The 243,793-nt window shown below is 40.6% G+C and overlaps 3 protein-coding genes across 4 annotated transcripts; 1 reads left to right on the top strand and 2 right to left on the bottom strand.

Annotated features, from left to right (window-relative positions):
• Positions 1-1,205: 1,205 nt before the first annotated feature.
• Positions 1,206-131,935, bottom strand: LOC115366788 (teneurin-3). The gene is made up of 30 exons (XM_030062417.1): positions 131,665-131,935; positions 128,578-128,853; positions 82,995-83,220; positions 74,294-74,532; positions 66,891-67,019; positions 64,851-65,065; positions 58,988-59,198; positions 57,431-57,532; positions 56,257-56,451; positions 54,928-55,128; positions 49,981-50,166; positions 47,614-47,634; positions 47,075-47,098; positions 45,949-46,095; positions 43,596-43,815; positions 39,066-39,185; positions 37,163-37,424; positions 35,837-36,104; positions 34,614-34,757; positions 24,170-24,419; positions 22,291-22,311; positions 19,713-19,945; positions 17,689-17,843; positions 12,470-13,353; positions 10,185-10,360; positions 9,503-9,738; positions 8,312-8,608; positions 4,143-5,754; positions 3,507-3,637; positions 1,206-2,868 (listed from the first exon to the last, which is right to left on the bottom strand). Exons 1-30 carry the CDS (start codon positions 131,933-131,935, stop codon positions 2,116-2,118), a joined length of 8,205 nt encoding a protein of 2,734 aa, XP_029918277.1. The 3' UTR covers positions 1,206-2,115.
• A 45,775-nt stretch (positions 131,936-177,710) lies between these two features.
• aga (aspartylglucosaminidase) lies at positions 177,711-192,117 on the top strand. The gene is made up of 9 exons (XM_030062500.1): positions 177,711-178,029; positions 179,871-180,024; positions 181,477-181,589; positions 182,959-183,071; positions 185,086-185,194; positions 186,351-186,426; positions 188,092-188,199; positions 190,503-190,636; positions 191,887-192,117. The coding sequence occupies exons 1-9, from the start codon at positions 177,927-177,929 to the stop codon at positions 191,985-191,987; spliced, it is 1,011 nt and encodes a 336-aa protein (XP_029918360.1). The 5' UTR covers positions 177,711-177,926; the 3' UTR covers positions 191,988-192,117.
• Positions 192,118-192,124: 7 nt separating this feature from the next.
• Positions 192,125-206,628, bottom strand: neil3 (nei-like DNA glycosylase 3). 2 transcript variants are annotated; one of them, XM_030062499.1, is made up of 10 exons: positions 206,480-206,628; positions 200,973-201,085; positions 200,103-200,237; positions 199,476-199,689; positions 197,431-197,505; positions 196,895-197,061; positions 195,349-195,512; positions 193,599-194,013; positions 193,110-193,290; positions 192,125-192,908 (listed from the first exon to the last, which is right to left on the bottom strand). In XM_030062499.1, exons 2-10 carry the CDS (start codon positions 200,996-200,998, stop codon positions 192,726-192,728), a joined length of 1,560 nt encoding a protein of 519 aa, XP_029918359.1. In that variant the 5' UTR covers positions 200,999-201,085; positions 206,480-206,628; the 3' UTR covers positions 192,125-192,725. The 2 variants fall into 2 exon arrangements, with proteins under 2 accessions (XP_029918359.1, XP_029918358.1); XM_030062498.1 differs by lacking the exon at positions 206,480-206,628 and adding an exon at positions 201,936-202,171.
• Between the last annotated feature and the right edge of the window lie 37,165 nt (positions 206,629-243,793).

The raw sequence follows: 243,793 nt of genomic DNA, 5'->3' as shown, positions 1-243,793 counted from the left end.
GGACAAGAGGGTTGAAACAACAGCATAAAACAGCCTTTGTGCCAAGAGCCTTCTGCTCCCCATTTGTCACAACAGCTGTTGTGAAAAAAAAAAAAAAAAAAAAAAAAATCACTATCCTCACAATCACAGAACTGCTCACTGCTTTGATTAATGTTAACAGGAGTGAAAGAAAAGTCGGGGTATGATCGCAGTTCCAAATGCAATTAAAAATGGAGCTTGCAAATCTTCACACAGAAGCTTATACCTGAAAAGCCTTTTGGATTATGAGGCTGATGGAGAAGATTCTGTTTTTAGGCAACTGTCTAAATTTCAGGTTAGTTACACTTGTAAATCTCTTCAGCCACCATTTACGCAATTTAATTTGGAACAGCTTCAAACAGCTGACTTCAAAGCCAGCAAGCTAGATTTGTCTTTTTTTTTTTCTTTTTTCTTTTTTTTTTTTTTTTTTAAGCTTTGTAGTCAGGATGATGTATTCTTAATCATTTATGTCACTGGTGGGTTTTATTTATTTATTTATTTTGGACTACAGAGGTCAGAAATGTTACTATTTTGAAAGACTCAGTTAGCCAGACATGATTCTCCATTTTCCCAACTTTTTCTGGGCGACCTGCTTCTTCACATTTTCTTCTTTCTCTGAAAACAAAAGATTTAACAAATACATAAAACCAATGGCTTTTTTGAAAAATAAAAATGTCAGAGCACTGTCTGACTATGATAAAAAAAAAAAAAAAAAAAAAAAAAAAAAAAAAAAAAAAAAAAACAGCCCACCGTAAAAGAGCATCCTTCTGTACATTTAACATTTAAAATTAAGTTATGGTGATATTTACTGAGAACATGGATGTGATCTATATTTGGATCCACTGTAACCTTGTTTATGTGAGATGAGTTTATAAAATATTTGTGTTGCTGAATTATTAACTGGACAAGAAGCCAACTCATAAGACATTATGCCCAATAAACATTAAATTTAGTGGAACATTTTTTTTTTCACTGCGTGTTATAGATATGTGACTGCTATACAGGTTTCTATTAGTTTGTTATAACTTAAACATAACTTTGTGAAGACGCCTCAAATTTTCCATATTGGGAAGAAAGTTATTTTCAATTGTAGTAAACAACCACAGCATATCTAAAAAAAAAAAAAAAAAAAAAATCAAAGGAAAAAAAAAATCAAAATCAGTTGGACTTTATTTGTAATGTATAAACACAACATAAATTACTGTTAATATGACTAGTACTGACATTTATTCAATTTCATTAAAAAACCCCATAAAACTCTTGCATAATTTACAAAACATGGTGTCCCTGTGCTATCCAAGACACATCTGTGCCTCCCCTCCCCAAACATAGTTACTTCATACCTATACTGTTTTTTTATTTTTATTTTTTTATTTGTTTGTTTATTATTTTTTTTTGTTTGTTTTGTATTTGTTTCACAATGGATATTGGGTATTTAAACATGGAAACTGTTACTTTTGTCCTTTTAAAAGCAACTCAAGGAGAATGAGACATTTTGATGTTTTACAGTGCTAAATCTGGTATACATAGTGGTTGTTTGGTGAGAATATCTCTAACATCAGAAGTCTTTGATTTTTAAAAACAAACATTTGCTCACAGACACTGACTGCTCTGCGAGTGTGAACTCATGAGCCACATACTTCTTCTTTCCAGAGAAGTGCAGATATGCATAATGTAAACATTTCCTTTTCTCTTTTAATACTTTCTGTTGACCCGAACATTTCTCAATCAAAACAAGAAACATAAAACACCTAAAATAGTTCACTGTTTCCTCAAAACACCACTATTCCTCTGCTCCTGTTGAAAGAGTCCAGAGTCCAAAAGGCTTGTGCTACAGAGGAACAGACCTGTCAATGCCATGTTAAGGCTTGGTGTAGTTATACATTTACTCTGTAGTCCCTAAGTCACAATGCACAGCATTGCTTCTTTTGACACTTTTTTTTTTTTTTTTTTTTTTTTTTTTAACAAAAACACATCAACACATTTGTGTACATGGCCACTTCTAACCTTTGATTACAGTTGCTTATCATTTTGCCCGCTAGTTAGTGTTTGTCTACCGAAATAAAGTCTCTTTGGCAGAAGATGCACCTCAGTTTGTTACCTTTTCCCGATTTCACTTTGTCTAAGAAAATGGATGTTGTTAGCACTGTCCGCTAATTCTGGGTACTGCTCAATGGAGAGCACGTAGTACCCATCATACCCCAAGACCTTTCCACTGCTCAGGAGCTGCCTCTTCTCCCCCTCCGTCCAGGGGCGGACCCCCTCCTCCCCATCACGTACTCTCTGCTGTTCTCTTGCCCACGCACCGGCAAGAGCCCGCTGACGAGCAAGCTCAACAACCCGGGCTTTCTCCTCGTCCACAGTGGAGCCATAACGGATATGAAGAGCCAGAGCCCCACGCCGAATCTCCACATCTGCAAAACGCCGAGTTCGACTATCCATAACTGTGGTGGACTGTGAAACGGTCACGTTGACACCATTCTCCAGAGTCTTGTGTCCACTAGTGAGGTGCAAAGCAGCGAGGTCGGCATCCGGAAGGCCCGGCTTAACAAAGTAGTGTGTGTCTCGACCTTCAATAGTGAAGTGAAGGTCTTCCAAATAGAAGGCGTTGTTAAGAATGGTTGCAACCTTGACACAGTCCTCGCTGGCCACATTGAGCGTGTGAGTGTGCACGCTGCCCTTGTAGATGGCAAACATAACAGCTCTACCGATGGGAGACATTGCCGCTGAGAACCACAGCCAAGACTTTTCACCTCTGCGACCTCGGCTGAGATGGACCTCTGGCAGCCGCTCGAATGACAGGAGAGAGTGCGCTTGTCTGGTTACTTCCTGCTGGACCCCAGAGATAGACTGTAGGAAAAGTGCAGTGAAACGTTAACGCCTGAACATGGCAGAACCTGACTCTCCAGGCCATTTAGAAGCAGAGGCTGCTCTGCTTCAAAGAGTTTTTCATCTCCCTCTAAGATAATGGTGTTTTCAAGCTGTGTTCTCAAGCCAAAAGTAGATAAATCCCCCATGACAATTTTGGGGCAACACTTTTTGTGTTAAGGCCTTATACTAAAGAAGTCCAACATAAATAGCTTCAAAAGACTGTTTTAACAGTGGCAATTCTAAAATGTTACATATGAAGTCAGACATTGCTAAAATGTGTTCTGTAGATAACTAAGGCAACGAGACAGCGGAAAGTATACTTTGTGCTTGTTATTATGCAAATATGGCCCAATTAAAACTGATATGCTATAAAATATATGGCAATCCAATTAAAATGTTGCAACTTCAAAATATTGACTTAAGAGGAGAGCATCATGGCAAAAAAATGATAATTTTGTTGTTGTGTCTGATCTCCAACACTATAAAAAGCATATTGTCTGTTAGTTGGAGTAGAATTATTTAACAGTCCCTGTTTTTTTGTTGTTTTGTTTTGTTTTGTTTTTTCTGATCAGTTTATATTATGTTAAGCATGTATAAGAGAGGTAAATTAAACCAACCGGAAGATCATCCCAGAGCTGACTCTTCCTCAGTTCGTAGGATGGCATGCTTAAGTCAAACTTTGGGACTGGAAACCCAGGAATGGTGTTGTGGAGATGAAAGCCAAAGGTTACAAGCCAGCTGTTCACATCTGGGGAAGACATTAATGATACCGAAAATGAGATGGAGGTTTCAATCACACACACACACACACATACCTAACACAGCTGCATTGTAAGCTGTGGGGCATTATAAATACACTGCATCTATGTTTAAGAAGTTGTCAGTGTGCTGTGGATCATACTGCATTGTTAGAACATTTACTATCCCTTCAGAAAAAAAAAAAAAAAAAAAAAAAAAAAACATGTACACTCAAAAAACAAACAAACAAACAAACAAAAAAAAATCAAACACACAAATACAGCTTTGGACATTGAACACTGAGTAATCAATTGGCAAATGCAGGATCTGATAAATTATCATTCAAAAACATTACTCACAACATTACTGCTAATACTGCTACTACTGCTACTACTATAGTGCTGCTACTATTACTACTACTACCATAAACAATAATAAAAATAATAAAAAATAAAAAAAATAAAAATAATAAGCCTCATCATCAGTATTATAATCTTCAAAGGCACATTTCTTACCTGCAACATATTCTCTCACTTCATGGACTTTGCTGATGGGATTGTTATTCCTGAACATGTACAAATTAAAAGGTGCTGGCTCTTTTCCAACTCTTTTCCAAGTGGTAACATCTGGAACAGTCCACCTCCCGGGCATTATATCGTAGTCCCTCTCCCCAAAATGCAACAGTTTTGTCAAAGGATCGTACAACCCCCCATGGAACCCAAGCACAAGTTGGAAGTCGGGGTTTGAGTCAAAGTAGACCTCGCCGTAGGCTGTGTATTGCACCTGTTTGACCAGGAGTCCATTGCTGGTGAAGACAGCCAGAGGTGTTCCAGTGTTATCACAGGCAATGTAGAACTCCTCGCCGCTGCTAATCTCCATTGCAAATAGGTGGCCCTGAAGGTCATAGTAAAGAGAGGTGATCTCCGAGCTGGAGTGGTTGTATACATGTGTAATTCTGGCAGGGTAGCTCAAGTCTGCGTAAAAGTACTGCAAGTGTTGGCCCAGACTAGTCTTGGTGGATACTCTACGGCCGAGTCCATCGTAACGATATTGAATCATCCAACCGTTGCCCTTGCTGTAGACTCGCACCAGCAGTCCTTTGGAGTTATACTCAAAGATTTCTCCCCCTCTCTGACGGAGAAAGCCATCTTCATCCATTCTGTACTGGATGTCACCAAGGCGGGTGATCCGATCTCTCAAGTCGTAGCGCAGAGGAAGAAGCCTGGCACTGCTTCCTGGGTTCAGCAAATGGAGGTTTCCATTAAGGTCATACGTATAGCGCCACATCACTTTGTCATTCAGGTATACAGTCTGTAGCTGGCCATCCACATCATACTCATAGGCGTACTTGGTGGTGTTGGCAAATGGGCCAATTTTGATCTCACGCTTGGTGACTCGCCCCACATCGTCGTACTGGAAAGTGATCCAATACATGAGTGAGCGGAAGATCTCATATTGAATCTCCTTGATGCGTCCGTGCGCATCAAAGTGCTTAGTGTAGGTCATGACTGCTGTGGATATGATCTGATTTATATCATAGTAGATGACCCCAAACTTTCCAAACTGCTCGACCTTTCCGGAGATGTCATCAAACTGGTAGAGGTCAATGGGCAGCGGTGTTTCATTGATGACACCTTGCACGCTGGTGACACGCAAATTGCTGTCATACGTGTAGTCAAACCGTGCATTGACCATGCCGTCTTCGCTGAAACGGAAAATCTGCCGGTCCACCAGGGGACCGATTTGACGGTAACGGATGGTACAGATGAAGCCTTCATTCTGTAAGTTGACAGTCTTCAGCACGCCTGCCATCTCGTCATAGGTGAAGCTGACCCGTGTGCTGTCATACAGGATTTCTGACAGCTTGTTCTGCCGGCGGTATCTATACAGCACTCTGCGTCCTGTGCCCAGATGAGATACCCTCAGTAGGAGGCCATCTTCGCTGTAGTCCACGGCAACTGAGGCGTTACTCTCTGGGGGATGGTAAAGGTTCCTGTAGTACCCCACTGAACGGATTGTCTGCATGGTATAGCGGGCTACACTTGGCATGGTGACAGCAGAAAGCCGGTCCAGAGAGTCAAAGTCAAAGATGTACTGGCGCTGACTGTGGAGCAGGAGAACCATGGACTAGAGGAAAAAGAAGAAAATAATGTAAGTCTTTTCTTAAGTTATCCAAGTAACACAGTCATCCATTGAGTTTTGCCACTTTAAATGTCAAATACTCTCATTTAAAGGTGCTATGTGTTGCATCATTAAAAATTGATTCAGTCAATTAATAATTAAAAATTCTCATATTAATTTGAGACATTAATATAATTACTGGGAAAGAAATACAAGATGCCAAGAAGTTTGGCAGCTTCTACACTGCATTTTGAACTGTGTACCACTGAGATGGATTTCATGGGACATCTGCTGGATTGCTTTACGACACAAAACAGGAAGACATTCTGTTCTTTCAGTGCAAACAGAGCTAAAGCTTTCAGTCTCCCACAATGGCAGATGGTGGAACAAGGGGAAGGAATATGGAAAAATCACTTCATCAATTATTGGCACTTATCCTTGCTGTTCAAAACAAACACATGCAATGTGATTGCAGGGAGGGTGAGTGGGGACATGTAAGCGTCAGGGTTTATGTGACATGTGGTGTTAATTTTGAGGAAAACTCTTACCAACTGCACCACTTTAGCGACAAAGAGACTTTCAGTTGTTGTGACCATTGTCTCAGTGTTTAGCAAAAGCAATGCCAAGGTATCAGATTTAATTTGACAATGGTATGATGCTGTTTAAAAATGCAACCCATTGCACCTGTCAAAAACATTTATTGAGAAAGCTGCAAGTAAAGATAATATGTTCCTTTGGATATGTTTAACCTCAGATGATTGCCCAGTCCATTCAATAAATACTTATACCTGACAAACAGCTATGTGTACTTTTAATTCCTAAAACCCGTCGAGACTTATTTAATAAATTCATATGCACTTTGGATTACAGTCTGTCTTCCAGAGGTTTACCACCCTTCCTGTTAAAATGTCATGCCCAGTCATCCGTGGCAACACTAAGGTTCCTTGTGCTCCCCAAGCTCTCTGTGTTCCCTGTGTCAGAGTGTTGACATGGCCTCCCCAGGTCACGCAATGAAGGGATGATGTCAGGAATGGCAGAGGAAATCTCCGCATGGTTTCATTGCAGAGCATCTCGATGCATTTTCAACTCTCCTCTTCAAAAGAGCTCCAAACAATAGAGCTTCCGAGCAAAATGAGATGACTACTGATGTATAAAAAAGTGATGGAGAGAAAGAGAGCTACAGCAGGAGCATAATACACAGGCTGGCATATTATTCTAAGGCTTTGTAGAGTAGTCAATTGTGATTGGCCAATGGACGCCTTCTGTTTCACAGAAGAGATTGTTGTGTTAGATCAAACCATATCACTCTGCAGACACAAAGTCCTGTCAGTTTGTTGATTTCTAATCAAATTAACCAGTGAAACCTTGACAAAAAAGATGTTTTTCCCTGGTTACTGCCGACCACTGATGGGCATTTGTTGTTTTTGGGCAGCCAGCTCGTTTGGCTCTGTTCACTAAAAAGAACTGTTTGTTTGGTTCTAATTTGGCTTTTCATTCATCTATACTTCCATTTCTTAAAAACATGAATGAATTAAAAATTCAGTTTGATTTTGTATTATCCCACAGTGTCTTTTGACAGTTCCTATCATTTTATTTAGGGTGTATATACACCTCTGGCTCATATATTGTACTAGTAATCCACAGATAAATATCCAGTCCAAATAGATAAATAATGTGTGCATAGACAAAAATAGCAAAATAGCACACACCTCTTTAATAACATATCAGGTGCTACAGAACCTGTCATTGTCAAGACTAACTGAAGTGTCAATAATGGTGCGTTTCCATATGATGGCATTCAACAAATGCTGAGCCTGGCTCAAACCTAGGCAAATACTACAGGAGAGGTAGAATTTTATTAGCTTTTACTTTGTTTCACTCAAACATTTAAGGACTTCTTCAAGAGTGGTGTTTGTGTATTAAAAAATTAAAGTGCATCGCTCCAATTCACACTGCTATTTTGTTGCTTAATGTTAACGGGAGAAAAAATAGAGATATAAATAAATTGTTCACGAACAAGCAAACAAATTGGCTCCCTATGTTCACCAAAGAGCTGAGACAACCCACCACTCCTGCAGACAAACACACAGCTAACCTATGTTAGAGACATGCAAGATTTATCCAATATTACTTATTTATTTTTTGGAGAGCACAAAACTGTTGATTGCTGGTTATAGGTTCAACATCAGTCCTACCGGATATTTTTATGTTGGCATGTTTGACATTCTGTAAGTGTAGCCCACGGATGCTAGCTACAGGTGCTTCAATAAAAACAGTCCTGCTGAACAATTTTTACAGCGAAGGCTTGTAAATTACTTTGGCTTGTGAGAGGGTCATTTCAAATCAATATTTTGTGTAAAATTCCGAATGACCGTGGTAAGTAGCTGTATAATGAGCAGGGTAATGTAAAGCGAGGTGGTCATTATTGCAAAATAAACCTCTTCAGGGTGATCTCCACTTCGTGTCAGGGTCTTATTTGGCAGTAATGTCCAGGTTTCTGTGCATTATTCCATACATAGCTTACATACATACAGTATTTACTTGGGTCATGTTATTTTCTCACCTTCTCCAAGTAAGTGTAACTCCATGTCTTCCCATCAGCAAATACCCTGGACACCAGGCGGCCTTGGCTATCATAATCGACTCTCTCGGTGGTAGGACCTCTCTGCAGGGCACTGATCTGCCCGCTGCTGCTGCGGCTCACATTAACAGGCAGCAGCTTGCTACTGGGCACCCAAAGCACTGGATGGCCCGCTGCGTCGTATATAATCTTCAAGAGAAACTTCCTGTGGTCATCATAAATCTTCTCTGTCCTCAAGGTGCGATCATAATCAACAGATAGGATATTCCGCCCGTTCACCTGTGGGAAGGATTTCATTTTAAGCAGATGCAAGACAAATATGACTACTACAACTACTACTACTACTACTACTACTACTAGTAGTAGTAGTAGTGCTGCTGCTGCTGCTGCTGATGATGATAAAACACTACTACAGCTACCCCTAATAATGCTCATTTATGTGCCACTTTTCTTAAACAACAGCTGCAAAGTAGTTTACACAGATTAAACAGTAGGAGCAAAAGAGGCAAAACTGATTTGTTTAGATACTGGTAGAGTTCACGTACTGTTAATCTGGTTGTCAGTTAAAGCTATTTTCACTGTGACTGCCACTATGGTAGTCATGGAGATTAAGAGCCCCGTCATGAGCTTCATTAAACTGAGAGACACTCTGGCAATTGTTCAGGCACGCTTAAATCACAACCTCCTAAATTTAGTGGAGACGAAAATTGCTGTGAGGCAAAGTAACCACGCAAGTTAAGTTCATAAAGTAAATCGTAAATCTCAGTGTCAGATTCTGAGGAGGGGCAGTAAGTGAACTCATACACAGTACTGGAACAGTGATATTCTCCCTTATCTGAAACTTTAAATGCGTATAGCATCCATAAAGTCCTGTGGAAAGAGAAGCAGAAAAGCATTGCAGCATAGCTTTGCAGGGTTGTAATAAATACAGTGGCAGAGCCAGACACATAAAATAACATATGCTATTTGTTGGACAGTGTCATTGTTTATGAGCAAGGCTGACCAGGGTAGGAAATGAATCCCTACCCCTAACGGTGTCAGTGCTATGCTCTAACACTGAGCCACACAAGACCACAGAAATCATTCCCTATTATTGGCATGGACAGCTAATCATTTGCATGCGGCACAAAAAAATCAGCGACAAAAAAAAAAAAAAAAAAAAATCAAACTTACTCGAAGCTTGCGTCCAAACACGATAACTTTCCCCCTGGCTTGTTCTTTGCGGAAGCGCCACTCAACCAAGTTTTGCCCACTCTCCCCTGGCAAGCTCATGTTGCGTCTGGCTACAGTTGGGTTGGCAGCGCCTGCCAGGATGTGGGGCTCTGTCTGGTAGTGGGTGTCCATCCCGTTGGCATAGGTAATCCTCAGAGAGTTGTCAAAGCCCACTTGATAGCTGCTTCTACATTGGTCTGGTGATGGTGAGGAAAAATTACAATTTAAAACAGTGGAATTATGTCCCAAACACAGTGTTATCGACGATCCCCTAAAATTATTGATTGTACTTCATGACTCTAAAAGTGCTTATTATTTCAAGTTAGACCATCTTCTGATCAAAAGGATGAAAATGAATGATGCCTTAGAAATAGATCGACCATCTGGCTCTCCACATAGTGGGAACCATTTAGATACAAGGTTGATGCCTCTCCCTGACACCCAAACCCACACACTGAGAGTGTAATCATTTACACTGTCGTCTGTCAGACCCTCTGAGCTGTAATGATACACGACTTAAGCTTACTCAACATTGCCCTGGTGACCCTTGAAACAATGACAAATAACCACCTTCAAAATGGCCGCATGAATTGCTCGTCCCTGTATAAGTGAGATTGAGGGAAGATGAGCACGCTGTCCTTACCCTGAGCCAGAGTGTAGAAGGCACGAATGGTTGAGGTATTCGTGGTGATACTTATTTCCTCCTCTGTCAGGGAACTCTCAATGTCCACTGTCAAAGCGCTGTATATGTCTGTGTACAAGTTATTCACCATTCCAGTGGGGAACGTCACATTCATTAGCCTCCCTTCACTGTCGTAGCTGTTTGACAAAAAAAAAAAAAAAAAAAAGAACGTACAATAACAAAGCTTTGATATGTAGAAGGACATTCTATCATAACTCTCTCGTAATTCAATTAACCACGCTCTTTAAACTTGGTGAATAAGACCATCTATATTCTTGTAATTAAAATGTCACATTTTCATTAGCAGTTTTCTAAAATGTTCCCATTTTCACAGCATGAGTGAAACGGCTGCTGGATCGACCCAAAGTGCTAGCCAAATATTGGTGAATGACACTCACACCTCATCAACCATCTATTTTCGCATCAACAACACCAACTGAATTCAGTTTGGATGATTGATATGTTATTGTTCGGTCTGTGGAACGGTTAAGTTAAACTGAGGACATAATGTGTGACAGTATGTGATAAAACATGACCGCACAGGGGGTGAAAAACTCACTAAAGGCCACATTAACACAGAATAAATAGGCAATACACACACACACACACACACAAGTTTTGGTCTGACACACAAAGGGTTCATTAAGTCCGACTAACAAAGAAAAAAAAAATTGTACTCATTAGTTTAGTTGACCATGTTGTTTGGCATTCCTTGTAAAATTTATGGATATCAGCACACTATTGTTGCCTGCACTTCTAATGTTTCTCCTCAGTCACCTGGCCTCTTGAAAAATAATGAACACATTTTATATATGTATGGTGTAGTCAGATGAAAAAAGAAAAAAGTGGCATCCTTTATGGTATTGGGGTTATTATAAGTCTAACTAGGCTATTTTACAGATCTGAGGCACTTTTTATAATTAGGTTTCAATTAACTGTACACCCTAAAGCAGTTTGCAGGTAAGTTAGGTTACCAATTATAAAGTAAACTGGTCCTGTGCTCTGAGAGCAGTGACACACACACACACACACACACACACACACACACACACACACACACACACACACACACACACACACACACACACACACACACACACACCTGCACACAGGAAGAATTTTTCTCTTTGCACCTCTTGTCTTGGGATTTTAATTCAGAACAGTTTTGAATAGAATGGTTCAATTGAGACTTTTAACATTTATAGACTATGTAGAACAGTGCTTTAATAACAGTGGGCCTCATTCACCGACCTTTCTTAAGATGAAATTTCTTCTTGAAACCCACTTACAGTTTTCATGGTGATTCTGACATTCACTAATGTTTTCTTATTTGGGATTAGTTCTTAGGTAATGACAGAATCTATGCACACTCGAGCAGATAATTTGCTACTGCATTTGATTCAATTCAACAGTTGTATAATAATATTGGATTGGAAATTACAAAAAAAATTAAATATATGTATAAATAATTATTTTCTTTATTTTACAGCACTACACTGACATGTCAATTCACATCAGTTATGTTAATTGGGAGCCATTACATTTGGAGTTCCATGTCCCACTCTCCGTAGACTTTCTTCGGGTCATTCTTGACTTCTCTCAACTTGATACATTTACATGTGTGCACATGGTCTTGCACTCTCATGCCCTTTTATGGAGATTAACGGGGCGTTTACCTATGCTAATTAGGACCAACTGGCACACACTTTCAATTTACGAGGACAATGGAATTCATTATTGTAAGAACACAAGTGCAAACAGTTCCGCTGTTAAAGAACGTGTCATGAATCTGACCTAGACTTTCTTAGGACCTTGCTAAAGAACAAATTTAAGAAAAAAAACTTAGGAAGATATTGTGAATGAGGCATGTTGGCTAAATTTGTTCAGCGGCGGACAAACTAAAGCAAAGTTTGGTTTAAATAAATCCTCGAACTGTGAGTCTGGTTTTGCTGTTTCCTCATCCAATAGCCCATGAATGCCATGAAATACATTTTTCCCCTGTACATAATGCTGTCTCTCAGTACGACTAGAATGCAATACAGGGGCACAGACTGCAGTATGCATTTGGTTATAGAGAGGGTTTGCATCGGTTTGCATAGAGCGGGAGGGATTTTCAATTTGTATCGTGGACCAATTCCATTGCATAGACAAGACCACCCAAAATGAACTGCAACCTAAGAGTCTGGTTTTGCCGTGCGAAATAGCAAAGATTTCCAAAGATTGATATTTTCATTTGTTATACTCACTCATAGAATGTTGTCCAGCCAATCTCAGAGGTCTTCGTAGCCAGCAGACCGTTGTTACCGTGGTAAGTAAGAAGCACAAGCTCTTGGCCCTGAGCTGTAAGAGTTTTCAGTCCGCCGTTGGTCCCCATGGTCAACCAGATGACCTGGTTGTCAGGGGCGACGATACGCACAGGCATGCGGTTGGGGTCTCGGCGGATTCTCAGGGTGTTGCCATTGCTGTCAGTAACAGCTGTTATGTCGTTCTCCGTGCTGTAGCTGAAGGTGTATTTGAAGTCACCTGTGAGCAGACTTGCAGTGTGCTGGTGGGTCCCGTTGACGTCAAAGACATACAGCTCCTGTGCATCAGGGGAAGCCACCTCATACGTATTGGCACTGGAGGTCAAAGTTGGCCCATTTCTAGAAATTGCCCGGATGCGGATGTTGCCCAGGTCTGCCACATAGAGAGTTCCATCTGGAGCTGCCACTAGAGAGGAGGGGGCATTGAGCCTGGCATCTTTGGCGTAGCCGTCCCCTGTCTGGTAGCAGTCACAGTTGGCATCATTCTTGCAGTCGCAGTCGGAGGGGGCCCCAGCCAAATGTGTTATCTCACCATCCACAGAAACCTTCCGGATGCGGCTTAGCTTTCTCTCATCTGTTTCAGCTATGTAGAAGGCCCCGTGGTAAGATATGGCTATGGAAACAGCAGATTCTAGGGGAGTCAGTTGTGCCCTTTGACCGCCGGCCAAGCCACGCTCCATCCCGGCCAGTGGACAATGGATAGGTCGTCCTGCTGCAATACTCACTTGACCATTCTCTGTGATGCGCAGCACTATATTGTTGTCCAGGACATAAAGGGAGTTGTCCATAGGGCTAACTGCTAGGTCAGTGGGCCACTCCAAGATCACCTACAATAGAAGACATTATCAGTCTGTGGTCAGGTGTTTGTATTGTACCACAAGATTAATGAAGGAAACCTCCGTCATGTGCAAAATACTTCTTATTGCACCTCCCGCAGTGTGATGGGCTTGTATAAGTAATGCAAAAGACACGTACAACGTTGAAATACATCAGTAGCCTATTCCCACTCTTCTTCATTGCTGCCTGAAGAGTGTGTATTGATGTACTGAAGCCTTTTATTGCCTTAAATACTGTGAAAGGAACATTACAGTGGCTTCCCTCCCAATCATGTTTGTAGTGTATTTTTAGCCTTTTCGGGAACCCTGTTTTTGCACTTTTTGTGTGCTACTAAAGGGTTAATATCATTTTAAATTTCAAAATAGCTCAAAGCAATAATCTACAACAAAATGATTTAACCTAAATCCAGTTCAGAAAGTTTTTACATTTGCTACATTTATTATTTGAAACACCCGTGTTGCATCGCTCTTTCCCAGGAGGAATCATCTGGTGCAATTAAATGATGTTATTTTATGTTTCACAAGCAGCAAGAGTGCTTTGCAATAAACAAGAGAAGAAATGAGTCGGTAGCATGAGCAGCAACAGCGGCTGGGGCTGAGCAGACAAAAGGAAGAGCGCCACCCACAGAAACTCAAACTTGATCAATGGACTGTTCCAGACTCCTTTAGTTATGGTGACATTGTAATTACCCCTAAAGGTACCAGCTGCATTTCCAATCATGTATTCTGACCTGAAGTTTGAGGAATGTTCTCTTATTCGCCACACCAGCGCTGCACACACTGGTGGAGTTATAAGCAAACTTTGAGCTGTGCCTTGAATGTGTTGAGAAGTGTTGGGAGGTTTTGTTCACCTCATGTACTTTGTAAATCAAATTGAGTCTAGATATGCAGTGTCGGTATGAATACATTTACATTTTAGCTGTCGCTCTCATCCACAGCAGCTTAAAATGAATAAACTGGTAGGACACTTCAGGACACAGAACACGTGGCTGATGACAAGAGACTTTGGCTGCTGCGGGAATCAAACCTGTTGCTATTTAGATACAGGACAGTCCATCCATCATACTACCCTGTCACCACTGCTGAGAATATGTCACCGCAGCCAGTAAAAGGGAAAGCAGAATCAATATTTAATGAGAAAGCCTTCAGGCCATAAAATGAGCTCTTATCTTCACTGGTTGTTTTAACTCCCACACTCCTTATGTTTTCAAACTTGTGAACCTGATGATACATGAATTTAAAAGATAATTCCAACAGTGTATGTTAAGCCCATTTTCTACCAAGCCCACTGTGCTTTCTAAAGGTTTCTGTGGATATACTCATTATCATGCACCTGATACTCCTCATTATGAGACTTACGTCCCTATCTCTCGATGTAATTTGCTTTCATCCAACAATAAACTACATCAAAATTAATTTTCCGAGGTTGCATAGTAAAGGCAGACTATGCAGGTTCAAATGCGAGGGCACACCAATTTACTGCACACAAACATGGACAGTGTAGCGAAATGCTCTTATTTTTTTCAGTTATGACGGGGTAAAAGAGTTGCCTTGATCTCCTGAGGCATTTCTAAGATAGTTTCTTTTGAGATTTGAGTGGCATTCATCACTCTTTAGCATATCATAACAAGGTGGGGTGCCCTCCACTTTGAAACTGGCCTCACTTAATGCATCTCAAAAAAAAAAAAAATACTGATTTGTGACTTTGAAAAACTGTTTTGTGACTATACGTACTACTGTACATCCAGATACACTTAACATGTTTAAACTGACGTGCGCATCCAGAAAGCTGTCACTTGACAGAGTAAATATTAGGCAAAAATGGAAATTCTCATCACACCTTTTTTATATTTTTGAAAACCTGCCTTAGACAGTGCTTCTCATTAAATGTTAACATCATGTCTGGTTGCAAGTTACATCCCACCTCAATTAAGCCCTCTCAGGTGAGGAAGAGCACTCTTCCACTTGGAAATGATTTCTATGAATTTGATTATAATAAGGTGTTGAGTGAGAACATTTTACTCTTTAGCATGTTGTTATACAAATCAGTCAGAGTTTGTGATAATATTGGCTACAAAACCTGTTCCAGAATTTATAAAATAAGCTGGATCTAAAATGTAGGATTTCCTCCTAGGTCCATGTTACCACGAAAAACAGGAACATTCATCATCACCCATATTATCCTTACTGTGCTGGTGGCTTATTCTAAGTCACTCTGGATAAGAGTATCTTGCTAAATGGCTCAAATATGAATATAAATGGAGCGGCATGATGGCCTAGTAATTAGTGAGGTTGCCCTCCCAAACGTCTGGGGTTTGATCCCCTGTATGGCTGCCTGTAGCTGCCAAAGTAACTTTGAACAAGCACTTCCTGCTCCAGTTATGCTGGATAGTTGCAGTTGCGTCCACTGGCTGACCCTGAGCTAAAAGAGAATTTTCCCCTTGGGTGATCAATAAAGCATATTAAATCAAATTAAATAAGATTATGAATATTTCACACGTAAAAGTTTAACAGCCCTATTAACTACATCTGTGAAAAGTGAACATTGGATATTACGGTCTAAAGCTATAACCTAGCCACACCATTCTGCTCGGCACAAATGTGTCACTGCAAAGCTTTATTGTAACAGCACAAATGACTGGTCTTGCCTTCAAATGTATAATTGTGTCATTAAAACTGTCAAAATGCTCCTGAATGGTGCTTTTCCAAAAAGGTGATTAATAATAAAACACACTGCCTGCAAAGCTGCCCACTAGTTACTGCTCCGGGCCAATTCTCAAGCTTGGATGCCTCAGAATTATATGGTCTGGCCAAAACCATGTCTTTTACTGGCTCATACCAAACGACTTGGTTAATTAGCAAAAAAGTGACAAGCCTAATCTTTTGTCTTCATGATCACTGGGTAATGTTCACCCCCCCCCCCCTTAATCTTCATGTTCACTGGCCCTGCCACATCCTTCTGTTCCTCCTGTATTTATGCTAAAATGTCCAGGTTTTTGTCAAAGAGAAAGTTTCCCCCTGGGTCTTGTTTCTATCACACATTGGACACCGTGACAATTACACTGTCTGTTGTCAGGCTGCTGTGGCTTTAACCCTTGCAGTCCTTACTGATGATTGTTTGTTTGCAGGGTTTGTTTTGCAGTGTCAGCTGTTCTGGCAGTTCAGACTTTTGCCACTGTTTGATTCATTATAAACTGCCCTGGATTAGAATACCAGCAAACTAATTAAAATGTAAATGTAAAGTGAGTGGATTTTCAAAGAAAGAAAGAAAGAAAGAAAGAAAGAAAGACACAGAAACATGATGCCATGTCTGACAGTGCATGCAAGTGAGAGAACCTATTCCTGCAGCAATTTTCTTCTCAACAATCAATCTACTGTATAATTCACCTTCTGTAGAAACTACACATCTAGTATGTCATGAACACATCCCTTTAAAAAAAAAAATGTCTTCATTATTCATTCGCATCAAGTCTGAAAACTCTGGAAAGGAATGGAATATGGAAGGATATAAATGTTTGAGAGCAAGGGGCTCCAGTTTTACTGTGCAAGAAGTGTAATGGCATTGTGATGCTATAACCTCTTGTGCTTTGGAAGACCACAATGTTTTTTTTTCCACCTCATTCAAAGGTAGACACTAAATTTTGTTGGACAAAGCAAAAACAAGAAAAAAGAAAAGGTTGCTGGTGCTGCTTTGTCGTCATGTGTACACCACACAGAAGAGCCTGAGCCCAGATAATTTCTGGTAGAACAGTATAAATCAGCTTGAGCCACATCAAAACAAGCCCCCAAGACTAAGAGTAATTATTCTTCAGTCTCTATCATCCGCCGTGACCTGAAAACTCATCTCCTCAATAAACACTTCATGTCTCCGTTTCCTGCCGAAATCACATCCACCTCCTCTCCCATATTTCCCTCCTCTACTTATACTCAGAATGCTTGAGAAGAAAAACAATTACTCTTTCTCTCTGGCTCGCATTTCTTCACCTCCCACTCTGTAATGGTGATCTACAGCTTATTCTAATGTCGAAGTCGCTGCAAGTTTTTCTGGATAAGAACAGCTAAATCAATAAGGCAAATTCTGAAACAAAACAAACCTTTGGATTTGTTTCGCTCAGTTGAATACTACTTTTCCAAAAGCTTATTATTCACAACTGCATGAGCTCTGGCTCTTATGAAACGTATATACCCTTATATAACACCGCCTAAAGTACATGATGAGTCATAGATGAGAGGGGTGGGGGTGGGGAAGGGGGCCAGTAGGTGGCGCTGTGACATGCTCTGTGGGAGCATGTAGGTAGGCCTAAAAGCTGTCTGTGCGTAAATCACCTGATTGATGTCCATGCTGTTGTCACAGGTCAGGGGGCGGGCCGACGTGAGGTCGTTGGAACCGAGGAAAGTGGAGATGATGCCGTTTTGATCCACCTTCCGGATCGTGGTGCCGTCCACAAAGTAAATCAAGCCATTCTTGTCCACAGCGATGCCTGTTGGGATGAGAGGGGCAGGGCTATGAAACAGTACAAAAAAAAAAAAAAAGTGATAACAGGAAGAAGTGGCAGACGTGCTGCATCTATGCTTGCATGACTCAGTGGACGGAACACGACGGATACATGTGTCGAGCTTGCCTTCCCATTATTCAGGTCACTGCAAAAAGCACAGCCATCAATAATTCAGGCGCTGCTTTTCTGGTATTAAATAATTTCTCAGGCAGAAGTGGGAAAGGCTGTATTCATATGGTATATGTGCACTTGCCGCATCTTCTAACCCTAAGCTCTAAAAAAGGACCTGGAAGGTGGGAGTGTCAATGAGTGGTGCGTTTTGGAAATTTTTGACATCAGCAATCATCAACAATCTGCACTCCATTTGAGAAATGGATGAGCGAGAGAGCGGAAATGACAGCTTTGGCCAATTTTAGATGAAAGGGGTGAAAGACAGGCAGTTGCCATGGTGACAACTGCGGACTAAATTGTCTGAATGATTGAGTGTCAGCTCAGGGTTGCAAGTTGCAGCCGATCCAGTGTGGAGTTGCGGTAGCCATTTGTCCCACACAGGGAAAATACATTAGCAGGCCACGCCAGCCTCCACATCTCTCTCTGTGTCACTGTGCAGCTTAATAGAGACCAACACCTATGGGAATTCAATTATACCTCACATGCAGTTAGGCTATTTTTCACTCGCCATGTTGAAAACTGGTTTTAACATGCCGTAGTTTTAAATCTAATTTTATGCACAGAAAATGGTTGTTCCCAGGAAGATGCATGTATGGTAGAAGATCATTCTTTTGGTTTTGGCACTTGGAAAAGGTTCTGAATCAGCTTTATCTCCAGCTTTATCTCCAGAGTATGATTTCTTTTACGATGAAGTCTTTAAAAGCTGCTACGGAAGGTGAGTGATTTGGTTTGACCTGTGGCTAGGTCTGCGCAAGATTGCTTGCTGTTTAAACATTGACGAGCTGAGGGAGCCCACGATGAATCCTTGGGAGCTGGCTTTTTGACAGTCTGAGATTCTCAGACAGATGAAAAGTGTCACATTTGAGCAGAGTTCAGCAAATGTCTGAGGGGAGAAAAAAATGAAGCCATCTGCTGTTTCTTCCCTGGTCTCGGCTTCCACCCACTCCATCGTTAGAGTCGCTCCCTCAGATTGCCTTCACTCAAACCTTTAAAACCCAGCTGAAGCTTAGCCATTAGACTTGGCATTCAGAGCAGGGAACGACCTGCAAAAAACAAATCATCTGAGCCTTTTTCATCCAGGACAATTTGTGGCAAAGTGAGCATTCCTGCCACAAATGGCTAGCATCTGTTATCTGAATGCCACCAACAGGTTGTGGGTATCAGCTTGTGAATAGTTGCTATCCTAATCTTCAATCACCTGGACAAGGGATGGAAATAATCAGCTTCAAGGTAGATCAGCTGCATAGGAAATATGAACTAAGTAGTGTTGGGGTATTTTTTAGAAACAGAATATTCCCTAAACACAATCCTTTTTTATGAACGCAACAGTGGATCAAAAAGATAATCATTGTAGTACAGAAAAAACAATGAATTATGCATGCCATTTAGCTAATGATCTTGGTTATTTATTAGGGATTTTCAAAATGCAGAAAATTACACTGCCTTCATTAACCTTGCCCTCTGAGTCAGAACAGTAGCTTTGGTTCGGCTCACGCAATATCCACCTCAACACATGACCTACAGTCAAAATTTATCCATGAAAATCAATAGGCCCGGAGCTGGCACAGAGCTCAATGAGCACATAAATCAAAATCTACAAGTCGCCATTTATAACCGAGTAACTCATCACTGCGTTCCGCCCCTCCATTTGAGTGCAACGTCTTCATTAGTTTTAAACGGTACCTTTGGGTCCGGTGAGCGAGGCCTCTGGAGCTTTGCCACCATCGCCACAGTGGTTCTCATCGAAGGGCAGACAATGTTCCCCGGTTCCGGCCACCACCTCTGCGTTTGACTGCAGATCCTTGGTCCCGGTTAAGGCCTTTGGCCGGTAGATCCTCCGGGAGTTGGTGTCTGACACGTACAGCTGGCCTGTTACTGGATCAGTTGCCAGGTAATAGCGGTGTGCCGGGTTGTTACTGCATTGAGAAGGATAATTAAGTTATATAATTGCAGATACTGTGTTTTTTTCTCCTTCTTTCCAGCGCAGCATAATAATCGTTAATGGGATAGCTTTACTGCAGTGTGATCTAATGAAATTATTTTAGTGGAATGCCTGAAACAAACTGTACAACCCAACTGACCCATACCCAGATTAAGGTTTCTTTAATTTACCCTCTAAATAAGACTGTGTCAAGAATAAATTCTGCTTGTAACAGGATTGTAAACACCTAATTGTATTACATCCCTCCAAAGTGCCAACATTGTTTTCAGTGTGGATTAGATTCTAATGGCCAGCACAAATTGCATTCGTACAAAATGGTTTCCCTCAATCTATGCAACCTCTTAGACTGCTTTGATGATCATTGTGCATCTTGCTATGGTGCATTTTTTAACTTTCTAACTTTAACTTGCATTAAAAAAGAATAACAGGGAGTATAAGCCCACGTACACCAAGTTATGTCATTTAGTTGCAAAGACAGAGTAAAGGTGTGCCTTTACAGTGTTCCTTTCTCACATTTTCATTCCAGTGGCGGCCTACATAATAAGCCTTATTACCAGCTTAAAATTAGTAACAAACCTGGCATTGAGATAATGAACTGAAGAAAGGAGGATGCCTATGTTTAAACTTGTGAAGAGGGAAAATAGGAGGAGAGCCTTTGAGAATGAAGACACAGAGAGAGAGAGAGAGAGAGAGAGAGAGAGAGAGAGAGGAGGTGAGACAGTGAACGAGACAGGGTTGTGAAGATGGGAGTGAAAGAAAATTTAACAGGCCACCACTAAACTAGGGTTTTCCAGATAACAAAGCAGAGACAACAACTTTGGAGTGTGCCAGATCATTTAATTTGTTATCGCTCCCCTGTGGGGAGAAGCCTTTGGAAATTACTGCAATGACTGGCTTATGTTAACAACATACAACAACTGATGGCATTGCATCTGGTTCTGCTTATTTTCATTTATTTAAACAGTCTCAAAATGGATCTAACCCCTTCAGAATGAGTTAGCAAATACTTAAAGATTAGGAGTAAAAGAACATGCAGTACAGGATTGACTGAAATTTAGACGTAAAGAAAGCCAATTAAATTATCATTTTATGTGGCAGTTGCAATTAAACTCAAGGAATTTTATAAAACTGCTAATTAACCTTTTCTATTGAGGCAAAGTAATTCATACAAAGCAGGTGCTTAAGGATCGTTAATGAGCTCAAAACAGAAGCAGTTAATGTGAAAAATAGCTTGCTTTACAGTAGAGTCATAAACATTGCTGTGCTGAGTGTACTCTAATGGTACCTCAGTCAATACTGGCTGGCTTTGGAAGTGGATAATGTGACGGCAAAATAAATGTGGCAATGAAACATCTTTGTAAAATGATGAAGATGGAGTCATAAAACATGACAGCTATTATGAGTCAAACTAAATGCTCAAAAATAGTTGACTGCCATCAAATTCCTATAAAAATGTCAACAAAGCATAGCCCTGGTAGCCTTTCCTTGTACAGCCACCACAAGTGCCGGATATTTAGAAGGTAAATATATGACGAGCAAGGTAAATTACCAAGTAACACTTAAAAATCACAGCTGAATCAGTTGAGAAAACTTAAGTGACTCAAACTGCGTAACACCAGAGGTAATTTGGCTGCAGTTTCCCTGTGTTTATCTGTTAACTCACAGCTGTAATTGTCCCCCGGATGCAAATGAAATCAGCCCCAGTATGTCCATCCATTCGTGGCCTAACAGCGGCGCTATAACATTTATTTAACTGTATGTCACAAGCGATATCTGAAACCGCTGATTGGATTGCCATGACACGTGGGGGAATTGTATCTCCGGCTTCTCCTTTGCAGCATTTTCAAAAGTACACCATTGCTGTAAGGGTGGCACCGCAGCTTTTGTTTAATTGTTCACACGTCTGGCATGATATGGATGCCACTGCTCGTATTTTGAGGAACAAAACTTAGCGGAGTGATGTGTCTCATTGCTGCGTTCTGTTGTTTTCAAAGTTGCACTGATTAGCGTGAAGCGGCCACCACATTGTTTTATTGTTTGTACGTTACACACAGCGTCTTGGATGTCAGCATGACAGCTCCCCTTGCTGTTTCACTGCCGCGTACAATCAAGAAACATGAGGTAAAATATTTTCAATATTTTACAACTCTGCATCATTTGTGGGGATGACATATTTGCTTAAACCCTACATACTTGGTAATTTTCTGTTGTTAGCTTACATTCAACACAAAACACAGAGGTATCCATATATTTGCTGAAATATTGATAGACATAATAGAGAGGATAAAAAGACAACATGCACTAAGACAATGCACATACCTGTGTCTAAAGTCTTTATTTCTATGGTAAGGTACAGAGGCAGCAGGAGAGGAAGGGAAAGAAATCAAGATTATGAAATTGTTAAATCTTAAAGGGATACTTTGACAGTTTATTTGCTTCATCCGACAATGTATTGTGGTAATAAATTACTTTATTTGCCTTTATCCCCCACCGCCCTCCCAGCATTGTTAACATACCACACTGAGGCCGCAGGGAACAGCTAACTACCTTATTTAAATAAAAAAAAAAAAAAAATGCTAATAATGCTAATAAGTGAGGATGGGAAAGTGTCTAATGAGGAAAAATAAACAGCTGAAATTCAAAAGGTCAAAGTATCCCGATAAAGAATCACAATAACTGCTATGAAAAAACAAGCAGCAGACAATGAAGATTTGTTTGGCAGAGCAGAGAGGAGGGACCGTGGCTGAGTTATAACCCACAGAGGAAAATATGCACTCCTCCCACCGTAAAGTGCCACCCTGCATTAGCACCTCTTTTCTCAATTTGACCACCTCATATTGAAATATTGATTCTGCCACTTGTTACACAAGCCACTGCAGCCGGTACCTAAATACTTACTCTACACTGATAGCAGTTCATGCAGGAGATGAAAAAGGTTCAGTGAATTCCATTTATTTTTGTGGTTTTTCTAGCTTCAGCATGCATTATATATACTGTATCTTACCAAAAATTGAACCACTCTGGTCTTTGCAGACTTGAAAGAGACTTTCTATAAATGCATATGTAAGCAAAAATTCTGTAACTAATGACGATATGGTAGATTATGTAAAGTAGTTTGCAGTTTCTCCACTTTCCAAGTCTAACTAGGTGCCATTTAAAGTAGGCTAAGCTTCCTCACTGCATGTATTATGTCAGACTAAATTTAAAATAACACAAGTCTATACACTGGAGTTTTGCATTTCTGTCCTCGTAAATGAGTAAATGAGCAAATGAGCTGCACGAAGAGGCAAACTGTTTTTTAAACTATTATTTATCTGGGGAAGGGCTGCTGAGCATGCACGCTCTTTTTCAGCAACACCTTGCCTCACTTTAACCGTTACACACATTCCCACATGAGAGTTATACCCACTGTGTTCTACTGGTAATCACTGAATTGCAACATTAGAGCAATTTTGAGTGAGGGAAATTGCTCGAGGGCGCTCCAGCAGTGGCTCTTGAGGGGGACAGAGACTTCCTTAGTCATTTTCCCCTCCCGGCTGGTCTGAGGATGTGAACCATCAGCCTTGTGGGAGACAATCTCGCGAACCATTTCCTCTTAAAGCAGTTTTCATATGTTTGTCAAGTACGTGTCTCAGGGAGGACAATGGCCCGATGTACAGTTAATCAACATCTGCCATTTTGAAATCAGCCAACTGGCCGAATGAGAGTCAATGGCGAGAGAAGCCAACTTGGCATGAGGGCGCAAATCATCTCAATTACACGCTGAAGACAGGATGTCTTTCCTAATTATGGAGATGGATAGGGGAAAGATTTTGAATTTCTATGGGCGGGGGAAAGATGTCTATGACTGAAATTCTGTCCTGCGAGCCCATTTTAAATCTCACTCTATTCTGGGTCAAGTTCATGAACACCCTCTCCACACTGAAGAGGGAATGTTAAGTGGGATCCAAAATGTCTGTAAGTGAATTGATCTTCATCATATATCATTCTTATAAATACTAAAGTCAAGTTTCGCCCACTTGTAAAATCGGAGTCAAAAGTTAAGAGTCCAAAAATTGCATATGCAGAGAAAGCACTTGTTGATAGCCCGGACTAAAAGCAACATCAAAAAGTCCAAACAAATCAAACAAATCTTATGTAACCTGCTCTCTGCAAAAATGTTCTGAAAGCGGCAACAACAAGTGGCGCTTGATCTTACCTGAGCTCCATCACACTCGTGACATTGCCAGATGGGTAGATGCGGCGGATGTAGTTGAAATCTCCAACATAAAGACTTCCATCAATGCCCCATGCCAGAGCCACTGGTGCCAGCAGCTTGTTGCCTTGAGCTTGCCCGTTGCAGCTGGGGCACGAGATGCTTCTGCGGCGCCCGTTCCCCATGACAGTGGAGATCACAGGCGGCTGGAGAGAGATGAACTGATTCTCCCCATTCCCTTTATAAAGAATGCCTGGGAAACAAAATGCATTTCAGTTATTGATTTGAAAACATGGTGTACATTTGTCATTTGTAACTGGGGCTAGACAAGACGAGGCCACAGCAAACAACAAAAAAAGAAGGTTAAGTAATTTAGTTTAGCATTTTCCACAAGGCCCCATGGTAAGGCAATTTGCCTTGACAAGGCATATTTGTGTCTTCTTGCCTACACATAACCAGTCAAGTAAATGACCAAAGTACACTGCACTTCGCTTGTTTAGCTTAATGTGCAGCAGGAGGAGTGGTTACTTTATTTCAGAAGGAAAACAAAATAGATGTCAGAGAAAAAAATTAGATTAGCGTTACTGCATCCCTGTGTTTTACAGCTCACTAGACACTTGAGTAATATATTATGATGAATCTTAATTTTGTTTATTAAATGTTATTTGAATCTACTTACTATTTATGCAAATAATGTCATAATATTTATTCTGTCATAATAACTTTTCCAACCATACCATAATCCAAAATTATGCCCACAAATAATTTTAGTATAGATAAACCTTTTGCGGCATCAAAGCACTATAAGTCCAGTGTCTATTAGACAACCAATTATATTTCTGAGGCACCTGGAATGAGCAAACAGATTTCAGGAGTGGCCATGGCCATCAACTTCACCCGCAGGATGCAACACTCATGAATTGCATAAAGGTCCAGAAATTATGGTTGAAATCAGTTTTTATTGTTTATATTACTGCACTCATATATATCAGACAGCGATCTGGGGACAGGATTTAAAAGCTGCTGGGACTGGATGCAGCGCGCAGACAACCAGCTGACCATCAATCCTACTGATATGCTCTAATGCCTCTCTGCTGTGTGCTATTATGGAACCACTTCAGTGGGTTTCTGGAAATCCTCAGCAAAACTGAAGCATATTTTATGTAAAGCAATGTTCTCCCAAACCTGACAGGGAGCTTGTTTTCCCTCTTTCACAGTGAGGGGGTAAACACAAATGTTGTGCATTGTACCTCCCCCTTATAACAGTGCATGTATTTCACTGAGGAGTCACCAAATATGGTGAGTCACTGCAGATTAATATTTTAACAAGTTGCAGATATAACTGGCTTTTAGGGGGGTAGGAACATGGTGGGACTGTCTTCAAAGGAAAAAAAAAAACATCAAAGGATAGAAATGCATGCTGGAAGCACTTAATTATTCACATCCAGCAACATGTTTGAATTCAGACTGCCTCTGTCCTAATTAGTGGATCGATGACACCACTGAATGCCCACATGATGTCGTTCTCCCACGACGCTACCCGCAAGCCACCGCAACTCTCGATGTATGTGAAATCGAGCGTGCTGTCCTGCTGTTTGTCCCTTCTCTGATTAGTTCCTTTCATTGATTTAATTGATTGAAGGACGAATTCAAATGAAGACACGGTCTGGCGAGACTCTTGACAGGACAATCCGACCAATCCGTCTTTTGTAAGCGAAAGAGCATTATACATGCGCCGCTAACAAAGACGAATTGGTCCAGGGGACAGCTTTGAGCATGACGCCATCAAATGCACGACCTTGGGACTTTAATTGAACTGTGATCCATGTGTCTGCTCACCGACTGAAGCATACGGTGTAATGAAACTCTCACCGAACCAAACGGGTGACTCTGCACCCAGAGTACCTACAAAACAGCAAATCGCCTATGTAAGTGAACCTCGGTGTCTGTTTGTCTAAAAGCTGCTAAGCATGCTTAGTAAAGACAAAGACATTTCTAATATCCGGTAACCTAATGCAGTGTGTAGGACATGGATCAGCAGCAGTACAGCAGTCTAGCAGTTTGGCTGGGTTTCAACTAAAAAAAAAAAAAAAAAACATTTAATACTGAGGTCATTTTGGCAAGCTGCCGTAGTCCCCACCATTTACACTTCAGTCGGAGTTTACTGTACACACAAGTCTTCCCATAGGCTATTAGACCGACTAATGGAATGCACTAAATACACTAATCAATCATCAGCTACCCTCCATCCACTCTCTCTCTATGCTTACCACAAATACAGTCGATGTTACACTCTTTCACTTTGACTCTTGCACACAGAATTTTTGATTTAGGCATTTAGCTGTTACTTCTATTCATATCAGCCAACAGTGGGTGAGTAAGTAGGAGCTCCTTTTTTTTTTCTTTTTTTTTTAATCCTCAAGGACACATCACCATGACACATTGCTATTGATACATTTTTTTTGTTTGTTTGTTTTGGCTTTTGCAAGGATAAAACCTGTGACCTTTCAGGGAGGTTGCAATAGTAGGAGGAATAGTGCTACTGACCAGCCTGGAGCCCAAGCTGGAGAGCAGCGCCAACACTGTTCTTAAATGTCTTATGAAGTCATCAAGTGTATGTTTATAAATATTTTATAGCTGTATTTCACAGTGTTCTGGTTCTGAAATGGGGTTTGGTTTGAATCAACAAAACTGCAACTTAGTCTTTTGTTTTGTTTTGTTTTGTTTTTTAGTTTTTTGCAAAAATGCAATACAGCAACTGTTGCGTTATCTGAGATGACCTGGAAGAAGTGGGGATAAAATTTGGCGGGACAGTTTTTTATCGGGACGCTCCTGGTAAGGAGACAGTAATGGAAGCCCATTGCCTCTATTGGATTAGTGGCCAAAACTCATAATTTCCATAAGTGATCATTAATTAATATGTGGACGTGTGTTGGCGTTGTGGATGGGTGAATATAGATGTTTGTCACAGATGGGATAATGATGTTGGAATAAGTGGGAATATGGGGATTCGGGGTGGGGGGGCTCCCAGTGCATAGGGCTCATAATTTCCAGCCCCACCCTGGGATGTTCTCTCTCACTAGCACAGAAGGCCAGCTTGTCACCACACTGAACATGCGCATTCACTCACTGATGACCTTTTGTTAGTTTTTTTTTTTCCCCCCTTAGAATCATTACATAAGTTGATAATCACTTTAATAAATCCCTAATTTGAGTCATGTAGCGGAAAAATTGCTTTAATGCCAACATCACAGCTTCCAAGGTGATTAATGGTACAAATGCCAAGCTGAGCCTCCGTACCTGATAAAAAACTAGCCTGCCCTGAGCAATGTCACCTTGGTGACTCATACAGTACAGAGATTAGTAGGGGAGGAAGAGAAGAGTGTCTTAATTGCGCCATGTCCTTCTTTGCTCTTCTTTGCACCGTCATTCTCTGAGATATCACACAAACGCTCACTGATTCGCCACGATAGAGGCTAAAAGTAAACAGCAAACAGTTGTTCAGCCGCACAATGCATGTGAATAGCACACTATGTACGCTTTAAGATATGGAGTTGATGAGCTCGGTCTGTGTCCAGTGCAACCCGGCAGTGTTACCCTAGATAGAGACAAGTTGCAGATTGAGGAGAAGGCATATCCACTTGTAATGGAGAGAGGAGGGGCGGGAGGACATGACTAACGCACAGACACCAGCAATTTGCCTTATCTAGTCCGACAGGCTCTGGAGAGGAGGGAGAGGGAGACGGCTTTTGCCAGAGAGGATGAGAGTAAAACTCTTTACTGGAACACATCACAGTCAAGCCCTCAGATGTTCGAGGTGCTGAGAAAATGAAGCGGGAGTCACAAGAAAGAGTGATAGCAAACGTCTGGAGCTTGCCCACTGTGTAGCTGCAGTGGACCACCACTTGCTAACATGTTGGATGAGGACATTAGTCAAGGTTTGCAGCATTAAAGAATCAATACTGAGGCAGCAATGAAGGCAAACAGTGATACTTGGATTCATCTTCATGCCGACCGAGGATATCGAACTGCATTCCTTGCCCAAAAAACCCATGTGGCTCATAAATCTCAAATGTCAAAAGACAGCTGAACTTAAGACTGAATAATTCAATTTGGATTGAGAAAATGCAGGGGATAAAGCCAGATGCCTACTCACAACCTCTGTTATAACCATTAATATGTGTGTGAGGGTAAAGATAGATAAGGCTGCAGATGGGGTTATGATACTTTGATGTGTGAACACTGTAAAAACCAGCATACCAAAATCCTTCACAAAAACATTTCACAGTCTTACAAAGCACTCTGTCTTTGGGTTGAGCTAATGGGATTGTGGCATGAAACCCTTTTGGCGAACTGATTAAGCTCCTGACAGACAAGAGTCGATGAGATGAGAAACACAACTTTGCTTAACTGTTCGTGAATCTTTTAAATTTAGTCTGAGTTGGCAATCTATTTTCGAGATGACGCTGTAATAAGACAAGTGAAAACTGTGAAAAAAACCTTGGGGGTCTGTCGCATTTACTGCATAATGAAATGAGACACCATCTGTGTGTTTCATTTCTGTCATTACTGTTTCCATGTAGAGGTGCAGCCTTGACCGTGGCAATTTTCAACCATAGTAACATCAAATTTTTATGATAAACCCAGACACACAGCACAGCTCAATCTAATAAAAGAAGCAACATACATTAGCATATCACACGTGCTGCACCTATCTGTTGATCACAAACCCTCATCTTCCAACAACTATACCTCCAACTGTGATCCTGCTGCAGTGAAGGCTTTGGAGATGTGTGTGCTGCACTTTGAGACAGGTGGGATAAAACACATCACACCAACAACAGTAAAGCTGGTGACATATTTCATTATTTTCCTATTTCTTGGTGCACACCCCACAAAGTGTGTGTTATAGGCAGCTTGATAGAATGAGTTCAGCTATACATCGGTTACTTTCCGCGTTTTAACAAAGCAGCGGGATAAAACCGGCATCATTGATTGAACAAAATAAATGCAGATTAAGTTTCATAAAGTGGTTTACCTGACATTTTTCGCAAACCTCATGCAACCGAAGACAGCTTTACGCACGCTCTGAAATGTGTGTGGACCATTACACACAGAATGCATGTATGGCATTACAGCCAAAACCAGTTGAGTGCTGTGGAATGAATTGCACTGCCCCAGCCAAGTGTGGGTTTGCACCAAGATGCTATTACAAGAGTGTGCAGAATGGAGTTTTAGTTATACAAACATTCCTCTGAGGCAGAGCTGTTCTGGAAGCAGAATAATCTCATTGATTGAGTTAAATCTCAAAGGGCGTAACCAAAGAGCCACAGTTTTTATGTTAAGGCTGAAAAAAGGCAAGGTTGTAAGAGAGGAGCTAGCTAGTATGATGAACTATCGAAAAAAAATGCAGTCTAGCCATTCTACACGGTTGACATTAGTCAATTAGCCAAGCTGAGCCTCTAATTTCAATCAGGAGTGTATCCGTGCCCCAAAGGCCTTATGTTTCCTTATTGTGTGTGTTTTTCCCTCCATACATCATTTTCAAACACTAAACATTTCAAATATTTGGTGAACATTTATTATAAGAATATATTTTGTTAACAGCCTGCACTAGAGGATACAGACATTATAGACTTTTTTTTTTTTTTTTTTTTTTTTTTTTTTTGCTTACGTTTAATTTTATGTTATGGGTGGTATTTTGTCATTCTAACATGCACAAATCAGATTATGCACTCTGTTAATGTGACAAAGATGTGGAAATTATTGTTCAGAGCATAGGGTTGAGGAAGCATGAGGCTGACTGAGTTTTGAAAAAAAAGAAAAACAACAACATATATATATATATATATAGATATATATTTCTTCCACTTCAAAATGTTACACTGAGGGAACAAATGGCCCTGGGGGCATACACAGTGTGGACTCCAGCTCACTGTAGCACATACTAGCCCACCGTTATCTAGGTTAGCTAGTAAGCGAGCCTGCTGACCTTTAAAGCTCATAAATGCCATGGTCAGGAATTAAAGAGAAAAAAAGATAAAGAAGAATTCATTGACATTCATATATTTATTTACATCCTGACCAGTCGCTGCACAAAGTCCATTCTCTGCATTTCAAATTGGTAAGTGAGCTAACTTGTACTTGCAACAACTGGCAGTCACAAAAATACTAGAAATTTGACCAATGGCAGAATGTTTAACAATTAACTATTGCAATCCCTGCCTGAGACAAAATCTTATTGACCTGGGCCCAAAACAAACAAAATATACTTGAACATGTTTGCAGCATGTTTTGCTCAGTGCTTTTGAAATGTGCTGGTTGGATTTTGTCCGCTCAATAAGCAAAATAGTTGTACATTTCGCTCCTGGCCCAGTTTTGTCAACCAGTTTAGGTGGACTGAGATCACTCCAAGTGATAGAGTCATAAAGTCATAAAGTATTTCACAGGTGGAAGACAATGAAAAGGACAATGAAAATACAGAGTCCACATACTGCATCACTCTCATTTGTGCATTTATTTACCAGTTATGATCCAAGTTGCCTGATGAGAAGCACGATGGCACGAAATGTCACAACACTGCCAGTAATTAGAAAATAAATGTGCAAATGAGGGCAGTCCAGTCTGTAGACTGAGTGTGTGTGTTTTTTTTCATCATGTGTTTGACACTGTTGTCATGTTTTCAGCTTTTGACTCTTGAATTTTCTGCTGACTGCTGAAGTTCACTGTCAAGAGTCTGTCTATTCAAATTCCTTTGCCTCTTTTAACTAGTCCAATCTACATAGACACTGTGTGGCCTATTGAGGTGACACCCAAGTGGAATTTCACCTTGCCGAGTGCAATTACTGAAACTGTTGAATGTTTATGAAATTCAGTGTTGAACACCATCTTTCACAATGGCATTTAAGTGATATTGATATTCCAGTTGTTGTGACAATGTTAAAATTCCTTCCCTTCCTAACAGCTAATGTCCATTAACCCTATCCTATTATGTTTGGGGTCAATTTGACCCCAGCCAATGTTTAACATCTCTAAATAAATGATTACCATCATTTATTTTTGCTTCATATTTAATGAGTTTTCCTAATATAATGGGTACTACCGGGTAAACATGAAATTCACATGATATGTTTTCAATGTCCTGTACACACTTTGTAACAAAACGGTTATAAATAACAAAAATCTGTAATTAATAATAAAGGAATAATATAAAGCCATTAAAACACCAAAAATTAATATTTCCAATTTTAGGTCAATCAGTGAGATTTTATGGTGATTTGCATATTTTTCCATAGTTGCGTAATAGGAATACTGGATGTATAAGTGGGGGTGGGGTGGGAGTTATATTTTATTTAAAGGGCTATTTAGGTAATCAACAAAGAAACATAAAGTACTTGACACATAAACTTTGGTAACAATTTTAGTTATAATAATTTTGTGGAGGTTTAAACTGCTGGGGTCAAATTGACCCCAAACATAAAAGATGTTCATAAATTTGAACATAACAATAAGGTTAAAATATTACATTAATGCTTTTATTATTATTATTATTATTATTATTATTAGTGTTGTTGTTGTTGTTTCCATTAAGAAAGTGTGCCATGATTCATTATTTTAGATGATCTAGTGGTCGACAAACAAAAAGGCTTTGGTTTAAAATATAGGAGTCTGGAATGCTGCCATGCGGATTTTCTCACTGAGGAGTAATTCTTTAGCAAGCAGCCAGACACTCCACCAGGAAATGAGACAAGTTCTTTCTGCTGCCCAAGCACAACTTAGAATGGAAGACGGCTCCTGATCAGCATAGAGAACATGTCATTTTAAAATGAAGCTGTTTTAAATTATTTATTTTTCATAAAAACACAGACAGTAGCGGAGATAAATCCACACTTTCCCCGCTGCCTCTCATACATTCGAATGACGAGCCAAATTGAGAGATTTATCTTCCTCTGAATGATGAAATATCAAGGAGTTATATATCATTTTATTTAGAGATATTACCTCCTCCAACCTCTTTTTCATTATTAACCTCTTTTCGACCTGATGATGGCTTACAAAATATGGAAGAAGGTATCGGGGGGTCTATTTATTCAACATGGGCATTTTTCAGGGACAATTTAGCCTTCACAGAAATATGCAGTATTTCATAGCACCAAACCACCACACTCACATTTTACTAACAAGTGGATGTAAATGCAGATTTCATAGGTTAGAGACAAATGGGTAGGTTATGGGTCGGTGTTATTGGTTGCCAGAAGTCACTCCAACGAGGGCAGGCAGCATCACCAAGTTGCCAAGCACCCAGAAGTGACCTGATGTTCAACAACATGGTGAATGCAAATTGATGCCCACCATTTGGACCATGCAGCGCCTGCAACTACACGCCAGCTTGGCCTTGTTTCGAAAGCCGAGCAGGTTTTCCGTCAATTATTTTGTACATGTTGTGTACAAGTGCCATTTATTTTCAAGTTCTGCCCACTGACTCTACTTAAACCTATACAAACCGAATCAGCTATGATGTTCACATCTATTCTCTCTTAACGATGACAAGGCAAATATGAAAGAAAATGCTCCAATCACAACAACAGATGCCTTCTTGATGGTGACACTATGACTGCAGGCAACATCAAAGAAAGTCCCCAGACTCAGAGTCCAGTTGGGACCAGGACGTTGTTACCATAGGGATAATGAACCATTTCTTATGAGCATTTCTTTTCCACTTAAGCTCTAACATATCCATTCAGCCACCAGTGAAATCAAAGAATCTCTATCTGTCTGTATCCATCTCAGTGCCCATATGCGCTGTGAAACTCCAATTTGCCAATATGTCCCTGCACCAATTTACCAAGACACACTCCAGCATATTTATTGTACTGGGTGATTAAATAATTCTGATTCTTATTCTGTTCTAATATTGGAGACTGACAGTCCACATGTCTGCCAAATGGAAAACGGATTACCAAGTATAAGAAGATTTAAATGGGAAAGTATGACAATGAAAAGTTTTGTTCCACAGTGAGATATCCACCATTTGAAAGGAAAATCTATCTCTCCATCTGTTTGTCTATCTATCTATCTATGAACATATTCTTAAAAAAATCATTAGTGACACACAAATTAGTCTGCTGACAAAAATGACTTGTTATGCTCATGGGCCCATTTGTTGTCTCTAAAATGGAAATGCAAACATATGAGTGAATTTATAAGTGAGTGCCATTGCTGCCTTCCTGGATGACTGGATAAATACATTAATGGATGACGGAATAAGATACAGACACAATTAATAATCACAGATCCAACAATAGGAATCCAACCACAAACTCCACTCTGACAGTGAAACTAAAGCTCAGCTGGCTACCATTTTCACAAGCCTGGTATACTAACAATGCAGACTGGCCAATGGTGCGTTCATATTACGAGCTTCAAAGCAACAGGAAATAGTTGCTTTTCAAAATAAAGTTCAGCGTGCTTCAACTTTTTATGATGCTCTGACGATGTGGTGAAGCACGAACCAACTGGAGAAGGATGGCATTTACTTAACTGATCATTTCAGTTAACAAGAATGATTATTTGCTTAATAAACTAAAACATGAGGTTACATGAGTTCGAAACATGAGTTAGATAGTGAAACATTAACAACCACCTGGACAACAGTTTCATGCTCTGCTGGTTACAGTGCAGCTTGGTACTCCAGACTGTTTGGTAGCTTTATGGTGCGTTCAGGTTACGATAGCTTGTAACTGCAAAGGCTAAAGGCTTACTTATAAATTTACTGATGTTTCTGCGTGCACGGCGCTGATGCGCAACTGTATTCTCCAGATTATACTTGCATGTCGCGCTGCAACCCCATTATGTATGCATATTTGATAGTGATAAAGGGATTTTATTTTATGGCCTCCACTTTCCTTTTGAACGTAAGTGGCTGTATCACTTATCCTGTGCGTGTCAGTATGTGCTACTAGTTGGTGGCATGTCTTTTCACCGTTTGCCACAAAGACAAATTCCTGTACATTTGTTGTACTTGGTGATTAAAGTGATTATGATTGATAGAGCAAGAAATTAATTTAGTTTACTGAACTGATGCAAGGCTTAAACGTGGCACAGTTCATCAGAGCTATAAGTCCTTCTTGAGCAGAAAAAAGGCCGTCTTCTTCCTAAAATAGCTGAGTTGTGTGGATTCGTCGTGAGCCCTGCACTCCGGCGTCATTCCCACTGATTTATTCCATCATTACTGTGAATGATTGGCCCTTCAAAACTCTCCTCTATTATCTGCAGATGGGATGACGAACCATATTTCATTTTGATTCAAGTATTTATTACAGCAATTCAGGGTAAGACCACCTGTCCATAACCCTAAGAGGCCACCTGTCTCTATGCCACACACACACAGACATGCAGATAGTTCTGTTTTTTGCCCAGACAACATTCTCTCCATCTCATCTCTTACCATTTTGAATGTCCAATATGTGATGTTTGTCTAACATCCACCCCCCCATGTTGGAGGCATCGAGTTCATAGCCTTGCAAAGCAGCTGTTCTCTTCTCCCAGAGCACCACATCAAGGCAGGACTCGTATTCATACCCCACCGACACTGAAAGAAATAATGGCACACACCTGTGGTGAGCAAGGTTGCAACCTCCTTACCTGATGCCAATGAAAGTAATGAGGCCTATAGTCTACAAGACATTCAGCGCACGTTGTGGTATCTTCTGTATTTGCGGTGGTCGATGCTTCTCTCTGATTATGTAATTTTCTCCAGCTGGGATGTTTTAGAAGACCCGTGGGGTTTCTTTCTGTGTCTCACCTGAAATGTTTATATTTTATGTCTCTGCTCTCTTTTTTCTGTCATTTTTTTTTCATTCATAAAAAACAGCATGTGAACAGTAACGACATGAATTAATCAAACAATAATAGCTGAGATGGAGGACGTTATTGTATGTGTTATAATGGCTGTGATTTGGTTGCAAGCACGAGCCATAAGTGAATTCTGTAGATTGTCAGACAGGCGGTGTTTTTTCACTGTAACCTCTGACCCAAAGTATTGAAGCATGCAAGCACTACGCCTCCTTAAAAAAAAAAAAAAAAAAAAATTAAGTGTAGGTGTGTTTATTTTCCAAAGATCTCCCAACTTCCTGTTGCCAGGCAACTAAGAACCTAAGTAAGTGCTTATGTAGTTTTTTAATAAACTATACAAGACTAAAAAAAATGTGCATCATAATGCTCAGCATAATATGAGTTATTATGATACAGGAACAACATAATTGAAGTATTCAATTATGCATTATCAAATAAAGTAATTTTGTGAAGATTAGTTATTGTCAGTTTGTATTGTAATTATAATTATTGACTCTGCAACAAATTTTCAGGCCACTGCCTCACAGGCAACATTTTAGTCAGTGCGCCATTGCTGAAACATTATACATGCAAAAACAAATAAGTCAGCAAAAGAGCAGTGGCCTTCAAAAATGCAGCGGTGTGGGATTTCATGACTTCACACCGCCTGCTAAATTTGTATTACACAGGGTAACAAAAGATGTCCCTGGTGAAATAATCCCCAATTTAAGAATAAAATCAATCTTGAAAGTTCAGTTAAGGTTCATTGCCTGAAGACAAAGCAGGGATCTGATGCCGACTCGATGCTTACACAACATCTTCACAGCGGGAACTCACCCACAGCCTCTGCCAGGCCGAAGACCTTCTGGTTGTAGGCGTCTGTTTTATCCCAGATGAAGGTGTAGGAGAGGTCAGGGAAGGCAGGGAAAGACTTCTGGAACTGTCGGCCCATGACGGCCACCATCAGGTGGACCTTCATCAGGCCAAAGGGGAGACGGTCTTGGGTCAGGAGCACCTTGAGGATGGGCTTGTAGCCAGCTGCCCTGGAGCTCAGGTAGACCAGGTTGAGGTCGCTGCCTGGTATGGCAACTTGCTCGTGCAGAACCTGTGATTTTAATTAGCAGTCAAACACAGAGGGGAGCAGACATTTAAAAAATCAAGAATCTGGCAGACTACGTCTCAGTGCTTGGTCTTTAGACGTACAGTATAACTCTCACTAATTATGCTGTAATACACTTTTTACATTGAGATACTCCTTTATCTTTATCTTTATCTCCTTTATCACTTTAATGCAGTTCAGATTAAATCTTTATTGTCATGTATGGGGAATGTGGTATTCACCAGGGTTAAAGAACATATAATGATAATGTTTTACATACAGTCAAACATCACCCTGGTATCAACTGAAAAGACTGAAGTGGCTGACCAAATCAAAAACCCAACACAAATTTAAAAAAAAAAAAAAAAAAAAAAAAAAAAAAAAAAAAAAGAAGAAAGAAATCCCTTAATTGTCATGCATGCAAAATTGTATTTTAAAAAAAAGTTAATGTACAATTAATGTGATTGCAGTAGACATAAATGAATGTCGTTCTTTCCTAAGAAATTCACCTACTTACCTAACATCCCTGCTTTAACTCATTTCTCCACTGCAGTCTCACTTTTTGACCAGGTTTCACCTTGAACTCAGGCTCCCTTCACACTGCAGGTCAAAATGTCAATTCATGCCAATGCCAGTTCAGATCCCCCCCCTCTGACTTTTGGACTCGAAGTCGGACCACATCCAGTGTGTCCCGTATTTGATCCCTCTCATTAAAATTTATCAGCAATGTCATTTATGACTTAGTGTTTGAGGAGCCTCTTTAACTCAGTCTTAACTCAACTGCCCCTTCTGTGACTGAACTGTATTTGAAACAAGTGGGAGAAATGAAGATAGAAAATATGTGGTGTCTTTTGCAGTTGTTATCCTGCACCCGTGTCTTTTAGACATCGCTGCCAGTATTAGGTGTTACATTTTTACGCCTATATGAACAAGTACTAAAAAAAAACAAAAAAAAAGAAAAAAACAAAACCAAAAACAGTTATAAGCAGCAGTTCAGCAGTGAGCAGGAAAGTCTGTGATGTGATTGTATCCTAAAAAGTCATAGGGGGTCTCCTCTGGCTCACCTGGGTCTCAGGGATGATGGGACTGTCCTCTGGGGAGGTCTTGTAAAGCGTGGAGAGCGGCGTGGACAGGATGAGGGGGCTGGGTCTGACCAGGCCAGTCAGGTAGCAGCTGGGGATGTCGTTCTCCTCCCTTTTCATCACCACTGTGTCCATCACATGGAAAACGTTCCAGGGCACCCATACTGTGCGGCGCAGCGTGGGGAACGGGGCGCGCTCGTAGCTCAGTGTCAAAGAAGCACCGCCATTAGCCAGCAAGTCAAACCTTGAAACATCACCATGAAACGCAAAGATGTGAGGCAACAGCCACTGGTTGTACAAACTGTGTCATTAGGCAAAAATGTATTCAGTACTATCTGCAAACTTTTAACTGCAAAGTAAAATATTTAACTTATCATATTCTAAAACTTCCCAAGTTGCCCAAGCCTGATTTTGTCTTTTCAATGGAAGAGAGAACTTTTCCCTATCAAGCATCCTCTCTCTTTGCAGACCCCATATATTATTATCATTCACTGAATCTAATTTATTACTTTTGTTTAACAAGGCGTGGTGTGGGAAGACACTTAACAGTTGAATTTGGTTGAGTCTTGGCTTAGTTTCTCTGGTGAACTGGTTTTAATTAGTACCACACTGTGCAGGGAAAAGTTACTGGTTTGGAAATGAAGGGCGAGTCTTTGAAGTGCTGCTCTATATATTCGGCTAGCTCCACTACCCAGGGGGGTAAAGCATCTGTGTGGTGACATTGCACGCATTCACATGCACAAAGGCATACACACTCATACACCCAAATGCATATGCACATCTCTCTCTCTCTCTCTCACACACACACGCACACACACACATACACACACACACACACACAAACACGCATGCATGCACGGACACAACTGCGCACGCCCCCACACACGCACATGCCAACAGCCAAGCTGTGCAGCTGACCTGAAACAGCTTCCTCCTCAAGCTCTCTCCTCTCCCCATCCACTTTGGGCAGTGGGAAGCTCACAGCTGCAAGAGGCCAGGCTTTGATGCCCCCACCCACCCCCCAACCCTTCCTCCCCTTTTCTTAACACCCTGAGCGGATCTGTTGGCTAACCAAGTGTGATTATCCCCTACCATTTATCATGCTCCTTGTCGGAAGAGTTACAGGGCGGAATATCTGAAGAAATCAGCTAATCCTCAGCTATCTGGGGACCCTACTGCCAAGGTTTGTGCTTCATAACAACAGCTGTACAATTCCCTGCCACTCATAAGCTTTTTATTCCACACTGGCAACACATAAACACAGCTCTCTGCAGTTGAATTTGAATGAAGGACTGGTCCAGCATCTCCTACAACCATCTGCAAAAATAAAGTTCCTAAATGATGTACATTCCTCCTCCGAAATGTTTGTATGACATACGTTTGTCTTGTATGTGTTTGCGCTCCATTATTAAGCACCGGTTTGTGGTAATAGCGGGAGAAGGTCAGACTGTAATCCCATGTTTTACTACACCGCGGGCAGATTGATTCTACCCTTGCTGATTCAATGCATTTTAAACAGCCTTGTTCAAAATGGTCTCCACCACTGTGACATTTGCATGAGGAATTGTTGTAGGGCACAATGTGCTGCTGTTTCGATTTGCGAGCGCTTTTTGGATAACTGCCATGACGACTCTCCCACTGGTGGACAGCTCATTCTCATTTCTTTTACATTTTTCTGCACCACTCTGGGCACCACAGACAACACCATAAATAAAGCTGGCGTAAGGGCAGAGGTTCTACCTATGGGCTGAGCTGTGTTTGACAGAGTGTTCATGTTTATTCGGACATCTGCTTGTGAGGATCACTGTTGACAAATCTAGAAAGATAGTGATGTCTTCTTGCACAATACACCTGCTTGTGTATGCGTGCACACACACTCCCTTACATGCCATCTTGCCGTGTTATGGTGTAGCCGAACTCCGGGTAGTGCAGGAAAGACACGTTGACTCCAATCAGCGGCGTCCCGTCTCCCGTAAGGACCTGACCCCGGATGATTGATGCCAGGCTGCGTGGGTAAACAAACACAGAGAGGGCCAAGTAAACAAACAATGCCAGCCGGCATCAACAAGCAGCCGCGACATCGCTGCCGCTAACATCTGTCGTCCCTTCGCCAAGGGTACGAGCAGAGGAGTCTGATTTACTGACCGTTAGAAACACACACATGTCAGTGGGTGTTATTCGTAAAATAGCCACCTGACAAGCCGCCTCTCTCTCTTTACTCCTTTTAAAAGCCCATAACTCAATCTGATGAGCTTTTGCAGACATCGAGGGCCGCCAAGATTCAAGCAGATCGCCTTGTGCAAGTATGGCAGCATTGATATTCAATGAGGATCACAGTTGGGATACAAATTATTTAACGTTCAAGCCCTGTTTCTTTTATTATGCTGAAACCAGATGCATACAAACATACAAAGTCATTCGGGTCAGCGCAGAAACGTGTGCATCATAAATAACAAAAAAGCAACATACAGCACATCATCTAGCTGACAAGAGTCACAGTTAAATTATCACTCTGCTGAGTAAAGACAACTCTCAGCATATCAAACAACATTCATGGGTTATACAGTATTCATAGCATTTTTATCAGTCTGACCTCGTGGAATTAAGAAATTCCCCTGGAAATTTACTTTCAAGAGGGTGTGATAAAAGTGTGATTATTCTAGCAATAATTACCACTTTCAAAAGAGCCTTTTGTCAGTTTCATATCCAAATCTTCTGCTTGCTGGCGTGATAAATGTCTGTGCTAACACTTGTGATTAAAGATAGTCTATCAACCAGAGAATTCAGTTTAACTGAACTCTTCAACTCTGTTACAGATATCTTCTTGATGTGAGACGCTGCAAAGCGTGGTGGCTGACATGTCAAGAGGCACTTTATAAGAATTCAAAACAAGGAATGCAACGCTAGAGGCAAACTGTCATGAGGAATAAAAAATGAATAGCGCAGAAAAAAAAGAAAATCAATACAAATGAAGCACCACAGCAATCCTGAGGTGAAGTCATGAACAGGGTACATGTGAAAATAGAATATGACCACAAAAAAACAAAACAAAACAACAAAAAAAAAACATTATTCAGCTGAGAAACAGTCAGAATCTTCAAGGCATTGTTTATTTATTTATTTATTTATTTATGGTTTTGGTTTGCAAAGGTCTGGGGAGACAGTGATATGCCCGATTTTTAAAGCTTTACCCAGGAAAGGTTTGCTGAGCATGTATCCTCTTTTCCACCTCACTCTGTTTCACTTACACACATTCACACTTGGGATCTGCCCGGTGTAACTCGTCTCCTACTGTTGGCTGAAGAGCAGCTCCACCAGAGCAAGGTGTGTGTGCCTGTGTGTGTGTGTGTGTGTGTGTGTGAGAGAGAGAGAGACACTGTGACATGGGAGAGCATTACTCATTCACTTTCCCCACACGGACTTTCCCTGCTGGTCAATAGATTTGCTTTTGGTCAAAAGCTCTTCAGAGCACCATCACCCCCAGTATCCACATGTTCTGCCTTCATCTATAAACATGATTTTCTGTTTCATAAATTAGACGCGGGGAAAAAAGCATGCATGACCAAAACCACACATGGCCTGCGTGAGTTCAGCCTCTCCTGTTTCTCAGTCATCTATTCTTGAGTGCTAAGTAATTTGTAAAGAAGGACAACCATTTGAAGGGAGCTTAAGACAATGCAATATTTCTCCATCAAGATTTAATCAATCTCCGCTCTCTCAACCGTGGAGCAGAATTTTTAAAGGGCTTCCTCTGCATTTGTCACTGGCGGCGACTGTAGCCAAAAGATGTCTCATTTTTGCCACTTTATCTCCGGGTCATTACGGATATGAGAAGGGGATGATCAACAGCTTTAGCCTCTCTTATTTCCCTCCCGCTACACGCCTGGCATAAGCATCTCCCATTCTTTATTTACCATCTCAGGGAACAAGGCCACTTAAGAGCTCAGCGAAGGTTCACTCTTCTCTGCCTGTGTCTCTATTAATCTTTGGAGAGGCAGACTGATGCTCTGAGAACTGAACCCCGAACGAACGCCAAGTCAAAGCACCTGCTGTAACCCCAGAAATGAATCATATAATTCATGCATCGCTATCTGTCATTGTCTCATGGCGGCTGCAGAAAAACACCATTTGAAAACCCAGTGGGAGAGTTCTGTGGGGACATGCGATACGGCTGAGGAACTAAAAAAAAAAAAAAGAAAAGAAAAAAAAAAAAACCCTAAACCACAGCACATGTTTTATTCTCTGTGCTGTACAAAGGAGTACACTGCTGAGTTCTGAAACCTGACCACACAATGAAATCTGCTCGCTTTTTCTTGGCTTACACAATGCGTTCTTAAAAATGGAGGAAACCGATGACCTCTAACTGTTTTCCCATGTCTCTACCGCCAGACGTAAGATGCTGTACGACTAGACAAACCAGTCACTGATGCTGCTGGAATCCTTGATGCTCCTCTGGCGTTATGCCAGCGCTTCAGAGAGTTTTTTTTTTTTTTCCTTTATAATGTATACTGTAGAACGCGTGTCAATAAATTATTCACCTTATAACCTCAAGTGAATGTGGGAAAAGTATTTACGGCTCTTCGAACAAATCATTGTCTATATTTTTATGATTCCTCCAAATACGACCCTCTTAGCCACGTTATTTTATTTCACACAGGCCGTGGCTGAAGTGACCCCTTCCATATCGCAGCAAGTTAATTAATTTTGTCAAACTGAGTGGTATGTGTGTTTGCTGAGCTTCTAAAATGCAGCGTGCTGTTTTTGACCATAAAACTAACTTCTACAAGGAGATAAAAAGGCAAATGAATATTTCGAGCTACACAGCTAATGCCTCTGCCAGACATGGAATCGACAGTAAGCTGAAGACAATGAGGATGAGGATTACTGAGAACCCGGTTCGGGGGGGGGGATTGCCTCATTCTATATTTTCAGTAAAGCATGCTATTTACATAAGGATTACTTTAAACTATTGGAGGAAATATTCCCAAAGCCGCCTGCACACAGTTGGCAATCATTTTCCTCTCCATCAGTCACAAAACAAACTCTACTCATGATTTTGAACAGATGTGAGAGTGCATTGAGGTTTCGGGGAAAAATACAATTCAGCGCGCTCGCTGTGCAAACTGATAGAGCGTGGCGGTTTGTTCATCGGGTGAAGTCATCTTTCACTTTACATCAAATAAAGAGGAGATTTTCTTATTTCTTTATCACTATTTTCCTTTGGATTAACACCTCCAAATTTCAGTTCTTGCAAAAGGCTAAGGGATGTTTGGGAACGCTGACTTGGTCTCCGGGTGCACTTGGGTATCATGGTGGTTACAGAAAAAGTCTGTCCCAGAACTGGGAGGTCACAGGTTTGATCTCGGCATCCCTATCCAGCCATGTGGAAATGTCTTTGAGCAAGACAGTGAAACCCTGTCTGCCCCATGGGTGGCCCGTGGTGAAATGTGTTCATGCATGTGTGTCTCCGAGGGCTGTGCGAGAAAACAAATTCCTAATACACATACCACAAAAGAACTAAAAGTAAAAATAATCCTAAAAAAAATAGATAATCAAAGGAAGACAAATTTAGAAATATAGATATTATGGCATGATGCTTCTAATTCAGGCGCTATAAAACAGATGTAACTTATGTGAGTAATCAAACTGAAAAAAAAAAAAAAAAGACTGATCTTGAGCCCAGTATTGTTGGCACAGAAGTGGATGGTATATCAATTACTAGCAACTGTGGGTATAATATTTGTAGATATGATATCTTGAGGCTTTCATCTTCATGACCTTGAAACACAAAAAGTATTTTTTTTTTTTTTTTTTTTTTTTTTTTGAGTTCATAGTGAACAAAACTGACACACTGCCCTGTTAGAAAGTCTCAGAGGTGGGACTGATTTAATTGTGGTTGTTCACTGCAAGGAGAAGATCTAGGCAGAATAATACTCCCATTAACACGCCTTAACATTTTAAGTGTGAGGGCCTGAAGTGGTGCAAGTACACTCGATTATAGAAAGCTTGTTCACCGTCAAAAAACGAACAGTGAGTATGAGGCCGCCAAAGATGGTTTCCTTAATAAAATCTTTGTTGTCCCTCGCTTTGGGTAAAAAAAAGGAACTGTATCTGGATTTTAGAAGCTTAATCCTCATGTTTTTGATAACATAAGGAACAAACTCACTCTTAAGCAACTTAATCTATGCCAAAAAAAAAACAAAACACACACACACACCTGCTTATGACAGCAACATAATTGTAAATACATTTGTCAGAGTGAATGCAAAGACAAAGAGAAGGGAGATGATTCTTTGACGTTTTGGAGGAGCTGCACAAACACAGGTGTCTGGCGCCTGATTGGTAACGGGCCAGCAAGAGCTATAGCGTGATCCAAATAATTAAAAAGCTGTCACTAAGTCATTAAGCCGCTCACCTGCTGTTGAATGGGTTATCCCCAGGTATCACATGACTACCGCCGGGACCAATCAGAAAACTGACACGATCATAAAAGCCCTTGGAGGTGGGCTGGGCAGCGGCTGCCCCTTGGCCCTGGCCCGCGATGGCAGCCGGGTCGGGAGATCCGCGACAGTAGGTCTGACCCTGGCAGGAGATTTGAGTGCAGCAGTCTGGGTCCATGCAGTCGACCAGCCCATCTGGAACACAGGAGAGACAGTCAAGACAGGGAGGTAAAGCTTTGCTGACCTCGATGCATTATGGGTTGACAAAAGCAACGTGCGAGCATCTCCCTTATTGTGCCGAGCTCTGGTGCGCGGAGATGACTTCTAACTTGAGCTCAAGTTCATTCAAGCGACAGCAAAGATCCCGAGCTGACATTCAAGTATGAACTATTTAAAACTGCAGCTCCGCCTCGGCAGAAGTTCTGGGCTTGCTGAACGGGCAGAGCAGTTCATTAGAAATCAGGTTTGGCGACTGCGTAGGAAACAGTTTATGGTCAATGAAATAACATTATGCTGTGCTTGCGGGCACAATCAACTGCTTTTTATAAGTCATGCTGCTAGGGTTGGGTGATATGAGCAAAATAAAACGCCGCTGTTTCTTTAACTGAAAACCTCAGTATCAGTATTGTGACAATACTGAAGGGATGGCTGCTGGTTCTTCCATAAGATTACACAGATAGAATTATTTACACAGAAGAGACTTTTGATAAAGAATTTACAATGTGGATATGACGACCAAGCAGCTGGAGGCAAATCACAACAGCTAGAACTGTCTACGAAGAAATTTGTATTACTTTACTGTAATGCAGCCATAAAAAAATACCTACACTATATTACCAAAAGTATTCGCTCACCCATTCAAATGATCAGAATCAGGTGTCCTAATCACTTGGCCTGGCCACAGGTGTATAAAATCAAGCACTCAGGCATGCAGACTGTGAAACAAGACATTTGTGAAAGAATGGGCCGCTCTCAGGAGCTCAGTGAATTCCAGCGTGGAACTGTCATAGGATGCCACCTGTGCAACAAATCCAGTCATGAAATTTCCTCGCTCCTAAATATTCCACAGTCAACTGTCAGCTCTATTATAACAAAATGGAAGCGTTTGGGAACAACAGCAACTCAGCCACGAAGTGGTAGGCCACGTAAAGTGACGGAGAGGGGTCAGCGGATGCTGAAGCGCATAGTGCAAAGAGGTCGCCGACTTTCTGCACAGTCAATTGCTACAGAGCTACAAACTTCATGTGACCTTCAGATTAGCCCAAGTACAGTACGCAGAGAGCTTCATGGAATGGGTTTCCATGGCCGAGCAGCTGCAGCCAAGCCACACATCACCAAGTGCAATGCAAAGCGTCGGATGCAATGGTGTAAAGCACGCCGCCACTGGCCTCTAGAGCAGTGGAGACGCGTTCTCTGGAGTGATGAATCACGCTTTTCCATCTGGCAATCTGATGGACGAGTCTGGGTTTGGAGGTTGCCAGGAGAACGGTACATTTCAGACTGCATTGTGCCGACTGTGAAATTTGGTGGAGGAGGAATTATGGTGTGGGCTTGTTTTTCAGGAGCTGGGCTTGGCCCCTTAGTTCCAGTGAAAGGAACTTTGAATGCTTCAGGATACCAAAACATTTTGGACAATTCCATGCAGTTCCAACCTTGTGGGAACAGTTTGGAGCGGGCCCCTTCCTCTTCCAACATGACTGTGCACCAGTGCACAAAGCAAGGTCCATAAAGACATGGATGACAGAGTCTGGTGTGGATGAACTTGACTGGCCTGCACAGAGTCCTGACCTGAACCTGATAGAACACCTTTGGGATGAATTAGAGTGGAGACTGAGAGCCAGGCCTTCTCAACCAACATCAGTGTGTGACCTCACCAATGCGCTTTTGGAAGAATGGTCAAAAATTCCTATAAACACTCTCCTCAACCTTGTGGACAGTCTTCCCAGAAGAGTTGAAGCTGTAATAGCTGCAAAAGGTGGACCGACATCATATTGAACTCTATGGGTTAGGAATGGGATGGCACTTCAGTTCATAGTATGAGTAAAGGCAGGTGAGCGAATACTTTTGGTAATATAGTGTAGTTTCATATCACGAAATTGATGAAACATCAATATATCACCCAGCTCTATAATCTACTGTGTATAACAGCTAGTGTCTCCTCAGTGACAGCATTTGCATATTGTTCTCAATTATGTTTTGTGTATAATTGAAATGTTTTGTTTGTTCGCGCTCTCACCGAGGAGCCACATCAAAGGCTCATGCACCGAGACAGACACAAATTTCCTGAAACCGCCGAGGCTCTTTATGCGAGGCTTTACGTGTCCCTACCTCCCTCGTTATCCTTGCCGTCTGAGCAGAGCGTCTCGGTCGCCACGTCACACCCCAGCCCCCTCCATCCTGACTGGCAGATGCAGTGCCAGACGTTCTGATCCAGGACGCACCTCCCGTTGTTGTTGCAGAGACCGGGGCAGCCGTCTGTCAATACATTGCGAGTGAGTCAAACACCCGGGCAGCTCAGAGCGGGTGAAACAGCAGAGGGGGGGGTGAGGGAGGAGACAAGAGCGGGTCATTTAAACTGGACAGGGGCAAGGGGTGGGGAGGGGGGACAAAAATGATAAAAGACAGTTTTGGGTGAACATACAGTACAATACACCTCTGACAGGACTGGGGGGGATGGGGGGAGGAGGGGGTGAGCAGTTACTGTCGTTTCACATGAGCCTCAGCAAGACGTGCAGCCAACGGCAGGGCAGCATAAGGAATTAAGTGAGGAAGAGGGAAAGTGCTGATCTATTTACTCATAGTCAATACCGCTGTGCCAATGGGATGCTGGGAAAACATATCGCTGCTCTCAGGTAAAAATCCGCAGATTTCGGCGGGGCGTTCTTATTTGAAATGAGGGTTTGCATGATTTATGAGTAAAATGATTTTCAGAAACACTGGGTTGCATGAAATCTACTTGAAAACCTCATATGATTTCAAACGGCAACGCAGCAGTGGCCCGTGTTCGCATCAGCAGAGATTTTTGAAATACTCATGTGAAGTAACAACAACATCAAAGGAGAGGGCAAGTCTATATGTAAATAGGAGAGGGAGTCTGGTGTGGGGAGGAATCTGAGGTCTCCACATTTACAAAACAGAGCATTTGCTGCCAGATCGCATTCCTTTTTAGAGAAGGTGAGACAGAGAGCTGAAACATAACTAACCACACCAATTCCGGGCATTTAATCTGGCAGACACAAGGAATTAAGACAAGGGAGAGGGGACTGTGGAGTTTGTGTGGAACTGGTTAAGACGGACAGGAGATGAGGGGACATATCGGGGAGCAGGGTCACAGCAGAAACATTATGATCGACTCGGACATAGAACAGGTGTATATACGCCGTGCTAGGAAAGACAGAGAGCAGGGAGGGATTGTTTGTGACAATCTCCCTTGGGGGGTAGTGGTTCAATTTACCTTTATATCCTATCTTGACTGCTCCTATTACACAACCGAGGAAAGGGAAACATTTGGAAAAGAAAATTACTTATCTCTGTGGTAGCAGAGAGCTAAAACTGACAAACACATTTACTGATTGTAACTTACAGGGAGCACACAAAGTGGAAAGGGTACCTGGAACAAAGCTGATGTACCTGCCAACTTGGCTTAAATATGTGGAGAGAAGCTTTGCTGGTAGTTTTCTCGAGATTATCTTTGTCTCGGCCAATGGTGAAAAGCAAAGCACCTTGTGGCTTCTGCTCTAATTTCAATCTCTCCTCTGTGTATGTAAATCACAGTTGTTGCGGTGATTGAAGTGAATAGCTAATACTAAGCATGAGTGACAGGATTTGTCTGTTACTACAGGAAGAGAGGAAAAGCTGTGAGCTCACCCAATTTAAGAGAGGCAAGTGTTCAAGTAACAGGCAAAAGAGCTAGGTGTGCAGCTGGATCAGAGGATATTCTGCATGAAGAGTATAATTTTCAAGTTAAGTGAAAACGGAAAGGGGTTTTTTTACCTGATACTCTGGAATCCAGGGCTAGACAAGTAAGCCGAGAAGGAAGTTGGGGAGAGAGACAGATAGGCAGGCAGGCAGACAGGCAGGCAGGCAGACAGACATAAAATACAAAAGAGAGTGAAATGTAAGTAGAAGTAAGGCAAGGAAGTACAAACGGAGCAACACTAACAGGGAGGGGGAGAAAGTGTGAGAGAGACAGAGCTGAGAGATGCTGCAGACATAGAAGAACAGTTTAGTAATTTAGTGAGCAAAATCCAGTATTTGACAAACTTGGAATAAAGAAGTTAATTACATCAGCTAATGATTAATCTTAATGTTATGGTCAAAAGCACCAGATTTGACAGGAGAGGCGCCCAAAGCCTATACTTCTATAGATATGAGGCAATCCAAACGAATCTGACGTGTTAAGCTCAATAAAATATTCATTGTTAACACTCTCCATCTGTTTTGATTCGCTAAAGCAAGACACTAACAGGCTAACAAAAAAATGAGCATTCTGTTTCTGTTGGTTTCGGCGTATTAAAAGCGCTCTGTTTTTTGCTCTGCTGAAAGACTTGGACTGTGGTCTTTGAGCCTGCTGCGTCTTGTTCTGCTTCAAAAACACTTTACTGTCTGCCATTCTGAAGGTATGTATGTTCATTGTCACTGTGATATGAATACATCATGCAGCAGCATACTAAACATTCATTTTTTTTTCCCGATTTTGCCATCATCTCCACTTCACTGAGCCCAACAGAAAGCATGGCACTCAACCCACAGTACACTAAGACGAATCAAAAACACCTTAATGGTAAACTGCAGCGCTGAGAAAGCAATGAGAATGGGTTAAGCCTTGCATATAAAAACAGGATCTAGATGCTTGCAACAATAGAATGGCCAAGGAAGTCCTCTATTCAAGTCCTGGCCATGTAATGTGATTAAAAGGCGCTTTGTGCAAATGGCAGTTATTCAGGGTTTGAAAGACGAAATAAGCTCCCAGTTCTCTAAGAAAAGGTAAAGTGCTGCCTATTCATCCCCAGTGCATCCAATGCAAGGAATTACTTTCCTGATGGGGGTCTTAAACAGGAAGAAAGAAAAAGAAAAGGGCTGGTGCGCAGTCGGTACCGAGCGGGGAAAGATTAATAAGATCAGGAATGTGACCCCTCCAACAACTCCCTCACTGCAATCTGTCCTTCCTCAGAGGCTGATTTGCGCTCTGGATGGGGGATTGCTGATGAGAGAACTTGTAAATACATAATTAGGGTTCAATAGTTTGGAGTGCCGAATCTTTGTTTCACAGGGAGGATGGCGTCATGGAGTGGTCGGGGTTGACGCACGGGGGAGTGCTATTTGGCGGGCCGTGTCAAGGTTTAACTATGGGACCTTTGACAGGGGGTGAGGAGTCGAGGAGGTTCGGGCTATAGGTCAATAGGAAGTGACATCTCAGAACTCATTATCCTCATTAATGCCGGCTGAAGCATTGCCATTTCAGAAAAATGATATTCCAAAGAGGCCTAGCCCTGGCTTTTCTTCTCCCTGAATACCCGCCCTTGACTTGCTAATACAGGAGTATCACTCCAGCAGTCAAAAAGGTGGAATATCTAAATGGAGGAAAGAAAAAAAAACACAAAGTGGGTGTTAGGTGTTACACAAAGAGAGGAAATCAAAAAGACAGAGAGGAAAAAGTGAGGGACAGCCTGTCAACATCTAGGACACACTGAATTGTCTTTCTTTTCTGGTCGGACAGACTTTCAGCAGATTAAGGGGATGATGCATCTCATTTTCAAAGAAATAGATTTCCATCTGATATAATACAATAGTGATTCATGCTAGACACAGCTTGTTGTTACATTTGGTACATTTGATGATCTAAATACTGGCAGGTGATCTTCCCTGGAGGAAAAAAAAAATCATCTGGTGCACAGGAACCCTAACAGGAAGTGATTCATTTTATGTTTCAGAGGCATCGGCAGCAGCTTGTTTGCAATAAAAAAGAAGAAGAAGGAGAGCCGGGCAGTCAGCATGAGCAATAACAGCGACCGTGGCTGAACAGACAAAGAAGAGTGGCATCAAGAGAAAATCTAATCCATTCACAGCACTGATCACACTGTCTGACTGACCAGTGATCTCTGGGAAGTGAAATGACATTTAAGTACCAAAGAACAGGAATATTATTGATTACAACTCATAAAAAGCCATCAGTGTAGATACAGGTACATGAAATTACATTAAAAAAAAATCACAAAATGAAACTAATTTTCCAATTTCTCTGTTGTTTTAAAACAAATACAATTTTAAGACTGACCTCAAAACTAAATTGCCTTTGCTGGCAGTGTGTGCCCCTCTGTGAGGTGTGAGTTGTGTGATGTGTGAGGCATCATGGCTCACCAATTGTGCAGTGCTCGCCGGTCCAGCCTTGGTGGCAGTCACACTTGCCCTCCCGGCAGACACCGTGGTCAATGCAGCGTGGGTGACAGTCCCTCTGCTCGCACTCCGGTCCCGTCCAGCCCTCCTCGCAGTGACACATCCCGCTGATGCATGAGCCATGGGGACCACAGTCCACCACACACACCTCTGTTGCAAAGGCAAAGCCATCACACACTGACAACCACATAGTGATGCAGCTTTTGTACTGTAGAAAACCGACTTTTTTTTCTCCCCTTTTCTTTCTTTCTTTTTTTTTTTTTAACTTCACGCTTGCTGAACTACTACTGGGAATGGAGTTTGGCTGTCTTTTTCAGGATGGGAGCTGCTAGAAATGAGTCTGGTAACTAGTTGGCTAAGAGATCCTCAAGTGTTGTGTTGCAGTGTACTAATTTGGTTTTACTGTGCAGCATTCACAAAACAACTGTCTGTTGTGCTAATGCAGGGCAGATGCAGGATCAATCTGAGGAGGGCAAGAGTATCTAGTTGTTGTATATTTATGAATTTTTTTCAAGTGTGCAGCATTGCATTGATTATACTCTATATTGATGCATCTGCAGCTAATGAATCAATTCTCTGATGGTTAGATATCCCTGTGCTGTGCTGGTATCCTTGGTTAACATTGGCCAAAGTTTGTAGAAAGTTATAAACATAATGCTATGCTATAGTGTGAGTACAGGCAGCTGAGAAAATTCTGCCATTCAGAGGGAAATGATATGGATCTCAGTAGATTCCTCATCTACACTTTTTTTCGTTTTTTGCAAAGTGTGGAGTGGACTACATAGTCGACATACACAATGTCAACGTTTTAAACGTGGAGGAGAGCAAAATCCTCAATGCCAAAAAAAAAGAGAAAAAAAATACACGAGTACATGAGAATGAGGCAAAATGTCGATTAAAAAAAAAAACAAAAAACACCAGGAGAAGTCTTAACCTACATACTGCCATATTATTAAATGGTTACAGGCTAATGTAATCCCTCAAGGCTCACTACACTGACATTTCATTTCTGAACCACATTATCTACAATACACCAACACACGGAAACTACTGAATACTGAAAGCCATTCAGATTCAATGAATGCATGTTAAAAGAGACATTTAAGACAACTCGGGCTTTAAAAAGACTGAGCATAAGAAAGAAATGCAGTCAGTGAATGGATCATTTTATGGCAGATAGATGGGTGATATTTGAAGCAGTTTCAGTGTACTCTAAGTGAAATTTACTCAGCAGCAAATTATGGAGGACTTTAATTAGCTTATCAACAATATTCTGATAACAGCACCAACCACTGTTTTCCATCTGAAATGACATCGAAGACTATCACACGTGGAAAACGGCGTTTCTTTGAATAATTAATCCTAAACAATGGGAAAGAGTTCGACAAATTATTCGGAGTGCAGAACATAGGTTATTATTTGCCAGTTGTTCTTCCATGGCCATTTTTATCTCATCTTCATCAAAGGCTGCAATAATTCCAGAAGGCAATTTATTTTCTCGCTAATGGTGAAGCGCTCATGGAAACAAGACCTGTCATCACTCAGTCTAAATTCAGAGCACACGGAAGGAGAGAAACGGCGATGCAATTACTTTCTGCGATAAAAACTTTCAAAATAACCACTTTTTAGGTCTTTAGATATTCTGAATGCTCTTATTCATGAATGTGTGAATGTCCGGGGCATGTTGGCAGACTGAGACCAAGGTTAGGTTCTGAAGTACACTTCTGAAGTCTGTGGAGTCCGGGGAGGGGCAGATCAATCTTGTATTCTCTCTGTTATGTTTCTGTGTTATTTTCAACAAAACTAAACAGAGTGGAAAAAAGAAAAAAAAATCTAAACTCACTGAAGCCACGGGTGGTAGAAAAATCTCTCGTGTCCTCTGTGCTATAACCAACACTCTCCAACTCCACAGCTAATTTTTTCAGTGACGGTAAGAAATGTTCATTTACTGGAACCAAGAGCTGCTATCAACGCTTTTGAGCAGCACAGCAATAAGCTTTCCACTACAACAATGGCTTTCACTGCGGTGGAGGAAAGACGCCCTAAGTATGTGCTCAATTTTTAAGTGGATAGATGTTTCAGGAAATCTATATAGTCCTAAAACCGAAAAGTTGGGGACTTTTAAAAACTTGGTGTAGCCTGAAAGGAAAGCAAATTAGCTGAGAGACATCATTACGCCTCCCAAGATGTAACAAGTCAAGTCAAAAATATCAACTCATTTTACTTCACTTTTTTTTTTTTTTTTTGGTCCAAAGTACCCCCGCCCTCACACTCCATCCCCTTTACTGGAGCTCTTTTAACGGACTGTTTCCATCTCTCTGAATGGAGTTTTTCTTCGATTGAGAGACCTTGGATGGGTCTGATTAAGTCTAGACGACACTGTAGAATATTAAACATGCCTCTGGAGGGGACTCATTCGATTCCAAAGGGATACCTCCTTCCCATAGAATCTATGCAATCAATTTTTCATTAGTGCAAAAGTGTTTATCTGCTTTTAACATGCCCCTGACTCAAGCTGGATAGCAGTAGTGGGCGGTCGATCCATGCTACACGCTTGTTAATTAAAGTTTATTTAATTGAGGAAGGACTCCAGCATTAATTAAGAGAGAATCCTCCACCCACCCAGGTGGGTAAACTCCCTTGCTTTTGGACTGCACAGAGGCCAACCTCGCCCTTCAGCGTTCAGTTCTGCTATCGACAAGCATGAGATATCTTGCTGAGTGAGAGGATTGTGTCCCGAATTTCGAAAGCTTTAACAGAATAACAAATTACCTCTCTTTAAGACTGCAGCCTGAAAGAGAATCAAGTGAGACAAAAAAAAATCCCTGTTCACCAAAACAATCATTCTTTCTTCCTGGGCACCAACCAAGTAGGCTGCATGCTGCTTTAGAGGTCTGCACACGCATCTATCATCTCAAACGTACCATCCAGACTCCTTATGCTTCAATTTTCAATTGAATTTCAGCCAAAAGAAAGATATTTGACAGCCTCTCTACTGACAGAAACACACTGAGTCTTCTATGTTTAATTATTAGACTCAATATGGGCATTGTATTTTGTTCCAGGATTTTACCACCAAGAATGAGTCTATTCTGAGGAGGGAAACGGCACATAAATCACCTGGATCTTAGGCACAGATAACAGATGGGAGGGGCCAGCCTATGAACTAACATGTCACCTACCTGTGTTGAACAGCAAACCCTCTGAATAGAAAGCTAAGTAACTAATGAGGAGGCTCTGTTCTGAGCAGATGGCAATATGAGATTGTCCCCTCTCCTCAGAATTTTTTTTTTAAGCTGTTATATTCCTGCACTGTCAGCAAATCCACTAACACACGTGCATTACTTTTAAACAAGGAGAACAAAAAAAAAAAAAAAAAAACGATGTAATGAGCAACATATGTTCAGTTATGAAGCACTGGCATTAGGTTGTTGCTTGGAAAAATTTGTTGACAACTGAAGCAAATCTGTGCTACATGTGTTGATTTCAGACATAAACATGCCATCACACCTGCAGTTTGATTGAAATGGTTAGTCAGAATTAGAGTGGAGATGTTTACTTTGCTGTCTTCTTCCCATTTACAAGTTTTCAGAACCTGTCACTTTGCCACGATGGAGGTTTTGGCCCCCGCACATCCTTTTCCAGTCCCTGTAACTTTAACAAAGCACGATGAACTTGTCAAACTAAGTCGCCCTTCGCCTTAATTTGCCTTCCTCGGTGTTCATCGCAGCTAAAGATGCATGACGAAACTGCTGAATATGAGCATCCGTCCCGACTGCAGTTTGACCTCAGTTTATTTTCTTATGCTCAAGCATGAATAACTGCTGGCTATCGTTTGTCAGCATCCTTCTCCTTATATCCTTAACACAGATTACATTTTCACTGCTAATTAACTCCACCCAAGGGTGTAACTTTGGTTTGAGAAGCAGAGGGAGTGATTGATTCACTCACTTAGGCAGGTGAGAGCGATGTAAGTTTGGGCATTCGCTTTTAAACGTGTTTTTTCTAATGAATATTTAACCTGCAGTAACTGTGGTCTGTCTCCAATCTGTGATGTAACACAGAGGAAAATAAGAGAGTGCATTAGAAAATATCTTAATAGAAAAAGTTGTTTGTGGCTGATAATACTATAATACATAACTTTTCCTGTTAAATTAAGGCTCCCATTCATCATGTGTGAAGCAGGTCCAGACTGTAGTACCTCATATTAGAGTCTTGGTTCTCTGATTTCTACCTTTGGGAGAAAGCTGACAAATACTGATTGGACTGCCCTAACCATTTACAATTACTGTTTATATTGACAGTTTCATTCCAAAATGCTTCACGTCCATGTCGAACAACAAGAACTGCTCTGGAAATTCATTCTGAAACATGGTTAATGTCACGGAAAAATGGTTAAAACTTACAGCATATATGTAGTAAGTTTTCTGCATATTTATAGTTTCATTTGGATTCCTGAGTGGAGTGTGATGCACTTAATTTTCTTCTGAAAAACATGCCCATACTTAGACACAGCTCTGTGGTAGTCATTGCTCTTCTTTTTTAAAGTAATAATCTGTCACATTTTCACTGAAATAAAAGTTTGTTTTGATGCTCTCTGTTGCTGATAGATTTTTCCACAGCTGTGTTTCGGTGTGTAGCCGGTTCATGGGCCTATTTACATTCGCTACTCGAAATGAGGTTGGTTTTTCCTGGAAGAGGAGGAAGCGATGATGTTGCCTGTCACCCTGCTGGCCCCATTCACTGTCTGACTGCCAAGTGATCTCTGGGAAGTGCAGCGCAAAAACATGACAGCAATGACCACTTAGCACCAAAGATGTCGCCAAAACGGATCGAGCAGATTACCACTCTAAGTAATACGGCCTCTGTTTCCATTAAGTAATGAAAGAAAGGGAAGGAGCGTCTTCTGACCTACTGAGCAGTCGGCCCCGGTCCAGTTGGCCTCGCAGACGCAGGTCCCTGAGTCGGTGTTGAAGGTGCCGTGGCTGGAGCACTGCTCTGGACAAGTGCTCTTCAGGATCTCACAGCTGATCCCCCCCCAGCCCGGGTTACAGTGGCACTCACCGTGATGGCAGGCTCCGTGACCGGTGCACGTCGGGTCCACACAGTCCACTGAGGAGACACAAGGAGGACAGAAAAAAAAAAGAAAAAAAAAAGAAATAAATAACACTTTCGAGGGTGACATCAATCTTCACTTACATCAACCAGCAACAGCAGCTGACGCACTCCAAAATGCACCAGCCACTTTCACGGTGTCACCAAATGATTTTTAGGATGGAAATGAACCCGAGTGTCAGACGAGGGCTGGTTAACCATAAGTAAAATTTAGCTGTCCTTGGTGGGGGCTGGTGATGATTTTCCATCCTGCTGGCGACTTTCAGCAATTTCCCCTATTACAGGGTACTTCCACTGTAGTGATACCATAATTATGCGCCATTATAAGGACTGGGGAAAGGAGCCTAATTAGTGTCTCGACAGATCAAATCAATTACTATCATTAACAATCTACAGATCAATTTGCTGATCTAGGTTAATAATTGGCAATTATGACCAACATTATTAGCCTGTTACCAATGAGTTCTAATTTGCAACAACCAACCATTGTGCTTTCTCTGAAGCTGACTGCCCTGTGCATTTACATATGTGCTTTAACAGTAATACTGTCCATTAACCTGACCTGATTTATCCACCAGAGATTTACTTGAAAGTAATATCCAGCCATTTATGCTTCCTTCCCATATTGCTTGACTTCAAAGAAAACCACAATATAATAATTTGGTGACCCCAAAGCATTTTACATGCAAGGTCAGAAACCTGCAGATGTAAATCTGAGCTGATAATTGCCTGCGCTCTGAATGAGGATCAATAAAGCTAAATTGATTGGAGGGGAGGGGAATGTGGAAAAGGTTGAGGAGAAAGAGGGAGCTCTCTATTCAGTAAAAGGAGAAACAGATGCCATTGACTGACTCTAACAAGTGTTTTATAATGCACAAAAAGCTGATGGCATCAGTGGACAATAAACAGTCTATTTCAATTTGTACAGTCATGTGGACTAAACCTTAAGAGGGAGTTAATTTATACGCATGGTATCAATAACAGCATCCGAAGAATTATCCGCTCAGTGGAGTTGAAAACACCAATTGTTTCACCAATGGGCTGTGTCGATCCCCCTGAGGTTCACACAGAGACACGTTGCATCGAGCGGCTCGAAATCCAATGGGAAGAAGCTTTTCCCTTTACCTTGCTCGCAGTTGCTTCCCTTGTGGCCGGCGCTGCACACACAGTTACCCGCCACGCAGAGTCCATGACCCCCACATTGTGGATCGATACACTGAGAGGCAGGCACGTCGCACTCTGTGCCCTTCCAACCGCTGTAACACTGACAGCGCCCCCTGGTGTACTGGCCGTTCCCACTGCACAGGATCGGACAGGCAGCTGAGGAGGGGTATGAGGACATGAGGACAAAATATTATGTTTGTCAAAAGGGGGGGGAAAAATAGCCCACTCTTTTTATTTTTATTTTTTTCAACCAGTGACTTAAATTACTGGCTACAGTGCAAAAAAAATAATTCAGTCTTACTTTATTCAGTCTTAAAATCTTGTTATTCTTAAATCAAGTAGAGAGAATCTGCCAGTGGGATGAGATAATCCTACTTGTTTCTTATACAGTTTCACTTTTTTTTCTGGGAACAAGCATAAATATGCTGAAAAAAAAAAAGGCAGAATAAGACAGATTAACCTAGAAGGACCGCTAAGAAAATTACATTTGATTCAAGAAAATTCTGGAAATTGATTAGCACTGGAAACAAGTGGGATTATCTCACTCCACTGGCAGTTTTTCCCATTTGTTTTAAAAAAAAAAACAACAATATTTTAAGAATGAGTATGAGACTGACTTGTTTAGAGGGGAGCTTATTTTTTTGGCAGTATTTCCTTTAAAAAGTAATGGAGTGTGCTGTAATTAGTGCTATCTGTTTGTAAGAGCAGGTCACACATAATTCTAATGGCGGTTATCCCATTTTGGATCAGACGCCTTCTTTATAAAATACTGCAGACATGGTCCATTATGAGCTCCATAATCTGCTGTGTATTTGGACTAAGTGGCAAATATAACTACAGGGTTTATTGTTTATTAGGATCATCATCAGCGGCCATCTGTAGATGACAGCTATTCCTCTTGGGGTCCTCAAGGAAAATAGATATATAGTCAGATAGAGTACTTCATTGTATAATAAAGTCATAAAGTAATGCTGTAAATGTAAAATAACACATATATTAACAAATTACAAACAAGATATGTATAAAACTAATTTATTATCATAATTAGCACAGGAAGTTTAGGGTTTAGTACCAAAATCATGAGCTGAATGATCAAAAAAAAGAGTAAGTAAATAAGGAAATAGTAAGTGAGCACCTCTGGAGCAGTACGGCCCTATGAATCCTGGGAAACAGTGACAGGTCCCCGCCACACACTCTCCGTTCCCGTAACAGTTGTGTGTGCACTCTGTGACCGATTCTGCAGATACAGAGAGGGCACTGAATCACCACCTATTCATCAGTCATTCATTCATTCTTTCATTTATTCATTTGCAAACCGCTTATGATAATCATGGTCGTGGGTTGCTGGAGGCTCTCCGAGCACACGCAAGTAAAAAGTCATCAGTTCAGCCTATTAGAGCAATTCTGGAAATCATCTTTAACATAACTTTTGACAGTTGGACACTTTCTGAAATCTACTGGGGCCACCGAATTACTTAAAGTGATTAAAAATGTCATCTGGTATCGCCTTATTTAAAGTGTATCCATTTTACCTCACATAACTGTAGTTTAGAGGGAAAGAAAGAAAGAAAGAAAGAGACAGTAGTGCCTATTTTCTCACTGATGTCTCACTGATTTAAAAAAAAAAAATACAATAAGCCAAATGAAATCACTGTACACCTTGCAAATAAGAGCAAAACTTGGAATTTAAATAAGAAAAAGAAAAATGGGAAAACTAAAATTCTGATTTGTATTGTCACTCTGTGCTTCCTAAGCATCGCTTATCTGCAGTGCATCTAAAAAGCACAGCATACATTTGCAGCTATTTGTCCACGTCCCACTAAGGGCTAAGCCTCCATAACACATTCGCCGCAGCCCAACTATTCCCATCTACGCCATTTTAAGTAAAAGCCACACGGGCATTTTAAAATACCCCAAATAATTCTATTTCCTTGACACATTTCTCTTTCCCTCTGTCAAAAATCCCCCATCCCACCGCCCCACCCCCCCTTGAATGACTGATCATGCCCACACAAGCAATGCAATCTCTAGAGTGTTTATAGCTCTGTAAATCCTCTCTGAGTTGAAGTTAATCTGACATATCCTACAGACAGATCTTGTGTTCATTCAACAGACCATCGCTCATAAGGGGCACCCCCAAAGACCAGGGCCCTCATTTTGATCGGTGTTAAGAGGGCAGACTTTTTTGTTATTACTCTGGCTTGTATTGGATGTTCATCGAGGCGTCGACGGACCCAGGCAATTTTGACCTCTCACACGTCGATAGCTTCATATTTGTAGGGGTGGATCAATGGATCTCCCCGAAGGAAATAGAAAAAGAAAAACGTTAACTCAACCTTAGTGTTTTTCCTACCTCGAAACCCACAAGGAAATTTCACAGACTTTGAAACACTGAAGAGGTTGTAAGGGGTGGGGTGGGGGGGGGATCAATGCAATGTATCATCTAGTCTTATAGCGTTGAGCACAATAATCCACTACCCTCCTATGAAAACCCAAACTTGCCTCCTGGATAGCTCAAAGTTTGAAAAAAGCTCAGCTTGTTTGTGCAGCCGCCAGAATTGCTAACAACTTAACTGTTTGTTCATGCACGCACAGCTGTTTAAGGGAAATTAAAATCCTCCCAACGTGTCATTACACATCATCCCAATCACACTCATCAGCCGCTGCAGCTGATGTGGCTCCCCCCTCGTACCCTGAATGATGGTGTTGTAGGACACTGCCTCCAAACTCCGGCCGTCATTATAAAACGCCAGGTGCCACACCCCCGAGTCCAGGTACTGGATGAATCCGGCTTGGTGGACGGTGACCGGGTGCTCCAGCCGGGCCCTGGTCTCCGGTTCACTGGGAGTCCGATGCTCTTTGGCGATGAGCCGGCTGCCGTCCAGGAGCTCAACGAAGTCGTACTGCAAAACAACCGCCCGAGCAGATTCCTTTAGACGCGTTCATGCATTCATTCATTGTCTTCACCTGCTTCTTCCCCACTCAGGGTGCTGCAGCTCATTACAGGAAACAAAGGCAGACACTCACATTCACACCTATGAGCAATTTGCTTCATAGTTTCCAATCCACTTGAATTGCATGTCTTTGATCTGTGAGGCTAATGAACACAAAGAGAACATGCAAACCCTGCACAGAACACACCAGGGCTGAGATTTAAACCCACACGGTTATTCCACATTCTGTCTGATTAAACCGTACAGGAAACCGATGAGTGAGTGAAAAAATAAAAGTTTCTATTATTTATATTTATTTATTTATTGTTTTCAGTGGATGTCTTGCTTCTGGACCCCCCGGTGATCTCACTAACAATCTGAAAGGAGCTCTACAAAGTTGCACCGCACAACACAACAGAGCAGGCTCGTGTACACTGTACATTTTTCAGTGTTAATAAGCTGTCATCGCATTAATACTTGTCAGCTTCAGTTACAGTATTTGGTATTTGGGCGGCCGCTCAGACTGTATAAAGTGTAAAACTGAGTTACATTGTTGTAGATTGGTGCACAAACTGGCATACTGTCAATTTTTACACTCTCACAGTTAAATTTTCACATGATTTCTGATGGGTAAATCTACACATCCAACATTCAGGCTTAATAACTACTGAAACACGCATTAAAGGAGATACCAAGTCCAATAAAAAAAAAAAAAAATTCACACTTTTCAATGTGTTATAAACTTGAGAGTGCTGTATTTAAAACTGTCAGGTTAATCAGTAACATCATAGTAAAATACAACAGCTCTGTGCTTTTGTTCATTTAATATTTAACTCTAGCAACCCTTTAATAATGCTGCGTTAATGTCTTCATGGAAATAACGCTTGGAAAGACCTGACAGTTAAAAGCAACAACATGAAAGTGTTCACACCTTCAAACTACAATGAAACCATCAAGGCCAAATGGCTGAAGAGTTACTCTTTGATTCCCGATTGATTTAATGCAATTATTCGCTAATACTAGATACATTGGAGATCTTTCTTGACCTAATAGTGCAATGTAAACGGCAAATTATTGTAAAAATGCAAATAAAGCAGTAAAGTCATGTCATGGCATTTTAAAGTCGATCCAAAAAATCCAAGTTAATTGATTTTATTAATTTTATTTTAAATGAATATATCAGTCTTTAACATTAATTAACAGCGGGTAGTCCCTGTTGGTGAAATCAGGGTAAATCACCGTTCTTCAAATCCCCGAGAAGTATTTACAACCAGCAAGCTAATGTGCATGCTATTTACAAGCAGAATATACAACAGAACTCATAAATAACATATGTAACTCATATCTACCGTCTTTCCTATGCAACGTGCACGCAGTGTGATCACGCCAACGGTCTGTTTTTTTTTTTTGTTTGTTTTTTTTCCCCAAACAAACATTGATTTACAGCGTAAACTAGGAGTAACAACTCATTCCTGCCAAGTGAAACAGGCAATGCGGTGCATCTGCTCACTATCCTGTCTCGCTGCACCTGCTAAACACCTGAACCTCATTTTGACTGAGACTGCGGAGTGCAGAGGAGTGCAGCGCAAAGCAGAGCAACACATACTGGCAGGTCCCACAGCTAAAACAGTCTGTGGGCTACAGAGGATTATGGAAAATACCGACAAACCTCCCCGCTTGAAGCACAGTTATAGGCTATATAGATTTACACCACATACAGATGGTACTCGCGGCTACTAAAATAGGCTGTTAGGTTATTTAGGGGTGTAACACATAAGTCCTCCGGCTGGATTTTAGAAGAGCTTGAATCTGAAACCAATGGTGAAGTTGCTCGGTGAGGGCTGTGAGGCTGCTGCTTTGTGTCAGCACACAACTCAGATGATATCAAGTTTTCATTTCAGGTGCACATAGCCTATCTAAAAAAAAAAAGTCATAATACTTTGGAAAACAATATACTTTTGTTCTTCTTTTTATCGACACGATGAAAATTGATATGGCTGAAAGGAGGGGGGGAAAGAGGAAACATTAAGTAGGATTTAGTGCCCGGGAATGTGACCGACATGTATACAAGCAACCTTTCAATTGACTCGCACTCTGACAGGAAATAAAGCATTAAGCAAGGGCCAGGAGAAGTCAGCGCTGTGATTTAAACCCTTTTGAGCGGAGCAAGAGGGCAGGGGAGGGATATTAACCTGGTGGAAGTTGACTTCTTTGTGTTGTTGGCCGGAGGGGTAACTAATATAACAGTTCATCCCACAAGCCCAAAAACCTCAGGCCAAGTGCATACATCTCGATTAGCCGGTGTGAAAGCCCCCCAACTCATCTCAATCCAACAATACCAGTGAATAACAGGCAAGAGGCCAAGCGTGGAGAGACCCCTGGATGCCCCGTGGAGAGCAGCAACGCTCAGAGCCTGTAAATTCTACAACCTTTAGATTGAGCAACCTCAGCTCTGACACTCGATAACAAATGAGTGCAAGTTCCAACAAAAAACCTCGAAAACCTCTCCGCCTAGAAAAATTAATTTCCCCCAATTTGAAGCCGCAGGAAACTGAAATTTGTATTTTTTTTTCTTCACTCGTTTTGTTTTTTTTTTTTTTTTTTGGTTTTTTAGGATTTAATTAAGACCGCCAAGGTTGCAAAAAGAGAGACTGTTCCTATGTGGTGAAATGCTTTGTTAATTAATTAGAGTCTTGTTTTCATTAAATATGTTATTTGTAATAATGGCCCTTTTCTGTGATATTTGCTGGATTTATTGCTAATTCCCTATGATTACTGTATATTGACATAGCTTTTTGTGTTGCATACGGATCCATAGGTTATATATGTGCATGCAGAATATGTGCTCTGTGTGTTTTGGATTGCATCACCAGGCCCTACAGCATTTTTTCTCCCTCCTGGATGTTTTTTTTTCTTCAGCCCATAGAGAAACACACCTCTTGTTCTGTCACTCTTATTCTGGGCACCGAGCACCTTTTGGTTTCCTTAATTCACATTTCAGCCAATAAATATCTATTTTTTCCCTTATGGACTTACACCTTTTGGGAAGTTTTTTTTTTTTTTTTTTTTTTTTTTTTTTTTTTTTTTTTTTTAGTGTGAGGAGTCTTCCCATGTTTTCCAATTTGCAATTTGTAATTTCTCTCCAGTTGTGTTGTTTCGCTGCTTTTGGGGATTTAATTAAGGCCAGACAATGTTGGCAATAGAAGGAGTATTCCTACGTGGAGAAATGCTTTGTCATATAATTGGATGTTGTTGTCTTTTTTTGCTGTTTTTTTTTTTTTTTTCTTTTCTTCCCAGAAGCCCCATCTCAGGTTTTCAGTGGGTGGGATTACTCTGGCACAAGCACATGCAATAATGGCCAATAAAGCAAATCAAAAACCTCTTCTTTAAGCATGCCATGAATACAGCGACTGCCCCTTTCTTTTCATGTGCTGTCTGTCAACCACTGAATAAACGGCCAATTTACCCACTCCTGTTACTGTTCTTAGTACCTGCAATTAACCCGTATGGATGAGCTTAAATCGAGTGCAGTCTGTCAGACAAACAGCGGTGCACGACAGAGCAAAAGCCGTGGCTATAGCTGCCCTACTTGACTTAGAAGCATCTAGTGCAAACATATTTCCATAATTGCCTACATGAAGGACAATTATGGCTGTATATAAACCTGAACAAGATACACCGAGACGCTGTTTTACCAGTGTGTGTCGATGCTTGCACCATACTTTTTTTTGGGTTGCGACATGTGCTTATAGTGTTTGCCTCACCTTCACAGAGACACAACCAGCATGTGCCGTTTTTAAATGGAGTGGAGACCACAGCCACCAGGGCCAAAATGCAGCAGACAGTGTTTTAACAATGTCAACAATGTTTTTCCCAGCGTTAAGAATATCCATTAAGAACTGCTTACATCTGGCATACTCTGGTGCCATATGACCAAGTAAGGGTTTCTGGGTAAAACTGCAAATCCACAACCACAGTGCCCACAGCTAGAGTCAAAGAAACTTTGGCTACATCACCAAAAACAATGTCTATATCCAGTAAACAACCTCTAAGGTCCCTCTCTCCCTTGCTTAGAAAAAACAAAAAACCCCTATGACATCAGGGGAAAATGAAATCTATTCAAGTCCAGTTTCGCAGAGTTTTGTAACAGCAGAGACACATGTTCAATACTACAAAGAGAAAGTCTATATCTGACAAAGGTGGGAAGGCTGATGCACTTAAAAGTTGCTGTTGTGTTCCAAACAGTGACTACAACTAACAGTCAGTATCTCTCATTGGGGTCTTTCATGCTCAGTTAAGCAAATGCATCGACTGATGCCCCTGGCACCTTAACAGAATGTAATCTAAAGGCCACAGTGGACACAGTGTCCGGCATTGACAAGCCTGAGTGTCTGCGCAACAATTGCTTAAGACATAAATGCGGTGTCTTGTTAATTAGTGCTGTTTGGTCTTTGATTTTGTAAGGTTTCTGCCCTTTTTCACCTTGAAAGTGCAATCCTGCTTTCCTGTTGTCATTCGCATTGGACTTTCTTCCATCAAATAGTGGCCTTCACTCTCTTCACTTGAGTGAAGCCCATCTTTGCTAAGAGAGAATGTCAAGAAGGTGAAGCTAAGAGCTTTTGCTGTCAAGTGTGGTGGAAAATAACCATTGTCTGAGTGCTTCCATCACCATTGGTAGACACCGGACATTCTGATGCCCACCAATGCCATTCAAGAGACATTTTTGAAAATACTTCAATTTGCAAATGACAGCCATTTCATGAGGGGAATACACACAGATGCCTGCACACTGACAGGCACATAAACAGACATGAATGTGCACACACAGGAAAAATAAATCAAAGAGAGAAACTAGAACTGGGAATGTCACATGAACGGATACTTATTAATATCAAAATTCAGAACAGAATACCATTACTAGTGTTTGTAGTCTTGCCACAACTTGAACTGTGTGATTCTTTGTCTAATGTAATCTCACTGGTATGAATATGAGCTACCAAACTTCTGGTATTGACTCAGTTTAATTCACAATTCACTAGAGCTGCGACTGACAATTATGTTCATTATTGATTATTCTGTCCATTATTTTCTCGATTAATCGATTAGTTGTTTGGTCCATAATTGGTCCACCATTTCCAACAGACTCAAGTGACTTCCTAAAAAGTCTTGCTTTGTCCCAAAAAACAGTCCACAACCCAAAGATATTTTGTTTACTGTCATACAGGATCAAGGATGCTAGAAAATATTCACACTTTCCTTCTTAAAAATGACTCAAAACAATAAATCGATCATCAAAATTTTAAGCAATGAAATTATTATTCAGCTAATCGTTGCAGCTCTACAGTTCACTAAGGAGTGATTAAATTTAAGATTTTATCTTTTTTTTTTAAATGATCCAATTTGATTTGAGTATGTAACCTTGAGTTGCAGTAATGTACCCTTTTTTTTCTTCTGTAATCACATTCGTATCAGAGCGAATCATTGTATTTATTTCTTTTATCAGATTGTATCACTTAAACCGGCAGATTTTGTAATCGACGTGTCAGTGCAATTGATGAACCGTAAAGCCTGTAGCATATTCAAATTCAAAACGAGGGATACACATGTCCAATCAGATTTTACCTGTGTGTGAGATGGTGCAAGTCCCTTCCTCCCATACACTCCAATCAGTGCGTTCTTCTGTACCGAGATGTTGAACTTGAGGAAGCGTGGCTGCTCCATGCTCAGGCGAGAGCGCCAGAACACCCCCGGCGGGACGCTCTGCCCCACCCGGCGACCTATCTCCACCTGTCCAGTATCAATGGAGTTGTTCTCCTGATGCAGCACGCTCGTCCTTCCTAGAAGACACCAACACACCCACACCAAGAGCACGTAAGACATTACAGTATCAAAACATCACGTTTAAGGGGATAAAGTATTAATATCAGTCGGCGTAAAGCCCTTCATGCCATCAGCTCAAACCTTTACACTCCCATCTCAAATGTAATCTTGATATTTTTTATGTAAGGATTTGATCTCTGGGTATCAGTAAATGCTGCATTCTATCTTTTTGCCTTCAACTGTAATCTTATTCCTTACTCAAGCAGGGAGCTAACAATAAGATAGTCATCTCTTTTTCAAATGAGCGCCGGCCAAGCAAGACAGGATTAAAAGTAATGGTTCCCTATGGTCCATGATGCACTGCTCGCTGGAAAAAATGACCAGATATAATTGGCTTTTTATAAGACTCTAACAGGCCACATCTCCCATCTTTTGTGTGGTCGTGGTGACTCATAGGGTGAGGCTTTATATCAGATAAGGACTAAATGGAATCCGTCAGATATACTGAGCGCTACCTGGCCAGGGCAATAACAGCAAATCAAAACAATTTGGCGAATGATGTCCTTAAAATGTGTCCTTACAGCGCCTAGATGGAGAGACGGCCCCTTTCAAAATGACTCATACTCGAATGGGAAAAAAAAAAACAAAAAAAACAACACAGCCTGCGCGGTGCTATTACAAGGCCAGATTACATTGTTAAGGAGTGAAAAATCTGTTGTCCAATTTTCACTGTGTGAAGAAAAATGCAGCTACACTCTCTGAATTAACTGTGGTTATGACTTTTAATTTGTTAAATGGATGAGGTGGAGACATCCCGATACCAGATGGTACTATTTACCTTTGCTAGATTTAACCTGAACCTTTGCTATTTCATCTTCTAAGATATTTTTGCAAAGCCTCTAGGGCATGGGCAGGTATATAGTGTAGCTGCATGTTTACATATGTGTGTGTGAGTAAGCGTGAGTGTCTCTTTGGGCCAGACCTCCAGTGTTTGCATGTCTTAGTCTTGAATGTGTAATGAGGCCATTGCCTGTCACTTTAACTTCAGTCAAACTGAAGACTGGAAGCCAAGTTTACCTCTGGGGAGAATAATAGCCGGCTATCGATTGCCTTTAAACAGTCCAAAACCAGCCTCATGCTATCTTAATTAGCAGTACTTATGAGGATTTAAATCTAGCCCAGTTTAAACAATTGTGCTTTTGCTTGGCCTCCTCAACTCAATTAATGCTTTCATGGCCATGCATCCTAAATACCTTAGTGTGCTTGGAGATTAATTTGGTGGCTTTTTCTGTAAAGGTGAGCTAAGATGGCCTGATTGCTTGGTGCTGAATACAGAATGGTCCAAGATTATGATTAGGTAGTACAAAGCTGTCTGGAATCAGTCAATTAATATTCAGAAGGTGGAGGATCTCGCTCAACTCTACAGACTGATTTGGACATTGAGCACTACAACACTTCCCTCTGTCACTCTGACGCCTAAACGCACTGACGCTGTCAGACAAAAAGCATGCACGTGCAAATTTGCGTTTCCCTGAAATTTTACATGCTAATTAGTGTTTTTTGGCACATTTCATGACCACTGACACCTGTTAAAAGCTGCGTAATTTGTATGTCACTTTGTTGTCTTCATTTATAGAGTAAAGAAAAGTGATATTCTGCAAGCAATGCCTTAAACATGATAAAATATACAGCTGCTATGGTAATATCAATTAATTAATTTTTTCCCCGTCATAGCAATACTGATCTTGTACATGTCTTCACATTACTTCACATTTCTGTGAAGATTTATGTGGAAAGTTGTAAAGTTTTATTCAACTATGATTTAATCTTGTTCTTCCTCACCATTGTCAGAGGACAGAGCCGTCACTAAGCTTGTCTGAGTGGGCCCCGTCTCCCCAACGCCACCATTTTCAAAAGCCAGTTGGTTGTCCAACTCTTGCAGCTGCCAGTTGAGGCCGAAAAGGTGCATTGCTGTGAAGGACAAAAAAGTAAAAAAATAAAAAAAAAATTCACAGGAATGGATGAAAAAACAACCAAGCAAATAAACACACAGAAACGATCAAGCCATTTAAGCACAAAAGACCTGTGGGATAGCACAATGCATAAATCCAATGCATGAAGAAAAAAGTAGTTTAACTTCTACATTTGTGTCCTCCTTTTTTTTCCTCGAGGTTACACTACCATGGGTGGCCTTTATGTAAGCACAACGCTGAAAAAGGCCAGACAAAGTCATTTCAATCAATACTTAGGAACCCTGTTGCTCTTGCTTGTTTCCTTGGGGAGCGCTGTTCATTAACGTGCCGGAGTGTCGGCACACAAAGCAGCTACTGTATCAAAGGGAGCAGCAGGAAGAATTTCTATTTTGACACAAAGCTTTCACTTCAGACAGCCAGACAAGAAACAGGGAATAAGTCTTAAACTCCCCAAGTCTAATACAAAGGAAGGAGGACACAGAGATGCAGCTACATGTATGTGTGAGAGAGTATGAGAAAGCCGGAGAAAACGAAAAAGAGAGGGAGAAGGATTGTTAGGAAAGAGAGTTAAGAGACAGTATTGAGACAGTCACAGTAGGGAAGGAAAGAGGGAGGGTAAGGAGCTGCTGGAAGCAGCAACACTCCTCTAGTTCTCTTACATAACTAAACTGTGTCTGGCTTTCATTCAGCCAACCTGCTTTATTGTCACAGTATCGGATGCAATCAAACTGTGTTCTTGTTGTTTTGGGGAACTGAGGTGCTTCTGTGAGCGCAGCGAGAGGGCCAATCTCCTTCAAAGTCACCAGCCAGGGAACATGCTGAGGAAGCATCTTGATTTCCGACCATTTGATCTGCGGGAGGAACTTTTTTCTAACACCCCTCCCTCACTGGGAAGATGGATATTGACTGCAGCAAATAACTTGACAGGTGGAGGTGGGGGCAGACAGAATATCAAATGTGCAGCAGACCAAAAGCTTGATGGCAAACTTGTATGGAAACACACAAAGTATCAATCAGCAGAAAATGGGGCACGTGTTTCATTTAAAACCTGCCACTGACGAGCCAGTATTTTGAGATTTTGCCATCAATTAGGTTTAGCATGCTGATGGCATTTTACCCACCAGTTCAAATGAACAGGCTCTGTACATTTCCTATGTATCTGTGTGTTGCATACTCAAACAGCTGGGCTGTTGCTCCTATCAGTGACTCCAACCCTGTATAGCTTTTCATTTTCTACAGAAATTATTTTGTTTGCTGTCAGCTGTAATAGTATGGCTGCTACAGTCAACCCTGTCTCCTAAAAATGATGATCCCATACAACTAAACTGCATTCTCAATTACATTTCCAGGGACACAAATATGTTTCTAATCAACATATCTTGTATATCGTGTCGGGCAGCATTTTAGCCAGTTTCGTAACCTTTAGCCAACCAAACTACTTGGTTAAGATTAGGGAATGGTAATCTTAAGCAAAAAAAAAAAAAAAAAAAAAAAAAAACTTGGTTATGGTAACGTAACAAAATGTGTATAACATTTGCAGCAAATGAAAACCACCTTCGGTTCAAGCTGGACTCAAACTCGGGTTGACCCAAACCCTAACCCTAACCCAACCTGCCTCCTACCGTGGACTTCAGACTAAGTGATTACAAACGTTCTTGTGATACATTACAAAAAACAAAATCCGTTCCCCTCGAAACATAAGTAAGAATTCAGTTTTGTTGTATAAAAATAGGACACACTGGTCAAATTTTCCTCACTGATGTTTGACTCATTTTAGACCGTTTGTGCCACAAATCCTCACAGAAAAGTTGCTGAACCAGGTTCATCATCATTTTACCGACAAATAAAAGACCATTCTCTAAACATACTCTCATGTGACCTTAACATCGGTCACAGCACTAACATTAACACTGGTCCAATTACATATCCTCATTGGCCTGTTTGAAATTTCATATTCACAAGTTTGAATCTCAGCCTTTTAAACTTCAAAATATCACAGGTCAGCACACCATATTGTGTAAATATTTTAATTTCTAACAGAAATGACATATAACTGGCTTTTAACCAAAGAAAAGCTGCAGAGTATTGAGGAAACTGTGCACTGAGCTGGATCCCAAATTTCCCCGATCAACTCAGGAAATAAAGAGTTTAATTTCTGAGTGAAAACCCCACTGCTTCAAACCAGCCCTTACAAGTGATTGACAGCACCAACAAATTAAAACAAACCGTGGTATTTCTTGAAGGACAGTAGGTGACTTAAAATCTTGGTAGACAAAATGATGAGACAAAATGACTTCTACATATTTACCAAATTAGCATATAGCATTTTGGAAATGAGCTGCTTATATGCAAAGAAAACAGGAAAAAAAACCTCCACACCATGTTTTAACTAGATTTATGCAGATAGAAATGGATTCCACACTGACAGCCAACTGAAATGACAAACATGGGTCAGTAAACATGAGCTGTCACACTATATTCCGCAAAATGTGATATGCTTCCTTATATATACATGTATTTCTTTTTTCATATGTACACATGTTCTTTGTTCTCTTGGTTGTAAACCTGGTTGTTAAATCTGCTTTACAAATAAGTTAAACTTGGCTAGACATCAGTCTCATTATCTGAAAAACACCTTGACGGGCTTGGCTCCTGTTTGTGGACTCCATTCGGCGCGATCAGTCCAGAGATGCTGCACAGCCACATGTCCCAAACGTCCTCCCATGCTGGACATGTGTGGAGCCGGGCTGCCATGCATCCGATCCACCACAGCACCAACGTCTGGTCTCCTCTCTTTTCCGCTCTTGGTACAAGCCTGAATCCCCACTTACCCCACCAACAAATTGCTTCAAGGTGAATAGCCCTCAATTTACAAATTTGCATAAGTTATTCCTGCAGCCCAGGCCAGTTGAATTAATATTTATGGGGCATGAGCAATTCTCTTCCAGTGCAAGAAGCCAGAGAACCTGGAGTTTAATCTCTGATGTCATCAAAATGTGCACTACGCAGCTCCTCTGCTGATAACAAATGGTAGGTTGGATTACAAGTACACAACATGTCTGTTTGAGATCTTAAACCCAAATAGTCTTTAGTCTACGATACCACCAACCGCTCTGTATCAGAAATTGTAACCTGAGCCCTAGAAATTCCTCCTGGCTGCTCTCACAGTAAATTCTTCCATCTTACTGAAATGATTCATGGTAGTATTGTATACTAGTGGAGGCACTGCAGATTATGGCGCAGGGAAGGCCCCTCTCTCTTCTTTCTAGGTAAAAGAAAACCTAAATATAGATCCCAAACAACCTACGGCATCAGGAAACTTAAACAGGAATAAAAATTCTGCTTTGTTCCCCATTTAATTATGCAGATGACACCATCCTGATGGGCATCATCACCAAAAATAATTAGCCCATTTACCAGAGAGAGGTGGCCCATCTGGAGTCATGGCGTGCCAACAACAACTTGGAGCTCAACAGCCTCAAAATGATTGAGATAAACATTGTTTTCTGCTGGAACCTGCCTGCACATCTCCCCAGAAATTCCCTCTGGGGAGTCCTCGACATAAGCCGCACAGCTCCGAGCATGGCTAAGATGTTCATGTTCCCAAGGATAAGCGTCTCCGACAACCTCAGATGGAATGACAACATCTCTACCGTAAGATAGCCCTAGACAGGATTTTTTTTTCTGTCCTGTGACAAGTGAAAGAACTCAGGATGTCCTTATGTTACTCCGAGTGTGATCCAGCACATCTATCATTGAGAGCATTAGTAGTAGTAGTAAAGCACACTCCTTTGTATTCTCATTTCCTTTGTTTTATGTTAATTTAGTCAAAAAAAAAAATGGAGGACTGACTAAAACACCTTGAGAAAACGACACCTAAAACTAAAACAGAATTCCTTGCAGTGAAGGTCGACAACAAGGTAATGAAACAACCAAATCAAGTTCATTTTCTCGATTATGTCAGTCCAATCTTATTCATGTGCACAATGAAAAAAGTCTACAAACTGCTGCATAAATTGCAACCTTGTCATCGGCCTGAATTACTTTCCCAGTCTTTGTCTTGCAAGCTACTATGGAATAACATTTCCAGTCAGAGTAAAATAAAGGCTGTTCACAAATCGTCATTCACAAATCTATGATTCCCAAAAGGATAAAGTCTGGAAACTATCATGTGCAATATAAACACACTATAATGTGTTAGGTTTGTAAATAGAAAAACAGAATTATGACTGCATTAAAATGACTTTTGCGTGGTCTAATACAACCACAGATTTGGTTAACAGCTGACAGGAACTAGACTAAAACAAAATGAAATAACAAAAATGTGACCTGAACTATGAGTCACACTGTGACAAAACACTAACCCTCATTTCACATCGGGAATGGAAAATGCTTCGCTGCCGGCCTGAAGCTGAGACGCTGCTAAGCACTTGCATTAAATTCAGTTCATACCAGGCGTGCACGACTGGCGAGTCCGCAGTGGTCCTGCAAGTCGGCTGTGTTTTTTACCCTTAAGTCTATTTTCTTCTGTGAGTTGCAGGTGAAAAGCCGGTCAGTCTCCACAGTAACACAGCACATCATTTAGGGATGCTTTGCTGTAGTCACTGCATTTGAACAACATCGATCACAATCTTTATCATCATTATTATTATTATTATTTGCACTTGATAGCAGATTATTGGAAACATCAGTTTAAAACTGGCTCATCTAGGCTGATCATAAAAGCAAGTGGCGACACATTTTTAAGGTATATGATGGTAGACGGACCTATCTGAAAAAAAGCGTGTTTGTGTTGCTTCTGTTGTGTGTCCTGTGTAAATAACCATCCCACTACAAAACACTGTGCCTCTCGCTTTAGTTCCCCTGGCCCCTTAGTGTGACGTGGCAGTACGACTAAGGCTAAATGCAAAAATATGTATCAAAATTAACACCGTTTAACACCACAATTTATCTGGCGCCACCTGTACTATCTGCTATTCCCCCTGTAAATGGCAGAGCTCCATTACAAACAGAACTGCCCTTCATGGCAACAGCTTGCCAAGAGCTGTCACTTTGTTCAACCAGACCTCCCTGAAAAACATCAATACTCTGAACTAGCACGGTGTATTCGAAAAAACAAAGTCATGGAAACGAGTATATGCTATCTTAAAGCTTTACATAGAGGGTTGCTTTGTGGCGTCTAACAAAGGCAGAGAGTGAATCAATGGCTGTGCATCTGTGTGCGAGTTTGTGTGTTAATGGGACTGTCTGCGAGCTGACAGCGGAGAAGTGTTAAAGTACGAGTTCACGTTGTATCTATTTGAGACATTGCACCTGGCAGGTGAATTGGCGGCAGATGAAAGAGAGAGGAAGTGGTGGAAAAACTCTCAGACACCTGAGGCAAGTGGCAGAGGGCTGCATCTGCTTAACTCTCACACACACCAAAGGAGCTCTCACACCAGACGCTGGCTCAGGAATCAGGCCAAAAATGCAATTCCCTAACACCCGACAGGTCTACAATTAAACAAGCGAGTGATTGTTGGGATGAGATTGCTGTAAATGGATCCAATCCGGCAGAACTGCTGGTAACAAAGACTGAACAAATGGCTGCTCCTGTGCGAGCTTTTCCCTGTTTGAATCAAGTAGATTTGTCTTGAATACGACTGCAATTGAAAATAGCACCTGATTCTCACACTGTGCAGCAGCTGACGTCGAACAAAAAGGAACATATCCAGGCTAATTTTATGAAATCAGCTCACACATAACATCAAGTAACAAAACAGACAAGTTAATAAAGGGATTGTGAACATCGATATTGATAGAGCACGTTTATTACTTTCCTGAAGAGAGCACTCCCCTCTCTATTCGCCAGTAAAACATTGGTTATAGCATCTTCCCAACATAGACATATTTCTCCTTATATGACTGTGTCACATTTCCCCCCTCTCCATGCTGGATGAATCCTTATATATCTGCTCAGGGGAAAGTCACAGAACAAGATTAAGGGCTTGGATGACACGGGAGGGCATAAGCAGAGATGAATCTCTAACGGTTTTATTGCTGTGGTCAAGGCTCTAAAGGTTAGCAAGAAGTCAGCTTTGACACATGCAGTAAAAAAAAAAAAAAAAAACATTCAAAAGCCTTCTCAAAGGGAATAATGCCCACAGGACGGAGGAAGCGCATTAGTTTCTCTTCCGAAGCAAGATAAAAGCACTTCCTGTTTGACAGAATGAAAGAGTTTTGGTTCAGCTACAAAAAGGCTGTATGGACCAAGGTCTGCCTTTAAAGTTGTACTGTTTAGGACCGGTTTCCCTTGTTTTGAGGGTTTTTCCTCAACTTATGTCTCGTTTTGACGTTGCCATCTGTGCTGGCCGACAGTCCCATTTGAAGATGCCTGCCTGTGTTTTAACAGGAACCCCAGAGGATATGGATGGGCCGTGTCGTTCTGTGAGCTGGGGATCATAACTGTGGGGATGATGCACGGCCTCTTGTCAAAGGCAAACGCAGTCAGAAATGTCTCATCGGAAACTGTACTGGGGATACGGCGGCGTATCTGACTGATAGCTTAGTCAGACAGAGGAAACTGAATCATATCAGCACATCTGCAATTTCTGCAGAGGGAAGGGCACTGAAGAAGAAATACTCTTGGCAGAGATCAAACTTTATATAGATTAAGAGGCACGGCGGCTCCATTCGCTCTAGATGCCTTGTCTATCATTTGTTACGTGTCACTGAATCAGATGTATAATGTCACCACAGATACCGGGGTCGTGCTTCCTCTCCAGCAAACTGAGAAAAATCAGTCTTTTCAAGCACAAAATTTAGCAGTTTCACTTAACATGGATAACAGCGAGCATTGCACCTACACATCAGGTTACATGTATTCAGTTACAGTATTTATACCAGAACCTCGGTGAATACTTGACCCTAAATGTCTCGAGGAATGAATTCTTTCTAAATATCAGAATGTAAATGTTCCTATCAGCCTGTAAACTCACCTCAAAAACTGTGGCAAATTCCTAGGGCCGAACCATATGGTTAAATTATTTTGACAGATATGATTTCAATATGGTTCACGATTTTAGGGGCAATGATGATTTTTGAGTGATTTTTATTTTTATTGAGAACCCTATTAAAAAGATCACCAAACGAACACATCTAGATAATACAATTTGTGGGCCAGGGCATATCTGTAGCATGAAAAATATCTCATTTATTACGGTATTTGATCACACATTTTACCTTAGCTAAAAACTTCCCAAAAAAAAAAGTAAAGAAAAACAGCCTGCTCACCTATGCAGTAGCAGAGGATGATGGACAGCACGACAGCTACGCCCACAGCGATCAGGGCGGTGCATTTCCAGGAGCAGTGTTTGGGTGACTTCTTGAACTTGAAGGCCCCTCTGGACAGGCTGTTTCTGGGCAGAGGGCGCGCCGGCGTGGAGTAAACCGTCCCTGTCGCCATGGTGTAGCCTGGGGTCGCCGCGCCAAAGAAAGGCGTCGTTCCTGTGCCCGTTTTAAATAGAAAGTGTCTGCGGGAGCAAACGCAAGCACAGCAAAGGAATTAGACAAACAGTATCATGCAAACATGTGTAAAATCAGCCTCAACAAGATTATAATTTGTTTACAAGTCAGATTTAATATGAATATCCTCTGGATTTCCGCATGCAAACTCCAAAACTAGCAACACTGATAACAATGCTTTGGTGGCAGGCCAGTTTGGTGGTTAGAGACAACATCCCATAGCTAGAGGGTCACAGATTAGATCCCTGCGACTGCCAGTGTGCCCACCCTCTAGCTCAAGCTGTCAAAATGACACGACTCGAGCTAGAAAATTCACGGCAATTTGCTCCTGGCTGCATCTCCTTGTCTGACCCCTCTGGTTAAACACGTTCATATACAGCATGTGTGTCTCGATGAGATCTGCAAAGAAACTAATTTCTAATTGCACTGTTTTCAGCCAGGAAATTCAACCGGCCGGATTCCTGAACTTTCACCAAAATGCTTCATACTGTACCCTGCAGTAATTCCCATGTACATGACGCAGCGCAAGACGGATAGGGCTATAATGTAATATCCTGTATAATCCTGACATTGGACGAGGTGAACAAAAAGTACCTCATAAAAACAATCATCTCCCACTTGCCCTTTTACAACTGGGCCTTTGCTAATAGCCCATTATACCTGGGGTAATTAAGAGGGTTTAATCAAATGCACTACAGAGTGATCGTCCTATTAACTTTTAAACCCCACGTGAAAAGCTCTTAAGTAAATGAATTAAGCCTTGTTGCCACTCTTGCCACTGCTTAGAGATTAATACCCAAATGCCTTCAGGCTTCAGAATACGGCCAGGGAAATTGGACAGACTGACCATGCATTGCAAATGCTCTTTGAATCCAGAACTGAATAATTTCATTACAAAACACTGTATGTACACCTTGGGGAAAAATACCTAATATGTGTGTTTGAAAAGATTTTGTCAACCCTAACAAAAAAAAAAGGTGGATAACTCAATTCTTTAAGTATCAGCACATTAGCACTTGCTTAATTGTCACATTTAGAGAAGCTTTATGCTTAACAAATCATCTAAAGGTAAGTGTCATATTTATGACAAAAGAGATATGGCTCATTAAGCATCTAACGTGCATGCTCAATACCCCTCACATCTCAGATAAGAACACATCTCTCTTTACTGGTTTCTTCTCTCTCCAATTCTTCCTCTAACATCTTTTATTTTATACAACGTATTATACAAGTCAATTAGTCTGTGCTTTATGTGTTCTATAGATCCCAGGAGGAGTGGTTGCCATGGCAGCCGCTTGTTCAAATACACCAATAAACTGATAAAGCATTACTTGCTGATGAATTATTTGTGTGGCATCTGTGAAGTCTCCATGCAAGTTTTGTAAAAGCTTTTTTTTAAATCCTGACAGTAAATTTGTGCTAAAAAGATCAAGAAAGCCTAATTGAGTGTATAATCTGAAAGCCCAAGAGCTGAGTGGCGTAAATCTGCATAGTGGATACGAGCAAATCAGAGTTTCTCCTGCATAACAGATAGGTGCAGTGGGTCGCCCTGCCTTAAGGAGCTGCCAATCCACCTAAAGTAATTTCATTAGTATTGGTTTGGAGAGTTTCAGTGTCACATAATGGGCTAAATGCTGTTTGTGAAGCTTTTTCACTCGGATGATAAAACACTGTTGTCAGTGAGTTTTGGTCATAATGGGGATTTAGCAAACACATTTGGTCGCAACGTGCTTTACGGAGGAGGACACACATTGCAAACTTTAAAACACATATTTCAGCACCACCGCTCAGATTTCAGGCATTTCCTATCTCCTGAGAGCATGTCGCCAGGCTAAAAACTCCTCTGATCAATTCTTCACTGAGAGAACAAATGTCAGATTTGGATCGTCTGGCTTCTCTATGCCCTGATTGACACGTGCTGTCATGGACAGACAGGGATTCCTTTTAAAGGTTACGGCGTGTCACCGTTGGAATGTCAATGCTCCCGCGTCTGGAACCTGAAGAAAGCAGATTCCTCTATCTGGAACAATATGTACTGTAGCTGCAGCAGACGAGAATATGCAGGAATTGAGGTCAAAACTTGCACAACGTCTGAGGCAGCAGACACGTAGTCAGACAGACAGACAAATAGACACCCCTGTCTTGGGAGTTAAGTGTAAGTGGATGCAATCTGATGAGGTAGACAGAAAGGGATGTGAACGTGTCTGTGCGGTCTGTGTGTATGTGTGTGTGTGTATTCTGTTGTAGGGAGGCATATTGCAAGTAGCACAGATGAGCAGAGGACTGTCTCTGCTTGAAGCTAACTGCGTTTTTATTTATGCAAAGATGTGAGTAAGTAATGTTCTTGTGCCATGCAATTCAAACACAGCTCAATTAAAATGCCCAAAATGTAGGAAGTATAAAACCATGGAGCACATTGTTATACTGAAAATTGAAAAACTGGTCACACGGGCCATAATACTGTGAAATAACAATCATTATTGTGCAATTAAACATGCAATTACTTAAAATAAAAACATTTTTAAAATTTTAAATACTGCTTGTGTTGCTTTTGATTGCATGCCTCATGAGGAAATTCCAGTAAACACGCACGGAAAGGCTGAAAGTTACATATTATGTTCATTTTTTTATCATTTTACTGTGTATGTGGGGGCACAGAGTGAAATTGCAAGTTGTCAAAATGTCCCTGTGCCAATGTCACCAAGACTAATTCCCAGTGTTGTACATGTATTGTACACAGCGATTAAAGTAATTTGTATTGCAATGTTTTTCATGTCAGTCTTTCTCCTACACAGCAGACTGAACGGGTCCAGAGATGAAATGCTGTTGGACATGATTAACAAACAGAGGAACAGTGTAAATGTCTGCAGCTATACACACTGGATGACCGGCTGTAATTGATTACAGCCAGTGTGACGCAACGAAGCGCATTACTATGCTAATCCAGCCGGCCTTGTTGATAGCAATGTGGTGCATGTGCGGGTGTGTGTGTGTGTGCATGAGATAGAGAGAGAGACAGAGAGACAGAGAAAGAGAGAGATACAGAGAGATACAAAGTGATAAAGAAAGTGAAGCGACAGAGAGAGGGAACTCTGAGGCAATCAAAGAGAGTGAAAGACACTAAGAAAGAAAGACAGTGACTGAAGGAGGTAGAAAGACAATGAATAAAGACACGGAAAAGGTGAAAGAGAGAGAGACCGAGAGAGAGAGAGAGTGTGTGTGTGTGTGTGTGTGTGTGTGTGTGTGTGTGTGCATGAGAGAGAGTGAGAGAGTAAATGAATGGCTGTGTGTGTCAGCGTGATCGCAGTGTGTTTGTGTGCCCGCCTGAGAAGACTGTAACACAAAGGCAGCAGCCAGCCTGGTCTCCTCTGCTCTCACAACATTGCTTGTCATCAGGATGACATTTGAAAACATCCTCACGGAGGACAAAAGCCTAAACAGTGAGTGGGTGGATTTGTCTACGGCTAAGCTCCAGCTGGAGGGGTGAGGGAGCACACTAGAAACAATGCGAATCGGCACCCTCAGAATATGTAATCTGCCTATTAGCCGCTGTTTTGTGTTAGCATTAGCATTTCAAGGTGAGTGCGGGAATAATAAGGGCCCTTTAATCCGCAGCTGAGAAAGACTGCAGATGTGCACACTCTTTCCCACTTTCACTCTGTGCCTCTCTTTTGCCGTCGTCGGCGATCTCCCACATATCACCACCTGCCCCTTCGACAGGGGGCCTGCTAGCAGGTGCTATTCTGGTAACGGCTCCGGCGCCTTGTCTGTGTGATGGTATTTCAGTGGCGCTGATACTTTCTGTGCTTCCCTGCCCACGGAGATCAGCGTGGTGCCATCTTGATACGCTCCCTCGGATCGCTCAGGCTGTTTGCACATGGAATTATTATATTTAACGAGTTTGATTAGGCTGGACGTATGAAGTGTTGAGCTTTTATGCATATAGATTCAAGATGGTCTTCGCTGTCCACCTCCAGGCCTGTGACAGTGGCTCTTTATTCATAAAAGGCAGTCTTGGTGGGGACATTTACACCCACCACTACGAACTGAATGCTGGTGAGTTGAAGACAGGCCATTTAAAAGTTATAATCTGTGGCATTGTCATGTAAATATCCACTGAGTGCACAATCAGTGCCACATGAAGGCTTTAGCCCGGGATGTTTTTGACTATGTTGAAGATCAAGCACTAAAAACATATTGAAGTAAATTATTACATATTTAAACAATGCATAAACTACTGCGAATATCAACAATATGCACCACAGAAGTCAGTATTAACTTTTTAAAAGTAGGCACCTCATAAATGTTCACTTTTAATGCCTACATAACCCATTTTAAGTCAAGATTGCCCTTTATATATCTTTTAAACAGCTAATCAAAGTAAAAATGCTTCCATGAGATAATGTTTGTTTGGCTGCACTCCATAAAAACTGATACTATAAAAAATATATGCAATATAGCCAATACCAAGTTTATGAAAGCTTTTACATTTTCTGCTTTAAACACCATGTTTCCCAGCAAAACTCCTCCTGGCACACAGGGAGTGATGGATTTTATGTTGCCGGCAGCAGCAACAGTGCTTTATTTGGAATAAATAGAAGAACTGGGTGGTTAGTAAGAGCATGAACCGTGATATCCAACCATACAGCCAAAGAGAAGAGCTCCATCTTCAGAAACTCAGAGCTCACCAAAAGAAAATTCAAAGAGGGTGCTTCCTAAAAAAAAAAAAAAAAAAAAAAAGAGTCCTTTTACTTCACATGAAGTAAAAGGACTCCACCCTTCATGGTTCAAGGCTCCACAGGTTCAATAAGGACTCTGTCACTGAACTGAACAAACAGGTGAGCCAGTCGTCAAACATGACAGTGTTAAAAATGCGGCTACAGCCCGGCACTTCAGCCTCTGCTTGCTCTGCAGTTCTCTGCCACTGGATGGTTTTAAACGGTGGACGGGAGACCTTTTAGGAATTCACAATTCAACAGTCTCTGGAATTACATCGCAGGCTACTTTTTTATTATTATTGCCGACTTACTTTGCTCTCTGCCCTGTCCCTGAAATGCGTTGTGTTTCGTTAAATCACATATCATTCAATGTGGAGGATAAACTTCATGAAACTGATTACAGATTATTTTCGTAAATGAAGATTTAGGTTTAAACTGAAGTGGTGCAAAGCAACTCGGATTATTTAATAACCTAGATTGTGTCATTTAGAACCCCATATTTACTAAATTTTGATCCCCCTCAATCCAAGATTAATTTAATCCCAATTTGTCCACTCGGCAGGCCACTCTTCTAGTTGGCTTCTGTTAGTTGGCTGGTTAAGTGAAGACAGTGGTTGGTCGGGTCGGGTATGAACACGACACGATGGCTGGCGGGCCAACAAGTTGGTTTACCTGCTGATGTGAGGCGTGACAAATCTGATTTGAGATTCACATGTGCGTCCCATGCCAACATTTCCATACAAACAGTGACACAACCTGAGAGGTAAACTCGGCTCCTATCGGGATTACCCGCGCAATTCTTTTTCACCCCCGAGAACAATTCTAACACATTTTCCATCAGGAAAATGTACTGTCAGTGGGACACTGTACCACGCGATGATTGTGGAGCCGAGACATAATTTCATTTCACCAAAAGACTCCCTTGACACATGAATCCAATGAGGATTGACAGTACATTTATAACTGTACCGTGTGGCTGGGCAGACCTTCAGAAGTCTCATTTGGAAATGTCATAACGACTGTTCTAGCTGAAGCTCGGTGAATCTAGGTGAGAAAATGCTGAAGTGGGTTCCAAAGGACATACATATGTAAGAGTGGACGCCTACCTGCACCTTATCCAGTGGAGCACTTATATACCATATTATGCTATAACCATTACAAATCAATTCCACATATAGAGTCTATTTTAAATAAAGGATTGAAGTAGTGCTCAAGAATAATTACCTCACAAGTACATTGGGCTGTTTTACTCTCATGGGACGTGGCAATTCATATAATAATGGAATTCAATAGAACATTTATATAAAGCTAATTGAAAATATCAGTATTTCTGTGGAGGGAAGTGGTAAAAAGGGGAACCTGGGGGGTTTATTAAAAGCACTCCAGACACTTTAAAGATCTGAATGTATTCTCAGCTCTTGAGAATAGTACCAAACCACAAGCAGTAACAGAGCACTGTTGCCAATTAATTGAGTCCTTTAAATAGAGAGGTCTTAGCATAAAATAGAATAAAAGCTGAAGTGGAATAATAATTTTGGAATTTGTTTTCAGTGGAAAACCTGCTTGTCTCACTCTGCGAACTGTTAAATTAGTTTCGCAAGACTTTTGACTCGAAATGGGAAGTATGTCATGATCTTTCTTGTTTTTGTATCAACTCCATTAGTGATTGTCAGACAATTAATGATACAGTTTAATTTGTGTTTATCATGTCAACTTTTATTTGATTTTTGTGTGTGTGTGTGTGTGTGTGTGTGTGTGTGTGTGATTAAATATTTCACCCACTGTCACAGGGACCAACTTGACTACAATTATAACTGGTTTGTCTTGTCTGATCTAAAACCACTACATTTGTCTAGTGCGCATATTTTTAGAAATACAAAGCACTTCTAATCCTTTTCACCTTTTCACCGCAGTAAATGAGTCTAAAGCAAACCTTGTGCTGCTTTCACAAGATGCTAAGATCAAGAGACTTAATTTACTCTCACTATATAGTTATATGATTATAAGCACAATAGGTATTGAGTGGAGCACTTCACTCAGAAAAAAAAAAGAAAAAAGACAGCCAAAAAACAAAACATTTAAAGCTATTCACTTTGAAAACTAGCTGGTGTTGGTGTAAAATAAGCATACTTGTGTTTTGAAGACCAACATTTTATTGGGTAAATCACATATAATTCACTACTGTAAATGACTATGAAATTAGCTAATGAAATGAGTGCCCTATGAGTCCTGAGTGCTTTATTCTCAAAGAGGTAAAGTCACGAAAAACATGCAAGGGAATACATGTTTGATCTCATCTCCATTTACATTTCCCACTTACAATTTATATCAACTGCCTCATCAAAAGCAACTTAAAATGAGTGATACTACAGAGTGAGGTGGGATTCAGTTAGAGCAGCGGTACGTAAAGATATAAAGTATACAAATAAGTCAATGTTGGGATGTTAAGGTGTTAAAATGTGAGATGTTTTACCTGAGGCCACCCGTATAAATGCTGCACCAGATCCATGCAAGGATTAGGCCGGTCCAAAAAACCCCTGTCGGCAGCCTAATGAATGCTTTCTGCAGCTTCTGTTTACATTTCACAAAATGGTAGTTTACTTGACATCTGCAGTTACACGGTGAACCGGGTCTTCCCTTTGGCCCCATCAGTTTGCAGCAGCCTTCCATTCCCTCCCACTGACAAGCACTTGATTTAGAGTCCAATGCGGTGATAGTGATTTATGCATTGGCTGATGATAGGTGTGCACATATTGTTTTGTCGATACCGCTAAGACAGCTCAAGGTCGCCGCACGGTTAGTATTCAATCACCGCATCTTTCCCCCCAGAACGAGAAACAGTCACTATATATCCCGATTGATTTGGTCAGATCATAAGAGGTTGTTACTCCACGCTGTCAAAGACAAAATTCAAAGTTTAGATTCATCTAAGCCTTGGAAATGGTACTCGGTGCCAGTGAAATACCAGGCTAGAATGCAATCATCTACTCGAGGCCATTTTGAGTCAGAGCACAATGTAGCACACTTCATTAGCCAGGGTGCTTTGAACCCACCGATTGAGAGAGATGTAACCGGTGTTTCAGGAGGAATATGGCTGGCAGAGGCTCTGTTGAGACAGTTGCACCATGCATAGCCAATCTTGATATGAAATAGAACTCATGAAAAATATCCACATAAAGTTTTTGTTAAGCCTGTCTGGTTTGAACTAGCAAGCCCATGGATATTCGCACTGTTTAACTCTAAACATATGCTCTGCTTCAGTGTGCATCAAATTTAATAAAACACCTTTAATATCAGGTGCATATAAGAATGGAGCTCCCCTTGATTTCCTACAACACACCAAAACTAGCTAAATTAAAAGAGAGCCTAGTGAATCTAGGGTGTGGGGGGGGGTCTAAAATGATGCAAATGAGCTTTCAACTGAGGGGACTGAATATAGTTATGACTACTATTTCCCCACGAGTTTGAAAGTCTTAATAACTCTGGTCTGTGCCGAATATGGATCTAGGAAAAGTCTCCGAAGGACACTTGAAAGTTGAAATATTTCAGTTTTAAAATTTTAAACAGCCATGATCTGAGTGCGGCTTGGGCTTTCTGGTGTTAAAAGGCCATTATCATCTTCTTTTTTTCCGTCAATGAAAATGACTTTATGATAACATCTGGAGCTGATATTCCCGGCTCATGTGCACTGGCTTATTAAAGTCCCACTGCTGAGCATGTCACCAGGCCCAAGTGCATTGTGGGTCACTCACCTGCTCTCCAGGGCCACATTGCTGCCCAGGACCCAGCTGTCCTGCAGCTGGACACATTCCGCCGTGCTCTGCAACTCGGCCGCCAGGCCGGCTGTGGGCGGCGGGCTCGGGCTTCTTTGATTGGCCAGTGAGCTGCGGCTCAGGGACGTGATGGATGGATGCTGCTTGTGTGGTGGGGGAGCTGGTGGAAGAGGGGGTGGGCCTTGCTGACTGGATAGGTGGTCGCCTGGAACAGGAGATAGAGAGAGAGAGTGAGAGAGTGAGAGAGCAGCATTATGTGAGTTTGAATAGTCTAAATAGCAACAGAGGCAAAATGCAATATTTTCTTTCACTGATTAAAATTATGGCGTTGGTCAAGACACTCGACTGTTACAAGACGGCAGATGGAGGCGAGTATGCATCTGCCTTGCATGCAAGATATGAAACCATATAGCCACCTAACAGACCCAGAAAAGTAAATACAACCGAGAGCAAGACATTAAAATGAGATGCAACCGCTGCAAAAAAGAAGGGAAATAAGAGCCATTTTTATGGCGACACACATAATAATTGTCGCAAAACGCCACACGGCTGACAGTTGGGTTCTCTTAAACAGAAGGTCACTTAGAGTGGCAGCTGTTCTTTTATGGGCGCTTAACGCGATGTTTCACGTTTGATTACAGCCAGAGAAGACTCTCAAATAACTAATGACCAGAACATCCATTAGAGCTCTGGGAGAACAGGTTTTCCAATTTCACACAAAGCTGTGTAATTGGCCCCCAGAATGGCATGTGGTGATTATCTATCCATCTTCCCTGTTTAAAAGGTAAAAACCCACAGTGCTGACAATTCTGATTTGCTCCAGTGAGCTCCAAATGGGTGCCGTCTTTTTTGCCTTACAGAGACTTGGAGAAGATAGAGGAAGCTGAGTGTTGGGTCTTTTAAGAGCTGTTGTTATTTTTGCATTGACAGCATGAATTTTTATAAGGCCTAAAGGAGTTAAATTTAGAGTATCTGAATATTGGAGGTCGGGCCTGGCATACGATTTAAACTTTGCTGAATCAACCCATAACAGCAGGGCCTGAAGCTTTGTGATGACTTCGGGCCAGGGATCAGGGTCTGAGCAGCACTGCGGCTAGCCTGAGCACCACAATAACTTTGCTTAAAGGACATTGGGCATTGTTTTGAAAATAACTTTTAGCGGCAATGCAAATTTTGTCCTTGTCTATGTGCGTCTGCTTTTTTTGCTGTGTGTCCTCCTATACACAAAACAAATGCTTCAATGCAGACAAATGAGCTCTACATCGGTTACATGGTGCTAGGAGGAAAAAAGTATATGTGCCATTCACAACAGGAAATAAATCTCCGCTGCTTGGAGCTACACTCCTTTAGGCTACGCGTGGGCTATTGGCACTACTCTCTCGCATGCTCTCAATAGGATAAAAAAAAGATAAATTCAATGCACTGTGCTAGGAACATTGTGAGGACAATGCTGCTTACCAAGAGGAAAATTATTCTAAAAGTTAACTGCAGGGAGAGTGGCAGCGGTAATAAAGTTTGAGCAGGGACGGACAGTATGGATAACTTTCATGGCTGATTACTTTCAGGATTTTATTGTTTTTATTGATTAATGGGCATCTACCTCATACAACACAGAGGTCTACATCTGTAAATGCATACACACATTCATCAGTTACACAGATATATAGTCAGATAGACAGCTAGACAGACAGATAGATGTTTGTTTAAGTAGATGTCTGTATGTATGCATGTATCTATGCATGTATGGGGGATACAGTACATCAAGAAGAATGATGTGGAGCACAATCGGGAGTGGCATGAGCGCACTGTACTAGTGCAGAAGGACAAGATTAATCAATCCCCGACAGCAATTACACAGCAGCAGCATGTGGCAATAAATTCTATGAGTGCAAAATCATCACAAGCAGGGACAGGTCTCTCTCTCTCTCTCTCTTTTTTTTTTTTTGGTGGACAGTGATTAGTGTTTGATCAAACCCAATCAGGCATGATCCCCTCATCAGCTCCACACCACCTTGTTCAAAGTCAATTCTGAATCCTAACAGATGAATTACCTGAGATCAGCTGTGGCACTGGCATCTGAAAATACAAGGCTGGCATGACTTAGTAGTAATGAACACAAGACGTCCCGCTCATCTCCCGGGCTAGGCTGCGAGCCCTATTAGAAAAAGTGCTAAGTAGGCTAATAGAAGTGTGGATTATCTACTAACTCTGGATGTTTTACATCACCTCTGGGTGTTATTCCACTGTAAAACAAGTCTCCAGCCCACAGCAGCCAGAGAGTTCCACTTCACTTTCCATCAGAAATATTATTTTATTTTATTTATTTATTTATTTTTTTTTTTATGTAACCGTTCAGGCACTCTAGTGCTATAGAACAATGTCAATGAGGGAGAAGGGGGACAGAAGCAAAGGAGGCAATCTGAATGCTCCTGAAACACAGTGAAAAGAGTCTAAATGTACAGAAGCGCAGCACAAATGGTGGATTATTTTTAGAAGTTGAAAGATGAGAGCAAGAAATTCTTCAACAATGACCATAAGATTAAAAAAAAAAAATGATTGGAATGAAAATAAATCTTGCCCATCCATTTGAGTTGCTGTTCACCGCTTGATGTTTTATTCATCCCCTGGGATGAATAAATATCCCCACTTAATACAAAACATACCAGCAACACATACTTGAAAAACAATCAACAGCACTCTATTACAAACCATATAAAACTGTTGTATTTTTCCCAAAACCTGTACTTTTATATGAACACGCAACCTATTATCACCGCCAATCAAAGTACCCCACACCTCCTGGCCCTCAAATTACATATCAACATACAATAAAAAAAAATATTGCACAAATGCATCTCCATATAGGTTCATATTCATGTATTGATTTATCAACATATGGTGCATTTCTTGATTGTCCTTGGTCAGGTCGTACATTGGCCCGGTTCGCAGTCTGTGCACACAGAGAGTCACACGGTGCACAACAACATGTGAAGATGTGTGCCGTGCAGTATTGTGCTCTCATTCTGGTTGATGAGGTGCCACAACAGGAGGCGGCGAGTTGAGTTTCGACGACTACAAACACTCGCCAAGATAAGTTTGAGCTTAATGTTGCAAAAATGTATGAAGACCCAACGTGCTAAAAGACATGCCTAAAATCTAACATGAAAGGAGTACTTTTTTTTTAGGTGACAGACTGAACAGCACATGCTGAACACAACCTTCTGAAAACACAAAATCCCAAACCCTTCAAAGGCATAGGATTTGACATGCAGCAAATCTGACTGCATAATCCCACAATTGACTATGGGAACATTAAAGCCCATGAGCTGAATTAAACCTATGCACGATCAGGGAAAAAGTACACAAATCTTTTAGGTACAAATAGAAATGTGCCAGTAGAGTAGATCTCCTCTAACAATATTCCACTTGAAATTCTGTGTCGACGCGAGCTATAAATGTATGAAACCTAGTCGTGAGGGCGAGTAAAAAGTAAGACAAACGTGGAACAGGCTCGGGACAAGACCTCAGAACTAAAACAGAAGAGAGGGAGCAGCGCTTTAGCGTGGGTAATGTACACAACATAGGCGCTGTGGAAATGTGGGGCAACGTGTTGCCAAACAAGAAGCAAAAATACCAAGGTGACTCTGTCTTCTCTACGTTGAAAGGTTAAAAATGCACCAACGCGCTGAAGCATGGCTGACTTTATCTTGATAACCTTGCAAGATGCAGGAGCCAAACAAATAAAAACAACTCTTTTAAATATATTTTCAGCAGACAGTTGCATTGATTATTTTTTTTCTTTTAACCCTGACAGAGATGCCTTTAAAATATAGCAACGTACGGTATTTGAGAAATTGCCCCACATTCTCTCATTCATATCTTGTTACCAACAAAGACGCACCAACTGTAATAGCAATGCAAAATGCCTGTTCCCTCACCTCGGTTCACTCCTCAGTTCAAAGAGTATATCAACATACCTCTCAAGTAGACCATAAGAAGTTTAAGGGGTAATTGCAGCGGTCATTTCAGCCTTTGAGATATTACTAAGCACCAAGCTATGTCCTTTTAAATATTGAATTCTGACTCTCCACTCCATTGGGATTTTGACGTGATTTATTATTCATACATTTTCCTCAGTTATAGCGATTCTTCATCTCCTTAATTTTCTTTTTTTTTGTTAACTTTGTATAGTCAGGATGATATCGGGTACTATGTGCTTTGATGCCTTTTTCTTTTCTTTTTTTTATGGAAACTTCTTTATGATCTTGTAGTGCAAGTTCACTAAAGTCACTTACATAATCACTTAAATATTATAATTACAATATTCCAGATACAGCATGTTTGATTTCATACACAACCAAACATTTCAATTCAGATATTTTTTTTTTTTTTTGCAGAGCAGGACTACACTGTGTGGTAGTGTCCAAAATGCCTGGAGCTATAGGGATAAGTGGCATCATGTATTTTTTCCTGCTGTACAGCACTTGTTTCCCCGCTCACTGTAGTTGTCAGGGCAGCTGAGTGGTGTAAGGTGCAATAGTTTCTGGTCTCCAAATTGAGGCATGAGTTTGAATCCCATCTCCGACAAGCAATTTTATACTTGTTTAGTTGTCAGTTTCCCCGTGATGCCAGACTTTTCGGGGGGACCTGTATGATTCAGTGTACCTCAGCAGCTCAATCAGCAGAGCATATCGTTAACAGTGCAAGGGTGCATGCTGTGGAGTTCACTGTGCTAACACTGCCATGGCTGCTAGTTTGATTCCCACTGAACCTACCCCGTGCTAAAAATGGAGCATATGGACTTGGTGTGGTAGCCTACTGTAAGCTACTTTGAATTACAGTGTCCAGTGCACTATGTTAGACTGTGTGGCGTTCCAATAAAAAAAAGAAAAAAAAATCTATGCATATGTTAAACAATGAGCCTTGAAGACAGCTTGGCATTGTCTTCCATCAACACACACAGGGAATTAGGCTGGCCTTTAAAGTGCAGGCTCAGTGACTGGGAAGGCAGATGAAACAGCTGTGTGGTTTATGGGGCTTTGCTTTGAAATCAGATCAAGACGAATGCCTCCTTTTCATAATTCCTCAATGTCAACTTGTCATCTCCATCAGCAACATGCTTTAAAGGCCTTTTTTGATTAATACTGCATGCCAATGCTGAAATTACAGTCTCATTCCCTTCTTAATGGCGCTTGCGATATCTATCAAATGATGCTTTATGGAGCATTGGTATTTTTACAGAAATGTCCGCTAGAGCAGATCTCCATTTAGCTCCTCTTAATGCTCAGTTTTCAGAGGTTTGTGGTCTGAAAGATGACTCTTTACACAGTCTTTACAAGTGATTGCTGTATCTCATGTGTCAGCAGTGGGTTGTATTATTGACCCAAGGACCCAAGTTACAGCAATATACACCACACTGCAGTTTAATAATGACACAGCGTGTTTTCTCTGATATGCTAAATAATATACAACATGGTTTGGGCTTGTCCATTCATAGCATCAAAAATGACAAATGCCATCACCGTTGAGTTGTTGAGTTCACATTTCACCACTTTTCTTGATCTTCTCCTTTGTGGTGCGCCTCCTTGATACTCTGATGTTTAGACCTATTAGGTTTCTGTGATGTTCACTCTTTGATTTTTTTTTTTTTTTTTTTCGTGATGAAGGTACTGAAAAGCCTTGAATACTGCGCGTAATGTTCCAACACTGAATAGAGACACAATTAAAAGCCGTTTTGCACTCACTGAGCTTGGCAAGCTTGGTGAAAGCCTTTTCATATTCATTGTGTAAGTACTGCAAAAGGTCTTGGGCCACTTTACTCTCCATTAAGAGACTGATGCAACTGCTAATGGAATTGAAAGGTCATTTGCTTTGACTGGCTTGCCCTTCACCAATAGGAAAATTGCAGTATGTGTGCATCGTCAAAATTTCATCCAAATAAATCTAAGAACTTGTACAGGCCACAACTTTTTGAATAAAGCTTCCAGTACAAATGTATTACAAAATAATACCAACTATTATCTCCATTTCTCATTTCGCTCGGCAAATGTTCGAATGCCAAAAGTGTGAAACTAAAAATAAAATAAAAAACTGACGATAAAACTAACGATAAAAGGTATCCTTAATATCAAAATCCCATGTTTGATTTCATGAAAAATGTATTTATTTAAATAGATGACCTCCATGATACATGTGCAGTTTACAGCTGATAATAAGATGTTTATATATGTCAAATCAATAAATTCAGGCACATCCAGGCTCCGCATTTATTAGTCGTCCAATTACTCTCATGCAGTTTCCGTGTCTGGTTGAAGGTTGTGCAGTGGTGGCAGTATTCTTTGGCAGAAAAGGGAGACAGCACCATCATACTGGAAGCCCTGGGGTGGGAGGGGGGTGCGGGGCGGGGCGCTGAACCCTGGTGGAATTCAGGACCATTAGAACAACCTTGCCCTAGGTGAGTTTTGGGGATTTACTCTGCAAAGAGGGGGAGCTGGCACTTTATAGAGCTTGGGGTTTTGAAAAAAAAAAGAAGAAAAAATTGAATTCCATCATATTTCCTGCCAGAGTACCTTCGCTTCTCACACACCCTTGCCCACTCTTCCCATGGCTTTCTATCTGATCAAAGAACAAATTTTCTTTCAAGCTATTTCTCTGCAGGGGAACCAGAATGTAACCAATATTTCAAGGATTACATAATCATTGCATTATAGAAGACACCACTCCATTTACGCGTATACAATGTGCAATCAGAGGCTCACAATATGCATTAATCAAGACACATTAAACACAAATTTCAGACTACATCTAAAATGGGTGTGCTGCAGCCAAACTTACAATGTTTTAATCTACTGAAGCACTGCAGAGCTTCACATCACCATTTGTCCATCTGTCTGCCTGTCTGCCTATCTGTCTCTCTCTCTCTCTCTCTCTCTCTCTCTCCCCCCTAAACATTGCTACAGATGGCAGATCATCGTACAGATGATGACTGCTTAGCAGTTCTCTCTGACAGCTCTCCGATTACATAGCAATTACACTCTTTTTCAAAGGCTGCTTTGACAATTAGCCTGCTGACAAAACACTTACTTGTATTTATTCATGTGTGGACAGCTTTTGTTTCCTGGTTTGTCCAGGAAGATGATGTGTACACACACAGGTAAAATACTACAGTTGCTCACTTCAGCTCGATCGAAACGATTTACATAGTGCTGAAAATCTCCCAACATTTTTTAAAAAGAAAGAGAGCCGAGCTAAAGCCTGGCAAAGTCCGTAGGAAAAACTGCTAATTCACAAACACTTCTTTCAACCGCAATCTTATCCATTTTAAACAGGAGAAATTAAAAAAAATAATAATTATGTGTTACTGCAGGGCCATTTAGCCAGTGCGAATTACAGGTTGGAAAAGGGCGGGCTACCTTAAGAGTAGTAATTTTCTCCATTAAAATGGCTGCAGTGGCTTGAATGGCTCGTGCCTTCAGTAGCAGCCAATAGTTGTCATGGTGATTGGCTGATGGAGCCAACATGAATTCTTGGTTAGGGTTGTCCTGGCTACCTTAAGAAATCTTTTGAACACGCTGAGCCTTGTTGAAAAAAGCTTAAAATCTCTGAATTTATGTCCAAATGCACCAAGCCTTTGAATGCCAAGAATAACAACAACAAAACAACATTATCCAATTGTATTGTACTGTGAATTATTTCTTTGACTAGAGCAACATTTGAATCAGTAATTGCTCAAAAATTGCTGCCTACCTCATCTTAGCGGTCATGGAAATGTGACATGTGTAGTTGGAGAACTATTCATGTGCCTCCCCATTCATTTACGGCCCGCTTCCCCAATCACTTGAGAAAATGGTTGCATGAAAAAAAAAAAGGCAAGGCCACTCATAGTTGTAGTGGCACGAGGCTTTGCAAGGCCTGCTGTAATTGCATTTCCTGTGCAAATCACTCAGTTTGTGGGGAAACCAGAAAAAGACAGCAGCCTTCATCTAAAAATGGGAAAGCCTGTCTTTTCATGATTAATTGTTGGCATATTGTTTTCAACTGGATGCGCTCCACTTGTACAGATGACTCATTTTCACACCCATTCTCAGGCGAGTTTGACAAGGAGGAGAAGAAGATGTATATCATGTGTACTTCTAATACCACACCGAATTAACACACAGCATCAGCATCAGGACACTTGCAAAGCACACAGGTTCATCTGCTTAATATTTCCTGGATTCTGTTTTTACATGAAGACATCAGGTTTATGCTGATCTCTCCACAAACATCTTAGTGCTCCAGTTTATGTTTCCTTTGCATTATTTACTCTTTATATATCCACACTGCCCCGCTGAGATTAAATATCTTGCTTTCAAGGGAACCAGCCAAGAACGCAGCACTGAAACAAACATAGACGGCCGAACGCAAATACAACATTTCCCATAAAGTAAGCCAAAATCAAGAAAATATTACAAAAGCACAAACTAAAAAAATACTACATGAGCACTCAAAAGGCAGTGGTCTACCAGCACAACATGCAGGATCAGGGGGAAAACATCTACTAATCTTGGCTAAAGGATATAATTCAGCGTGTGTCAGGAATGCAAGGCAGATTTATCAGCCCAAGTGCAGCATCTATCCTGTCAGACTGTTAGAGAGAGAGATGGACAGCACACTCAAAATGAACCTGCTGTATCAGTGCATTTGATAGCTCACTGGTAACACGTTACAAACACATCATGAGCGCATTGTGAACGGATTATAATCACAACACCAAGACAATGGTCAAGCATAATGCACAATCACATGAGACTGAAGCACTGACTAATGCAATTGTGTAGACAGTTACAATGCATACTATTTTCTGATGTTATTATAATGCAGGAATAATGCATCTTCCATTAAAGGGGTATTTTTATATATCAGACTGTTACAGAGAGAGATGGACTAAGACTGGGCTGTCTATGCAGTAGAAAGGTGCAAATATTTGAGAAAACAGAGAAAAGGGCCTGTGGTATTCCTTTAGCTCAAAGGTAGAAAACCTAAAACAACCAGAATCCACTGGGCTTGTTGCCTTCCATTAGGGATGCACAATATATATCGGCACATCAGTGATATCGACTGATAGACCGGCTTTAAAATGAAATTTCAGTATTGGCCTGAAATAAAACTTTCTTCTGATATGCTACACCAATAAGGTGACACTTCAATTACGCCTAAATGCTCGATGCTCCAGTGAATGTGTACATTTTGAAAAGCATTGTATTTTCTGTCTGCATCTGCCGGTGCGCTATCACAATCAGAGAAGTCCTAATACTATGTCAGTTCCACTATAGGACAGACTTAATGTTCCCTCCAATTAGGTGGGAAAAAATACATGCATTTATCTGTAGCAGCATCAGCTATCGGCCAAAAGAGTTGGAAAATATATCCAAATATATTGGATATTGTCAAAAAAATCCAATATTGTGCACCCCTTGCCTCTATATTCTGCCTTGTTGGAGCAGGCAACGGTTCTCTTCGACAGCGTCTGTTCACAAACATATTTTAGTGTCAATGGTGTCGGCTTGCATTGTTCCCAGGTGCAAGGACTCAAGGAGGAAACGGCGCTCTCTCTCGATCCGCCTGTCTGTGGAGGTGGGCATACAAAAAATGAGGAAGTACATCATGTAGTCCAGTCAGACCTCCACCAGCAAATGAGCGGGGAGTTCTGGATGCAGGTAATTTGGACGGAAGGTAAACGTTGCTCATTTACATACACTGTAATGATACAAAGCTGTATGCTTTTAATATATTGCAAAAACTCTCTTATAATATCTCATAATTAACTTAAACATTCCTGGAGTCGTGTAGTGTATGTTCCTGCTATGTCTGTCTACAGCGCTGGTGCTACAGCACACTGGCTGAAAATCCCTCTGCTTTCCAAAGAGATTTCCTGAGGCCAAGGCTATGAATTGATACCCCACTGTTACATTACCCTTAGCCACAGAGCAAAGAACGAGAGAAGAATAATAAAAGGCGGAATCATTGGTTTATTGTTACACTGCACACCTACTAGTGCTTTATAGTGGTGGGCTCGCTTGTGCTGGAGATGTCAATATCCTCAATGGGCATAAACGATGCACTTTATGCGTGGAAGCACACATTCACATATACATGAAGTGCATACACACACACACACACACACACACACACATGTACACATGCTCACAGAGGCGCACACCCCATACTCAGAAAAGCCTTCCAGCACTACTGATGTTTTCGAATTTTCCATCAGAACACCCTCTGCTCCTCTCGGCAAGAAGAACTAAGATGCAACCTGCATATCCTCCAAGGCTCTGTGCATGCTCAATCAGCAACATGATATGGCCCAGGGCTCCGTACTGAGACCACTGCTGGAGCCTTGAAGACTGAGCATGCATGAGGTAGCACCACTGTATTTTGCTGTTTGCTGCCAAGCTGGCCATGCAGCTTCTAACCATTCAACAGCACACACTGAGCTCCACCCTGGGGAAACAGAGCTCTGCCTAAAACTCTGGGCTTTCTGTGTTGGAATCATTACACTTAAAAAATTTCAGGCTTAGGCCGGTGGAATTATAATAAGCTCAGCTGCGGCGGTGCTGTTGTTACAAGTCGAAAGTAACACGTATTTCGCTCACGCTGCGTGATGAAGTCCATCTGAAGCGCAATCTATTCCGATCGAGATGACTTTACTTATGTGCAACCTTAGTTGGAACGACCAGTCCCTCGAGAGGCCTGGCATCAAAACTCATTAGTGAAAACTGGACATTAAAGTTTAATCCACCGCGCAGCCACTTTTAATTTTGAACTGCATCCCCCACATTTCTGAATGGCCCTCACACGCATCTTCAGCATGTTACTCAATAATAAAAGTAGTCGGAGCAGTCAGATGTACTGTCCTTCAAAACGTCTCTAATGCAGCTTTGCTTGACAACAGCAGACAGGACTGCCTATGTTCCAGTCTTCATTCACCTTAGAAAATACCACCCTAAGCCTCATCTGTCATGTATCGGCTGCAGCCTAACATTTCACTTTGTTTGGCAGACATTGATTTTTACCTCCAAGGTGTTGTCAAGGAGGCATCCAACTCATACATACCTCCTCTGCTGTCTCTCTAGAGGCTGCTTTAGAAAAGGGATTGCAGGAACCAACACAAGGAAAGGAAAGCTCAGAGAGATTACGACAATTTAACTTTAACTTAACGCAGAATATTGCTAATTCTGTTCTGTTTGGAGGAGAAGCTATGTGTGGGTGATAAAGCGGGGCTTATAGACGCAGCATTTCTCTGTGCCTATTGTTTCCTGCCCACTGAGAAATGTATGTTGGATTCTGACAATATATGCTTGGCTGCTTCTGGGTAAATGGCATCCCAGTCAAAATTCTACTTAAAAGCAATCACTGACTATATATATCCATGCATATTTACATAGTGACCTGATTTACTCCACAGATACCAACTGATCAGAGATCTCTGGCAATCAAGGGACATGGACATGTGAGGATACATTCTTCCACTGTAGGTCTTCAGAACCGGATTTCCAAACGCATGGTCACCAAAAGGAGAATGCATTAGATCCGCTTCAACAGATTTAGCCATCCTCCATCCATATGTTAAGGGTTTTCCACCAGAACAAATCAGATAACGACAATTTATCAACTGCCGTGTCTGCACAAATCCCCCATAGACATACACACACACACACACATGCCACCATCACACATACATTGGCGCACATGCACACGAGCGCACATGCACATTTGTAACCTAGTTGTGCAGGCCCTGGTATTACAGTCAGTAAGTGGGAAAAAAAATATGAAAACAAATAGCGGGATGGATAGAGCAACTGCACATAGGGCTGGGCAATATATTTTTCCTGTTCAATAAAATATCGATCAATTTAAAATGCATGTGGCAAGAATAGAGAAACGTGTGGTCGTACGTGCGGTCGTGAGTGAGGAGATACACACCGCATGCAGGAAGTGCACAATGTGTTGTTTTAGCCGCTAAAGAAGGTTAACACAATACTAATTATTAGCATTTTGAATTGTTGAGATTTCATACAGAAGCGGAAAGTAGTCTTTAACCCTATAAAGCCATTTGTATCATATATGATACACATTTTCAATTCCGTTTTTCATTTTCAGTTTAATCAATACTTGACCAAAATACTGTTGTGTACCTTTGAAAACTTCCCCTGTTCACCCTGGACCATACCATTGGCACTTCAAGTACATATCGTATATCATACACCAGAAAGGTTGTGTAAAAACATATTTTTTGAATTTTTTTTATATATCTATATATTTTGTTATAGGACTAAATAAAGGATTCAATTTCAAAAAATTGGAATTTTCTGCCAATTCTTTCATAGGTCAGGCTTTATAGGGTTAAATGTGCCATAATAATTATTGCATGTATATCAAAATAGTTACTGATATCTACTGGAATAATACATTTTATTGTGGAATGTTTTCGGCCATATCATCCTGTCCTAATCGTACTGTATATACTGTTAAATAATTACTTGGCACCAGGTGGTTAGATGGTGTTTTTTTGTATTCACTGAATGCTAACTGTATATATGGTTAAATCTAGCCAAGCCTGCAAAGCTATCAGAGCTGACACTTCCTTTAAATAAAACATTAGGAACTTGGTCCTTTAATGATTTGTGCAGGTTGTGAGCCACCACTCCCCCTACAAATTAAGGTCAATTGGTTCGTTTGATTTGTGGGTTTGTTTCAATCAGTCGCTCTCACTCCCTGATGAAGCCAGGTGGCCGAAAAGCAACAGTTTTCACTCGTTTTCAATGCTCATCAGAACTATGATGGTCCATTAAAGGCATTTTAATCTCAGAAGAAATGCCTTGGTCTTTTTTTTTTTTTTTTTTTTTTTTTTTTTTCCCGAGTCAAGTTAGAGCCCCTCTACCAAAGAGCCATTTTGGGCAATGAGTACCCAAGCAGCAGTGCTCTCTTTTTGTCTTTTCTGCCAAGACACTACAGGATTATTGGCAGTGGAAGATCTGTACCGCTTTGACACATACTCTATAGGCTTACATACACAACAGGGACAGCAAACTGCAAAAATGCACCGATCTGTTTGTAGGAAATGTGAATGTCACTTCCTCAAGTATAAATAGTGCAGGATAAAAACTCCTCCTGGTCTTATTCTGCACTGTAGTGTTGATTTGCACTGATTTTTAGCCCCGAACAAGTCTACCCTTTTCCCCCTCCAGGTTCAGCTGTAGCTCCTTGGTCACACTACAATATATTCTGATCTTTGCCTGAAGAAATACACCTTAATGATGACATATATGTCTTCTTTGCAAATTGGTTCCACAGAAAAGAGAAAGGCAGATCTTGATTGTGTGACATTCAGCTCCTTTAGTGCCTGCTAAGAACAAACATCATGGCCGGAGTTTTCAAAAGTGTATGATAAATGCCTGAATATTTCTGAATATGAAAGGGACAGTGGGATATTATTATATCCGGTGTGGGTGTGACAGACTGATAACTGTTTCACAGATCATGTAGGATGGCCAAGCAAAGACTTCCCTACAAAAGGTCACGGGTTCAGTACCTGCAGCACATAAAGCTTTGTATTGCCTCTGTAATGTGCAACAAGCTGAGCCACTACCAGCCCACTCACTGTACAGCACAACATCAATTAGTGACATAAAATGTGTTTTTTTTTCTGACTTTTATGAGTGCTGCTACACAATGATTATGACTGCTGCTAATAGAGGAATCTAAGATAAAAAAAAATGGTTTTATTAGGAATCTACTAATTTGAATTATTTAAGCAACTGGTAACAAATAATAACAAGTATTTGATGGCTAGAATGAGCATTTTTATAGCAAAAATAAACATGGTGGGGAACCCAGTGAGAAAACTGTGACTGCATAGTACAACCGAATGGATCTGTTTAGCTGAGATATGTATGGCATTTAGGTGTTTCAATTAGTTTTCCCTCTTCCTCTAATAAATTATATATCTCTGCAAGCGACCATTAGAGGTGCCCGAGTTTATGAGGCAAATAATTTCACAGCAAGAAAATAAGCTTGATTCATCATTAAAGTTCCACATCGCAATTAGAGAACATTTTGATGATAGCTTTGCAACTGCAAGTAAAATGTTGCTTGTCATTGCCAGGTGGAAAATGTCAAGTTGCCCTGAAGGAGGTGCTACTCGTGTTGACCAAATGTGGTAACCTGCAGGCACATGGCCCTATGTGAAATTTTATAGTCTAGCATTATGAATTAAGGAAGCATGCCTCCCTCCCTTTATGTGCATTCTCACTGTATGCTTCTTTTTATGTCAAGGCCAAAGAAAAAAGTAAGAAATGTGATGTGAGTGGAATTTGTTTGCAAGTAAAGCAGGTTTGGAAATACTTTTTTCTTCATTCTTACTGCTGCAAAATTGACCTGATAGCACAACCAAACACTTCGGGGTTTGTCGCAAATGTGCATCTGAAGTTTGACTGTCCTAGCATCAATTGTCATAACTCTGGGTGATGGCATTGATAGAAGAAGTCCATAAAGTTTCATTGAAAATTGTTCAGAAGGAAGAAAAATCTTAATCACAATAGGGTTTAAGCACTCATCTATATTTACAGCATTCATTCACAGGTGATTCAAATTGTGTATGTGTGACTATGTGTGATATCGAGTAGAATGAGTAGGCAAATGGTGCTAACAACGTGGTGAGAGCGACAGAAAAAGCAGGGTGCAGGTACCAGCTGCATTCCCACAGCATCCATTATGCCTCTCTGTAAACTTTCTCCATTTCCCCTCTTTATGTGACAGGGCTGTGCATATCTGCCGTGCAGCTTCTAAACTTGTAAACTATGCAATTTGCCTTTCATGGCACAGCAGGCATCAATTAGCACCTCTCTTGTGCCTGTACATCTGAACTGCATCAAATTTGGCTCTGTGCTGCTCAGAATATGATTTTAATTTGTCATGACTTAACTGAAAGGAGTGAAATGGGGAAGGCGCTCACAGCTTCTCCTCACCTTCCTTGAGATTTTACTTCAAGAATATCTCCACAAGCTGCTCCATGATTTGAGGATGAGATGGCATCACTGCTGCTGGTGATTGGCAAAAGGTGCATTGTAAGGAAGACAGAGATTATCTCTGTTGCACCTGAATTTTTGAGACTGTGCGATGGCGTTTTAATGGGTTATAGAGGCCCATGAATCATAAAACTCACTTAATAGTCACTTGTAGAACTGCATAAACTTTCAATTCCATTAAGCCCCATTTGCACATTATTAAAATGAATGAATTACCACTCATACTTTGTTTAAAACACACACACACACACACACACACACACACACACACACACACACACACACACATTCACACAGAACAGTGAAATTTGCTGAAATCTCTGTTGCTATAAAGTGAAGACTTTGATTTTTTTTAGCTGCCTTCATTTTTCATGACAGCAGGAAGATAGAAATCACATGTCTGGAAGTAGAAGGAAAGGAAATTGCATGCCAAAAACAAAATAACAGCTGAAATTTCAGAGAGTTTCACTGGGTATGTATCAGATTTATCTGGGGAGCTCTTTCTTTACCAAAATATGGTGTGCAATTTGCAGTGAAACGTCTACGTTTACAAGTCACAGACATGGCAGATTCTCACGTAATTAAAAGCAATAGCAATTATTTCAAATGGCTGCATGTCCCCAGGTAATATTAGCACTGTGCAGATGGGATGTAAAAAGAAGAAGTAAAAAAAGAACAGTTTACAGTTACGTGTTTATGTCACGACTGCGCCAATACATTGTCAACAAATTGTTCCGGCCTGCCTCTCAGCTGCGCACACAACAGAACGTGTACAACTGTGAAACGTCTCAGTGGTGAAGAGAGTGATCGTCCTTCAGATGGGGCCTAATCATGTTTGCTTTGCCCCAATTAGATAAGGGAGACACGTCGTCAACACACAAGCTATTTCAAGTCTCTTCTGATGGTCCCCCTGCTCTCCTCCTGCTCACCAAATGGCAGCAGTAGGAGGTAAAGGATGGTCCACATTCACACCCAACTGAGTCATTTCACACTGGAATCAGTCCATCTGAATTAAGATCATTAAAAGCCAAGGCAAGACTCACAATGGAGACTGAGGAGTGAAATCTGAGGGAAAAGGCGGCAGTGGGCAGCATATGGCTTAGTGAAACCATAAGTTGTCAGTTTTTAAATGGCAGCAGCTGGGCAAGTTTCCTGGCTAGGATGAAAATCGTGTGACCATGCTGTAGCCTATATTCTTCATTCTTGACCAGATGAAACAGCAAGGCGTATTGATGCAGCAGCGCTCCCACCGTTGCCGCTATAGTCTGCAGCCACACTTACTCCCAGTTACACGCCTCAGCCATAATGCACAATGGGCTGGGATTATTTGCATAAGCTTTCCACGCGCGTCGATAACCTAGTTTTTTTTGTCCTCTGGAATCCCCATCCCAGTCAACGAGGACAGATAAAGACTAATGATAGGATACCCCATTTTAACTCAATCTAGCTGAGGAAATAATGGAGCTATTTGGAGAGGCAAGGGAGTTGATGCTGCAGTTTGGAGCTTCGCAATGACAGAGACGATAACAAATCTGGAGTAAGATGCAGTACAGACAGTCAATAGATACGCTTCACAGCCAATCTGCAATGCCAGGCACGAGCGAGCACCATTGCCAATTATACAACAGTATCCCCTCTCCCTGTCAGCACTAAAATTAAATCAAGATTTGATGTTTAAAATTGAATTATTAGAATTTCATCATACAAAAATAATTGTCATTCAGAGTGAGTGAGACATGCTCTGCCTGCTTTACATCTTCAAAATGCTTGCAATGCAGGGCAAATAATACTGAAGCATAATGAATTTTGACCTGCTCCTGGTGTTTATTCAGGTACTGTCAATGATATAATCCGGCTGATTTAGTTAGAAATCACATCTGCCACATTCAAGTGAAGGCCAATTTGTCTCCTACATATTCATGAGCAATAATATTGACTAAATGTCTGTCTGCAAGTATACAATGCCAAGTATAAAACTGAGGATCAGCTGTAGTGGGAATATAAACAGAACAGAAATGCATACAGGAGAATCTGGGATTATGTCTGAAAGCTAGTATGCTAACACGCTCCGGGCGCTGTTCAATCAGGTCCGACTGCTGACTGACACTGAGATCTTCATGTAGCTGGTATTTGGCAGAAAGGCTGATGAAGGCGCACAACTTTCCGAGACGCGGGGCTTTGAAGAATTCCTCGTTATCGTTTCCTAGCTGCAAGTTGGGCCTGCGTAGCACTTGTGGCGAACAAACCTGAGGCTACAGTAGCGCTCCGCAGCAGAGGTCAATAACGATGGCGAGACACATTTACCGAGAGTCTTTGTGTTCCCAGAGTGACAATAGAATCTCATTGTCAGGTGTTTAGTCAGATAAGGTCGCACACCCGCGGGGATTAGCGTCTGCTTTTCATTAATGTAATGCTTTAAAACAGGTTTAGCAAACGTGCAGTGGTTCGACCAATTTAAATGCTAAACCTCTTTCTCTCTCAGAAGATTGGGGCCAGGGGCTAAACACATACAGATAAACAAATCAACCCTGCTGTACTTGGAGAAAGGGAAAATAAATGAATGACCCTCGCACCTTTATTTGTACAGGTTGTGCTGGGGAAAAAGTGATATACCTTACAAAGTGTTAAGGTGAGAGGCTGATACTCTTGTTTGTTGTGATAATACTCCCAATGTCAACTTCCTCACTCAGAGAGAGTCATCCTGAGGTGATGTATACACTGGTACTGCTAAATATGCAAACAGGGATTTAACAATTTGCTAGAATAGCCAGAGGAATTAGTCAGAAACGGCACTGGTCTCTGCTTAACGTGACACAGTCAAAGCCACTTATGCACAGAGTAACAGTATGCACCACTGGTGCTAATATTCAACCCATGGCAGTAGTTGAATTAGGAGCTCACTGGCTCATGCTGGGAAGTGACGTTACTCTTTGAGAGCAGTATAATGATCACTATCAATCTCCTCAGTGTCGAGTTGCATTAGAGTTACTATCAGGGAGGAGTACTGGAAAGAAGAGGGGAGACCGCCGAGAGACATCCTCCACCGCGGCCACGTGGCACTGTATTAATCACATTGGTGGGACCCTCAGTGTGTCGAGGCTGGAAACTGTCAGGATAAACACTTCAGCCAATAGAGATGGCACTGTTACGCCGGGAGAGGATTCCTAGCTGGTGGCCCACCACATTGGCAATGAACGACTGCTCTCTCTTTGTGACACATAACTGTCACAGCTTTCTCATTTTGAATTCATATTTTTTCCTCTCAGGCCGTTTCAGAATGTCACCACTGACATCTTCACTCATCTTTTTAACAAATACTGAGCCATGCATGGAGACAAAACTGTCATTGTTTCATAATCAGCCAGGCCTCAACAAAGATGCTCTCCTGCACACGCTCAGCTCGGTAGCTCGAGATGTAAGAATAATGAGAAGCAAAGACACGGTTTGTAAAGCGCGGTTTATAACACCAGTTCTGACACAGACCATCGATAGGCGAATGGACTATTCGTGTCTTGCTATAAACAGACCGGCCCGATGCGTTGTAATTCCAACAATTCCATCCATTAGTTCCTTCAATCGGAGTTTGTCCCATCAGTTTGAGTTAGTGTTGACTGTCTCTGCAGTCTCTGGCAGAGAGCTTCTACAAGTGTCCTCCCTAGGAGAAAAATTCTTGAAGCGAAACTTTTTTTTTTCTCTTTCTGTCTACTATAGCAGCACACATGTCATAGTCAAGTGGTTTATGAAACCGCCCGCTCTCCTACTCCACTACTGCCATCTAAATAATGAATACTCTGCCACTTGCAGTAATCCTCTAGCAGCCATCCCCAGAAATAGAACAGAGCCAGACAGAGCAGTAGACTGGCCCCCTCCCTTCACCTTTCAAAACAAATAATGCTGATTCCTTAAAAAACATGCAAATTTGCCTGCCACCTCAGTCATGCAGCATGTTAATGATGTGTTACGCGCATGCTGCTGAGCAAAAACTTGAGCGGATTGTTGGGCGATTGCGGTAATTCAACATTCTTAGCCGCATCTAGGTCGTGACTTGAAAGTTTTGCTTAGTATCCATTTGAAGGCAACATCAAAGCCCGGGTAAGCCAACTATTTCAAAAGGCATCAGCAGCTAACTGAGAAGGTACAGTAACTACGAAGGGCACCTCTGGGCTTCATGTGATAGATGATAAGACACAGGAGAGGGAGAGACAGAGAGAGACAGAGAGTGAGAGCCAGACGGAGAGGGAGAGAGAGGTGAGAGGAAAGGGAGGAAAGAAAAATTAGGGGAGAGAGGTTAAAGTATATGAAAGGTAAGCTTAATTAGATGGAATGTTTGCCCTCTTCCAAAAATTCCTTCATGTTGCGCCAGAAAAAAGACCAAAGCAAATGAGTCTGGGGAGCACTATCTGCCTAAGTGGCCTTTTATTGAGGGATGAAAAGCGCCTCTCTGCCTCTCTTCCCGTCCGCTGTCCCTGATTATGGAAAAAGTGAAGGCGGATGAAAGGTGGGGCCAAGGATTTCTGACGTGTCCCATTGTGTGCAGATATGATGACAGGCGTGGCATTTGAGGTGAGAATCAAGACACGGCTTAAAAGGTGTCAGCTAATTATGTCAGGGAAAAATAAAAAGAGATTGCACAGATCTGTAGCAATATTCTGCAAAAATGGCTCTGGTTTAGCTGTGTGAGAACAAAGAAATTTCAGTTTTATACAAAAGACAGGCACTATGAATCCACAATATCAGATTATTGTGATTAAGGTTTTTCACAACTATTTATAGAATGGAGAGCTTAAAAAACAACACTTTTAGACTTTTTTTGTAACTGTATTTTTGGTTTTATAACCTTTTAATACAATTTTTGATTATAAAGGCAATCTGTAAAGTGTTACAGTTACTACTTGAAATGTTTCAACCTGATTTGTTAGTTTCCTCTTTAGCACTTTGTTCTGGAAATTTTTTCATTTCTTAATAGACTATTTTTGTGAAGGCACAACTGTTGCAGGATCGTCATCTGAGCTCATGCTCAACATGATTTATATTAGAGATGAAGAAAAAATGCAAGCAACAGTGATGGGCTCTAAAGCACGCGGTGTTATAGCTCTGTACTTCAATCTAAAATGTGTCAAACTCCGGCACTTGCAGCAGTTGATTGATCAAGTGCTGTGCTAATGAAAGCTGTGAGACTGAGGGAGATTAGATGGCTGCTAAGCTTTGACCCTGGATGTGGAAACAGCAAGAGCTCAGAATTGCTATCATAAAGCAGCTAAATGGCTTATTTCACCTCCGGCTCTGGTAGCCACCCGCTGGCAACACTGTTTGGATAATGATGCCTGTAAATGTCCCCGGTAAACAGCAGAGGAGCGGGGGCACAGGCCCTTCCGTACCACCATTAAATAAGGTAGGGAGTGATCATTACCTTGTGAATTCCGGTGACTAGCATGACAGCGAAAGCCACAGCCACATGTTGTGATCGGGCAAAACAAATTCCAACAGGTCAGTTAGGGTTTGACTGATACATTTTGGTTTGCTGCTATATCGGACAGATGTTGCACTTTTACTGAATACTGCATATAGACCTGTCGGTGTCAAGTACTGTTCATGCGGTGGATGTTCCTCCGTGGCCACAGCGACTGTGCATACGCAGTATAACGGCCTGTAACACCTGCTCACCTACATTATTCTGGGTTTCAATAGCTTCAGCATCCAGTGATGGACTATACACTGTTTCCATCCTGTAAAAAAAAAAAGAAAAGAAAAAAAGGAAAAGAAAAGAAAAGTCTGGGGCAAACATTGAATATTTTGATTTTTTGGGGGAATGAAAAAGGTCAAATTGGAAGATATTGAATACCAGCAGAAAAGATATGCTATCAGCTGTTCCAGTCTAAAACACTGGTGTTGGTATTAGCCTTCAAGAGCCCATATCAGCCAGAACCCCACTGGCAGTACATGTGGCAAACAATCAGATAACACAACACCGTCACCGCCTGCAACAAAGCCACAAAAATTCTATGACTAATCCTGTAGCCTGTAATAATATAAAATTCCACCCGCTACTTCATTTTTGTATGTCCACATTGCCTGTATGCATGCTTTCAACGCCTACAGATGCCATCTCTGTGCATTCTAACACTGAAGGTATACATTAAATGAGCACAGCCTCTGGCCTCAATTCAGCTAATCTCTATGAGAAAAAAAATAAAGAAGTGATTATCAAATTTCATCTTTGACTTGAGAGGATGAAGCGGCAAAAAAGAAAAAAACAAACAAACAAACAAACAAAAAAAACACATTTTAAAGTCCCATTTTTGTTTAAAGGGACATTGCACCTAGTAATTACTATTGGTACTATTACTTGGGCTGTAACAGACTCCCATATCAAGACTTACAGCTTCAAAATTATTATTTTTTAAATCCTTATTATATAAAACCAGTCTGAAAATTATATTCTCCCAGCAGTATCTCACTAAGACTTGCAGCAATGACAGAGCCTTAATTAACAGCAAGGGTTCATTGTCTCCCAGGTGACATCGCTCAGTGAACAATTTTATACCCCAAAATATCAGCCAAACAAAATTATCTAAGAATGTCTCGAGTGGGATAATAAAAGATCCATCTATCTATCTATCTATCTATCTATCTATCTATCTATCTATCTATCTATCTATCTATCTATCTATCTATCTATGTAGGGTCAAGGTTTTTCTGAAAAAGATCAAAACACAAACTTCTTTGCTAAACTGAAACTAATTGCTGAAACAGGTTTCTACATAATTTGCTTATTTAACACCATATTTACATAATGAGAGATCAAAAAACCTATGGTAAAATACTTTTTTTAATCATAGTACTTGTAAAAAAAAAAATCTAAATCTTGTTGCTTCATATTTCATCATGCTAGACTTGAGTCTGCTTCATATCAATCTTTATGTAGAGGAAATTAATTAGCAAACTAACAGCATTTTAGAGATTTAAAAAAAAACAAAACAAAAACAAACTTTGTCTGATTTCAAAGCAAGAAAGAAAACAAAAAATAGTCAGTGTGGTTCCTTACCAGACCTGAGCACTGCTGTTTCTTGTGCTACGGTAGTGCCTCAGCATGAGAGCTGCAGTTTTGCCCCATAATAGAACATAATAGAATATAATAGAGAACAACGGCATAGGCTAGAACAGAATACAAAAGACATGCACGCACATACACGCGTGCATATTCATTAGCATCAAGAGAAATCTGTCTTGCACATAATCAGATCTAGCAATGCGCAAAAACAAACCCAGACAGTGCTCATTCAGTCATTACGTAATTTAGACAGTTCATCCATTCATTACGTAAATGATATAGCAGTTCACCCAGAAACCACAACGTGATGCACAGAAGCCTGTGCTGGCTAAGGCTCTAGCCGGCCTTAAAGACCTGATGGGTATTTGCCAGTAAGAGGGGATAAAACTGTAACAGAGCTGGGTGCTGAAGCCTGTTCAGATGAAATATTGCTCACTCCTCGCTATTACTGTGAATGTAGAGCAGCTCCCGTCCACAGAGGAAAACCAGAATTGAAAGGAAAGCTCAGCAGAGTATCGATAGTCCATCAACCCATTATGATCTATGATGTTTAAGTAGCGATTGCTGCATGAATAAGACATAATATTTCCATCCTGAATGCTGCTGTGCAAAGCGTCACCCTAGCCTTCTTAAAACTTTACCTCTGCCTCCAGTACACAGCGGTTCAGCATGTACGCAGGTGTGAGAAATGCATTCACCTCTTTCTCTGGGGATGTAAACCCACTTTTTCAGCGTAATTACCACTGACACGTATAAAGATGGTGGGATCACAATATACCCACCTCCTCAGCAGTATGCCCACCCCCTCAATTACCCCCACAACACTGCCGCACAGGCAAAAATGACCACAAGCCAGCCAGCAAAATGAATAACATTGTGAAACAGCAGCTGTAAAATTACACAACTGATGGATGTTAAAATGAACAAATAAATCTGCACCACAATTAATCAAATCCTGCTCGTTCATGCAACTAAAAATATACCTGCCTTGCTCCACAACTCACCTTATGGCCCAAATAATATTTCAACTTGCCACCTCATAAGATGCAATACCCATAGAGAAAAGCTGGTTGCATTTACCTACTCATATTTACCTGTCACCTGTAAACGCATGTGGGACTGCCACTGTGTGACCCTTTGCAGCACTCAGACTTATTCCTCTATTGATGCATCTGCTCTGCTTACATTGGCCACCACTCAGCTATACACCAATTAGTCTTTGTCTTTGTAGCTATTGGTCTGCTAAGCACTTCAATCCGTCACTGTCTCTGAGGCCATGACGTAAACCCAAAATGATTAATCAAAGGGAAGTCGAGACCCCAGAAGCAACACCTACAGTAGCCTCACCCACCCATTTTTTTGCATACATTACCCATAATCCTTCATGGATGTCATGTATATGACCACATAAGGAATACTAAAATGAGCAGAAAGTTCCTGAGGAGTGCACGCCAAACGATAAAAACACATTCTCTTATCGTTGTAATGCAGTTTTCCATGCTCAAGGCGAGCCTAGCCATTTCATACAATTTTGCATACACTTGTTTTCTTCCCATTTGCACTGCACAATAAAGGCACCGCTTCTGATGATGTTGGAGAAAATGTGCTCACATTACACTCTGTGTTTGTGTAAAACAGCAGCAGCATTTAGCACAAAAGCCTCTCTAAAAATATTTCTGGGCAGCCATACAGTAACTTGACTCTGCTGAATTCCAGGATGCAATCTGCTTCCAATTACTCTCAATGTAAATATTTCCAGGCCTGTGGACATGCTTCTTGGCAAGTGCAAAATCTTGTATTATCAATTTACACGTGTTAAGGTGCTGTCTGGTATCATACATCCTACAAAGGACAATATCATTTTAAATGCAACATACACCGCCCCCTCATAAGAAGAAGATCCACAAGAGGATTGAAAGGAATACAATAGACTGTAGCTTTCTGCAATAACAATAAGGCCCCGGCTGGTGGAAGAGATGCTGGTGCCGGGCACTGGTAATGCATAAATCATTATCTTGCCACATCCAAGTTGTTGACAGCTGTTATTCATATGCAACTCTAGATTTGTCAGAACAAATGACCACAGGCGGCAGAGCCTAAATGACTCCAGTAGGATGCTGTAAAATCCAGAAATGTAATGGAATTTGGGTTAATTTCTCAAAATGAAAACAGGATTACAAAGAAGTTGCTGTGTTACCTTAAACAATGCCTGTAGCAATTCTCTAAAGAGCCCTTATCAAGGTCCACTTCTCAGGCTGCGATGCTGCTTTGTAGTGGATTTACAAATGCTCCGGATCTCCTCCTCTTCCCATTGCCGCTACACAGCCACGCGCTGCACAAGAACACTATCACACTGACACATGGATGGCACTCAAGCGATGCCAAAAGGGTTAAAACCTAGTGGACCGGAAAGTCACACCAGCATCGTTCTAGTTGCCAGCCACCGCTGCCGCACTCTCCCGCTCTCCACCTCCTCCTCCTCCTCCTCCTCCTCCTCCTCTTCCCGCTTTCCTTTTTTTTTTTTTTTTTAACTCAACCTATCTCATGGGCTCGCTCCCCCTCCTTACGTGAGATGGTAGACGAGAGCGCTGGGCGATTTGCACCACTCTATCATGGATCGTGTTACGCTGTCTGGCTCTAGCAGCGGTCACAGATGATAGGCTGAGGAGCTTTGCGTGTGTGTTTACCCCCCAAAAGAAGTGGAGGGAGAAAAGAGAGAGAGAGAGGAGTGCTGCCACCCTAAAAGCTAACATCTGAAATGGTCTCCAAGATTATCGAGCTACAGTAGGTGACATGCTTTGATACAGAACCTTGCTGTTAATTCATGAGGGAGGATGGCATTGAGTTTTGCTGACCTCAAAATGCCACCTTTGGATGGCGTACACGCAATTTCTCCACATTTTTTTACTTCAGCTTGACAGTGTTTGATTTATTTCATGGTATAATATAATCAGCAATTTATCTTTGTTTTGCCAATATGCATAATTTATCTGTCTTTGATATTTTCCCGTCTTAGCTCAGGAGCTGTTTAAAACATACAGGCTAAACATACTGCTTGCAGACACATGCAATACACAAACATGAGCCGTCATTTGCATTGCTGTTAACACGCCATCAAATCCGCTACAGCACATGCTCTTGATATTTTGATCACAGATGAGTTTGAGCATCACAAGACAACACCCAAAATAATTCATTAACACCTTGCTTTCACACTGTCTCTGTCAAGGCTAGAATGAGAAATAAAGCTATTTGATTCTTGTTTTGATCTTTTATCCTTGGCGAGCTTGCCAGTGTTGTTTATTTGCTTTTGACAGCATATTTTAAAAAAGGCAAAATATACGACTGTTTATAACGCGCGCTTACAAGTGTGGATTCTAATCAAAAGAAAATTGTTTATTTCACGTAGTCTTCGGTGAACTGGAAATGACCGCATCCTCATTAGTTTCTCAAAAGGACTGCTGGAAGTTTTCGGAACAGAGGAGCACTAGTAAACAGTATCAGTATGTATATGTGCCTCTGATACTGTGTCCATCACTTACTGCTTCCATTAACGGGTCATTTGTGAAGAAGTACAATAGGAAATGTCTTACAGATGCAGTGAAGTGAGAAATATTTCAAACTGTGTAGCTTTCACACAGTACACGTGCTTGCATGACTTATTTCAACCAAAGTTCATAAATTCCATACATATGTATGCATTTATGAATATGTATGTTTGTACTTTCATATGCAATATGTTGTGTGAATATCACTGAATGTCCAATATCATGTCTTGTGTCAAATTATGCAGTACTGATAAGTAAAACAGCTTTTCCACTACCCACGTTATAATTCCTCTGACAAAAGTCAAATTGGCCTTATCTCATCGTAAACGTTGTAAGTTACATACCGCAGTGCATCATATCTTATTGCAAAATCAATTGGCCATTTCATTTTTCAAAATCATCATCTGGGTGTAGCAGTTAGCGATACTCTGCTTTCATTAATGACCAACAACTAAAAACAGCATGGACTGATAAGACCCCTTTGAAGGTGGACATCAAAAGTGACGCCCCTGGGGTCGAGAACAAGGCAGCGGTTCTTTTGACATTTTCCACTGCAACCACACATTGACTCAATGAGCTTGGTTACGCCTGTAGGCCCAAACGGGGAGCTATGTTATGAGTTTGGCCCCTTGTGCTTGTAATCCAGGAGTGCCCCAGTTCTGGGTGGCTTGAGTGAAATTCTTATTGAATGGCCCAAATTATTATATTCATCATCCATCCTGGAAAAAAAAAAAAGACGGTACTCAGGATGTAGTATAGGACAGGCTATTTTAAGATGGAAGCATATCTACATTAGTCACTTTGGAACACCTTAGAGAAGATGTCGATTTCTTTTCTTTTAGGGATAACAGACGGCCTCATTATGATTCCCACAGGGTATGCCTTAGCAAGGTGGTAGAATTAAAATTGGAGACGGTCACATGGGTAAGTTAATGCCTTATTCACCACGGCTCATTCCAACATAAATGTTCATTTATTCAGCGTTCATTTACCATTGGCCTAGATTGTGTTTTAAATGACCCTGCACAGCCTTAAAGAATTTCTGTAATAGAGCCTAAACACAAAGCATGTTTCGCCAAGCTATCTGTAATGGGCTATGGGGTGCAACGGGAATATACTGCACTGTATGTATGTACAGAGGGCTTGGCTCGTAGGAACACAGTAATTGGGGTTGGTGGAGCAAGCAATGGCAGCAGATGAGGTAGTGGGCTTGGTCCGGGTCTGTTTAGGGAATAAATATCAATCTGCTGAAATACCTGCCTTTTGACAGTCACCCGTCTACGTTTATCCATCCACTGTCAAAGTAGGATTACCCCAAAAGCCCCCTGGATACAGAACCACCTACAGCCAAGTAGCTCATTTTTTTACTCGAGCACCATGTGCAAATAGAGCGGGCGGGAGAAGAAAAAAAGAAAAGTGTATCTGCACTGGCAAAGACGCTGCAGCACATTTCAACCCAGTAAACAATATATGCGACAAGCCAGGATTTTCTCCACTTAATATGCCTCATTCTCCATCTAAAGGAGAAGACAAAAATGGACTCTCATTTCCACTAAAGAGCTGTTGCTAAATGACAGCCATTCACTCCAGTTTCTGAGCGTTTTGACATGCCGAAGCTGTCTGAGGTACTCGGTTATTGGGGAGTGGGATGTGGGCGGGGGTGGTAGGTCTCTTTGCTCTCCTTGTGCTCTATGGTCTCGGTCCAGCTGGCCTTTAGAATATGGATTATGTGGTGCTGTGGCCAGGCTCTCACTCCATGGGGGGCAGGATTGGGTGCCAAGCTTCAGCGGACTCCCTGCAGAGACCCCTGGGTGAGAGGACGCCGAGAGCCCCCTCGGTTCTCAAGGCTGGATCATTCAGAATGCCGCGGATGCTTCCCACACTAGCACCATACGTCAGTGTGTGAAAGAAAGCGTGCAAAAAAAAAACACACAAAAAAACAAAGACAGCGAAAAGGGGGATGATGTGTCAGGGTGGGGGTGCCACAGCGAGGAGAAAGCATAAGCAAACAACCCTGATTGTGGCTGAATTGTGGCACTGCATCATGCCAATCACAACGCCTGCTCAGTCGAGGAAAAGACATGGGTAAGAAATAAAAAGAGAACCTGGGGAGTGCAGCTGTGCGACCGATTTACCTTTCAAAATGTCTGGGGCCATAATAAGCATTGGGATGACAGCTCTGTGGCACTGCATCCCCGACTGAAGTTAACCAGAGGTCCTAATGTCGAGTGCCAGTACCAGACACAAAGGTCTGAACAGTGGGACACCAAGGCAGCTAGCGCAGCGTGGCTAAATGGGGCAGGTGATTTCCCATCTCCTCTGCTGCCCTCAAGGCACAGCCAATCACTGCTGGGGAACAGTGGCGCCCCGGCCAGCAAGCTAGGCAGCCAGTGAGCGGAAGGGCTAGAGAGGGAGCTGGAGTCTATCTGGGACCATGCATTATTCACATGCACCGCTACGGCACTAAGACCTCCACAAAGGAAAGGCCTCAGGTTCCATCAGTGCCGACTTGTTTCCAATCTATTATTGATGGCAACACTACACCCTATACTTTTCCCTGATTTACTGGATTCTAACATTGTTTCTATATTAAAGGCCATTTCCAGTAAAGTTACAGCAAATGAGGGGAATATTTCCAAGCAGAATGCCTGGGGGTATTTCTTTCACTGGGATCTTTTGTAATTTGCTTTAATTATACATATTAGGCACAGTATTATTTGTGACTAAAATAAACATTTTATGCCGTGTAACTGTGAAACCATTTACTCCGAATGTAGTATGTACATAGGCACGGTACAACTGAGACCTCTGTGCAACTCATCGATCATGTCATAGGTAGTTTGCCATGCAAAATTAATTTCAGCATGGAGACCTCCAGTTAGACCTAAGTGAAATAAATGAGCTATCCAATTACCACATTATGATCACACGTAGCCACTGAAAATGCACTGTGACAGAATTTTCCATCAGCAGCTCTCCAGTATCTTATGCCCCCAGAACGCTAATGACAAAAGCCATGAGTTTCTCAAGAAATATTGATAGCTTCCGTTATTACTTGAAGTCGGCGGCTATATCTGCGACCGCTTGCTGCATATGCCTGTCACCCACTGTTGTTTTATGCTGGAGGGGCAGCAATACAATCCAAACCCTCACAACACAGATGACAAGCAATCATGTATCTTGTGATAATATCAGACGATTCATCATATGAAAATGTGCATGGCTCTGTGGTGTGAAATGATGTAAGGGTTTTCGGAGGGGCATAATGATGTAGATTGAGGAAGGCTGGTAATCACATGTGAAGTAAAACACTATTAGCATGTCTTATAGTCTTCTCCAGCACAAATAGCTTTTATCACAACCCCCAACAATAAGCCAAATGATCTACTCTATCAAGACATTTATCAAAATATGTAAAAATAAAAAAATAAAAAAGCTTCAGCTTTTGAACTCAGAGGCAATTGCTTTGCATTTCATGGCCATGTCCACATTATTACCATGCACACATCAAAGATTTCCCCTAAATCTCCCCAGGAAACACAATCAATCTGCTCAGTATGCATGGCTGGGACAGTGGGCCATCTCTTCCTTTGAGGATGTCGACGCATTTGACTGATGTGGAGTCGATCCCCCAGATTGTGGCTAATCATCATTACCGGCGGCTGAAACAATGACTTTCCTTCAGCTGTCTCGGCTTCAAGAAGGACACTGGGGATCTGCCGGTTTTCTTATGGTGGCTTAACGCTTGAGTCTGGATTTAAGGAATTAAGGCAGACTTGGACACAACAAAATGTGCACTCTGATCATCCATCCAAGTCATCAACTATGGCCTGGCTTGCACTGTAAATCTGTCTCATGAATTGCAAAGGTTCAGCAATAGGTACTGTATATCCAAAAAATTGTGACAGGGCCTGGGGCGGACTTCAGCTGAGGGAGACCCATTTTATATATGGCTTGAAAACAACTGATGACTGGGGCACATTCCTAAAAGGGAGCATAAAATGTAAAGCAACATGGGGGGAGCAAGGAAGGATGCACAGATGGACACTAGTTGGGGAATTCTCCAAAATGGACGGAGGATTATGAAAAATGACTTGTTCTACGCAGTGCTTAAAGGTTAGGTCTCTATTACACGGGGAGCCAAATGTCAGCAGTATCCCCTGAAAGTGGACTGTGATATTAATGGAGAGTCCAGGGAGCAGGCTTCCCCTGACTGAGTTTCCCCTCCACCAGACACATTATTCATTTAGTTGTCAGCCGGCACCTGGTGCATGTAACACCAACATCTACAAACTAAATGATGGAGAGAATATGGCCCACCCTGATAGCCAGCCAGTGGTGAAATGAATGTTGTTCATGAAGGATAATGGAAAGTAAAACTACTGCCACCAGATAATCTAAGAGCTCCTCGCCTGCACAACTGAAGTTGTTGCCCAGGACGTATTAGCATAATGCTCAATTTTCTAGCTAATAGTGTACTTTCATTTGGCTCTTAGCTACTTTTGAGACTACAAGGACCGGGGAAACTAAGCACAGGGACTGTGGCAGTGCTGCTATCAGGAATAGTGCTAAGATAGCCTATTTTCCACCTCGCTTTACAATGGTGTAAACAAAAAGCTCTCATCCTACGCTGAAACAGTGTTATATGTCCAGAGTGGCCCAGCAAGCACAGAAACAGAAAAAGTGATTCAATACCAAAATGAACTGGTGTAACAAAAAAAAAAAAAAAAAGTTAAAGCCAGGAAAAAAAGTATGAATGCTTGTTTGAATTTGTGTTTTGTTACATTCCGGCTTTAAATTTTAACAGAAATCCTTTGTGGATTCATCAAAGCAACAGCTAAGCATTTTCCATGTAATTTAAAGATGCAACACCCCTTAAAACATAAATGACGAGTAATGTTCTGTTATTTGAAAATGTGATAGACTGGAAAAGAATGACAAGATGATTTAATATATTATGGAGCTAGTCATCAGTCACACAGCCACCACTTTATCTAAAATGCAACATGGCTTCTGAGGGAGCCCGACTGTGGTGGTGGATTATTTGTGAGTAATATTCTTTGCCGTGGTAAATATCTTGTGTCATGCAGCAGAGGGTGGAAGAAAAATTCTCTCTCAAGCTGTTTTAATGAAGTCCCAAATGTCATCCTCATACTTCTTTCAAGAGCAAACTCCAAGAAACTACTCTAGAAATCCACTGTCCCTCGATGCATCTTCAAGTGATTTGAAAACAAGCAGCCTCTGTGAAAGACAGGCTGAGAAGAAGAAGAAAAAAAAATATTCAAAGCAAGGGTTCAGAGTGGGGCAGTAAACAGGTGGTTTGCACCATTAAAGGCTGTCTTCGTGATTGGAGAGGTTTGATGAATTGCTGAGGTGATGGTGCGCTCTGATTAGGGTTGCCTGAGAATCTCTCAAATAGATATTTCAGTCTTAGCATCCTAGTGAAGTAAATGAATACTTTTGCCAAACCCATGCCAAAATTACTTTAATCATCGCCATCTTATAATTTGTTTGCAATTGCCCCTTACTGCTAAATCAAGGCAGAAAGGCTAATAGAAAATAAGATTTAACAATAACGCCATTACAGTGAAAAATGTCAGTGTAATTCAGTGTTTTTCGGTAAGTGCAGTGAGGAGAGTCAGAGTCTGAGCTTAAATTAGAGCCAACACATTTTTCTCTCAACAATAGTAAGGAGGGGAGGAGGGGGATCATCCAATTACTGGAGTATTGTGTCTTTGTGTGTCATCTTGACACCACGTTTGGGTATCTTCAACTTTGTATTAAATATACGAGAGGTAAAGACTGCTCTGCGGTAATGACTGAAAGACTGACGAATGTTGTTGTAGGTATTATCGAGGGGAATCAGCAAGCACTTTCACATAAACAAATCAATACAATGGCTAAACATCTACGTTGACGTGCCATGTCATAATGCATTCTGTGCCACCTTATGTTTTTGCATCAAGAGGGGAAAAAAATCCCTTATTTCCCATGCAACTCTGCTCTCACTACTCTCCCCCTCTCTCTGAGAGCTGAAATTTGTTGTTTTCCAAAAAACTGTCAGAGGAAGTTGAACTCCCTGGAAAAAATGTGTTATTATGTTTCTTGGCCATTTAATTTGTTTTAAAGCTCCACAAGGCAACTTCACACATTAGTGGACCTAAATGACAGCAAGAAGTACCTGTTTCAGAAATCTGAACATCAACCCAGAAATCCTGTGACGTGACGGGCTCATGTTTACCAACCTGGCAGGTTTGTGTTGTTTTATAGCAAAGAGCTCCAAGCAGATGAGAGAAGGAAAAAAATGAATGCTGGACAGCCCGGCTTTCTCTGGATGGGGTCCTTGCTGCTGTTTCTGAGCCAAATAGTATTTCCCTCTCTGATTTATCCCTTTTTGTGGGCTGAGAAGTGTTCATACCTTACAAAAGAATACAATTTGGGCAAACAGAGTCCAGTGTATAATTTCCTTAATAATCCAGGGTAATGGTTCATCCTTATTATTACTACTACTACTGCTACACTTGAGATTTAACCTGATAAGATGTGTGTGTTTCTACATAAAAATGAATGAATGTGCAGCTTCCAGACAAAAAGATTTCAAGAGCGATAACAGGAGAAAACAATGTGTTGGCTATGAACCAGCCAGGACAGAAAGTATGCATTCCTATAATAGCATCCCCAGTTCAAGGCTGTTTGGACAGAATCAGCCAGCTTTTTCCCCCCACAGTGGCAAATCCTCTGCAGCTTTGCAACCTTTTGAGCTGCCATGCAAAACTCTGCAGACAGCTCCTTAAGGTAATGTAGAAAAAGACAATAGGTGGAAACTGTTCTAACCTATTTGCCAAGTGGTCTGTCATCTAATGCCCTGCTGCTGCTCTATTGTCTAATCCTACTGCTGAAGCCTCTAAAAGGATACATCAGCCTAACAAGATGAATGGGCTTTGACCTCGGAGCTGCTAAAAGCCAACCTGCCCAATTTATCTGAGTGACCTCTACTCTTGGCAGAGAGGGCCCTAACCTCTCCTGGAAGCCTTTAGGCAGAATCAATAACGCACAGGCAAAACATCCAAAACAGGGGAGTGTCTGGAAGTTAAGATTCAACAGCTCATCGCCTTTTTTAACCCATGAATTATGTACTTAATAGTAAGGCTAAGTGTTTGCGTCTTTCATTTCATTGCGTCTTTCTGCCTTATGTTATCAATGTGTCTGTCTATCTATCATGGTATTAACAAAGTCTGATTCATATTTACAAGTTGTAGTTTACCTAAAAGATATTTCACATGATACTTTCACTGAAAATTATGAGTCATTCTTAAATGCATATGCACTGCAATCATGTACTCTCAGATTACACATGACTAATGTGAAGTAAGATAAGAGCAGTAAAAAAATATGTCAAACCCGTGCACTGATTCATCAGTAATGTTATTATGCAAACCACAATCGATGCTATTCATGGTAATAAAGCTTCCAGGGTCGGGACTGTAATATTGAGAACTGCGTTTTGAGGGAAATTAAGATTCTGTCGACTAAATTAAGGATTCTGTTTCATGTTCTTTTAGTCGTGTTTGCGTTCAACGCAGATGAAAGGCATGCTTTCGATAGGTTGGGGCAGGATACAAAGAAGAGAGCCTTTGAGAGGGGAATGTTTTCTTTCTTTGAGCATGAATCAGTTTACATGGTATACAATATCAGTCACTGGCCTCAAATCTATATCTGCAAAGTGCTTAGGTTTGCATTGGTGATTAGATGAATTGAACCGAGAACAGTCTGTTACTTGAGCATCCCCTCATAGCCCTGATACCTAATGCCTTTCCCTGCCTCTGAAGTGACCACAGTTTCAGGATGCTCCACTCTGGGAACTTAGCCAGAATGCTTTATGTCTTCTGATACCATTCATTTTTAATCAGGACCAGAATATTCTTCCACAGCCCTTCCAAGCTCCCCTTGGCTACAAGACTTGTATTTTGTTGTATTTTAATTGATTTGGCAATTCTCCTCATTGTCGGGCATGTAAAGTCGACTGTTAATGTTACTAAGATTGTCAGCGAGCTCACGCTGCAGTGCCGATCTTAAAGCTTTTCAGGGTTTCACAACTTCAGCTGCTCTTTTCATGTCACAGAATTATGCATTTTCCCACTATAGACAAGCGACTCAAAATATTGTGTGTGTTCAGCACATTCCACCCAGTTTTTCCTGTCTATGTGGCCGACTCTGAGCTCATCTCAGTATGCAGTGGAAGGGTTTATTCACATCTGCTGAGGAGAAAGGACATGAGAGCAGGAGAGAGAGAAAGGAAGGGGGGGGGGTCTTCTTCCATGGTATAATGAGTTTGACAATGAAAGTGACGCTCCGTCCTCCCTGGACCCTGTCATGTGATCAATCATAGCAATGGCTCACTATTTCCTCCTCTAGATGCTGACCTTTCTCCCTCATGTAAAATAAGTCCATGAGTATGTGTGTGTATGTCTGTGCGTGTGTGTTTCTCTAGATTTCATTGCCCCAGTGCCATCTTCTGAATCAGCCCTCTGTTCAGCCATAAGAGTCTCCTTAAGCAGGCAGTCTGTTCTTTGGGAAAAGTAAAAATGGCCTGTAAAAACACTCTACTGAGGGAATTCTGGTCTATTTTATTCTATCGTATAAACTATTTTAAGCATGGCTAACACAGTAAGAAATTTGGGGGAGTGACATGAGGCTTATATTTAAAATCCCATCACCTGAACAGCTTACAAGGTGATTTGATACAGTTATTCCAGTGAGAGGCACTGCCAGGATTTCATGCATATATCAGCAGCGAGATTATTTTAGAACATTTTCACTTTTATTTCATGGCACGCAGTGGAGAGTGACAGAAACATGGATGACACGCAAAGACGGCCGTGAGCTTGAACTGAAGCTACAAGGTTTGGAGCTGAACATGCACTCCCCCTCATCTGATGAGCTACCAGGACGGATGCCTCATCAGCAGCCTACTTATGTTCTGCGGTTTTGTGTCTGTTTTCCTAGGAGCTGTGTACAAGCTCGACTGCACACACAGGACATCGGAGGGTTAACCGTGGCAAAATATTCATGTCTCCTTGGTTTAAGCCACAGATTCGCCATGCCTGTCCTGAGACTTCTACATCCCTTTTTTTCCAGCTGAGTTTATTCTGCCATAATTTGCCGTCTTATCTGCAAGGCATCGTTATACTCCGCTCTATAATGGCTTTTTAACAACATTGATATCTGATCAATATCTCACCTCACCGGGCAAAATGTTGCACAGTAACTCAAATACAAGTCTTCAGTCCGTATCGCTGATTTTCAAGGGTCTGGCAAGAAATCGCTGGGTTTTATTTGAGGTTATACAGGAGAGCTCCAGTGCGATTAATAACGCGATAGTGAGTTAAAATGTGCAACAGCATCGGGAAAACCGAACTGAAATTCTCTGTTATGAATATTGTGAATTTTATGTTTGTCATGAAGCTGCATTTAGGTAAAAAAAAAAAAGAGCTAAACAAAAAAAAAAAAAAGAGAGAGAGAGAGAGAGAGAGAGAAATAGAAAAGAAAAAGAGTTGTATTTTTGGTTGTTGTTATTTTTTTTTTAAGCCCACTCTCAAGTTGAAGTATTGTTGACATTTCTTATTAATAAATATAAATGACATAAATGTACTTATTTATCATAAACAAACAAATAAATAAATAAATGTCTATGAGAACTGATAAAATGTACATTCGATTTTTTTTCTACATTTTTTTCCTATTTTGTATTTATTGTGATAGTGCAACTGATATCATTTTGCTTTCTGGGGATCAATAAAGTACTCTATCTATCTATCTATACTCCATTATACTGCACATTTATGTCGTGTTTCTCTTAAACAGAAGGAACCTTGAGTCAAGTAGGTCATGAATTGGCAGAGAGCTCGTGTGTGTACGGCACACTGCAGCTGAAATTGTGCGTACAGGCCTTCACCATCATGTTTCACATTATTAACTCAGGCAAATATTTCTATAAAAAATAATTAATTCTGAAACCTTCTGGAATGGTGCTGTTTAAGCTTGATGAAGATTCGACACGATGTAAACTCCGAGTCAAGGTACTTTCATGAAACCTTTACTCATGTGCATAAAAACACATTATTAAAGCCAATGAAAAGATCTGATAGCATGATCTGCAATTAAACTGTAGTTGCTTATATGAAGAGTACATTAAAGCAGTTTAACCCAGTTAATACAAGACATTTCTAAACACATTTTCATCTTTAGACTCAGTGATTAACCTGTCTATTCAGATGTGTCTGGCTTAGATTGGGGTGACTTTACTGGAATAGTGTGGTAAATACAGTTCTAGGTGGTGCTAGTGCAGCAGCAGCAGCAGCAGGCAGAGTGGTCTGCTGCAAAAAATAATACTTTAATGTTTACAGTTTATAGGCCTTTAGTTATTCATAGTGATTCACAGCAGGTTGGGGTTGATTGCCTTGCACAAGGACACGCTGGAAAAACTGGTTGTTTTTCTGTCGATCATGTGGCTGCCCCAAAACCTTGTTAAAACTCAAAGCTTCAAGAGTATGAGAAAGGCAAACATCATTTCAGAGCAGACAAGACACTTTGCATTTTTTAAAATATTAAGGTGTAACAACTTCCAAAAACTACAGCTGCAGAATAGATTCACCTTAAATTCCAACATTTTTTTTTTTTTTTTTTTTTTTTTGCCAACATCCACTGAGTGAGGAGCATGAAGGTCATCTCCACAGCACCATGACAACAGATGTAACAAATATTCCCGTGTCCCTCGATGGGGAAGCGAAAGGAGGTCACAAAAGAAAGACGACATGAAACCAAATAGATTGGTGGATTGGTCCTGGTCTGGGGGAAAGCATCTGTGCACCCAGTAGCACTCGAGGAAAAGAAAGAAAATCCATTTTAGCAAATATGAAACTGAACCAGACCTAGCTATCATGTCTTTTCAAACCCTGATATTTCTGTCCTTGATTTCCAAATCAAAGTTATTTTTTTTCCTTTTATGTCCTTTCCTCCAGTTACATTTACAATTTACCTTATATTATCTTATAAACCCATCTAAGGATTGCAAGGGCTATTACCTTGACAACAGATGTAAAACATATTCCTTTATGCTTTCTTATTATTTTTCACATCTCAGAAGAGTAAAGGTGGGGCTGTGGGGGCTGGGGAAACATACCTGATCGCTGAGGGGACGCACCAGTCACACATGCAATTACAAACAGTACCACTGGACCAAAGAACTAATCTGTTTTTCTTCCTCTGGTAGTCCTTCGCGTTCATACAATCACTCAATTAGGCTGCATGATGAAACGAAATGAGACATTTTCTCTTGAGTGCAGTAAATAGTGTCCCTGGTAATTGACGCTTGCAGAGTTAATTCCTACATGTAAGAGCAAGTCCTGCAGTCTGGAACATGCATGTGATTAAGAAGCAAACTAATGGCAGATTGACTCAGTGTTGTGTGCAATGATCAAGTGGCTGAAAGTAAACGTTCAGCAATGCGTCACCTTGCCTCTTTGCTGCCTCTGAAACTATAACTTTAACTTTACCACAGACTAATCCTAATCAGACTGAATATCTACCTTAAACTCAGTGTTGTAGTGTCATATAATAACTTCAAATGACTGAAAACTAACTGAAAACGCTGGATATTTATGGTATTTAAACTTAGCGCAGTATGCAAATTCCACTCTGTTAAATATATATATATATATATATATATATATTTAAAAAAAAAAATTGGCACTTGAGCTCCATAATGTCCTGCATAATTACCATCATATATTGAGCGTCCTACATTGTTAGAGCTGTGACAGAGTGGATTTTTTCTTACGGCGGTGAAAAAGCAATGTGTCACCGCAGTTTGGCGGTTTACTGCCAATACCCCAACCCCCCCCTGCCTCCAGCCTACCCCCAATTCACTTTGAATGGGCGGCCAATTGGCACATGTCGCCGGAACCAAACCTCCCAGCGACTCGGCACCTTAAGGTCCGCCTGGGGGATTTTGGGGACTCTGAACATGCTGGTTTTGGTCCCGTGCCTCTACAACCTTCCGTTCAGGAGAAACAGAGGATCACACAGGACCGGTTAGAGCCTATCCCTCTCCTGTCGCTTTTCTTTAATGGACGGTCGCTTGGCCTGGCACACAAAAGCTGAGGTGACGAGTAACAGGGAAGTTTTTTTTGTCTCCAGAAGCCCCTTAACACGGGATGGAAGACAGTCAGTGATGATAACCAAACAATGATTATGGTGTTTATATATCATATCACACACCATATGCTCTGCTGTCACTTTCACCCGGAAAAATAAATAAATAAATAAATAAAAAAAATGTGGTGATGATGGTAATGAGCTCAACCCCGAGGTAGGCATCACACGCCCGCCATATTGCAGCGATGTGGTTGTTGCAACAGCCCTACACATCCTGCAAAATTGCTTTTCCTTGCCATTACACAGGTAAGCACTTTGTTGCATCTAATAGCCGAGTGCATGCATAATCTCAAACTCATCCCATTTTGCCCGTTTAAAAAATTTTCATCTGAGGCGCTTAGTGACATCACTCAGGTCAGATCATCCGCATTTGACTGGCTCAAGGTGAATAAGCACTCCCTCTCACTGAGGCCCACTCACGCTCTAGATTTTCTCGTCAGAGCTGAAAGCCAAACCTTCCAATGAGGCAGCCAATTAGAGCAGTGATTCATTAGCATAAAATCAACGACAAAAGAAAACCGTCTGTCCTTTACAGTGGAAAAAAAAAACAAAAACAAAAACAGAGACGCTAGAAATAAACACCACAAAAGTTGGATTTAGGCTTTTGTTATTGCTATAAACCGCATAAAGCTCTTCAAAGACCACAGAAAATTGTGTTAAATTGATAAAAACAATAAAATGTGGCACCCATAAACATCACCAATCATGCCAATTAAGCGAAATAATGCATTAACTGGCATATATTTCTATCAGCATTCCTTGTCTTCACATAAAATATGGGTGGTATTAATATGAACTCTGCTTCTTTAAGCATTAAAGCATTAAGCTGTTATAGTATCTACAGGAAAATCTGTTTTCCCTCATTAAAATGAAAATGTATGCAGCAAGGTGCTCCAGTATCTAATCAGACTCTATACTCTATAGGGGATACCTATGGTGTATGTATGACACTCACACTCATCATTGTGCTTGCGACATCTTGCACAAAAGGCAGGCAGAAACACACATGCAGGTGCCACTATACTGATATAGTGTCTAACATACCACATACCATGGTGGTGACTTATAAAATAGATTAATCTAAATTTTTGTGCTGGCAGTCAATGAGCCATTTGCTCTAACGAGAGTTCAAATGGCATCGACCTTTCCACCACACAAAATGGGGAACTGTCCCCTACCTGGCTCTCCAAACTAAAACAAAAATAGAAACCAGAGTCTTTGCACAAGATAAATGAGCACAATGCCTGCCATGACACCTCAGCACGTCACCGCCGTGTCCTACATCCCTTGTCACCCTGAGATAGGTAGCTCCAACAATGTGATCACTTAACAAGTGACAGCACCAGCAAGGGAGGAAATGATGACAACAAATGACGGCAATCAAAGCACACCTCCTCTTTTGATGAGGCAAGCGATGAGCCCCACCTAAAGCTCAGACACAATGCAAGCTCTCAACGAGTGATGAAACTGTTTTCCCTGCCAGTTTCGGAGGTTTTCGTCAAGCACATCACACATGGTCAGCCCTTCTGACCGTTAAAAAAAACAACAACAAAACAAAAAAAAAACCTGATGTTATTTATTCTTTTTGTGGTCGGCTTGTGCCATGCTGAATTATGAAAGTGGTGAAGGAGAATTTCTGCCTGCAACGATCAATAGCCTTATTCCACTGTCACAATACAAGGCACAGATCTGAGACAGGAGTTTGACAGATGGTGTGTCACCTTTGTCAGTATGACGCCGCGCGTGCGTGTGTGTAAATGTCTGCACTCTTTGCTTGCGTGTTCTAATCTTAGAGAGATAAAGTGTGAGAAACAAAGTGCGATGAGTGTGTGCAACACAGGGAGACAAAGACAAAAACAGACAGTGAGAGACAGAGGCAGCGAGAGAGAGAGAGAGAGAGAGAGAGAGATAGAGAGAGAGAAAACACAAATATATGCATACACAACATCATGTAAAAAGGGTTTCTAATATGCTTTCATACTCCTACCCAAAACCCTTTGGAGCTTGCTGTGTTACAGCACACACTGCCGTGACTTCTCCGCTGATTTAATTAACCTTTTACAAGCACGGTTCACACAATGGATCTGCAAGCTGTACTTAACTGTAAAATGTGTACGACTGCTAGGTGCCCCTATGATTTAGATAAATTGAAGCTGTTTTGTGATCTGGTCCATTTTAAACAGGCCAGGGCACGGACATTGGAGTACAGACGTACCTTCATGTGAGATACAAGGGACTTTACATGCACACTGGCCAGCCTTCATGAATACATGAAAGGCGCATATTTTTTGCTCAAAAATGACTTTGAACTGAAGGTGCAGGTCAGAACAAGCGATGCTTCTTTAACAAAGGATGACAGGCATTGCAGGGAAAGTGGCTTCTCCTAACCAGGGGTCAGCAGGCATCTAGCCACTCCCACTGAGCAATAAAGCCCATGTGTGATGGTTAATACCAGCCTGGGATAGCTGTCACAAGGCACTGCAGTGCTGTAGCTGCAGTACCTAACAAGTCAGTGCAAGCTTTTTCACACCCTATTAGGAATACAACTCAACTGGGCCATGCTGTGTTTCTGTTTCGTGCAGTCATTCATGTTTTATGAGGGGTATAATATTGATTCTGAAGCCGGCATAGTCAACCTAAGGCTAGAGAAAAGTCTGTCTCCATCCGTGCGCTCACTTATCCCCACAAAGCAACTGCACATGATAAAGTAAATTTGCATAATAATGATATTTGGAATTAAAGGCCTAATAACAATATTAATGTGACAACAACACTTGGATTAAGTCCTTAGCGTAATAGCAATACTGAATGTAATCGACAAACTAAAGTTTAGAGTAAAAAAAAAAAAAAACCTGCAGAATGGTGAACCCTACTGAAAGAGAGTTACCATGCAGTTGGCTTTGTTAGCAAAGTGCTATACTGGATTCTTGGATTGAAAACTGTAATTTCTAGGCTTTTGATACCAATACTGGCACTATGGGACAGCAAAGAATAACTTTTACATAGGTTTTGCAACTGTATTTTGTAAATACTTGAGCAAAGCAGATGTACATTTCTAATTATAACCAATTAACAAAGGTTAAAAAGGTACGTCTTCAAAAACAGTGAACATCACCAAAATTCAGGGTTTATTTTGTGTCCATCTGAGACACACGATATATGTGAACTTTTTACAAGACAAGGCAGGAGTGCATGTTTTCTATTTTTCACTTTCCAAGATAATAAAACAATTTCCAGACAGTATCTTTAACTGGCCATACCAGCCAAGGAAAACAACTTGTCTTGTTAAAGAGTTAGTTCAGATGTTTTGAAGTAGAGTTTTATGAGAAACTTTTCCATTATCAGTGTATTCCCAACAGTAGATGATGGTCGGCACCGCCATCTCCTTTATGGAATAAAATGACTATAAACCGACTATGGGTAAGTACCTCATGCAACCCCACTTCAAAAAATCCTAACAAAACCTTTAAGCCCCGTACCGGACTAATATAACCAGGAGACATCCGGTGATTTGTAATAATTGCAGAAATTGCCTGTAATTTTAATCCTATAAGACTTCGCCATGAGTGTAATTTTTAAAGTAAAAATTCCAGCACAAATGAACTGCCTCATTTTGGTGAGGACTACTAATACCATACAAATCAAACTCTGTAATTTCAGCCCTAACTGGTTTTTGGGAGGCTAATTCAGTTTTCCTTCCTCTCATTCTTCTTCTCCCTCTTCTATCTAGACATGTGATTTTTATCTCCCCCCCTTGTAACGTAAAATGGAGGTAGCTGCAAAAATCTTTAAAGGAGCACATTTCCAACATAAACTTCGAGGTTTGCTGTGTTAAATCATGTGACAAATTGTAAAATCTGGACCTCATGCAACTGTATCTGAGGCACCAGTGATTTCATCAAATTTCATTATCTAATGTGTATCCTTTCCGCAAAATGGAGGTAATTCATAAATCATACAAGGCCCTGATGCAATACTCCTGTGTGAATACGGCTTTAGTTGGATAACCTCTTCCCTTTTCTAGTCTTCAGTAGTCAAGTGTGCATTGAAAATAATAATTGAATATGGAACGCACCAGTTTGAGACAGCTTTTTGTTTCATTTGGCTTCTACCTGTAAACAATAATATGTCAATATGACACTTAAGGCATACTTCAAGGCTACAGTATGAGCAGCCAATACCTGTCAAAGCAACAAAGTCACATGAAACAATGAGAGATTTTTTGCTCTGTTTTGTTTTTGTTTTGTGATTTCTTTAGGAATCCCATCACTGTCGGAGTAAGACTATGAGTGTATGAACTTAAACTCTTTCTCACCAGGAGATTAGACAGAGAGATTTTTTTTTTTTTTTTTTTTTTTTTTTTAAGTGCATCACTGTAGGCTAGCGGATAATCAGTGGGAAAATGATCATTCATTATTCAAGGTAATATATTTAATAGAGGAAGCAAGGGAGGGAGCAGGGTTTGTTTTGCCTCTTTGGTCAGGGACAAGCTGTGTGGTGTAGATGCTGTTTATGCTTATAGATTGACTAAGATCCCTAAAGCTACATAACACAACAAAGTATGGGATCATCTGTTGTGGTATTTGAAGATTTCCTCAGATCATATGGCGTTCCACTTTTTTTTTTTACAACTAGGAAACCAATGAAAAGATGCTTTCATCAATCAGTATCACGATGCTTTAATCAATTAATAAAATGATGCTTTAATCACTCAGTACTGTTTCCAAGGAACTGCACCGAAGGCATACGATAAATCATAACCATACATTCAATGCAAGCTACTCAACAGATAGCGGTCCATAATAACTAATAAAAAAAATGAACTCAAATTTGTGCTATGAGAAATGCTTTCCTGTTTTTAATACACAAAATATCCCATTTTACTTAATTTATGATCCCCATAAAGTGACGCTTGAAATATTGCTGTAATTTTAAATGATTTTTTTTTCCTTTAACCCATCATACTATTTTATGCCGTGCTTGAAAACATTATGAAATATAACCCCAGCTTTTATGGCCTTGTAATACATAAAACTAAAGTTTAGCCATCATGCTCTGCCAGTTTTTTATATAGAAAAACCTTGGACAACCGTTTTCAGAGTGAAAAGAATTTCCTCAGACATAAATGGACATTATGGTGGTGCAACAGTACAGGTACAGTACAGTAGCAGTCATACTGGAATTAGAATTGGTGTTGAACTCGCAGGTAAACTACAATTGGAGCAAGCAAGAGGAATGAATACAGATGTGCAGAATGGTTCTTGAAAAGATAATGTAACATGTTAGATCACATATGCTCTTTGCGATGCACTTTAGAAAACAACCCCTGCAAATCCTGTCTCTCTGTGGCTGCATTCACTGGCTCATTTCCAGCGGCAAGACCACAAGATGGTCACTGCCGCTTCATCTTTAATCTCGGCCTTCTCCCTTTTAGATCATGGAGGTTAACATTTGCAGATGCTATGCTCTATGAATGTGCTGAGACTTTGGTACTTGTCTGTGTCGAACACTCTGTAGAACAGAACGAATTAGAATGAAATATTGAGTTCATTTATGAATAAGTGGGGCTGAACGGCCCCTTGTCGGAGCTTCAGCATGCATATTCAGTTGATGGAAACCTTTGGATGGGTCATTTCTCTTAGCTGCTTCATTAAATAGTGAAAGTCAAAAGTGCAATGCCTCCTGACAAAAAAAAAAAAAAAAGAGACCAAGATCTATAGAGGTGGAACAGTGGTGAGTTTTTTTTTTTTTTTTTCTTTGCTCCGGCTAAAAATCTGGATAATGAAAAAAGGACTTTAGGTCCAAAAATAGTTGAACAAAAAACTGTTTGAATTTTAAATTACCCTAAGACCCATATCCATCTTCCTATGGAGTAATCCCAGGGTATTAAAATGAGGTTTGGTTAAAAAATAATACAAAAAAACCCTTAAAAGTAATCTATATATGTAACTATTTGAGAGGTGCTTTCTGTAACCTTAACAGGTGCGGAATTTGAGGGAAAAAAAAAACTGGCAGGTATTGTTTATTCTTCTTATAATTCATATAATAGAAGCAATGCTGGGTTAGATTAAAGTCTCAGTGGGACGTTGTACCAACTAAAGCTAATCAGAGACAGCTCCTTGAGATGTCTCCAAAAGAAACTCCAGAGGGGCAGAGCGGCAGGAGGAGGGGGGTGGAGGGGGGGCAGGTCGGAGCTGCAGAGGGCCTTTTGAAGCCAGACGCTGTGCTGCCTTGGAGAATGGAAATGACTGGTGATTCGCTTTCGCGCTTGGCATGTACAGCAACAGATATGACTAGAGGTGAACACTAAGGAGGTTAGGGTTATGTTTACTGACACCTCTGTGGTTAGGCTGGGCTTTTAGTGACTCATAAATGTACAGTGTATTGGGCCAAAGCAGAGGGCAGGCACTGGAACAAATACATTGGTTTGAATTTTGATGGCATTTTGAAAAGGTAAAAGACTCACTCGGTTCCCCCCACAGAGACAAGCTCTCTATGATGAATACTGCCATTAAGAAAATGACTTGTCTTAAATGTCAGCCTGTAGCCAATGTTTTTAGAATAAAAATTGATAGCACATGAAAACAAGACATTCTCCTTTTTACCCTCTCCTTAATGTTCTGGCCAAGAAGGAGCAATCAACCGTAATTATCTTAACTGCCTGCCACTCTTTTGCCACTTTTAAAATAATTAAAACTTTACTCTGAATGTGTTTTCACGATGACAGGTCATACTGTATGATGAGCGCTAAACACTGTAGGGAAAGAGAATCAATATCAGAAAAAGAAATTTCAAAGCTGTGCACTTAAATATAGCAAGCTATTCAACATTGCAGAGAGGATAAATACAGTAATGGACAAAAAAAATCTATTTGCTTACAGCAGAAGCTTATAAGAGACAAAGCACTCACATCAAACACAATGTTATGTTGGAGTGGGAAAAAAAGCTGTTAAAAATCAGCCCTGAATGCCAATGAAATAATCTTCAGAGATCCACATGCCTCTCCAAATTGTGACCTCTAACCTCCCCAATATGTAACATTAAACACAAACAAACAAGAGCACATGAAATATATCAGAACACAACATGAATTGAAAAACAATACAGATACACAGCGATCTTATATTCATTGCCTCAATTTGATACACCAAAGATCTGCCCTCTTCAAACGGAGAACTTCAATCCTCCATCTCAGGTTTCCAGTGTGATCAAATTTGCACTTCAAACCATTGAACCCATTTAATCAGCCATTGTGCATGCCCGGTCAACCACTGCAGAATTTCTAAGCAAAATCTCAGACTGAGGCATACAAAGCTATCTTTGATTACACGCTAGCCCATGGGGAAACTTTATCAAACTCCTCTCCTTCCCCGTGGAGAGGACCAGGTGACTAGCAACCACTCAATCGGAAGACCAAATTCTTTTCCGCATGTGGTGAGGGATCACGCCTTTGATCCGCAGAAAGGCAGCTGCACATGCCTCCCCGGACGCCACTCCCACCAGTCACGTTCCCACTTACTTCCACCAATCGGGGCCTTTTCCGCAGCACCGACCACAATGCAACCGGCTGCTGGTTTTCAAGGTAGTTTTTCTCCCCTTTGGAAAGTGGTGAACGCAATGCGACGCAAGTGAACAAACGTTCTCAGATAAAGGAAGGAAAAGTGTGGCCAACTCACCCATCTCATTGTCCGATTTATTGTCCATTTCTGTGTCGGTGAGGGTAAGTGCTGAATTGGAGCGACTGGAGAGGCATGAATTTTGCCCAGACTTCGCCCCCCTTCCCCAGAGAGCCATGGTACGTTCCGGTGATACAGGTTCATGGTTTTCTGTAGCGACCGGTCCTCTCGAGTAGCTGCTGAGGGGGTGGGAGAGGCCCGTCTCAGGGCACAGCGCCAAACCTCTGTGAGTCGATGGCTCACAGATCCCGAGTTGCCTCAGCGAAAACGTCTGCCCTGTTAACGACATAAGTTGTAAAGTTAACAAACCAAGCAACAACACAATTAATGACCAAAACCAGGGACAGTGCAGCACACTTACTCTGGCAAGGAGGAGGAGGTTTTTGTTAAATTAGAGGCTTAACAAGTAACAGCGTCCTCCCAAGCTGCTTGATACACAGTGACTCACAAGGATGCTCAAAAACAAGTCAAATAAACAGAGCAGCTCAAATTAGATCGTAGACGTGGACTAATAGGATGTGGTTTTACAAACTGCATGAGAAAAATGCTTTTTTTTTTTTTTTTTTTTTTTTTTTTTTTTTTAAAGGTGGAGAAAATCCCTTTCCCAGAGATTACCCAAATTGATAGTTTTCATTCCTAGGATCATTTTCGCTGCTTTACTTTTACGCACTGTGACATGGAAACGAACCAGTAAAAAAGTCCAAGAGAGCAAGACACAGAAAGAAAGAAAGAAAAAGAGAGATGTGACGTGATGTGGGTACAATCCCAAATTGCTTGGTAGCCTAAATCTCTGAGATCATCTGAAGGAAAAATAATAATAAAATGGTCTTTAAATATGAAAAAAAAATATATATTATTTTTTTTTTTAGAGAAAGTCTCATTCAGAGCCAGCTTGTTTTAGAGTAAATAATTGCCTTTTCCTCTCTCTCTCTCTCTCTCTCTCTCTCTCTCTCTCTCTCTCTGTCTCTCCTTTCATTTGGAATTACCTGAGGCACTGGCATTCACTGAAAATTAAATATACTGTCTTCAAAGTCATTGCAATATGTAAAATAAATAAATAAATAAATAAATAAATAAAAAAGGAAAATAAAGGCCATAAGCATTTCACCAGTAAACAAAAAACAGCATGTCATGCTCAGGAGGCCCAAAAAATAATAAGAAAATAATAATTACAACAATAATGATAACAATAGCATTAATAATACCAAACTAATTTTTAACAAATATTTCACTCACTATCAAATGTGTTAAAACCTTCGTCAGACAGATTTAGTCGTCTAGGTCTAACTGGTTCAGCCATCTTGTCTTCATGACACCAGCTACCCGTGTCAAACATGTTCATTCATGTGATCCACCTGATTTTTTTTTTTTTTTGTTCTGTTTTAGGAAAGCTATTCAATGCACAAAGAAAACTCTGCCTCCTCTTATTTTTCTTTGCATGTACCCATTAGAGCAGATATATGATAAAATTGTAAGTGCTCATTTCAAAACATAGATTTAGCTTGAAAGAGTCAATTGAGGTGAGAATCATTCCTTCAAATTAAGAGAAATCACTGTTGTTGCAGTGTTATTGCTGTTAAGGATTTCAAGGTCAGCCCTACACACACTTGTACTGCTGCACAGTGTCAAACATGCCAGGATTTGTTTAAAGTCAAATTTAAAGTCAGAGTAAAGCATTTTAATTTTTGTCCTTATATTTTTTCGTACTGATCCAATAAGAAAAAAAATCTGATGGAAATAGCGCTGGAAACCAATTGAAAGGCAAGGCAAACTGTTAATATATATATTAAGAAATTACAGCAAAAAAAAAAAAAAAAAAAAGAATCCCTATGATTTAATTCCAAACCATTTTGAAGAGATCATTATATACAATATATTAATAATCACTTCTCATCAGTCTGAAAACACACAGCCCAGTGAGCAGCACAAAATATCCTCACTTTGTCTTCCACAAATAGAGGAATAGAATAAAAATAGACATTTAATGTAATATTGTACGAGATGCTCGTTAAGATTAAATGCCCCAGTTTTAATAAGCAATGAAGAAAACTAGCATTCTTCCCACAACTTCAACATATTCCTATTAATTCTAAAGTGGGCTCCAATTAGCACCAAAATGCACGCGAGTTATGGATAGATTTTCTAATTGCAATTTTATGAGCCAAGAGAGTGCCATAAAACTGAACAAACTGCCCAAACTTTTTAATTACAGAAATTAGAGTAGTTTCAAACAGCCAATTAAAGCGGAAGGTTATTTTCAGAGCATTTTTTCCTTATTATTTTAACATACTCAAGGTAGGACCATTTAAAAATGTCACACTATTAGACTGTATTTCACTGTATTACACCCCATGTCAGTTTTACTCTTTCTGTGAAAGTTTGGAAAGATAAATCTGTAGCACGCCTATTTGTTAGACAGATCTGTCTGTGACTTGTGTTTGTTAGACTATTTATTAGGCGAATGAGCACAAATGCGGGGATTTTGTTGTTTGTTCTATTGACTAATGTCTCAAAAATCAGCATGTTACAGTTTTATCTTTTTATCTTGTCTATCCAAACTTTCAGAGGCAAAGTGGAAGATCAAACCGTAAGATGGCAATTTGTCAGAATTTAGTAAACAGAATAAACGACAAAATGTTACTAGTGACATGCCAGTTCATTAGAAACAGTAAATGAACATGGGTGTTGGGATTTTGGTGTTTGTTGTATTTACTAATGTCTAACAAAGCGGATTTGTCTTCCACTTTTCCTCTGGACATTTGGAAAGCGTAAGATGCCAAAAAGTAAGATGTTAATAAATGAACAATGGATACAAGGATTGTGTTGTTTGTCCAATGTAACAACAAAAGCCTATTGTGCATTTGTGCAACCACGGCTGTCCATCTCACTCACACTAATAATGCCGGCCTTAACCACGCAGGCCTTAACCTTTGTAAGTGACCTCTATTTAGTCACGCCTGCCGCAGTAAACTGACCAATCCGGCTACCACGGAGAGGTCGCAGACAGTTATGAAAACTTCACTAAACTAAAATGTAAATATATTTCACAGATGGAAATGACAAGAAAAAACATCTGGTCTCACGAACCCGGCCTGCTGTAGTCTGGAGTTTCTTTGTGGACCATCTCCTTGACTCTGCCTCCAAACAGCATGCGTGAAGGGTCATGGTCGAAGGCCTGGAGTGTCTCGCTGGAGCTGTAGGATTTCTGAGTGGGCACGCGGCAGGCTCCTTCCTCCCGGTCGGCCGAGGAGGCAGTGTAACGTCGCTCCCGTTCCCTCTCTCTCTCGCGCTCTCTCTCTCTGTCTCTCTGGCTCTTGGACAGCGAGCAGAAAGGCCGCTGCTCCTTCACCTGTTCCATGCTGCCTGCATGCTGGGTATCCAACCACCAACCGCCCCCCTCCTCCTCCTCCTCTTCCTCCTCCTCCTCCTCCTCCTACGCTCTCCTGAGACAATCGCTGCTGGATGATTTCACGACTTTCCCCTCTGCCTCCTCGTCTGGTTGTGGCGTTCGTTCAGTGCCGCTTCCCCCCTCCCCCCCGTCCCCTCTGAACCTCTGTCGGTCTGTCGGTCGGGTCGTCGGTCCACGCAGTCTTACGCTCACTCCACCTGGAGAGAAAGAGATGGAGGAAAGGAAACAAGGATCTCAGATAACACTAATCCAACTGCTTCATCTTCAAAAGAGCGCACTTATCCCTTTCGCACTGCCCGGCCCCCACCACTTCTACCCCACCCCACCTCTGAAAACCTCACACGTGAACTCTTACCATGCACGAGTTCCCCCTAAAAACGAGATCATCTCCCCATTTACTTGGTTTCTTCCTTCAAAACCACATTCAGCTATATTGGTTTGCAAACATCTCCTTCTCTAGAGAAACATATTTTTCAGATTTTTTTTTTTTTTTTCCCCTGGAATGAATCTGAATTTGTGGGAGCTAATGTGTAGCTTTATTAAGCGAAATGCAGAGGCTCATTGAATGAAATTAACCTTGTTTTTGAGCTATTAACTAACTGGACTAGAGTGGTTTATTTAGCCTTTTACATTGCATGGACTTGTGAAGGCAATGGCATCATTTCTAATAGCAGTCGCTTCACATAAAACTGTAATTTAGTGGCCAAAAAACATTAGTTGTTCTTGCAGGATAATTTGGAGACCCATTTTAATATTCCCATAACTCCCTCCAAATGCCAAATGCTAGTAAAATATCAAAACAATGACATAATGCTTCAAAATGATCTCTCATAATTTGAATTTCAGTATACCTCATGTTGAACTATAAGCCTGACCTGATGACTGATACTGCACAATGCTATGACAGATATATGTTATTCTGGAAGTTAAAATTATTCCTGGCAGGTATTTTTTTTTTTTTTTTCAACTGAGCAGAGCTTGGCAGTTGTGCCAAAAAGTTAATTTCAGACGCAGGCTGTGACTGAAGTACTGGTCCCAACCCAGTTTCTGAACGCACCGACGTAGAGTATTGCATCAGATTTTTTTTCCCCCCTTGCGGATTAGCTGTGTCTGTGCACAAGCAATACATATTAGTGCGTTTTACAAACAATCCTGGAATGTTAAAACCCTTAACATGTTGAAAATCCAAAGAATACGTTCTCAATGGACGATATATTTCTATAAAATGTGGACAAGGGGGGCTGAAGTGAGAACGTGACTAATCCACAAAAACCCTCAGGTGGAATGTGGATGGGAGTCCTGGTGTGTCGCTCAAGTGTTTATTACCAGCCATTTTCCACTGCCTTCTGACACAACACACACACACACACCATACGCCACACTTTCATTTCTCTCTTGGCTGAGCTGTAAGACTGGAGTATCAGACTCCTTCTTTCCCCAAATGAGATCTACTTCGCTTCACATCAAGCATCAAAACCTCCCAATGAAGCCAGGATAGCATACTGTCGCGTTATAAGACAGAACAAGCACTGAAGAGACTTCCTAAAAACAGCATCAGTAGCGGGAGTAGCAAAGGATGCAGGGGTAATGAAAATTGTGTGCTGTTTCTAGGTCTCTTCAAGGGTTGTTTTTTCACTCAGAATTGCCTGATATCATTCTGTACCCCGTTGGGGTGAGATGCAATCAGTGACACACTCTCCTGCAACCCTACTCAACTCCCACCACAGCCACACACACACACTCCAACACAGATTCTCAGGAAAGCTCACTTGCATGCCATCACGTTCAGCAAAGTGTAAACACGCAACCAGATTGGCAGATTAATGTATGGGATGAGTGCAAGCAGACACGCCCAGCACCTCCCTGATTGCATTTTTTTTTTATAGACTTGTAAAGAGATTCACAGTCTGATAACGGTTAATGCTACAAGTCGCATCTGCTGAGCCACTAGCCGCCACTACACAGGGAATTAGATTTGTGTCCTAATCAGCAATAAGCCCTCCAGGTTTGGTAACAAGTAACGGATGTGGGGGCCACATTCCCTCAAAGGAAGGTGAATGACCGGCCACGTCCCGCTATAAACACCTCCTCTTTTCTCTGAGGACCCCACAGGCCCCGAAGCCATCGTTTTCACAGCTCATCAAAATGTCCTGCTTGTAGGCAGGCAGAGCACCTGGGGACAGTATCAGGATACAAGAGAGACATTCATGGAAGTTTACATTACAGAAACGTCACAGAGGTTCTTGAGGGAGTTTTTCCACACGGCAGAAAAAAAAACTCCATCTTAACATGTCATTTAATGTCATATTCAGTCTAAAAAATCCTGTTTCTCTTAAAACAAACACCAAAATCTGTGTGGGATGAGATAATCCTACTTGTTTCCGATGTAGTTTTACTTGTTTCAGGATTTTTTTTTTTCTCTGGGACACAGTACAAACATGCCAAAGAAAGGCAAAATAAGGCACATCAGCCCACTAATATCAAGAAAATGACAGTCGATTGAAGAAAATTCTTGAAAAAAGGGTTCATTAGTGTTGGGGAAAAAAGCAGGATTATCTCATCCCACTGGCAGATTTTCAGTTGTTTTAAGGAAAAACATGCTGTTAAGCCTGAATGACAATAAATGACTTGTTAAAATGGTTATTTTTTTGAAGTGCAATCTTTGAGGTGAGGAAGATTTAAGCGGGAGTTTGGACTTCTTCACACAGATATCTGTAAAAGACAGTGTCTCACCTCAATTACACAAAATCCGCCTCTGTTCACACGACTGTGTTTTATGAGCTTCTACAGTACATACCAGCCGGCATGTTGGACAGAAATACAGAAACCTCAAAGCAATACCACGTCCAATATGAATGTGTTCATTTAATTTTGAGGATTTCCAAGGATGTGGTAAAGCCATGATTTTTTTTTTTTTTTTTTTTTTTTTTTTTTTTAAAGCCAATTCTTTTTCCGGTGTACTTTTTTTGGCATCAGTCAGTTCTATATTCCCTTTGATCACGCTGGTGAATCAGGACAGTCAGTCACCCATGACCACTCAATGGAAGAGTCGACACTGCAAAATTAGTGTCACACAGGGGTTCATTGGCAAGCCAGTGAGGCGGGAAAAAGACAGTTCATGATCTACGTAGCGTAGCTCTACACCAGTCCCAATGACTCCCGTGCCAGTTAAGTACAGCACCCCTGACGCCTGGTACTGTCCTACACCCCGGCACTTCTTTGAAGCATAAACCATAAACCATCTGTGTAATATGGTGTAAAGAAATATGTCCAAGTCAATTCATACTGGGCTTTATTCTTGCTCTTGAGGGCAGCCGGAGAGATTTCAAGGATAAGCGATAACTATTTGATCCACTCGTGACACACCTCCTTCAAGCTGGGACTGAGATGGTCAACTTTCTGAGGTGCACTGGAATTACTGCGTCTGTTTATTTAAAATTACCTAAATAAATAAACAAGGAAGCTGAAACTGAGCTGACCCATGTTCCTGCCGTCAGCATGCAAAGCACTTTGCAAAACAGGAGAAGCCACTGCTGACCAGAATGCTGAAATAGCATCTCTTCACCGAGCCTTTGTGCGGTAATTGTATTTCTGTGGAGCTGCTCTACATATCAGCTCGGATCTCCCTGTCGGTGACCTCTGTAAATAACAGTAATAAAGAGCGTGCTTGTCGCCTCCGGTGTGTCCCTCCAAGACAATCCACCTGTCACCATGTGGCCTGGCCCGTTCCCCCTCCTCACCTTGTTGTTGGCCACTTGCCGGCGCAGAGATCAGACGGCTCGCAGCCCTGGGGAGCGGTGAGAGTGGTTGATGGAGCTGGTGGAGATCAGGGCCGGCTCCCTTTAACACAGCCAGCACCTCCAACAATAGCCGGCTCTGACAGCTTTGCATAATTCAACTTGTCGAGTCTCTCTCCCTTTCCTCCTTGACGCTTCTCTCTCCCTCTCCTCTTTCAGTTTCTCTTCAGTTCTTTTTTTTCTTCTTCTTCTTTTTTTTTTTTTTTTTTTTTGTGCCTCCCGGCGCTCGGAGAAGGGGAGAGGGGGAACCAGGGCAGTGTTCCATCAGATGCTGCCTGTTTCCCCCTGACACCAGTGATTTTGGAGACACAGAAGTGTTTGTCTGCAGCACATTGCCCAGCCTCTGTGAATTCTGGATGCCATCTAAACCAGATTGTGTTCGTTCTTTATCAAGGCTCAACGCCTAAATCCCATGCTGAGGAATGGATTGTAGGCCTATTACCTAAATGTACATGGAGCAGACCGCAGATTATCACTGTTTCTCATTAATTAGTCTTTGTATATGTGAACTCCAAGGGAATCTTACTAAACCATGCCAACATTCTTTAAGTAAAGTTTTCTGGTGTTTGGTGTTTAATTGATTCGATCCACAGCTATAGCATGGATAGTGTTAGGGAGGACATTATATGAGGTAGATTACTATCATGCCTCATTTCCGGATCCACAAACATGCACATTCATTTTCCTTTTTAACGGCAAAGCAGATAAAGAGAGAGAGAAATAATATGGTGGGAGGGACAGCAAACAAAACCATGACAGCATTTACCAGCAATTAAATTTCAATGGCAGCTATATCCGCACCATGCTTGGTGACGGATGGGCTCACTAAACTCGGTGAGACTCTCCGGAAAAGATGATGAAATCTTGCTTTATGGCAAGTCTCTTGTCGCCGTGTATGATGCAGAATATACAGACATGGGGCAAACTGATGCAAATCTCCAACACCGCCACTTCATATTAGAATTATATTCAATACACTGAAGCTTCATCCCTCATTGTTAGAGCACATTTGGAAGACAAACAAAACTGTGCTATGAAGATAAATCACCCAAAAGCTAAGCTAACCCACTATTTTTTTTTCTTTTATTATTATTTTATTTTGTTAATTTATTTATTTATTTATTGTCTGTTTCTGTCACTGGCAAATAGCGGTCAACATCTAATCCTCACCATTTTTGTTGTTTGCCTTTTTGTCTGTGTGAATTAAATAATAAAAAACGACATCTGCCAGCACCAAGATACAACATAATAAGCTGAGCAGGGATGTTTACAAATCCCCCAAATAACCCTTCACCAGTGACAGTATGAGTTATATATTCATTGAATCTTTAGTGGGAAAACTGCAAGCGCAGCCCAATTCGCTTTTTTAAAATGTAATTGCTAGGTGTGGACTCTTGAATACAAAAAAAAAGCAGAATTTTATAATGTTGGTTTCTTCTGCAGTATCTGTCTCTATCTGAAATGGTAATAGCATGTTATTCAGTGCACCCATAAATAAAGGCTCCAACGTTTATCTGTATCCAAGGCTACCTGTACAGTATTGAACGCATCTCTTATCAAAATAAGCACTCCCTTCCATATCACACACCCAGTTACTGCAGACGGTCTTAATTCAATGTCCCGCAATGTTATTCACTCAAATTGGAATCACATGGGGGACCTGAGGAAGTAGCGATCATCATTTACATTCACTTAATTGAGAATCTTGCAAGAGGGTGTAAACAATTGTCATCTAATGTTGTAGCTTACTCATTATGAATTGACTCCATGGTGTGCAAAAATAAAATCAACTCTACAGACCTGTGGCAACACATAGACAAATCCATGATCGACCCATCGTTACGGAAATAAATTAAATTGCAGCGATACTGCAGCAGCATTGTAATGAAGCTACAGAGCAATCAGAGTGCCATGGAGGAAGATTGAAAGAATGAAATTCAAATCATATCTGTCCGCAACATATCTTGTAAACAAAAGAAAATGGGTTTGAGACCTCCAGTGATCCTGCTGTGGAAAAAACAAAGAATTATTACAGGTATCTTGTTTATTTCGATCAACAGTAGCGCCTATAATTACAAAATGTCAGTCAAACATCTGTCTTGCTTAATGCCGTCCTAATTTGGACATCTTAAGCAAGAGAATGCATCACTGTGGTCCATCAACAGAGCACTATTTGTGAGTCAGTGAAATCATTACCCAGACTACCTTTGAAATGCTGCATTTGAAAAGCATACACATATACCGGATAAAAATACAAATATCAGAGAGATGCTCTAAAGTGCTGACACTGGATGTCATTCAAATGCATCTCATGTGTTTACACAACAGACTAACCCTTCCCTTCTTAGCATGCCCAAGAGATATGCAATATAGCAATCATATAATGGTTGCAGACAACTGAATAACAGGAGGGAAAGCTTGAATGAAGGATACTGCAATGGGACTGCAATACTCTAGCGTTCATATGACTGGTGAGAAATGCCCAAATAAAGACTTTGGCCTACTGTTGCGCACCTGCGGGGAATATAGATACATACTTAGCTAATATGAAATTAGAGACAATACAAATTCAGGCAATTTTTGCACTTAACAGAGAATAATGCAATGAGTGTATTTTCACTTTAGGGCATACGGTGCCACATCAACCACACAATACATAAAGAAACTGGAGGGTTTTATTCTCTGGTTGTCAGCGTTTTAAGGAGGAGTATGTAGGTCATGATGGCACACTATCAGAATACTGAGAGACTGCAGGCCTTATTAAAGAAACATCAATCTGAAAATTCACTGGTTTCTCTACTTCCAGGGGTGAAACTCTGAGAGTCTACCCCGTGGCGATTGGCCGAGAACAACTCCTGAATGCACACCACTCTCCGCTGGAAGTCAACGATTGCTGACCTGTATACCATTACACTGACTCGGAGGCACCAGTTTTACACTCCTCAATGGTCGGATATTCAATATTTTCTCTTGCTCGCCCTGCTGACAATAAAAAGATGGAGGAAGTGTTGCTGACTGGGATCCCACATGAACCAGCATCTCCGCCTTGTCCCCATCATCGCTCTTCGTCACCCGCCAGACCTGCGGCTTTCAGCATCACAGAGGTCGCGTCAACTGAATTATTGAGGCCGTCAAAGCAGCTCCATCGACAAACCAACCGACGCCCAACTTCCCACTGGGCTGTCCAAGGGGCACAAAAGACCTGACCTGAGGCCCCTGGCAGCCTGCGGCTCTTCTGAGAAAGCTCCTCGAGGACTAATATTTCTTTGTGTAAGTAGAACAAAACAGCAACTAAAAAAAAATCTGTCCTTTGAATTCGGTAAGTTATTTCAGAGGCACCAAGAAGGGCATCGCTTTGAAATGTGTGATTTAACAGGTCAGAAAGAAAACCACTTATTTCATCATTATCTTAATGCAAGTAAGCCAATACATAATGATGACTAATGCAAAAGTCAACTGCAATGAAGTAAATCTGTTGATGTGCAGTACATCTTGACAGAAAGTCTTTGCTGCATAATGTCGCTCACATACCTGAGGACTGCTAATTTTTGATATGAAGCCTGTTTTTTACACAAACAGGTGCAGATATTCTCTCTAAGTCGTTTTACAGAGAAAAACTCCCTGCAATCCTGTTTGGCTTTCCCTACTAGGCATAGCCTGAGCGCAACAGGGAGAGTTTGTACTGTTACAAAGTCAGGCCCACTCCTCAATCTTGCCACTTGGTCTTGACCCAAAAAGCCCACCAGAGCATGCTGAGCCATAAATGTTAATCTGTAGGTTACAACAGTGTGAGCAGTGCTGCTCCCAAAGCCTGGCCAGCAGGACCGCATCCTGTGGCTAATCGCAGGTGGCTTTCATCTCAGGCTGCTTGGGCAGAACAGCAATAAACAGTAGAAACAATCCAAAGCTGCTTGTAGCTCAGCTTTTCATGTTTTTAAGTAGCCTATACTTGGCAAAAGAACACCTTCCATTTCATAAGAAACAATTGCTGGGCTGCTTCTCGAGCAAATGTGTCCATGAACACCCACACACATGCGTGCACCAGCACATTTGCACATATGAGCTCAGTGAGATGCACAAATTATGTTATGTTATAAACAACGTATTAGGTCACGCGGCGAGTCTACAATAGCCATGCAACGGGTAAAGGAGCTGTTTCCCAGTGACCACTGCTTGCTTGCCTGTATAATCAAAAAGCAGTGGCTGGTATCTCATCACACTAATCAGACATTCAAGATGGAAAATTCTACAAGTTGACACATGTTTCTGCTTACTTCCGTGGCAATTAAGTTCTTTGAGGTGTCCACATTTTAATACAGTGAAACACATTAGTGATCCAGAAACTTAAACTATACAGATGTGTTTAATATAATGTTCCATTTCAAATAGACTGTCATGAATACAACAACACATCCAGTGCTACGGCTCATACAGTCCTAATGCAGCTAGCATCCATACCATGGGTGTTTTTTTCCATCTTGTTTTTTTCCTCTCGTGCAGCATACAATGTAGTTAAGGACCACAGTGGTAATGCATCAAGTGCTGTCACTAAATATCCCTACCCTAAGCACATTTCAAGAGCATGCAATCCAACCCCCCATCCCCCCCAAATCCTGGGGTGACTTTCAGCAATAATTTGGCAGGTTGCAGGAAAAACTTCTGCCACAGAGTAAACTCTGCTGCAAGTGCCGCATCACTGTGTCGATTCCAAATAATCCTCTGGCTTATTAGGCTTCACATTTCACTCTTATCATTTAAGGCCAGCCCACCAAACAAATACTGTATGTCAGACAGTCCAGTGACAGGATTTCTGATGCCATGCCTTAACGCCCCTTGAGTCACACACGGTTTTTTCAAATGCCCACTTCAAGACCTCATATAAGGCATGATTTACTTTCATGCAAACCATATATCATGATGTCGACCTATTCTCCTGGGAGAGAGAGGGAAAACATACTCAGAGAGAAAATAGGTGAGCGAGTGCCGCAGACAATAGCCAGGCAGGCAGTGTGTTAATAGTAACAGATTAGAGGGCAGCAATTATGTAAAGTAAATATGACATGGAACCGATCCGCTGAGCCCAGGGAACTCTGGGTAGTTTGTCAGGCTACATTAACCTTCACATGTTTGCTTTGATGTGTTGAAACAGGCAACTCGGCCATGCTGTTAGCCATATCAAATGTGATAATTCGTAAGGTCATCTTTTGAGCCACTGTCGGCATTCACAAATAATAGGGTGAGATATAAGGAGTGGGTCTATGCATCTGCCCCCACACCTCTCACGTCTTAGAGGAGCGGATAGGTGCAAAGACAATTGTTTAGGGGAGGCAGGGGCATCCTGATTACTCCAAGCAAATCTATAAAACTGGTTGGAACAAGTATTCAGACCTGCATTATCCCTAAATGAAGCTACGCTCATCACAGAGAATATTAAATTCTCCTTAGGAATAATGAAACGGGAAATTACTTAAGAACAGGAAAATAGAATGGCAGGGAGGGAGTATTGTATGTACAGTAGTTCTGATTTTCCAGAATTAATGAGATGATTCTAAGCTTTAAGCACAGTGGAATCGCCTGGAGAATTTCCTGCTCTCGACAGAACCAGAAAATGTAGTCACCTGCTTTGATTAGGGGGGGGATTAAAGGGCAATAAAGTTTGAAGCTCAGGCATTAAGGCTAAGGCCTCAATACACAGCACAGCAGCCAGACTACATATCTCAGTAATGCATGTGTAGCGAGTGTAATGCTCTGACACATTATGGTATGTACCAGACAACTAGGTGATTGCTGTTCACTGTGGAGCAATGCAAAGGATTTCAACAGGCTAATACTCACTGCTACACCGAAAGGCGGCATTTCTCTCCAGTTTTTGAAAGGTGTAAACACAGCGAGTTTGTGTGATTTCATTTTTCAAAACTATGTAGCAGTCACTCACCGTCATGCCCATGCTGTAACCACACCATAAGTACCAAAGATTACAAATAGCTGTGTGCTGTTTGACGACTGCCTCTTATCAAAATGACACATCCAGCATTGTTACCATAAAAATACCTAGCACGGTAATAATGCAAGTTGCACGTATGTTGTGATGGGCGTCCATACTCAATATCACCCAATAACTGTCCTTATAATGCCTTTACACACTGGCATGGCGAAGATAGATTCATTGTGCGAGTAGTTTGAAGCGTTGTTTTCAAGCAGCCCACCACACAGCCAAAGGCTAAAGATTATGAGAATATTGATCACCACAAAACATACTGAGGAATACACCTCCCACTTTACACCTAACAAAACTCCAGTATTTTTCCACAGTAATGGGCCATTTTATCAGTTAGCCTGAAGTAACGAAATGTTATGATTTGCACAACAGCATACTTCCCTTCAGCAAGCCTAATTTACCACTGAGACACATGGCATCAAAAATGTTAATTATTTTACTATTTCAGTCTGCGTCAAAGCAGGAATATGAAACAGAAAATGGCCTCAACTGCTGCAGTTCCTCAACAGCACTCAGGACAATAGCCATAAATCAATTTAGCTGGAGAGATATACTCATCCTTGCGGGCTATCATGTGGATTCAGAGGAGTGTGTTTGCAGATTGCTTACTGCTTAAACCATGCAACAACAGAACCAGCTCAACATTTCTCTCTGACTCATGCCGACACACTGAGACAAGTCACCAGGTTATGCAGCCTCGAGACAAAAAAGGGGGAAATTAACTGAGCTTTAGTCCAAAACATCTGGGTAGATTAAGGAATTGTATTAAGATGCTGAAATCATGCTGCATCTGAAAATGAACTCCACAGAATCCATGAGATTACACTTTTCCATATACTATGTTCACCTCACAGATGTCATACAAACGGCCCTTTCTCCTAATGAAGAAATTTTAAAGCCCCACTGCATATATATGCCAACAGGCCGTGAATCGTTGTGCCCAACACAACCATCCTAAGGCCTCTTGCAGATTCACCCAAAGACCATGATGCAGCTCCACCACCTTCTGCACCTGAGGCTGAAACCAAGGATTTCATAGAGTTCAGCGTAAGTGTGTGTGTAACCCCACTGGCACTTGAATTATTAGCAGGTTGTGGATTGAACGGGTTACCTCTGTAAGGCATAAGTGATTTTGATTTAAATGCCAGTGAGGCTTTCAGCATTTTATATTGCATTTTATGTGCAGATGAATTAGCTGATTGGACCTAAGCCATCCTACAATGTCCATAGTGGGGGTGCAGCTCTTGGTCAGAGGTCCAGAGGAGGACCCAAGGGTGAAAACTGATAGGCACTGAAAGGGAGATTATGTTCATATTGTCATCACCGAGAGAAATACAGCTTAATGTAGCAGTGAAAAAGCAATGCAATAAGATTTATTCAAACTGTGAGTCAATTTCTTCCTAAAACCACACGTGAAATAAGAAACACTTATGAAATGCTTAATATCTTTAAAAAATAAAGCAATGCATTGTAATCTCTAAAGCACATGTGCAGTCTTCACAAACTGGATCTTAGATAAATTGATTATCAAACTTAATGTTAATAATTTACTCCAAAAATGAGACATGATACATAGTTTTTTTTTGGACATGATCACTTCCACTTCAGATGTACAGAAACACACACACACCCTCAGTTCAATGCTTGCACTCAGGCGGTATTTCTGCTTTAAAAAAAAAATATATATATATATATATATCCACAAAGTGTAAATCAAAGTAAGGTGTAATTCATTTCAACAAGGTATAGGAGGGATGGTGGGTGGTAAGCCCGGCAGGCTCCTCTTGTCAGGGGATTCTGAATATTGCAAGAGAGCCTATAAACCACGCCAGACACCATTACTGAAACAAGAGCCCCGAACCTAGCGTTTATTCAAATTACGCGGGTGACACTCAAAACAGAAGCACGGCTAAAATAAGGGTACAAGAGCAGGCTGCCACTGACACCTCACATCTTACCTGCACGGGTTTCAGCCAGCCTGTCCGACCTGGCGGCACATAAACTTCCAGCGGTGCGCTCCGTCCAAACTTGCAGACAAGCAGCGGGCAGAGTGCGTCGCTTTGTCCTCTCACAACAACCGCATGTGCAATGTGGCACGATTGAATTTCTTCATAAACCTTGGGGCAGTTTTCGCAGAAACCTTTTTCGCCTAAAGGTTGCACCTTTAAAAAAAAAAAACGGCGGCACACGACCTGGAACAGCAGACTTGTGCGAGGATGTTGTGTGCGGTGTTGTGGTGTCAGGAGCAGAGAGGGCTTCAGCTTCCAGCTTCGTCTGAAACGCGTGCTGCTAAGAAATCTTCCCCAGGCATCCCGGTGCCGTGCCGCAGCTGTACTTCCAACAATCCCGGTGTCCCTTGCAAAAGGTAACACAGTTATGTCTCCTGCCGTCCCGGAATACGGGACGTTATTAACTCAGACTGTCCGCTAGAAATTCAGGAAGGATGCTGTGGAGGCTCACCAGCCGTTCAGCTGCTCTTTTGTCCGGTCTGTACTTGTCAGCTGATGAAATGCGCATCTAGTCCCTTTCCTCAGCATCTAGTCTGCCTATCAGCACCGGTGTAGAGGTTCATAAAAAGGTGGTAAACTAACATTTCCAGAGGATGATCATGTTCAAACAGCCATTAGAATGACAAAAAGGTTGCAATTTCAAAGAAAAAATATTGTCCTTATTCCATATCCTCTTATCACTTAAACATCAATTTAAAACTACTTATTGTAATGCATTCTATGAATTTAAGTTTATAGTAACGCATAGATTCTTTCATAAATATATGGGTAAACTGAGGTGAAGCGGGTTCACCTTCCACGACATCCCTGCCTATCAGTCGACCTGCCTCCTTTTCTCCGCACACACTCTCCCTTCTCTTTTGTAGTGGGATGCTGTTCATTAAGCTTACCTATGGCAGCATCCGCTGCGATGTAATTGGCGAACTCCCAAATCTTCAGTTTCTCACACTGGCTTTGACAAAACACAAAATAAAGGAAGAGCAGACTCTTGCAACTACACGTGTTATTGTTCTAAGAAGACTTGCAGCTATGGGTTATTCAAGCTGTTAATTAAACCGCACGACAAACAAACAAATGTCTTGGTGTTCAAATTAACTTTTTGGCTAAGAGGGGCTATCAGAAAGGTCTAGTTAGTGTTGTTTTGCCCTGTCCTCCATCTGTAATCAGCTGCATAAATTGCAGCAATGATTTGCAAAAGGATTCCTAATTTTTAAGTGCTGTTAAGGTGCATCTCAAAGCTCATATTAATTTAAGATGTTAAATGGACATTTTTTCCCATGTCTTTTACTTCTGTATAGCCTGCACAAGATATTAGTATGCTGTGGTGTTACCCCAATCTTATTTGACAGGCCTCCAATTTATAATTTCATTGACAATATTAAAAAAAAAAAAAAAAAGAAAGAAAAAAAAAAAAACTGCAGCAACATTTTGGCAAAATGTGAAAATTTCATCTTGATGAGCTCCAGTTGCAGAGATAAGTACACTTGCCCCCCAGCCATTTTCCTCCCTGACTTAAACCAAGAGCACATTTTCTTTGAATTAGCTTTGTGATTGAAGAAAACATACGAGCCTCCTATCTGATAGGCTTCAAATGATAGCATTTAAAGGATTGACCAGGGAAAGCAGAGTTTCATTAATTACAAAAGCAACAGCCAACTAATCCTACTAGAAAGGCATTCCGAGGCCAGGCCATTTTGCTTCTAAGAGAGAGAGAGAGAGGAGAGAAAGACCAACAATACCAATGGTAGATCAGAGACCTTGGAGCTATGGTCCACAGGCCCGTGGCTCAATAGGGGGGCAACAACTGCAGCTCTGACTGGGCAGTTTTTTTTAATCCCCGTCCTGAATTTCCCCCACGTCCGACCACATGCAGTGATGAAGTTATCACTGAGGACAGCTTTTCTCCGAGCGAAACCAGCCCTGGCCTCCGATTCTTGATTCTTCTATTGTACCCGGAGCACATCAAAAAGTTGCCTCCATCAAATGGCATTATCTGCATGAAAGGCAACTTCCCAACAATCTATCTCCAACTCTGCCATTCAATCTTCAGTCAAGGGCATGCAAAAAGAGAGGAAAGAAAGAAAGGACATGAAAAAGGAGAGGAATTCATGTAAGGGCTGTTGAAGGCAATATCCCTCCTACTTCCACCCCCCTTTCCTCTTCTTCAAGTCAAACTACTTTTTTCCCTCCTCTCTAATATTCTTTGGGGCTTTTGAGAGAGACCATATGTGAAAGTTAGTTACTTAGCAACATATTCACACATTTCACCCATATGAAGGTTCTTCTAAGTTTGGCACACCAGAGAGTTAAATGATAGATTAACAGTCCTTCACTTATTTGAACCGAAGAAAATAGCACATTCTGCTTCATAAAAGTGTTCTCTTACTACGCCTCGTCTTTGGTTTCCATCTTTGCTGCAGATTTATGTTTGTGTGAAACCTTCTGCAAGGTTTCTGCTTCTGCACTCACACTCAGAGTGCATGTCCATACAGTCTACTGTGCCCTCTATTGGAGGCCAGTCATTTCAGCATTCAGATTCAAAGGCTAACTAGTGTGATGATTTATCATGCAGTAAACAACTGCAGCTGCGCTTTACATGATGAGAGGAAAATTGCAACAATTTCCAGAGGGGACTTAAATAAGAGAATGGCACATTAATGGAAAAGTAAGGATTCAATTTAAGTTGGTTTATGCGGAACTTGTGGCCCACAAACAAGTTATAGATTGATTACAGAGTGTCTAAACAACCGGGAAACGCTTTTATCAGTGTGAACACCAATGCCTTTTCCATGCGTCCTGTAGTGCGCTGCCTTTTTTAGACTCATAGATTAAAGTCAGGAATAGGCTCTAAAATGAAGTGCAGCAACATACTACCCTATTATTTGCCGCCTTTGCTTCCCAGGCTACCTATGGCTTGCAGGAGACTGCTTGAATACACAAAACATGAACCAGAAACTTCACCACTGAAGCCCAAGAGCATAGCATACATTAAAGAATAAAAGCCCGTATCTCTCTTCAGCTCCGTATGTTTTACAGATGTACGGTATCACCAGAGAAAACAGATGGGCCACACCACAGGGACAGAGAGAGCTGTGGACATTACAAAAAAAAAAGAAAAAAAAACAACATTGACAAATTATGCATACACTCCCCCAGTCCACCAATATATGTGGGAATTTGTCCCCGTGGGTCAGATAGCGACTCCGCTGCTGTGTTCAAGACTGTGTCCTGTCTTGTCCAATGTCTGTTAAAGAGTGAGAGTAACAATGGATATGCACTCTGTATATATACAGTGTATTGCATTCACACTGTAAAAGCCAATGCCTTTTGTTAGTCTAGTATTGTGTTCGTCCAACTAAACGGACGTGTATAAAGGGATTGGAGAGAACTTGTCTTTTCATGTGGAAATGAATCCCTTCCAAGGGACAAAACAGCTTTCACCCTTGGTTATACAGTGAGGATTTTATGGAAGTAACTTCAGTTTTTTTTACTCTAAAGGAAAAAAAAAAAGCAGAAATTTAAGACCCAAATAAAAGTTTGTGTCAGCCAGTATCAAGAATTATAATGAGATGACAGTATTTCTGGCAAAAGAAAAAGAAAAAAAGGAAAAGAAAAAAAAAAGAGCCCATTGTCTCTTGCAAAGTAGCCTCAAATTTATTCAGTCGACGAAAACCTCTCACACTCGCCTACAGTGAGGGAAGATGAAATGGAGATGGATGCCTTCCTGCCAAGCTTTCAAATCTCAGAGGACGTTTCGAAGTGAGGTGGGCGGGGCTTGGTTCTCTTTCGAGGCCATTCTCCAAACATTTCTATTGGTTTTGGTGGGTCGCTATAGCCCCGCCTATCCTGAATGAGGAGCTGAGGATCCAGGAGGGCAGGGGAAGACAAGCAGAAACCAGACAAATTCAGGGAAATAAAATTTAAAAAAATGCAAATAAAAAATTGATGTTCTTTATGAATAATATCTTGAAAATAAGTGTAATATTGCTCTCCTTTTATCCCTGCAATTTTAGCCATTTATTTAAAACAAACAAACAAACAAACAAAACTGAAATTGACTTATTTAAATGTACTTTGTTTGTTGAATATTTCCATTTCTTTTATGCCAATACAACAAAATCAGTTCATAGTTCTGAATGCGACTGGACGTATAACTTTGTTCTTCAATGTATATTAAGTTAAAACACATAAAAAAAAAAAAAAAAAACTTTTAATGAGCAAAGGAGTTGTGTTGGATTTTTGAAGGCTTGACTAAAAAGACCTTCACATGAAATATCTTTTGAAATATCAAACAGGTTCATTGTCATTCAAAATTTTTGGACAGCATCAAAGAGAATAGACCTCTGGCATATCAAAGTTAGTGGTAGGAGCCCTCTTTAATTACATTCAGTCAATCTCAAAAGCTTAACATGCTGGAAACTGGAGAGTGTCCTCAGCTTTGTTGATATGTCAATATAATAATCAATCGGTATGTGTTTGTGGATTTTATGGTAAAGAGACTGTGGTCAAAAAGTAACTGCACTTTTTGAGATTGTCATGTTTTTCCTTTAATTGACTGTTTGTATGGATAAAACTGGAAGCCATCGGTGAATCAGACCCATTCAGTGCTTTTAATAAAGTTTGATAAATATATGGCAAAGTGAAAATTTTGTTGTTGTTTTTTTGTAATGTAAATCCCCCAAAAGCTTTTTTTTTTTTTTTTTTAGGAGTAGAAATTTGTTCATTGTATTGTACAAATGTGTAGTGGATGATTTGCTGCATGAAATGTTCTGAGAAGTGATAGGTCTATATTTAATTGTGAATATCTCCAACAATTTTTACATCCATTGTGGTGCAGGGGTCTAAATTTCTGAAATGACTTTCATGCATTTGGACAAGTCGTGTTTCCTCCTGAATCCCCCCATATCTAAGGGCAATTTGGTTGCAGTGCCCCGCAATCAATTTTTAACCACACTACTTAGGAGTAAGCATAAATGGCAGATAGTGAGGCACAGAGCTGTATGGGAAAGCATGAGGAGAAAAATCTTGAACATATAAAGCGCACTGGAAAGAAAAGGAAGCACTGACAGTCATATAATCAATAGCTTCTTTTTTTTCCTCTCTTGTAGCAGTTCATTGGTTTGCGCTGTACAAGTCAAGTGTATAAAGATGTCGGTCTCCTGCTTTGAGGACAGTTTTTCATGCTCTTCACCTCACACAAAGGAGCCAAATGCAAACACACTCTCCTGTTAGGTTGGAAATAAATGGTTGTTCAAGTTGAGCACCGACTTTACCATTGTCTGTTTGGACGCAGGCAAGACGTCACACAAGATGACAGATACTGCTGGATGCGTCTGCCCTGGAAGCTGAAACTTTTCTGCACTTCAAACTCTGCAGAAGTATTGTTGTGTCCTTCAGGTTTGTCCTTCGTTGTTTAGAACAAGTGTACAACGGTGGAGGCTCCAGAATATGCCCTCCAATACACCGCCTGCAGCTATATCTGAATCAAAATTAGCGTCACTTTGTTTGACAAACAAGTACTCAAAGTATAATAAATATACATTAAAGTTTAAAATCCATTAGGTTTTTTTTTTTTTTTTTTTTTTATTCATGATGGGGTGCACTGAACTTGAGATCACTTGGTAAGCAAACAGTGTGGCCCGTCCTGTCGAGTCTTCTTCCTGCTTTCTTTTCTCTTTGTGACTGAACTCTGACTTTCTCAAGGTGGCGCTCTTTTCTCTGTCTGTTCAGCCATGGTGGCTATTAAATGTTCATGCAAACTACCCAGTTCTTCTTCTGTTTATTCCAATTAAATCGCCAGACACTGAACACTAAAAAAAGCATTAAAAGTTTCTTGAGGACATATAGGAAATAATTACATATAGCACATAGACAGTTTACAGCCTTGGAAATGTTTGTTTTTATTTTAATTAATGTGTAAATTTAATTTTACAATTAAATTTAAAATAATTTTTTAAACCATTTAACTGTAAGCATAATTACACACCAAAACTGCTGTGCTGCATGGACTCACTCCATCTCCTTCTCTCCATAACTGGAATATCCCTGCACTGATAATGAATCTTTAAAGAATAACATTAGCACAGTCCTCTGTCTTAGTGATGACTGCGCAGCTCACTATTAGATGATTTTCTTTACATCCTTGTTTACAATGTGAGTGCTATGAAGTTTAGCTAACTCATCACTGCATCAAGCCAAGACTATTTCAGTTCCAAGTCCAGGTTAAATCAAGTTTGAACCAAGACCAGGTCCAAAGAGGCCTAAGACCACGTTCAGATCAGAGCAAATCAATTCCTTTGCCACAGCAAGACCAATTAGCACTGCACATGCCAAAATCTAAAAATAATGCTGAAAGAGTTTGTAAAAGATCAGCAGAGATGTAGATCTGAATGCAGGAGCTCTGTAAAATCGGATTTTAATTAATCCATGCGCACAAATTTGAGGATACAATACCTTGATGTAATCCTTTAAGTCTTTTAAATGCAGGGGAGAAAATAAATAAAAGTGGGATTTACACCCAGACAAGGATAAATCTCAGTCAGACTCAGGTACTGCAGCCTTGTCTGTTCTTTAAGAGTGGCTGCACAAAGTCAAATTCATTGCACTTTGCTTATAAAAGTGATTCTAATCTAATGTTAGCTAAGTACACCATTATATTGTCCCCGGTTGCATTGCCTTATGAAATAAAGCAATAACATTTACTCTAGGAGGACTTGGTTAAATGTAGGCAACTTTTGTGTACTAAAAGTGCCAGAGAAACAAAACAGCACCATGTTTATCATAGGCTGCATGAACCGTACTGTACTGCAACACAGGGCTAATGAAGAGATATGTCCTCCATTACGAGGCCATATTCCTGCTGCAGCGATTAGAAAACTCTCCAGAGGGGCTCTATCACAGGCTTTCATTGAGTCTAGACCTTTGCAAATCTTCATATCCTGCACAATTTTCATAAATTGAAGTCTAATGAGCGCGGTTGACATAACTATGATTTATTGTCTCACAGGCTCACCAATTTCATCACTGCACTGCAAATTATGAATGTCAAGGGTTTAATCATATTCATATATATTCCCAACAAGGGGAATATCATGGGTCACGTGAGTGGAAATGTCCTGAATATTGTTTTTTTTTTTTTTTTTTTTTTTTTTTTGTGTATTGTATTGTAGGTGTCATATGATAATACGTTCCAAACATGCAGAGCGCTAACAAGCTCCCTGAGGTGGCCAGATATTGTTAACGGCGAGCGCAGAGCAATATCTTCACAGGGATCTCTTTGGAACACACTTTGGTGTGCGGTGAAACGCTGGTATATTACAACTGTGCCATCTTCAAAGACATAATCACCATAACAACATCACTGATGTGTGTATAATTTGTAGATGCGAATTGGCATTGTAATTTGGTGATTGTTTTCTTTATTTATTTAGTTATTTATTTTGAACCGCTCGGCTGGTGAGAATGTGAAATGTAACTACACTTTGGAGCGATTCGAAGCATTCAGCTGTATGGCTGCTGTGTAAATATATCATGTCAATCACCGAACAGAGGCGATAGATAAAATCTTTTGTTACATAATCACGTCCTCTGATGTGATTAATCAAAAAATTGCTGCAATTATTAGAGCTCCTTTAATTTGGTTTTCACAGCAGCGAGGCTGGGAAAAAAAGATCTTAAAATTGCACTCCTTTTGTACTACTTGAAATCAACACAGATCTATCCCTTCATAGATTTACATTAAGGGCAGCGGCCAGTCAATTAGCTTCCCTTGATACCTCGAGGACCATCAAGGGTGTCCACTGTCGAGCGCAGAATGGCGATGGATGGCGTACAACAGACCTACAGCGCTCGGCCATTGTGAAAGCAAAGCAAGCATTGATAACAGCCTGTAGAACTATTGACATGATAACATTTTAGTCTGCCGGGCCACAGTGGCACTGAGCTGCAATAAATTGAGACGAATGATCAGTCGATGACAATTTCCATAATCGTTATACCTTCCGTAATTCATCAAGGTAATGATACCCGCGTCCCTAATGTCACATTTATTCCATTTTGTGCAGAGCGGCAGGCGCAGAACGAACCCCCACCACACCCCACCCCCTTCCAAAAGGATTGATTACACACCAACTGCTTTTTGCTCCTGCTCGTGAGTGGAGGAGCAATCTGTTATTCGACCAAAAATAACAATGAAGGGGATGGGAAATGCAATCTAATTCCACTCATTCAACTTCCTCTCTCTTGCAGTGACAGGCAAACAGGAGGCCATTACAGTTCAGCACTGGCACCGTTTGTGAACCAGAGGGAAGGGTAAAATCTCTGTTTCCTGGCGCTCTGAAACATATCAAGATTCATCATTACCACATCTCTCTTTTTCGTCCTCTTTAATGACACAATTTCTCCTTGACAATTATTCATCATTATTGGCAAATGATTCCAGTTTGAATGAGTGCTGTGATTCAATTACAGACACAGTCACTCAAGATTAATTCCCCGGCCTCCTGTCTTGCATATCTCTGCAGACGTGAAGACGCACCCGCACACAGGGGGAAAAAAAAAAAATCCCCATTCATTTACATTGCTGGTCTCTAAGGTCCGCGACCTTTTTGAAATAGGAGTGGCTTCACCAACTCTTTTTTTTTTTTTTTTTTTTTTTTTTTACTTTTCAAGGCTGCTGTCATTTAAAGAAAACATCACAGCATCTGATGCCACAGAAATCATCTACCTTCGAAAACTTAAAAGAGGTTCAAGGCCAAGAGAACAAACAAAGACTCGGCTGTAGTACATTGAGCAGACGAGAAAAAAGAGAATGCGGTATTACACACCCAGCATCATCCTAAGATTGAGCACTGTATTTGTGTAGTGGAGCCATGTCAATCTGCCGATAACAACGAGTCACTGCTTTCATGTAAACAGCTTTCTAAAGCATTACAAGAAGTCTATGAACATCAATACTGACTCTGTTTTCTCTATTCTACTTCAGTAAACACTGGTATAGTGAGAGACAAAATTGCCAGAGACCCAGTGATCACATTGGTGGGACACTTCTTGAGCTGAGTTGAGTTTGTTTTCACTGAGCCACATAGACTACATCTCAAAATCACCAAGGATGGCACAAAAAAGTCATTTATAAAGAATCCCACTGTTAACCTGGATATATAGGTAAACTGCATTGTGAGTGCATTGGATTGTATAGATAATCATACCTACATTAGAGTGGTTAAGCTCATATTCCCGTTATGAAAAACCTTATATTTACTCCATCTCGTTTTGATTTTACGCCATGCAAACTGATCCTTGCAGAGCATCACAGCAAATAAATAAATAAATAAAATACTTACTGCTACTATAAGCATCAACACTTCTTTCCCCTGTATTATAATTAATCTACTGTTCAGTCAAAGACAGTAGCTGGCCACTACATTTTTATCATATTCATTTACTGGCGGACTTTTCTATGTGTGGGCGAGACACCGCAGGTGGACAGAAATACTCTATTAGCTGGTTCATTAATAGTATCAGGGATTCTCATTTGCAGTGTATTAAAGGAACATGTAAACAGCTTAACCTGAATAACTGGAACACAACCAAAAGCCAGATTAGGCCTTTATTTTATACCTCTGCATATTTACTGGTCTGCGTGGGAGTTGCACAGCATTTGCGTCATGTGCATAAATCAAAGACTCGTTATTTGCAGATGTCATGTGCGTCCCTCAAAATTGTAATGTCACAACAAAGCACACGTGCAGTGCACAAAAAAAAAGACCGGCCAGCGGGGGAGTAAGGCGGAATTTCCGACAAAAATTTCACTCACGCCAAGCCTCACTTCCTGTCTCAGAATAACAACAAACAAAAACGGAGCAGCTCGAGGAGGTCTGACACCACCGGCACATCTCTGATTCAGTATATGCCAGACTTGTGGATGCACTTCATGCAGGGGTTAAGTTCAAGTAGATTATGTTTTCCCTGCCTCGGTGATTTAAATGCAGTTTATGGACCTTGTTGAGCAGCGCTATCTATTGTGCAAATTGTGTGCTCTGTGTAACCTTCTGCAGAGTGCCGCACTCAGTGCAAACCACAAAGATATACAACAAAGACAAAGCAAACGCCTTGCTTCCATATTTCTCCTACATACCCAAATCCCTCAACTTATACTATTTCTGCAAAAGCCCCTACCCAGTAGCCCTTTTGACCGTCCACATAACACTGTGTGTAGCGAGTCTGCAACTGTGGGTGTGTGTGTTTATGTATGTAATCTCTACCTCAAGGCACAATTCACACCAACACTTGAGTGATGTGCTATTGACTTATCTCTCCAAATCCCTGGACAAACTGTCAATACGAATGGCTCTGTAACGGCGACCCCAGATCACACGTCGCCTACACGGTGGGGCTGATGGACAGTTGACGGAAAACGGTTCGAAGTCCAGAAGCTGTTTTAGGGCAGTTTGATGAATCAACATTCTCATTAAAACGAGCCGTGTGTTGGAGTTAAAGGAAGTTAAGTTTACTATTAAGAAAAAAAAAAAAATAATTATCTCAACATCTTTCAAAGATGAGAGGAGCTTTCACAGCGGCTTGGTTGAGCACTACAGAGGGCATGAGCAGCGGGGAGTGGATATAATTGAGCTGAAATTGGTCTCCCATGGCAATGCAACTTTGTTAAATCTAATGTTCTGCAGTGATTGGAAGATCAACTCTCTCATTCTGTTTTTTTAAGAATAGGCCCGTCTATTAAGTTGTCTACCGACAAACCTCTTATACCAGACATAATTCATGTTTTTCAGAGATAACATGTTTTATTTCTTCTACACACAGCGCCTTGATGCTTTGATTTACTTTGTGATATAGTCATATGTCTTGAGCATTTTTTTTTTTACAGATTTATTATTTGAATGTCTTGAATTTGAGCCGACTGAATTCCATCTGTTCTATGTGACCTTCACTGAAGAGATTTTTTTTTTTTTTTTTTTATCAACTTACTAAGTAAAACGGATGAGAGACTATTGCACGGATCACATTTCTGTACATGTATGATTTGCATCAAAGAGATTTTATAGCTGTACGCCCTAACAATGCGGACCGCCATGTTTCTGAGCTGTACAGTGTATTATGTATTACACTGATAGCATACCTAATGTTCTTATGTGAAGCAGAAAATCAATCATGTTTATATTTGCTGACCTGAACCCATGTTTGAATAGACTAATCAATTCCTCATGCATCTCTTTTTGATCAATATTCACATGTGGGGGAGCAGAAAGCGGAGCTCGCGGGGGGTCCACTGGTGTCTCCAAAGATAGAGAACCATTTAGAGGCAAGCTTTCCAAATAAAGAGGCTTTCATCTCTTTCTGTTCTTTATCAAGCTAATTTCTTATGTTTGGCCAGTAAATGTGACTATTAAACCCTGACACTGAGATAAGCTCTTCAACACCACTTCAGTATCAAATGTCTGAAGGCACATGGGTTGACTCAGTATTCATCAAGACTAAAGCAAAGCATTCGACTCTGTAATGACATTTGCATAGAAATGTAATGTCATTATTATAATATGACCAAATTTAAAGGCTAAGTCTGCAGGTCCACTGGTCCAGTTGAAAGTTAAGCGCCTTAATTGCTTAGTAGTACCTCAGCTTAAGTTTTTTTTGGAGGGAAGGCAAGTGTTACTCACTCTTCCCAGATAACAATCAGATAATGTTAATAATTTAAGGTGTTTTCAACCATTGTCTTTTTGATATTATGGCACATGTATTAAGGTAATATGCATCCAAATTGCCATATACATTAGTGATTTCCTAGATTTTCCAGCATGCCAGACCCCCGCAGGAGGGGGGTAAACTTCATTCAACTAGAACTTGACCGATACTGTTAGTCATGCAGAAACTGATATTGATTCCTCAGAGAGGCAGTACAGTGGCTGATATTTTTCGATACACAAGAGCAGAAATTTGTAGCAAGGAATTATCAAATTTGGTAATCCAGTAGCTGTTAGAAAAAATATGTACTGGAGGCTTGATATTCTACAGTTGAACGGCAAACTTTAAATTCTTGACACAATCCACACGACCATCTGCTCAGCTGTGATTCGCCGCGCTGCCAGCTCACTGTTACACAAAGTACTGTAAACAATGGAGTCTGTACTGCAATGTACATTATTTTTTTTTGCTTTGTTTTGCTTTTGTTTTGGTTTGTTTTTTGCATATCCGCCAAAATTTATGCCAGTATTGACGTATCTGTGATGAGCCATATTACTAGATATATCAGTCGGGCTCTGATAATATAGCTGGTTAGCAGATTAGCTTGTGAACACTGGGGCATGTCTACGATCACAGCCAAGCTTCTTTTTTTTTTTTTTTCAAAACACAGCATGTCTTGTGGCTGCATTGCATTCTGATCTGTCGAGGTTCCTGTTGGTGGACAAATTGATGTTTTTCTTGCACAATGGTTTCCTCCGTGTATTATCGTTGAGTGTTAGCGCAAAATGGCGGGAAGATGTCTTCGCTGTTGGATTCTGCGGGGCTGCCACCAAAACCTGGCATTTATTGCTGAGGTTTCAGATAGTTGACAATTTTATGCTATCAAAATTTGGGGCTCAATTGTAGCTGCGGTGGAAGCATCCCATCTGTGTTTGACATATTACAAGCAGGAATAAGAAAAAATACATCAGAGAAATACTTACCAAGAGAAGCAAAATGGGCACAGAGATACATTTGTTATTTTTTAACGGTGCAAATATGTTTAAGGTTAGATTTTTTCTTAAAGTTGGTGTTTGGAATTAAGGGAATATTTCAGTGATACTGTAGGCTGCATCTGTTATGTGGACATACCTTTGCTACAGTTTCTCTGCTATAATGCCCTTTTTGCTTAAGTATCTCTAAACTGCATCAATGTAAATAAACACACTACACGCTTAACTCATGTTTATCTGTCATATGCTGTCAGTCCTTCATCTGGAGCTGTCAGTCAGTGTGAGGGTGAAAAAAAAGTCATCATATTAAAATGTAAACAGGCCAGTAGTGGGGTGACAGTAGGGTGACAAGGGCCAGCAATCACCCCGCAACTAAGGCTGATTGCATGTGTCACGATACATTTAATTCAGAGCACACATGCACTACTTGTCTTGTCAGAAATCTTGTCAGTCAGCTTTTTTGGGTTTGTGTAATTATGCGGCAATGATTTGTACATGTTTACACAATCGTTTTTTTTTTTTTTTGGTTTTGTTTTGTTTTTTTTTTTGTACTCCAAGACAGCACGGAGAAGGTGAAATACTCAGTCCAAACAGTCGGTAAAAGAGGCCAACCATGCTGCTGCGCCTGTCGGTGGACTGACTGACATTTCTCATGATAAATTCATAACAGTGACAGGGCTGAGTGACTCTCAGGGCGTGGGTTAATTTGTCAAGAGGCCTACTGAGCTATGAGTGGTGGCACTATGACAAAGCAGAATGGCACCATTTCGTTGTGGGAGAGAAAGAAATAGGCCATGAAATGGCTGACTCTCTTGGACTATCTAACATGATAGCAGAGATATGCCATGCTCACCTACCCATGTCTTAAATAGCGGGAGCTCTAGTTCATTTAGATCTATTTTCAGCTAAACTCCATGTAGAGCCCCTCTGATCGATGACTAGCCTTCTCGCATTGAGTGAGTGTGTGTGTATGCAGGGAAGATATTCTTGTTCACAGGCTAGTGTCTGTTAAATTCTAAAATTTATCACCCACTTTCACTGTTTTACCCAGCAGCTCCTTTTTTTTTTTTTTTTTTTCAAAACTGAATGTGGGCTCTAAATAATGGTGGAATTCCTGCCAACCTTGCTGGTAAAGCAGATAAATTTACCAACCACAGCCAAAAGTTTCGAGGCATTTGACGAGTGGTTGGCATTAATTTCCCATCCTAGTCCCATAGGGTGAATGAACTAACCCCTGAGTGGGTTGTTAATGCCAGTGTGTGCTGTGAGTACCTCAACAAATTGCCATGGAGGATCCCTTTAACCTTTTAAAAGGACACCATACCTTATCTACCCCTCACTTCTGAGACAAACAATTGTGGGCCTGTTTTCATCAGCACTGGCCACTGGATTTCTTCTTCACACTTGCCATAGAAGACGAAAGAAAAGAGGCACTTGAGCCGCCTCATGTCCCATCATAATAACCTCGCTATAAACATAACTAGCTATAGTAATTAGGTCATTAATTAAGCTAATTGGTTCATTATGTAGCAGATATTTCTATGTCAGCACTCTGGAGTTAAAATAAAACATGGCTGGTGTTAATAGTATTAACTTATTTAAAAATTAAGCAGTTATAGTAGTTTGAATAAAATCAGTTTTTCCTCATTAATATGCAAATTTACATAACTAGGTGCTGCGAAATCTAATCGGATTACCAGCTCTCTCTCTGTGATGAGAATATGAAGTTTCTATCATGTGTTGTTCCTGAGTTTGTGTTTTAACAAAAATATGGAAAGACAGAAACCATCATGACAACACACTGTCTTGTATGTAGTATGGAGGTCGGACTCAAACCACAAAACGAGTGGAAAAAATTCTGAGGGGCAGGTTTGTGACTTGAAATATAAAGAGTTCTTCAATTCTTTGGTGTTGAAATGCCCATTTAGTAACCCGTTTCGCCATTGTGTTGTACTGATAATGAACAGCAGCAGAATATAGTCACAGTCTCATAGCCAATAGAAACTTAAAGCTGAGCACGGGAAGACTGAGTCTGTCTTATTAGTCCCCATCAAAGGAAGCTGTGACAGACTCAATCCTAGTAATCCATCTTCACAAGAGTTCAGCTGGGTTCTACAGCCATATGCAGGTCACTGTGCCCTCACCAGGGAATTATGGAGGAAAGTGGATGTGTTGTGATTAGGATGTAGAGACCGAGGTGGTAACAGCCTCCCCATCTGCCTCTATAGTTAGCCTTCCTTCCATATCACAGAACTCATGTTTATCAGTGTTGGCTTCTGAAACCAGTGGTTATTTTTAGATTTTTAGGCTTGTCACCAATGATTCCCTCATATTTAGCCAAGATGCACACACACACACACACACACACACACACACACGCACATAGCATACATTCCTATATGTGTGTGTGTGTGTGTGTGTGTGTGTGTGTGTGTGTGTGTGTGTGTGTGTGTGTGTGTGTATATGATGTATACATGAATCTATGCTATTTTTTTCTATTTTCAGGCTGTTTAACTTAATTACTTATCAGAAGAAGCCTAGAGGCTGAATAATGTTCATTAGTTCAAAAGAAGAAAGAATTCATCATAATGATTAGATAAAATATTTCTGGATTAGATGAGACGATATTTCATCTTGGGAACCTGCAAATCATGCAAACCCCTTGAGGGGCCATGGCCAAACCTGAGAGCCACTCTCTTAAATGCTGTTCACCGTGGAGTATTATTGCAGATGAGCTACCTGGAAACCATTGTTGCACAGACGCATGCTGTACGGAGGAGGAAACACTCGCATCCCACATACATTGATTTTCATCTGAACTACATATTTTTAGCTCATTGGTAAATCACATCTCGGCAGTTGTTTAGAAATCTTTCCTGATGTCTGCTCTGTCAATGCTTAAATACATTTTTGTGCCACTCTCAGGGATTCAACATAGCAAATAATGGTAAGGTTGTAAAGCTAACAATCACAAAAGGAGAGGAGGAGTGGCTGCCTCATCTCTCAAGTATCAGGATGGTCCATCTATTGGATTAATTTATCAATTGTCACTCATGCATGGTAATTCCCTGCTGCTGGACAAGCAAGGGGTCATGCTGAGGTTATTAAATACTTCTGATGAGAAAGATGATAATAATACGATACTTGTGAGGGTATTGGTCTAAAGTAGATAATATTGAACACTGCACAGCTATCAAAGAGCATTTTTATTTTTATTTTTTATTTGCTTGCATAAATATCACCTTTTTTCCTAAGCTGGTGTGAATACATAAAAGGGAAGATGTATTCCAACAGCATTCAAATTCTGAGGCACACCTAATGTACCCAGAGCTCACATCCACTCTTTCAAGCCCATAATCGAGTTTGCATAGACATAATCACGTTATCGTGCGTTCTCCTTTACGGGGTAAATTTACATGCAAGGCTGTTGTTGCATAGGTACATCACATATATGCAGCTCTTATTTATGATTGAACTTTGTGTTCAAAAAGAAAAGGCCTGAAACATTCCCCCCCCCCCCCCCCCCCCCCCCCCCCCCCCCCCCCTTTTAGCCCTCCTACACATGCACAGACATTGATTACGATTATATAGTGATTATGTATTCAGCATGCCAGCCACGAAGTAAAGAGTGGAGGGGAGCATTAAGGGGCTTGGCGACTGTGGGACCCCCTGCTGAGATGAGAGGGGGAGGTAAGAGCCAAGGAAAGGGGAGTGTGAAGAAGGCAAACCAATCGGCTGTGCTCCGGGAACGGGACCAATCACGGCTACAGCTCGGGGCTCTGTTGCTCTCTCTGTCTCTCTGTCTGTAATTCTCCCTTTCTTCTTACATCTCTGTCTTATTTACTTCTCTTATCCTAATCGCTGCCTCCCTCCGACTCTCTCCCCTCTCACTGCAATCTCTTGCCACGGTCTGCCTCAGTGGCTCGTGAATCATGGGAGTGCACCTCACCAAACCGCCCTTCTCCAACCTTCGCCTCCTTTCAACCACATGGGGCTTTTCCCCACTGCCACCCCAACATTTTACTCCCCCTTTTCCTCACCCTCCCACACTTGACTCCCCCTCCTCAGATTATTATTCTGTCTGCAGTCACTAAGGAGATGCGCACACCATCCATCACAATGTACAAATTCTCAGTGTGCAGATTGGGTTGGGTCCTAATTAAAAAGCCTTTCCACTCGTTTTCTTGAGAGATAATTAGACTTTCATCTCACCAGGATGCCACATCCATAGATCCATTCTCCTCTTCGAGAAAGCCTATAGAAAAAAAAAATGCAAGGGTCTTTAACCACTCTCCTTCAGGGTACCAGTCAATAATTAAAGATATCTTGGGTTACAAAAAAAGTCAGCATTGAGTATTTTAAAGAAAAGAAAGACTAATATCTTTAATTCTTTGAGAAAATTAGTCATACAGCGACTATTTTTTTCCTTCTGGGCAGTAATAGTTGAGGTTGCGCAACCCAGCAGTAATACTTTGTATATGACAGCCATCCTGAGCTGGAGACATTGATTTTTAAGTAACAACACTGCTGTGAGGGGTCCATTTATAGGAGGTCCACTACTTTGCCTGAGAAAAACTGTGATGTGAGCTCGGAGGCCGTGGAGCTTTGGGCCTGATATGAGACAGCTGGAAGGGTTGAATAATTGAAGAGCGCCGACCAGCTCTGAAACACGGGCCATGTCCTCCCAGCTGCTCTGTGTGCCGAAGCCGACACTTCAGCAGTCGTCAGACGTGTGCAGTTAACAGGGTCCATCTGTTATTGAGGCGTAATGAACACAGTCAGAGCCATGGAGAAATGAATCACCGCCACTTTATTAGCGTATGACAATACTAAAGATTGTGCCATCAGTACAGTCACAACAGTAATAATTATGATATTTCTGATTATAATGATGATTAGGATGCAGATGATGGCAGTGGAGATGATGATGATGATGATGATGATGATGATGATGATGATGATAATGAAGGCGATGATATCTGTTATGATGATGATGGTGCACAAAAAGAGAAGCCGGAAAAATCAACACTGGTGACAACGTTTGCATTTATGCTCATTATGCATGCATGAAACAAAGATGATTTGCATATCTTCGCCGGACTGGAGGACCTGCAGGACCAGAGGAAACAACACAAAGCAACATTAAAATGATCATTACTATAATTGTTGACAGTCCCACGTAAACACCTGCCAAATTGAAAACTCATCATTCTAATGTAGAACAGGCCAGTGATGAAAGGGACGAAGAGTGTAACCTCCAAAATCAATAAACGTCCTGCCTTTCATTACATAAGTGAAATCTGTATTCATCTCAGAGATATATATTTATCCCACTTATACCCCTGGCCCAGGAGCAAATTCATTTAGTAATGATTACCTGACTCAGGTAAAACCAATTTCCATTCACTTGTTACCCCAAGTCAGTGACAAGGGCGCAGCCAGGGTCACTTTTCAGCAGTTTTTGGTTGCAGGCGCACCATCAGCACTTGATGTCACGGCCTGCATGTGTGTGTGTGAGTATGCATCCAATTCCTGTAAGACTGTCTAAGTAGGTATGCTGCAATGACACAAACAGTGTGGCAATGCTGCATCTTGACTTCACTGCTCTTGCAGTTTGAAGGCTGTCAGAGAGGCTGTGTGGGTGTTCTGCAGTCTCACTCCCCTTGAGATCTGCATTCAGATAAAAATACTCAAACCACTCATAGAATGCCGAAGGGCTTGGGTGTATATACTGTATTTTTCTATGTGAAACTTATGATAACTGGGAGAAGGTATCTTTTCTTAAAGTGAAATAACACACTCAGAATTTAAATTATCTCCACAGATACGGGCGGTCCTTATTTTTATTTATTTTTTTAAATCGGTGAATTTGACAAACTTTCACTCAAAACTAGATATCAAGACTTTAATCTGTGATAGCATCGAGATGTAACGACTGGATCATTTCTCTTGAGAGTGAATCATCTCCTAACCTTGTGAGACTGTCATAGGTGTGGCAAATAAACTACAGACTTTATTAAAAAAAATCCATCGATAGCTGATTGATTGATCAAAAGGTTAACAAGTCTATTACCATGCACATTAATTTGTGTCCCTCTGGGTCTGAGGGAGCCTGGCTGGAAGGCACGGCTCAGGCCAGGGGGAGGGGAATGGATTTTTACTTTGCTATTATGGTTTTTATGGTTAGAATTTTCTAAGGCGATGCTTCAGCTGGATCAATCTTGTTTATTCACCTTGTGAAAGCCTGCTTGAAGAAAAGAATATAGTTTAACTTTGTTGGTGTCCTGATGCCTTACACTGACTTCTCTGTGAACGTCACATGACACTCTCGAGTAATTGAATTTGCAGTAATCCTGATAGTTATGAAACATAATACTGTATGTATTGATAGCTTCAGTTCATCACCTTGAGCAGTTTACTGTCTCCTTTGCCTTTTTAATCACTTCCTATTGGTTATCTATGAAACTGGTGTGGCATAGGACCCCGGAATGTAAATGTAGATGAATTTGTAATAAAAAAAGTTATACTGGCATAAAAGATAAGGGGATAACAGGATTGCACATTCCTAAGGTATTAGACTATAAGTATCACTCTTTCACAAACATTCACACAAATTTAAAACAAAGACAAGGCCACCAAAAACTGTGTGGGTGCCAGGCATAAAGCCAACTGGAGTAAAGTGGAGGTGGGCTATTTCATTCTCATTTCAGGCTATTCAATCCAACAGAACTCCAGCGGGCCAAAGGGAAAACACATTTTAATACTGATTCGGTGGTATTTTCTTTTAACTAAGGGACTGATTTTATGGTGGCGAAGAGAGCAGATAAGAGAGTAACTTTCAGCCATGTTCAGCTGTAGATGAGGAAAGAAGGCTTAATGAAGTTTATTTAACTCCTCGGGCTCATCGAGATAAAACAGTTAGCAGCTGCACCCCACGAGGCTACATTTGGAATTTCACAGATCATAAGGTTCGCTCGCAGTTTCATTTACAAACCTATTCAGTTTGTTTCTCTCCATTGCAAACCGTGGGGATAATTGCAGATGATGCCATCAGCAGTCATTTTGTCCATCGACAGGCTGTATCTTTTTTATGATGTGAACTGTATAGCACAAGTTTGGTCTCAGCGCATGTAATTACTGTCTGAATTAATGGTTCCTAGGCCTGAGATCAGCACTTGCCACTATTAATAATAGTGGTTGAACTCCCCATGGTGTTGAAATGAAACATTTTGTGCAGTAGGGGTATATGTCGCGCTTCCTACATGACATTTTGTTCCCATATAATTACCAGGGATCCAGTTCCTGATCATTCAGTTAGGCAAGCATTTATGTGTGTAAACCAATCTTTCATCCTTGTAGATGCCGTTCCTAAGATGGGAGTTCTCATTAGGGCTGACATCACCAGAAGTGGCTCCAGTTACATCAGAATCATATGCTTGATGTCTATCAATGCATTTTTCCTTCATGAAGAGCTCTGTCTGTTGCACTTTGACTCGGACATCAGTTGTTTTTTTCTTCTTCTCAGTGGAAACGAACTGAAGTACAAAGGAGACATATTGTTTACACGTCTCTGTGCATTAGATTTTTTTAATTTATTTATTATCAAACTACCTATAGCAACAGTGTTGGTTCTTTCCAATTTTAGACCGTCTCTAATTAGTTACCGTGAGCATCTGACAAGAACAACAACATCTTTGTTGCTCTGTGGGGGGTAGCAGAGAGGGTCAAACAGCATGGAGCTGGAAACAAAACAACAGCAACACACTCCGCCTAACGTTCTCTGGCTAAATTCATGCAAAACAATCTGCAAGATTGCTTTGGTGTAGTGACATATATTTGTGATGATCTGAAAGTGAACATGTATCTCCCAGGGAGCACAGTTATGTGGAGCTGCCTGTTGCCAAGTCAGACATGTGCCTAACCTAACAAGGATTTGTTATGAATAATGAAAAGTTAGAGACAGTTTTGGAGAAGGAACACCGTAGTGCATCAGGCGTATTAGCCTTCGCTTTTGATTCCTGTATTGCTTTAGGGGGAGACGTTCAAAGCTCTGCCACGGCGTAATGCTGCCCCGCTTTCAAAGACCCCCTGCTGCTTGTGTCAGAGCACCAGTTCTCTCTGTACTCCATAAATTAAAGTTATCCCAAATGTCTTGTGGCATAAATGGAGGCTTCAATCCTTTGCACACATTAATTAGGACTGTAACACAACCTCGCTGCATCCAAACAGCAAATGGTTTTATAACAACTTTAGCGTCCAAGCCCAACAAAAATGCCTCAGCTTCAGTTGTTCCACATTATGTACAGCATGAAAGCGATGCTCTACTTATGAGCTTATAGAAATCCAATATTGTGATTTTTATCTTATTATTAACAGTCATCAGGTTTAATCCAAGTAAAACTTGCAAATTTCACACACTATTATGGAAGCATTTCAGGCTTGGTAATCCGTGAGGTTGTTAAACCTTCACTATCAATTTCTATGATTTCAAATTCGGCTTTCTTGAATGGAATATTGATGGCAATGCCGTAACAAGGGAATATACCTTACTGCATACCCTCACTATTGAAACCCCAGAGATGAGAGGATTGATTACATTTTACTGTGTTCACTTGGCCTAATTAAAGATCTAAGGGATAGCCCCTCATGGGAAAACCAACTCCCCTGTTTCATCTGAGAGCCACAGCATCCAGGTCATATAAGAGTACACCTCTTCTCTTACCTATCAATGTACAGTTCTTTAGCAGATTGTGTTTTCTGTAATTTGTGCCCCAAGCAGATTCTATCTTTAGTTGATTTGATTTGAGTCAATTTCCACTGCCTTTCACTCTGAACAACAGCACCCATCAGTGGAAGTACATCCATGAAATTTCCCCCCACTATCTCTCTGTTAGGACATTATGCTTTATTTTATCTGCATGGAAAACTGTAAAGAATACTAAGAAGGTGGGCACCCCAGTGGCTCGTGACGTAGAACTCGTATCACGCACCTCTGAGGCTAATTTATCTGCAGCAGCCTGGGTTTGAATCCGGCCTGGGTCATTTTTGCTGCATGTCATCCCCTCTCTCTGCCCTGTCTGTCCCATCTCTCTCTACTGTATCTGTTCAATGCAGCAGAAATGCCCAAAAAATAATCTTAAAAAAATAAATAAATAAATAAAAGGATATAAACAGGAAAAGACTAAGGTGTACATTGCAAACGTTGCTTGCTGAGGCTCCTGAAACTGATTAAAAACAAACAAACAAACAAAAGGTTCATTCAGTAGCCCATGTTGCACAACACTGAAACATATGGTAAGGCATAAAAGTTAGTCAATTTCATTGATTCAGTGACAGGTGCCAATCAAAATGCTGCCGCTGATGACTTTGACAATGACAGAACGCCGAGTTAACATGCTTCATTATGCTTCTTCATTATCTGGAGTGACGCATGCCAGCGAGTTTTCAACAAATGGACCTCTTGCCTCTCCCAACAGCTTCATTTGAATCCAAATCAATAATTCTCTCTCCAACCTGAAAGAAAACAAATGATCAAAACAGAGACTACAATACTCTCAGTACTCCAGAGGACCTTTTCTTTTGCTTGGCGAGAAATTGGCCTTAAATTGAATTTGGAAATTAGCAAGGCTAAAAAATCTTTACTAAACAAATGAGCGTACATTGTCTGTTGGTATCTAAAGTCAGCAGGGAGGGGAGAGGTGTCCAACCCTGATTGGAAGCTCTATTGCCAACAAAACAATTCAATTTTGGTGCACAGATTGGTTATTTGTCTCAATCGCCCCAAATAATTCCTCCTACATTCATTCTAATTAACTTCAATTGAATTGGTTGTGTTCGAGGAAGCAGTTGTAACAGTGGTCAGTGCTCAGAAGACACTGACGCTGATTTGATTAGTTTGCCTTTATTCTCTTCAATTTCCTATCCCAAGTGTATTTAAACACTCCATGAAGTGAAAAACGATTTAGAGACAGGACTTTTTCGGACCACGGAGAGAATACAGGCCAAAAATATCCCGCAAAGAATGCACCCAAGAAGCTTGTGCTCAACACAGCGGAAAAACGCTCCTGCTTGGAGGTGTGTGATTATGAAATGAGTCGCAGTCAACCTGTGCTCGGGGCATGACATTTTGGTTGACACTGATTAACAAGCACCTCAAATACAGAGAGGACTTGTAGTGCTGACTCTATTACTGCCCATGGCTTGTTAAACCCAGTCAGTGAGAGCCAGAGACCATGTTGGACTATGAAGAAACTAATTAACATGATTCAAATCAAGTGTTGCAGACTTTTTGAGGATTCAGTGAAAGAGCTGCCTCTCCTGCACATCACATGGTTACAAGTGCATATTTGTAGACTGTTTGCTCAGGGTAATTCTCTCATATTTCAAACAGGTGCATTTCTGCTGCCACTGCACACCACAATTTAATCCACTCTCTCGCTGGTAAGTGTTCATCATTCCTGTGGTGTGGTTTAGACCCAAAGAATTTCACATCAGGAAGGCTAGTCCTTCAGGAAGGGTCAGACGTTCTTTCAGTCTTTAGCACCCCATCTTATCTCACGTCTGCCTGTCCATTACACAAAGGCTTGATTGACACTTACATTCCTCTATTGCCGAATTTCTAGTCCAGGTTGTCAGGATTCTTGACAAATTGCTCCATAAGCAGCTAGTCAAAGAGCAGCTGTTGTCATAGCTGTTCGGCATCAGCATGACTAGCAGCGCCAGAGTACTTCCTCCTGTCCAGTTCTGTCCACAGACGCACTAACTCGCAATCGCTATCTCATTAAATGGCTGTCACGTGCCTCCCCATGCACCCTAACTTCAATCTGACTCAAGATGATAGTGGCTGTTCAGAACAAAAAGACCCTTTCACTCCGTAGCTTAATATTCCTCACAATAGCAGTATCACAGTATACGAAATTACAATGGGTGTAAAACTACCAAAATATGTACTGTAGTTCTAGCACTCGATACATAAAAGTCCTGAAACTGCGTTATAAGTCTGCAAACTTGAAACTTGCACATGATCCTAATATTTGCAGTAGAAACTGGAGTGGCTACAGCACACTTGGCCAAGTGTCACGAAGGTCCTGGAGAGCATAAGCAACCACAAGTAAATTGCCCAACTTACAATTCGCTGCACTTATCTTATGCTGCAGCTCATGGCAGTTTCACCCCGTGAGCTGATAACGTATCGATTAATCAGTGTACATATATGAGCCTCTCTTCTGGGCATTATTACTACTAAAAAATATAATCAAATAAATTAGCATTCGCTTAAAACTAATGAATTACTAGACCCAGAGGTCTGCAGTGGCTGGAATCTTTAAGTGACGACAAGGTAAGGTAAAAGCAGTAACAAAGAACAACTGGAAGAGAGGCAAATGTAATTCATTTATCTGTCCCTACAAGTTCTCGAAAGCTATTTAAAAGGGATATACTTTTCCAATTATTTGATAACAATCCATGTCACAAAGTCTTTTAAAAATTCAGAAAATCCTTAAGGAATCAAATCGGGATTGATCATATTTTGGAACCAATCCTCCAAGATTTATAGCCCAAAGAAAGATCTTTGGGCCAAATTCTGCTCTGCTCTAAATTCATTTTGGCACTCCGAGGGGTTCAAGAGTAATTTTGAGATAATTTGCCATATTAATAAAAGACATGATGACATAAGACCTAAGAAGCAATTATTTACTCATTAAATGGGTTAGCAGGTTGGCCTAAAGCTACTGCGGCTAATTAATAAGGTGGTTGGTTCAATCCCCGACAGGAGGCTGTACTCCCTCTGTGAGTCTGTGACTGAGGGCTGGCTGCTCTTACATCTGCGCTGCTAATAAACAACACTGGCCTTTCACCCCAAACTGCTCCAGGTCTTCTGCACTCCAGTCTCGTTTTGTGGAGAAATAACACAAATAAAAAATAATCCGCCATGACCAAGGAGAGTGAAACATGTCTGTCTGTCACAAAAGGGGGATATATGTCGAAGACGCGACTAAAAACAGACTGGCACTGAAATAGCGAGGTGGGAAGGAAGTCTGTGGGGGGTTGAGATCGAGGTTTGCCTTTAACTGCGGCAACCTGGATTCAGTTTCTAGGTTTTTTACTTTCCAAGTTCTCATTTTCAGTGACAAAGTTGGCTTACTTGGTTTACTTTTCACGAGATGAACGTAATTGTCTTTGTGATATTGTAACTGCTGCAACAACATGAATCCCCCTATCGTTCTCAGTCTATTTATCCATCTATCTATCCATCCATTGATCCATCTAATCTTTTGCCAGTCAAGAAACTGAAACATGTTATCTGCGTTTCAGAGTTCATGCTTGACATCTTGACAAAGTTTTGGGACTGGACTAGTAAGAACATATGTCTGTTTCTTGCGAGGACACACACAAAAAAAACAAACAAAAAAAGAAAAACACAACTAAAATAGCGGTCTATAATCTATCTCAAATTTAATCTGATTCATCAATGTTTAATCACATCTTCTCTGACTTGCAATTACCACCATATGTTTCTAGCTGTCCATATCAAAAACTTTTGGCACAAAAAAAACAAGAGGAAATGTTTTGTTTTGTTTTGTTTTGTTTTGGAAGGTTCACAGTCATATTAATTGTTCTGTGAGCTAAAATGTTTTGTGTCTAGGGAATTTTCCTATGGTTTTGAAATGTATACACATTTGATCCGTCTCACAGCGGCACTCTTTTGCATTGCACAAGGCCTTGGCCATGAGCCAAGTTGTTAAACATGCTGAACAGCAAATTACTCATCTGCCAATAATGCAATGACAAGAATCATTTTAATCTGAACCATCATACTGTACATGCAGTGGCTTGGGGAAAAAAAAAGCCTGGAATGCCACCACCACCGCTTCAGTGGCTAATGTCCTGTAGCAATAGTAGTTTTTTTTGAAAAATATAATTCATCAGTAACTCCATCAGACGGCTTGTATCCCACCTCAGCATGTGGAGGTTACTCCTCCTTAGATACTTGTGTGTCTTATCAGGGCTTCTCAGGCAGCAGGGAATAGAGAGGGAAAAAGAAAAGACAGACCTGCCACTGCCAATGCTGGAAAAAAAGTACCTCTTCTTGCTCTATTATGTGTGAAGAAGAATTTAAATCTCTAGAGTAATACCTGAGGTTTTGTGATACATTTACCGAGACCTTTTTTTCCCTCTCTTTGCTCTAAAGACATCTCAAAACTACCTTGAAACGCCTTTTGAAGATGTTTAGGGATCTGCTTTTTGCACTGGTTGGATCCAGTTTACAGGAGGAATCTTCGCCTTTTTCCACATACTAACACTGTGCCTCCTCAAGGAAACAGTCACATATGATACCCCCCTCATTTTTATCTCTTTTCTTCATCCGTATCATGCCTTTTGCTGGTGAATTGCTGAACCAGCTGAGACACATCAGTGCGCCGTCAACCAGACCTCAGCTCTTTAGAAATCTGATTAAAGCATCTTGCAATTTTTTTTATGTAAACAGTGATTCAATTTGCAATCAGCTTTGTCATGTGAAGGCAAGCCTATAGTGTTATCATCAGATACACAAACAGAACAGCAGAATGGCATTGTGTGGTTAATGCTTCAGCCCCATCCTCTGGATCAGAGGCACAATTACATTGTGATTGACTTTATTGGATCACTAAAGCTACTGATGAGCACTATCCTGTCACTTCCCTTTGTCTAAGTAGTGTTTTCCTCTCCCAGTAGAATCACTTTAATAGACCGCTGTGTGTGAAGGGCATCCAAATGCTTTACCAAGATGTTTGAAAGTATCAGTTGTGACAACGGAGACAGGGGTTCAGGAGCGATTTCCACTAAAAGGGAAGAGCAGCACAAAAACGCAAGTAAAAGAATTAGGTAGTCTTGTCCGAAATGTAAGTTTGCTCAAGACTTTCAGTGTTTTTATAAGTTAATCCCCAATTCCATTTTCCCCCCCTTGGTGTCCTTGGGGCCTTTTCATTCCACTTTATTCAAATTGATTCCTGGGAAATATACCACCTTTAAGTGAAAGGAAAATGAGAAAAATGAATAATGTTTAAGTCCCTACTGCCATTTTTCATATCTTCACAAAACAAGCTACAACTGATTGTATCATTTATCATAAAAATGCGGCGCACAAGAGAGTACATTATACATTTTACATTATTACATTGACTAGACTAAGCAGAGGGTAAGCTGTGCATAAACACTGGCTTGGCTGTATGCTTATCCACTTTCCTGCATGGTCTGAAGAGGGACGCTGCATAGTTATGTCTATTTTCTTTTTCAGGCAAATTTTATGGAAAATAAATGGTCAGTTGATAAACTTGTAGCGGCTGGATCTAGTGTATTCAAATGTTCCCTATACAAATGCATGTCAGGGAAGGTGTGTCACATGTGGATCTCCAGTATCACCAAGGGCATGCTGCTAAATTGGAAAGCAATTTGCATCTGTGGCTGAGGAAATAATGAAACGATACTGAAATAATACCAGGAAAAAAAAAAAAAAAAAAACATTTTCTCATATTTCACCCAACGATTACTAGAAATTTAACTCATAATCAGATATAACATTGTAGATTGCAGCAAACTACACATGGAAACACAGAAAAAGGTTGTTTGAGTTTAAGTGAACCCGAAGATGTTTTTGTTATCCATGAAGACAGAGTGAACACGGTTTTATAAGTTTCTCCCATGGATCTCCTGTGCAATAACCGCATTCATTCCCCCTATAGAAAAGGCTAGATCAGAACGAGAACCTGCTATACAGCACACAGTATTCTCTGTTATGAAACTTGTCTATTTTTCCCTGGGACTTCAGCACGGCACACATGACATCCAGTTGGGCATTGTCTCCCTGCTAGTTAGACGTCTCACTGTTAGTTAGAAGTGCATGCCTGGATTTGTCTTTAATCCGGCATGTCTGACAGTCTGTTCAGCAAGCTTCAACAAAAGGAAAAAGCAAACACTGAATGGCCTTGAATCCTAGTTTACGGGAGACTCAAACATTCAATCACAAATAATACAGCTGTATCTAAGCTTCTCAAGCCTCTGTAGATGGCTGACTGACTATGCAGATTTGCTAACATGATCTCAAGAGCTGACATGACTGGATGTCTCACAAATATTATCTTAGATTCTGTGCACTTGTGTGTGTGTGGGGGGGTCTGTCTCATTAGAAGGGATTTTATTACATGAAACTGACATTTTTTGGACATATGTAAACTGATGCATGCAAAACTGCGTGTGCAGGAGAATGTATGGAAGAGCGACCTGATTCTTTACACGCTAGAGGAATTTGACCGGCTTAATTCAAATCTGCCTGATGATTAAATCATGCTGTATAACATCACCGTGATGTTAGAGGCATACGGGAAAGGAAACCCCGGTTACACCACATAGGAGCAAGGGGGCGCATTTTGCTTTTCACTATTTTTGAGTGGCAGTATTTTAAATATGAAACTTGGAATTCATGGGGTTCAAAGTAGCAAATTTATTGGCCACATTTTAAACTTTTTTTTTTGGATTCAGCTCAACTTTGAAAATTGACAGTCAATATTAAATGTTTGACTATTACTATCATATGTATGTGCAACAAAATGTACATAAATTGCAATAAATAAACAAATGAAGTTAATAGCGTTAGAATTATCCATCAGTATTATCCATTTCTACTGATTTTTATGCGAATGGAGGATAAAAAAGTTAAAAACAAACAAAGAAAAAAGTTATCAATAGGGTCAAAAAGTTGTGTTAAAGATGTTTTTTTGCTGAGGATGCAATATATAATCAATTAACGATGTCAAGACCGGTGTAAAGATTGATATAAACCATGCTTTCTAATACAAAAATATTCAAAGCTTTGGAATGAGCCACAGTCACCTGTTTAATGTATAAGTATAGCACAGTTGGTCACTAAAGCGGAGAGAAATTAGGTGTGTCAAAAAAAAAAAAAAAAAAAAAAAAAAAAAAAAGCAATTAGCAAAGTAATTGGGATTTTATTGGCCTTGTTATAAAGGAATAAATTTGGAATAATGGCTCCCATATTTTTCATTGTAACTTCAAGAAAAAACAAACTCTAGTGGGAGCACTTTTTTAACTGATGTTGTTTGATAGATTTGGGTTATGTTTTCTCTGAAGGCAGATCTGTTCGGCGCCACACTTATTCCTGTGCCAGCCATTAAGTGAGATTTTTTCTTGTTCTTGGTCGACAGCTGCTATCGCTGCTTACCTAGCTGGCATTTTACCCCATACATTTGCTTTGAAACTCTGCGTGTCTTTCAACAGACCTGGTAATGCTACCATCTGAACTTCTCCATTTAGTGTTATACAAAGGCAGGTCTCTGGAAAAAATCCTCATACCATCTGTTTTGGACACCATGAGAGAAACGTAAATAGAGTTGATTGACTTTGCTGCCATAGAAAATAATTAGAAACTCTCTAGGGGTTTCAGAGCATATTTTTTGGGGGGCTAACTTTATGTTTTGTATTGATGAAATGACGTGAGTGGAGATTAAATGAATTATGTTGACCTGCTGGGCTTTTTGGTAGAAATCTGACACCCCCAAAAACTTGTTTGACTGAGACAGCTGACACATACTTAATGTCAGTCAACTATTCTTTATAAGCACTTGCAACATCAACAGGTGAGGTGGAGCAGTTCAGGTTCAATGTCATCATGAATAATAAACTAAATTTTTACTTAGTGCTTGAACAGCAAAAAAGTCTCTGAAAAGGCTCTGATTGCCAGGCGTTTTGCCTCTTTTCCAACTTAGGTAGCAAACCGCCCCTTTTTTCCATTACCAGGAGAAGGGAAAATATGGAGGCACTGCCTGCATGTCTCCCCTTCCCCAGTGCTTGGACTTGGGCAAAAAACGAGCTGAGGAATTAGTTGAATTAGCACTCAATTGCTAGATATAATAGTTTTTTTTGTTTGTTTTTTTTTTCAAATGTTCTGAATTACTGCAACCACGAGAGGTCCTTGATCTTACAGCCATAAGTGTGCACAAAATATACTAAGCTGATAAGCCCTGTGGTATGAAATTAGCTGCAGACAGATACATGCACAGATGGACTGAAAAAAAAAAAATGTTTTCCCTGCTATTGTGAGACTTTTGCGCAGCATCCAAATCAATTGAATGAAAAATAAAAGTTGTTATTATTCCCTTCTCAAACTAAAAAAATCTACCTGATGAAAAAAGTTTTTTTTTTCCGCGCGCAGGCTCCTAGGCAGGCAGACCCCCGGATGAATGGGACCGAGTTTCATATGAACTTGCGCTTCCCAAAAAGAAAAGGTTTGCTACACAGCTATTTTGGTCTCAGTTTAGCGGCTCTGCGTTCTCTAATGTCCAGGAAAACCAGTCAAGTCAGCGCTGGCTTCAGACGAGAGAGAGAGAGAGAGAGAGAGAGAGAGAGAGAGAGAGAGAGAGAGCAGTGGTGGTCGAACGAGGTAGAGTGAATGAAGAGAGGGAGGGATGGTAGCTAGAACAATGGTTTTTTTTAAGGTTTTGCATCACCACAACCACAAGAGATTCTTTATCGGTCAGGCTGATACACACACACACACACACACACACACACACACAAAGGTGGAGATAATAATAACTGTTTCATGTTGAAATCATGTGTCCTTATTTGATCCCCAGTTTCTTCTGATCAAGAACAATGTTTCCCTTTAATTTTAGCAGCTAAAGAGGGTTTTAATTCTATCCTCTTGTCTAAAGAGATGTTATAAACAACTATGACCACAAAAGCTTCATTTTGCAGCAGGTTTTTATTACAAAATTAGAAAAATAATCAAGCAGACTGGTTGTAAAGACAGGCCAAAACATGGACTTTTTATAGCCACCATTGATCATGAAAGAGTTATTTATGATCACTTCTTGTGATAGTTTGTACAGGCCTATGCTGCATATTACAGAAAAGTCTGGAAATACTTTAGTGCTCATTCCTTTTTTTTTAATTTTCAAAGCAGAGGAGGACAAAAGCGCCAAGTTATGACAGACTTCTAGTCTTTAGAAAATATACCTTTACTTAAATTTCAGTAAGCACTAAAAATGTCCATTTCAGTATTCCATGATAATGTAGCTGTTTGGTTTAGTTTTATTCAGAGTTCCTGCTTTTTTTTTTCTTCCAGTGACTAAAGCCAAAGCAAAGCCTCAGGATTAAGGGAAACTACAATAATGCAGGTTAAATTAAAGGGCGCTCAACGTCTTGTGCTTCTCACCCGTAAGGTTGAATAAAACTCACATATTAAATTAGCACTCATTGTCCTCTAAATCATCCTGTTCCTTACTTCTAAAAAGCTCCACTGTGGAGTCATTGGCCGGTGAACAAGAACACCAAGGCAGACACACTTTAATACGTATGCCTTGATTTGACCATTTTATGCAAAACAGTCTTATGATTAGCCGGAACTACATGCACTCTGTTGATTTGGCCGTTTCATGTGGAAAAAAATTGCTATAATTTTGCGAAATTGCAAGTTCTCCCACATATGGCAGCGGTTGGTTTAATTTGCATCAGTGAGATTGCAAAAATGGGAAATCCTGGGGGCTAAGTAGTTGAGCATAACATTGTGCTGCAAGGCAGTCATAAATACTGACACCGAGGAGCCAACACTGGTAGAGCAGCCGCATTACATGACCAAATAATGTTTAACACAACATTTTCAACCAGATCAAATATAGAAGAACAATTTTACTCACTGTTTTCCAATGAAATTAACTTTGTATCATTTTTAATTGTAAAATAAACAGCTAGAGTTTAGTTTTGCTAAGACCAAATTTACGGTGAATTTTCAGTGGTGGCAAAATGCCGTCATTTGCCGATACAGCCTATCAGCAGCATCCTCACAGTATTGCCCATCCACAGCCAATCACATGCTAACATTAATATTTGTACCTATTTTGCAATTGAGTCAGCTGGCAAACAGTGAGCAGACATTGACCAAAAAATATCAAACAGCAACAGTAGTTTGAATATCTGCTTGTCTACATGCTATTTTTTTATGATGCCACAGCTTACACCTATAGTGACATTGTTTGCGCCCTCCGAGCCGGCTATGAAGGACATTATGAAATTGGTTGAAAGGACATTGGAGATTGATGAAGTTATCGTTAAAAAGCAATTCTTTCAGCTGGTGTTCTTTAATTTCGATCAATAACACAGGTGAAAGTAATAATACTCTCTGTCTCTCTCATCTGTTTTCCCTCCATCAGATGCCCCCGTCAAAATAACCCTAGGACTTCCCATTGTTTAAGGAAAAACCAATGAATAAAATATAAGTGAAAATTGTATTTTCCATATGAATAATGTAAAAGAGGGCACGCTGTTGGCGTTCACGTCTCAAGGTTAGACTATATTGTTAGTTTCCCCGCCTGGCCCATGCTTTGTTCTTGTTTGGTATGAAATGAGAGGATCCAATTCTATCAACAGTTTTCTGTTCTGGGGGAAACTTTGCCTCCTCCCCAGGGCTGTATTATTCCAGGAAGCTGAAAGAAAAATTCCAGACCCAGCATGGGGTATGTCGTGTCAAGGCATTGCCATATGGTATGCCTCGCAGAGTATGCCAAAACTTTTGACTGCAGCTTGTTTCTTTCACTGCATCACCATAGGCTGCTCCCCACCAGGAAACACATCACAGAAGACAAGGAAAGAGAGGACAAAGACAGGAGGGGAGACTGGGTTTGGTTGTTGCCCTCAGACCATTAATAATGACTTGATGCCAAAATAAGTTCTCAAAAGAAGCTCAGTTTGACACAGAAGTTGTAATCAGCAGTCACATTGTCGAGTCTAAAAGTCTGCATTCGTGACATTTTTTCCTGCTTTGATACACCAACGTTTTCTCCTTTGAACAGCAGATATATATCAGCGAACTGCGCTAGGTGTTTGTGCAATTTATTTTTTTCTATGAACAGAAATAATCTAGCTGCGGATCCATGGAGAGACAGGCCGGATTTTGCCCAGAGATGAAACCGGATTTCACTGTTTGGAACATGTTCAGGGCCAAATGTCAGTAACCTTATTAGCTTTTTTTTTTTTTTTTCTCTCTCCCTCTCTCTCTCTCTCTTTCTCTCTATCAGACATTGCACATGTGAAACTGATTTCTGGAACCCCGTGTCGACACTGCCCGCTTCTCATTTGGAGCACATCCCAAATATAGCAATCAATCATGATGAATTTGAGCTAAATTCCATTACACAGGAGGGCGACCTCGTATTCCCTTCGCTCATTCTTGGAAAGCAAAACTTCAGCTTAGGTTCCTGCGAACTGCCAAAGTGAAGCTCACTAGCGATCCGCAAACACACTGATAACCTAACTTGGCCTAAATGGAGGCACATTTAATAATGTGTCCCATGCTGAGATTTCTGGCTTTCAAAACTCACTTTCAGCCCCGTGCTCCGTGTCCCTCGGTGTTCACTAGACATTTCTGTATAGTTTCTCTGCTATAATTGGCTAGTTCACTTGTTCAACTGTAAAAATGTGGCTTATTATTTTCCATTCAAGGCCAACGTAAGCTGTGCCAGAGACCTGTTGATGCTGCAGTTCCTTGGTCTCTGATATATAATTACTTACTTTTGAAAGGAATTTGCTTTTGAAGAATAAAATTTATTTAAAAAGTGACTGACGTATTTCTGTTAATAACACTGTTTTTTTTTTTTGTTTGTTTTTTTAGACTTTGTCATGTTGCCAACTCAAAGTCACAGACTTCCTTTTGAAGTGATTTTATCTGAGGCGATATTTCAGGTGTGTTAAATATTAAATTGTTTCAATGTCTTTCTTGAACACTGAAATGTAGACACTGATGAGATTAAAACAATTTTAAAACAACTCGTTATTTTAAAACAATTTCTAGCTGATTCGTCTAATGAAATTAAACTATTTCTCCTTTTGTTGAGGACCCCCTGGAAGCCGTTCATGGACCTCTGGGCGTCCCCGGGCCCCACTTTGAAAACCCCTGGATCACAGGACAGTTAATTTGATGTATGACCTCACATAAATCAGTGCAGCCTGCTAGACAATTACCAGCCATTATGCACTACTGAGCAATTCCTGTTCCTGTGTTCCTAATAGACAAATGGACAAAAAAATCTAATTATTGAGTTTAAAATAGTTGATTCATCTTTATTAATTTACAGAATTTTTTTTTTTTTTTTAATCATTATTTTTTGTTTATTGCAGTTTCTAAGCGACTGGTAATTTAGGCTACTGTCTCTTTAAGAGGAGGCCACCCTCTAAGCATGTGACACAACAAGGAAGTCAACGTTAGTCTTGACGTTTACCAAACTATTTCTCTGCTGTACTTTCTTCTTTCGGAAACTTTACATCTGATAAAGTATTTCTCGACTCCTGTCCTGCAAACCTCGGGCCCGCTGCTTGTTTGGAAAATAATAATGACCGGGAAATAGCTGTCCACTGCCGCCGCCCTGTAATGTTTGCAGCCACGTAAACGACAAAAAAATGTTTACATGTTTACTGACTTGCATTTTGTTTTTGCCATTTGGACATGCTTCATTGCCTCTTGTGATCAATACGTGGCCATTCGGAGATGCGACGGCTGCAGGTAGGCCTGAAAGAATAAAACAAACAAACAAACAAACAAGCAAACAAAAAACATTGTAACTATGTGTAATTGCTTTTAATCATGCGTCATAATCCCAAGAGTGTGCATGCAAAGTCCTTTCCAGTCAAACACTCCAGCAGCTGATTGCACTAAATAGTCCAGTTTGAACCGGTGACAAGGTGAAAGACCAAATGTCAGATCACAACAAGTTTACTAGAAGTTACTTGCACCCGGATCAAACTTGGAAATGTCTAAGTTTGACTGCTGGAGGAACTTTAATTAATCAGATATAGACCACAGGATTCCCCCTGAGGCCGCTATGGAAATTAAAAATCGGTGCCTTGCTATTTAAAAAAGGAGTTGAACCACTACTATTGATCACTCTATCCAAATTAATGTTCATTTCAACCAGCTCTTGTGAAAACTAGCCCTCTTTCCACATGACAGATGTGGAAGGATACAGCTGCTGAAATTGATTTCCAAGATTAAAGAATTATCTCATGATTTAAGATTAATTGCTCAAAGAGTGAGGATGAACTGAACTAGGGCGATATACACACACTTTATCAGCCCCACCTGTACAATCTGTTGCAGTTCAGTACAACAGCTTTGCATGTTTATTACTGAGGTTGTAGTTTGCAGAGATCTCGTGCTGGACTACATTACAATTGAGAGGTGTTTCTAATGTTTTGTCCTCCTTATTTGTGTACAATGAAGGGGGACAGAATATTGGAAACAGCTGTCAATAAAATGCAGTCCAGTCCAACAGCACCGCTAACTATGAGCTCAATGCCAAACATAGAACTGAATGAACACCTCTATTACTGTGACAAAAAGAAAACCTGAGCATTATAGGCATCAGGAAAGTAAACTTTATGGCAGAACATTTGTATTGAATTGCATTAGATTGTGTAGGTGGACCTCATAAAGTGGCCACTGAGTCTGCATGTATATCATATTATATATGTGTATAAGTTGTGGTAGATTATTTATTAGTTGCCTGTTGTAATTAGAAGTTTACTCTAAAGTATAGTGAGCTGAGAACTTATTTGCAAGCTGGTGAAAATGCCACCAGTTGGTAGTTTGATCCCCCTCGGCATTTAGGGGATCTGTGACCAAATGGTGGTCGGCACACACTGCGTGTCTGTCAGGAATCCATGGTTCTGGTCATTGTTGTACATCATCCGAACTTTTAACCCCGAGCGCTCAAATGGATTGTGACAAATCTCTTGTGATTGGCTTATTGGTTGTTCCAGCATGATGGCGTATGTGACACATAGCCTATTACTTAAATCCATAACACTGCTCTTGTAACAATATTTAAATGGTGCATGAAAGCAGTGCTTTAAAATTACACAACATGCATCACTGTATCAAAGAATTACCAATGCACGGGGTGTGTTTCTGCTATTCTCAGTGTTTTGGCAGATAATTTCCCATTAACTGCAGTAGGTCTTGTGTGATCAGCGTGCCGCAATACAGGATGTGACATGATGCGGCGATGTGTCAGACGTTTCCTACGGTCAGCACAGGAGACAAACTCTCCTTGTCAGCAGGGCAGGCCAGAGCGGCTGACGAATCTCAAAACACAGCAGCAGCTCTAACTGTTTTAGCCTAAATCACATTTACAGTGGAGAATGGAAAGCCCTTCTCCATGAAAGTGAGGTTTGTTTTGTTGAATACGCACACACACACACACACACACACACACACATACACACATTAGCGCATAGGTGAAATTTACTGGCATTTGGAGATGGTGATTTTCCATTCTGGACACACTGTGGTTTCTTTAGTGTATGGCTGTGTGTCAGTGTGTTTGCTGTGTTTTTATTCTGCAGCATGGAGCTCCCTGCAGGCAGGTGGCTCAGTGTTGGACGCAGTGGAGAAAGGCTGTGCCCGCTGTGAGGCAGACCAGTGTGACGGCAGTGTTGGCTACGGTGGGAGTCCAGATGAGACGGGCGAGACTACCCTGGACGCCATGATCATGAATGGGTAAGCCTCGTCCAAAACGCAGATGTGTATAAGGAGGCGGTGTCTCCCATGCAAATCAACTACGGTGTTGCTCCCATGCAGCAGTATATGAAAAAATTCCATAATTCAAATATGTATGTGGTATATATTATGAAGGAGCAGTGAAAAATAGGTGATGCATTTTTTCATAGTCATAGTTTCATCATAGCCTTTGTTTCCATACCCTCAAGAATTGTAAGCAAGCATTTGAAGTGGTGCAAAAAAATAAAAATAAAATAAAATGTAAATCCAGTGTCCCCATCAGTTGAGTTGAAGCTAATAAATTGGCTTACTTTGACAGAAAATACATTCATGAGAACTGCTGTCATTATTTAACAAATACATGTATACTGCTATTTTTAACAATTTATTTATCATCCAGAAACCTTCTCACTCTACTTGAGTGCATGAAGTACTCTTGAGTGCTTGAGCTTCCTATCAGTCTAGAGGAAAATTAATAGAATTTATTGCTTCCCTTATGCCTGCCTGATTCGATGCATTCATAATTTACATCAAAACACTTGGACGTAAACTCGCCCTAGCAATCCTTGAAAAATGTGCAACCCTGGACAGTTGCCTAATGTCACATATTGATGTTAATTCAAACCTGACAAAACATATGGCGCACAGTGGCCAAACAAGCATATCACATTACAACACAGATACAAAAGGATTTCTGCCCAAAGCCTTTTGTTTCCTTGTTTTACTCCACATACTGTGTCTTACATTCATGATATTCTGCCTTTTATTGCATATATTTTTTACATTTATATTTATTTTCTTTTACGACTGTTGATTAATTAAATCGAGTTCACTGCTACCATATATTGTTTTCATCTCTACAGCAAGATTCAGATTCATCTAAACTCCATTCCACATCAGACATTCCACTGTTACATAAAACTCTTTGCTAGCCGGCACAACAGCGTCCCGGCGGGGGCCCTTGAACTTGAGCAAGCAATGGAAAAAAAGGAGCACTGGGAGTCGTAGAAGGCAGGAAATAGTGCCGTAGATTTTGGCCCACGTACGTTTTTCAAGACATGCAAGATTGGACCAAAAGATACAATCGACTGCATATTATACACCTCATGTCTCTTTAAAAAGTTCCATTCCACCCTCCCGCGGTGCACAATCATTTTTACTTATTTAAAGGGGTAATAAGTAAAATTTATACTGCTCCATAGCGCAAAATGACCATAATATATCTAGGCGGGCTGATAGGGTTGTTGATCAAATGCAGTGACTTAACAGTTACTTTGCCTGGCGCTGACATTTCTGGCTCGCAAAACTCACACTCGGGTTCTGTCGCCGCTATCGCAGGTCGTACTTGTCAAAGACGGAGAACGTTAAAGGTCATAGATTACTTACTGCGCCGTTAATCGGATGCTAATTCTCGGCGGTAACCTGATTATTTAATGTATTCTCTGTGAGCAGTGATACAATGGAGGTGGGTGCAGTTGCAGACCTGAGAAGAATCAAGAATGCCATCGGCGTAGCGAGAGCGGTGATGGAGCATACTTATCACACACTCCTAGTGGGAGAATCAGGTATGGCAGGAATAACGAAAATGGAAATATTAATAAATCATATTTATCATTTGGAGGGATTTTTTTTACATTTTGAAATGTAGTTGCTATATATATTTTTTTCCAGATCACTTGTTAAAGAATATGTGAATATACTTCCAAAATATAACTGTAGTATACAAATCCAGGTGTTTCTCACAGTTTTGTTTTAAAAATTAAGTTAAACCTACAGTTGTGATTCAGAACCTGTTAACAATCCTGAAAGTAATCTGTGCTTTTTGTATCTCTAATTATACAAACAAATACCAAATGACTACACTCAGCCATTTTGCCTTTTTTTCACCCCTTTTCTCTCTTTGTTGTCAAATTTTGGCCCAGAATGTAGCTCCGCCCATCGCTCCCCATATAAAACGAAAGCTCTTCCCGTGCAACCCCCCCCCACACACACACACCTCTTCAACTTCACTCAAAGTGTCTCTTAAACCTCTGCAGACAAATGTGTCCAAATTTCAGTCACACAAATGCAATTGATCACTGCATTTTCGAATTGGAGGTCAGAGAAAAAAATAATAAGAGTGAATGGTATCCTGCATATCCATCCAAAAGAGCAATTTTTTCACCTTAACTTTCATTTTTGTGCAAGTGATCTACTGCAAACCAGGAAGCAGGACAGCCTCTATGTCAGTGTTTTACGAACAGCATTTGAACTCTTATCGCCCTCTAGTAGTCAGAAAAATACCGCTTTAAGTTGTTCAGTCAAACTTATCAAATAAAATAAAATTGTCTTGACATTTGAATCAGTTTTTCCTATTCATTTGATTCTTGTCACATTAAAGAAAGAAACACCATATGAAGTAACATCCAATTAGTGCATCAGCAGAGAAAGATCAAATTTCTGTCGATAATATAATCACTATGTAAAAGAGAACGCAGTGTTTTTACATTTTCAATGACAGTAAGCAGAGAATAGAGGTAGATCAGCACAGCTTAATGCAATTCAAATGTGACGGAAAAATGCAGAAACCTTTCATTTCAGTATGAAATTTGTGAGGAAAATAACATGTTTGAATGTCAGGGGTTCCCTGTGACAGCTTATTTCCTTTCATTCCACGTAATCTGGGATTAATTTGGCTCTATCCAACAAAATGTAAAGCAGCACTGTTCTGGCAATTGTAAAGTCACTGTTATGTAGCATTTTGAATGAATACATGTTTTTCATATGTACATGGAAATGTGCTGTATATTGTAATGACAAAATAACACAAATACTAATATGAGACAAGCCCAAATCAAATGTGATCGCCTCCTTTCCCTCCTGTTTTTTGTAACCCAAGGTCAAGGTGGACCTAGAGGGTGCAGCTTGACCTGGTAATATTATTTCTCTTCATAGCTTCTGTGTTTGCCGAAAACATGGGCTTCATTGCAGAGGACCTGACTACCAACAAATCCAGGAGCATTTATTCTCAGTGGCTGAAGGGCAACTGCCAACCTAATTATCGAAAGGTGTGTTGTTTCTTCTCTCACTTATTTTGCTTTGTTGCTACAGGCGCCCGAGTTCTGAAAGATTGATATTAAGTGGGGAAATTGCCAGGCATATTAGAGTAGTTCATAAAAAGTTCATCTTTTATCTCGAAGGTGATGCCCTGTAGAGCTGGGCCGTCACTGTTCTTTAAACTGTTCCGTGAAGCTCCCAAATTATACCTGAAAATCTCTTTTTTCTTTTTAATTCACCCTGCATGATCCCCCTTTTTTTTAACACATTGAGGCTATTACACACATTCACACCTGGGAGCTGCCCGGTACAAAAACAAGCCGGCACAAAAAAGCAGCTCCTCTGAAAACCTGGTAGCTAAGTGCTTTTCTCAAGAGCTTCCAGGCAACAACTGTGGAGAGACACAAGGTTGCTCACTTTCACCACCAAAGATTCAGAAACGTCTGATCTCAAGTCATCCTTGAACCCGCAGACCACTTCTCTATGAGGAATATGTCTTCACGGAGGCGATGCGGACGCGTTTCAGTTTTACAGTAAACACTAATACACAGGATCTCTTACCATGCAAGGCATAGGATAACACACTGCACAATATCAGTCTCAAAATATGGAGCCAGTCTTGATGCACATTTTATACTCCATGTACCTGGAAAATGAGAGCAACTGTCACCAGTGACAATCCCAAACAAAATGAGGTTTAGGCATGCAACGGGGGAATCAAGTAAGAGATTCACAGCTGCGCCTGTTTAAAATTGGCAGGAATATTTCATCACTCCCCTTTTTACCCGGTAAACCAATTACTTGCTTGAAGGGCTTTTTTGAAACATTTCAAATTGTGGCTGAGGTCACTGGAGAGCAACTTTACCTGTATTCTTTATAATTTAACAGAGAGTTTTCGAGGGTTTTACCTTCACCTTTGTGAGATGGAATAAAACAGGCTTTGCTTTATGAATAATGCACCAACACTTTCATAAAACAGACTTGTTGATCCCAACTTGCTTTTGTTGATGGCACGATGAAAGCGCTGTAGAAATGTAATGCAGGCAACGCCAGCCAGTCCAGCCTGAAAAGACCTTCATACTCTTCAGTTTAACTGTACACTTGAACTTTTAAGACTCCTAGTGCACATTTAAAATCAGCCTTGATCTGAGGGTAACATTACCCAAAACTGACTCATGTATCACATTTACTCAGAAGGTGACAATATTTGATTTTTCTGCAAGGGGTTTACAAAATTCTCAGGTCAATTTCAGCCTTAATTTCTGTTCTCTTGCACATCAAAGGAGCAGAAGGCAAGTGAATGAACTTTTCACATCTCGCAGCAGGTGAAGGTAGCACAGTCAGCCTCAAGAACAGGGAAAAAAAAAAACCTTTGAGCTGGAGACAGGGAGACCTTTTTTTTTTTTTTTTTTTTTTTAAATTACACTACACTCATTTACATAAACATTTTAGTCATCATGGTGACACTCTCACCCAGCACAGCTTACAGTGAGTGAGCAAGTACTGTAGGCACTCTGTGTTTTATTTGAGGTTTCTCTGATTGGACACATGGCTGCTATTGGACACACACAAGCTTCTGCAGAAATTAAATCTGTGAACATTTGGATGAGGAGAGTGTATCTCCAATCACGGGGCCACCTTACTGCCGCATTCACAGCACTCACCGCATTTAACACCCAGCTTGGAAACAGGACTTTACAAAGAAAAACTCATTTTGGTCATCAAAAGGTGTAAAAAGGCATTGTTATCTCCCAATATTCAGATTTGATTGTGCACTAAATCCAAGCCATGCAAGACTGCCAGCTCCTCTGTAGTGAGTTCATTCTTGTGCTGTTTATGTGCCTATGCCATTTAAACACCAAAGCACCGGGTGACAGCAGTTGTGTTTCATAACATTGTGTCAAATCACAGCAACTGTCTCTAGATCAACATTTGTCTTGTTGGTGTGCAATTACATTAATTAAGTCCCCAGAGAACGGCACAAGGCACACGATGATGTTGAATTTTTTTTCCTGCTGTCAACAGAATGTTTTTCCAGATCCTTCCAAGTACTGTGGACCGTACAAACCGAGGGCAACGCGGAAACCGGGCAGGCGAGCACGACGCACTAATATCCACTCCCATGACACCATAGGTAGGCTCTATCAATCACAAAAGACAGAAGCCCATGTTAACGGTTTTTACGCAGTTTTAGTATTTTACCACTTTGGTGAAACCACATATGGATGAGAGGAGAGAGTTGTGGCAGCGCAGCATGAGCCAGATACAAACACAAAACACATTTGTCCGGCCGCCTGGTTGCTAGGCAGTTAGATAAATCTACCCAACGACCAGGTCGCTCCCTCTATTAATAAAATCCAGTTACCAGGCCTCGCAACGTGACACGGCAATAATGAAAACGCAGCGCTGTCAAATAAAACGCCATCAAATGAGAAAATTAATTTGCTCCTTAATTGATCCCTGCAGGAAAATTCTCTTTGTTTTTTGCTTGGTCCAACTCTTTCGGGAGGACTGACCACAGTGTCGGCTGCAGAGCGGCACCAGTTGTGGGAGCCGGTGCCTTGCTCAAGGACACTTCAGTAATTCATATTAGGTAGTGAGTTGCGTTCTGTCAAATGAGACCTCACGGGGGCCGGATTATTTTTCACCACCGTCAGTGTGACTCCGGTCGACACATGGGTGCTTTAGGCTACTTTCTGATTTGTTATTTCAAATCAATAACCTTGTACACCACCAGTCAACAAGACGTCGCATGTTGGCACATGAAAGCAACACATAATGTAGAATCACATAAAGCAGAAGAGAGGAAATGTAATATACAGCATGCAGGTTTGAGATTTGACTCCCAGAGGAAAACAGTGCTATTTCCAGCTTTGTTGAGAAATTCTACTTTCCATGTCAGCCTTTCCCTTTTTTGATAGCGTGTTTGCAAAATTAACATAACATAGCAACTATCAGTGCAGCGACTGGCCTGCTGTTTTTTTTTTTTTTGTATTTCCATCTGATTCTACCTCCAGCTAATGGATAGTTTGCAGTGTGAGATCTCATTATCATAATTAATTATTAATCATTAATTAATCATTTTGTCATAGAAACCTTTTATTTTGCTTATTATACATAGTTGGTAATAATTGGATGCAAATATTTTGTTCCAGGGGCCAGATGAGACGTGCTCGCAGGCCAAATCTCTGACGTCTCTGCACTAGGCCATCTTGCTCATAACCAATGTACTTTTATTATTATTTTTTTTTGGTAACCTGTATTTGTATATTATCTGTCATTTGCACCAGGGATGATTGCTATTGATGAAGATGGTCACGTGGCAGCAGGCACATCAACCAACGGAGCCAGACACAAAGTACCAGGGTATGGATATTATGTTGATTTTGCTTTGGAAAAACAAGATAAACCAGGGTAATCATTTTCTTTTCTTTCTCATGGGAGCTTAATGGATGGGTGGAAGGACAGCAGGTTTTAAAGCCAAAAAAAAAAAAAAAAAAAAAAAAAAAAGGATTTAGTGCTTTCAGAAACTTAACTAAACTGAAGAATCAACATGACACAGCAAGGCAAGCAATTGTGAAGCACTTACTTTGTATTTACATGGGAAATTCCAGTACATTTTAACCAAGGATCTCGCTTTCATATTTTTATGTTGCGATCTTGACACGCTCCCTTGAAATTCCTGTCGCTCCGTCTCGGGTGGCAAAAATGTGTTCACCGATTGCATCTTCAAGCCGCGACAGACATAAATACTGACAGTTCGCTTTGCTTGCACTCTTGATAATATGAACGGTAAAGTGAGCTTTCTGTCTCTCGGTACTTTTAACATCAGTCTAGTCAAACTGAAACTCACTTGCTCACTGCACTTTTTGAGCACTCAACTCAATATATCTATTCCTTCAAATTCTGTCTTTTTTTTAACATAATACATAAATCAGCCGATGGTTATAAGAAACCCTAATTTACTAAAAGTCTCAAAATGTCAGCTATTAAGATCAGATTATGTCCGACTGAATGCTACCATTAGAAACATGTTCAACCACCTAATGAGCCTTGCAAAGAAAAAAAAATATTTCACTAACAAGTTCAGTGAAGCTACTAAAAACATCAGAACACTGAAGGTCATCAGTCGGCTCTTCAGGGTAGAAAAAATATGTATATATACACAAGTGTTTGCTGTTAACACCAATCTGTTTCTTTCACATATAAAAAAAATCTTCTCTTCATTCATAGCTGAAGCAAACTCGCCTTTAGAAAAAAAAAATATAAATGCTTCCAAAGTAATGAATAAATAATTAGATTCTGAATGCCAAATCACCCTGTATAATAAAAGATAGTGGAAAATGAATGCTTGTGTTTCAATTGGAAATAATCCAATTACTCAGGTTTTTATCAGCAAGATTCCTTATTGATGAGACCTTTAATTCCAAGGACGGTATTCACGTAGTCTGCAATCACACGAGGAGATCTCTGGGTGTCATCTGTAAAATCAATAGCTTGGTTCATCAGACTTGTTTGTTAACATTATTACAGATTGATTTACCCAGACCTCTCATGCTGGGTTATTACTGGGGCTGCCTCACTAAGGTCTTTATTTAACAGGAGGCATTTGTTGGAGCCGCCCTGTCAAGTTAGACCAAGCGCTCAGCCCTTTATTTCTGTCAACTAAATGTCCTCTGATCTATAACATCTATAAATAACAATGACAAGCATGTAACTTTATCTATAAATATATAAATCAGCGTGATTCTTGCACTTTGCAGTTGAACTCTTACATAATTAAAAGGCCTAGTTATTAGTTTGGAGAATTCACTGTGAATTCTCTATTAGAAACAGAGAAATCTGACTGTATAAAACACTGCAAATGAATCTACATTGTCAGTCAGGTTGGTTTACTTTTTTTTTTTTTTTTGCTTTCATTTTTGGGCGATTTCATTAAGTGTCTGTATTTTTTTTTTTATTTTTACTTTACCCCCCACCCCCATCCACTAGTTGTTCCACTTGTTATTTTCACTTGTTCCTCTCTTGCAGTCGTGTTGGAGACTCGCCCATCGCTGGAGCCGGAGCGTATGCAGACAGTTCCGCCGGTGCAGCGGCAGCCACTGGAAATGGAGACATCATGATGCGCTTCCTACCCAGGTACCGAGACCTTAACCACGGGACTTTTCTGACGGGAGTTAAATGAAGAGAACGCTTGCAATCTTTGGACGCACACATTAAGCTTCTTTTCATTTACCTTATTATTATTTTTTTTTTAACAAAGCCCACTGGTCTGCAGAATGTCTGCTTGAAAGAATGTGGAAGAATGCTTATTTCCCTCAATGCCACCCAAGTCTTTTTAAAGACTTGCACATTTTTTTTTATACAGATTCCTATAGTTCAAGGTGATAAAAGTTATGCTGTATAAAAGCATTAATGTAAAATTTCAATACAAGTAAAACTTTTTTTTGTACCTATTATACTTCCTTGTAAACCTGTGTTATTCAGCAGAACTTAGTCCAATGTTCTTCCACCTTGAGAAGATATTGTATGTGCTATAATAATATTTGTATTTAGATAGTTTCATACCATGTCTAGTCATCAGTCTTAACTTTTTTTTTAAACAATAGTGTATTAAAAATTATACAGATACTTTGGCTAGGGAACAAATTATTCCTTCTCCTGCGATCCCACCGCACCCATGGCCCCACCCTTAATAATAAGATGGATTTCCTTGACAGAGGCATTTGCTCATAGCTGCGGATAATATTGACATCTGTGGCACCTGTGGTTTGAAACAGCCTATTTCTGGTGTGAGCCTCGAGACGCAGGTGTAACCGTGCTACTGTGCTGCGAGGAGGTATGACTACATCGCCCTAAAAATGTCATTTGTACATTCCACAGAAGAGTTGTTTCGATTTCACTGAAGCCGATGTTTGTTTCCAGGCTGTGAAAATACGGCAGCCTCAAAAGATTTTTTTTTTTCTTTTTTTATGCCTTCGTGCCAACGACACCCATGACTAGAGGAATTATATTTTCGAGTTGTTTGTCCGTCCCATTCTTGGCACAGATATCCACTTGGACTCAAGGATGAACTGATTAGATTTTAATAGTCAAAGTTCAAAACAAGGACCTCAACTAAACTTGCTTTTGGCCATAAATCAAGAATTCAGACACTAATTTTAATGATTAACAGGTGATTATAAGCTCTCTATCATCCCTCTGTAAAAATAGTCTCTAAGTGAAGACAACATGTTTCTCATTGTAAATTATTCTCTTGAATCATACATGCAGCTATTTTCAAAGCCCACAAATACTAAATTTATTTAGTTTATAATTTGATATCCATAATTTTTAGCAGACCGTCAGGCCTCATGTAGCAATGGATGTAAACTGCAACTTGACTGCTTGGCAGAGGCATACAACCACGAGGCAGCATTTCTAGTTCTAAACCGTAATTTATCCAGCATTGTTTGCTGAACACACACACAAGCACACCTTTATTTTCTCCCAGCAACAGCCTGCTTCACATTTACACAATTACAGACAATCACACCTGGGGGCTCCCTGTTACAACCACAGCTTCCTGAATAGCTTCACTGGAGCAATCCGGAGTTAAGTTTTCTCAAGGGAAGCTTGTTAGTAGTTGTTGACAGAGAAGGCTGCCTTCCACACTCTCCCTGCACAGATTTTTCCAGCCGATCCAGGGATCTGAACTGATGACCTTGTGTTTACCTGCCTCAGGAACTGCGGCTATCCCCCATAGCAGCAGCAGGCTAACACTAGCAATAGGCTGTTTCAGATGCACGAGTCATATATGTTTGCATCTTCAGCTGTTTATATGGCACTATACTGCAGGTCCTAAAATCCTTAACTTTCCCTTTAAGGAAAGTCAGCGGCTGCATTTAAATGAATGCATCGCTCTCTCTACAACTCTGACTTCATTTAAACTAATTTGCTTGCTATCTTGTGTGGAAAGACCCACTTACATGGTACATCTCCTGCCAGAAATATTAACTGAAGAACAGACTTCCTACACATTTTCCACTTTAAAACCGCATACTTTTCCAGAACTCAATTTTTGGACATCGCAGATTTGTCACTCATTGTTTTACATGTTTGACCCTGGGCTAATGGAGTTAATGGCGCACTCGGTGCCTGTGAGGAGCAAGCAATTTGCATTGTGGTGATGGTGAATTACTACAATTTGTCACCATTGCCTTACTTTGCATACTTGTACAGACCTGGGGAGTGACTGTACTTTCCAGACGTGCTTGTGAACCCTGCAGTGACTCTGTGAATATCTCCATGTTTTATCATATTTAATCAGCGCTCTTTTGACATCATATTTATCACATGCCGTAACTGTGAACACGTCCCTCTCATCTTTGTTGATCGTGATTGGTGGCATTGACTGATCTTTTTAGTTTGCCTTTACTTAGCACTTGTATTCCTGCCAACAGTTACTTGGCTGTGGAGCTGATGAGGGCCAGGGCAGATCCCTCAGCAGCCTGCAAGACGGCCATTTCTAGAATCAAGAGGCATTACCCAGAGTTCTTTGGAGCCCTCATCTGCGCTAACGCAACAGGCCATTATGGTGAGTGTTTGGATTCACAAATACAAACTGCGCAGCTTCTGCCAAAAATGCAAAGACACATGCCAAACTGGAAGGCTGTATACATATATACATACAGCCATGCTCAAAGCCAACAAAAACTAAATTTATCAACTTGATTTCTGGAATTTTTAGCAGACCATCAGACCCCATTTACAGCAGTATGAAAAATATAAGGATGTCATATCTGCATAAGTGAGAAGAAAAACAAACAAACAAAAAAAAAAACATGTTAATGTAAAGTGTAAAAGTACCCAACATGTATTGTGAGCAGCTCTCAGCCAGGTGTAAAAGCAGTCTGCGACATGCTTGTGTTTGTGGAAATGTAGCGCCCACAGGGAGTTAGGACTCAGCTTCACAGAGAAACACCCAGCATGAGCCGCTGCTTTCTCTCAGCCACAGCGGAAAAAGTCACCGGCATTACCAGCAAGTGCAAAGTTTGCAGACATTATTGCAGCAAAAACAACCTGTTGCTGCTGTTATGGTCTCCTCAAATGGAAAGTAAATCCAGGCTGCCTGGTGGCACATCTAATGGTCCAATACACACCACTTTTTTTTTTTTTTTTTTTGACTCTTCCTCCTCCCTCCACCTATTGTGTGCTTTTTATAGTGCTCGGAGATTGACATATGATCACAATGAAGACAGAATTCAGACAACACAACCTCAAAAATACAAGGTGTAACGGAAGGATTAGGGATCATAAATTAACAAATGAACAGTTATTGTTAATTTTCAATTCATCAGTTAATTTTTTTCATGATTCATTTTGATTAATCATTTCATCCATGAAATTTAAAGAGAAATGCCATCACCTTACCCAAGCCCAAATGAGCTCTTTAAATTGCCTTATTAAATTCCTTATTTTGAATAGCAGCTGAACAAAACTCAGTTCAGTAGTATTAAACACCTCCTTCTTTGCATTTATGAAGCTGTATCCAGCAAATGTTTGGCATTTACACTTAATGAAATATCTAAAATTATGGCTCACTTTTCAAAATTGATTAATTTTCTGCTAACTGACTTATCAACCGATTTATCAACCAATAATTTCAGCACAAGGAGGCGTGGGACTGGATTGATCAGTATCAGAGCTGAGTATGCAGATGCAGATCGTATTTTGATACCAGCTGTCAATGGGGCCTTAATGAAAACAGAATATGTACTTTGCTTTATCTGCAGGTTCCCAGGCACTCATGAAGCACTTTTTTTCCCCTTTCTTTATCCTCCTTAGGTGCGGCCTGCAACAAAGTCCCTGGCTTTTCCCAGTTCCACTACATGGTGTCAGACTCCAAGTCAAACATACCACTCCTGAAATCTGTTGACTGCTTTTAAATAATTTAGCGGTATTGATTATGTTGACTCATACTATCCTGTGCCTGAATTATGTCTTTGTTATGCATTTTTTTTAATGTATACTGCAATGTTGCTCTTAATTCATGAATAAATTTTAATGATCCCGTCATGTGAACTGTGTTTTGTCATTGCTCTTACTGACTTGAGTCAATCCTTTATTAATTACAAATTTCTCTCATGATAACACCAGAACATGGAGATAGCTTAACTAAAAGACACAAAACATACATAATAATAACAATAATACAATTATTAATTCAAATGCATACTTGGAGGTTGCAAATAGGGCTGGGTAATAATTCAGTATTATCATTCTCCAGTAGAATCATGTGGCACACAATGCTGCTCTTTAAATTGATGAAAATGGGGCAATTTTTAAATTTTTTAAAAAAATTTTAAATCAAAAACTAGCAAAAAAGGCATACAAATTTTAAGGAATAATATTTGCAAAGTTTGGAGTTTTGTTTGACATCACAGATATCATTACCATTTGGTTCAATGGGATTGTGAACATTAATTTGATCATTTCATGTGATTTTGGATATAAGAGCCATACTCTGATGTTGAAGAAAAAAAAAATCTTTATCAATACTGTGACAGATTTCAATGATACTGACCATCCCTATTTGCAAACCACACAAGTTTCTGAACAATAGACGTTTGAGCATGTAGGCAGTAGGGTTTCATTTTTAAATAATGCATCCCCAAGACAAACTGTTAGCAGCCAGGAAGGATGGCCACCCCTGGCCCGTTGTCTGCCCACTGGAAGAAGTCACACTGTTTACCCTTTTTAAAGCTGCAGACGTAAAAATTCCGACCATTGTTGGCTCCTAGTTTGAGAACCGTCCTCATTAGACAGCGTTTCCCATGGTGACACTGAGGGAAGTGCAAATCAGCCCACTGCCAGCAGAAAGAAAAAGTTTCACCAACACAGTTCACTTTTACATTACTTAATTAAATTTTGGTGCATGTATATTAAGATATATGCCAATAAGATGAAATGTCTCAACCCTAGAAGTATTTTTGAAGTGTTAATTTACAGTTAATTATTTTTCAGACCACATAATTCCACAGAGATGTTGTGTTGCTTTTCATTTTCACCTCAAAGAAGTTACACTTGCTCTCTTTGGGGAGCGAGCAGACGTAGAACTGCCGTCCCTTATTTTCCCCCTCCTTGTGGACCACTTTGAGGACAGCTGGACGGCCATGCGACACACAGCTGGGACCCAGAGAAACGGAGGAACTGCCATTCTTCACTTTGATTTGGTGTGAACTGACAGAACTAAAGAAACAGTGTTATTAGTTAGAAATAAACTGAAAGTAAAACACAGGAATGACTGTCACATCAACTCTTATTAGCAAGCAAACAGCCTTTCCTCAACAGTATGTGAAGATATGTGTTGGGTAATAATGATTGTATGTGGATGGTTTCCTACCATGGCTATTCATCAATCTGAACTTTTCTAACAATGGCGCATTAAAAATTCCACGACCAGATGCTTTTTCATCCCACTTATCTCCCTGAAGTTGCAAAAAGTTCTCTTATTATAAACTTTTATTCATGAATAGCCAAGCGAGGGATCCACTCACCCTGAGTTGGGGGTTCCATTTTGAGCATTGTTACTGCAAAAGGGGCTGTGATCAATTCTCATTTTCTTGGATGGGTGACTGTAGGAGGCTAGTGATTCCCCATTGGAGAGCTCGGCACTTTGCTTCTGCCAGCCACCAGAGGCATAATTGGGGCTTGTTGTCCCTTGGCAGACACTGTATTTATATAAACCTCTCTCTGACGCCAAGGAATTCAAATGACTGCCGGCTGGGGAGAGTGGGGAGTTTACAGGCTTTGGCTTCTTGCTCAAGTCAGAGAAAACAAGGGTGGCAGTCCCGAATGCAGACCTCCAGTTGACTTTGAGCTCCTCTTGTGGCTTGCTGAAAGCATTGCAGGGATATTTAATCAAATCTGTGGTGAAGGGTGACGCTTCAGTCCTAATGCTGTCTTGGTGGGCTGTGGAGAGGGAGTCACAATGAGACATTCAATTTCATTTACAGCAGCTTTATTCTGATGCATTGGCTAGTCTCACAAAATGCAGGTTGTTGGCGCTTAAATGTTTAGCATGCCATAAAATTCACCAATAAGCTGCAAACTGCTGTGCTGTGTAGTCAAATAAAATGTGCCACACAAACTGATGATGCCTGCATGCAAAATTCTGTGAAATGTCTGTCCATATAAAACAACTCTGAAAGTTAGGAAACGTTGAACTGCAATGCCCTACATCAGTCACACTAAGTGGGAGGATGTGAATGAGTGATGTTCCTCTCTAACTCAACAGCTACCATTGATGTGCCCTTGAGCAAAACACTTAACCCCCAGCTGCTCCAGTGGAGCCACTCAGTGGTCAGCAGTAGATGGATGTGGTTGCACTGTGCAGCTCCCAGGTGTGCGGCGGTATAAATGTGAAGCAGGATGTTAACGAAAAAGAGCAAGCACGCTCAGCTGACTTTCAGTGGAATAAAGCCTTAAAAGAAATAAACATTACTGCCGATTTACAGGTTAATTAAGTTGGCATCCGGCCAGGCACGTCTGGGGTGTTTAGAAGAACTCTGAAGTGTATACTCCTGTGGTTTCTTTAGGCAGGTGAGGACAAATTGCCGTCCAATTTCTGGTGTTACCTAATAACAGCAGCAAGATGCCTGAAAATACTCATTTCTTAGAGAGTGACAATGAGATTCATTACATTGTGAGAATGTAACCTGAACCAACTACAGGAAATGACCCAAAAACAAAAAAAAAAAAGATTTATGGGTATAAAGAGACACGCTGATATTCAACAGCCAGCAGTAATTCATATTTTGAAATAAACCGAGGGCAAACCTCAGCCTTTACTGATGCTTACTCGGCTTTTCATTCAGCTTTTGTTTACAACCCCTAGGTCACTTGTAATTGGGCGGTGTAAGCCTAAACAAACCAATCACGTAAATGCAAAGTAGACTTTTCAACTCTGGTTCGGATTTAAAGAAAAATTGTAGGTGTCATTGCACCCTCCATTTCCAACATAAGAACAATACCAGGATAACGCATGCCACGGAAATCAGAGGTAAAACAACCGACAAAAATAGAGAGAAAGAGATGTAGACACAGACACAGACACAACAGAGAAGTCAGAGTGCCAGTCTGCAGAGAGGTTTAGTGCCTTGCTCAGCAGCACCTCGACAACTGTCACTGTGAATGCATCACTCATCCAACCAGCAAAGTTGCAGCTTCTATCTTGTATCTGTAACCTAAGGGCAAACTGCTGCCCCATTAAATCCAGTGACTGTGAAGGCAGAGCATTTCACTTACCCTCAGGTCTTGGAGAGAGACAGGCATCGCAGGCTTTTGCTGCCGGCTGGTTGATGAGCGTGCAGAGCTGACAGGCCCACTCCTCTTCCTCCCTCTTAGCCACGTGATGATTGGTTCCCTCCTTCCAGGCCCAGCCAATCAGACTGTTTCTGACTGGGAGCTTGCTGAATGTAAAAGGATTACAGCACTGATTCTTGAGGTCATAATAAACATTTGTCTCCAAAACAGGTGAGGAAGTCATGGAAGTGTAACTGAGCACCACTGATTATCTGAAATGTCTTTATGTGATAGAGGAGCCACATGCATAGCAGTAGGAATAATTTTACCATATGAAAACAAAATTCAAGCTCCCCTGAATTTTGTTTGCAGAAGTTCTGACAACTTGAAACAAACTTTGGATGTTGTACCTTGAAGTGAAAAGGCAACTTACTTATTCTACATATCATTATGCTTTTGGGAAAGAGCAGACTCACCCATACAAGGCGAAAGGGGTTCAATTTACATTGCATTTATATTTTGGGCATTGAGCTGAGGCTCTTTACCTGTTTAGAGTGCAAAAATAAACTTTAAGTCTTAGATTACCAACATTCCCTAGAAACTAGTCAGGAACTGCAAGTGAAAAACTGACAAAGCATAACAAATATTCCTGTGACCCTATGATAGAAAACATCAGTGTGAAGAAATAGGAGATGATTTTTAAGCAAGTATTTTCTCTTTAAGTAGAGGATAAAGATATGGGAGAAGGCAATGTGATTCACTCAGCTGCTCCAAGCATACATGTTAGCATTCTGACATGAAGCTCGACTATGTCTGACAAGGAAGCAAAGCTGAAAGGCCAACAGTCATGGAGGAGGAGAGTGGCATCGGTTCTCAGGAAACTTTTCTCACAGATTGCTTTATCAGCTGTGTAGCGTGTTGTAAGGGCTTTACGCTCTAACCCCTTGCAAAGCTTTGCTCAAACACAACCCAGGAGGCACTGAGCCCGTGCCCTATCTGGCAAACACAGCCTTATATGCGCATTATTTCCCCCCATAGCACTTCCCACTCCCTGCCAAAGCCATCTGCCCACAGAGCTGGCCTGTCTAATTTTGAACTGATTGTTTGAAAGGTTTTAGAAGTTTCTGCAAACTGAGTTTTGAAAAATGACTGCTATCGCTACAGCATCAATTTTTTGGTACTAGTATTATTCTGAAGCGCCACTGTGTTAACAAATCTCACCAAAAAGCTGTAAAATGCTGTAGCACTTTTTCTTTTTTCGAGTCACTGGTGAATTTAAATCGAGAAAAATCAATTAATCATAAACTGACTGTTTAATAAAGTAAAAGCTGTGCATGAATGTCAGACAGAAAATGAATAACTCTGCTGAATAGTGATGTGTGTTCATTTAAAAAACACAAGATACTGCAAAATGGTATCGGTTTAGGCTCATATCTTGTGCTAAGCATTGGAATTGTTACTCTTATGAAACAGTTCCCAGTGATACTCTAACTAATGAAGCAAAACGGTATCTTTTCAGTCTCAGCACGAGGTCCATTAGGGTCTATACCTGATGTCAACTTCTCCGGGGTCGTCACTTTGACAGCGGCTGCAGAAGTAAGTCATCCTGCCATTGTCTCCAAGACGACAGACGGTGATGGGGGCAGAGCACTGGCCACACTGGGCTCGCTTGTAGACTTTGTAATGTTTGTAGAGAGCAGAGCCGGATTTACGACACTGATGGAGAAGAAACGTGTGGACAAGACTGAATAGAAAGATCAGGATGAAGAGAACAGACAAGCAAACTTTACCCTTACCTAACCAGTCTTTACTTAGATACCTACTTGTCTATTATACAAGAGAAATATTTGTTATATCCACAGTCTAGGCACTACGGCTTTGAGTTTTGCTTCTTATTGCTTGCTTTTATTGTTGGCAGTCTAGCAATTTAAATTTATTCGACTGTTAGAGGTAAATCTGAAGGAGCATGTTGTTAATGTAAATGTGGTGTATTTATCTTTATGTGCCCATGCAGGTCATTAAAGATTAAAATGTAACAGTTTAGGACACATAGTCTCTGTTGCTGGTTATGTACAAGTACCCAACCTTATAAAACAGAAGAGTGAAGTCACGCGTCATCTTCACCAAGTGGTGGATCTGCTCGTCTGTCAGCTGGCGAACCTGAGAATGAAGCAGCACAGTTTCTTACAGCTCATATCCACGGTAAGTAAACATTATTTGTATAGCCCTTCTTTTTTTTCAAAACAGAGTTAAAATGCTTTACAGTCAGCAAATCAATAGTACTAGCACATAAACAACAGAAATGCCAGACATAAATTTAAGTGGGGATTAAAAAGTAATGCAGTAGAAAAACAGAACAGAAAAAAAATATATTTCCAAAGACTTGAAGCCCAGAGAGCAGAGGCCTGGCTCTGGCTCAGAGAGGGTGAAAAGATCTGAGCCATGTAAACACACACCATTTGTAGCTCCTCATGGTGATCCTCATATAACCTGCTGTGACACTGAGGGTCGATCATGGAAGAAAAGCTTGTAAAATTCAGCAGTCCCCAAAGAAGGGGTGGGCAAAAATCTTAGTGCTGTGGTTTCATATTCCTCAATGTGTTGCAGTCCTCCGCTCTGTCTAAAGTATTCCTGCTGCAAGGGGAGTGTCTCTCACTAGCAGTGCAAGAGCTTCTCTGCTGCAATTTATATTGCAGACATACTGTTAAAACGCTCCCAACAGTATGATATTTTGATACTTTGATTCCATGTTTTCCTTTTCTGGCATCTTGCAAGTAAAACATGTTTTCATTTGGAAAAGTATTTTGTTTTGTACACATATTTTTCATTTGCAGTTTATGATAATCTGCTGTCTAAAAATACGAAATGAATTAAATGAAAATATTATGAGGAAATATTTTAGGTAACATTTTGCAGGACTCGCACTTAGAGTCTAACAAGCTGTTTTGAAAACATTCATTCATTATGAATGAGACACTGCCTGGTGATTGGCCTGTATATTTGGTAGCCCTCCTGTCCTATCCTGTCCATCCTGGGTGTGCTCCATTTGGACGTGCCAGCTTAATGTAGGTGGCACCTGCACTACTGGCTATTAGGTGACCTGCATGACTGTATCTGTAACAAACAATAAAATGAAACCTTTTTGGTTTTTCATCAAACCATACTTAAATTTCATTGTGCTTCTGCAAGCATTGTGACAGCAATCCAATAACAGATTCAGCATGATTTAGCTATGATATGTGTGGATGACATTTCCAGTCTCCTTTGTTGGCCATCCTTTAGCACGTGGTGTTTGTTTGTGTTTGGCATGGTATGCGCCTCTTCTGCTGTCAGGTCGGCAAATGGGGCAGGGATTCAACCAGAGTGGAAACCAAGCCTGTGCGGCACAAACTGGCACTGTACCAGTCAGGTTTTGGAGCGCACTCAATGGCTGCTGCCCCACAGGGCCTGGGCTGCCCTGACAAAACCTAGCACACTGTCGGGAGAAAATGTACCGCTCAACAAATCACAGCAAATCCTTGCAAAACATTTTCAGATTGTCCCTGCTGAAGCGTGGGCAGGCTGATGCACATTTAAGATTAGAAATGATTGGTTGATATTTGATGAGGCCCTTATGGCAAAGAAATGGGGCCAATTCTGCTTTGCTTGTTTTCTGGTGACATTATTTCCCAGAGGGAGCCTAGTGAAATAACATATCAATACCATCTTTTCACATTTCAATAACATCCCAGAATGCAACATCAATGCTAAAATCTGTTCTCCATAACATCCCCTCATTACCATTTCTAAACTGTATGATTTTTATAATTACAATTAGAAAATATTCAAATGATGTCATAATAAAACATGATCATAAATTAGGAGGGAAAATTAATCTCAAAGAATACAAATATTTGCAAAAAAAAAAAAAAATTGCATTGACTGATGCTCTGCATTAGTGCAAACTGCACTCAGAGGAAGGTCGGTTTCTGCCGCAATGTGCTTACTTGTATGTGTTTTCCTTTCATTGTACTGAAACGCCTCAGTCGTAAAAAAAGTCTAACTTTTTGAAGAGGGGGGGTGCTTTAAATGTTCTCTCTTTTTTTCTATTTTGCTCTCCTGCTGAACACAATCCATCATCTTTGCCGTACCTTCACGGCTGGGTGGAGGCCGGAGTCAAACAGGGCTTCGTTTTTAATGATGTTGCCGACTCCCGGCAGGACGGCCTGGTCGAGGAGAACGTCACAGAGCATCCTGCCACTTTGCCTCCTCACCGCATCCTCGGCCCGGGAGAAGCTGAACTTAGAGGAGCACACATCCAGACTCTCCATAGCCTTCACCCTCTGCTCACAGTCCTCTGTCATCCTGCAAGCAAACATTTTTCAACCACTGGAAGAAAGTAGTAAACATATGGCTGCTCTTTCTGCAAGGTGTTACCAGGTCAGCTAGTGTTTGAGAAGATGCATATTTCTGTTAAAAAAAAAAAAGAAAAGATAAGAAAAAAGAAAGAAAAAATACACTCCATTATGGTTTTTCCCTGCTTTATGATGCCGGCCAGCACAGGTGAAATGTCTTCAGCCAGTAAAATAAATATCTGTCTGGTCACCTGGGAATACATCAGGACAAATGTCGTGCAAAAATGCTGCCTTTTTCGTGCAACAATAGCCACTGCTTTCAGACACAACCTAATGTAGGACATACTCACTGAATGAGACTCATCCCCCAAGGTGAATTTGTGTCATTTCAATCTATCTAGGCTACGCCAGTGTCCCCATTACCTTATTTCCACAGTGCTGTCGAAGAAGCAGACAATGTCGTTAGTCAGGTGGATTTCCAGCACCGGGACTGAACCTTTCCTGTCCTTCCTCTCAGCAGGGTTTATACGCATTGATCCATTCATACCAAAGTGGACTCTAAAGCATGAAAGAAAGACAAGAAAGCATCCATTAATTAAAAATATTATCACTTTCTAATAACTGGCAACAAAGCAGCAGAGGGCTGGCCTGCTGGTTAGAAAGAGGTCCAACCAATGTTCCCTTGATGTATTTTTTTTTTTTTTTTTCAAGCTGAAACCAGCCCCAAGTTCCCTCAGTCCCATATTACATCAACATAAAAATAACTATTTCCATACCTCTGTTATGTTTACGGTTAGTAAATAATATCTGAAATGACGCTAATGGTCAAGCTGCTTGCAAAGATACTCTCTTATTCAAATACCCTTTTTATTATCAAAACAAAACATTAAGCAAGTTGGCATTAGCATCGGCATGAACAACATTAGCATAACATTAAACATTAGGAAGGGAGAGTGTACGCTGAATAAAAATGAAATGTTTTTTTGAAAATCATGTAGAAAAAAAAACTGTAGGGGAATAAAGGTCCCTGAGACCATAACTAAGAGAAAAATCACAGGCCTCATCCCAACAATATCTAATGTATGTCAGTCAGTACCGTGAACCACTGTAATTAAGTACCCAAGAAATACACAAAAAGTTAACTTTTACATGAAGCCAGTTAGCCTGAACACACAGCTCTAACTACAGACATGTGTAAAACTGTTGTGAGAGGTTTCTAGGCTAACCAGTGACCAGGATGGTATTAACTGCGCTACTTAAGAAATGAACAGCAGCTGGGTGTTACTAACTCACCTTAAAGCTCTTGCACCAAAATACATGAAGAGCTCCTTCCCCAGAGTATCAACACCACTGTACTGGCATCCATGGAATATACGGAAGGCATTTCTCTCCGACGAGTTATTTCTCTGTGGTGCAGATATACCTTGGTTATCATGAGGCAGAGTCAAGTAACAGTTCACAATAAAGGCACAAATCATATGTTTAAGTAATGTTTAACTAATGCATAACTCATGATATTTTAATGCATGAATCAGTGTAGATGTATCATGAACTACTAAATGACCAAGTCACCATGAGTTTATGTGATTAGTTCATGCTAAATTAGACCACCAGTTAATTCACATTTAATCCATGCATTGCCACCAAAATAGCTTGATTCCTATGAGTTTATTTCAGGACTGTGCATTTGCTCAGCCTCTCTGAGGGTGAGAGTGAGAGAAAAAAAACACCTTCATATTTGTATGCCCAATAGCATTTTTGACACATTTACACAACATTGGGTGGACATGTGATTTGATTTTGTATTTTAAATTGAATGTATGTTGTTGATAGATGCACTTAACCTAAAATCATACAGACTTAGTGGGCACCAAATGAAAAATTAGGGGAGAATGATCAGACATTTTGAAGCTAAACAGAAGTGCCATAAATCAACAAAAAGACACATGAAGCGTGTCTGATCATCATTATGTACTCATTACTTCACAGATTTCATGTTTGACATGTGGCCCACAGGTAAAATGACATCGTAACACTACTTTATAACTGACTTTAATTTAACTTCAGTAACACCAGGCCGCATCCTAACGTTAATGTTCGACAAATTCAGACATTGAATTCACACAAATAAACATAACACGCTACTGCACTAGCTTTTATAGAAACGTTGGTAACATTAATTACTGTAGTAGGCTGTAGACCTACAGGACAAAGTTTATTAACTAGCTATTTTTAGGTGAAACTGTCACAACTCACTGCGCCCAGTGCTGTCAAGCTGCCTCTAATTTCCTTCAATGTTTGCCCTTTCTGGACTTTTGAGCGGATTTTCTCTCCGTTTAAAGTGCACCCCGGACCTTCAACCATGTTAGATATCCGCTAAAACTTAACCCTCGTCGGTTAACTGGACTGTGGCTGTCGGTTTGTTAAAAAGCGTCGTGGAAACTCTTTCTTTCGTGTGGAGCGTTGCAAAACTGACATTCCCCGCCATACGATTTGAAAGTGCGCAGACGCGAAACGGTTTGTATCCGGAAATGGTGGTCCTGAGAGAGGGTGAGTTCGGGGTAACCCCACAGTTGCGAAAAGTCTCGCGAGCGCTGTTACAGTTGAGGTTAAACCAGAGAATCTCTAATATGGGCTCTGGTTAAACTTACGTTCAGGCACTGCTGAATCACGTGCGCATGTGCGAGAGTGTGCGAGAGTTTCGCAAATCTAGGGTTACCGTCTAGACACGACCTTTTGAAACTAGTTTATTAACCTACTTATGGTATTCCTCTCATGTTCCTTCGTGAAAACTGTGGTCCGAAAATGTTTAACTCAGTTATCACGTGTCTTAAAAACCCAGTACATGTTTGCACAACATAAAAATAAATCAAGTCGAGCCACAGAACATGTTGAACTTGTTTAATCTCTCTTTGCTATTCAATGCATCTAAACAATTGATATAAAATACCACAACACAAAAACCACAATTGCTACTAAATAAGTTGTAATATACTATTAATAATACCAAACTAAATCATTTAGATTGGTGATTGGTTAGGTGCACCACGCCTAGTTTCATTCATTCATTCATTCACTTACTCATTAACTCATTTCCCAGTGCTCTTTATTGAAAAAAATGCAGTACAAAAATCATCAAACATCACAATAAAGCAGGAGATTAAAAGCCAGGAAAGTAACTGGAGCATCATTTACAGTGTTACCTGTTCAAGCTGAGTAGCCTCTCCCTAATCTCCTTAATCTGCAGGACATCCATCAACTAACCCACTTCATCCTTCATCAAATAAAATGACATCACCACTACATCCTGTGCAGCTGGAATATAAAACCCAACGCAATGTTTCAAGCTTATTTCTGGATACCAGTGGCTCTCAGCTCTGTTGTTGCCATTGTTTCTGTGCAGGTCTGCTAAAATATCATCAAAGATCTGCTGGCACTCTGACTCATCCCTGCTCATCATCTTGTAGCCTCATTTTGAAGCTCACCTCAAACTGTTGTGCTGCAGTTCCCTCTGCTGGAGGGCTTGTACTCATTACCAGTAAATAAATAAATAAATAAATAAATACACTATATTGCCAAAAGTATTCACTCAGCTATCCAAATCATTGAATTCAGGTGTTCCAATCACTTCCATGGCCACAGGTGTATAAAATCAAGCACATGCAGACTACTTTTTTTTTTTTTTTAACTTGAAAAAGGCATTTTACATCAGTAAAAAAAGGATGCAAACTGACATTTCTATAAAGTCCTTTTCCAGATTTTTGTACGCGGGCGTGGGTGCATGCTGGGGGATAGATAGATGTCCGCAAGGGCGACAGTTTGTGTGGCCCTTCCTGGTGTGTGTTCTTATAAACTCCATTAAAATTCAGGTGTTAACACACTCATACACAACCCCAGCTATTTTCTCTCTTCTGCCCTCATGCATACATCTTTCTCACTTAAACAAATTTCTGCTTCCTCTGTCCCACCTTAATAAAGTTGCAACTATGTACTTTTGAACGAGGGGTAGCTTACATTTTCATCATTTCCATCATAAAAATGAAATAAAAATAAGATAAAATAAAAATAAAGAGGAGGAGACCTGAAACTTCGGTGAGGTCATACAAAGTCTGTTCGGAAAGGGGTTATAAATTCAATCTAGTTGTTCCAAATTTGGTAGAATTTATCTTTTTGAATTCTCAGAGAGTAGGACAATTTTTCCAGGATTATTCCGTGCCAATCCTCTAGTGTTGCTGGTTTTGGATACAACCACTTCCTAGTAATAGATTTTTTACTTGCGGCCAATAGGGCCTGTAGCAGCTTTGTATCTCTCCTCAGTTCCAGGCACAAGACATGACCCAGATACGTATTTTAGTCTTGAACACTGTGTTTAATGTTTTGTGAATGCCACTTCAATACTGATTTAGTTTGGGGCAACCCCAGAATATATGAACGTGATTTGCCTCCCTTGAGCCACAATGTCTCCTACACAGTGAGTTTGTATTCTTATATTTTTCCTGGTGCACAGTCCTGAAATATCTTATAATATTTTTCCAACAGTGTCCTCTGCAGTCCATTGAATTAGTTGACGACCATTGAAAACTACAGATTTTCCCCCAAGCCTCCTCAGAGAGCCCAACTCCCGCTTCTTTTTTCCACTTTTCTTTAGCGTAGAGAGTGTTTTCATTTTTAGCATAAAACAATGCATTGTACAATCTAGAGATGGCTTTGATTAAAGTTGAGCTATAAGCTGCATTCAGAATTTTGTAAAACTCAGTTTCCGCCATTGATAAACCTGTACTTTTGCATTCCTGATTGAAATAATCATGCATTTGGAGGAATCGAAGGAAAAAAAAAATCACTTTGTTGTAGGTCGTATTTGGCCTGCAGAGACTGAAAGCTTTGTAAAGTACCTTTATGTGTGAATGAGAAATAGCCTAGGTTGTAAGACCTTTTTTTTGCCCAGGACTCTAATCTTTTATGCCCTCTATTAGAAAGGAATCCAGTGTCAAAGGCGCACCATCTAAAACATTTTAACATGTTGTGGATTTCGCATGACTTGATCACCTTCTGCCAAATTTTCAATGTGTGATTAATCCAGGGGTTATTTCTGTCTTCCGTTTGGTTGCAAGTCCTCTATCTGCAATTGTGGCTTGTAGAGGGAAATTAGGGGTCAGTCCGAATTCTAATTCCTTCCATTTAGCCCTATATTCCCTGTTACACCAGTACAATAAAGAGACTAGCTGTTAGGCATAGAAGTAATTTGTTAGGCAAGGCAGTGCCATTCGTCCTCTCTCTTTTCCTAATTGTAAGATGTTGAATCGGATTCTTGGTTTTATCCCCTGCCAAATGAATCGAGAGATCCATTGGTCCCACTCCCTGAATTGGTTGTCACTCACTTCGACCGGTAGAGTTCGAAAAATGTATAACAGGCGGTGGAGGATGTTCATTTTGACTGCATTTATCCTCGAGTTTAAGTTTAGAAAGGGGATAAGATGCCATCTGTGCAAGTCCGATTTTATTTTTGAGGATAGAGGTCTGTAATTTACCGGTGACAATTTTGAGAGGTTTATTTATTTTTTTTTATTTATTCCTAGGTATTTTAATGAATCGGCTTCCCATCTGAGGTTATATTTGTCCTATAAATTTCTTGAGGCAATAAAATTTAAGGTCATAACCTGTTTTCGATATGTTGATTTTATAGCCTGACAGCTTGCCAAAGTCGTCTAGTGGCATCATTAACCCTAAATGATTTTTCCGGCTCCTCCAGGAATACCAAAACGTCGTCAGCGAACAGTGCCATGTTTTGTTCAGTCCCTGCCACGGTAATTCCTTTGACGGTCTCGCTTTGTCTTATTAATTGGCCTAGGGGTTCAATAAATAACGCAAAGAGGAGATCAGACACCCCTGTCTCGTTCCCCTCTCAAAAACAAAAGAATCAGAGGTCGCCATTAATCTTTATTCAGGCTGTGGGCTTTTCATATAGGGTCTGTATTATTCTGATAAATTTCTCTTGAAAGCCGAATTTACCCATCACTTTGTTCAAAAATACCCATCGAACTGAGCCGAAGGCTTTGCTTTCTCTGCATCTAATCCCACTATCATTGATTTCGTTTTGTCTTTCTTTGTCTGGTCTAGTATGTGTAAAGTTCTTCTTATGTTATCTAGTGTTTGTCTTTGTCCGATGAATCCCGTTTGATCTAAATGGATATGGTCAGGTAAGAGTTTGTCCGGAAGTCTAGGGTACTTAAGAAGGTGTCGATTTGGGTTTCATAAGAGGCTTGGGGTTGAGACTAAAATGTCCTATAAAATTTTCAAACATCTCTTGAATTTTACCTAATTTATTCTCATGAACTTTTTTGGGAGGGTTGTTTATTTTATAGATTGTGTTATCCCCTTGTTGTTCGCATAGCTTGTGTGCTAGAAATTTTACTGATTTACCTCCTAGTTTGTAGTTCTTTTGTTTCAGAAAGGAAATTTCTGAGGGGGTTTCCTGTATGTATATATCAGCAATTTCACTCTGTAATATTTTTTATTTCTCTTTTGAACTCACATGTTCCAATTGATGTGTTTCTTGGAGAAAAGCTATCTGAGCTTTCTCTTTTTTCAACTTAGACAAAATTTTGCTTCTCTTAATCTGGTTCACAACCCCATTCACATTAAAAGAAATTATTTTCACCAGTTGTCCTTGCATTTTGTTTTAACCAAACTTAAATAGTCACTGCTCCCTTCTAAGTAAATTGTAAGCAGTCCTTTCATAACAATAACACAGAAAAACATTTCTAAGGCACTTATTGTGAACAAATAACATTTTCACCAACCTTAGGGTCCGTTTCCTGTCCTGCCTCAAAACTGAGAAATAACCTCCTAACTAGTTTAGGGGGCCCTCTAATGTTTGAAACTACCCTGAAAAGTCCCCTTTCCCTACCTTTTGTGTCTCGACCATGTTAAACTGTTTCGTCTAACTTAATTCTTTCTCTGCTGTAATTAACAACAGCCCGGGCCAAGCCAAATATTTTCAGTCACTGTTCTCGGTTTTAAGTCAACCTGTGTCCCCTGTTTGTTAGCGTCTGAATACTTGCAGTCTTTCCTTGAAGCCAGAGGGCTGTACTACGAAGGAGGCTCAACATACCCAGGCTTTGTGTTCACTGTCAGTCTCAACAAAACCTAAAGCTCCAGTCAAAGTTAAGTGGTATCACGACGGTGGTTATCATCAAGGTTTGTTAAGTCCGGCTGTGAGATTTGTGCTCTGTGCGCGTTCACATAAAAGGGGGCGTTTTGGCGTCATATGATTCTACTTCCGCGAAAAATGGACCGTTCACGGGCTGCATATTTCACGCAAGAGGAGCAGCTTGTCCTCATGGAAAGCTATGAACATTTTAAAAATAAAATTGGCAGAAAATTGCTGACCGAGTGAATGCATAACTCAACACTGACTCTCATATTCTATATATTCATGAAATTTAGTTTAGAAATATGTAACCTCAGTAGCCTTATGGGAGTGTTGCCTAGGAATTGGAGGTAAAGCCTGAGGTTAAGTCAGGTGACTGAAGGTGTGTGTGGGTGAGTCCAGCAGTGTCGGACGGAGCAGGCGGTGGTTACCGTGGTTACATGACAATTTTTGACCACTACTGACGCTGCTTAGAGCTACTTCTCAGTAGTTTCAGATGACTGTTCGTTACATTTGAAGTTTAACTAGAATTATGGAGCCATTTCTGTTGATGTTTGTTTGCTCCTTTTTTGTTAAATCTTTTTTTCTAAATCGGAATAAGTGGCGTTTGGAGTGCGTTTGAATCACCACGGACTGCTCCCGTCCAACATCACCTTCGGATGCCGTGACAGTCACCGTTATAAGGGGTTTCCTTTAAAAAAAAAAAAAAAAGTAGGCTGCTATAACAAATTCTGTGATACAATGGAATAGTTATAATATATGTGAAGTCTGTGCACCACTAAAAGTAGGTATACCTGCATTGTGCAGGTATACTATTAGCGTCACGCACACCGTTTGCCCTACTGTGAGCGCACTTCTATCCGTGGCATTCCTGACACTTGGCTCAACAAGTGAGCAAATGTAGCGTATTCCCTCAGATGAAAATCTGTACCGCTCATGGAGAATATCGTCAGGAAATGCGAGCGGATCCGCGCGATGCCTAAATCCTATTTATCTCCGTAATAAGCCACGGACAATCCTGGTTCCCAGGTCCACCGGATCGTCAGTTAATGGTGACGCCATCCCCAAAAGAGTTAAGTGGTGAGATAGCGCCGCTTTTATAGCCGGAGTTAAACTTAGCTCATAACCTGGTCAGGACCAGGTAACCATAAGTTACCATGGTGATCAGCCGGGTTAAAAGAGAGCCACCTTCGTGATACAGGAAAGCCAGGCTTTAGACTCAACATACTTCGCTAACCCACTAAACCTGCTTCGTAGTAGCCTACACTACGAAGCAGGTTAGCGTTGGTCTCTTCATGTTGCGGCGCTTCGCTGTCTTTTCCAGCGCTCTGAGTCGGCTGTTTTCTAAATCTCTTCTTAGACGACATCCTGGCCCTCTTTCTAAATATTTCAGGTATTGTCCAACACTTGTGTATGTAACCCAGGTGAAAACCAGGTTAACTAAGATACAAGTTTGCCATGATTTTGATTATAAGTCTTTCATTTTATTTTATATCAAGAGATGCATAGAGTGTCATGTAATGCAGATAATTATCTGTAAAGTACAGTGAAGAGATATACCGATCTCATTAGTTGTTTTGTTTGTTTTATTTTGTCAAAAGTGAAAAATCCAAGCTGCACTTGAAGGCAGCATCTCACGTTTACAGCAGCAAGCTAAACAAATATCATACCGTCACTCAACAGCCATCATCTACATATAGCAGTAACAAAGTAATGCTGCTTATGCAATTAGTGAAACAGGTACTGAGCTAACACAGAAAAATACTGACCGTCGTTTTCACTAAAAGTGAGCTTTATTGATTTAAGTTTTAATATGTGAGATGTTTGTTATTTTTTGCTGACATAGGTTAAGCTGAAGCAGTTTAATAGGCTACTGACTAAGTTTATGTGTATTGAGTCAAAATATGCTAAGCATATATTCTGTTAGAGTAAAATAATTCTACAGTAATTTCATTAGAGAATTTGAGAGTTGAACTACTACAGAGTAATTTTCATACAAATAATTGCATTCAGCAGCACTTAGTTGATATTATTATCTGGTAAAATGTTGTACAACAAAAGAGAAACATGAGAGGAATACAGAAAGGAGATGAGTCATAGAATAAATCAGGACAGAGACTATAAGTCTGTTTTTAAATGCAAGTCAGGTCTTTTTTGTGTGTAGAGAGAGAAGATCCATGTGGACGATCCAGAAGATTTCCAGTGGATTCCAGTAGATGGTGAGCCACCCAGCTTGATTCCAGGAACCAGAATCTACACTTCCCCTGAAATAGCAGTCAACCTGTCTGCTTTGTGGTAGGATTGTGCCAGTTGCTTGGATCGGCACCACCTTGAACACGTTAGAAAGAGTGCACATCAACAATATCTTAGACTTTGCGGATCCCTGTTTTTTGGAACTCAGTGCTAAGCATATACGGAGCAGAACCCCACCTGATCTGAAGTAACTTTGACTTTGACCATTTCTAAAGTGCTTGACTGTGGAAAGAAAAAAACTCATCAGGACATTTTATTTTATTTTTAAAGGGCCCATTTTTTTTTTTTTTTTTTTTTAAATTTTTCGTACCTATGTTTCTGTGTTTGTTATTGCATAAGCTTCAAATTGCAAACAAAACTAAAATCTCTAGTGTTGTGGTGGTTATTTCACTCATCCTTGCTCCTAACAAACCTAGAGGCATGTATTATCCAGCGGTAGGTTACATGTAGTTTTGACTTTGGGGCAGATTTATTTCACTTTGGTCAAGACCCTCTGCCTAAGCTGCCATCACCTGGTGACCCAGAAGTTGAACCGTCAGTACCCGCAGACTACTTCTACAAACATTTGTGAAAGAATGGGTCGCTCTCAGGAGCTCAGTGAATTCCAGCGTGGTACCGTTATAGGATGCCACCTGTCTAATAAGTCCAGTCGTGAAATTTCCTCGCTACTAAATATTCCACAATCAACTGTTAGTTGTATTATAACAAAGTGGAAGCGGTTGAGAACGACAGCAACTCAGCCACGAAGTGGTAGGCCACGTAAAATCACAGAGTCAGTGGATGCTGAGGCGCATAGTGCGCAGTGGTCGCCAACTTTCTGCAGAGTCAATAGCTACAGACCTCCAAACTTCCTATGATCTTCAGATTAGCTCAAGAACAGTGCGCAGAGAGCTTCATGGAATGGGTTTCCATGGCCGAGCAGCTGCATCCAAGCCTTACATCACCAAGTGCAATGCAGAGCGTCGGATGCAGTGGTGTAAAGCACGGCGCCACTGGACTCTAGAGCAGTGGAGACGTGTTCTCTGGAGTGACGGATCACGCTTCTCCGTCTGGCAATCAGATGGACAAGTCTGGGTTAGGCGGTTGCCAGTAGAACAGTGCTTATCTGACTGCATTGTGCCAAGTGTAAAGTTTGGTGGAGGGGGGATTATGGTGTGGGGTTGTTTTTCAGGAGTTGGGCTCGGCCCCTTAGTTCCAGTGAAAGGAACTCTTAATGCTTCAGCATGCCAAGACATTTTGGACAATTTCATGCTCCCAACTTTGTGGGAACAATTTGGAGATGGCCCCTTCCTGTTCCAACATGACTGCGCACCAGTGCACAAAGCAGGTTCCATAAAGACATGGATGAGCGAGTTTGGTGTGGAAGAACTTGACTGGCCTGCACAGAGTCCTGACCTGAACCCGATAGAACACCTTTGGGATGAATTAGAGCGGAGACTGCGAGCCAGGCCTTCTCGTCCAACATCAGTGTCTGACCTCACAAATGCACTTCTGGAAGAATGGTCAGAAATTCCCACAAACACACTCCTAAACCTTGTGGAAAGCCTTCCTAGAAGACTTGAAGCTGTTATAGCTGCAAAGGGTGGGCCGACATCATATTAGGCTAAATCCTATGGTTTAAGAATGGGATGTCACTCACGTTCATATGCATGTGAAGGCAGATGAGCGAATACTTTTGGCAATATAGTGTACATGGCCATGGATTTTATGAACAATCAACAACCCAGTTTCATTTCTAAGAGATTCACTGAGTATTAATTTTTAGGAGATGTAATGTTTGACCTTCTGTGATTATTTTGATCTCGGTCAGCATATATCCTGACCTGACACGGCTGATCCTTCTCAGCCAGTCAGCTCTTTGTCTTTAAAGCAGGCTCTTAAACAGTGACAGCCTGATGGACTGAAATGTTTGCTTTTCTTTCTTTTTGTCTCCTCACTTTTTATATGATGCAGTTTTTGTACACTTTTGCAGTCATGTTCATTAAATAAGAAGGCTTTCATCATGTTTTTTTTAAAGCATGCCTAATTTTCTGCTGTGTGAGCTTGTCTTTTTGTACATCTTTTCAGGAAACCATCAACATGCCCTGTTATGACTATAATTAATGATTCAAACATACTAACAGCAACATATTAATCTCTTTTATAGCTCCAATAGCAAACTTCACTAATATGGAAAACAATCTGCACTGCAAAAATAAGATTCAGCGTGTCAGCTTATGTAAAAATTGTAGCGCTACTACTGTCTTGATATATGCTTCTTGAATTTGTAAATCCAATGTCATGTTAAGGACCTTCACAATGTATTTTTCAGACAGTGGACAGGTGCAAACATTGTACAATCTACAGTGCATAAATAGAAGTAAATTGATTAATAGATTCATTTTTTTTCCTTCCACTTGAGGGCACTGCAGCACTATTTTTGGCCCGGCAGTCCTAACAGTTTCATTTATGTGTGATGCAAATGTGGGTTACAATGTTATGGTGATTAATATGAAAAATAAACACAAATAGAAATGTATGATATTGGGTTAACAGGTAGAGACAGAGATAGATGACATATTACTGGCAAAATTTAAAAATGGATTAAATTTGGACTTTTTTCACTGGTATTTTTTTTTTTTTTTTTTTTTAAAAAGCTGATTTACAATTCCATCAGCAATAATATATAGTAAGTAAATGACTGTCTGACCCCAATTTGACATTCATTTAGCATTAAAACTTCCTCCAAACCTTGCTCAATGTCCTTGAGGTGTCTCTACAACTCCATCCATCATCCCAGGTTGAATTTGACTGCTGGATGTATGTCATTATGGTTTCATCATATTCCTTCCCCGTAACCCTACCATGTTCTTCTGAAGTGAACATGGTAGGGTGAGGTAGTCAGGAAAAAAAATGCAAATGAAGTTTAATTTGCATTAATGTCAAAAGATTTTCTGCACGACTTACTTGCGTAATTACAACAATTTGTTTGCTCTGCAGTTTTACCATCCAGAAACCCTTCTGTGAGCCCAGATAAAAATAGATAGGCTACATGTTCTCCAGCCAAGTGTACAGCCATGCCCGCCTTCAAAAAAGGCAGCACTCAGCAATAGTGTGTATTAAAATCTGAAAGTGCTCTCGGATTGGCTGTTAGAGAAGTGGGTCTCTCCCAGGCAATTAAAATGTAATTCAGTCCAAATTACCAAAAACTGCGCAGTGTCCTCTTGCAGTCCTCTCTCCTGCCTCAAAACCTACAGTGTCATGGGATGAGAGCAGGAATTTCCCCTGTGGATCCTCACAGCTCTGCACCCTCCACAAAATGCAACACACTGTAGATGAAAAGGCAACAAGTCCACATGATGTCTTCTTATCTGGGTCAGATGCTTCAAATTAAGTGTGAACAAGGCTGATGAAGTCCTTTTCCAGTATTCATGTATCAAAGCTCATCACCATAAAGACTTAGATGGTATAAAAATATCGACTGCAATCCGCTGCAATATAGTGCATTGCAATGGTGTATATCATCAGTGAGTGCAAGGAAACTACATATTAATACACTCTGAAATCCACTGACTCACACAGCGGTGTGTTAATTGATCAATGAGACTTTAAGAAGGAGAAAAAACGTGAAAAACATGACATTAATGTATTAATGTTGGGGGAAGAAAATGAACACCTGACTGAAGAAAATCTCTTAAGTTATTTAGTCTCATGTTCAGTCTCGCAATCTTTCTTTCTTTCTTTCTTTCTTTCTTTCTTTCTTTCTTTCTTTTTTTAAAGTGAGAATCTGCCAGTGGGATGAGATAATCCAACTTGTTTCCAATTCTGATAATTCTGATAGATCATTTTCTTGAATCAAGTGTCATTTTCTTGATACTTGTTGTCTGATCTGCCTTATTCTGCTTTATTGCAATGTAGTTATACCTACATTTATACATACTATACCCGTTTTTCCACTTGTTGCATGAAAAACATGATTGTTGAATGTGAGATTACAGACTTAGATACTGTGTTGCAGTCCTGTGCCCGTGAGTTTCTGTGTATTCAGCGTGTAACTTGTACAATGCTTACTGTATATCTTTTAAATTACTGACAAAAGAGAAGCTAGAGCTTTACTGATGCTGTCCATATTCTATATATTTCATGCATTTCATTTCATGTATGGAATCATCCTCATTGGAAATTATTTCTTGCCTAAAAACACCATATCTATAAACTGTATCTGTCCACGCCCAATAAGTACGAATTTGGGTGAAGTGTTCCTTAAACTACCGCCTGGCAAACTGCTTCTGTGCACCGCTGGACATTCATCAAGCTCCTGCTGCAACTGCAACTGTTTCCAACATGTAAATAACGACTAAATGATTTATAATGCCATACTTCCCGTACACCTATTGCATGACCTTTTGTCAGCTCTTGTTATTTCCTGGTGTGTGTCAGTTTGTGCTGTAAAATGCTGTATTGCCACTGAGAAAAATGCTTGTGTGAGTTTTGAATTCAGTGATTGCAGTCTTTGTTGTCCTGACTAATAATGTGCTTAATGTTTATCCCCTCTAAAGCTAATTCTCCCGTTTCACTGATCCTGTATGATCAAGATATTGACATCTTTTTTGGTTATCTGTAAGGAGAGCAATGGACTAAAATATCCCTAAATGAATTTTTATACCGGGAAGCCTCTCAGAATAGGCTAACCCGCAGACCCAATGGTGCGAATAACACAGGGCCTATAGTGTAGATTGTCAGCTAAAAGATAAAGAGTGCAGCTACAGAACTGGAGTATTCCAGGGCCGAGATGATCATCCAGGCGTGGCTGGCAAACAGATGAGCACTGGGTGGAAAGGTGTCAAGATAAATGCACAGTGCAACGAAATGTGGCACACAGAAACCAGCCAAAAATGATGCTCAGAGTGTGGCTGCAGGCAACTTATGCCTCATGTATGTAAATAGAGGTGTGACTCTGTGTGTGTGTGTGTGTGTGTGTGTATTTGTTGGATGTGTGTGTGTGTGTGTCTGCTACTTGTGGTATCATTCTCTCATACTTGTCATATATACACTGGCTGATTTTTATACTATTAATACAGTAATCCATTCTCTCTCTTTCTTTCTTTTTTGGCACATTTAATTGCATACATATCTATTTACAGTGTGCAGAAATTGTCATTTGCATATGCTTATATAACTCAATCGCACTATTCTGATTTATGTCCTATTTTTCATTGATGTATGATGTATGCAATGCCACTTGAAGCAGCTCAATTTCTCCACTATTTAATTTTAATCTGCTCTACTGTTCGTCACATTTAGTATACTGTTCATCACATGACAATTTGAATATACAACTGTATATTTAGCCTCAAATGGATAACAAGCGGATGTACAGTTAGTACCATATTGCTGTTTTCCGTGACAGCATAATTTCATCCTCACTAACGTCTGCGTGGAATCATACATAACATGATTTCTTGCTTGTGTATTGATACTGCATGCCTGATGCCTACTCATTCCTAAAATAACTGCAATATACAGCCCTTGTAAGAAAACGGCAACTGAAGACATCCGAAACTAGTTCAGATTCAGCGACTGCAGTCTCATGCTCTTTAGAGACTTTGGATAGACCCCTCATGTCTGTTTGATCCTGTGCTTGTGTGAGGATGTGAAGTGGGTGTTTAATCAAATCACAATCAATTCTGGGAGCCATTCAGAGCCACAAGTCATCCACTGACGGCCGCTGAACAGTTCCGAGTGTCTTGAAGCTGCTTATCTTGAAACTTTCAAAATCCGCTGAAAGGGAAAGAAAATACCTTGATATAAACTTGAAATATCTGACTAACAGGACCTGCTCAGAGGCAAGGGCCTTGCTAAAGGAAACTTGATGCTGGTTGTTGAGGAGAAAGCAAAACTTTATTATACAGATTTCCTCGGCTGGTCAGGCAGTTGGAGCTGGTGATTTCATGATCACAAAGCTGCCTCTACAACTTTGGACGACCATTTAAAGGGAAAAAAAAAGTAAGACACTTACTGCCACAATGAAAAATATTATGACTATAATATATGCAGGTGCTTGGTAGGAGTTTTGATCAATACCACCATGCACACACACACACTGCACACACACTTTGGTCCCTTATACTCTGACAAATGGTTCCCGGACATCCCAGCATAAATCTGACTCAGTCAACATCAAGCTGCATGGCTTCCCTAACAAAGTGTGTGTGTGTGTGTGTGTGTGTGTGTGTGTGTGTGTGTGTGTGTGTGTGTGCGTGCGCGTGCAACTCAACTCACAGAATGAGCAAGAATCGAGTCTTCAGCTGCTGGGAAATGAAACATAAACTGTGACCTGGCTATTGGCTTGCAGTATATAATATAATTAGACTAAAACACTAAAAATGCCAAGCTAACTATGTTTACTTTTTCGTCTGTTAATAATATTTCAAGCTCAAATCAACATATTTTCTGGGCAATGTCCTTCCCTATCGGCAAATAATTTTGCAGATGTCAAGGCTGCTTGCTTCAAGACATTCATTTGAAACAAGTGAAAATATTCGCCCATAGAGTGTTTCTTTAATTAATTATCTAGAAATATGTTAAAAGCCTCTGACGAGAACATAGATTAGACTCTCTAAGTTGGAAAAATTCCTGAATCAGAGCTCTGATTACCACTGGCCCCTTATTAATGCTTGGAGAATCCAGCTGAGCGGCTGGCTTGTAGCATGACAGCTGAAGTCGAGAGAAAATAAAGGAGGTTGATATAGTGCCAGTGTCCCACAGGGAAATATTACAAAGTGACATATTGCATGCAATGGCCGTAAGTGAGAGAGGAGCTGGTGAAATGAGCGCCACGGCACTGCTGACAATGACTCAGTCTACATTCTGTGAAATGATGTCATTTATATCACAGCTATGGCTCCAGCTCAGCACAGCAGACATGTATGTTTTCCTTTGACCACATCATAGTCACCATGGCACCGACTCCCTCGAGGCTAAAACTCATCATTAACTCCACGTTATATGTAAAAGATGTATTGTTGTGAAAATTCAGCTTGCTTGGCTGTGATTTTACTGCCCCAGAAATCCTCATTGTATACAAATGTGCTTTGACAATGTCACATGATAGGACAAATTACCTCTAGATTCTGGTGTCTATTAGTTTGCATTGAGTGCTGCCATATAGTGAGAAATAAAGCAATGTACTATATGTATACAACTGCATGTTTTTATGATCATAAAACAGTGTAACATGTGTTTTCTTAATGTTTTTTTTCATACACCATTTTCAAATGCCCTCTCAGATATTATTTACTGTGCTATTAGATAAATCATGTTCAAAATGTATGACAGAGATATGGAAATTGTTCCTCTAATGAGCACGTGAGACTGAGGGGACATGGATCTGATTCTGTGTGGGAAAAAAAAGAGCTTGGGAATACAGAGTGGACCCCCAGTCACATTGCTAATGTGAACTAGCAAGCCACATATCCTAAAATAGCAGTGATGGAAGACATGGGGACAGAGGATCAGCTAGGGAGCCAAAGATCTGAAATCACACTCAGATAAAGTGATTATGAGTTTTAAATGTCATCGCCACAAATTTGCTATGGGGTTGAACAGAATTTGCACTTGCTGACAGCAGACACTGACACCAGGTTTGACTGCTGTAGGTATTATGTTATGCTGACAGGTAACACTGACCCAAACTAGACACATGGGTGTGTTGAAGACAGTGTATCCTTTCTTTAAGGAGGTAGAAAAATCAGCTGGGCCCTGCTTTGTGATCAGAATGATCTTGAAGTTTTCCCTGGGAGAGATTTATTATATAAAACTACCTGTGAAGCAACAATGTCAGTTGTTTCTGCAGCGGAGAGAAGCGAAGCTGTAGTCGGAGATGTGTTGCTATGCAACTGGGATTTCAGAAGTACATGCAGCTCCAGGGTCACATTTCCGTGACTTCACTAGTTTGGCAGGAGCTGATGACAGTTAATAATGCTTTTTTCGAGGCACTTCATTCACCTCGTGAAATGTGAATGATCCATGGTGTGCACTTTGGCATGTTTCTTCACTGTTTCTGCATATAATTTAAGAAATAATAACTTTTCCACCTTTTCTTCCTGACTCTTATTTCGTTACCTAGCATACCTCTTTACAATAAGACTACCCTCATAAAGGGTTTTATGAATATATATCATTAAAACATTAATAAAGAATCATAAACAAGTTATAACAGTTTTCAGACATCAATGCAGATAACAAAGATAGGTGATTGATAAAGGGATAAGATAAAGTATGCTGAGCAACTTGTAAGTCTGAAATTTAACAGAACAGATGTAGAACTGCAGTAACTTGATCTTGCCAAACAGTAAGCGTGCAACGATATATGAATACTGTGAGAACTTGTTTATAGTACTTTATTAATAATTTGTAAAGTGTTTACAACCTAATAAGTTGGAATGGAGTGCTAAACCCAACATTCCAAAAGTGCGGAACGGTAGCACACCCCAAATCATCAAATCAAGGACAAGATACTCACATTTCAGTTTACTGGCTCACAGTAGAAAACGCTTACGTGTTTCGGCACAGAGCCTTTGGACATGTTTTGTCGCTCTGATGAAACTGAAATGTGAGTATCTTGTCCTCCTCGACTTGACGATTTGGGATGTGCTACCTTTTCACACTTTCCTCCTTTATTAGGATAGTCTCATTGTACATTGGTACCTAACTGTTACACTTATTACATTTATTGTCAGAGGATTGTGGCTTTATGCACTCATTATTGCCAATATCAGTTGCTAATAACACTGGCAATGTTGGAACGTTATTTCGATGGTGTACTTACTGTATTAGTCACTCTAAGTTAGAGTTGAATTAAGTGTTAAACTAGTTAAACTAGAATGTAAAATGTAATAGAGACATCAAAGACAAAAAAAAAAAATCTCTATTAATAATGTTTTTTTGCTTTGAAAGTCTAAATACTGACTCAATCTCTTACCTTTAAAATCCCTCCCAGGCTGCCTTCCTTAAAAGTAGTATATATATTTTTACATGGACCGGTGAGTATTTGGTTAAGGTTGCTGAATTAATTCACTGATTCCTACATCCCACTTTATATGCAAAGTGCACTTAATACATCCTGCATTAAGTGCACTTTGTATATAAAGTGTCCATTGTTTTGCATTGCCTTGAGGATTTCATTATTGTTCCATCATTACTTTCACTGGCTATGGGTTGTGCCAGGAGGATGAATAGAAGCACACATTGGGCGAGGAAAATGACTAGCAACCCCAACCCCCCAAGCTTCATACATGCACGCACATGCACACACACACATATTCTGTCAATGCCTCTTTAAGAAAGTCCTTCTTGTTTGGCCCTCTCTGCTGGAAACATCCTGCAGAGTTCTGTTTCATCTGTGTAAACTGTGGCGGTCACGCTACTGCACTGCAAAAAGTGTCCATCTTAGCATGTCTTCCAATCTTGTACACAGTTTTCAAATCTCTCTTTTTTTGACAAGTGAAAAATTTTTTACCCATGGTGTTTAATAATTTGGTCCTCATGCAAGTCAACTTGTTCACAAAAATATCTTAAATTAGGTGACCTCACCTGACATCTTTTAGTTATCTGCCTTCTTTCAGTGTCATTTTTATTCCTTTTATTCCTTCTGCTATTAAACTTTTAAACACAGACCCTACTCATTTTAGATGAAACTGTTATATCTTAGAGGATTATCTACTTATTGGTCTTATTTATTCATGAGATTTTATTTATTGGATTTTACTACTGACTCTATTGATTTTACCGAGCACTGATTTTACTATGTAACTGATTATTATGTGCCCATGTGCTTTATTGTTTCCTTGGCTCTGATTGTTGTATGGGATGCATGTGGAAAACCAGCAAATGAATTGCCCTGTTGGGATAAATAAAGTTCTCTGAACAGAACTGAACTGATTTATTTTGAGAATCCTTAAAACAAGTGACACTGAAAACAAGAGAAACTGCCTCACACCATTAGCATTTAGATTTATTTTTTTTTTCACTTCTTATCAGCAAAAGTTAGATTTTCAGGCTGAGTATGACATGGAAAAATTTTGGCTGGTTACTCCACACCTTGTCCCAGAACTCAACACACACACACACACGCACGCACACACACACAAACTGCAGCTTTGGGACATAGAGAGTCCAGCTGAACAGGGCAAGTGGGTCGCCCACATATTGCGTGACCCTATGACCTCATGCCCTTATGTCTCGACCATTGCATTACCGGGATATAATGAGGAAATAAGTGTCACTGCTTCTTATAATGCACTGTCAGTCACTGTATTTGAAATAACACATGCAGCACACACAGACATACACTCATACACTCATGCCGGGGGCGATCAAACCGGCAAAATGTAATACAAGCGAAAATAACAGACACACATATGCCCTTGAGCTATCTGAACAGCAAGGCACACATGCCAACTTTGGGGCAGGCTTGTGACAGTTTTGATATGTAAGATGATATATATATATATATATATATATATATGTATATATATATATATATATATATATGTATATTGATACAGAACAAAATGGCTGCAAGGAAATGATCACAGTTGGGCATCAACAGATCTGTCCTCTAGGTGGCAGTGTTTCCTTCTTCATCACTGATGCTCCCTCCCAGAGGAAATTGGACAAACACTGTCTTCCCACCAGCCTCAGCAGGCTACACTTGTCACTGGGAGGACTGAAGGAACGTCAGACATCAGAATAATTGCCTGAAAATCAGGACATCCGATGCTTTGAGCTCATCCGAATGCAGTTGTCAGATGAAACACTTAATAATCAGGGGACATTGTCACTCTATTACCCCTGCGTAGTTCATAATGTTAGACTAATTTGATAATGGTTGTTTTAATTGGATGTAAATGATGACACTGGTAGTATTGGACATGTAGCTATCTCAGTGAACAAGTGTCGCTAGAATGTTGTGAGACAACACCAACCAACCGTAATTATGTCTTGACATGCGAGGCTGTCCTTCAGCTCGAGGACAGTGGGTTAAAACCCCTGTATCGGTCGAAAGCTCCTCTGCTGAAGTGTCCTTGAGCAAGACACTGGAGGGCTGCTGTTCTGCAGTTGAGATTGACCTCTGACCTCCCTGAGGAGGGGAGCAAGCAGAAAGATAATTTCCCAATGGGGAGAAATGAACTATCGCATTGTTATTATTTATGTCATCATTTATTATCAAAGCCCACCCACTTTGAAGCAGTGACTTCAGTTTCAAGGTCTGCACATTATTAAGACAGCATTTCTTTCATTTTCTTTCAAAATAGTCACTCTATTGATAATCCAGCATGAATTGGGGATGGCGTCGACATATTTGAGTGTGTTTGACTAAAGCAGGTATTTAACTTTGAAAATCCTGTCCAAGATAACCAGTATGATTTATCCTTGGATGCCACAATCATGAAGATTGTGTGTGTGTGTGTGTGTGTGAACAGAATAAAATACTGTACCTTTTTCATTTTTTCTTTTTTGGTTGGTTTTCACTACACTGCCCTCTTCTTCCATGGATTTTGAGGTCTTGTCTTGGTACAGTGAGTATCAACATGTACTGCGAAATTCTGTCATCAAGGCAAATTTCTGCAGGCATACATTTATTATGCTTGGCAGTTGAAGTAATTCTGATAATATGGGTCTGAGAAATGGTCAAGCTTATCTGCTGTATGTAGCCACAAATTAGACTGGCCTTTGGCAGCTTTACAACTCATAAATGGATATTTAAAAATCTTATCAACTGGCAGAAAAATGCTCAAAAAAAAAAGTAAAACTGTTGAAACAAGTCGCTGAGTGACAAATTGTGGGGAAACACATGGACGTCATGATCAAATACCGCCCCTATGATTGAGGGAAAATGCTTTTTGTACTTTTTTGGTGCAAAGAGAGTATTGCAGAGCTTCCCCTTCATTCATTTTATACAAATCACACACTACCAAAGGACAGTGACAGATTAACTGAGCATTTCTTATGAAACCATGTAGAGGATATGAAGATTTTAAAACCAAAATTATGATTGTTTGAGGCCATTTCTGCTTATTTGAAATGTAGGCCACATAAGCTTTACTGTCTTCATGCCATGAGCCTTAAAGACGGCACATCAGCAGATCACAAGTAATGATACCAGCCCACGCTTTGATTTGGCCTCAGCCCAATGTCCTTAACATTTTTATTGTCAATAGTGAGTAATAGAACAGGCAGAGCTCATTAAAAATGTATTTTTTTCCCATTATGTGAATCTCATTTGCATTTGCTTACAGCAATATTATGCAAACATTGAGCAGCATAGGAGCTCACACACTCAGCCAAAGTATAAAATACAAGCATTTTGTACCATAGAGACTTCAAAAAATAAATCGACACAACATAGCTAAGAATTGCTTTGACTGAGCAAGTTTTTTTTTTTTTTTTTAAATAATCAAATTCCCTCTCAGTAAAACTGTATTGCATTCTAAAATGCCATCGTATTCAGTATCAGTGTAAGCACTAACTGCAGTGCATTTTAGAAACAAATCCAGATACAGCATCATTGTGGTAAAAACAACTGAAATAACTGAATGTGCTTAAAAATGTAGAGGTAAAGGTTTATTGAGGATGGCTTCCCAAATCTTCATGATAAATTCTCATCAGAATTAAAACCATTTTATTTGTATAATAAATGCACAGGGACATGTAAAATTCTCTTTGTGGCACTGAAAACAGATTCTTACATGTAAAGCAGAGGGACAGTGTACAACAGACAAGCTGGCAATATAAATGATTCTATATATAGGCAAAAAAAAAAAAAAAGTGAGCAGCATGTCATGCAGTAGGTTACAGCCAAAGGTGAGAGTGCATTTTTGCAGCAGAACAAAATAAGATAATGTTACTGTCAAAAATAGAAATACACTCAATCTGTCCCGCAAAGCTTTGCAGAACATGAACATGAACCATCATGCCAAACATTGCTGCATAGTTTTTTTTTTTTTTAGCCTCAGTTTTCAGACAGACACAAAGCTTTGAATGTGGCACAAGTTTGAGAAGAAATTGATCTAGTTCTCGCAGGAGCTTGGGTCAGTGGTTTGGAGCAATTTGTAGATCACTCAGTCTGAAGATTTGAGCCATTCCTGAGGTTCAATCAAAACCAGCGCTCAAAGAGAGGAACTGATTTTGCAGCTGATATGTTTCATCAAATGTGCATATTTGATGCCTTGCACAGTTATGAGTGATGACTGGTCCATTGAAGCATCACTGCCTGGAGTTTGAGATACCCATGCCGTCTTTGAATTTCGTCTTTTGAAGGTGATTCTACAAAGGGATGTTCCAGAGGAATTTGGTGCATATTTCCACATGCTTTCTTTCAACTCCACCTCCACATTCAGTTTGGCTGACGCTGATCCTGAATTAGCATTTTTCTGTGCTTCATTATCCAGCTTGAACCTGCCATCATCAGAGCTGCTCTCCTGACATTCCTGCTGAGGAGCGTTACTCCAAAGGAAGTCATCAGCCACACAAATCAGGATCATCCCCCAAGACAATGATGTTTTGGCCCCCAGCCTTGGGTCATCTATGATTAATTAACAACAATGCATTTGATGTAATCCACATGTTCCTACTTAACGCATGTGGGTGCATGCAGCCAGTGGTAATGTGTGTTTTACAATAGGCTCTTATCTCAAATCAGTCCCTCAGAAACTTGTTAACAGCAAGTCACCACTTTACTTGATGTTGAGGGAAGATCAATCATTTTGTATTGGGATCATCAAAAATCTAAAAAATACTTATGGAATCTAGGTGTATGGCGCTATGGATTGGGCTCAATGCATTCGTTTGTTAGTCACATGCAATTTCTGAGCCTCTGCAGGCCTGTTTTGGACAAAATATTTTGAATATAAACCTGACTTACTGACAATAGCACCACCACGAGGTCAGCAGGATAATAAACTTCAGGCTATTTATTCAGACACTGCTGGATCAAAATGCCGAACCTTTGGGGAGCGATGTGTTTTTTCACACTTTTCGACCACAGCGCTACCAACAGGCCAAACAAAGTCCCCAAGCTCAAAACAGCAACGTCATCAAACACCTTGCAGGCAAAAACAAACAAACAAACAAGCAAACAAACACGAAAACCATTTAGGACAACTTAGGCACCATGTCATGGTCACTGTTGACTTGTTGTCTGAGTAGCCCTTCCTACCTGCAATCAATTAACAGCTCCTGTCCTTGCCTGAGACATAGCATAAATATTTGTCTGACTGAATAAGAGGTTGAAAGCATGGAGAACAGCTGCATAAGTAACCACAGTCATGCATGACTGTTATCATCCTGCATCTCATTTAGATGAAATGTGATTATAGGCTTACATCGACGAAGCACTGGAACCAGTCAATTAAAGTGTGACAGGCACACCTATCACCTCCCATTTTAATTCTCTCACTCTCTCCCTCCCTTCATACCTGATCCAATTCTGAGACACATACATGCATATACACAGGCACACACACACACACACACACACACAGTCATTAGTTTGCCCAGTGCATAGATTTCCACAGCTAATCCTTTGATCTGGAGCCTTGATTTTTGGTGCTGCTGTGTTCACGGTTGCCTGAGGCTGCATTTGAGTTCTATTATTTATCACGGAGTGTCACGAGGCCCAGACAGGGAAAGGAAGACGAGTGAAAAAACAAGGCTCATCCTCCACTATTCTTTGATACGCCTACCACCAACAACATAACTCGTGTGCCCAGTGTTACTCAACTTTGAGCTGTAATTGGTCTATTTTCAGGGAGTTGTCATAGTTTAATGACTACAGTCAGAGTCTCACTGTCCATTGTTTTATGACCATGGGAAAACATTTGAATAATAAATAAGTATTTTGAGCTGCCTTCAGGTTTCAGCATGTGCTTTAACAAAATATACTTTTCCCCATGAGTGTGATGCTGCAGTGTATCACTTTAAATTTTTTATTTATCAGTATCAATAATAAGAAAACACAGTAGATCAGGACTGGCCTATATAGTTTACAGTTTGATGACTGATTTTGACTGATTTTATAACTAATGCTTTATGCAAAGCATGTGTAATGATGATGATGATTTAACACATAAGCCAGTTCATAAGAAAAAGACCACTGCCAAGTAGATTTAGAGCTAGATTGTGCAAAAGACCCAAATGCACTATAAAACTTGCATAATTAAGGCATAGCCTACAAGTGAACTGAAGAGGGGAGAGACTTAGTTCCACAAATGGCCGGTTTTAGGGTGTGCCACCATCCAGATGTGTGTGGACATAATTATTCTCTAGAGCCTGCAGCACTAATGACCTGGCTTAAGAGAGTAAACAAGTCCTCTGGTGTGCTGACGAAGACAAATGACATAGCACTCCTCTTCCTCTGCGCCCCCCTGTCCCTTGTGCATTTTGTTGTGCGAGAAGGCAGCTGGGCGAATAACAAGGACGGTTACACCTTTTTATGGTCCAACTTAAATTTTCTCTTGTAAAAGAAAGAAAGAAGAGGAGGGAGGAAGCACAAGGAAGGAACTTGTCGAAAGGATGCTCTAATTATCTAATTGGCCACTTGTGGTCGTCCCTCTGTGGAAATGGCCTTGTAACGTCTCCATAATGGGCTCTGTCTGACACAGGTGCTTTCCCAGCGCGACTCCAGCCACCAAGGTAGACACAGGAAGGAGAGATACTTCATCTTAATCTTCCTCTTGCAGTCCCTTCCATTACAAATACAGTATATTTGGATTGCTTTATGCCTTTTAATTTCTCTATCTTTACAATGCTGTGCCTCTATCCATCTATCTATCTATCTATGATCACACTTTTCTTTCTTTTCCTGTTCCTGAATCACACATTGAAATAATTGCCCTTCCTCTGTTCTCTTTTCATTTAAATGTATGTTTTAAAATGGCACATGCTTGTCTTTAGGTTTTCATTTTCCCTGAAGGAGAGAGCTTTAATCATCGATACCGAGTTGTCCTTGAAATTCCACATGTTCATGTGTGACAGCGACGTTTAGATTCAAAGGTTCAGTTTTAATTGCCAAGCAGCCTGGCTGGTGAGGTTTGTTTCAGGACAGATGGTGAATGATTTCAGGTTTTGGGCTGATTCATTTGTTTTATTAATAGATTTTGCTTCACCTCTCATAAACTGCAGTTCAGCATTCACTTTGATCACAACAGAGCCGACCCTGGAATGTATATAAAACATGCGTTTTTGCTGATCTACTTATGGCAGGGTTTGTTCAGTGAGCAGCTGCATGTGAGCAGACTATAGGATCACATTTAGCCCTCAGCAAGCTATCCGAAACTTCAGTCAGAAAGCTGCTATGATGAGTCATAATGTGCCAAGCAATGTTAGAAAAAAAAATATCCAGCAAGCAACACCAACTAGGACCAAGATATAAAGTATGTGGCTGCTCTGAGTTACACAGCATTACTTTGAAACATGTTTTATAATCCTCAAAATACACTGGATTGATTTTTTTCTCCTTCATTTTTTTAGGTGTTGCATAACTATCTTATATAATTATGCATGTCTTGACTGTATTATTTATGTTAGGTTGGGTCGGGGGTCTGAAAAAGTCATTATATAGTGAGAGAGTAGCAATGCTGGTAGCAATGAAACAGCCATTACCTAGGCACAAATGAATAAATAAATAAATAAATGAATAAATAAATAAAAAAAATCTATTGTTCTTTGGCCCCATCCATTGAGAGGAGCTTTGCTTCCAAGAACTAAAACTTGCATGGAACAGCTAGAATTACTAAGTTATCAGTCTTACACATTATGCTGATAGTGGGCACTGACAGATTTAGAGCTGATGAAGCCAACATCATGACAGGCAAAAAAAGCAGAAAAACGTTTGCATTTGGCCAATGGACATTTTAAAAATACATGAGTGAGAATCTACAAGTAGGGAGTGAGTGTGCAACACATTCATGTTTTTTTCCTGCTCAGTCCAGCGTCTCTGTGTGGGTCTATGATGTCAAAGCAGATGACAGATGTGTTTGCTGAGCTTGACCCACTGATACAATATGTGGCCTGAAAATGCACAGGCCAATAACTTTTGAAAGAGAAAGAGGAGGTAAATGTGGAAGGGAAAGCCATGGAGGGGGGGTAAAAGAGGGGATAGGAATGGATAACAAAGTGAGGGAGAGAAGAAAAAGACAGAAGACAGTGTGGGTGTTGGAATTCAGTTCCTGACCAGACAGCAGGTATTTAACGAGGCCTGAAAATATCTCGGGGCGCTTTAATGGGTAGATTTTCCAGGTCCCGCATATCACCCACAGGCACAATAGTGTAATGTCAGAGCCAAGTGCTGGAGAAAAAAAAGATCCCCTCATATTATAAACTAAATTTGAGGCATGATGTCATTATCTCTGAGCTATGGCCTCCTATCAAAGAAAAAAGTACTCTGATAGATTACAGGAAAATTGCAAGTCAGAGATTGCTGTGACCAAATTCAGTTGGGGTCGTCTGTCACAGCAGAGGTTTAAAATAGACTGTTGTGTGTGACCGGTCACTGACAAAGAGCGACTTGAAACAGAAATGTATTCACAGCAGATGTATTGCTTTTTTTGGAGGGGATCAAAAATTTATACCTCATGCCTCTCTTTGACCAGTGATTGGAAGTTCATTTCAAATTTCAATCTTTTTTTTTTTTTCTAATGTAAAAACTGCAATTTCTTAAATTTGCACTTCAGAGGGAAAGGAGGAAAACCTACACTTCATGAAGAAAATCTGTATAAATGATTCTTTGGAGACTAAAATTATTTAAATGATTGGTTATTACTGTCAAATATCATATACAGCTGCTGTATGTATCAGTTAGTAGTGCTGTATCCTTGGCTACTCCCATCCTCTCAATCTGCCATATTATGTTTCTCAGATTAAGAAAGTTCAGTCCCTGCTATAGCCCTTAAAATCATAGAATCCCTCATTTATTTTAGAAGTTTAAAATGCTCCCTTTAAACTTATTTCTGTGGTATAAGTGGAATAATTCAGGGTCAAGTGATACCTGGGACCAGGGTGAGGTAGAAACAGATCAACTCTCCGGACGGGGAAGGGTTCTGGTGCTTTAACAACATGTTTTCACCTCAATTGCTATGAGGCAGGATATAATTGTCTCTCGTGCGATTAAATTTTCAGTTGTGTGTCCGCTCATCAACATGACAGTGCATGACACAGCAGCCAATTCTGCCACCACCCAAGATTTAGTTTAATATCTTATAACACTAATAATACTTGTAGCTTGCCTTTACATGAGTATTACTTTGATTTTCTCGAAGCAGTATGCTCCAAAACTACTACTTCGAAATCTTTTCTTTAGCCCTTGAAATGTGACTTTCCATGATTCTGTGGTTCTCAACATGTTTGGCTCACGAGGCCTTGAAATGTAGTGATGACTCATTTGATTGATTATCAAAAGGGAACTATAGAGGCTGAAAAATCTCACAAGGAAAGCAAAAAAAACTGAAAAAAAAGACATGAAAGTGAATTTTTGTGCAGTGGAAATATGTTGTATCTTGTGACCCCTCAAAATTCTCTTGTGACACTGTGGAGGGTCTCAACCCACAGGCTGACAACCACCAGTATGGTATATATGGTGTGGTTTAGTTATTTAGTGTTTCTGCACAGTGCTTATGCATGTAGCTTTTCTTCCAGATCTTTTTTTTTTTTTTTTATTTACCTCACATATCTATAATCATACTCTATATTGCATTCCAGCATCAGGGAAATATTTGTTAAAAAATATTCTGATCCCTCCACTCCTTATTGATAATTTGTAAGGTTGATGATTCCACTGTTAGACTTTTTATAAGCACCCTGAATCTCGACGTCTGCATCGTTAATGTAACATAAATACCAGTGTGTCTTCTCTTAACGGCTTTGTGAAAATCCAAGCTGACACTGTGGTCGTCTGACTTGTGTAAATGAAATGTCTGACTTGTGTTGCAAGGCTTCCTGTTGAAACCCACTGTGCAGAATGGTTTAGCTAAAAAGACTCCAGTGCCAGGAGCTCACAGTGTGGTTGCCCGGCAACCAGTCGTATAGTCTCAAATAGTTCAGACAAGAGCTGCAGCCTCGAAAATATAAACCCTCCTCTCCTCATCTCCAAGCTGGGAGTTTCCTTGCTGCCCAGTTTTGCTCTTCAGTGTCCCTATAGCTGTGAATTATTTCCTGTCACATGCATGTGTGAGAAAGGTACACTATTCTGCAATTTATATTCTCATGATGTCATATCAATCATAAATAATAAATACCCTATCCCAGCTGTTTTAAATATGCAACAGTTTTTCATTGTGAGTGTTTCTTTCCGTGTGCTTGCCGCGTGCATGTGTGTGTTAAAGTGTGTTAAAGTCAAGGGACGTGCATGATGACCTGGTTGACTCGTCTACCCTGCCTGCGCTCTTGAATTTCGAGGTTTAGACAAGTGGCCCTATGTAAGGTCCGCCATCCGTTTGCTAACATGAATATCCCATTTAACATCAAGCAAGATAAACAAGGAAAAGTAGTCAGGAAGTGGATATGTTCCACTCACTTCATGCGTCACTCCGTGCTCCAGTGCTAGCACAACAATCCGAGAGCTTGCCAGGGGACTGAACATACCACATAACATTTGGAGGACACTTTCATCCAAAGCGCCTCACGGTATCCGCTGAACTATAAATGACAGGACTCTGTGGACCTGTTGAGAAGGAGGCCTTCACCAACCGCAGATGGGCAGCAAAAAACTTCCTGGGTTTCAAGAGGAAAGCCTCTGGAAAGCTGCAGGCCAAAAAGAAGTTTTGATTTTGGCAGCAGAGAGTTTGACCTGTTTGTGGCTGAGGTATTTTCTGAACTGTGGTTATATTCCCTCAATATCCGTGCAAGCTCCTGTTTAGCATCTTAACCAGCTGTTTCATCTGGTAATCCACGCTATTATGGTTGAATTGAATGACAAAAAAAAAAAAAAAAGAAAAAGAAAGAAATCTGCTGATGAATAAGCATGATGTCCTTTGTTTCCAAATCAGCTCTCCCTGCTTCAAGAATATTTCATTTGTGTATGTGTGTGTGTGTCTGAAACAAGCCTTTTTTCCTGTTTAATAGTGCCGACATGCCTTGTATCTAAGTGAATCCTGCCACGTATGATGGCAGTGTGACCATTTTTCTACCAGCACGCCCCCTGGCAGCTCGTCAGTCTCATTCATGTGTTGCTTGAGGGAGATGTTTGCATACGGTAACTCTTCTCATAGAGACTCTCTCCCCTGTGTGCTAGCTGGGATGCTTATTTCCATAGCAACCCTATCTCCAAGACAGCTTGAGTGGAGCTTTGAACAGGCAGTCTGTTGCACCGTCTCTGCCAGTTGCTCTCAACTACGCCTGTTTGATCAAAGGCAGAGAAAGTACTTTATTCATTAGAACTGCACTTAAATACAGGCATGATATCTGTAACGTCTGAGGATACTGCAATAAACATCCGATGCACCTGAAACGGTCTGCATTCCCAGTGCGTTTCATCGATTTGTTTTAATGCTTACAACTGATAGCAGCTGATGCGTCGATGTTGTGAGTAAGCTCCTTTTTATTGATTTGCACATCTGGGTTTTGCCTGGCGGTGAATTCTCAGGCCTGCAATGTAGTTAGGTTTGAGAAACACTCCTCTGTCTAGACAAGTGGATGAGGTGGGTACTGATAGTGCACACAGGAGGGCTGTATGCTGCAAGAAATGTCAGTCTCAACAAGACAGATTTTCTCAAATGTGGTGCTAACATCAGACCACGTTTAAAATCCTGCTACAGGGGAGTGATCATTCTCCTTGTTCCCAAAACAGTTTCAATTGTTTCAGTATCTTAGATGGATTTCTCTACATGCATGAAGAAAATGTTACTTGATCACAGAAAATTGTTGAAACATAATGATTTGTAAACAACTGACTTCAATGATTACTAATAGATAAGGGGCGTATTAAGATGGACATATTTATGCTGTTGTTTTCTGTCTCATGAAGCCACATTATTTTGTAGAAAGTGGACACACAGAGCTTAAAATGTTGATGTTCGTTTTCTCACGGTGGAGAAGGCTATTTTTGGTCATTTTCCCTTGAAAAACAGCAGAGATGTGGACATGGAGTGGTCAGAACTCCAGCGGTCAGGGGTGTGGCAGACAGCACAGAGGAGTTTGTTTTAATATGTCCACTTGGAAAATCCTCAGGGGAAATATCATGGATTCTGCTGCAGATGTTTCAGCATGTTTGCATAGTTGGAATCAGGGCTGGGCTCTTTGATCTAAATGAAAATGCACCACAGAGGTTTGCAGCACGGGTGAGCCGAAAACTCGCTGCGCGGGGTGCGAATCAGAAACCGTTCCCAGCGTCGGATTTTCCCAGGTCCCCCTGCAGAGTCTACCTTCTGTGATCAGAGACCTGGGAATACCACGGCCCGTCGCCTTGATCCATCTCAGGCTTGGCACCGCCTGCGACCATTTGGCATCTCCGGTGGAAACGCTCTGACTCGATGCCAGCAGTGGCAGACCACCAGTGCCCGCACTCTTCCTCCCACAGAGTTCAATTTTATATCAACTGCGCTCTATCAACAGTCTATAGTTTCACCACTTAATCTCTCCTGAACGCTAAATTGCTGGACAGTGAAGCAAGCAAGACTTAATTAACTACAGACAAACTACAATGCCACACAGGCTTTATTGGCTATCAGCCGTTCTAATTTTCTGTGACCACAGTGGGTTTCAGCGAATACCACATCAAGCTCCATAACGACTTCACTGCAAGGCTTTCAGTAAGACTTTTTCTTTTAAAATGGATTATAAATCCTAAATGTCCCTTAATATATAAATATAGACACAAGTAAACACACACACATGACAAGATAGAAGGCTGTGTGTGTTTGTGTGTGTGGGAGCGGGTGAGATGGTCCCTCACAGGATTTCCAGTATGCCCTATTGACCTACTGAGGCCGGCTTGAGGAGACTCATCCTCTGTTAGGAGAGTGTAAGTGCCCTGGCTGGCTTTGCTCTCTGCAGATGTTCCCAGGCTGTAGCTGACTGCTCTCTCTCTCTCTCTCACACACACACACACACACACACACAGCCCTGCCTCCACTCTGTCTCCCTGGGGACTGACAGACACTTGCTGTCTGAAGTCCAACATTATCATACAACCCAGAACCTGCAACACCTTTCTGGAGTGTCTTTTTTTTTTTTTTTTTTTTTTTTTTTTTTTGCGGGACTGATTTTCTGGGACATTTTGATCCTTTTCCAGGGCAGTGAAATTATGAAATTATACATTTGTATAGCATATTGCAGGGACACAAAACCAAACCCACTAAACCTATGCTGTCTTCTGTCAAGTTGGATTTATGAGAAAGTTTTTTTCTAGGCTCTGACACTTCCCACTTGGCATCACAAATTGAAAAATTGAAGGGTGTCGACAGATACAGCAGATGAGACAGCAGATGTAATCATCTTTTTTAAAATGGATTTTTGTTATTATTTTTTAATTTTAGAACTGTGAATGAACAGCAAAGCCGGATTAAATGTACTTTTATTTAAAAGTTAAGAATGTTTTGGTCCTCTTTTTTTTTTTTTTTGGATATGTTTTTATTCCACTGATCAAATCCTGTCACCAAAGAGGACCTTCCAAACAAAACAAAACTTCAGTTGCATAGCACATCTCAATCAAATGCAGTAAAAGCTGCATCACAGTTAAACAAAACCGAACATTAAGGACTTTTTTTTTTTTTAAATCTATGTAATGTTTTGTTGTCTCTTTTTCAAGAGACAGTAAAACACAACGACAATAACCTTTATGGCTGTGTGGCTCAAGACTCTTGAAACTGACCACACTCAGGAATCAGCACAAACCTCAGATAAATATAGAGATGATTAAAATAGTTATAATAAAATGAGATAAAAATAAATAGAACTCAAAATAGATAAAAGAAAAATGATGAGCTGGATTAAAAGAAAAAAGTAGTAACCAAACAGAGATAGAAGAGATCAAATAAATTACAAAAAAAGGGGAAAAAGCGAAACTGAAGGAAAGGGAGAATGTCTTCAGATTTCCAGATGAACAGTTTCCTGTAGCATCTCTGCTCTTGTTGTCATGAAGATTTAAATCAGGTTTCATTCCAGCAGCACCCACTGCATACTGCTTATGTAGGAGCCACTGTCTTCCCAGATGGCTACTCATCTCATGCACAAGTGTTTCCCATGTTTAACGTGCCATCATCTATTTCAAGGAGTTAGTCTTAACATCTTGTAATGCCAGAAGATTTACAGCATCTGCAACTGTGAGGTATGTCCTAGGACGTTTTTTTTTTTTTTTTTTTTTTAAGAATGAATTCTTGATAGGGCCATTTCTCTGTCCTATCCCATGGGAAGAAAAGTCGTCACTTTGGAAAATATGGATTCTTCTCACAGTTCTTCTCACACCTTATCAGGTTGAGATAGTGACAGTTTTGATGTTACGACGCTACAACTAATCACAACCAGCTGACAAAATGAAGGCTGACAGTTTGGAGGAGCAAGGCTGACTTTGCCAAATCGATCTAAATGCTGTGAGCGCAGGTATCATGTCCGTCCCATCTGAGACCTCTTAGACAGAGAGTGTGGACTGAGAGACCTCATCAGCTTTCACCCCCAATAATCATCAGACAGACCGGCGTGTCACACACTGACAGGGCGAAAAGGCTTGATGTTCTCCGCCCTCGGGCAAGTTCACATTTGAAATGTCTACGGGGGGCTTTCATGTAGTGTTTTCTGTAAGTGTTGTGTAGGATGAAAGCGCTGCATGGTAAATGCACCTTTCACAGCTTTTACACATAAAACAGCAGCTTTTTACTAACGCCACCCCGATGTTATTTCCTAGTAAAACGGAGAAATAAAATATAACTGCAGGCATCTACTGTAGATGCACCAAGCTGTAAATCTGATTGCCAAACTGGGGTCTCATTAATTGAACGTTCCCATCACATTTGCCACGATGATATGCAGTTCATCTCTCTCCAGGGGTCTGCAGTTTGAGTTAGTAGCTCCTCATGCGTCACAAGATGATGTAAAACCCCACACGCATATGGAGGTGAGGGCTTTATCAATTATATGGAATGTAAATAATTGTGTTGTGGTGAAAATAATTACAAACCGGCCTCCTTACTAGTAAAGTTGAAAGCAAAATCAGGACCTCACAAGCTATTTAAGACACCGCAACCATGCCTGCTCAGGCTAAACTCACCATGAGCCAAGCACTAAGAAGCCAATAAAAACAGGCTTATTTAAGCTGCAATTACCTGGGGCTATACTTTTGGATGCAACCAGTCTCTGCGCCCCATCAAGTGCATGTAGTGTTCTTCATGTGCTGTATGCAAGCTGGGCAAAGCCATTGCGTCATAGTCTGGTGCTAAATATAATGTGAAGTCGGTAGTTGTTCTCTGCAGGGTCAATGTAAAGCACAGAGGGCCGAGACACAGTTGAACGGATTACAATTTTCCACGCAACTGTGGCATTTTTTCCGCCTGTCATAATTCAACTAACATTAGATATGGACGGAGAGTCAATGAAAGTCAGAAATGCACAGCCATCTGACTTTCCAGAAAAAGCGTGACCCTAGGACAATATGCTGGCCCAAAGATCCATTTTTCATCAGCGAAGCCATGATCCAAACCTTGATGACAGCGTAATCCCTTGTGGAATGTTTCTGTGGACAGCTGGGTAGCTCAGCACATAAAGAAAATATTACTCCTGTCACAGAAAAAAAAAAGACATAACCGTGCCATGTGAGTGCCTATTTTTTTTTTTTTTTTTTTAACTTTAAATCAAACTTTACATGGTTGGTTTATAGATGTTGTGTGGGTTTCATGACCCTTGAGCTCTTCAAACTTTTATGATTTCAAAAATGCATGGCCATCAAGGAGAAAATATACTAAAAAATACCTTTTGGAAATACATGTTTGGTGTCTGATCCACAGCTTACATCATGCAACCGTATCCTATGAGGGCAATACCTGGGGAGGTCAGGAGACGGGTGGATAACGTTATGATACATTATATATTTAGTGATTCTGTAACAATTTTATATAGGAATGTTTGATCTTACTGATCTGAGACTGACTTCAAAGGCACTTTATAAAGAAAAGTCCAGCAACTGATGTGCTATAAAAACCATACAATGCAAAATAGTCTTCAGAGAAAAAAAAAGAAACAGGAAAACCTGGGCAGAGGTTTAGATCGAGGGGTGTGTTTCATGATTTCTACATCAAAGGCTGTTCTGTTACAACCGAGATTGAATTTCCGATTGCTAATCTCTAAGCAGGTTGTGACAAAGGCTTACATTTGAAAAGGGAAAAGCACCTGCAACAATAGATATCATCAAACTGCTGCAATGCTCATGTCTACTGAACGTCCATGAAAAACATGATGCAATGCTTTAAATGAATGTGATAAGAATTGCAATATCCGCCGACACTTCACCTAATTTATGTTTCAGCTCTTGCTAAAATCCACAGGAGGAATCGAAGGGGCAAAGAACAATGCAATGCCAGTGCTTAGTTTGAATAAAGTGTTTGTGTTACATTCAACTTGATGCGGTGCAAGAATGGAGAGCACAACATCTTTCCCCATCAGAAAACAATGCAGCCTCTTCTGCTTGTGAAATCCTTGTAATTGTGAAATTGCAGTCGTCAATATTACAGTTGAAATGCCTTTTGACTGTGCAGCTCTGAAATATATTCTCAATTCAGGTCTGGGGAGCAGTTTTGCCAAAAAAAAAAAAAAAAAAAAAAAAAACAACCCTGGGTGTTATTTTCAATAAAATCCAGTCTCAGGTAGTGTTTGGAGACATTAGATAGAACAACTGCTAAAACAGTCTCAGTGGCGCTTTGATGGAAGGAGTGTGGACTCAAAACAATAGCCAAAGTGCTACATTAAATGTGTAGTATCAGCAGTCAACACAGGTATTACTCTCTTAATACTGCTTTTATTATGGCATTAAAAGCATGATGTTTTGTGACTTGAGAATGGAGAGTTGCCAGTTTTTAAAATCTCTGTACCAGCTGAGAAAATTCAAAAGAGATTGAATAATGCTCTCAGCTCCTGTCCCCTTCATCAAAGTAAACATCCCAGGTGCCTTTGACCAGGCACTTCAAATCACATTCCTTTATTTTAAAGGTTGAACAACCAAACCCATTTTTCCTCCTTGTTTTTTTAGTTCATTTGGCCCGAGTAGCATCATAAACAGAAATTTGAGCAAAAATATTGCCCTTGTGCACTCGTTAATCTCATGTGCATTTTCTTTTTGGAAAGCGACACTTGTTAAACTGCTGTTCAACCTTGTTCAGGTGGAATTCAGGAGATTGTTTATAAAGAAAGCTAACCAGGGGGATATCTGACCAATGACAGGAGGTTAAATGTTAGCACTGGAGCCATCTGGCCAGTATCTAGAGAGGAGGAGGACAGCATCACTGCAGCATATATTAGTTAGGAGGTCAGTAAAATAATACCAAAATTTTCAAAATGACTCAACCGTCCCAAACCAAGGAACTTTACATATCAAATTTCTCTTTGTCCATCACATAATCATGCTTAAAAAATTCTAGGGAAATTGGACATAGGAGCCAAAAGTCTTTCCCTTTCATTGTCCCTTTCACTCTCCAATTACCCCACATCATCATGGTTAAAGACAGGGACCAACACCTGGATAGACCCAATAGTTGCTCTAAGCTCTACTCTGCTGAGAGGAACACAGCTGTTGCTTTATGCACTTCAAAGTTAAGCGCTCCCCTTTAGACCAAACAGTATTTGTGCATGAAAACTCCACCACCGAACACAAATCTCTGCAAGAAAGTGGCACCGCTGGGTATGAAGCTGAGTCTAGAAACAGGCTTCAAGAAACTGGCAGCAAAGAGACACACTGGCATCTGATGTTGTCTTTGGCTTTGGTTTTAAAAATACCCCATTATATTTCATAAATGCTGGTATGCTCAGACAAACGTTGTTCTTTCTCTAAATAGAGCTTGGCCAGTCTGTGTTTATTAGGTTACATGATGGCAGAGTTTACTTTAGATTCACGAAAGACTGAATTTGAAATGCTTGTCCACTTTGTTAACACGGAAAGGAAGCAGAGACAAACGCCTGACTTATTCAGTGCGCTGTGAGTTCTCCTTTGGTATCTGTTTTGTCTTACGTGAAAAGGATATTTAAGGGTTACCTCTAATTCCTAGTTTGTGCAATTTGCAAGATCGATTTCAAGTCAAGATAAACAGACATTTGTGCCAGCTTAGTGCTGTGCCGATGCTATCAGAGGTAAATGCACTGATTCTGGGTGTTCACTAGTGCCTTGCATAATTATGAGGGACGCTCTGTTGAGATTTTCCAGAACCTGATTTGGAAATGACTGGAAAGTTTGCCCTCCGAGGAAAGAAGCCGCCCCGTGTCGTCAGCCAAGGCTGGTTTCCTAAATTTGTACACCTTCGCTACTGGAGCGTAAACTGACCCCGTTCGTTGTGTTTTATATTTTATTTTTTTTCCCCCAGTGACCACATCAGTGGAATAGATTTTAAGAACTGGCCCAGTGGTGCCCCGACATGAATGGGACATTTAGTGAACTGCTGACTGGGACCTGTGTTGTGCCTCACATGTGGTCTGTGACCCTTATTTCAAACAGTGTCTAAAAAGAAAACAGGATGCGTAAACCATTTGACTCGGCCCGTTTGTGCGTGTGACTAAAAGTGAGGCCATCTGTAGTGCAGCAGGCAAGTCCGGACTTGTAGAAAAGAAAATAATTCACTGATGGCCTGTGTCTCCCGTGCCTGCTGTGCTTGATCCGTGATTTCATGTTCTGCCCTTGAAATGCAAAGCAAACTTTGTAGCGTAACCTCCCACACAAACTGTTGCGTACAATTTCTCACCTTGACACTGAAAACGGCATTGAGCGTCCCCTCTGCTGACGAAGGTAAGCTCAATAAAAATGCCTCTTCAACCTCTAATTCTGCTTTTGTTTCAACACCAATGAGACATTTCTGGGGCTATGCTGCTCTTAAAATGTGTTCCTATTAATCTAATGCTGAGTATTATCTGGTAATTCTCTACGCTACCATTTTGACTGCAGGGCATTTTGTCTTTATTGGAGACTTTTCCGCTCATGCTCAAGTAAAATCTGAAAATGGTGCATCGTGTGGCATGATTAGTAACCACTTCTACTCTTGAGATCTTTGTGGATATATAAAATGTCCTTTCATCTCTCCACCAATATTCCCCATCCACTGGTCCTCACCTGCAAAGCTTTAGTGTGGGCAACTCGAGATACTGAGGCCTCTTTATTCCTATTTCGTGAATAATACATAGTCAGTTGTACACATGGTACTGTTTGGCTTTTCCCAAAGGAAATTTACAACAAATGGCATTAGATATCATTAATTTCTCTGTAGTGTTTGCCAGAGGGCCCCTGTGTTTAGCTAATGCTCAGATGTAAAGCTACATGGTGCAGTGGAGAGCCCTCTCCCCTAAGGATCATGCAGTAATTGGCTGATGTAAACTAGGAAATCACTGTGGTTATTTTTTAAGGGACGTGAAATTGTCAGGGAGGGATGTATAGCTATTGGAGCATGGAACCATTTTGTATTTTTTTTTTTATCCTCATGGCCGCAGTGGCTGATTTTATCCCGAAATTCACCCACTGCTCTCTCTCTTTTAATTAGATTTTTGTAGAGAAAAAGGCTGTCCTACTGATGAATAGTTCCTTCTCAGAGTGGCCGGTAGAAATGACAAACCTATTTGCCAGCATTTGTCCATTTGTGGCAAATGTCCTGGGTCAAGACCATGATATTGTCTCAATAAAGTCAGTCAATAAAGAATATAGATGAGTAGATGACATGAAAATCATCTTTAACACAAAACAGAAGAAAAATCAGAAAATTAAAATGCCTTGTAAATTGATGGCTTTGTGTTTGCATGATTACTTTTGGGAACTAACTAACTTGCACAACTTTCTGTGAAACAAGTAAACACATTGTCCTCCACTTTCAAAGTCTGAAGCTGTGACCTTGATATCAGGCCAGTCAGTGTGATTTTAAAACACAGTGTGAAGACGCATCATCCCACTGACTTCCATCAAAATCAGACCAGTGGCGTCTGAGAGATTGGCTGTGATATCACTCAGGAAAAGGACGAACGGACACACAGACACATAAAAGTGTATCGTAGGTCAGCGTGGGTCTGCTTGGTGCTGCGATCAGACTGATGAGAGCAGAAATAAAATTTGTTGAATGTGCTTACAAGGTGGTGGAGTTACAGATGGTAACAAAAGGAAAGAAAAAAATAAACTGAACAAAAGTATTTTGAGTAAATTGAGTTTTATTGTTAAATAACACCAACATCAATTAAACCGCGTGGTTATCTAAAACACTGTCTTTCTGACTAATCTTCTTTTATTGTGTACCAGTTGTATCTGAATTGTTTTCATTAAGCAGCGTGTGATAAACTTGTAAGCAAGATGAGAAAATCTCTGCTATTTCATTAAAGATAAAGTCAAGAAAAGTTGATACATCTACAAATATCAATAGGTGAAGGAAGCAATACTCAGTGAAAAATAATTTAGACATTGTTTACTGTCTTAAGGAAATCCCATACTCAGCTCTATTTTGTTTATTTTTTTGTAATCACCAAGGTAGCATTGTTTTGATGATGAATTTTAGTACGATTTTAAGGTATAATGCTCACATTATACCTTAAAATTGTACTAAAATTAATAATGTGGACAGCACAAACTTAACATATCAAGGCTGGCTGGAAAGTTCAGTTTCAAGTTCCAACTTCATCTGCATTAGTACTAAATCCATTTTCTAACATCACTTTTCTGAACTGATCAAAAGCTTCTCCAGTATTAACATAGTGCTCTCTTATTGGTTAGTTTTGTCCAGTCAACATTAAGAGCCAATTTTTGTTTCCTTTCTCCTCCAAACTCAATTTTTTTTCTCTCGTTTTGCCAGCATGGTTACATCCTCATGCTTGAAAACCATCTGATCCACATGTTTTTGTTTTTCTTCAGGACCCAGTTTTGCTCACTAGCGCCGGTATTTTAACTAGTGGTCAAAGATTGCATCGGCCACGCTCTAAGATTCATGCACTCCATTTTGTTGATTAGGATTGTTTTAGAGCAACTCACTTGATACACCAGTACTGCTCTCATTTTATTTATTCAGCATGATGTGTCTCAATAATGTGTTTTCCACAAAATATGAGTCAAACTTTCCATTTCTGACACATTTACCCACTAGTTTACCATTGAATCTGATTACAAAACAGCAATTAAATACTGAATTCACGCTTCAAAATGACTGAGTGCACTTTTTTTTTTTTTTTTTTTTAAATCTCTGTGTGTATTTTTGATTTCTTCCAAGAAGGGATAAAGCAGACAGCCCCAGGTAATTCCTCAAGTGTCAGGGAGAGTCTCGTTGTACATCTGTCAGTGTCAGAGGGGTGTGGAGATCTGTGTCCTCTGGCCACTGTAGGGAGCTCCCACTGAATGATTACCCACACACCCCTGGGAGATCATGTGACCTCCACTGCCCCGGGCCATATGGAGCACGCATCTGTCACCTACAAGCTCACTACATATCAGTCACCTACTATGACATCTAACACTTCATCTGCATAAAAAGCTTTGGCATCCCCCGCTCCTTCCAGCTGGCAGGGATAGCGGTGTCAAGTACCTGATCTTCCCGATTACAAACAGAAGACTGTTGATAAGAAAAGATGGCGACTAGCATGCAAAAAGCACATAGGATTAGCCAAAAAAAAGATCTGTTGTGTCGATAAAATATCATGCAAACATATTTTAGGCCTCACTCTTCGAATTAAAGAATATATTTAAAATAATGTGTAGCCAAATTGTTTGTAGTATCTCTTAAAACATATTATTCCATACGTAGAGTCCTGCTATTCTCTCAGCCTCGGAGGTGAAACCTCCAGCAGGGGCTCATGTTTTCACCTCTGTCCGTCCATCTGTCCATCCGTCAGTCTGTCAGCAGGATAACTCAAAAAATACTGGACAAATTTGCATGAAACTTGACAGGATGGTTAGTTATGGGCCAGTGAGGAAGTGATTAACTGACCAGTCAGTCTCAAAGGGTTACGGCACTGGACGAGGCTTAATGCAGACAGGGGTCATCATCACGAAGCCCAGCGGGGAGGCTGCTCAGGGGTCAAGGTGGCACCGCCCACCTCGTCATGCTGAATGGCCAAAAGGGGCATTAACTATCAATCGTGGCAAACTCTCACTTCCTGTGAGCATCGGAGTTTAAATACCCAACACCGGAATTTTATATGCACAAACATTGTGGATCTACAGCCTCCTAAGATCCATGCTTTCCATTCATTGTCTATGTAGGCAGCTGTGCAAAGCATTCTGGTAGCATCACATTGTGTTTCAAGAGTCGGGGCATCACACTGGCGTCTCCTCATTTGCATAAAGTTGAGATGTAGGCTACTTTATGCAAATTAGGGGCGTCCAGAGTGACTTGCCGCCTCTGGAAAACTTCAGAAAAACTTGTAAACTAACCATCGTCGATCTGAAATGAAGACCAATTCAGCAACTTCAAGGTTTACTTCTTGCCTCAAATGTTTCCAGAAACACATTTCGGTGAACTGTTTTTGTAATATCAAAGAAACTTTCGAAAAAAAGCTGCCATGCTGGTCCGTTTTGAAATCCAGGAGAGGACAGCCCACTAGTGAAGTGTTTGTCCAATCAGGTGCAGCTAGAAAGTGTTTAAATGGGTATAGGAGAGAGCAGCTGTCAATCATCAGGAGTGGCTTGCCCATCTTGCGTTCAAATCCAGGAGGCGGTGCGGCACCTAAAGTCAAACACACGACCCTGTGGAAACGTCCCATTAATGAGAGGGAATGAGCCAGCTCTTCTGTTTTGCAGCTGCACTGGTTTAGAATGTATTTTTACTTTAACTGTTGTAAATTATCGATATGCCTTGGCACCAACATTACACATTCATATAGATTCACTCCGTCTAATTGTGAGCAGATGAACTGTAAAGTTGTGTTACCAAAGCTTGCTGGTAGGTTGGATTATTTGTGTTAAAGCAGGCCAACACGACACAGCTACCAGCTTTGACTGAACACAAACTTCTTCCATTGATGAATAATCTTGCATTTTTCTTCACACCATTAATCTTCCTCCATCCACACACCATTAGCAGGACTTGATATAGAGTTTACATTTTCCAGCATGAGTTCATGTTGACGTTCAGACTTTTTCATGCAGAATTGCCCTGCACCTTCACAGCCTGGTCTCACAAAATTTCATGACGTGTTAAAATGCAAATAACATGCTCCATGTAAGAAATGAGAGAAATATGTTTTCCTGCCACAAAATGGTCTGCATGGAGACGAGAAACCGGCAGCTTGGTGGAAAGCGAGTGTGTGGAGGTTGAAATGGGGGTCGGAGTCCAGGTTTGTCTTCAAATCCAACGGCTCAGTTCAGCTCTCCACTGTGAATGAAGTTTTCATTTTTGGATTTTTCTTATTTAAACATGACCACAACCCTACCTAAACACTGCAGCTGAAACCTTTTCCCACATTTCCTCCATGGTGGCAAACTACAACAAAAACAGGACAGTGTCTCATGACTAACAGGGTGAAAAGAATATGACTGCATTATTTACTGAAGCGTTGAAATATGAAAGTGACATGGCAAAGGATGATGTAAATATGTTGATGCGACAGCAGGTTCGTACTAACATACTAACTAGTTTGTCCAAAGGTTATTTTCCATGTAGTGCGAGCTAATCCATCTGTGTCTGTGTGTATCTCAAATCGCAACTGGAGGGTCTGTGGTTGATGAATCTGCTGCCAATAGAAGAATATGGAGAAATGTGCCCATTTTAGAGATTTATTATACTCCACCATACAGACTGATACCCTAATGATTTAATAATAATAATAATAATAATAATAATAATAAAAAACAACAAAATTAAACCCATACCTATCAAATTGTCTTACTTGCAACCTAACTTTTCACTTATGTTTTTCTTTTTTCAGTTCATGCTGTTGTCACCTAATCCTTTTTTGATGGACACACATAACGATTACATTTGTTGGAAGGAAAGGCTGCGCTTCAACAAAATGATTCTCAGTGGAGTGCTAAACCCACAATCCAATAGGCATATTAAAAAAAATGATATGTAGTATTTTGTCCTCCTTCACATAAAAATTTGGAATGTGCTGCCTTTTTGACATTTTTTAAAATACGCATCATGGGTATATAATTCTGTCTACCGCATGTAATCTACATTTCAGAATCAGTTTCAGACTGTGTTCGTGTGAAACTGCATGTAGTGCAAGCCTTTTTTTTTTTTTTTTTTAAATTTTGCTAAAAGAAAAAAGTTTGAAACAAGAAGTTCTTATCCTCTGGAATTTATTCAGTGCATTTAGTTTGTTATTATATTGTTTGCCCTCATCACAAGAACATTATTTATTTGTTTATCTATCCATCTATTTATTTATTAAACAGCTGCTTTCTCCGGGTTTGAAATTATCATAAGCAACACAAAAGATATTCCTCCTGGGCGTAGCAATAGACACTTCCAGTTAATTGGATGAAACAGGACTCGGCGACTTTTGACCTTGCTTTCTATTAAGGATGCGTTTGCTGCATGGCTGTGGGGGAGGAGGCGGGGGGAGGGTGGATGTTTGTGAGTCACAGCATCAACTCTGAGAGGCCTGTCAGAGCTCATCAGTCCTGGACCCGCGGTATCCACAACACTGCCGGCATGTTGAGTGTGTGTTGCTGGAGATACGCTGTGACATTAAAGCACCACACACTATCATTGGCCCAGATGTGCTCAGGGATAAACCGCAGCTCTTAGTCAGATGGCATTTGCTTTGTGATTTAAAAGTGACATGATACTATGGAAGCTGAGGAATTCAAAACTCGCCTGACTCAGATCCTGTTTACTCTTGATGAGTTTGCTTTCAAAATATGATATCCAGCACTTGAAACAAATGCGAGTCTACTCTTAGAAAATGGATAGTAGCATGAAAAATGTGATTATTTTTCAGGACTAATGGGCAACTTAAGTTGTTTGTTGACAAAATACTAACATTTTTACAAATGCAGACCTCTTTATTGTAATGATGAACTCCTGTTATTATTATTATTATTATTATTATTTTTCAAACCGGATATCTACAGTAGCATTGTGGATTACAAGGTAGATAAATAAACTGGTACATGCTGCATACGGTGACATATATAATTATTACCTGCATGGTGATTTATAGTGATTTAGGTGTGCAGTGATTTATAGTCGCTTAAGTACATGCAGGTATTCTTTGCCCTCAAGTCGATGTGAGTTTTGTAGCTCTGCTGTGTATATTGTAGGTTTGCTTGTTTGATTTATGGCAGGCTTTTTAATGCACATCATAAAGTTCATAGATGATGTAAAAAGCTTTCATCTCAGTGTGGTAGCATGGAGCGGTTTAATGTTGGACGTAATGAGGAGATGAGGAGGAGTGAAGCGATCATGCAAACTGAAACGGTAGACATCTGTCAAATGGTTTAACCTATACTTAACATGAGGTTCTCCCCTGCTCTGCTGCTTGGTAAACGATTTCCTGACCCATGATTAATACTACACTGAAGCTGAGGACCTTACATTCCCAGCATCAGCGGCCGGTTCCCCGAAAACCGCTGCTGCAG

The sequence above is a fragment of the Myripristis murdjan genome, chromosome 10, assembly GCF_902150065.1.
Source record: "Myripristis murdjan chromosome 10, fMyrMur1.1, whole genome shotgun sequence".
NCBI lineage: Eukaryota > Metazoa > Chordata > Actinopteri > Holocentriformes > Holocentridae > Myripristis > Myripristis murdjan.
The sequence above is the reverse complement of the archived record's forward strand: the minus strand, read 5'-3'. Positions and strand labels throughout refer to the sequence as shown.

Excerpts from the sequence above, each read along its gene's own strand:
- LOC115366788 (XM_030062417.1), bottom strand. The coding sequence starts at position 131,935 with ATGGAACAGGTGAAGGAGCAGCGGCCTTTCTGCTCGCTGTCCAAGAGC. Across the intron at positions 83,221-128,577 it reads TAAATCGGACAATGAGATGG|GCGACCACCTATCCAGTCAG; the intron begins GTGAGTTGGCCA and ends CTCCTGTTCCAG. Across the intron at positions 13,354-17,688 it reads ACAGCATGGACATCAATCAG|GTGATCTTGGAGTGGCCCAC; the intron begins GTGATTTACGCA and ends CTTCTATTGTAG.
- aga (XM_030062500.1), top strand. The coding sequence starts at position 177,927 with ATGTTTACATGTTTACTGACTTGCATTTTGTTTTTGCCATTTGGACAT. Across the intron at positions 185,195-186,350 it reads CCACTCCCATGACACCATAG|GGATGATTGCTATTGATGAA; the intron begins GTAGGCTCTATC and ends CATTTGCACCAG. Across the intron at positions 186,427-188,091 it reads GCCAGACACAAAGTACCAGG|TCGTGTTGGAGACTCGCCCA; the intron begins GTATGGATATTA and ends CCTCTCTTGCAG.
- neil3 (XM_030062498.1), bottom strand. The coding sequence starts at position 202,043 with ATGGTTGAAGGTCCGGGGTGCACTTTAAACGGAGAGAAAATCCGCTCA. Across the intron at positions 201,086-201,935 it reads GCTTGACAGCACTGGGCGCA|AGAAATAACTCGTCGGAGAG; the intron begins GTGAGTTGTGAC and ends TCTGCACCACAG. Across the intron at positions 200,238-200,972 it reads TTTGGTGCAAGAGCTTTAAG|AGTCCACTTTGGTATGAATG; the intron begins GTGAGTTAGTAA and ends TTCATGCTTTAG.